The sequence below is a fragment of the Oncorhynchus tshawytscha genome, linkage group LG31 (genome assembly GCF_018296145.1).
Source record: "Oncorhynchus tshawytscha isolate Ot180627B linkage group LG31, Otsh_v2.0, whole genome shotgun sequence".
Taxonomy (NCBI): Eukaryota; Metazoa; Chordata; class Actinopteri; order Salmoniformes; family Salmonidae; genus Oncorhynchus; species Oncorhynchus tshawytscha.
Window position 1 is genome coordinate 10,268,306 of NC_056459.1, and position 254,914 is coordinate 10,523,219.

General features: G+C 43.2%; 12 protein-coding genes and 2 pseudogenes across 29 annotated transcripts; 6 read left to right on the forward strand and 8 right to left on the reverse strand.

The window, feature by feature from the left end:
- Nucleotides 1-25,701: 25,701 nt before the first annotated feature.
- LOC112229744 (interleukin enhancer-binding factor 2 homolog) lies at nt 25,702-33,201 on the reverse strand. Of its 2 annotated transcripts, none has more exons than XM_024395756.1 (15): nt 33,045-33,201; nt 32,487-32,546; nt 32,264-32,306; nt 31,883-31,987; nt 31,596-31,673; nt 31,378-31,480; nt 31,077-31,142; nt 30,709-30,825; nt 30,317-30,395; nt 29,927-30,014; nt 29,442-29,503; nt 27,361-27,475; nt 27,092-27,182; nt 26,814-26,982; nt 25,702-26,019 (listed from the first exon to the last, which is right to left on the reverse strand). In XM_024395756.1, exons 1-14 carry the CDS (start codon nt 33,047-33,049, stop codon nt 26,831-26,833), a joined length of 1,164 nt encoding a protein of 387 aa, XP_024251524.1. In that variant the 5' UTR covers nt 33,050-33,201; the 3' UTR covers nt 25,702-26,019; nt 26,814-26,830. The 2 variants fall into 2 exon arrangements, with proteins under 2 accessions (XP_024251524.1, XP_024251523.1); XM_024395755.2 differs by having other exon boundaries at nt 26,802-26,982.
- An 8,420-nt stretch (nt 33,202-41,621) lies between these two features.
- LOC112229750 (chromatin target of PRMT1 protein) lies at nt 41,622-47,168 on the reverse strand. Of its 2 annotated transcripts, none has more exons than XM_024395764.2 (6): nt 47,031-47,168; nt 46,289-46,372; nt 44,965-45,115; nt 44,444-44,627; nt 43,189-43,338; nt 41,622-43,031 (listed from the first exon to the last, which is right to left on the reverse strand). In XM_024395764.2, exons 2-6 carry the CDS (start codon nt 46,351-46,353, stop codon nt 42,814-42,816), a joined length of 768 nt encoding a protein of 255 aa, XP_024251532.2. In that variant the 5' UTR covers nt 46,354-46,372; nt 47,031-47,168; the 3' UTR covers nt 41,622-42,813. The 2 variants fall into 2 exon arrangements, with proteins under 2 accessions (XP_024251532.2, XP_042166528.1); XM_042310594.1 differs by having other exon boundaries at nt 45,486-46,372; nt 47,031-47,097.
- A 265-nt stretch (nt 47,169-47,433) lies between these two features.
- Nucleotides 47,434-57,700, forward strand: LOC112229748 (SNARE-associated protein Snapin). Of its 3 annotated transcripts, none has more exons than XM_042310595.1 (6): nt 47,434-47,561; nt 50,473-50,532; nt 50,688-50,803; nt 53,506-53,552; nt 53,992-54,110; nt 56,017-57,700. In XM_042310595.1, the coding sequence occupies exons 2-6, from the start codon at nt 50,473-50,475 to the stop codon at nt 56,122-56,124; spliced, it is 450 nt and encodes a 149-aa protein (XP_042166529.1). In that variant the 5' UTR covers nt 47,434-47,561; the 3' UTR covers nt 56,125-57,700. The 3 variants fall into 3 exon arrangements, with proteins under 3 accessions (XP_042166529.1, XP_024251530.1, XP_024251529.1); XM_024395761.2 differs by having other exon boundaries at nt 47,475-47,561; nt 50,473-50,611; XM_024395762.2 differs by lacking the exons at nt 50,473-50,532; nt 50,688-50,803.
- A 2,005-nt stretch (nt 57,701-59,705) lies between these two features.
- Nucleotides 59,706-83,517, forward strand: LOC112229740 (mothers against decapentaplegic homolog 4). Of its 7 annotated transcripts, none has more exons than XM_024395748.2 (12): nt 59,706-59,806; nt 64,288-64,528; nt 70,410-70,584; nt 71,445-71,468; nt 72,166-72,408; nt 72,769-72,996; nt 73,286-73,408; nt 75,048-75,101; nt 76,739-76,922; nt 77,250-77,418; nt 77,555-77,693; nt 79,330-83,517. In XM_024395748.2, exons 2-12 carry the CDS (start codon nt 64,292-64,294, stop codon nt 79,539-79,541), a joined length of 1,788 nt encoding a protein of 595 aa, XP_024251516.2. In that variant the 5' UTR covers nt 59,706-59,806; nt 64,288-64,291; the 3' UTR covers nt 79,542-83,517. The 7 variants fall into 7 exon arrangements, with proteins under 7 accessions (XP_024251516.2, XP_042165997.1, XP_042165995.1 ...); XM_042310063.1 differs by lacking the exon at nt 59,706-59,806 and adding an exon at nt 59,819-60,038 and having other exon boundaries at nt 72,769-72,942; XM_042310061.1 differs by lacking the exon at nt 59,706-59,806 and adding an exon at nt 59,819-60,038 and having other exon boundaries at nt 72,187-72,408.
- A 12,325-nt stretch (nt 83,518-95,842) lies between these two features.
- LOC112229274 (synaptotagmin-11) lies at nt 95,843-128,594 on the forward strand. The gene is made up of 5 exons (XM_024395107.1): nt 95,843-96,191; nt 116,029-116,759; nt 117,106-117,333; nt 127,759-127,879; nt 127,963-128,594. Exons 1-5 carry the CDS (start codon nt 96,158-96,160, stop codon nt 128,271-128,273), a joined length of 1,425 nt encoding a protein of 474 aa, XP_024250875.1. The 5' UTR covers nt 95,843-96,157; the 3' UTR covers nt 128,274-128,594.
- A 9,919-nt stretch (nt 128,595-138,513) lies between these two features.
- Nucleotides 138,514-148,615, forward strand: LOC112229736 (GTP-binding protein Rit1). The gene is made up of 6 exons (XM_024395735.2): nt 138,514-138,666; nt 140,628-140,714; nt 141,585-141,641; nt 145,469-145,542; nt 146,559-146,750; nt 147,133-148,615. The coding sequence occupies exons 2-6, from the start codon at nt 140,633-140,635 to the stop codon at nt 147,361-147,363; spliced, it is 636 nt and encodes a 211-aa protein (XP_024251503.1). The 5' UTR covers nt 138,514-138,666; nt 140,628-140,632; the 3' UTR covers nt 147,364-148,615.
- A 42-nt stretch (nt 148,616-148,657) lies between these two features.
- On the forward strand, nt 148,658-153,325 carry LOC112229735 (peroxisomal membrane protein 11B). Of its 2 annotated transcripts, none has more exons than XM_024395734.2 (4): nt 148,658-148,701; nt 149,799-149,914; nt 150,048-150,249; nt 151,664-153,325. In XM_024395734.2, the coding sequence occupies exons 1-4, from the start codon at nt 148,673-148,675 to the stop codon at nt 152,079-152,081; spliced, it is 765 nt and encodes a 254-aa protein (XP_024251502.1). In that variant the 5' UTR covers nt 148,658-148,672; the 3' UTR covers nt 152,082-153,325. The 2 variants fall into 2 exon arrangements, with proteins under 2 accessions (XP_024251502.1, XP_024251501.1); XM_024395733.2 differs by lacking the exon at nt 148,658-148,701 and adding an exon at nt 148,708-149,212.
- Nucleotides 153,326-200,087: 46,762 nt separating this feature from the next.
- On the reverse strand, nt 200,088-202,220 carry LOC112229273 (ras-related and estrogen-regulated growth inhibitor-like protein). Its single transcript, XM_024395106.2, has 4 exons — nt 202,037-202,220; nt 201,770-201,823; nt 201,578-201,654; nt 200,088-201,409 (listed from the first exon to the last, which is right to left on the reverse strand). The coding sequence occupies exons 1-4, from the start codon at nt 202,104-202,106 to the stop codon at nt 200,993-200,995; spliced, it is 618 nt and encodes a 205-aa protein (XP_024250874.1). The 5' UTR covers nt 202,107-202,220; the 3' UTR covers nt 200,088-200,992.
- A 704-nt stretch (nt 202,221-202,924) lies between these two features.
- LOC112229734 (tripartite motif-containing protein 66-like) lies at nt 202,925-208,554 on the reverse strand. Of its 2 annotated transcripts, none has more exons than XM_024395732.2 (7): nt 208,317-208,554; nt 207,911-208,002; nt 207,602-207,734; nt 207,328-207,518; nt 204,785-204,890; nt 203,668-203,811; nt 202,925-203,389 (listed from the first exon to the last, which is right to left on the reverse strand). In XM_024395732.2, exons 1-7 carry the CDS (start codon nt 208,545-208,547, stop codon nt 203,378-203,380), a joined length of 909 nt encoding a protein of 302 aa, XP_024251500.1. In that variant the 5' UTR covers nt 208,548-208,554; the 3' UTR covers nt 202,925-203,377. The 2 variants fall into 2 exon arrangements, with proteins under 2 accessions (XP_024251500.1, XP_042166428.1); XM_042310494.1 differs by lacking the exon at nt 202,925-203,389 and adding an exon at nt 204,145-204,241 and having other exon boundaries at nt 203,694-203,811.
- Nucleotides 208,555-209,136: 582 nt separating this feature from the next.
- On the reverse strand, nt 209,137-222,797 carry LOC112229733. 5 transcript variants are annotated; one of them, XM_042310491.1, is made up of 9 exons: nt 222,242-222,797; nt 221,739-221,902; nt 221,368-221,456; nt 221,111-221,247; nt 213,394-213,510; nt 212,026-212,202; nt 211,285-211,396; nt 209,943-211,084; nt 209,137-209,487 (listed from the first exon to the last, which is right to left on the reverse strand). In XM_042310491.1, exons 4-9 carry the CDS (start codon nt 221,132-221,134, stop codon nt 209,137-209,139), a joined length of 1,923 nt encoding a protein of 640 aa, XP_042166425.1. In that variant the 5' UTR covers nt 221,135-221,247; nt 221,368-221,456; nt 221,739-221,902; nt 222,242-222,797. The 5 variants fall into 5 exon arrangements, with proteins under 5 accessions (XP_042166425.1, XP_042166426.1, XP_024251498.1 ...); XM_042310492.1 differs by having other exon boundaries at nt 221,368-221,392; nt 221,739-221,940; XM_024395730.2 differs by having other exon boundaries at nt 212,056-212,202; nt 221,739-221,940.
- Nucleotides 222,798-224,153: 1,356 nt separating this feature from the next.
- Nucleotides 224,154-230,441, reverse strand: LOC112229339 (annotated as a pseudogene).
- LOC112229732 (perforin-1) lies at nt 230,224-232,940 on the reverse strand. 2 transcript variants are annotated; one of them, XM_024395728.2, is made up of 3 exons: nt 232,832-232,940; nt 231,876-232,420; nt 230,224-231,666 (listed from the first exon to the last, which is right to left on the reverse strand). In XM_024395728.2, exons 1-3 carry the CDS (start codon nt 232,832-232,834, stop codon nt 230,445-230,447), a joined length of 1,770 nt encoding a protein of 589 aa, XP_024251496.2. In that variant the 5' UTR covers nt 232,835-232,940; the 3' UTR covers nt 230,224-230,444. The 2 variants fall into 2 exon arrangements, with proteins under 2 accessions (XP_024251496.2, XP_042165787.1); XM_042309853.1 differs by having other exon boundaries at nt 232,740-232,870.
- A 6,689-nt stretch (nt 232,941-239,629) lies between these two features.
- Nucleotides 239,630-241,545, reverse strand: LOC121841461 (annotated as a pseudogene).
- A 9,740-nt stretch (nt 241,546-251,285) lies between these two features.
- Nucleotides 251,286-254,641, forward strand: LOC112229729. The gene is made up of 3 exons (XM_024395726.1): nt 251,286-251,397; nt 252,083-252,134; nt 252,409-254,641. The coding sequence occupies exons 1-3, from the start codon at nt 251,328-251,330 to the stop codon at nt 254,429-254,431; spliced, it is 2,145 nt and encodes a 714-aa protein (XP_024251494.1). The 5' UTR covers nt 251,286-251,327; the 3' UTR covers nt 254,432-254,641.
- The last annotated feature ends 273 nt before the right edge of the window (nt 254,642-254,914 follow it).

A 254,914-nucleotide genomic window follows, 5' to 3' on the forward strand; every position in this document is an offset into this window, starting at 1 on the left:
GTAATAGATACATCACATAAATGGGAAAAAAGAGGAGTCCCCACAAAACCTATACAGAGAAGTGTGGGGACTAGCCTACGGCCTTAAGTAATGCTAGGGAATGTACCACACACACACACAGGTTTCCCTTGGAAACCATCTTGGCGTTAGCTGAAAATGGAAGTTGACATAAACCACACCTCTTTTTTGGTAAATACCATATGTAGCAGGACCTTTCACATTCCCATACATTAAACACCCCTACCTAATTGAGCAAGTGCAAGAAAATAACAACAAATGAGGTACAAATCACTGTTATCGTCGCAAATAGTCACTGGGCAGAGGCTGATGTAAACCAAAAAAAAAAAACTACAAATAAACAGATGCAAGTCCCGTATAGATAAACATATTGCATAGACCTGCAGTGTATATGTCGTACACTGGCTCAGGATGCAAAAAGTCAGTTACAGCAGCTACAGACTTTTTTACAGACCCTTTGCCCTCAGAGAAGGCCGTAGCCCGCAGGAGGCTCGTTAGAAGGCATCACAGCTGACAAGCTCAACTGAATGACTCATTTCTGATTACAGTTAGCCCATGAGAGGGAGCGCAGGAAACCGCCATGCCCCGTATGGGGGGGGGGTGTTTGTTGTTGTGCAGCTGCCAACCATGGGTAATCACAGCGGTGCAAGTTCCTGGTAGCAGCTGGAATTGAATTGAGTTTAAGAGAGGGCAGCCAATTGCACAAGGCTCTGATCACTTTCCAGAGGGCACGGAGACAAGTGTGGACAAGAAACAGTGAGGCAAGACGACAAGTCGAGGAGTGATAGATAGATAGCGAGGCCGCCACAGTCGAGCTGCTACTGCATGAGTGAGACAACTGAGTCACAGCTGAAACAACCCCCCCACTAGGCACAAACTGGTTGAATCAATGTTGTTTCCCAGGTTTTCCAACATTCCTTTCAGAACATTACAGCACAATCTTATTCCATTGTCAATTCAGTTCAGCATACTTTGTTACCATACGTATAATTTCAATTTTCTTTACTTTTAAAAGCCATGGTAGTTCAAATTATTATATATATTTTTTAATCACTCATACATACCAAACCAACAGAAAACAAAAGGAGCACAGGAAGTGATGCAGCCCAGGAAGCACACGTCCATTTTCTCAATATCTCTATTTCAGCTTAACCAAACTCCATTAGCCATTGCTCTCACCAAACAAAGCCATGACACACTCTGGCCATACCTGGGCTCCAACATGCCTCCGGACTGCATTCACTTCCTATGGGCATCCACCTGGCACACACAAACTGGGGGGTTTAAATACAGATGCATTAATCAACCAATAAAAATACTTATTTCATAAACATGCAAATGAATCACACCTGTGACAATATAATCAAAGCATTATTCGTTAGACCATTACTTAAACACTTATTAGTATGCGTGCCCAGTTAAAGGATGCAACCAATCAAAGACACAGTTAATTGGTTACCCTTTAATCAGTTTAGGAAAACATCAAACACACCAGACATGGTTTTGATTTAACCTACTTAAAATAAAAAAAATCTTCAGCATTAAATTCCTAATTGGTCAAAATGAAAACTTTCGTACTGTGCACAGTAGGTGCTCAGTGCTGTAGGTTGGTGATCTTTGAATGTAGCAGGTATTCATTCTTAATGTCATTACTTAATGTATCGAGTTTGTATACCAATTCTGGGGTCAATTTGGTGAAATATTTTCACAATATTTTACATTGTTCGTCTGCATAATTAAAATCTAACATTCATTTGCGTGAGACAAAGTCTAGTTGATCATTAGTTAGTGCTCTAGTATCCTATGGTGCCAATGACATCTATAGTGCCACCAACTCGTCTGGTGCAGCCATCTAAGGTTGCGGTGACTTAATATTCACACAGCTTCTAAGGAAATGTACATGAAGTTTACATACCAAATTTTATGGCCCCATGTCCATCTGTTCAGTTCTTATAGCCCTGGTGTGACATGGTGCCATCTAGTGGTGTTGCATTGCCGACGTTGAATGCAAAAATGAATCATTCTTAAATTGATTAGAGGCTAATTCATTGAGTCTGTATTCCAAATCTGGAGTCAATCTGATGTGTGGTTCACGAGGAGAAGATTTTGAAAGTATTTTTAGCAGTAGCATATGTGCTAAAGTGCATCTATAGGAATGCAGCAACAATTTTTTCTTAAAACCAGTAAAGACTGAGTGAATCTGATGTTTGGTTCATAAGAAGATGATTGCAGACGGTTTTGAGCATTGGTGTCACACAGTCAAATATATTGTTAATAGTTAGCTTTTTTTTCATATCAATGCCAAATATAACATGGTTCATCATGGTATTGGTTTTGAAGACCCAAGAAAGTTTCATGTTGATAGGCCACTGTGGAGTGGATTTACGAAGGCTTTAAATGGACACTGTGCTTCCACATCTGCATTGCATGCTTGTTTGGGATTTTAGGCTGGGTTTCTGTATAGCACTTTGACATCGGCTGATTTCCTGATGTATAAAAAACTCAGCCATCTCTTAAGCAATCCCTTAACTTTTCTGAAACTAAGTTTACAGATCTACCGTGGGTGTTAAAAACCCTCTCTCATTAACCCTCTCTCTGACCCTGGAAGAGACACAAAATGTGTAGCCTTTTACTGCTGAGGTAGGCTACCATCCCCTGCCTCAGCCTGACTCTATTATTCAGGCATAGGGCATTTCACACCTGTGTGCTAAGGACCAGTTTACCAGGGAACTCAGTCAGCTGACCAGGGCCAACCATTCACAGGCTCTACCTTCTGGAGGTAACAGACTTCCCCAACCCTGTGTTAGTGCATCACTGAATATGTAAGTGGACTTTGTTAGGGTTCGTGTGCATTTGATCTGTATACACGTTATAAGCTGCTACTGCTCTGTTAGTATATGCTTATAAACTCAGCAAAAAAAGAAACGTCCTCTCACTGTCAACTGTGTTTATTTTCAGCAAACTTAACATATGTAAATATTTGTATGAACATAACAAGATTCAACAATTGAGACATAAACTGAACAAGCTCCACAGACATGTGACTAACAGAAATTGAATAATGTGTCCCTGAACAAAGGAAGGGGGATCAAAATCAAAAGTAACATTAAATACTACAGTGCATCTCCTCCTCATAGACTGCACCAGATTTGCCAGTACTTGCTGTGAGATGTTACCCCACTCTTTCACCAAGGCACCTGCAAGTTCCCGGACATTTCTAGGGGTAATGGCCCTAGCCTTCACCCTCAGATCCAATAGGTCCCAAATGTGCTCAATGGGATTGAGATCCGGGCTCTTCGCTGGCCATGGCAGAACACGGACATTCCTGTCTTGCAGAAAATCACACACAGAACAAGCAGTATGGCTGGTGGCATTGTCATGCTGGAGGGTCATGTCAGGATGAGCCAGCAGGAAGGGTACCTCATGAGGGAGGAGGATGTCTTTCCTGTAACGCACAGGGTTGAGATTGCCTGCAATGACAACAAGCTCAATCCGATGATGCCGTGACACACCGCCGCAGACCATGACGGACCCTCCACCTCCAAATCAATCCCTCTCCAGAGTACAGGCCCAGGGGGAATGCTCATTCCTTCAACAATAAACGCAAATCCGATCATCACCCCTGGTGAAACAAAACTATGACTCGTCAGTGAAGAGCACTTTTTGCCAGTCCTGTCTGGACCAGCGATGGTGGGTTTGTGCCCATAGGCAACGTTGTTGCCGGTGATGTCTGGTGAGGACCTGCCTACAACAGGCCTACAAGCGCTCAGTCCAGCCTCTCTCAGCCTATTGCGGAGAGTCTGAGCACTGATTGTGCGTTCCTGGTGTAACTCGGGCAGTTGTTGTTGCCATCCTGTACCTGTCCCGCAGGTGTGATGTTCGGATGTACCGATCCTGTGCAGGTGTTGTTTCACGTAGTCTGCCACTGCGAGGACGATCAGCTGTCCATCCTGCCTCTCTGTCTTAGGCGTCTCACAGTACGGACAATGCAATTTATTGCCCTGGCCACATCTGCAGTCCTCATGCCTCCTTGCAGCATGCCTAATGCACATTCACGCAGATGAGCAGGGACCCTGGGCATCTTTCTTTGTTTTTCAGAGTCAGTAGAAAGGTCTCTTTAGTGTCCTAAAATTTCATAACTGTGACCTTAATTGCCTACCGTCTGTAAGCTTTTTGTGTCTTAACGACCGTTCCACAGGTGCATGTTCATTAATTGTTTATGGTTCATTGAACAAGCATGCGAAACTGTGTTTAAACCCTTTACAATGAAGATCTGATTTTTTACGAATTATCTTTGAAAGACAGGGTCCTGAAAAAGGGGCATAAACTGAGTTTATATGCTTCCTTAAGATGTTTATGTCAAGATTGCCTTCTGTAATCCCATGTTACATACTTCACAGTCATGTGATATGGTCATAGCCACATCCAACATGGCTGCATGTTAGCATCCTAGCCTTTGTAGCTGCCAACACTGATGCTAATGTCATGGAAATTCTACACCAAGGACACCGGAAGTCAAAATTAAATGAATCACTCTTTATTATCACAAACAGAGAGGTTCACAAACTCAATCCAAGCTTGATGAAAACTCTGAAAAGGGCGAAACCTTTTAGGCTTTATATACTGCTACACAAACAAGTCATATAAGCTTGATTTACATGGCGGCAGGGTAGCCTAGTGGTTAGAGCATTGGACTAGTAACTGAAAGGTTGCAAGTTCAAATCCCTGAGCTGACTTGGTACAAAATCTGTCATTCTGCCCCTGAACAGGCAGTTAACCCACTGTTCCTAGGCTGTCATTGAAAATAAGAATTTGTTCTTAACTGACTTGCCTAGTAAAAAAATATATATATTCATTATTAACTTTGGTTCCTGCATGTGACTGATTGATACCTCACTGGGCTTCTTCTCTCAGATCTGTTCTGAACGTACCACCAATTCGTCTGAGGAGGAGGTCACAGTCACCTGCACAAACCAAGATAGAGTGAAAGGAGAAACTAGAGAAGCTATTCAAGGCTATCTTTTCAGACAACATTTTCCCACACACTCCCTCCTTTATCACTCTGTGATAATTATTTACATTTGAAGGTAAGCATTAGATAATGGCTTAACTATTAAAGGAGGTTCTATCAAAATACTTACAGTTGAAGTCAGAAGTTTACATACACCTTAGCCAAATACATTTGAAAATATATTTTTTCACAATTCCTGACATTTAATCCAAATAAAAATTCCCTGTGTTAGGTCAGTTAGGATCACGACTTTATTTTAAGAATGTTAAATGTCAGAATAACAGTAGAGAGAATGATTTATTTCAGATTTTATTTCTTTCATCACATTCCCAGTGGGTCAGAAGTTTACATACACTCAATTAGTATTTGGTAGCATTGACTTTAAATTGTTTAACTTGGGTCAAACGTTTCAGGTAGTCTTCCACAAGCTTCCCACAATAAGTTGGGTTGATTTTGGCCTATTCCTCCTGACAGCGCTGGTGTAACTGAGTCATTTTAGTAGGCCTCCTTGCTCGCACACACTTTTTCAGTTCTGCCCACAAATGTTATATAGGATTGAAGTCAGGGCTTTGTGATGGCCACTCCAATACCTTGACTTTGTTGTCCTTAAGCCATTTTGCCACAACTTTGCCAGAAGTTTGCTTGTGGTCATTGTCCATTTGGAAGACCCATGTGACCAAGCTTTAACTTCTTGACTAATGTCTTGAGATGTTGCTTCCATATATCCACATACATTTCCTACCTCATGATGCCATCTATTTTGTGAAGTGCCCCAGTCCCTCCTGCAGAAAAGCACCCCCACAACATGATGCTGCCACCCCCATGCTTCACGGTTGGAATGGTGTTCTTCGGCTTGCAAGCCTCCCCCCTTTTCCTCCAAACATAACGATGGCCATTATGACCAAACAGTTATATTCTCCACCTTGGTACGTCCCAGTACACAAACACCAACTCATGCTATGGAATGCGGTCTTTAGGTTTTATCACCAAAGCACCGTAAATCCACTGTCAGCATTAAGCCCCAAAGGGTCAAAAACCCTCTATTCTTCCACAATGTTCCAAAATAATCCACTACACAAAACGCAGATCTACGATCAGTGTAAATGTTAACAGAGCTGTCCTTTCCCAAAATACAAGCTCTATTCAAGCCAAATAGTTAAGTGAGGGGAGTCTAGCACTCAGGGGTTGGACCCATCTACAAAAAACGAAAAGTCTGGATTGTCTAACGAGGTGTCTCTCAAGTCCAACCTACGGCTACAATCAACTTCAAAAACTAAATCACAGTCATGGTCTTCACTGGCATCTGCTGTAGGAAGACGAGTTGAAGGGTTAAGAATTGTACATAGTTTCAGAGTAACATGGGACATGTCAACAGAAAGTTCTGATTGTCTAGCAGTCTCGCAGGCATCAAATGAGCTGTTCTTGACGGTGTAATAATTGTGTGAACAGTATGGGGCACATGTACGGTTAGAGGAGACATTGCCACAATATCAAGACATGCCAAAACAGCCTCAGTAGCAGCCGCTACAGATCACAAGCAGGAAACCATTCCCCTGATCACAGTATCCAGTCTTTTAGAATAATAACCAACAGGTCTATATCCTACCCCATGATACTGTGTCAAAATTGCTGACATAAACCCACCTGTCTCTGAAACATGAAGATGGAACGGTTTAGTATGGTCTGGCAAACCCAAGCAAAGGGTAGACATACATGTTTGTTTCAATTTTACAAATGCCACCTCAGCCTCATCAGTCCAGACCACAACTTCACTTGTCTCCATCTTTTCCCATAAATACAATCCTGCAGCAGTTGAACTATCTCTGCATAGTCTTTCAACCACAGATGGCAGTAACCTGCCACACCCAACAACACTTTAATTGCCTCTAATCTATCTATGGAGAGGGCGCGACCCTCAGAAGTAACATCATGACCCAAATATTTAACGGAGCTGTGGCATAATTTCATCTTACAGGGGGAAACTTTGACAATTTTCTGTAAAAAAAAAAAAAAATCAACAATGCCCGAGTGTCCTCGTGACAAATCTCCTCTGATTGTGAGCAAACCAACAAATCGTCAACATACTGAACCAAAATACTCCTTCCAGAAACAACAAAACCCTCTAGGTTTTGAGACATTTCTTGGGCAAAGAGGCAGGTGATTCAACGTGGCCTAGAGGCATTACTGTCCATGACCATTTTCTACCAAGAAATGTAAACGAGAACCAGTCATGTGATTCTTCAGCCACAGGAATGCTAAAGAAAGCCTTCGTTAAATCAATTACTGAAAAACAACAACTACATGGAGGCACCTGGGATAAAATGGTAACAGTGTTAGGCACCAGGGGTGTTCTAGTATGTACAGCATCGTTTACTATTCTAAGGTCTTGCACAAAACGATAATCACCAGATGCCTAACTGGTGAAATTGGTGTGTTACAGGGCGAATTCGGGCAGAGATCCAGAGCGCCTCGTTCAACTAACGCACTATGAATGGGAATGCTACCCCTTTCGGCTTCTTTGTTAAGAGGGTACTGAATTTTGTGGGTGCTTTTTGGAACGACCATAACTGGCAAAGGTGGTCAAGGTGGTCAATTTTAGCATTTGACAGGTCTCTTCTGGTTTTTCATCATTGTTTTCTTCATTACTTTCTTCTTCTGTTTCCTCCTCATGTTTTGTAGCCCACTCGTCCACCTCCTCTTCTAAATGGGTTGTCCACCTGCACAGATGAGGACGGCCACTCTCCTTGACATTCTCCTGCTCCAGGACTGTGTCTGAGAAATGCCCTAACTTCCCACAGTTGCAGCAGCTCCAGTCTCTCCCTCCGTCAGCTCCAGCAGGGGCCTCTCGGCCTCTACCTCTTCCTCTTTTTCTCTCTGGTTGTTTGCTCTGGTTCTTGCCTTGGCTAGTTGCTTTCTGTCTTCAGCTCCAGCACCTTCTGCAGCTCCTACAACAGATCCTATATGAGAGAGGGGGAGGCCACCATCTCTGTCTGCTGGTGGAGGATTTGGCAGTGGCAGATACAAGGGGGCCCCATGAAAAGGTTGCCCTTGGAGAAAGGCCAGCTAGGCTTCTTCTTTTTCTTTTGTCCTCTTTTGTCTCCGGTTCCACTTGCTTTACAATCAATCCTCTTACCGATTTATCTTTAGCATTTAATGCTTCTCTCTCCCACTTTCTGAAATCGTCCCACTTCACTTGAACTTTTTTGTATTTTCTTTCAAATTGGCCTCTCACAGACTCCAGTTTTTCTGTGCTCAGAGTCCCATCAGCAGGGAAATCTCAATCTGTCCAGTCTTCTGTTAGGTCCAGTAGCCCACTACCAATTTTTTTTGCCAATACATGACACAGCCCTTTTGGTTCCCAGCACGGATCCTCAATTGTACTTTTATTATTTCCCTTTCCCATACTTAAACCCTTTGTTGAACTCGTCCAGGTTAACACGCCATCCCACACTCACACAACTCTCACACTGGGGCTGAACCGGCGCCGACAGAGATGGCCGCCTCGCTTCGCGTTCCTAGGAAACTATGCAGTTTTTTGTTTTTTTACGTGTTATTTCTTACATTAGTACCCCAGGTCATCTTAGGTTTCATTACATACAGTCGAGAAGAACTACTGAATATAAGATCAGCGTCAACTCACCATCAGTACGACCAAGAATATGTTTTTCGCGACGCGGATCCTGTGTTCTGCCTTACAAACAGGACAACGGAGTGGATTCCATGCAGCGACCCAAAAACGACTCCGAAAAAGAGGGAAACGAGGCAGTCTTCTGGTCAGACTCCGGAGACGGGCACACCGTGCACCACTCCCTAGCATTCTTCTTGCCAATGTCCAGTCTCTTGACAACAAGGTTGATGAAATCCGAGCAAGGGTAGCATTCCAGAGGGACATCAGAGACTGTAACGTTCTATGCTTCACGGAAACATGGCTCACTGGAGAGACGCTATCCGAGGCGGTGCAGCCAGCGGGTTTCTCCACGCATCGCGCCGACAGAAACAAACATCTTTCTGGTAAGAAGAGGGGCGGGGGCGTATGCCTTATGACTAACGTGACATGGTGTGATGAAAGAAACATACAGGAACTCAAATCCTTCTGTTCACCTGATTTAGAATTCCTCACAATCAAATGTAGACCGCATTATCTACCAAGAGAATTCTCTTCGATTATAATCACAGCCGTATATATCCCCCCCAAGCAGACACATCGATGGCTCTGAACTAACTTTATTTAACTCTCTGCAAACTGGAAACGATTTATCCGGAGGCTGCATTCATTGTAGCTGGGGATTTTAACAAGGCTAATCTGAAAACAAGACTCCCTAAATTTTATCAGCATATCGATTGCGCAACCAGGGGTGGAAAGACCTTGGATCATTGATACTCTAACTTCCGCGACGCATATAAGGCCCTGCCCCGCCCCCCTTTCGGAAAAGCTGACCATGACTCCATTTTGTTGATCCCTGCCTACAGACAGAAACTAAAACAAGAAGCTCCCACACTGAGGTCTGTTCAACGCTGGTCTGACCAAGCTGACTCCACACTCCAAGACTGCTTCCATCACGTGGACTGGGAGATGTTTCGTATTGCGTCAGACAACAACATTGACGAATACGCTGATTCGGTGTGCGAGTTCATTAGAACGTGCGTTGAAGATGTCGTTCCCATAGCAACGATTAAAACATTCCCTAACCAGAAACCGTGGATTGATGGCAGCATTCGTGTGAAACTGAAAGCGCGAACCACTGCTTTTAATCAGGGCAAGGTGTCTGGTGACATGACTGAATACAAACAGTGCAGCTATTCCCTCCGCAAGGCTATTAAACAAGCTAAGCGTCAGTACAGAGACAAAGTAGAATCTCAATTCAACGGCTCAGACACAAGAGGCATGTGGTAGGGTCTACAGTCAATCACGGACTACAGGAAGAAATCCAGCCCAGTCACGGACCAGGATGTCTTGCTCCCAGGCAGACTAAATAACTTTTTTGCCCGCTTTGAGGACAATACAGTGCCACTGACACGGCCTGCAATGAAAACATGCGGTCTCTCCTTCACTGCAGCCGAGGTGAGTAAGACATTTAAACGTGTTAACCCTCGCAAGGCTGCAGGCCCAGACGGCATCCCCAGCCGCGCCCTCAGAGCATGCGCAGACCAGCTGGCCGGTGTGTTTACGGACATATTCAATCAATCCCTATACCAGTCTGCTGTTCCCACATGCTTCAAGAGGGCCACCATTGTTCCTGTTCCCAAGAAAGCTAAGGTAACTGAGCTAAATGACTACCGCCCGTAGCACTCACATCCGTCATCATGAAGTGCTTTGAGAGACTAGTCAAGGACCATATCACCTCCACCCTACCTGACACCCTAGACCCACTCCAATTTGCTTACCGCCCAAATAGGTCCACAGACGATGTAATCTCAACCACACTGCACACTGCCCTAACCCATCTGGACAAGAGGAATACCTATGTGAGAATGCTGTTCATCGACTACAGCTCGGCATTCAACACCATAGTACCCTCCAAGCTCGTCATCAAGCTCGAGACCCTGGGTCTCGACCCCGCCCTGTGCAACTGGGTACTGGACTTCCTGACGGGCCGCCCCCAGCTGGTGGGGTAGGCATCTCCTCCCCGCTGATCATCAACACTGGGGCCCCACAAGGGTGCGTTCTGAGCCCTCTCCTGTACTCCCTGTTCACCCACGACTGCGTGGCCACGCACGCCTCCAACTCAATCATCAAGTTTGCGGACGACACAACAGTGGTAGGCTTGATTACCAACAACGACGAGACGGCCTACAGGGAGGAGGTGAGGGCCCTCGGAGTGTGGTGTCAGGAAAATAACCTCACACTCAACGTCAACAAAACTAAGGAGATGATTGTGGACTTCAGGAAACAGCAGAGGGAACACCCCCCTATCCACATCTATGGAACAGTAGTGGAGAGGGTAGCAAGTTTTAAGTTCCTCGGCATACACATCACAGACAAACTGAATTGGTCCACTCACACAGACAGCATCGTGAAGAAGGCGCAGCAGCGCCTCTTCAACCTCAGGAGGCTGAAGAAATTCGGCTTGTCACCAAAAGCACTCACAAACTTCTACAGATGCACAATCGAGAGCATCCTGGCGGGCTGTATCACCGCCTGGTACGGCAACTGCTCCGCCCTCAACCGTAAGACTCTCCAGAGGGTAGTGAGGTCTGCACAACACATCACCGGGGGCAAACTACCTGCCCTCCAGGACACCTACACCACCTGATGTTATAGGAAGGCCATAAAGATCATCAAGGACATCAACCACCCGAGCCACTGCCTGTTCACCCCGCTATCATCCAGAAGGTGAGTTCAGTACAGGTGCATCAAAGCTGGGACCGAGAGACTGAAAAACAGCTTCTATCTCAAGGCCATCAGACTGTTAAACAGCCACCACTAACATTGAGTGGCTGCTGCCAACACACTGACACTGACACTGACTCAACTCCAGCCACTTTAATAATGGGAATTGATGGGAAATGATGTAAATATATCACTAGCCACTTTAAACAATGCTACCTTATATAATGTTTACATACCCTACATTATTCATCTCATATGCATACGTATATACTGTACTCTATATCATCGACTGTATCCTTATGTAATACATGTATCACTAGCCACTTTAACTATGCCACTTTGTTTACATACTCATCTCATATGTATATACTGTACTCGATATCAGCTACTGTATCTTGCCTATGCTGCTCTGTACCATCACTCATTCATATATCCTTATGTACATATTCTTTATCCCCTTACACTGTGTATAAGACAGTAGTTTTGGAATTGTTAGTTAGATTACTTGTTGGTTATTACTGCATTGTCGGAACTAGAAGCACAAGCATTTCGCTACACTCGCATTAACATCTGCTAACCATGTGTATGTGACAAATAAAATTTGATTTGATTTGATTTGTTCAATCAATTAGTCAATCACACAATGCTCACATCTACATTCACTTAGTACTATTCCCAAACACAGTCAGTAATCTCCCTTATTACTCCTCATGCATCTTCAACGATTCTCTTGTCGGTACCTCCTCTGCATACATATGTATCTTCAACGGTTCTCTTTATAGTCTCTATATCTATAGTCTCTTTATATATTGTCTCTATAGACTCTATAGTCTTGCCACTACTTCCTATACATATAAAATAACACCTCATGCTATTATCAGTGGTTCTCAGACCACGTAGACACTTCTCATAAATGCCTACAGACAATTGTCAGTGGGGCTTTTCCTGCCCTCACTCTAGCCTTCTCCTAAGACTAGCTATAATCTTCTTAAGACTATGGTACCTTTATTCATTTGTATGTTTAGTTTTAAATATATATTTTTATACAAATTAATTTAAATTGTCTTACTTAAATCAGTTGAGTTGTCCATCTAGGTTTCGTAGATGTTGTGTTTCCTCCTAGACGCATCTCACAGTGAAGATCTGTCAGGGGTGGGTCCTCGTCCTCTTTTAGTGAGACAGGATTTTCCCTTGACGCCTTCCCAAGAATGTGCCACCGGTGTTCCCTCTCAGACTCTCACTGATGGATCACGTCGAGAAGATTAAACATCCTGGTCCGTGACGCCAAGATTGTGGTGGAAATTCTACACCAGGGACACCTGAAGTCAATATTAAATGAATCACTCTTTATTATCATGGCCGGAGAGGTTCACAAACTCAATCCAAAGCTTCAAGAAAACTCTGAAAAGGGCGTTCCTTAGTCATATAAGCATGATTTACATCATTTATTATTAATGTTGGTTGCTGCATGTGATACCTCACAAGACTTCTTCTCTCAAAGCTGGGACCTTGAAACTGAGATACTCCTTTTGGAACTGAGAACAATGTTCTGAGTTTACTGCCAATTGGTCTGAGGAGGAGGTCACAGTCACCTGCACCAACCAAGATAGAGTGATAGGAGATACTGTGTACAAATCAAGGCTCTCTATTCAGACAAAAACACTTTCCCTCACACTAACTTGCCCTGTCCATACTGCTGTGTGCTATTACCTATAGCCGTAGGTCTACTAGCTCTTGGCCTGCTAACCTAGCATGCTAGCTCCCCCTGTACCTATTGTATACTATGCTAGTCACTAATTGCATCCTGGCTTATACAGCCTATGCTATTCTAGCCCTTATGCTATCATTTGTGCTATTTAGCCTGTTCCACAGCATTACTGCTCTGTAGCAGTTTAGCCTACTAGGTCCTGTGTATTACTGTATATTTATTACCAGCCAATAGTATTACCATGCTAGCACTGCTAACGCTGCAATGTATTAGCCCATTGTTATGCCATTGCTGCTTTGTATATATTGCATCACTGTTATTACTACTGTATAGCCAATACTGCCATCACACTGTTGTAATATACACTGCTCAAAAAAATAAAGGGAACTCTTAAACAACACAATGTAACTCCAAGTCAATCACACTTCTGTGAAATCAAACTGTCCACTTAGGAAGCAACACTGATTGACAATACATTTCACATGCTGTTGTGCAAATGGAATAGACAACAGGTGGAAATTATAGGCAATTAGCAAGACACCCCCAATAAAGGAGTGGTTCTGCAGGTGGTGACCACAGACCACTTCTCAGTTCCTATGCTCCTGGCTGATGTTTTGGTCACTTTTGGCGGTACTTTCACTCTAGTGGTAGCATGAGACGGAGTCTACAACCCACACAAGTGGCTCAGGTAGTGCAGCTCATCCAGGATGGCACATCAATGCGAGCTGTGGCAAGAAGGTTTGCTGTGTCTGTCAGCGTAGTGTCCAGAGCATGGAGGCGCTACCAGGAGACAGGCCAGTACATCAGGAGATGTGGAAGAGGCCGTAGGAGGGCAACAACCCAGCAGCAGGACCGCTACCTCCGCCTTTGTGCGAGGAGGAGCAGGAGGAGCACTGCCAGAGCCCTGCAAAATGACCTCCAGCAGGCCACAAATGTGCATGTGTCTGCTCAAACGGTCAGAAATAGACTCCATGAGGCTGGTATGAGGGCCCGACGTCCACAGGTGGGGGTTGTGCTTACAGCCCAACACTGTGCAGGAGGTTTGGCATTTGCCAGAGAACACCAAGATTGGCAAATTCGCCACTGGCGCCCTGTGCTCTTCACAGATGAAAGCAGGTTCACACCGAGCACATGTGACAGACGTGACAGAGTCTGGAGACGCTGTGGAGAACGTTCTGCTGCCTGCAACATCCTCCAGGATGACCGGTTTGGCAGTGGGTCAGTCATGGTGTGGGGTGGCATTTCTTTGGGGGGGCCTCACAGCCCTCCATGTGCTCGCCAGAGGTAGCCTGACTGCCATTAGGTACCGAGATGAGATCTTCAGACCCCTTGTGAGACCATATGCTGGTGCGGTTGGCCCTGGGTTCCTCCTAATGCAAGACAATGCTAGACCTCATGTGGCTGGAGTGTGTCAGCAGTTCCTGCAAGAGGAAGGCATTGATGCTATGGACTGGCCCGCCCGTTCCCCAGACCTGAATCCAATTGAGCACATCTGGGACATCATGTCTCGCTCCATCCACCAACGCCACGTTGCACCACAGACTGTCCAGGAGTTGGCGGATGCTTTAGTCCAGGTCTGGGAGGAGATCCCTCAGGAGACCATCCGCCACCTCATCAGGAGCATGCCCAGGCATTGTAGGGAGGTCATACAGGCACGTGGAGGCCACACACACTACTGAGCCTCATTTTGACTTGTTTTAAGGACATTACATCAAAGTTGGATCAGCCTGTAGTGTGATTTTCCACTTTAATTTTGAGTGTGACTCCAAATCCAGACCTCCATGGGTTGATAAATTTGATTTCCATTGATAATTTTTGTGTGATTTTGTTGTCAGCACATTCATCTATGTAGAGAAAAAAGTATTTAATAAGAATATTTCATTCATTCAGATCTAGAACAAAAAAAAACCACAGAGAACAAGAGTAGGTTTCACAGCTTTGCACTTTTTCTTTTATGCATGTCACCAAACAATTCCATGCACATTAAAACAAATAGGATTCTTGATTAAAAGTGCATGATTCATTCATCGTTATCAGCACAATCCAATTCCATGTATACAACACATAGCCTGGTTACTAATAGTTTTGCAACTTTCCATTGGCCCACAGACACACAATAGAAACAAGGCAACAGTAAACATGTGGTCTCCCACGAATGATGCACCCCCCAGCACTGCTGGAAACAGTGAACACAATTGCACACATTTCTCTTCTGATTAAACAATTTGTTCATATTCTGTGAACAAAGCACTTAAACAAAATTCACTGAAAATAATTGTATTTAATGTTTTGCAAAAAGGGGTCTAAGATATCTAACTCGGGAACAAAGGCAAGAGAATGATCTGAAGATCTGTAAATGTATTTGAGAATTTGATCATTGCATCATTCTGCTGTAGATATATTTCAACACAGATCCCCAAAATACTTGTACGCGATTGAGAAAAACTGTAATACTGGAGAGGAGTCACACATACACGATATATACAAAAGTATGTGGACACGCCTTCAAATAAGTACATTTGGCAATAGCTCACATCCATGCAATCTCCATAAAAAGATTGGCAGTAAAATGGCCTTACTGAAGAGTTCAGTGACTTTCAACGTAGCATCGTCATAGGATGCCCCCTTTCCAACAAGTCAGTTTGTTACATTTCTGTGAAGCATTGGCTGGAGTGGTGTAATGCTCGCCTCCATCGAACTCTGGCGCAGTGGAAACGTGTTCTCTGGAGTGATGAATCACGCTTTCCCATCTGGCATTCCGACGGACAAATATGGCTTTGTCGGATGCCAGGAGAACGCTACCTGCCCCAATGCATAGTGCATACTGTAAAGTTTGGTGGAGGAGGAATAATGATCTGGGGCTGTATTTCATGTTTTGGTCGAGGCCCATTAGTTCCAGTGAAGGGAAATCAACGCTACAGCATACAATGACATTCTTGACAATTATGTGCTTCCAACTTTGCGGCAACAGTTTGGGGAAGGCCCTTTCCTGTTTCAGCATGGCAATGCCCCTGTGCACCCGATGCAAAAAGCGTGGTCCATACCAAAATGGTTTGTTGAGATCGGTGTGGAAGAACTTGACCGGCCTGCACAGAGCCCAGACGTAATTAGGGTTTGCGGCAACTTCTACCTCAAGTTCCTGACCCTGAAGGTAATTTCTGCTCATATGGATGAAAATGATTGTTTCTCTTTTAGCGCTAAGCTAATGACCAGTCTACACAGTATTTTGTTCTGGACAAAATACAAGTTAGCATCAACATGGTATGGAGCATGGCAAATATGGATGTGAGATGCGTAGATCAACTGTGTGGCCAAAATCAAATGGAGGGCATACGTCAACAGAGTCATTATTTTCTGTCACGTGATGGTAGTTCAAAACAATGTTGGTGCACATTTAACCATTACTACCTTGGCACAAGTATATAGAAGGATTTGGTAAAAGTACTGTAATTAACCAAGCAGATTGTAAAGATCAACTAGCCCCTGTTTAAATGGCACTCTTACTAGTCACCAATTTATGGTAATTTATATGATATGATATGACTGCAAGCTAATGATGTAGATTTGACATTATGTGATTCTGCCAGCAGCTGCATGTCCTTTCAGAGTTTCATTTAATTAGGACTATTATTGACACAGCGCCATTGAGAAACTGTTCCCGCTAGAGTGAGATACAAGATGAGTCACCAGCACGGCCGGCCCGCTCATTAGGCAGGATTAGGCGAACACCTATTACGGCATATTGACGAGGGCGGCATCTTCTGAGCTAAACTGACCAAGACACACCTCCAACAACACATAAAGCCTCACATAATTCTGCCCAAAAACAATTTCTCTCAACCAGTGGCATATGGGCTTTTTAGGTGAGCGCTGATGACGTCCTGTGATAAGCAGTGGCCAATTTGTCAATGGCGCAAAATATTTAGCTTGTCCATTCCCAGCATGCCTCGCCGGGCATCGCTGCGGGACTCCCCCAAACATTCTGTCAAAAAGATAATTAACATAAATCAAGTAGCAGATATAGGATATGGTAGAAATAGTATGTGGCCTTTTCTATAGCCTACAGGCCAGAGATAAAATATATGACAATGTAATGAGACGGAAACTTTTTACATCATGCAGGTTTCTCCGATCAAATAGCCTAACCTAAATGGCACTCAATCAAATAAAAAATGTGTTGTCATGTTAACAAACAACATATCCTAAAAACAGGACAGGTCAAAGTAAAATGGACAATATGGAATGGACCAATCACAACTGTTGTCCAGGTGTTTCACACCATTGTCATGATCAGTGGTTTCAAGTTTGTATCCCTCAATTGCTGATCGTAGCGAAAAAGAAAATACTTCTGCATTTCCGTCTGTTTAAAAACATTGCAAATAGGCTCACGATAACTCCTGATAAAGTTGGGTAGCTGATATTCAGAGCTTAAACAGACAAATTGTTTAGTCACATGAATCAGGACTGATAAAGTGAACGCAACGGCCTGTTTTACAAATGGTGGGCCTACCACATGGATGGGCATTCATAAAATTCCATTTGCGCTAACATGGTAGGCTACACCCCAGTAAGCATGGTGTCTTTTGGACCTCTTTTTTTTGTGTGTTTTACAAACGGTAGGCTTACCACATAGATGGGCATTCATAACATTATATTTCAACCAAAACTGTAGCCTACACTTTTGGCGTCTTTTGGCGTCGTTTTTGGTGCAGTTCCGGACCGGCTTTGATTTCTACATCCATTGGTTTTTGGTCCACAACAAATCTGAACCAATCATAGACACTATGTTTGGTTCAGATTTTGTCCAGCTTAGATTTGGCCTAAACATAGATGTCTATAAATGACTTATTTTCAACTTTCATTCAGACCCAAAAATGTGCCTGATTTCAACATCCGGAAAATACATACTTTCAAATCTCTGAAAAATACATATTTTCAAGATGCTCTTTCAATGTCCTGTAAAATATGTATTTTAAACATACAGAAATGACCTTTTCGCCTTTCATTCAGAACCTAAGCTGAACCTAACGGCAACGTCTGGAAAATACAACATAATTTGCTTACTGATGTTAAAAAACATTTGTTAGTCTGATGTGATTGATGAGGAGCATCCAGACGCTGCACTTGATGAATTTATGAAATTGCTTCTTCCAATTATTGATAAACATGCACCTGTTAAGAAACTGACTGTTAGAACTGTTAAGGCTACACGGATTGATGAGGAATTGAACAACTGTATGATTGAAAGCGATGGGGCAAAAAGAGTGGCTAATAAGTCTGGCTGCACATCTGACTGGCTGACTTACTGCAAATTGAGAAATGATGTGACTAATCTCAACAAAAAGAAGAAACTGTGTTATGAAGCCAAGATCAATGATATGAAGAATGGTGGGGAAAACTTTGTAGTACTTTAAATGAAATTATGAGCAGAAAGACAAATTCAACACCATCTTTCATTAAATCAGATGGCTTATTCATCACAATACACAAAAATGTGATGTTGCCAATGATTTTAATGATTATTTCATTGGCAAAGTGGGCAAACTTAGGCAGGAACAACAAACAGTGAGCAATTCTATTCATGCATTAAAAAAAACAAATAATGAAAGAAAAGCAGTGCAAGTTTGAATTTTGTAAAGTTTGTGTGGGAGAGGTGGGGAAATTATTGGAATCGATCTGGGGCTGTATTTAGACGGAAAGCTACTGAGGATGGTAGCTGAGCCTAGAGGAAAGCCTTTGTCCTCAGGCCTGGAGGGAAGCCAAAGTAATTCCGCTACCCAAGAGTGGTAAAGCGTCCTTTACTGGTTCTAACAGCAGACCCATAAACTTGCTGCCAGCTCTTAGAAAACTGTTGGAAAAAATAGTTTGACCAAATATAATGCTATTTCTCAGTAAAAAAATTAACAATAGACTTTCATCATGCTTATAGAGAAGGGCACTCAACATGTACTGCGCTGACCCAAATGACTGATGATTGGTTGAAAGACATTGATAAGAAGATTGTGGGAGCTGTACTGTTAGATTTCAGTGCAGCCTTTAATATTGTTGACCATAACCTGTTTTTGAAAAAAACGTATGTGCTACGGCTTTTCAACCTCAGCTCTGAATCCACGATATGGCAATCTATCTAATAGAACTCAGAGGGTTTTCTTTAATGGAAGCTTCTCTAATGTCAAATGTTACGTTCCCCAGTTTCTGCGTTGTTCTGGGTGTGTGTGTGTGTATGTGTGTATTTCAGGAAATGGAATCCTGGATTCCTCAATCAGCTGATTGGTCAGCCCCATCACTGATTGGAGCTCTGACCTCGCACTCTCGTCAGGGGAAACAGCTGGCTTATCAATTACCGACTCCTTCTGCAGCTTGAGAAGCCAGTGTTCCTGCCCCAGGTTAGAGAGCTTCTTTGTATGTTCTGTGTTGGTTGTTGGTCTGTATAAGATGTTGAAAGTATTTTGTAGCTGCTCCTGCAGAGGTATGTGTATGCCATAGGACTTAGTGTTTTTGGTTTATTGAAATTGTTCACTAGGTATTGGTGAATTATTCAGTTTCATTTGATTCCAGGGGGGGAGGGGAGCGCACCTTGGGAATGTTTAGGCAAGAGGGCTGCGGGCATACATTACCCGTAGTATTTAATCTGTTTATGCACACTAGGTAAGACCTGGGCGGACCACCCCCTGTATTTTGGTTAGCGCACCAGGTGGTGCTAAGATTAGGTAGGCAGGTAAGGTAGGAGAGGGGACTCTAACTTTTACTTTCTTTGCTTTGGTTCCATCCAGCTCCTTTTCCACACATTACAGTGTTAAGGAAATAAATTCCCTGTAAAACATTCATTTTTCTGCCTCTGTCGTCCTTCCCCGCACCTACGATCACATACTTTTTCACTCCACGGGGAGTCGAGTTGTAGCAGGGTGTTCCCTCCGCCAAGAGGCGTACGTAACATCAAACATGTAAAGTGGGGTGTACCACAGGGCAGCTCTCTAGGCCCTCTACTCTTTTCTATTTTTACCAATGACCTGCCACTGGCATTAAACAATGTATTTTTGTCCATGTATACTGATGATTCAACCATATACGCATCAGCAACCACAGCTAATGAAGTCACTGAAACCCTTAGAGTTGCAGACTGTTTTGGATTGGGTGGCCAGTAATAAACTGGTCCTGAACATCTTTAAAACTAAGAGCATTATATGTGGTACAAATCATTCCTTAAGTTCTAGACTTCAGCTGAATCTAGTAATGAATGGTATGGCTGTTGAACAAGTTGAGGAGATTAAATTACTTGGCATTACCTTAGATTGTAAACTGTCATGGTCAAAACATATAGATGCAATGGTTGTAAAGACGGGGAGAGGTCTAGCCATAATAAAGAGATGCTCTGCTTTTTTTACACCACACTCCAAAAAGCAAGTTCTGCAGGCTCTAGCTTTGTCATCTTGATTATTGTCCAGTCGTGTGGTCCAGTGCTGCAAGGAAAGACCTAGTTAAGCTGCAGCAGGCCCGGAACAGAGCGGCACGTTTTGCTCTTAATTGTAATCAGAGGGCTGATATAAGTACTATGCATGCCAGTCTCTCTTGGCTAAGAGTTGAGGAGAGGCTGACTGCGTAACTTCTTTTTATAAGAAACAATGTGTTGAAAATCACAAATAGTTTGCATAGTCAATTTACACACACACTTATCCCACCAGGGGTCTTTTCACAGTCCCCAAATCCAGAACAAATTCAAGAAAGCGCACAGTATTATATAGAGCCCTTATTGCATAGAACATCCTTCAATCTCATACTGCTCAAATAAACAGCAAACCTGGTTTCAAAAAACAGATAAAGAAACACCTTGCCTCTCCTCTATTTGACCTAGATAGTTTGTGTGTATGCATTGATATGTAGTCTGTGTGTACCTTTTTAAATAATGTATGTAGTTCTGTCCTTGAGCTGTTCTTATCTATTGATATTATGTAATTCTGTATTATGTTTCAAGTCTTGTGTGAACCCCAGGAAGTGTAGGTGCTGCTTTTGCAAGAGCTAATGGGGATCCTAATAAAATACCAAATACTGGGACTGCAATAGTTTTGCAGGGAGGCATCTTTTGGTCGCGCCTAGGGCGGCAGAATGGAAAGGACCGGCCCTAGACACCAGGACAGTGATTATAGAGCGAAGGTGTCAAATTTCACTCCTGTAGATTTTCATCCTCTGAATTAGTGTCTGATCTGGACCGGAGATATTAAAAGGTTGCACTGCGTATGTAACCAAGATTCTCTGAAGGAACAGATGAGCGCTCACTCTATGGGAAATACTTATTGGAAAATGTATATAAGGCTTCATGGACTAAATGTCCAGGATTTCAGCCAATGACAAGTAAGACTGTTCATGCTGCCTCCAAATGCTCTACAAGAGTAGTTTGTGAACAATTCTTCCCATTTTCTGCACTATTTTAATAAGAGTCTGAGTGAGGGTGTTGTATCTAGGCTACTCTCAGCTCACAATTGTGTCTCTTTACATCAATTTAACTTCCATCCTCTCAGACCAGGGGCACATGTATGAATTGATGGTTGGATCAGAATCGCCAATATAATCATTACCCAGAATGGAGAATTAAGTAAAACCACAAGTCCAAATCCCTTTCTCCATCCATAGCTAATTTAGGAAAGGGACAATTTTAGCTAGCTGGCTAACTAGCCTTTGGAGGACAACACAACACGATGCAACACTTAGAATGTTACTGTCCATGTGGTATGCTCTCAATGGGATTTAATAGGAGTGATGCCAAATCCAAACTGGCTTCCCCCACCTTTTTGTTGTTGTGCCAGAACCATTCACAGTTGAGCTCACTCAGTTTAGCTCAATACTGATTGAATAATTTTTTATATTTCCTTGCCTTCAATGCAACGGGCGGCAACAATGTCATACTCGTTTGGACCAGACAGCATCAGAAAGAAGGCCTGCACGTAGAGAGGAACAGCTGTGTGACTCAATGGGATCCGAGATTCCAAGCGCCAGCTTTATTCGACTGAGTAAACTGCTTCTCACATCCCAGTTTACCTCCTGCAGGGGGGAAATAGGCCATTCCAGGCAATTACTTCAGAAAGGAGGGATATGGGAAGTGAACACAAGATGTGGCATTTACAGGTGTGACTTAGTTGTTGGAAAATTGGAAGGCTGTCACGTTTGTTTGAAAAGGAGCTGATCTTTGTAATCCAACAAACTACAATATAGCTAAAGGACCTGGGCTTGGATATTTAATAAGGCCTATCCAGTTTATCAGATATGATTAAACTGTAGTGCTTTACCACCACACACTGTCGCTGTTGTATTCTAAAATAATGTTTCTCTTATAATCAGCATTGGAAATGTATTTTTCCTTTGTACATTTCACATAGACAAGTCAGGGTTTAGTCCCAACCAGGGCCTGAACCCATGCTACTGTCAACCCAACACTAGCTGTAAAGCCAAGAGGTCCGAATATCTGGACGAGGTCACTGTTGGGTTAATAAGGTCTACTGGATCAAAAACAAGATCACTTGGCCATCTGGAACACAGACACTAATTCACTGCAGCTAATTGGCTAAATTCACTCAGTAAACACACCATTGGAGGGACTTGAACAGTCTGGTAAAAGCAACAGAAAACAGAGCAGGCACAAAGTGCATGATGGCTTTCCAGATACTCTGTTATTCAATTAGTCTGTCTGCGTAAACCTTCAGAAGTGAAACAGATTGGTCAGGGAACAAACGCTCACTTCTCTGCTATAATCGCAGATGTGAGCATAGTTTTCGGGCACAAAATGGGTTCCGTGCGTCATCCAGGTGGAAGCTACATATTGGAGCTGGATGAGGTAACGCATAGAGACCAGTAATAAAGCATTATACATAAGAATGCAATCTAATATCATGAATATCCTGTTTCTGAATAAAGTCTTGAAGAATAGCATTAGGATATATGGTAAATGATAAGATCATGGTACAGTGTGATTAGCTTGAATTGGAGAGTTGATCGATAGACCATAAGGGGGATTTCAGCAAAAGTTGGTTGAGCTTGGCTGCCATATGCAATACCCTTTACTCTGATGCCACCTACAGGCATGCGGTGCTACTTGTGGCTGGTCCTCAGTTGTTCTAATGTTATGCAGTCTTCTTCAGACCCTACTATATTACTTTAAGTCCTAATTCAATTGTGGTAACTTCAACTTCAAAATGAGAAAGTAGAATTAGAATAGTTGGTCAACCATGGCTTTCCAGTGTGGTGAATAGATAGTGTAAAACAATGAATTTGAAGAATTTATCTGCATTTAGTTTTAGAGGAAGTATTCCATACATTTGTCAAATTAACTGCCAATATGCCAACATTTAATTCAAACAATGCAGTCAATCCACAGCCATTCATTGGCTGAAATCAGTTGACGATAGGGACTATTTATATAGAAAATGTGTATAAAACCTGTATAAACTGTATTTATAACTATATGACAACATTTTATGTTGACTATAATACCATTACAATTTATGATACATTATTCATGCCTTACTTTTATGTTCCTGCATAGGTAGAAGCAGGTAACACCACACCATTGCCCCTACTGCCATTCATTCCAATTTGACTGGTTTTGGACTTCTTCCTGACCAAGATGGATGTCATTTTCACCCTATTATGGACTTTGAGGGTTTAGTGACATATCCCCTCTAGTCATTTCACAGAATCTCTATGAGACCATTTGAAAGATCCAGGCATTTTCCAGAAGTATCTTAGTATCTTAAATCTGAACTGCAAAACAGCATTTACAGTGCCTTGCGAAAGTATTCGGCCCCCTTGAACTTTGCGACCTTTTGCCACATTTCAGGCTTCAAACATAAAGATATAAAACTGTATTTTTTTGTGAAGAATCAACAACAAGTGGGACACAATCATGAAGTGGAACGACATTTATTGGATATTTCAAACTTTTTTAACAAATCAAAAACTGAAAAATTGGGCGTGCAAAATTATTCAGCCCCTTTACTTTCAGTGCAGCAAACTCTCTCCAGAAGTCCAGTGAGGATCTCTGAATGATCCAATGTTGACCTAAATGACTATTGATGATAAATACAATCCACCTGTGTGTAATCAAGTCTCCGTATAAATGCACCTGCACTGTGATAGTCTCAGAGGTCCGTTAAAAGCGCAGAGAGCATCATGAAGAACAAGGAACACACCAGGCAGGTCCGAGATACTGCTGTGAAGAAGTTTAAAGCCGGATTTGGATACAAAAAGATTTCCCAAGCTTTAAACATCCCAAGGAGCACTGTGCAAGCGATAATATTGAAATGGAAGGAGTATCAGACCACTGCAAATCTACCAAGACCTGGCCGTCCCTCTAAACTTTCAGCTCATACAAGGAGAAGACTGATCAGAGATGCAGCCAAGAGGCCCATGATCACTCTGGATGAACTGCAGAGATCTACAGCTGAGGTGGGAGACTCTGTCCATAGGACAACAATCAGTCGTATATTGCACAAATCTGGCCTTTATGGAAGAGTGGCAAGAACAAAGCCATTTCTTAAAGATATCCATAAAAAGTGTTGTTTAAAGTTTGCCACAAGCCACCTGGGAGACACACCAAACATGTGGAAGAAGGTGCTCTGGTCAGATGAAACCAAAATTGAACTTTTTGGCAACAATGCAAAACGTTATGTTAGGCGTAAAAGCAACACAGCTCATCACCCTGAACACACCATCCCCACTGTCAAACATGGTGGTGGCAGCATCATGGTTTGGGCCTGCTTTTCTTCAGCAGGGACAGGGAAGATGGTTAACATTGATGGGAAGATGGATGGAGCCAAATACAGGACCATTCTGGAAGAAAACCTGATGGAGTCTGCAAAAGACCTGAGACTGGGACGGAGATTTGTCTTCCAACAAGACAATGATCCAAAACGTAAAGCAAAATCTACAATGGAATGGTTCAAAAATAAACATATCCAGGTGTTAGAATGGCCAAGTCAAAGTCCAGACCTGAATCCAATCGAGAATCTGTGGAAAGAACTGAAAACCGCTGTTCACAAATGCTCTCCATCCAACCTCACTGAGCTCGAGCTGTTTTGCAAGGAGGAATGGAAAAAATTTCAGTCTCTCGATGTGCAAAACCGATAGAGACATACCCCAAGCAACTTACAGCTGTAATCGCAGCAAAAGGTGGCGCTACAAAGTATTAACTTAAGGGGGCTGAATAATTTTGCACGCCCAATTTTTCAGTTTTTGATTTGTTAAAAAAGTTTGAAATATCCAATAAATGTCGTTCCACTTCATGATTGTGTCCCACTTGTTGTTGATTCTTCACAAAAAAATACAGTTTTATATCTTTATGTTTGAAGCCTGAAATGTGGCAAAAGGTCGCAAAGTTCAAGGGGGCCGAATACTTTCGCAAGGCACTGTAATTTGAACTGTGCTTCAATAAAGTATCAAATAAAACATTAACAATTTGTCAAATTTGGGGTACAGACTGGTTCTGTGGAGGTAATTACACATTCTATGACCAGATCTAAAAATTAAGTATGCGTATTCACACAAGCATGGGGCATATGTATTACACCCATCCATCCATCCAGCCACACATTTGAAAATAGGGATATCCATTTCTAAATGTATACATTTACATAAAGAGGCATATTAAAATAAAGAAGTTGTTTAATTTAGTCATCATTGCTGCTACAAAGTAAAAACCACACAAACACACGGAATACAATTTGATAGTGACACCCGCCCCTTTTGAGAAGATCATGAATTGAATTTTTGTTGAGGGCGTTGAGGGACCAGTAACAGTCTATATGCAAGTCTGTCCGTCCAGTTGGCGCACTTTGGTCCAGGTCAATGCAGTCAATTCATGATTAGTGGACATGAACTTCAATGAAGGACAAATGGGCGAGTGAAGGGTTTCCAAAAGGGTCAGGGGTAAACGATTGTTTAAAAGACGTGGCACAGGATCCTCTGGATGGCAACAAGAGGAGAAAAATAAAATGTTGTTAAGCCTAAGAGCACATTGTATGGGTAAAAGCCTAAGAGCATATTGTATGGGTAAAAGCCTAAGAGCATAATGTATGGGTAAAAGCCTAAGAGCACATTGTATGGGTAAAAGCCTAAGAGCACATTGTATGGGTAAAAGGGTGAATTGGATCCCACCACTAACACTATTTGGCCTTCTGTCACTCGCAACGCTAATGGCGCTGCCTGTCTCCCATTAACCCTTGACCTTATTGTCTTACTAGAGAGGATATCTGGCACAACCGTCACTCTGCCCACAGGGTTAGAATTGAAGTTGAACTTGGGGTGGTTCTCAAAGATAATAATAATAATAATATTATAATCTTTGTAAAGCAGAGTTGATTTTGCTGAATTCTTGCCAATAACACTGATATAGTAGATGGCGCTATGCACTATGGCACCATGCAGTACTATCGCTGGCTAGTCTCTCTTGCTGGTGAGTTGATGTGTGGCAGCACTGCTAGTTGGCTACATAGTTTACTTTGTTATGACTTGGAATTACAATTACTTCTTTCCATAAACAAAAAAAGTTATGTTGATTTTGTTAACTCAATGAGATTTTCAACTAGCATCTATGCAAAGTAGGCTAATTTATAGAACGTTACAATTCTAGCTAACTATGGCTTAAGTTAGCTAATGCGCTAACAAAGCTACTGTAGGAGCTGCAACAAGGTAGGCAGCTAGCTAGCCTGGTAATGAGCCTGTTTTTTTTGACTGGCTACTGGTACCTGGCAGCTCACCACCTTCCGGGTCCTTCTCATTCCTGTGTCTCCATGCTTTCATCCTCAACATCTCCTCCTTCCTCCAGCGCCTCATCCTCCTCTTCCTTCCTCTCTGGTGGCTTCTCGTAGGCCTTCTCGGAGGGTGTGACGATCACGCCGTCCCAGGTGGACATTTCCGAAGCCAGGTCTGGGGGAGTGAGGTAGATTTGTTTAATGTTTACTTTGAAAAAATGGTGTGTGTGTGTGTGTGTGTGTGTGTGAGAGAGAGAGAGCACACGCGAGAGAATGAGACTCACAGCTGGCATCACCCTCCAGGCCCAGGATTTTCCTGTACCCTCCATGAGAGAGCACCCTCACCAATGTCTGAGCAGTGAAACACACCATGTCCTACAAAACAAACACTTTCAATTCACATACCTCAATGTGATTCATCTGACAATAATCCTAACCAAACACATATGATCATGGAAATGAATTTAGTGTTTTAGTGCTGGCGCAAACCCTGTCACCAGGACCAAGGTTCCCCACCCCTGCACCATGAAGGCACCTAAAGCGAAATTATTACCTGTTGCTCGAGGGTCATGACGGTGTGCACCCGGAAGTTTCCACTCTCACAGGGGTCAGTGATGCCTACTGAGCCTGGCAGGAAAAGTCCAGCGGCCAACATCTGTAGGCAGCGCCTGAAAAGAGCAACAAACAAAAATTAAGAATCAAGAATGGCCTTTTTCCCTTTATTCAGATAACATCTCACTTTCGGAAGGAAAAACAAACAAAATAACTATATAGTATGTATAAACTTGGAAGTAGAAGCCTAACTGTTGTTGTCCATTAGTTTACTCCAACGGGAGGGCGTGGTACGTTTAAGGGAAAATATACACAGTGCATTCAGAAAGTATTCAGACCCCTGGACACATTTTGTTACGTTACAGGTTAATTCTAAAAAATATTAAATAGTTTTCCCCCCTCATCAATCTACACACCATAGCCCATAATGACAAAGCAAAAACAGGTTATATATTTTCTTGTAAATGTATAAAAAAGAAAAAAGGAAACATTACATTTACATAAGTATCCAGACCCATTACTCAGTACTTTGTTGAAGTAACTTTGGCAGCGATTACAGCTTTGAGTCTTCTTGGGTATGACGCTACAAGCTTGGCACACTTGTATTTCTCCCATTATTCTCTGCAGATCTTCTCAAGCTCTAAGGTTGGATGGGGAGCGTTCCTGCACAGCTATTTTCAGGTCTCTCCAGAGATGGTCGATCGGGTTCAAGTGCGGGCTTTGGCTGGGCCACTCCTGCATTGTTTTGGCTGTGTGCTTAGGGTCGTTGTCCTGTTGGAAGGTAAACCTTAGCCCCAGTCTGAGGTCCTGAGCGCTCTGGAGCAGGTTTTCATGAAGGATCACTCTGTACTATGCTTCGTTCATCTTTCCCTCGATCCTGACTTGTCTCCCAGTCCCTGCCGCTGAAAAACATCAATACAGCATGATGCTGCCACCACCGTAAGGATGGTGCTAGGTTTCCTCCAGACATAACACTTAGCATTCAGGCCAAAGAGTTGAATCTTGGTTTCATCAGACAAGAGAATCTTGTTTCTCATGGTCTGAGTCCTTTAGGCGCCATTTGACAAACTCCAAGCGGGAGGTCATGTGCCTTTTATTGAGGAGTGGCTTCCGTCTGGCCACTCAACCATAAAAGCCTGATTGGTGGAGTGCTGCAGAGATGGTTGTCATTCTGGAAGGTTTACCCATCTCCACAGAGGAATGCTGGAACTCTGTCAGAGTGACCATCGGATTCTTAGTCACCTCCCTGACCAAGGCCCTTCTCCCCCGATTGCTCAGTTTGGCCAGGAAGCCAGCTCTAAGAAGAGTCTTGATGGTTCCCAACTTCTTCCATTTAAGAATGATGGAGGCTACTGTGTTCTTGGGGACTTCATTGCTGCAGACATTTTTTGGTACCCGTCCCCAGATCTATGCCTTAACACAATGGACAACTCCTTTGACCTCGTGGTTTGGTTTTAGCTCTGACATGCACGGTCAACTGTGGGACCTTATATAGACAGGTGTGTGCCTTTCCAAATCATGTCCAATCAATTGAATTTACCACAGGTGGACTCCAATCAAGTTGTAGAAACATCTAAAGGATGATCAATGGAAACAGGATACACCTGAGCTCAATTTCGAGTGCCATAGCAAAGGGTCTGCATGCTTATGTAAATAAGGGGTTTCTGTTTATATATATATATTTTTTTTTTTTACAAATTAGCAAAAATAATTCAACAACCTGTTTTTGCTTCATCATTATATGGTATTGTGTGTAGATTGGAGACATTTATTAATTGAATCCATTTTAGAATAAGTCGGTAACGTAACAAAATGTGGAAAAGGGTCTGAATACTTTCCGATTGCAAAAATAGGCACCGCCAGCAACGTTTCATAAATTGAGACACTGTCAACAAAGACACCTCCAGTTGAAAAACAACTTGGTGCATACACTTAAGGAAATATGGGTGTCTAATACAAAATGATAGTGGAATGTGGTACGAAATACATGTATAACAGAAAAACGTACTATATCTAATAGTAAGTCATGAGAAAACAACCTCAGATACATCGAGCACTGACTGAGGGAATGGGGAGGCTCACCTGTAAGCCACATTGAGTGACAAGGGCTGTCTGGAGGGGTTATTCATGACTGCAGAATGACCCTGAGAAGACACACATGAAACGCTTTTCATTTCTTATTCATCCTTTAGATATGAAGTGATGCGATACAAGCTTTCAGTTAGGGTCAATACAATAACAAAGACAGAAAATCAGACAAAACATATTAGCCAGGGGACTTGCTCTGTGTGTGGTAATCCACAACAAATGAATAGCTAAATCATCCATTACCATGCCTCTCCAAGTGCCAACGTTCACCAGTATCACATGCTATTGGTTCACCAGTAGTTGTGTTAATGGTAGGCGTAGCGTCACCAGTATATCCAGTATAACTGAACATTAGCATAACTACGGTGAATGAAGTGGGCTTACTAGTATCACATGTTAAGTGCCGAGTCGTGATAATTGTGGGTGTAGTGACCAAACCAGCACATCCAGTGCAACTATGGTCAGTGCAATGGACTCACCAGTAGATCCAGGATCCAGGGGGTGAGAGGCTCGAACCCAGGGAAACGCACCCTCAGATCCTTCAGCAGGCGAATCAGCACTTTCACCCTAAATAACAGCAGCAAACAGGACATGAGTAAGACTTTTAAGTTAAAGGATCAAGTTAGTCGGCACCAACTTGATCCTTGAAGGGAGACAGTATTTTTCAAGACAAAGGCCATGATGACTGAAACATTTAGATTAAAAAGCCTCCCTCTATTCCTCCTTGACGTGAAAAAAAAAAAAAGAAGCCTGAGGTGTAAGGACCTACTACAAAAACTTGGAACACATTCTGAGGAGATATCAGTTTGGGAGGGTAAACCAGGTGAGTGGTAAAAGACTAAAAGGTTAAGGGTAAAACAGTGACTTACGTAGACTGGGAGGCGTTCTCCTCAAACCAGCGGGCATGGCGGATGGCGGCCAGAGCACTCTGCAGCACCTTGATGTCCACTTGGGAGAAAGAGACCATATCAAGATCAACACCAATGTGACCACTTACAGCAGTGTTTCCCAAACTCAGTCCTGGGACCATCTACTTTGACACACACAACACACACACTCTTCCTCCAGTCTACAATGACTGCTTATGTATGGCATGCATGGTATAGGGAGCTGTTTGCCAATCCCAGTGAATCTAAGTGAGTGTTTTGACTTATTTCTGTAGCTCTATGAGTGTACTTATGTTGTACTTATGAGTGTACTCATGTTTACATTCTATCACATTGTACTGCGTGTTTGTGTGTGGGTTTCTGTCTCCACGTACAGTGCAGTTCGGGGTCCAGCTTGCGCAGGTTGGGGGGAACGGTGGTGATGAGGATTTTCACTGTGGCATCGGCAGAGCTGATCTCAAAGCCTGTCTCATTGGTCAGCATGGAGAGAACTAGGACACAGAGCGGGAGTCACTTGGCAACATTAGATCATAACCACTGAAAATCGAGAATATTCCATTACCCAGTGTGCCTACATTATCCTTCTACTTTGTATGAATTCATCACTAAACAACATGGCATGACAAATTAATAAAGCTAAATATGAGTAAAATGTATGCTATTGAAAGCTAAATCTAACTTCAGTGACTGATGTTTCACTGTGGCTACATGAAAACAAATGTAACTGTGTAATATAGGTCACCTTCAGCAGGGTCTTGTGTGCGAAGGGTCTCCACCACTTTGTTGCCGAGAGCTGCGACGGCCTCCACTGCAAGAGAGAGAACTTCCATTATGGGGGTTCAGCACAAGCAATAGACGCAATTTCAAAAATGGCTGCTCTGGGAAATACAGTCCAGAATGAGGACTAATTCGTATTATAACCCAGCAAAGATGCAAAATGCTGTGCAGCAATCAACATCTGAGACACTATGCTGACATCTGAAGACCAGTTAATGAATGTACAACTGGGCTTTGCTTTGTTGGGTCACACACACACAACTCACATGTGGGCAAGATCTTGAGGATGACCACCAAGTCAGCGACGTTGTGTCCCGTTGTCATGGTGCCTTTCTTGTATGAGCCTACCTGACGTACCTCTTCAATTTGCTGGAATGAGAGGAGAAAGCAATTCCCATTGTTATTGTACATGGCTAAATATGTTATCCAATACAGATGCATTTCCATTTTGGCACGCTAATCTCTACCAAGCTCTGGAACTCACCACTTCAAAGTTGCCGGGGGCGACGATGAGGTTGTCAATGACGTTGTTGATCTTGGTGACCAGGGACAAGATAGAGGACTGAAAGTCAGAGCAGAGAGTTTGCATGGAGTCAACTGAAAGACTTCTATGGTGGCATAGTGTAGGAGTGTTTTTTAACACATAGCTGAAAGGAATATGTCGCTGTGTGCATACAACAGTTTGACTGAAATGATCCAGCGAGCGTGGTTTGACCGAGGGAAGTGTGTTGAATGTTTAAGAGAGAGAGAGAGAATGTATGTGTTCTCTACCTGCTCTGCAGGTGTAGGACTGAGGTCCTGGTTCCTCTTCAGTAGACACTCGCTAAAGGCAGTCTCATCCGCTGCTGGCTTTACTCTGGGGAAGGCCATCTCACACTGGGGGAACCAGAGAGACAACTTAGCACTGTCCACTCGACATCCCTATCTGCGCTACTGTATTACTTTGACAAGATCCCTGTTGTTTCGCCTAGAGCATTACTAGACCATTGTGTGTGTCTGTGTATGTGAGCTGATATCCATTGATTATAATCTGTCTTTATGGTCATACTCTTTGTTTACTTCAATTCATGTGAGCTACATGCTGCACCATTTCAACATAACCCTTGGTGCATGAGTATGGGAAGGATGCTTGGCATAGTGGCAAATACTCACCACATAGAAGTCAAAGGGAATGTGGGGGACAAATGGCCGATACCTGAAACAAGGGGCAAGGAAACATCAATGCATCTTATATTGTGCCAGACATTCTATGAATTTCAGTTGGCAAAGTGACCTCATGAATCTTGAATCTCATAGGCCTAAATCATACAATGGACAGGTTAAATTGACAGTTGTGGGCATTATTATGTTAGGAACTGGCTAACTGGCTACTCACCCTTGCACCAGTCCTCCACGTGAGCCGAACCGGCCACCACGGCCCCTGCCCCTATCGCCTCTGAAATTGATTACATTATTAATATAGTTAGTTGAGTGATGGCAATTACCACATTAACTAACTGTGTTAGAAGCAGCAGCAGCTAGCCAGATGACTAGCTAGCTGCTACTATAGCATAGCATGAATAGCTACTGACTGTTTGTTCATTCATTCGTCCATTGATTTTACTTAGACAAAACAAACCACGTTTAGCTAAGTAGCTAATAAAGGGCGCTAGCTAGCAAATCATACACTAGTTAGCAAGATAGTTGATGGATATCTCTGTAGATAGGTAGCTATAATAGCTATCTAATTAGTCATCAGATAAGCTATGATACAGGCCACCTGGCTAACAAAGTGGGCTAGCTGGGCTAACGTTAGCACGCTACACGTAAACTAGCTAATAATGCAACCCCCTCTAAACCACCCCTTTAAATTCCATATGTCTTAACTCTTTTATAATTGGATACTGTATAGATATAGTCAAACATTACGGTCTTATCAAATGCATGAAATTACCTCATTGCGTACGACGTTTTGATGTTTTAATGTAGATATTCACAGAGAAATCACCAGCATCCAACGCCGGTCAGCTAGACTACTAGATGGAGTACAGCTATGGACGGAAGTCAGGGCCCAAAATGCAACCAACTACCTGTTGCTAACTGCAAAAACACAACGCCGGCGTACAGACCGCCATCAGAAAAATGGAATAAATAGCTAGGATCTTGCTATATCAACAGTAGCAGAGTGGCGCAGCGGAAGCGTGCTGGGCCCATAACCCAGAGGTCGATGGATCGAAACCATCCTCTGCTAAATATTTTCCTGAAATCTAACAAATATAGTTACTTGTTACATTTTAACTTTCTTTCGATTAATGTTCAAATACATACAGTACCAGTCAGAAGTTTGGAATCGCCTACTCATTCAAGGGTTTTTCTTTATTTGTACTATTGTAGAATAATAGTGAAGACATCAACACTATGAAATAACACATGGAATCACGTAGTAACCATAAAAATGTTAAACAAATCAAAATATTTTTTTGATTCTTCAAAGTAAAATTCACATCTGAGCTATCTTTTATTCAGGTGAATGGTATCAGTTGAATAAAATGAGAAAAAATAAGAGACCGACACACTGCTCTTGATGGTATCTGCTCTTTAATTAGCTTTACATATAGGCCACACGGCCTTCCTCAGAGCTTTGAAAATCTCTGAAGAAGTCCCTGAGGCCGACATGTAAAGCTTATTAAAGAGCAGTGATACAATCAAGAGCAGTGTGCGGGTTTCTTCTTTTTTCACAAATTCTTCAAAGTAGCCACCCTTTGCCTTGATGACAGCTTTGCACACTCTTGGCATTCTCTCAACCAGCTTCACCTGGAATGCTTTTCCAACATATGCTGAGCACTCATCCCAAACCATCTCAAATAGGTTGACTCTCCTTCTTGGTCAAATAGCCCTTACACAGCCTGGAGGTGTGTTGGGTCATTGTCCTGTTGAAAAACAAATTATAGTCCCACTAAGCGCAAACCAGATGGGATGGTGATGGGATGGCGTATCGCTGCAGAACGCTCTGGTAGCCATGCTGATTAAGTGTGCCTTGAAGTATAAATAAATCACAGACATTGTCACCAGCAAAGCACCCCCGCGCCATCACACCTCCTCCTCCATGCTTCACGGTGGGATCCGCACATGCGGAGTTCATCCATTCACCTACTCTGCAACTCACAAAGACACAGGGGTTGGAACCAAAAATCTCAAATTTGGACTCATCAGAATAAATGACAGATTTCCACCAGGCTAATTTCCTTCTCTTGTGTTTCTTGGCCCAAGCAAGTATCTCCATCTCATCCGTGTTCTTTAGTAGTTGCTTCTTTGCAGAAATTCGACCATGAAGGCCTGATTCACGCAGTCTTCTCTGAACAGTTCATGTTGAGATGTGTCTGTTATTTATGGTAACTCTAATGAACATATCCTTAGCAGCAGAGGTAACTCTGGTTCTTCTTTTCCTGTGGCGGTCCTTATGAGAGCCAATTTCATAATGCGCTTGATGGTTTTTGCGACAGCACTTGAAGAGTGGCTGGCTATTTTGAATAATCTCAAATATAACAAATATTTTGATTTGTTTAACACACTTTTTGGGTTACTACATGATTCCATATGTGTTATTTTATTGTTTTGATGTCTTCACTATTATTCTACAATGTAGAAAATAGTACAAACAAAGAAAACTTTAGAATGAGTAGGTGTGTCCAAACTTTTGACTGGTACTGTAGATACAAAAACCACTTCAACAAAAAGTATGACAGATGGATTTGACATCTTAAAATCTAAATGCCAATAATAATTTAGCATTTGCATTCTTTCTCAATGAAGTGATATTTGTCAACTAGGTTAGTCAAATATGAAGCACTTTGCCTACTAAGTACAACTACCCAATAACCCAACTTAATTGCAAATGTATAAAATTCTTCTCGTTTTGATGACCATCGACCCTTGGATTGGAGACCAGATGCTGCTAGAAGTGTGCTGTTGGAGGGCAAGCAGGAGACACTCTTCCTACCTCAATGCCCCCCTATATCAAGCTCAGACTCCCCTGCGTATTTGGACAGAAAAGCTGGATTTGAGATCGAATGTTTTATATGAGGCTGTCTGCCACCTTTTTTGAGGGTATTTTCATACATATCTGTTTTACTGTTTAGAAATGGAAGCACTTTATGTATCTTGTCCCCCCATTTGAAGGTATCAAAAGTGTTTTGACAAATTCAACTTATATTGTATTACATTTATGTCAAAAGTTTAGTATTTTGTCCTATATTCCTAGCACACAATGACTACCTCAAGCTTGTGACTACAAACTGGTTGGATGCCGTTAGTTTTGGTTATGTTTCGGATTAAGGCGTGCCCAATTGAAATTAATAGTCAATGATGTGTCATTTTGGAGCTATTTTATTAAGAATATAAAATGTTTCTGAACACTTCTACATTAATGCGGATGCTACAATGATTATGGATAATCATTAATTAATTTTGAATATTGATGAGTGAGAAAGTTACAGATGCACAAAGATCATGCCCTCAAAACATGCTAACCTCTCAACATTAACATTAACAGGGGAGGTTAGCATTTGGGGGTTATGATATTTACGCCTCTTTAAATTTCTCACTCTTTCATTTTCACAATTATTATTATTTTTTTTATTTTTTTATTTCACCTTTATTTAACCAGGTAGGCTAGTTGAGAACAAGTTCTCATTTGCAACTGCAACCTGGCCAAGATAAAGCATAGCAGTGTGAACAGACAACACAGAGTTACATATGGAGTAAACAATTAACAAGTCAATAACACAGTAGAAAAAAAGGGGAGTCTATATACATTGTGTGCAAAAGGCATGAGGAGGTAGGCGAATAATTACAATTTTGCAGATTAACAATGGAGTGATAACTGATCAGATGGTCATGTACAGGTAGAGATATTGGTGTGCAAAAGAGCAGAAAAGTAAATAAATAAAAACAGTATGGGGATGAGGTAAGTAAAAATGGGTGGGCTATTTACCAATAGACTATGTACAGCTGCAGCGATCGGTTAGCTGCTCAGATAGCAGATGTTTGAAGTTGGTGAGGGAGATAAAAGTCTCCAACTTCAGCGATTTTTGCAATTTGTTCCAGTCACAGGCAGCAGAGAACTGGAACGAAATGCGGCCAAATGAGGTGTTGTCTTTAGGGATGATCAGTGAGATACACCTGCTGGAGCGCGTGCTACGGATGGGTGTTGCCATCGTGATCAGTGAACTGAGATAAGGCGGAGCTTTACCTAGCATGGACTTGTAGATGACCTGGAGCCAGTGGGTCTGGCGACGAATATGTAGCGAGGGCCCGCCGACTAGAGCATACAAGTCGCAGTGGTGGGTGGTATAAGGTGCTTTAGTGACAAAACGGATGGCACTGTGATAAACTGCATCCAGTTTGCTGAGTAGAGTGTTGGAAGCAATTTTGTAGATGACATTGCCGAAGTCGAGGATCGGTAGGATAGTCAGTTTTACTAGGGTAAGTTTGGCGGCATGAGTGAAGGAGGCTTTGTTGCGGAATAGAAAGCCGACTCTTGATTTGATTTTCGATTGGAGATGTTTGATATGAGTCTGGAAGGAGAGTTTACGGTCTAGCCAGACACCTAGGTACTTATAGATGTCCACATATTCAAGGTCGGAACCATCCAGGGTGGTGATGCTGGTCAGGCGTGCGGGTGCAGGCAGCGAACGGTTGAAAAGCATGCATTTGGTTTTACTAGCGTTTAAGAGCAGTTGGAGGCCACGGAAGGAGTGTTGTATGGCATTGAAGCTCGTTTGGAGGTTAGATAGCACAGTGTTCAAGGACGGGCCGGAAGTATATAGAATGGTGTCGTCTGCGTAGAGGTGGATCAGGGAATCGCCCGCAGCAAGAGCAACATCATTGATATATACAGAGAAAAGAGTCGGCCCGAGAATTGAACCCTGTGGCACCCCCATAGAGACTGCCAGAGGACCGGACAGCATGCCCTCCGATTTGACACACTGAACTCTGTCTGCAAAGTAATTGGTGAACCAGGCAAGGCAGTCCTCCGAAAAACCGAGGCTACTGAGTCTGCCGATAACAATATGGTGATTGACAGAGTTGAAAGCCTTGGCAAGGTCGATGAAGACGGCTGCACAGTACTGTCTTTTATCGATGGCGGTTATGATATTGTTTAGTACCTTGAGCGTGGCTGAGGTGCACCCGTGACCGGCTCGGAAACCAGATTGCACAGCGCAGAAGGTACGGTGGGATTCGAGATGGTCAGTGACCTGTTTGTTGACTTGGCTTTCGAAGACCTTAGATAGGCAGGGCAGGATGGATATAGGTCTGTAACAGTTTGGGTCCAGGGTGTCTCCCCCTTTGAAGAGGGGGATGACTGCGGCAGCTTTCCAATCCTTGGGGATCTCAGACGATATGAAAGAGAGGTTGAACAGGCTGGTAATAGGGGTTGCGACAATGGCGGCGGATAGTTTCAGAAATAGAGGGTCCAGATTGTTCAAGCCCAGCTGATTTGTACGGGTCCAGGTTTTGCAGCTCTTTCAGAACATCTGCTATCTGGATTTGGGTAAAGGAGAACCTGGAGAGGCTTGGGCGAGTAGCTGCGGGGGGGGGCGGAGCTGTTGGCTGAGGTTGGAGTAGCCAGGCGGAAGGCATGGCCAGCTGTTGAGAAATGCTTGTTGAAGTTTTCGATAATCATGGATTTATCGGTGGTGACCGTGTTACCTAGCCTCAGTGCAGTGGGCAGCTGGGAGGAGGTGCTCTTGTTCTCCATGGACTTCACAGTGTCCCATAACTTTTTGGAGTTGGAGCTACAGGATGCAAACTTCTGCCTGAAGAAGCTGGCCTTAGCTTTCCTGACTGACTGCGTGTATTGGTTCCTGACTTCCCTGAACAGTTGCATATCGCGGGGACTATTCGATGCTATTGCAGTCCGCCACAGGATATTTTTGTGCTGGTCGAGGGCAGTCAGGTCTGGAGTGAACCAAGGGCTATATCTGTTCTTAGTTCTGCATTTTTTGAACGGAGCATGCTTATCTAAAATGGTGAGGAAGTTACTTTTGAAGAATGACCAGGCATCCTCAACTGACGGGATGAGGTCAATGTCCTTCCAGGATACCCGGGCCAGGTCGATTAGAAAGGCCTGCTCACAGAAGTGTTTTAGGGAGCGTTTGACAGTGATGAGGGGTGGTCGTTTGACTGTGGCTCCGTAGCGGATACAGGCAATGAGGCAGTGATCACTGAGATCCTGGTTGAAGACAGCGGAGGTGTATTTGGAGGGCCAGTTGGTCAGGATGACGTCTATGAGGGTGCCCTTGTTTACAGATTTAGGGTTGTACCTGGTGGGTTCCTTGATGATTTGTGTGAGATTGAGGGCATCTAGCTTAGATTGTAGGACTGCCGGGGTGTTAAGCATATCCCAGTTTAGGTCACCTAACAGAACAAACTCTGAAGCTAGATGGGGGGCGATCAATTCACAAATGGTGTCCAGGGCACAGCTGGTAGCTGAGGGGGGTCGGTAAGCAGGCGGCAACAGTGAGAGACTTATTTCTGGAGAGAGTAATTTTCAAAATTAGTAGTTCGAACTGTTTGGGTATGGACCTGGAAAGTATGACATTACTTTGCAGGCTCTCTCTGCAGTAAACTGCAACTCCTCCCCCTTTGGCAGTTCTATCTTGACGGAAAATGTTATAGATGGGTATGGAAATCTCAGAATTTTTGGTGGCCTTCCTGAGCCAGGATTCAGACACGGCAAGGACATCAGGGTTAGCAGAGTGTGCTAAAGCAGTGAGTAAAACAAACTTAGGGAGGAGGCTTCTGATGTTGACATGCATGAAACCAAGGCTTTTTCGATTACAGAAGTCAACAAATGAGGGTGCCTGGGGACATGCAGGGCCTGGGTTTACCTCCACATCACCCGCGGAACAGAGGAGGAGTAGAATGAGGGTGCGGCTAAAGGCTATCAAAACTGGTCGCCTAGAGCGTTGGGGACATAGAATAAAAGGAGCAGATTTCTGGGCATGGTAGAATATATTCAGGGCATAATGCGCAGACAGGGGTATGGTGGGGTGTGGGTACAGCGGAGGTAAGCCCAGGCACTGGGTGATGATGAGAGAGGTTGTATCACTGGACATGCTGGTTGTAATGGGTGAGGTCACCGCATGTGTGGGAGGTGGGACAAAGGAGGTATCAGGGGTATTCAAGAGTGGAACTAGGGGCTCCATTGTAAACTAAAACAATGATAACTAACCTGAACAACAGTATACAAGGCATATTGACATTTGAGAGAGACATACAGCAAGGCATACAGTAATCACAGGTGTTGAATTGGGAGAGCTAGCTAGTGATCATGGTAGGATCCACATTAATATAGAAGTGTTCAGCAACATATTCTATTCGTATTTACAATTAAAGTGACCCAAAATGGCACAATATATTATTTACCATTAATTTCTATTGGGCACAACATAATGTGAAACAAAACCAAAACAATCTGTAAATGCATCCAACAAATTTGTAGAGTCACAAGCTTGATGTAGTCGTTGCGTGCTAGGACTATGGGACCAAATACTAAACTTGTAATGAATAGCCTATAAGTGAATTTGTCCAAATACTTGTATGAATGAAAAAAATAAATAACATTTCACATTCTATACTGTCACCTCATATAGAGCCAAATTAAAGGTTTTAGCTTTACTGTCCAAATAAATACATAGGGGAGTGTATATCTTATGCAAATATTGAAATGCATGGATATTCTTGTTATATGAATATTCAAAATCATCAGATCTACCAATAAGTAGGCCATTAGGCTCTTAACAAAGATCATTTATAGTGTAGCTTGGGTAGTAACCCTGTAATTATTACTTGTTACAACAAACAAAAAATAATACATGAAAAGTGTTGGTCCCATGTTCCATGAGCTGAAAACAAAGATCCCAGAAATGTTCCATGCGCACAAAAAGTTTACTTCTCTCAAAAATAGATGTAAAATGTTGGTCTTATGTTTCATGAACTGAAATAAAAGATCGGTGGCGCAAAAAGTTTATTTCAAATGTTGTGCATAAAATGTGTTTACATCCGTTAGTATTTCTCCTTTGCCAAGATAATTCATCCACCTGACAGGTGTGGCATATCAAGAAGCTGATTAAACAGACTGATTATTACACAGGTGCAGTTTATGATGGGAACAATAAAAGGCCACTCTAAAATGTGCAGTTTTGTCACACAACACAATGCCAAAGATATCTCAAGTGTTGAGGGACCGTGCAATTGGCATGCTGACTGCAGGAATGTCGACCAGAGCTGTCGCCAGAGAATTTAATGTTCTTTTCTTTACCATAAGTCGCCTCCAACATCGTTTTAGAGAATTTGACAGTACTTCCAACCGACCTCTCAACCACAGACCACATGTATGGCTTTGTATGGGCGAGCGGTTTGCTGATGACAACATTGTGAACAGAGCGCCCCATGGAGGCGGTGTGGTTATGGTCGGGGCAGGCATAAGCTACGGACAACAAATACAAATGCATTTTATCTATAGCAATTTGAATGCACACAGATACCGTGACGAGATCCTGAGGCCCATTGTCATGCCATTCATCTGCCGCCATCACCCCATGTTTCAGCATGATAATCCACAGCCCCATGTAAGGATCTGTACACAATTCCTGGAAGCTGAAAATACATACACACCAGACATGTCACCCTTTGAACATGTTCGGGATGCTCTGGATTGACAATGTACCTGCCAATATCCAGCACCTTCACACAGCCATTGTCCCACAACCAAATCTATGTGAAGGAGATGTGTCACGCTGCATGAGGCAAATGGTCATACCAGATACGGACTGGTTTTCACACCCCTTCACTTAAGTATCTGTGACTAACAGATGCATATCTGTATTCTCAGTCATGTGATTAGGGCCTAATGAATTTATTCCAATTGACTGATTTCCTTATATGAACTGTAACCCAGTAAAATCTTTGAAATTGTTGCATGTTGCATTTATATTTTTGTTCAGTATTTAGTAATTGCTTTGTGATTAAGCCATGAGTCAAGCCATTTTAATTACACAAGTGAATAGGGAGTGTTCAAGAACAAAAACAATGCTAATCACAACTACAATGCAATGTTGTACCATAGAGTGATTACAATTACCACAGAGAAACTTATGCTAAAGCCTTAACATATCAGAGACATTGATATATGATCAGGTCTCTACAAATCATTGTGTGTGAGTTTAGCTTGCAAGCCTGTCAGCTTGCATGATTCTTGCATTCTCCTTCGACCTCTTTCATCAACAAGGTGTTTTCGGCTACAGGACTGCCGCTGACCGGATGTTTGTTTGTCGCACCATTCTCGGTAAACCCTATACTGTCATGCGTAAAAAGGTCATGATGATACCACGCTCGCTGTAGGAGAAATACATTTTTGTGAAAATGAGTGTAAATGGTGGTGAGTGTAAATGGTGATTTAGCCAAAATGCCAAGTGTATTAGTCGAGAGAATACATGATGGAACCAATATTCAAACAACAACTATGTTAAGAGATGACAATATAAAGTTTATTCTCTTTTCTATGACACTAACCAGGTAGGAGAAGGAATTACATAGAAATTGGAGTTTAGATCGTGTCAACCAGATGGACACAATCAATCTGAAAATATTTTCACTCACTTCATTGGAGTACATTGTGTACAACAACCACAGCTTAAAGACCATTTCAAATGTATACAATTGACACCAGGAGGGAAGACCACTCACACATTTGCAACTTGATGGAAATATTTTGCACCTCCTTGTGTAGTTGCTTATTTGGTATGTCTAGCATCCATACAATGCTGTTAGGGGAATATCAACTAAAGACACCAACATACTTCAATTCACCAGAAGCAAAACTTAAGTTGGAGGCATTAAATGGGAGAAAAACAGAATGATTTCTCTAGATTTCCCCTGGTCATTTTCTTTAGATTTTTTTTTTTACTCGAGAGTCAAGTCAATGTACATTACTGCTAAAACAATAAAAGGAGCATCCATTGCTAAATACAAATCCTAACAAAAACATGATAGTAAAAAAATAGGTTTACGAAATATGATAAGTGGATGCTAGCTGGACATGATTATGGCGCTGGGGGGGGGCATGGTTCCTTCCCGAAAAAAAGGAATTTGGACATAGATGCAAAGTTCAGTAATAGTCCAGTTCAGCATCAAAACAGATCATGACAAGAGACTCTGGTCCAAAATGCAGGCCTTTCAGGAACATTGATAAAATCGGTTATTCAAGTCTCTAGTTTGGTCAGTGTCATCCATTCAAGTTGAAGATATTTGCGTTCTTCAAGCACACTTGCACATACAGAAAAAGGGTTTAAAACCGCAGGTGTGTCTACGTTGCACTGATAGAATGGTCAAATCCAGATTCAGGGAAACAGTCCATTTCAAACAGTTCTCTTCATAGGCCCAACATTTTAGAGTGAGTTTGTATGCATGTGTGTCAGTGAGTAAGCAGGTTTCATATTTAAGCCCGAGGTTGTGATCACATCAAAAATTTTAGCCATGTAGTGCGAGACAGTGCACTCAAGAGTTTACACTCAAGAGTTTACGTATGTGCGTTTATCATTACGTTTGTGTGGAGTAATAGCACTAAACAAGCTTCTCTCCATGTCACCATGTTATCAGTACTGTCTCACTAAGGGGTCTGTTGAAGGAGTCCCTGCTCTCGTGGTGGAGGTCCAGGTTCACTCCATGCCCTCTGGGTCAGCCTGGGCCATGTACGCATCCAGCTCAGCGTCCAGGTTGCCCTTGGTCTTGGACATGTAGGCGTCAAGCTGGTTGTCCAGCTGCTCGCGGGTCATCCCTGGGCCACCTCCCCTGCCCCGGCCTCCTCTTGCCCCCCCACGACCGCGGCCACCACCCCTGCCGGCAAAGCTACCACGCCCACGCAGACCGCCTCGTCCTGGAGGCAGAGATGGTGGTCAACAACATCAACCAAACTACGATAGAATCACAATGCGTTAACAAAATGGCTGCTGCACAAATGTTCATGTAAACAAGAAACTTGAGGCAGATTGTGACATGTCAATATACAGATTTAATTAATCCCAGCACCATACCCCTGGCTCCCACTCCTCTTCCAGCTCCTCTTCCGAAGGCACCTCCACGACCAGCAAACCCTCCTCTCTGACGCATCCCCCTACGGTGGGCCACCCGGCCTGGACCCCCTCTGCCACGCATCTGGCCCATGCCTGGAGCAAGTCGATTCCCTATCACGACACAGGATGTAATGAAGGAACAGTTAGCTAGCGACTTAGCTGAAGGTTGATAAGTTAGTATTTAGGAATTGAACTATCACATTTCAGTTTAAGAACAAAGTTGTCAAGTGAATACATGAACCTTCTGCAAGCTTATCATTCACCCCCATTTCCACCACACCTAAGTAAAACAGCTAAAGTATTACAATTCTACGAGGGGGGGGGGGAACTGTACTCCATCTTGTTTTAAGTTAGCCTTGACAGACAGGGTCAAGATATTTGCTCATGTATTCTCTCGAATCCCCTACTTCTGCATGTATTCTGACAGAATAACAATTAGCGAGACTGTAAATGCACTAATATAACTTCAAATGCTATGACCAAGAGTTGTTCTTTTTATTTTTACAGAATGCCAGTATGCAACAGATATGCGACGGCAGTGCACATTTTGTATCGGCACAATTACATAAACACAGATAAATTAAAGCCAACGTTTAGACATCAGGATTATTTCAATTAATTTCACTTGAAGTATTACCTTCATTTTTAAAATGTTTTATTCTAAATGGTTTCTAAAATCAATCCCCTCCACCAGGAGTGTGTAGAAATGGGTGTGGGGTGACTGTGGATAAGTAGGGACAGTGCAGCTGTTAGATCCGTCACCACATGTTCAGTTGCACAACAGTTGCCAAGATGCCGGGCCAATCAGGACAGCAGGGGGTTTATGGAGAGTGGAGTTACATGATTGAAAGCCACATTCCCTCAGGTTGAAGGGATGGATAGTAAAACCAGGGGGTGAAGCCATACTTTGATTGACAGCTCCACCTGGACAGACAGCTGGGGTATTCCATTCAACTCAGCAGAGTGCATTTGTTCAAGCTAGTTTACAGATGAAGTCACCCCTTAAAATATCTAAATGTGCCTTTCCCCTATGCAAAAAAGTACAAGGCCAACATAAAAGCTGTGGAAAGTATATTCCAGCCCCAGGGTAGAACATTTCAGAGAAAACTTTCTTGTCGTAATCTTTCAACAATTTATGAGGCCAACATTTTCAGGTCTAACATAGTACCAAAATATCAATCCAAGTAGGCTTTGCTGTGTGATACCAAATGCTCACCTCTCAGAGCCATAGCTCCCCTCAGGGCTCCTCCTCTGCCGCGGCCTCGCAGACCTCCCCTGGTCATCCCCCGCATCCCTCCAATGGAAAACCCCCGGCCTCCAACACCCCCCCGCATCAAGGCCCCGATGGGCCGGCCCAGCCTGGCCTGGATGTTGCTCTTCCCCAGGCGTTGCTTCAGGCTCTGGGAGGGTTAGGTGGAAGATTGATACCAAGTGGCAGGGATAGGGAGGTGGTGAAGCACTCAGCATTTATGTGATCTGTATATTAACCTTTGCTCTACGGTCCCCTCTCTTACTAGGTCTGTGTCAAGCATTTCAAGTTCCTAATATATTCTGATTTCAAGTGTAAAGCCTTTTTCCCGATTCCCACCATACATTTATATAAAACATGGCCCGTTTCTGGTGTCCCATTCCGCTCTCCTTCTCACCTGTTTAGTGCTTCAGATGTCTCCCCATCTCAATTCATCTTAACGTGAGGAATTGCAGAAAGACTAAATGAGATGGAGCACCGTATCTCACCTGCTTGTGGTGCAGGGCGGCCTGCACAGAGGGTCTGTTCTCCATCTGCTGGGCGAGGCGACGGTTCCGGGCGCTGGCCATGTGTTGCTGCTGCATGGTGGCTCGCACACTCACCGCTGTCGGCGCCTTGTTCTTCAGCATGGTAGTGAAGCTTTGGAGGGGAGGGGGAGCGGGACAGAAGGGGGAAGAGGAGGGAAAGAGAGGATATGGAGGGGGAGGGAGGGTTCCAAATCAAGTCATTTCTCATACCATGGACACGGCCACAGGAGCTGTGGTGTGTTATGAATGCCCCACTTGTTGGCACCTCACTCTCTTTGTTTCTCTCTCTCAGTGTTAAGTATTTGACAACCCAAAATGTCTTCTGGAAGCAATTCAGCACATTTTAGGTTAAAGTAAAACAAAGTAGAAAGATGGATGAAAAGGCAGTAGAAGAAACACTGGAACAGATTGGAAGACAAGAATGAGAAAAGCAGGAGAGAACAGAAAGAGGATGTCAAGAGAGGAGAGTGATTGCCACTTACAGGCCTCCCGCCACCTTGTTTTGATGTCATCCGCCTGCAAAAAAGGCCTGGTGGAGGTTGGAGGCCCAGGACTGGAGGGGTATCTGGCAACCCAGCCACTTACAGCCCGGACCGTGCCTTGTGCTCACACCACACATGAGAATAGAAAGGGGAGAGAGAATAGAAGGGGGGCGGGGGGGGGTTGGTCACGTCCGGGCTAGGACTGGGCACCTAGTCTTATAGAAAGACTTCAGAGCACAGAGAATTGAAAATTAAAGTGGTAGCAAAGAAGAGAGGAAGAGGAGACAAATGGCTAAACAAACAGTCATTTAGTTGAGAGAGAGTTGTGTGTGTAGAGAGGGTTGGAGAGGAGCGGGAGGGTGCTTTGGCACACCCTCCCCTTTTCATTGGTTTGGTCTCTCCTCTCCCATACGTACAGTATATTTTGGGTTGTGTGACACACAGAGAGGAGTGCCCGGGCATATCAGGAGTGCAGCCTGTGCCCATTCTAGGGCAGTCGCCTTACCAAGCATCACCGTTACCCTCTCTCCTTGGGTCTAAGTGTGCGCTGCTCACACAAAAGGTTGGCCTGGAGCACCATGTTTGCACTACAAACTCTGTTTGTTAAACTTTTTGTCAGCAAATGCTGACTACGGCATGCCTTTTGAGTGAGCGGAGCACACGTCGGCCCTGGGCAGTCTAGCGTCCATGTCTGGTCAGGTCCCCAACAGTGGCCTTCCGTAGTAGAGCACACTAGGGCCGTCTGTACCACTGTTTCGCCCTTCGCCTCGCTTAGTGCTGTCAGGGTGCGTAGCGCGTCTCACCGCTCATTCAGGGACTGCTTGGTGGTGCTTTTCAGCACAACTTTTTGGGAGGAGGGAGCACTCATTTTGACTTCACTGGAACTCCTTGGAACAAGCAGGGGGATTGAGAGGGGGGGGATTGTAAAGGGAGGGGAGGGTGTAAAAGGGAGTGGGGAGAGGGGACTGGTTAGAAAAAGTTCACAAGCAAGGAGATGGAAATACACCCGTGTCGGCCATTTCATCTGTGCATAACTAACTAGTTGTATAATAATTCATTATATTTAGCTGGCAAAATGGTTACCGTAGTTTGTAGATCGCTAGCGTTGGCTAGTTGTGGTATCCAACTAGTTAGTTAGCATCAACCAATAATTGGATGCATCATTTTAATTAAGAAAACGCCACGGGCTCGAAATAAACATATCGTGGAAATTGCAGGCACAACATAACGTTACACGTCCAGTTAATAAGAACATGTACCACATGCGTTGACTTCACTGCGTTTGAAAGACAAACGAGAGACGGGACATCTACAAAAACTATAGTAACGTTACCTATTCGCGGTAGTTAATTAACTAGCTATAAACAGCCTGTAAGCAACAACAAAAAAAGGAACCTGCAGTGTGAGCTAACGTTGGTCTGGCGTCCCCAACGAGTCTGAATATTAGTCAACGTAAATAACGTTAGCTAGCTAACTAGCTATAAACTATTTAAAAGAGTAAACATTGTCTGAAACAAGTTCAGTAGACGATTGGTAGAAACTTACTTTGATCGGTGCTTGTTATGTCAATACTCGTTTCACTTGGCTAGCAAGCGAACTACTAGCTGTGCTAGTTATCTTCGTTAACTTGAGCGATGAACCAGTTACGAGTTAGCTAGTAGCTAAGCTAGTTGCAGCCGAAAGATCTGGATCCACTTCTCACTTGATGTTTTCTTTCGCCTTGCTCTTTCGGATAATATTAAAATACGAACTATCCTAGCTAGCTACAATGATTAAAACAGTAACGTTATTTGATTATTGTTATTTTTAAACTGAGAACAGCCTGTTCTCCCTATCTCCCTTCCTTACAAAATGGTGCTAACTGGCGGAAAATGGAGATGTTTTATAGCTACGTCACATAGTTACTTCCTGGAGGGGGTTTACGTTTGTTGTTGTCATCACTGTTTCTGGAGGAGAAATGGCTGCCGCTCTAGCTGTGGTGGAGACACCGTCCGGGAAGGATGCAATTGCAGAAGGACTGCTTGACCTCTTAAAACCAGCTGTCCAGCAGCTTGATCTTCATGTACACTCAGTGAGGTGGGTAGCTAGTAGCAAGATATGTGCTTCGACTTCAAATGTGCCTGCTAGGTACAGCTCCATTCACAGCTAGCTAGCTTGCTATCAAATATGATGCTTTCAAGACAACTGGGAACACCAACAAAACATGGTCAAATCTTGACGTGGATGATCTTTAGGTTTAAAAGTCCGTGTTCTAGAAAGAGGTCCGTGTTCCCAGTTGTTTTGAACGCAGAAATAAGATAACCCCATCGTCATGACAGTCCGGCGATGCAGCCCTTCCTCCTCCCTAGTAGGAAATCGGAAATGTCCTACTAGCTAACCGTTGAACGCAGCACGCGTAGAGAAATAATAATGCCGTCTTTTTGTAGGCATTAACTCCGCCATGGTGTGTTGGAAAATGAATGGCGGTTTTGGATAAACGCCAAAAATAAGGTCTGTGCTAAAACGGCTTAGGAGATCTTATACGTTTTTGTTCTATGGTCATCTTCAACAGCTAACGCCACCTTTTTGAGAATTTGTAATAAAAAAAGCACTTTAAGCACATAAAGGCTTCATCATTCATAAAGGTCATGCTAACTGACTGTTAACTCATAGAACAAAATGCATTTATTCCAAAACCCTATTATTTCCCCATTATTTTTTCCATAGGGATGGTTGAACGAACCAGAGGTAACTCATTCTGGGTTTTAGGACTACAAGCTAGCAAGCTCTATAACTACAACCAGTTAGCAAGTCAGAGTTTCCTAGTTCCGACTACCACGTGAATGAGGCGTTAGTTATCAGGGACAGATTCCCTAAAAACATGCCGCTTCGATATAGTTTCAAGTTGTATTAGTTGTATGTACGGGATACACATGGTATACACCAGCCAACAAAATGCTTATGTGACCCCTCTTTCTTCAGGCAGCTTTGTTATGACTTTGACTAAGCACGTACTGATAGAGAGAGAATACATGGGTTATATCAGGGTGGGCATATATATATATATATATATATAAGTTTGGAAACACCTGCTCATTCCAGAGTTTTTTAAATTTTATTTTTTACTATTTTTTACATTGTAATAGTGAAGAGATCCAAACTATGAAATAGAACATACATGATTCCATATGAGTTATTTCATAGTGTTGATGTCTTTGTTATTATTCTACAATGTAGAAAATAGTAAAAATAAAGAAAATCCCTGTAGGTCTACAGGACACTGTGTATTACCATGAGTCAGTATGCCCATGAATGATACAGGGGTAAGATATACCATGAGACTGTATATGTACCATGTATAGAATAATGCTGTGCCTCCACCTGATAAGCAATAAGACGTGAAAGGTTATAATTAGCTTATTAGGAAACTACATGATACACCCACACAGTGACAAACACAACCTTTTTCCTCCACGATAGTATAATTGATTCAAATTAAAGATAATGGTCAAAAATAAATTAGAATGTAAAAAAAAAAATAAAGACAGCAATTATCACAAAGAACAATGAGCCAAGGAGGACCACAGAATAATACTGGACCTAATAAAACCCTGAGAGAAATTGTAAACTGGTATAATATTAAAACCTCAAAATTAGAAAATTATTTGAATAAGATTCATAAAAAAATCAACAGTATTGCAATTTTACAAATATATATATTTACATCTTAGTCATTTAGCAGACACTCTTATTCAGAGCGACTTACAGTAGGGAGTGCATACATTTTTATACTGGTCCCCCGTGGGAGTTGAACTCACAACCCTGGCATTGCAAGTGCCATGCTTTAGTGAGCCACACGGGCTATAACAAATATGGATCAAACCCTGTAAACAGCTGAAACCCGGGGGAAAATATACTGTAGCTAAAGTTACTTTTCAAACCTAGAACCTTAGTATACTGAAGCTAGTTTGAAACTAGTACCAGAATACATACCTAAAAGCCGGTAGATGGTAAAGTTAAAAAACTTGTATTTTTATTTTTTTACAAACAATAAAAACCTTGGGGCGCCCTGAAAATAATATTAATAAGTTTGGCCCTTGTCCTTGGACAAGAGCCTTAACTTGGAGGGGTTAAACATTCAAGTTACCATCCATCCAGTGAAGAGAGGGGAACCGGACAGAGGGAGCGTAGGTAACCGGCATCCGTCAGTGAGAGGACCAGGCCCTCCACAGGATTTAACAGGTGAAAAATCAACTAGGCAGCTCCATCGGTGCCGAGAGAGAACTTGCACAACAACTGCAGGAAGCCGGTGATGATGTAGTGGTAGGATCAATAGGATCCTGCTTGTAGAGTAGGTAGCTGTACCGACTAGCTTGGCTAGCCAGCATGTCGTTTGACTGTCCCTCGAGGATGATGACCAATCCGGTGAACCACAAAATTAAACAAGAATAGTAAGTGAAAAGGAACTGGCTACACTCATACCGCCCCTGACTATTAAACAAAAAGCTAATTGAACAATGAACTTCGGTGTCTCAACACTCTAGCGAAATCCGTCGTTGTTCCCCAAGATCACCTCAGTCCAACTCCCGCGTACCTGCCCAATCTACTTCATGACACACCTTACATGGACAGTTCTGTACGGGGACGCAGGCAGTTCCAGAACGCAGACATGACTATTGCCACACATAATAAATTACATCCAGTCTTTAAAGGGGGTTACAATTCCAATTACTTGCAGGTTCCTTCTCGAAATGCAACAACAATAAGAAATTATAAAATATAAGAATGCAAACATAAAGGAAATGGCTCAGTAGAATAGAAAAATATTTGAGCATATGTATAATAAAGGAAGGCACCATTTATATTCCAATATTTGGGTACAGTTGCAGAGGGTGGTGTCCAGATCCAGGGCTCTGAGCTTTGTGTCGAGCTTAGAGGGAACAATAGTGTTGAATGCTGAACTGTAGTCACTGAACGGCATTCTCACATAGGTGTTCCTTTTGTCCAGATGTGTTACAGCTGTGTGAATAGCGATGGAAATGGCATCTTCCGCAGATCTGTTGGAGCGGTAGGTAAATTGGAGTGGGTCCAGCGTGCGTGGCCTGCTGGCCATGATCAGCACCTTGAAGCACTTCATGATGACCGGGGTGAGTGCGACAGGGCGATAGTCATGTCGCCTTGTTTTTCTTGGGCACTGGGATGATGGTGGTATCCTTGAAGCAGGTGGGGAATACAACCTGGGAGAGGAAGAGGTTGAAGATGTCCGAGAAGACTCCCGCCAGCTTTTCAGCACACACTCTGAGGAAGAGGCCAGGGATGCCATCTGGACCGGCGGCTTTGTGAGTTTTCACTCTTCAGAGTTTTCTCGGAGAGCAAAAGCACCTGGTCCTCTGAAGCAGTGAGAGTCTTCCTGAATGGCTATTGTCTGCCTCAAAGCGAGTATAGAATGTGTTAAGCTCATCTGGGAGGGAGGCTTAGGTGGGCACTACACAGCTGGATTTGCCTTTCTAGTCCGTAATGGTCTATAATCCTTCCCACATGCGTTGCGAGTCTGAGTTGTCTGACAAAATTCAAGTTTGAGTCTGTGTTGTCTTTTTGCGTCCCTAATGGATTTGTGGAGCTCGTACCTGCTTGCCCTGTGTGTGTTGTACGCCATCGAGTCATTGGGGTTCGTTCTGCTGGCATTGAATGCTGCAGTACGGGCTCCCAGCATGGTATGGATTAGAGGTCAACCGATTAATCGGAATGGCCAATTTAATTAGGGCCGATTTCAAGTTTTCATAACAATCGGAAATTGGTCATTTTGGACGCCGATTTAAAAAAAAATATATATATATATTTTTTTTTACACCTTTGTTTAATATTTATTTAACTAGGCAAGTCAGTTAAGAACACATTCTTATTTTCAATGACGGCCTAGGAACGGTGGGTTAACTGCCTCGTTCAGGGGCAGAACGACAGATTTTTACATTGTCAGCTCAGGGATTCAATCTTGCAACCTTACGGTTAACTAGTCCAATGCTCTAACCTCCTGCCTCACGAGGAGCCCACCTGTTACGCAAATTCAGTAAGAAGCCAAGGTAAGTTGCTAGCTACCATTAAACTTAATCAATCATAATCACTAGTTATAACTACACATGGTTGATGATATTTATTTATATTTATAGTTTATCTAGCGTGTCCTGCGTTGCAGCGTTGCAGTGCGCATTCGCAAAAAAGGACTGTCATTGCTCCAACGTGTACCTAACCATAAACATCAATGCCTTTCTTAAAATCAATACGCAGAAGTATATTTTTAAACCTGCATATTTAGCTACAAGAAATCCAGGTTAGCAGGCATTATTAACCTGGTGAAATTGTGTCACTTCTCTTGCGTTCATTGCATGCAGAGTCAGGGTGGGTATATGCAACCGTTTGGGCCGCCTGGCTCATTGCTAACTAATTTGCCAGAATTTTACGTAATTATGACATAACATTGAAGGTTGTGCATTGTAACAGGAATATTTAGACTGATGGATGCCACCCGTTAGGTAAAATACGGAATGGTTCCGTATTTCACTGAAAGAATAAATGTCTTGTTTTCGAGATGATAGTTTCCGGATTCGACCATATTAATGACCTAAGGCTCGTATTTCTGTGTGTTATTATGTTATAATTAAGTCTATGATTTGATAGAGCAGTCTGACTGAGCGGTGGTACGCAGCAGCAGGCTCGTAAGCATTCATTCAAACAGCACTTTTGTGCGTTTTGCCAGCAGCTCTGCTGTTTATGACTTTAAGCCTATCAACTCCCGATATTAGGCTGGTGTAACGATGTGATGTGAAATGGCTAGCTAGTTAGCGGGGTGCGCACTAATAGGGTTTCAAACGTCACTCGCTCTGAGACTTGGAGTAGTTGTTCCCCTCTGCATGGGTAACGCTGCCTCGAGAGTGGCTGTTGTCGTTGTGTTCCTGGTTCGAGCCCAGGGAGGAGCGAGGAGAGGGACGGAAGCTATATTGGTACACTGGGAATACTAAAGTGCCTATAAGAACATCCAATAATCAAAGGTATATGAAATACAAATGGTATAGAGAGAAATAGTTCTATAATTCCTATAACTACAACCTAAAACTTCTTACCTGGGAATATTGAAGACTCATGTTAAAAGGAACCACCAGCTTTCATATGTTCTCATGTTCTGAGCAAGGAGCTTAAACGTTAGCTTTCTTACATGGCACATATTGCACTTTTACGTTCTTCTCCAACACTTTGTTTTTGCATTATTTAAACCAAATTGAACACATTTCATTATTTATTTGAGACTAAATTGATTTTACTGATGTATTATATTAAGTTAAAATAAGTGTTAATTCAGTATTGTTGTAATTGTCATTATTACAAATAAATTTTTTTTAAAATCGGCCGATTAATCGGTATCGGGCTTTTTTGTCCTCCAATAATCGGTATCGGCGTTGAAAAATCATAATCGGTCGACCTCTAGTACGGATATCTCCGTTCATCCAGGGATTTTGTTTGGGGTATGTCCGGATTGTAATTGTGCATACAACATAATCAACACATTTCCTAATGAAGCCTGTGATTGCGAATGTATATTCCTTAACATTGATGATGAGTCTTGGGTGATCTTTGAACATATTCCAATCAGTATACTCAAAAACAGTCCTGCATTATTGAGTCTGCCTCCTGTGTCCAATGCCTCACTATTCTCTGTGTTGGTGGATCAGCTACAACTTTTTCATAGCAAGTTAAGAACTTACATAGCAGCTTAGGAGAATTAGGTTAGGAAAAGGGTTAGGGTTAGAGAAAATGCTCTCCTAACCTGCTACGAAAAGTCACTTGTATTGAAGAGGCGTGTTTTTAGGGAGGGACATTCTGGATGTCTCCTTTCCTCATTACTTTGTTACTTGCTGTAGCCCAAGTAGGCCTATGCTACAGATGTCAATGGAGTCTGCTGTAACCATTCTTTGTCTGTTGTAGTAGCAATGATTGTTACTTTACTATTTTTCTCTATGAATAATGCTATTGTGTTTTCTTGTTATAGGGAAAGCCAGGTGGAACTACGAGAACACATAGACAATCTAGCCACAGGTAAAATGATTTACTTTTACATGCTTATTATGCCTTCCCGGGGGAACAGGGAAGTGGAGTGGTGCCAGGTTAATGCACTTGACCCTGTGAAAGAAAGCCCTTAGCCAAGCCCATGAAAACCAGTGTGTGAGACAGGCAGATGCTGCTGTGATGTGACCAGTACAACCACAGATTTTGACGCTTGTGTAAGGCTTCTACAAGCTCATGTGCTGCCTGGGGGTAATTAAATTGAAAGAGGTATAATCCTTTATTCAGAACCTGTGATTTTCATGAGATCATAAAAAAAAGTTTTTAAATTATATACAGAATCAATCCTACAGTTGAAGGTATGAATAAGACCTGAATACCTTACCAAAATGGCTGCTGTCTTTTATCAATTTTCTTTATGGTTAGCCAAACCCTCCTGTCAGTCATCCTCAGCTCATCCCTTCATTTTTAGAGCTGTGCAGGATAAATGAGCACCAGAAGGTGGTGCTAGACCTGGACCCCTATGTGAAAAAGCTGCTGAATGCGAGACGCAGGGTGGTGCTGGTCAACAACATACTACAGAATGCTCAGGTCAGTGGCTCAAAGCAAGAGCTTGGATGCTTTCTTTCTTATTTGCCTGTGCTATTTTGTGGGCCTTCTTTTACTCTTGTCATTTTACCTAACACTCTTTTTATGTGTCACTGTGTCCAATTCATTGTTTTAGTGTTCATCCCATGTGTCCATCTATACATTAAATATGTGGATGAAATGTGTATTTGTTCAATTCCAATGGCATGGCTGGCAAGGAAGCCCGAGAGTCAGCCCCAAAAATTTATTGGGGGGGGCTCACAGGGAGTATGGCTACGCCAGGTAGGAGACCTGCGCAAACTCCCTGTGCTTACCGGGGGGCTAGAGAGACCGGGCAGGCACCGTGTTATGCTGTGGTGCGCACGGTGTCTCCAGTGCGGGTGCATAGCCCGGTGCGGTACATTCCAGCTCCGCGTATCGGCCGGGCTAGAGTGAGCATCGAGCCAAGTGCCATGAAGCCGGCTCTACGCATCTGGTCTCCAGTGCGTCTCCTTGGGCCGGCTTACATGGCACCAGCCTTGCGCTCGGTGTCTCTGGTTCGCCTGCATAGCCCATTGTTGGCTATTCCACCTCGCTGCACTGGCAGGGCGACCGGGAGCATTCAACCAGGTAGGGTTGGGCAGGCTCAGTGCTCAAGAGCTCCAGTGCGCCTGCACGGTCCGGTCTATCCAGTACCACCTCCACACCCCAGCCCTCCGGTAGCAGCTCCCCGCACCAGGCTTCCTGTGCGTGTCCTTGGCCCAGTACCACCAGTGCCAGCACCACGCATCAGGCCTACAGTGCGCCTCGCTTGTCCAGCGCTGCCGGAGTCTCCCTCCTCTCCAGCGCTGCCGGAGTCTCCCGCCTCTCCAGCGCTGCCGGAGTCTCCCTCCTCTCCAGCGCTGCCGGAGTCTCCCGCCTCTCCAGCGCTGCCGGAGTCTCCCGCCTCTCCAGCGCTGCCGGAGTCTCCCGCCTGTTCGGCGCTACGAGAGCTACTCAGTCCAGCGCTGCCAGAGCCTTCCTCTCCAGCGTTGCTGGAGCTTCCCGTCTGCCCAGCGCCGCCTGAGCCACCCGTCTGCCCAGTGCCGCCAGTCAGGCAGGGGCCGCCAGTCAGCCAGGGGCCGCCAGTCAGCCCAGAGCCGCCAGAGCCCCTCAGCCCAGAGCCGCCAGAGCCCCTCAGCCCAGAGCCGCCAGAGCAGAGCAAGGACAGATGCCCACCCAGACCCTCCCCTATAGGTTCAGGTTTTGCGGCCGGAGTCCGCACCTTGGGGGGGTACTGTCACACCCTGACCATAGTTTGCTTTGTATGTTTCTATGTTTCGGTTGGTCAGGGTGTGAGCTGAGTGGGCATTCTGTTACATGTCTAGTTTGTCTAGTTCTATGTATGGCCTGATATGGTTCTCAATCAGAGGCAGGTGTTTGTCATTGTCTCTGATTGGGAACCATATTTAGGTAGCCTGTTTGGTGTTGGGTTTTTGGTGGGTGATTGTCCTTGTTTCTGTGTACTTTGCACCAGTATTAGGCTGTTTTGGTTTTCGTGTTACGTTTATTGGATTTTGTATTTTGATTCGTGTTTTTTTACTTTGTTTCATTAAACATGGATCGCAATAGCCACACCGCATTTTGTCTGACTCTCTTTCACCTAAGGAAAACCGTTACAAAGAGACCATGTTTGTATGCGGCTTTATTAACTAAATTATATATAATTTGTTTTACATTCTTTGCAAATGGATATGTGACACGTATTAATGCCAAAATAACATGCAAAACAGGCAAGTCCAAAATATGTTTTATTTTATTTTATCTAAAAATGTGGGGCGCAGGCCGTGAATGACGGGTCGCCACTGCTCAGGTGGTATATTATTTCAAACTTCTGACTTTCAACATTCAATGCTCACTTGAATTTCACTCACTCTTTCTCCCTCTCTAGGAACGGCTGCGACGGCTCAATCACAATGTCGCCAAGGAGACTGCGCGTCGAAAGACCATGCTGGAGACCTCTGGAGCGTTCACTCCTCGGTCGCCTAGTAAACCATGACCACAGCCTCACTCCTCAGCCTGGAAAACAACACAACTTGTCTGCCTTCCTCCTGGACTTAATAAAGTTTTCACATTCAACTTTCCACTGGGGTTGGGCGGTATCCAGATGTTCATACCTTCATACCGTTCCGGTACCATACCGGGGTATACGGGATTACCGTCAGTGTGCACAAGGGGCGCTATTTATTTTAAAATGTAAAGAGTGTATATATGTATGTGTGTGTGTGTTGGGGTCCCAACAAATGATAACAAATTACTAGAGAATTCCCATAGCGGATGCTAGTTAAATGCTAATAAGCGAAAGCGAACATAAACGAATTGCAAGGACAGATAACCATCTCAAATGGCTACTCACAGTTTGCTGTAGTACAAAATAAATATTAGATAGCAGGGATATTGATCCATTAGGGATTGATTGTCTTTGCTGTAACCAAGAAGCTTGATCTAGCTGCATAGCTGAAGCCTTGAGATGATAATTTATTTGGCACATCATAGATGGTTAACTTTTATGCAGTGGCATAGCAAACGGTATTGAAAATCATACCATCTGTATTTCAAAATGTCCCGGCATACGGTATGTTGCCCAAGCCTACGCTATGAGAGTGGGTGGAATATTTCTTTCCATTCTCACAGACTATGCTCATTTTACCTGCTGAAACGCCGACCTTACCTCTGCTTTGTGCTAATGGTCAACGAGTACATATCTTGTATAGTCATAAATTACTCATTACAATAAGCCAAAAGCAATTAGAATCAGGAGCGCTTTGCTTCAGAAACGGACACAAGTTGATACAATGTTAAGATTGTGCAAGCTAAAATTAGAATTGAAAATAAAAATAATTTGAAAGCGATCTAAAGTCGTGCTTTTCACCATTGCATATATGTACAGCTTTGCTATGGCCACAGGAGGGCATGGTTCATCCTTAACACATGACACTGTTTGACTAAGGTTTGCCAATCAATCACTTGTCACACTATTTTTCACAGTTCATGAAAATGAATTAAACAATGCATTTAATATGTTCAGACATTGCAACTCAAATAGGATTAAGTGTAGAACCATGGGTGGCTGGTTATCCTCAAGTTATTCAAGGAAATGTCAGTTTAAATGCTTTTGGGCGTACAGATTTTTACGAACCTCTTTCCAGAATGTGTGAATGGATGCATCTTCATTCCATTCAAAGCTATGCCCACAGATATGTAATTGATGGAACCGGTTTCTCTGAAGGGTGATGTATTTTTTGTCTCTATGGACTCTGTAACTAGACCCGGCAATATAATATAGTGCAGAAAAAAAAGACGCAAGGAATGTTTGGAAACAGCCGTCACTGTTTCACGCTTCTAGCAGCAGCTGATATGCACCGCTGCCTGATGCCTCAAACCTTTTTTTCTTGATGTCAAATCGAATTTTATTGGTTGCATACACATATTTTGCTGATGTTATCGCAGGTGCAGCGAAGTGCTTATGTTTCTAGCTTCGACAGTGTAGTAATACCTAATAGTACAAAACATCATGTTAGTGACAACATCTGTACTTAGTAGATGCAATTGAATAAAACAGAAGCATTACTATTTTCCGGTCCTTTATATTGTGAATTGTGCAAATACTCTGTTAGTGTATACATTTTAGTATAAGGAAATTGTATTAGTACTACTGTCATGACATTGTCGTATTGTGTGTGTGTATAGACAATCAGAGGAGGTCCTTAACATTATTTGTGTTTCAGCGGAGTGGTCTGACAACACAATGAAATGTGTTATAGTAGCCAAATATTTACTCTGAAGTTTTACGCAAACACATTTCATTGGTTCAATATGACAGATCAGTATCAAAGTTTAAGATGAATGGTGGCAAGTCAGTATTCTTACTAGCGAACTGTTTTCAAGCATTTTAACAGTAAACTTCAAGGACACCTTTGAAAAATGTGATTTTGAGGGATTGCTCTGTAATTCAAATTTCTGCTCTGTAATATTAATCACAATTCTCAAACAACACCATCTTTCTCACAAACAAACCTTATGTTTATGTGGATATACTGAACTTTCATGCCAAGAAAGACAGCGTTGTAGGAAACTCAGCTCTGACCTACACTCACCAGCCAGTTTATTAGGTACACCACCCCATTCACGAATATGGATCGCTCCTACAGACAGTGAGTCACATGGCTGTGGCTTGCTATATAAAGCAGGCAGACAGGCATTGAGGCATTCAGTTACTGTTAAATTGAATGTTAGAATGGGCAAAACAAGTGACCTAAGCAACTTGGACTGTGGAATGATCATCGGTGCCTTGCATGCCGGATCTAGTGTCTTAGAAACGGCCACCCTCCTGGGCTTTTTAAGCATGACAGTGTCCACAGTTAACTGAGAATGAAGCGACACAAACAAATCTAAGACTGGGCTAGAAATGCTCCTCCACTCTTTTTAAAAAGTCCTTCACCTGTATACCTTCTTAAGGATTGCTCTCCTGCATAATTGGATCAGTGGTAAAATGCAAAGTGTGTCTGCCTCCTATGTCAACACTGAATGTTTTGTAACGAGAGAAGGTAGGTTGAAGGTGATCCAGTTGGGTTTGAAGTGGAGTAGGAGGGAATGCGAGAGAGGGATTCGAGAGTGGGGCAAAGGTCGAGAGGGGAAGGCTTGTGGAAGAGGTAGATGAATTGATACAAATGGATTGGGTGAGGGCAGCTGAGTTTGAGTTTTATGGTGGTGTTGTCTTAGGTTGAGGTAGTTAGAGAGAAAAAGATGGAGGGAAAGGCTGAGACAAAGTAAAAATCTTGCACTGACTGTACGGCCCTTGGTGTGTTTTTCAGATCAAACCAGACTTTCTTGAATATCCCTGAATTTCCCTGAACATGAATTTGGAGAGAATTTGTGCAGACATGTATGTATGGCACTTTCAATGGAGAGTTAGAGTTTCACTGTTGTGTAGTTTTTTATGCTTAACTCTTTTGTCTATTGTGACTTAGAGAAAAGCTGAAGGGGGGCTTGAATCAATGATCCTGCGGTGCAGGAGTGATCATTAAACAACCTGTACCACAAAGCCATGGGGCTCAGGTAGAGGTAGTAGCACTCATATATGCCACGCTGGTGCATTTGTTTATCACAGAATGTCATACAAATGGTACATTAAAATGGAATTGTACTGGCTTATTGAGGGGACACGGTTGTTTTAGAAAGTTAGGCAGAAAAAAGTTATCCCACTCCTTTATATAGAGTTGTGTGACTGGATTGTAATCACTTTAGATCAAATGTATTACTGAAAACAGGTGTTTTTAAATTGAATACTAATTTACTAATTGCCCTATTCATCACCATGGTTCCTTAAACCTTTAAACCTGATGTTAACAAATTAGAGCCAATGTGGCGCTAAGTAATCGGGATTTAAGAAACAATACAATAGTCATCAAATTTGGGGTGGGGTGTAGGCCTATTTGTAGTAGCCTACAACACCAGTCATTAGTAGGACTGACAAAGTGGACTCGGGGAGGGGGTGAGTGGGTTAGGCATAGGGGCGTGGTAATCTCCGCGGCGCCACTTTAAAAAAACAGTCGCGTTGATATGTCAATCTTGACGCGACCCAGACAGACCTCCACCCGGGCCTTCCCGTGAGAGCCGCATCACTATTGGCTGAGAGCCGCCATCCCTTTGAGACTGGAGGCCGCATTGGCTGGGGCTCGGTGAGACACTCACGCGCAAGATAGCTACTCTCTTTTGTTATTGTACCGAGCGCGAGGAGAGGTTTGGGGGAGCTAGCAGGATGCACGAGCGGAGACAGAGAGGCTGATATCGATAGGGATAGAAACAGATAGCCCAGGAGGGGAGGAAGGGAATTCGGAATACTAGCTACCTCAGTTTCAACACATTCACCACTACTTCTCTTCTAATCCCTCAATACACTCTGGTTGACGTGTAAGTATAGTCAATTTATCAAATTATGCGGTTTCTCGTCACGCGATCTCTCTAATCTCCAAGCAGACCAAATACAGTAAGAGACCGAGGGGGAGATTTCTGGACCAGACTGGCAAAATAGCTTGATTACTCGCTAGTTTTATCAACCAGACATATGTCTGGGGAGTGTGTCTGTCTGTCTTCGGTTTTATGATATGCTTGTTTTAGCTGCTTTTATTTCGAATGATTTGGTCCTGCAGTGATTTCACTGGCTGCATGACTGTGTAGTCTGCGCTGTCGATGTTTTTTCGAAAAGGTAGTTGATATGACATTTTGCCCTCTATCTTCTCAACGTCTAATGTTCTATTCAAAGATGCTACTAGATGTAGCACTGTAATTAGTTACACTGTAGTTCCTTCTTTCGGATGATTCGATTGATACAACGTTGCAAGCGTTTTATCATCCCTACCGGGATTTCTTAAAATGTTGACTGTAGCCTAGACTTGGTGACGTGATATGACCAAATATGGTGTGGCAGTGTTTGCTTCTCCGCGGAAGATCCTCGTAAAGGGAATGTATGGCTTGAAAATTGGTCAGATTGAGATATAATAATGCATTGTAAGGGTCACCCAAGAAGATCAACAATGCTGTGTTTTAGTTGTAGCATATTTTTTTGTCATGTAAGGATCCTTTCCATTCCCTGAGATTAGCCTATAGTCATGTGCAGAAACCGACACATACATTCACCTGCCAGTTTATTAGGTACACCCATCTAGTACCGGGTTGGACCCCCCTTTGCCTCCAGGACAGCATTAATTATTTGGGGCATGAATTCTACAAGGTGTCACAAACATTTCACAGGGATGTTGGTCCATGCTAATGTGATGGCATCACACAGTTGCTGCAGATTGGATGGCAGTACATTCATGCTGCCAACAGCCCGTTCCATCTCATCCCAGATGCTCTATTGGGTTTGGTCAGCAACAATGTTCAGATGCGCCGTGGCGTTCAGTCGTTGCTCAATTGGTCTCAAGGGACCTAACGTTACCCACAACAGTATACCACCGCCAACAGCCTGTACTGTTGACATCAGGCAGTATGGGGCCATAGACTCATGCTGCTTACGCCAAATCCTGATTCTGTCATCAGCATGACGCAACAGCAACTGGGATTTGTCGGATCAGCCAATGTTATTCCACTTCTCAATTGTCCAGTGTTGGTGATCGTGTGCTCACTGGAGCCTCTTCTTGTTTTTAGATGCTTTTAATGTAACGTGGTGTGGTCGCTTGCTGCAATAACCCATCCGTGACAAGGATCGACGAGTTGTGTGTTCTGACATGCCGTTCTGCACACCACTGTTGTACTACACAGTTATTTATCTGTTTGTGGCCTGCCTGTTAACTTACACAATTCTTGCCATTCTCCTTTGACCTCTCTCGTCAACGAGCTGTTTTCGCCCACAGGACTGCCGCTGACTGGATGGTTATTATAATTTTTTCACCATTCTCAGTAAACCCTAGACATTGTCATGGGTGAAAAACCCAGGAGGGCGTCCGTTTCTGAGATACTGGATCCGGTGCACCTGGCACCGACAATCATACCACTTTCAAAGCCGCTTAAGTCACTTGTTTTGCTCGTTCTAATGGTCAATCAAACAGTAACTGGATGCCTGTCTGCCTGCATTATATAGCAAGCCACAGCCACATGACTCATTGTCTGTAGGAGCAATCAATTTTTGTGAACGGGGTGGTGTAGCTAATATACTGTCCAGTGAGTGTACATCTTCAGTTGGCAAACCTTATTTGGGCAGTAGGGGCCTATATATTGTAAGCATTGCTGGATCGGTAATGATATTGGCAGAATCAGCTGTTTTATGAGGGACATGTCAGAATGCTCACTACTTGCTACATAACAGCAGACTCTGTAGTGTAGGCCATACTATTATGTTATAATAGCTTTACTACTAGGGTCTAAAGATGCACATTAAATGTAACCCCAACCGCATGCTATACATTTAGGCCTATAAGTGGACCTTAACCGTGCTCTTGCTCATGTTGTTATTAAAATATTACATTTGAATAAAATATTACCTTCAAAATGGGTGAAGCCCTGAGAGAGTACAGGAATAGTGTGTAGAACAGAATTGCAATCATTCATTCATTCATTGTTGAAGTGTTAATTTGCTAGTTATATATCTATTAATTGTGAGGTAGGCCCTAGTTTAGTACAAATCTATCATATACCCACAGAATGACATCTCTACTCCAGACTATCATTCTTTTCTCAGACTGCCCTTATTGTTGGTCACCTGTTGCATGGATTCACGTCTGAATTCTTGAATTTTGATTTATGATTTAGAGCCTGTCTAAAGCTTGGTTTATAGTCGGCCTGAGGACAGGTTGATCGACAGTCGTTAGACCTACTGTAAACCATCGTAGCTTTCTTATCAGCTGAGTCTTTTCCCCTTTACACAGAGCCCCCAAATCCTCTCTTTTCATAATATCATAATATCTCTATTGGAGCATTGACTTCACAGTAACACTGGCTTAGTCCAATATAACCCCCTGCCCCTAGATATTTATCATATTGGTTCAGTGTAAGAGGACAGACACACCAGGTTTTTTGATGGTGACATGCACCATTCCCTATGACTGCTTTGAAAAAAGGACTATCAAAGGAATGCTATCCTGCTCTAGATAAGCTTTAGACTACAACACCAACTCAGTAGGCCAGGCCTATACAGTATATCCTGAATAACGAAGACACACATCACTTGCTATAAGTAGGACTTGCTGTTTTTTGATGTGACTCATGTTATGGTAACTGAGTTTGTCTTTTTATGGCTGTTCTATGTTGAAGAAGCTGTGTCAATGAATTTCCTGAGTGTACACACACTGGTAGCCTGTGACTTTCTCCCACAGCTTGAGGCCATGTTGTTGTGCGAGGATGTTTCCAAACTGACAGATATTAAGATAATGAGAGGAGGGAGAACATGGAGTCACTTCCAGTCAGCTTAGCCACGTAGATGTTAACAGGTTATGATAGATACGTCATTGCAGAATTATTTTAGCTCTTGCACGTATTAACAGAGCAAGGCGGCAGTTTTGCCATGGATTTCCTAATAGTGACATTTTGGGGTTATTGGCCTAACAATAGAGAAATTGGCTTACGTAATATGAAGAGTAGGTGCAGATAGTACCACCCTGTTTCACTCAGTTTGAAGCGTTTTTTTTCTCTCTCTTTCATTTTGTGCCTCCTGAACTCGACCCTGGTAGTGGAGGTATGTTGATTAGTGAGTATGGGGGGCTCAATTGAATTCAATTCACATTGCACTAGTAGCACAAACATGTTTTCCACTTTTGTCAAATGAAACTGTAGAATGGTTAAATGCAGGCTATTTTAAAGTACCAGGTAGATTCCCCTCACAGGCAGGTGACTCCAGGCGAGGCTAGGGTTGCCAAGTTGGATCAAGCTCAGTCTGGGAGATTATAGTTGTTAGCATGTATTTTGTGCATAAGAGTGCATTATCCATGGCTCATGAGATATTATAAATGTGATTATAATGCATTATGAATAGTGTATTCATAGGAAGCCTTTTAACATTTTTCACATCTCAGTCAACGACATTACTATAATCTCCCAAAATAGCTTTATACCCCAAGATTCAATTCTTGGAGACTCTCTGGTCGAGACCAGCCGGGAGGGTTGGCAATGGCAACCTGTGCAGGGGCAGCAGCTTGTAAGCAAAGACACTGCATCAGAATCAACATTGAAGAAGCACATTTTATTGAATGCAACCCTGGGACTCTTTCTAGAGGAGATGGAGGGAAGCCAGTTGGAACGCTTAAATTAATTTGTTGATACTGAGTGTTATCCGCTGCAGACTAACAATGCCAGTAAAGAATGATGACACACACACACACAAGCAAGTCGTAACAATTCAAAGCACAAGCCTTGATACACAACTTCACTCCCTTTTGTGTGTGTGTGACTGTGTGCGCCAATGGTGTGCACTCATGTCTGTGCTCATGAATGCAGTATGTATGGGTTATGAATGGGTTATTAAGTCCTTATGTGGGACACTATTTTCAATTGTATGCTATAACAGTATCACAATGTTGTCATAAACATAACATAACTGAATGTCAAGTGTCAAGACAGTGTCAGTTTGCATGCACCTGAACCTTTATGACAAGCGCTATGACATATGTTGAGGGTTATCATTATGCCAACCACTGACCTCTCCGTTCCTTCCTCCCTCCCTCTGCAGTATCATGTCGGTGAATGCCCCCAGCAGCAATGACGCCTGCCTGAGCATCGTGCACAGCCTCATGTGCCACCGGCAGGGCGGCGAGAATGAGGGCTTCGCCAAGCGCGCCATCGAGAGCCTGGTGAAGAAGCTGAAGGAGAAGAAGGACGAGCTGGACTCGCTCATCACCGCCATCACCACCAATGGAGTGCACCCCAGCAAGTGTGTGACCATCCAGAGGACCCTAGACGGTCGCCTGCAAGTGGGTCATAAAGTAGTAAAAAGACACAATGAAAATATCACCCCAAGTCTTTCTCTGTGATATAGGTCTGTACAGTGTACACATGCACTACTTACATGTCTCTGTGTGCTATAGATGACCCATCTGTAGGTGTCCATATACATTAATGAATACTCTATATATAATTTATAATACAGACATTTTCATAGTGCAAAAGTATTGTCCAAAGTCTATAGTATAAATTATATATTGTGTATTCATTCATGTATATGGACACCTGCAGATGGGTCACCTATAGCATACAGAGAGACACCTATAGCACAGTTAAGAGCATTGGACCAGTAACCGAAAGGTCTCTGGCTTGAATCCCAGAGCCGACTAGGTGAGAAATGTGCCGATGTGCCCTTGAGGAATGCACGTAACCCTGATTGATCATGTACGTCATCTACTAAATGACTCAAATGCACATGTAATGTCACAGAGAAAGACTTGGGACAAAATTTTCATAGTGCAAGAGCATTGTGAAAAGTGCCAAAAATAGCGTAAACCTCGTAGTCTTGCAGTGTGATTTAATTTGACAACTGTGCGATATGAGGAGGCGATTATTTGACTACACTTTAGTAAACGGAGAAATACATTGACAACTTTTGAATGTCATGCCACATCATATGTAGCCTAGTGTGAAACCTCTCAATACGTTTTTCCTTGCAGCTGTTGCCCTGGTTTTCTCTTTTGAGAGTTGGGCCCAGGTTTCTGTCAAGCACTTGCTGTCAAACACATGTGGGAGGTATTGTACTGAAAGACATAAGAAATGTTTAATGACGATAGGCTACATGGAATGTATAAATCTTTGCCTCGATACAGCTAAATGCTAAACTCTTTCATAGATTTTCCCTGGAAACAGTGTTGGCTAATGCTACAAGGCAATAGTCAAATGAGGAGTTGCTAGTTTATGCGGATGCTATGAGGTTTCAGTGACTTAAGCCTGGCTAATGGTGGCTAATGCTGCAAATTTACTAGGCAGCAGACTGTACTCACTGAGGCTAACACTATAGAGTTACTGACAGTGGAAGATCTCACTGCTTATAGTAAATGCTAAACGTGTTAGCCAACAGCCAGGTTTTGCTTATGGGGCTAGTGCTATAGTAGTGAAACAAAGGGATACTTGCTAATAGTAGCTAACACCTCAGTATTGCTAAGGATAATCCTATCTCCAATGTTGGTTGAGGGTGTTTGGTTATTGGTGATGATAAAAAAATATGAAACTTGTGTTTAACAGTTGAAGCCTGAATTATGGTGGCCAGTACAACAGTCAAGTTTTGCATGGGGAGAGAGAGAACGTTTTAGGGAGTTCCCAATGAACCCCCACCCATCCCCCTGAAGAGGGAGGGGGAGAAAGAGCGGGAGGGAGTAGAGGGCTGGAGGGGCTGTTAGAGTTGTTTTGTCTGAGACACAGGAAAGGGACCGGGCTAATCTGAGGCCGTCTGTTTTGAGTGTGTGTATATATACTGTATGTATGTGTGCGCGCAGTGGATCTAGAGAGAGGGAATTAATTCAATATGCCCTGGCAGAATAAATCCTAACTGCTGAGTGAAGACATGTCTCACCTTCTGTGACCTTCTCCCCAACAAGAGGGGGAGGGAGAGAGCGAGAGAGAGAGGGGGGCTGTATAGACATAGCTGTAGACTAGATCAGGCTTCAAATGTCTAAGGACTTTGCTCACAGTCACATGTAGATCCATATCCTCTCTTTCTGTCACCCACCCTTCCGTTCTGTCTCGCTTTACTACATTAGACTTAGTGCAGGTTGCAAATTATATATTGACTCTTGGAGGTGGCCTGAAAAGTTCTCTATCAAAACAATTATAAACTGGGTGTTGAATGCTGATTGGAATGCTGAATGCTGATTGGGTGACAGCCGTGGTACATCAGACCGGGTATGACAAAACATTTGTTTTTCCTACTCTAATTACGTTGGTAACCAGTTTATAATAGCAATAAGGCACCTTGGGGGTTTGTGGTATGTAGCCAATATACCACGGCTAAGGGCTGTGGCCAGGCACTCCGCTTTGCATCGTGCATAATAACAGCCCTTAGCCATGGTATATTGGCCATATACCACACCCACCAGGCCTTATTGCTTAATTAGACTACCATGGGAGTGCTCACGGTAATATACACTACCGTTCATAAGTTTGGGGTCACACAGAAAGAGGACAAGTACATTAGAGTGTCTAGTTTGATAAACAGACGCCTCACAAGTCCTCAACTGGCAGCTTCATTAAATAGTACCAGCAAAACACCAGTCTTAACGTCAACAGTGAAGACTCCGGGATGCTGGCATTCTAGGCAACTGTCCTCTTGCTCAGTTGTGCACCGGGGCCTCCCACTCCTATTTCTATTCAGGTTAGAGCCAGTTTGCGCTGTACTGTGAAGGGAGAAGTGAAGGGACATCTTCAGTTTCTTGGCAATTTCTCGCATGGAATAGCCTTAATTTCTCAGATGGAATAGCCTTCATTTCTCAGAACAAGAAAAGACTGACGAGTTTCAGAAGAAAGTTTTGTTTCTGTCTATTTTGAGCCCACAAATGCTGATGCTCCAGATACTCAACTAGTCTGAAGAAGGAGAGTTGTATTGCTTCTTTAATCAGAACAACAGTTTTCAGCTATGCTAACATAATTGCAAAGGGTTTTCTAATGATCAATTTGCCTTTTAAAATGATTAACTTGGATTAGCTAACACAACGTGCCATTGGAACATACAGTTGAAGTCGGAAGTTTACATACTCCTTAGCCAAATACATTTAAACTAAGTTTTCCACAATTCCTGACATTTAATCCTAGTAAAAATTCCCTGTTTTAGGTCAGTTCGAATCATCACTTTATTTTGAGAATGTGAAATGTCAGAATAATAGTAGAGAGAATAATTTATTTCAGCTTTTATTTCTTTCATCACATTCCCAGTGGGTCAGAAGTTTACATACACTCAATTAGTATTTGGTAGCATTGCCTTTAAATTGTTTAACTTGGGTCAAACGTTTTGGGTAGACTTCCACAAGCTTCCCACAATAAGTTGGGTGAATGTTGGCCCATTCCTCCTGACAGAGCTGGTGTAACGGTGTCAGGTTTGTAGGCCTCCTTACCCGCACACACTTTTTCAGTTCTTCCCCCAATTTTTTTATAGGATTGAGGTCAGGGCTTTGTGATGGCCACTCTAATACGTTGACTGTTGTCCTTATTTTGCCACAACTTTGGAAGTATGCTTGGGGTCATTGTCCATTTGGAAGACCCATTTGCAACCAAGCTTTAACTTCCTGACTGATATCTTGATGTTGCTTCAATATATCCACATAATTTTCCCACCTCATGATGCCATCTATTTTGTGAAGTGCCCCAGTCCCTCCTGCAGCAAAGCACCCCCACAACATGATGCTGCCACCCCCGTGCTTCACGGTTGGGATGGTGTTCTTCGGCTTGCAAGCCTCCCCTTTTTTCCTCCAAACATAACGATGGTCATTATGGCCAAACAGTTCTATTTTTGTTTCATCAGACCAGAGGACATTTCTCCAAAAAGTACTTTCTTTGTCCCCATGTGGGGTTGCAGACCGTAGTCTGGATTTTTTATGGCGGTTTTGGAGCAGTGGATTCTTCCTTATTGAGCGGCCTTTCAGGTTATGTCGATATAGGACTCGTTTTTACTGTGGATATAGATACTTTTGTACCCGTTTCCTCCTTTTGTACCCGTTTCCTCCAGCATCTTCATAAGGTCCTTTGCTGTTGTTCTGGGGTAGATTTGAGTACATTCATCTCTAGGAGACAGAACGCGTCTCCTTCCTGAGCGGTATGACAGCTGCGTTGTCCCATGGTGTTTGTACTTGCATACCTTTTTGTACAGATGAACGTGGTACCTTCAGGTGTTTGGAAATTGCTCCCAAGGATGAGCCAGACTTGTGGAGGTCTTGGCTGATTTCTTTTGATTTTCCCATGATGTCAAGCATAGAGGCACTGAGTTTGAAGGTAGGCCTTGAAATACATCCACAGGTACACCTCCAATTGACTCAAATGATGTCAATTAGCCTATCAGAAGCTTCAAAATCCATGACATCATTTTCTGGAATTTTCCAAGCTGGTTAAAGGCACAGTCAACTTAGTGTATGCAAACCTCTGACCCACTAGAATTGTGATACAGTGAATTATAAGTGAAATAATCTGTCTGTAAACAATTGTTGGAAAAATGACTTGTCATGCACAAAGTAGATGTCCTAACCGACTTGCCAAAACTATAGTTTGTTAACAAGAAATGTGTGGAGTGGTTGAAAAAACAAGTTTTAATGACTCCAACCTAAGTGTATGTAAACTTCTTACTTCAACTGTATATTTCACTGGTCTTCCCCAAAGCCAACACTTCCTTTGGCCGTCTTTCCTTCCAGTTTTCTGCTGCCAATGACTGGAACAAATTGCAAATATCACTGAAGCTGGCGTCTTATATCTCTGTCTCTAACTTTAAGCATCAGCTGTCAGAGCAGCTTACCGATCATTATACCTGTACACAGCCAATCTGTAAATAGCACACCCAACTACCTACCTCATCCCCATATTGTTCTTTATCCTCTTGCTCTTTTGCACCCCAGTATCTCTACTTGCACATCATCATCTGCACATCTATCACTCCAGTGTTATGCTAAATTGTAAATATTTTACCTCTATGGCCTATTTATTGCCTTACCTCCCTACTCTTCTACATTTGCACACACTGTACATAGATTTTCCTAATGTGTTATTGAGTGTACGTTTGTTAATGTGTAACTCTGGGTTGTTTTTCTCACACTGATTTTCTTTATCTTAGCCAGGTCGCAGTTGTAAATGAGAACTTGTTCTCAACCTGCCTACATGGTTAAATAAAGGTAAAATAAAAAAGCAGCCGACAAGTGCTCTGCATATGTGGGAAATCCTTCAAGACTGTTGGAAAAGCATTCCAGGTGAAGCTGGTTGAGAGAATGCCAACCATGTGCAAAGCTGTCATCAAGGCAAAGGGAGGCTACTTTAATGAATCTAAAATCTAACATATATTTAGATTTTTTAAATACTTTTTTGGTTACTACATGATTCCATATGTGTTCTTTCATAGTTTTGATGTCTTCACTATTATTCTACAATATAGAACATCTTAAAAATAAAGAAAAACCCTTGAATGAGTAGGTGTGTCCAAACTTTTGATTGGTACTGTGTATGTAATATATATATGTATGTATATATATATATATATTCTTTTTCAGTTTTTTTCTCCATTTTTTTATGCTTAGAGGTGTCCTAAAAAAATTTAAGCAAATTGCTAAATTACATCTTAAAACAATTCCATATGTTAGCTTTGTACTTTGTTCGCTGGTTGAAAAGCTTAATTACAACTGGGGTTGGAGCGAAACCTACAGCAGGGTAGGTAGTTCTCCAGTAACAGGGTTGGAGACCCCTGCCCTAGAGCCTACCCCACTTCCCCCTTCAAAGTAGGAGGATGCATATGCAAATTAAAGATGACTGGTCATTGGTAAGAATAATCAGATTGTGATGTCATGATGTGGGCAAAAAAACTCCACCCCATCTGAAAAGGTTTAAATTCAAGGCATAAAAAAAAGGACATTATCATAATTTCAACCTCATAGTGTAGAAATATCATTAGAAAAAGTAAAATCCCGTTTTTGACTTAAGATAAACTCATGTACTAATTTTGATTGATTAGGGCCATGTATCTCTATGTATCTCTAACACTTTCTCGCCCACCCTCTCTCTCTCACCCCCTCTCTTTCTCTCTCCCCCCTCTCACCCCCTCTCTTTCTCTCGCCCCCTCTCACCCCTCTCTTTCTCTCGCCCCCCTCTCTCAATCTTTTTTCTTTCTCTCTTTATCTCCAGGTTGCAGGGAGGAAAGGCTTCCCCCATGTGATTTACGCTCGACTATGGCGCTGGCCAGACCTGCACAAGAATGAGCTAAAGCACGTCAAATTCTGCCAATACGCTTTTGACCTCAAATATGACAATGTGTGTGTCAACCCCTACCACTATGAGAGAGTGGTTTCTCCCGGCATTGGTAGGTCTGCTCAACAGCTTAAAGGGATAGTTCACCATATATCGCGTAATGTCTAATGGTACAGGTGTTTCTGATATGTAAATACTATGTTTCCTGTTATAACGTTCCAAAAATTAAAGTCTGCAGAAAAACAATATGCACATTTTCCCACTAGAGATGTTTCAGTCAAATTGACTTTCTGTGGATAAAAAACTGTGCGTGATGATGTAATGCACCAAACATTTTTTTTAAAAGTTTCCATTGCATTTTCAGTACTACTGATGGTTTTCTCCCAAAGAAGTTGCGTAATAGTAATCTAATGCGCCTGCTCTGGTCTTGGTACATGTGCTCTAGCCATCAGCTCACAGATACAGTCAAGGTTAGGTTACCTACATGATGAGATTATTATGGATAAGGGCAAGATTTTAGATTTGTCAAACGGCAGCCAAGCATCGATCATAATGTAACCAGAATTAGACCCTGAATATTTATTGGAAAAGCACCTCCCTGTGAAGTTCATCATCACTTATTTCATGTGTTGCCTAACAAACTGCAAGCTTTCCCGAGTTGTATTGGGAAGACCAACCAACATATCATTGCGTGACTCCCAAGTTTACTTTGATATGATGGTTATTATATCAAGGCGTTTTCACTGCCATTTCTCACGAAATACATTTTACTGACACAGAAAGATTGTTGCTGCTTCCGTCAGGCCTGTCATGACATTTTTATCCAACATGTACTTTACTCACATAAAATGGTTTATGTGAAGGATATTTTGACTTCACCACAATGTAACTTAACTACAAATGATAAGCATTATCTGTCTCTTATTCTCTCCTTTCTTTCTTTGCCCCTCTTTCTTTTGTTCTCTTTCAAAGTTGGTCTCAGTCTTCAAAATACAGGTGAGTGCCCTATCACAGCACTAACGAACTTACTGCAGGCATGTTAAGTATAACAGTATTATACTTTGCTGATGATATCAGATGACCAAACATTCCTCTTTCCTTTCATTCCTATACCCTTCTCACACTACTGAGCCTAGCTGCACTGTGCTGGTCTGGTTAAGCATCCACCATAGTTGCTGGAAAGGACAATGTGAAAAAAAAAATATCCAAGCCAGTACTCAACGGTTCGACTTGGCACAATAGTGTGAAAAGAGTACTATTGAGGTTCGCTCGTGCCTCACTGGCCTGGATGCCAGACTGTTTCTGCATTAATCAATTCTTTATAGTTTCATAGACAAAAATGACTTGCATTCATTACAAAGCATTGAACTTAATGTTTTATAATTGCTTAAATGCGTTCACAATGCATTACACACAGGTGGTAATACTGTAAAACAGGTTTTAAACCTGTTAATACAGATGGCTAATTAATTGCACACATGGTTCATGTTATTCTTATGCTAAAATGTTTATTCTACTGAGCCATTTACTTCATGGTCGTATTATAATCTTCAATTATTTCTTATTATAGTTGCATTGATGAGATGGAACCTGCAAGTTAGCATTTCGTTGGACGGTGTATACCATGTGTATCCCCTACATACGCCTAATAAAACTTGAAACTAATGACAATGTTATACCATGTTGTTGGTAGCCCTCTCCCTCTCTCCTCTAGGCCCCCCTGGGAGGTTGATCAAAGAGGAGTACATTCATGACTGTATCCAGATGGATATGCCACTAGGCATGTCCCCATCGGACCACCCCCACCCAGGGGCCCTCAAGCTACCGCCTCCCGACCACTACGGCCAGCCCCTCCCGCCTCTGCAGCTCCCGCCGGAACCGCAGTGCGCCCCTCCGCCCATCACCCTCTACCCCAACATGCCCCTCTCGCCCACAGGTAAAACCGATAGTTGTTTAATGAATGGAGGGAGTTATACGCACATCCAACATAATAACGGGAACTAGACAAAAATAAGTTCCAATACATAGAGAAACATTGAATATCCGCTCCTGTTTTGCTGCTCCCTAAGGTGATATTTTAATAAAGCTTAGGGGATTGTTTGGTAGGTGTCACCAAAGATGTCCACAATGGTTATATTTTTGTTTCTAAGGGTGTTACTACGTAATCCCGTTATATGACATTTGTTTATCGACTTCTGCCTACCTATTGATATTGAAAACAACCTGGTAGCTCTTCTTGTGTGTCTCTCTCTCTCTCTCTCTCTCTGTCTCTCTTTCTGTCTTCCTCTCTCTCTAGTGCCCGGCTCTATGCTGCCTCTCCAGGGAGGTCACAGTGAGGGGCTCCTACAGATCGCCTCTCCGCAGGGTCAGGTCATGACCCCTATAACCCCCACGCCGCCCCCCTCCACCCCAACACACGGGCTACCACATGGGCCACAACACACCCCCCAGCCACCCCAGCTCCCGTCTGGTCAGAATGGATACAACAGCTCCAAACACACACAGACACAGGCTGCGTTCCACAGTTAGTACTGCCATATGGTTCACACACACACACACACACACACACACACACACACACACACACACACACACACACACACACACACACACACACACACACACACACACACACACACACACACACACACACAAGCACTCAGGGAGCAATACACAATTAATTTCAATGGCATGATGGATCATCATATTTAGAAAGTGTAAAAATAAATCAAAATATTAGTAAAAATGCTAAATGGTGGTTTGCTAGATTGATGTGCATGTTATTAACTTGTATTTATTTTGGGGGAATTCAGCAACTTGGACAGGCAGCAGCACAGCATCCTACACTCCTGTAGGACCCCAACAACAGAATGGGCGTGGCCACCAACAGCCTCCTCTCCACCATCCAACCCACTTCTGTAAGTTAGGCAGTTACAGTAAGTTATAGTATGCAAGCACAAAGTGTGTCCGTATTTCTTCTGAGGTGGGGTTTTTTGGGGGATATTGTTAGGAAAAGTTAGGGCTGGGTGTTATGGCCAAAATATCATATCTTGGTATTTTTTACATTTTGGACAGTATTTTATGTTGGATAAAAAATATAATAAAAGTTTAAATAATAAAAGTTTAAATTTGCTTTCTGAGTAGTGTGTGACCATAGGGTGGCAACACGTACATTCTAAGTGATTTCAATGGGTCTTTCTCCATTCTGATTGTTTTATACTGTTCAATTCAACTTCAACCAAAAACAATTGATACATTTTTGCATTTCCTGCACTCATTTGGGATCATTTCTGCACTGCCACAAAGGGCTGCATGATATAAGCAAACAATCTAGGCCTTATTTTTCACCAAATGTTGAAATTGCGGTTTGACTGGCGTTTTAGAGCAAAACACTTTGGTGAACTGTTGGAATCATTGAAATAGAAGGATTATTCCAATTATATTGTTAAAATATAATAGTGGGCACTTTGAATACAGTGTTTCACATGACAACAAATGAAAATGCCAGGGAGGAGTTATTGTGACAGGGTAGGAACCAAAGTGTTGTTAAGTGTTTCCTAGGGGACCCTATACTCTTTGGTAACATTTAATGTTTTCTCATAGCTACTTCATGTAGCTAACATATTCATGCTTCGCATATTCTTCTTTGATTTAGAAGATATTGTTGACTCAATAAATGTGTTTGTTAGGTAGCTAGCTAACTAAGTTGACTGAGAACATATTCTCATTTACAGCAACAACCTGGGGAATAGTTACAGGGGAGAGAAAGGGGGATGAATGAGCCATTTAGAAGCTGGGGATGATTTTATGGCCAGATTGGGAATTCAGCCAAGATACCAGTGTTAACACCCTTACTCTTACGATAAGTGCCATGGGATCTTTAGTGACCACAGAGAGTCAGGACACCTCTGAAAGACAGCACCATACACAGGGCAATGTCCCCAATCACTGCCCTGGGGCATTGAGATATTTTTTTAGACCAAAGAAAGGAATGCCTCCTACTGGCCCTCCAACATCACTTCTAGCAGCATTTGGTCTCCCATCCAGGGACCGACCAGGACCAACCCTACTTAGCTTCAGAGGCAACCATGCAGTGGGATGCAAGGTGGTATGCTGATTAGCATTAGCGGCTAACGCGATTTAGGCCTAACTTGCTAAGAAAAGAAGAAACACAAACTAATATTGTAATTATAGAACGCTAGTGGATTTCTATTAAGAAGCAAAGTGAAAACAGCATCGTTGTCATCAACAATGTTGCTTGTGCTGCATTGACCTTGCAGACTCAATGCATGTGACAGGGGGCGGGGCTAGGTCTGTGTGGGAAGTGGCATGGTGAGAGTGGCGAAATATTACTCAAGTATCGGAGTAAATTGTAAAAATGTAAGTTACACATGGCATATCACTTTCAACAAAACAAACATTTAATACCGTTATAGAAGGTCAAGTAAAAACCCAAATCACTCCAGGCATCAATAACGGTGTATCGTAAAATATGGTACACTGCCCAGCCCTAGGAATAGTATATGTTTGGTAACCTGTGTCGTAATCTACATCTGTTATTTGTTCACCTTTTAGGGTCTCAGCATCATGGCTCGGCTTCATTTCCTCCCCCTGTGTCCAATCATCCAGGTAAGACAACACATACACACGTGATGTTGGAGGGCCAGTATTCAGACCTGTTGAATCATTTCGTTACGTTATAGCCTTATTCTGAAATTGATTTAAATAAATGTATTCCCTCATCAATCTACACACCATACCCCATAATGACAAAGCAAAAACAGGTTTTAGATTTTTTTTTTGCAAATGTATTAAAAATAATAAACAGAAATACCTTATTTACATAAGTATTCAGACCCTTTGCTATAAGCCTCGAAATTGAGCTCAGGTACATCCTGTTTCCATTGATCATCCTTGAGATGTTTCTACAACTTGATTGGAGTCCACCTGTGGTAAATGGAATTAATTGGACATGATTTGGAAAGGAACACACCTATCTAGATAAGGTCCCACAGTTGACAGTGCATGTCAGATAAAAAACCCAGCCATGAGGTCGAAGGAATTGTCAATAAAGCTCAGAGACAGGATTGTGTCGATGCACAAATCTGGGGAAAGGTACAAAAAATGTCTGCAGCAATGGAGGTCCCCAAGAACACATTGGCCTCCATCATTCTTAAATGGAAGAAGTTTGGAACCACCAAGACTCTTCCGAAAGCTGGCTGCCCACACCAAACTGAGCGATCGGGGGAGATGGGTCTTGGTCAGGGTGGTGACCAAAAACCTGATGGTCCCTCTGACAGAGCTCCAGAGTTCCTCTGTAAGGTTGGGAGAACCTTCCGGAAGGACAACCATCTCTGCAGCACTCCACCAATCAAGCCTTTTTGGTGGAGTGGACAAACGGAATCCACTTCTCAGTAAAAGGCACATGACAGCTGGCTTGGAGTTTGCCAAAAGCACCTAAAGGACTCTCAGACCATGAGAAACAAGATTCTCTGGTCTGATGAAACCAAGATTGAACTATTTGGCTTGAATGCCAAGCGTCACATCTGGAGGAAACCTGGCACCATCCCTATGGTGAAGTATGGTGGTGGCAGCATCATCTGTGGGAATGTTTTTCAGCGGCAGGGACTGGGAGACAAGTCAGGATCGAGGGAAAGATGAACGGAGCAAAGTACAGAGAGATCCTTGATGAAACCTTGCTCCAGAGCGCTCAGGACCTCAGACTAGGGGGCAGCTTCACCTTCTAACAAACAGGACAATGAACCTAAGCACACAACCAAGACAACACAGGAGTGGCTTCGGGAGAACCCTCAAACATCTTTGGAGAGACCTGAAAATAGCTATGCAGCGATGCTCCCCATTCAACCTGACAGAGCTTGAGGGGAACTGCAGAGAAGAATGGGAGAAACTCACCAAATACAGGTGTGCCAAGCTTGTAGCGTCATACACAAGAAACCTCAAGACTGTAATCACTGTCAAAGGTGCTTCAACAAAGTACTGATTAAAGGGTCTGAATGCTTATGTAAATGTGATATTTAATTTTTACATTTTTTGTAAATTTGCAAACATTTCTAAAAACCTGTTTTTGCTTTGTCATTATGGGGTATTGTGTGTAGACTGACAAGGGGAAAAAACAATTGAATACATTTTAGAATAAGGCTATAACTTAACAAAATGTGTAAAAAGTCAAAGGGTTGAATTCTTTCCAAATGCACTGTATATAGATGCACAAACACTCTGCTATCCACATCTTTGTCTGTGTGCAGGACCAGAGTTCTGGTGCTCCATCTCCTACTTTGAGATGGATGTCCAGGTGGGGGAGATGTTCAAGGTGCCGGCCAGCTGCCCGGTGGTGACGGTGGACGGCTACGTGGACCCCTCAGGGGGCGACCGCTTCTGTCTGGGCCAGCTCAGCAACGTCCACCGCACCGACTCCAGCGAAAGAGCCAGGTCTGTGCTCCTCTAATGCCATCTCTATATCAATAAGCATGCTAGTTCTTACCTTGCCACAAATGTCTATTTTGTATGTTTTTATATGTGTCTGTATTCTTTTGGCTCAGAAATGTTGATTGGTATATCTATGCCTTTTTGCAAACTATGAATAGGTGTATATCTCTCGTTCATAATCATGCCATGCCTTGTCTCTTTCTGTTTGTACCAGTGGCAGAAGACCCACTCTAGCAAAATGCAACTTCTTTTATTGACTGAAATATAACACTTTAATACAACTTATATTCACTTGTACTCATCATCTTCATCTCTCCCTCTCTCTCACAGGTTGCACATAGGTAAAGGAGTGCAGCTGGAGTGTCGTGGCGAGGGAGATGTGTGGATGCGCTGTATGAGCGACCACGCCGTGTTCGTGCAGAGCTACTACCTGGACCGAGAGGCAGGCAGAGCACCAGGCGACGCAGTACACAAGATCTACCCCGGCGCCTACATCAAGGTGAGGAACACAATGACTTTCGTCTGTTCTCTTTGCAGTTGTTTGACCTCTTGATAACCTCTTCCTATAGGAATTTCACTGGACACTGATGACTCTCTGTAGGTGTTCTGAAATCAGACTGTTCTCTCCCCTGTAGGTGTTTGACCTGAGACAGTGTCACAGGCAGATGCAGCAGCAAGCAGCTACAGCGCAGGCAGCAGCAGCAGCTCAGGCTGCCGCCGTGGCCGGCAACATCCCCGGGCCAGGCAGTGTTGGAGGCATTGCCCCTGCAGTCAGTAAGTACAATGTACAGTGTATGAGATATGCACAGCCTTAGTGCCTTTTATTTACATTTTTCCATTAGGCTATTGTGAATTTATAACCTCTGTTGAATGACAATGGGTCCAAGTATTGACCCCTGTTGGACACCACTGACTATACCAAACATTAGGAACACCTTCCTAATATGGAGTTGCACCCGCAACTGGTGGACCATTCTTTATACACAAGGGAAACTGTTGAGCGTGAAAAACCCATCAGCGTTGCAGTTCTTGAGAAACCGGTGAGCCTGGCACCTACTACCTCGTTCAAGGGCACTTAAAACTCTTGTCTTGCCCGTTCACCCTTTGAATGGCACACATACACAATCCATGTCTCAATTGTTTCAAGGCTTAAAAATCCTTCTTTAACATGTCTCCTCCCCTTCATCTAGTCTGATTTGAAGTGGATTTAACAAGTGACATCAATAAGGGATCATAGCTTTCACCTGGATTTACCTGGTCAGTCTATCTCTTAATATTTTGTATACTCAGTGTATACCTCATAGGGATGGGCACGATTATTCAAATATTTCAATATCCAAACAGATGTTAGTGTTTGATTACTTGAGAGAGTATACATTTTTTAAAATTCAAAATATATAGACTCATTTTAACTATGAAGGCTTTCTCAATTAAATACATTTATATGTGACATTGCTACACAGAAGGATATACCATGACATTTTCAATTCTTAATTTTATAAAACCTCCGACTTTTGAATGTAGTTTTTATGACGTGCGCCCCATAAAAAGGCATACCTTATAGCCATACAGGTGACACGTGTAACTTGTTGTTGGCTCTACAGTCAGAGGCTCCATGTGTATCAAGTGAAGTGGGAGATTTCTAACCAATGCAAAATGGAATTACAATTATGAAATTACGTTGACTAAATGAGAAGGCTACAATGATCAACCAACAGGTAGGCTGTTGGTTAATATGAATGAAGATCAGCTCAGCAAAAGAGCCTCAGTTAGCCTTGCTACATTAGCTAGCTGGCTGGCTAACTTAGCTAGCTAGATTCTTTACATTGATTTGATGCAGTCAAAACAGGCACTACCGGATGGTATGATAGGAACCTATGAAAGCAATACGTTTTTCTATCCAGAGCTAGTCGGTTTGGCTACTTTTCTCTCTCCCTCCGTGCCACACAGATTGTCACACACACCAGCCCCTGCTCCTCTTCCGCTCCCCCACCCTACTGCTGAAACAAGCATGCATTCTTAGAAAAAAATGTGCTATCTAGAACCTAAAAGGGTTCTTTGGCTGGCCCCATAGGATAACCATTTGCAGAACCCCATTGGTTCCAGGTAGAACGCTATTGGGTTCCATGTTGAACACTTTCCCCAGAGGGTATACATGGAACCCAAAAGAGTTCTACCTGGAACCAAAAAGGGTTATCCTATGTGGACAGCCGAAGAACCCTTTTGGAAACCTTTTTTCTAAGAGTGTAGCGTAGCGCATCGGCTCCCTCCCGAGTCATGCGAGCAACTCCCCATTGAGGTAAAAAAAATATAAGGGTTTTCTTAAAAAAACATGTATTTTAACTATTATTCTAATAGTGAAATCCTTTCAAATGCCTATCCCTGATACCTCATTTCCTCTTTCTTCCAGGTCTTTCTGCTGCAGCGGGGATAGGTGTAGATGATCTCCGGAGGCTGTGTATTTTGCGGCTGAGCTTTGTGAAGGGTTGGGGGCCCGACTACCCCCGGCAGAGCATCAAACATACCCCCTGTTGGGTGGAGGTACACCTGCACCGGGCTCTGCAGCTGCTGGACGAGGTACTACACACCATGCCCTTGGCCGACCCAGGACCCGCTAACTGAGTGGAAGGAAAGATGACCAGTTAAAAATCCATACTGGGTTAAAAACGTACAATCATACACACACCGATTTCCCCCCTCTTGATGATCCATATAGACCAATACATGCAGATAGAACCACATACAGGCACATGCATGTTTTCTTTCTATTTAATGCACACAATCTAGAGCCACACAAAGCCCCACAAAGGCTAACATCAATCTCTCCGTCACACACAGACACACACTTAAGCAGCCAACAATCACTGCACACTTCTTAACCACTTGTACGGTCTCCCACATGGCCATGCAACCACTAACCAAACCACATGTCTGTGGGCATGCAGACATAACGCTACTGATGTCCTTAACATACTTTCAATATTTTGTGAACATTCATTGTTTTTGCACAGCTCCCACATGCTAAACACGAACACTATAAAGCAGCCCAGACCCCTGAATTACCTTTCATAGAGGTTCTTTATTATAGTATAATCAGGTAACTTTAGTGAATATGTCTACTGAGTAATTTATGTTTATTCGTCTTCTGTTCTCTACAGAAATGGATATGCACTGTAGAAATCTAGGGATGTGTTTCAGAGATGTGTAACATGATATACTTTGGTACTCCTCAAATGCACACACAATCCACACTTTCTTATTTCCTGCTTATACACACACACACACACAGGTCAGAAATCCAGAGATGACCCAAACCCAGGAGGATTAAAGAACTTGACCCAAATAACTCATTAATAAAATGACCTGGTCACACACACATCTCACACAAAAAAAATCAGATGTGGATTCTAAGGTTAACCTAGAAGATTTACAGAGTTTTTGGCAAATCCAGACCAAAACTTGGGTCACAGAACCAAAATGGCTTGGGACCTTGGAAGAACACCAGAGTGATGGAACCAGCGTTCTAATGAACCTAGCCAGCCAACCTTTTGTCATATCTGTGCTTGTGTTGTGTTCTCCTGTGTGTGGATCTCAAATCACATAGTTAGTCATTGTTAACATTGTTAGCTCGTTAGCCCTGTAATAGCACAGGGCACCTTTCTCAAGCTAATTTATTTTCTTACCAAAAGATGGAGAGAAAAAAGCCCAAAAATATCAGCTTTAAAAGTGGTGTTTGTATTTGTGATGAAGCAGTACAGTGTATGTAACCAAACAGTTTGCCATATGGTGGAACTCACCAAAGCCAGAATACCTCATGATAACAGTGTAAACCCACAGTTTGTCTTTCAGCCAAAACCTCAGACTCTCAGCATTTTCTCCTCTTGTAAGTTCCCCCTTACAGCCTCATATCACATTATGCCTGTATCACCAAATCAATATAAAATGGAATATGGAGTGGACCCTCAATGGAGCCTTGGGGAACACCAAGACATAATCCAGGCTGTAATACAGTAGTTGCTCAGATTTAAATTCTTAAATCCCGTGACTCGTGGGAATAATATTTGGAGTAGAGACCCAACACAACGTTTTCAAATGTCATATTAATAGGATGTCCCACTTTTGGATAGAATGATTCATTCTCAGTCAATTTAAGTTAGTCCAGAATAATATCACTTATACAGTGACTTAGGTCACTTTTGATAAACATAAAATGTATCTTCACTTTTTTGCATTCATTTAAATCAGGTACCCTAGTGTTGGTAACAATCAACCTCAAGCCTACTGAAGTGAAGTTATGACTGATGTTCTAACATTGATGTGTGATACGATATGAAAGCTAATCATATAAGACGTAACACATTTTCTACAGTAGTAGAAAGTAGGCTTGGCTTCATGATTTTGGGTTGAAGTGCCTGGACTGAATGCAAACCATCACCCAATCCAGGGACAGGAACATGAGTGCTTTTATTTGCTCCTTCCTGTGCTCTGGTGCATTTGATACCTGTGCCTTTCCGTTCTCCTAGTCAAGCTGTTTAGGAATGTACTTCAGACGCCAGGGTTTATGTCATTCTTAAGTGGGGCCTCTCCAAAGCATGACTATTTACTCCTCCAGTCAGAGTGGGATTTCTACTAAGCCTACATGTTGGCAACAATGGTCAAGGTCAAAAAGGTGTTCTCGCTGTTTTGGGAGAATCTCAATAGCTCTTTTAAAATCTGTAGTTGAAAGAGTCTATTCAACGATTCTATTCAACAATTTTAGTGGTAGTTTATTCAGTAATACTAGAGATTTTGTTGAAAGAGAAGCCTCACTGCAGGGTTGAAAAAGGTGGCTCCGGTTATGTTGAAGATAGAAGTAAGCCTTCATGTAATTGTTGTCATTTAACACAACTGCTTTAAAGTGAACAGCCATTTATACTCACTGTTTGTGATTAGTGCCTTTAGTTTTAGTCAAAGTAGATGATACACCTCACACTGGATTGTAACACACAAACTACACTTTGTCTTCCTTTGTAGATATACAGTACCATTATATACTGGTTGTCATCTCGATAGTTTTATCCCTTCTGTTGAGTGTGTTGGTTGAGGAGGAATGAAAAATAACATAGATCAAGTGTTTGTACATGCCACTGAGTTTTGCTGATCAATTCGGGCAGTGAAGCAATAAGAAGTGAAAGTGTTGAGCTCAACAGCCCCTGAGTTAGATTGAGACCGACATCTAGTGGTTCCCTCAGGTACTGTGTTACAGCCCCATTGTAGGTATTATTACATACCACTTTATTATTGTATCAGGCTGGTATTGGATTAATACTGTTTGACAGTTATACCCCAAATATCCATATAGCCATTGTTGTGTTGTTTAGCCTTACTGAACAATTATGTTACTAAGGTGTCTAATATGAATTGGAAAACTTGCTGCCCCTAGAAACTGCCCATGCACTCCACACACGTTTGTCACAGTTGATTTCATTATTTGTCACTTGGGCTCGGCATGTGTCTGGGAGTGTAATGTATTCAGGGATGAAGAGAGGTTTAAAACTATTGTTGCTCCATCTATGGCTCTGCTTATCGTAGTGCTATATCTCCCCTCAACCAGTGCTTTAACCATTGAGACTAGGGTTGCAAAGCTACCGGTAGTTTTCCAAAGTTACCAGAATCTTCAGTAATTTTGGTAATTAACAGAAAGTCTGTGGCAATTTATCTTAACTTTGGTAATTTATACTTGAATGACTTTTAAAAAATGTATTCATAAATAGTATTCATTTTTTACCTGTGTCCATATTGTCCATGAGTTTCTAGTAGATAGACCATATAATTAAACAGAAAATATCCTAATTAATGAAAAAGCATCTAAACAACAAATGCCATTATTTTCATTTAACTCTGCAACTCTTCCAACTATTGACTTTTTCACAACTGCCACCGATTTGATGCCAAAACATTGACAACAAATACATATTGACATAGTAAAAATAAAACAAGTCTATTTCATGCTGAAACCCTAATACTAAATATCAGTGGTATTCACTAAGTTGATGGTTTATATTTAGGATACTGTTTTACAGCTTTGGCATTCTATTTTATATTTTACCTGTGATAAAGCCACACAGAGTGCCAGAGGTAATTACAGACACCTGTGATAATATGAGGTACCAAAAAGGGCCACTAGATGTATTTTGATAGATTACAGAAAATTCTTGAAAGATACCAACATTCTGGTAGTTTACTGGTAAACTTTGAAAGTTTCCAGTAATATACCCTCCCTTTGCAACCCTAATTGAGACCCATGTCATGTTCCTCTGCATTTGACCACATTCAAACTGATACCTGTCACCAAAGAGAACGTGAGTGAGATGACAGTCACTCAACAGGAATCATACATCATTCCGTACATAAATTATCTATTTCGTTTTAAAACAGAAAATATAATAGACAATATGTTATCAAGTGTGAAATTACTCAATTTGGCTATTTTATGGTATTGTTATTTCTATTATTGTTGTAATTGTAATTATTTTATTGTAAAAAGACATGCTGCTCTTGTAATGTTGACTGTACACCAAAGTGAAATAAAAATACAGCATTGTCATTTTAATACAAACTTTTTTTTGTCTTTTTGACACTGTTTGACTTTTCATGTTCATTTAGTTCCAGTATTCAAGTCCTTAGGGTACAAATTCTGAAATGTTCATCTACAGTGGGAAACATTTGGTAGAGGAAACTGCTCTGAGGCAGAGTTAAAGTTTCTGATAAAAGGAACGTTGCCCCAAGGCAGAGTGAAGGTTTCTGCTAATGTTGCACAGTATGTATGCAAGGCTTCTCCTACAAGACATTTAAAGTATGAGGTTTGATTGCCTTTATACAATAGTCATAAGTGTGTCATATGATCTTCATACCCTTATAAAAGCGGTTTAAGATTGTGATGGATGTTATTCCACAGTTAGTGTAACACTGTTAACCATGTCATTGCATTGTTATATTGGCTTTGCTGCCACTCCAATAATTGTTCTTATCTCACAGAGCCAGACAAATGTCTCTGAATTTACCATAAAAGTAATGTAAAGTCTGGCAGGTGAGATAGCGTTTCCCAAACAAATAGAATTAGTCGTCTCTTCTCACAGTCGCTGTATCTCCGCCACACAGCAGCTTTGAGGAGAGACGATTATTCTAGTGGCCATAGGCTTGCTACTGCTCAGGTTGAACACTGGAAGACATACTTTCTCTATCATACAGTGCCTTCGGAAAGTATTCATACCCGTTGACTTGACATTTTGTTGTTACAGCCTCATCTCTCTACCCCACACATACATTACATTTTATCTTTAAGGTCCCCTCTGTTGAGCAGTGAATTTCAAACACAGTTTTAACCACAAAGACCAGGGAGGTTTTCCAATGTCTTGCAAATTTAAAAAAATTAAAAGCAGATTTTGGATATCCCTTTGAGCATGGTGAAGTTATTAATTACACTTTGGATGGTGTATCAATACACCCAGTCACTACAAAGATACAGGTGTCCTTCCTAACTCAGTTGCCGGAGAGGAAGGAAACCGGTCAGGGATTTCACAATGAGGCCAATGGTGACTTTAAAACAGTTATAGAGTTTAACTGAGGATGGATTAATCACATTGTAGTTACTCCACAATACTAACCAAATGGACAGAGTGAAAAGAAGAAAGCCTGTACAGAATACAAATATTCCAAAACATGCATCCTGTTTGCAACAAGGCACTAAAGTAATACAGCAAAAAAATGTGGCTTTTTGCCCAGAATGCAATGTTTGTTATGTTTGGGGCAAATCCAATACAACACATTACTGAGTACCAATCCTCATATTGTTAAGCATAGTGGTGACTGCATCATGTTATGGGTATGCTTGTAATCATTAAGGACTGGAGAGTTTTTCAGGATAAAAAGAAATGGAATGGAATGGAGCTAGAGGAAATTCTGGTTCAGTCTGCTTTCCACCAGACACAGGGAGATGAATTCACCTTTCAGCAGGACAATAACCTAAAACACAATGCCAAATCTACACTGGAGCTGCTTACCAAGAAGACAGTGAATGTTCCCAAGTGGCCAAATTACAGTTTTGACTTAAATCTGCTTGGAAATCTATGGCAAGACTTGAAAATGATTATCTAGCAATGATCAACAACCAATTTGACAGAGCTTCAAGAATTTTAAAGAATAATGGGCAAAAATTGTACTATCCAGGTGTGCAAAGCTTAGAGACTTACCCAGAAAAACTCACAGCTGTAATCGCTGCCAAAGGTGATTCTAACATGTGGTGTGAATACTTGTGTAATGAGATATTTCAGTGTTTGATTTTCAATACATTTGCAAAAATGTCTAAAAACATGTTTTCACTTTGTCATTATGGGGTATTGTGTGTAGAAGGGTGGACAAAAATGTGTGTATTCCATTTTGAATTCGGGCTGTAACACAACAATATGTGGAAGTCAAGAGGTATGAATAGTTTCTAGAGCCACTGTAAGTCAGTCATACCCATTCCCTTTGAGTAGTGGCAGGATTGATGACAGATTGGGAAGAAAACACCATATGTTGCCTAATCTTTCAGTTACTTAGGCTATCTATCATTAACTGTATATCAGAGGATGCTGTTGGGAGGAGCTATAGGATGACGGGCTCATTGTAATGGCTGGAATGGAACAGTGTCAGAAGTGGTTTCCGTGTGTTTGATACCGTTCCAATTATTCTATTCCAGCTATTACAATGAGCCTATAGCTCCTATAGCTCCTCCCACCAGCCTCCTCTTTTCCACATCCTATTCATTATATTGTGTGTTATGCATAATATAGGCCAGCCTATATTAGTCAATGGTGCCCATCTTAGCATTTTTGCGCTTCATGCCAAAATCATCCCAAAGTATAAAATACCTATGACCTAGTGTTGATTCCATGTTCTTTCATGTCAAGTTTTAATGTCACATGCACAACAAGTACTGTGAAATGTCTTTCTTGCAAACTCAATGCAATAATCAATGACAAGGTATTCGTAGATCAAACATGAGAAATAAGAATAATAAATTTGAAATACACCAAGTAAGTAAGTAAGCATACCATATACAGGAAATATATATTTTTAAGTAAGTTACAATACCATATTTACAATGTGCAGGGATACTGGAGTGATGGAGATTATATATATATATATATATATATATATATATATATATATATATATATATATATATATATATATATATATATTAGGGGTGAGGTGACTAGGCAACAGGATATAAGATAAACAGACTAGATGCAGCTTGTATGTGTGCGGGTGTGTAGAGTCATTGTAATTGTATGTGCATATGAGCAAATGGTGGGGTGAGTTTTTGTTTAGGTGTTGGAGTGTGCATAGAGAAATTGAAATAAAAAGGTCGATAAAGGTTAACTCAGATAGTCCGTGTAGCTATTTTATTAGCTATTTATCAGTCGTATTGCTTGGGGATAGAAGCTGTTCAATAGCCAGTTGGTGTCAGACTTGATGCACGGTACCTCTTGCCGTGCGGCAACAGAGAAAATAGTATATGGTTTGGGTGGTTGGAGTCTTTAACAGAATTCCATATAAGTTGACCATCATCACTGAAGCACCAAGGCTCAGATCACACCAAACGTCAACCTAATAACAACAACATGATACAATGTAATATGTTACAGCGACATGATCGACATTATGGTGGTTAAAGGGATACTTTGGGATTTTGGTCTTCTTCCCCATAGTTAGATGAAATCGTGGATACCATTTTTATGTCTCTGCGTGCAGTTTGAAGGATGCGCAAATTCCTAACCAGCGTTAGCGCAAGTCTATGGTTTTCATTGCGCTAATACTAGTTAGCATTGGCTCACAAATCTCACATCTCTATTTTGGAATATACTGACTTATGCCCAACATTTGTCAATTTACACTTTTTAGTCCATTTTGGCACTGGAATAAATGTTTCTGACTAATCCTGAAGCCAGACATTTTTGTAGAAAAGCCAACGATACAAGCATGAAGGCTTGCGCTATTTTTTCGTGTTGCACTGTTGAAGGTAGCTGCACTTGATTCAGAAACCCTGTACACCAAGTAGGCAAACTGTTCGTATTTTGAACATTTCATTTGTCTGAAAAGAAAAACTCTGCCTACCCGACGAACTGGGAGATCTGCTAAATCGACTGCGTCTACTGTGCTGGACAATCGGATAGCTTAAATCACCGTGCCTCCCTACAGCATCCACGACTCCGGCCACAGCAAAATTAGATACAAGCCTGCATGAGATTTCATAACTTTTAAAACCATGATCAGAGAGAGAGGCTGTCAAAGAATACAGCAAAGTGCTGCTGTTTTTATGAGTGAGTTCATGTCTACGTTTTATCCAGAACTATCAACAGTTTTTATTCAACGCTATTACAAACATAAAACGCGCTTCTCTACTTCCACTCGCGTTGCAGCTGCAATGAATGAGTAGACAAGTGTATTGATATTATTATTAGCAGCTCGTCGTGTTAGGAGTAGTTCACTTTCTCTGGTCATAGGAACAACAGGAATTTGTCTCTGCTGAGACTAATGCCGTGTTAAAAACACCTCGGAACTCGGAAATCTCCGCCTTCAGTGCGTCCAATACAAATAAAAACAGAAAAAAAACCGAGATCTGACTAGGGAAAAGTAATCAAACTCGGAAACTCTGGCATCTTTCTAGAGCTCCGACTTTCCAACCTGAAGTTCAGTAACATCATGATTTGATTTCGTTTTTTTCTGAATTCCCAGTTGTCTTGAAAGCACCATGACCATCAGATGCCGGTACCATCAGTCTTGTCTATATTGAATTCATCAATTAAAAATGCACTGTGTAGATTGGAAAAGTATGTGAACCTGTCACGCCCTGATCTGTTTCACCTGTTTCTTGTGTTTGTCTCCACCCCCTCCAGGTGTCGCTTTTTCCCCCAGTGTATTTATCCCTATGTTTCCAGTCTCTCTGTGCCAGTTCATCTTGTATGTTTTCATGTCAACCAGCGTGTTTTCCCGTGCTCCTGCTTTCTATTTCTCTTTTACTAGTCCTCCCGGTTTTGACCCTTGCCTGTTTTCTGGACTCCATTCCTGCCTGCCTGACCTCGAGCCTGCCTGCCACTCTGTACCTCCTGGACTCTGAACTGGTTTTGACCTTTTTGCCTATCCAAGACCATTCTCTTGCCTACCTCTTTTGGATTGTTAATAAATATCAAAGACTCTAACCATCTGCCTCCTGTGTCTGCATCTGGGTCTCGCCTTGTGCCTTAATAGAACCCCTAGGCTAATGACTTCTCCAAAAGCTAATTGGAGTCAGGAGTCAGCTAACCTGGAGTCGAATCAATGAGACAAGATTGGATATTTTGGTTAGAGCTGCCCTGCCCCATAAAAAAGACTCACAAAATTTGAGTTTGCTATTCACAAGAAGCATTGTCTGATGTGAACCATGCCTCTAACAAAAGAGATATCAGAAGACTTAAGATTAAGAATTGTTGCCTTGCATAAGCTGGAAAGGGTTACAAAAGTATCTCTAAAAGTCAGTCCATGGCCTCCCGGGTGGCGCAGTGGTCTAAGGCACTGCATTGCGGTGCTAACTGTGCCACCAGAGACTCTGGGTTTGAGCCCAGGCTCTGTCGCAGCCGGCCGCGACCGGGAGGTCCATGGGGTGACGCACAATTGGCCTAGCATCATCCGGGTTAGGGAGGGTTTGGCCAGTAGGGATATCCTTGTCTCATCGCGACTCCTGTGGTGGGTCGGGCGCAGTGCACGCTGACCAGGTCGCTAGGTGTACGGTGTTTCCTCCGACACATTGGTGCGGTTGGCTTCCGGGTTGGATGCGCGCTGTGTTAAGAAGCAGTGCGGCTTGGTTGGGTTGTGTGGCTCTCGACCTTCGTCTCTCCCGAGCCTGTACGGGAGTTGTAGCGATGAGACAAGACAGTAACTACTAACAATTGGATACCACAAAATTGGGGAGAAAAAGGAGGTAAAAAAATAAAATATATATATAAATATAAAAGTTAGTCCACGGTAAGACATTTCAGCACTTTTGCTACTCTCACTAAGAGTGACCATCCTGAAAAGATGACATCCAAGAGGCACTCCAACAAGGGGCTGGTTCTTTACCAAACTGGACCTGCGGAGTGCTTACAGAGTGCTTACAATCTCATCTGCATCCGGGAGGGGGAAAGCGTTTAGCACAATGTCTGGTCACTACAAGTACTTGGTGGTGCCATTTGGCTGAGCCAATGCTCCGTCAGTGTTCCAGGCATTTGTTAACGAGGTGTTCAGGGACATGCTCTGATGCCAGGTGGTCGTGTATATCGATGACTTCTTGAACTTCTCGGCTGCCCTGGAGAATCACATCACTCACGTTCGAACAGTCCTGGAACGCCTCCCGGCTAACCATCTGTTCGTCAAGGCTGAGAAGTGCCAATTTCATCAGAGGGCTGTCTCCTTCTTAGGCTACCAATTCAGTCCGCAGGGAGTGAGGATGGATGACAAGAAGGTAGATGCAGTCAGGTCATGGCGAGTCCCAACCACCATAAAGGGTATAGAACGGTTTTTGGGGTTTGCCAACTTCTACCGCCGTTTCATCAGGAGCTTCAGCTCTGTTGCCGCTCCTTTCACCTCTCTCCTTAAGGGAGGCCCCGTAGGTTGGTGTGGAGCCCAGCAGCCGACAAGGCCCTCTGACTACTCAAGGGACGTTTCACCTCCGCCCCATTGCTCTAACATCCTGATCCCACGAAATCTTTTGTGATGGAGGTGGATGCTTCAGAGGTAGGTGTGGGGGCAGTTCTGTCTCAACGACAGAGTAACCCACAGAAGTTGTACCCATGTGCTTTTTTCTCAAAGAAACTATTACCTGCAAAGAGGAATTACAACGTTGGTCGATCGATGTGAGCTCCTGGTGGTGAATTTGGCATTAGGGCGTGGAGACACTAGCTGAAGGATCAATTTGTCATTCTCACCGACCATCGGAACCTGGAGTACATACGGACATCGAGGAGGCTGAATCTGGCCAAGCAAGGTTGACACATTTCTTCAAGGTTTGACTTCACACTGAGCTACCGCCCAGGTTCCAAGAACACCAAGGCCTATGCCCTGTCCCGAGTCTACGATTCCGGAGAGGGTCTTGTCCAGAATGCGCCTTTAATCCCACTCTCCCGAGTCGTAGCTCCTTTGGAGCTGTGGACATCCGCCAGGATCTAGAGAGGGAGCCCGCACCCACTAACTGTCCTTCCGAGCTAATTTACGTTCCTACAGGGATAAGGGACCGGCTGCTGACCTGGGAACACCCAGCTGTCGCCACTGGACATCCAGGTATTTCTCGCACTTCCCAATCAATCCCTGGGAAATACTGGTGGCCCACCTTAGCACAGGATGTCACTCACTATGTCAACTCCTGTTCCGTATGTGCCCAAAGCAAATCCCCTCGGAACACTCCAGCAGGGAAGCTCCTTCCCCTTTTTGTGCCTCAGCATCCCTGGTCCCTTCTATCCTTTGACTTTGTTACTGATCTCCCCTCCTCTGACGGTTTCATCACCATTTTGGTGTTTGTGGATCGATTTTCCAAATCCAATCGTTTAATCCCTCTTTCTGGTCTCCCTACTGCTCTCCGGGTCACTGATGCACTTTCCAGCAGGTCTTTCGGCATTATGGCTTTCCAGATGACATTATCTCTGACCGTGGTCCCCAATTTACGTCATGGGTATGGAAAGCCTTTATGGAGAAGCTCAGGGTCACGGACAGCCTCACTTCCGCATACCGGGCTCAGTCAAACGGGCAGGTGGAGATGAGCCAGGAGCTGGGGAGGTTCATGAGGAGTCATTGTCAGGACCAGGAGGGAGAGTGGGCGCTCCCAGAACTCGCTACATCATTCCTCCACTGGGTTGACCCCCTTCCAGTGTGTTCTGAGTTTTCAGCCGGCCCTGGCTCTGTGGACCCCGGGCCAGACCGAAGCTCCTGAGGTTAATGAGTGGGTCCGGCCCGCAGCCGTCCGCCGTCGAAAGGAGCAGGCAGATCACCCCCGCAATGCGACCCCTGTGTTCATCCCTGGGGATCGTGTCTGGCTTTCTATAAGGCACCTCCCACTCTGCCTGCCCTGCAAGAAACTGAGCCCTTGGTTTGAGGGCCGTCCAAGTTTCTCCGACATTATCCCAACCGTGAAGCACGGGGGTGGCAGCATCATATTGTGGGGGTGCTTTGCTGCAGGAGGGACTGGTGCACTTCACAAAATAGGTAGGAAAATTATGTGGATATATAACATCTCAAGACATCAGTCAGGTTAAAGCTTGGTCTCAAATGGGTCTTCCAAATGGACAATGACCCAAAGCATACTTCCAAAGTTGTGGCAAAATGGCTTAAGGACAACAAAGTCAAGGTATTGGAGTGGGCATCACAAAGCCCTGACCTCAATTCCATAGACAATTTGGGGGCAGAACTGAAAAAGCATGTGCGATCAAGGAGGCCTACAAACCTGACTCAGTTACACCAGCACTGTCAGGAGGAATGGGACAAAATTCACGCAACTTATTGTGGGAAACTTGTGGAAGGCTACCTGAAACGTTTGATCCAAATTAAACAATTTAAAGACAATGCTACCAAATACTAATTGAGCGTATGTAAACTTCTGACCCAATGGGAATGTGATGAAAGCTGAAATAAATCATTCTCTCTACTATTATTCTTACATTTCACATTCTTAAAAGAAAGTGGTGATCCTAACTGACCTAAAACAGGGAATTTTTACCAGGATTAAATGTCAGGAATTGTGAAAAACTGAGATTAAATGTATTTGGCTAAGGTGTACAGTGGGGCAAAAAAAGTATTTAGTCAGCCACCAATTGTGCAAGTTCTCCCACTTAAAAAGATGAGAGAGGCCTGTAATTTTCATCATAGGTACACTTCAACTATGACAGACAAAATTAGAAAAAAAAATCAGAAAATCACATTGTAGGATTTTTAATGAATTGATTTGCAAATGATGGTGGAAAATAAGTATTTGGTCACCTACAAACAAGCAAGATTTCTGGCTCGCACAGACCTGTAACTTCTTCTCTAAGAGGCTCCTCTGTCCTCCACTCGTTACCTGTATTAATGGCACCTGTTTGAACTTGTTATCAGTATAAAAGACACCTGTCCACAACCTCAAACAGTCACACTCCAAACTCCACTATGGCCAAGACCAAAGAGCTGTCAAAGGACACCAGAAACAAAATTGTAGACCTGCACCAGGCTGGGAAGACTGAATGTGTCTGTTACTTGAACACTATGAGTTGCAATCTGAGGTGAAGTTAATTGCCGATTTCTGAGGCTGGTAACTCTAATTAACTTTCCTCTGCAGCAGAGGTAACTCTGGGACTTCTTGTCCTGTGGTGAGAGCCAGTTTCATCATAGCACTTGATGGTTTTTGCGATTGAACTTGAAGAAACTTTCTTGAAAGTTCTTGAAATTTTCTGGATTGACTGACCTTCATGTCTTAAAGTAATGATGAACTGTCTTTTCTCTTTGCTTATTTGAGCTGTTCTTGCCATAATAAGAACTTTGAATTTGACCAAATAAGGCTATATTCTGTATACCACCCTACCTTGTCACAACACAACTGATTGGCTCAAATGCATTAAGAAGGAAATAAATTCTACAAATTAATTTAAATATATTCCAGGTGACTACCTCATGAAGCTGGTTGAGAGAATGCCAAGTGTGTGCAAAGCTGTCATCAAAGCAAAGAGTGGCTACTTTGAAGAATCTCATTCTTATTGGTGTACTTATTTGGCATTTAATTGTTTTATTTAACCTTCATTTAACTAGGCAAGTCAGTTAAGAACAAATTCATATTTACAATGATGGCCTACCCCGGCCAAACCCTCCCCTATCCCGGACGATGCTGGGCCAATTGTGCCCTATAGGACTCCCGATCACGGCCGTGCAAAGCTGTCATCAAGGCAAAGGGTGGCTACTTTGAATAATCTCAAATATAAAATACATTTTGATTTGTTTAACACTTTTTTGGTTACGACATGATTCCATATGTGTTATTTCATAGTTTTGATGTCTTCACTATTATTTTACAATGTAGAAAATAGTAAAAAATAAAGAAAAACTCTTGAATGGGTAGGTGTGTCCAAACTTTTAACTGGTACTATACATACAATGTTCACCTAACTAACGGAAAACTGGACACTCAAACAGGAGAACATTACAGGTAGAATTGTTAGCTGGGAAGATCTCAATTGCATACTCTCTACAGAGAGAGGACGCATGGAGTATGCAATTGAGATCTTCCCCATGTGCCTCTCCCACACCTTTAATCACCTGCACATGAAAACACACACTACATGATTAAATTGACTTTTTGGGTTGAAACACACATGCACAGCAATACAAATGTGCCTTTGGTGTTGGTAGTAGTCTATGAGTGGAATAGGCAGGAGAGTTATGGACCAGAGCAGAATGAATAGAACCAGGTAACGTATTTTTACAGACTTAATGACAACTACACTATCTGTCCATTGAGTCGAAGTCTTTTTGTTCAAGTATTTATGACCAACAGATGCATATCTGTATTCCCAGTCATGTGAAATCCATAGAGTAGGACCTAATTTATTTATTTAAATTGACTGATTTCCTTATATGAACTCTAACTCAGAAAAATCTTTGAAATTGTTGCTTTTATATTTTTGTTAAATGTACATCATAAGCGTGAAACGAACCGACAGAGTAGTCCTATATATGCACTTTGAAGGTAGCAGCCCTAACTGCTAGACTACCCCAGGCCATGATTGAATTCAATTTTGACTGTTCATTCATAACCTTAGGATACACTCCACACTTGTATGTCGTAGCCTAGGGGAGACCAATATCTATCTTGTGTTATTAAACTATATAAATCAAGGTTCTTGATGTGTATGTCATTTCAGATCCATTTTTGTACATTTGAATCTTGCAGGAATAGGACCTAGGCCTAGCGTTTTGAGCGAGTGAGAGAATATTATTTTGATAGCAGGCCTGATCCCAATGACTCGACTGCCTCCGCATGGAGAAAGAGAACTGCTCATTGTCAGGAAATCAAATCAAATCTAACTTTATTTGTCACATATGCCGAATACAACAAGTTCAGACCTTACCGTGAAATGCTTACTTACAAGCCCTTAACCAACAGTGCAGTTCAAGAAGAGTTAAGAAAATATTTACCAAATAAACTAAAGTAAAAACGAATAAAAAGTAACACAATAACATGACAATAATGAGGCTATATACAGGGAGTACCGGTACCGAGTTGGTGTGCGGGGGCACCGGTTAGAGGTCATTTGTACATGTAGGTAGGGGTGAAGTGACTATGCATAGATAATAAACAGCGAGTAGCAGCAGTGTACAAAACAAATGGAGGGGGGGTCAATGTAATAGTCCGGTGGCCATTTGATTAGTTGTTCAGCACTCTTATGGCTTGTGGGTAGAAGCTGTTAAGGAGCCTTTGGTCCTAGACTTGGCGCTCTGGTACAGCTTACCGTGCAGTAGCAGAGAAAAGTCTATGACTTAGGTGACTGGAGTCTCTGACAATTTTATGGGCTTTCCTCTGACACCGCCTATTATATAGGTCCTGGATTGCAGGAAGCTTGGCCACAGTGATGTACTGGGCCGTACGCACTACCCTCTGTAGCGCCTCATTGTACGGTCAGATGCCGAGCAGTTGCCATATCAGGCAGCAACCGGTCAGGATGCTCTCGATGGTGTAGTTGTTGAACTTTTTGAGGATCTGGGGACATATGCCAAATCTTTTCAGTCTCCTGGGGGGGAAAAGGTTTTGTCGTGCCCTCTTCACAACTGTCTTGGTGTGTTTGGACCATGATAGATTGTTGGTGATGTGGACACCAAGGAACTTGAAACTCTCGACCCGCTCCACTACAGCCCCGTTGATGTTCATGGGGGCCTGTTCGACCTGCCTTTTTCTGTAGTCCATGATCAGCTCCTTTGTCTTGCTCACATTGAGGGAGAGGTTGTTGTCCTGGCACTACACTGCCAGTTCTCTGACCTCCTTCCTATAGGCTGTCTCATCGTTGTCGGTGATCAGGCCTACCACTGTTGTGTCATCAGCTAACTTAATGGTGGTGTTGGAGTCGTGTTTGGCCACGCAGTCGTGGGTGAACAGGGAGTACAGGAGGGGACTAAGTACACACCCCTGAAGGGCCCCAGTGTTGAGGATCAGCATGGCAGATGTGTTGTTGCCAACCCTTACCACCTGGGGGTGGCCTGTTAGGAAGTCCAGGATCCAGTTACAGAGGGAGTTGTTTTGTCCCAGGGTCCTTAGCTTAGTGATGAGCTTCGTGGGAACTATGGTGTTGAACGCTGAGCTGTAGTCAACTAATCATGAGGCTCATTTGAATTTCCTGATGCAACAGGAACATTCTCAGTGGCAAAAGAGTAATCAAGTTAAGATTCGACATCTGTAGGGGTTAAAAATAAAAGTATGTCAACTTATCAATTAATTTTTTCCAAGTTGGTTACTATGCTGTGAAAAAGTTGTATTTCACTAGTCCAAAAAAAAGTTATAGGACAGATGCTCCTTTTCTGTGTCCTGCCCTAGCCCTAGCCCTATCCCCATTGGCCAATGCCACTGCTTTGTTCTCATTCGCCAATTCTTGGTAGCGTTGCTGTCTCTGGTTGGTTGGTGAGGGCAATTCTCGGTAACTTCGTGGTAGCAAAGGGTGATATGATTGGATCTCGCAACCAGACATTTCCAAGGGAGAATCTCATTTGAGTTTCCTTGATTCCTTAAATCCTATCGTTTTGCCTCTTTAACAAAACCCATTGGATGAGAAGGTCAGAGGTCCCGCCCCTCTGACCTTCTCATCCAATGGGTTTTGTTAAAGAGGCGAGAAGAGAGCATGCAAGGAATCAAGAACATTATCCCTTAAACTCACGGTTGTCAGGGGGGGTCCTCAAGGCTGGTTGTTGCCGTCTTGCTCAGCAACCGCACCCGACTTGAGCTCGAGACAGGAGTGTGCTGAAGCAAGCGCAATTGCGAGAGCATCCTTGAGAAGCCACTGAATCACAACAATAATTTCAGACTGAGGAAAATACGACCATCAAACATCGTCGCCTCATCGCCCGGCTGATATAGCCTACTGACCTAAAGAAAAAGCGTAGGGACAATATCATTAATGGAAATAAATTAGAAGCCTGCGAGTTTAATTTGTTATTTTAATTTTGGGGGGGACAACAGCCTTTTGAACCCCAAAATGGCTGAGATAACCAATTTAAGACCAGCATATGGTAAGACATCTTATTAAATGTTTTTCCTCATGATAAATAACATGCCAGACAACTGTTTTAGGCTAACCGAAAAAAACGGATGTTTCTCAGGTTCTCAGATTCTAAATGGTGTCTTGTTGGCCTAACAAAGCTGAAAGACTCCAGGGGCTACATTCGTTGTTTAGTCTCGTTTTTTTGTACTATATTCAATTCATTTAATGTTTGAAATTAAATGGCACACGTCGATTTAACATTTAAAACGACACGAGTGGCGTGTAGCCTACATGGTTGATTCCTTCTTGTGAGTCTTATCTCCTACAGTGATGTTATTCTGATAATTAAATACAGTCGCTTTGAACCAATAGCAGGACGACATAAAAAGAATATAGAACATAGAATATGGGAAGCCTCTTTAAACTATGTGGATTTAGGGAGTATCTATTTTTTTTAATCAACAATGTTCAGAGGGGAGAACACAGACCTATCAAGGCCTCGACAGTGTCAACGATTCTTATCATTTTAAAACTGAGTATAGGCCTGTTGTCTATGTTTAATTTGTTGGGATTACAAATAGGCCTATACATGAAAATGTATGGTCATGCGTGCGTTAGTTTCCGGCGGTAGCCACTATTGCTTCGTCATATTTTGTCTTGTAGGAGGAATGTTGGCAGGGGATATGGACTGAATGAAAATGTGCCTTTTGACATTTATATATAAACCAATATATATTGACTTCTGGTTAATCTCGTGCGCGGTACAGGTTTATTGTTAAAGGTGAGACCCGTTTGGAAGGCACTTCTCCATCCTTCTCGAATGGCTTTTGACTGCGTGTGGGTTAGAGAGGATGATGACGTTCAATCTATTCTTGAGGCTTGGCATCAACTGTGCACGACTGCCCGGTCTTCTCTTATTTGAAAGAATAGTAACAGAACATTTGGGCAGGGTGGATGGTGGTCTCTCACTTCTGCCCAAAAACCTCACTCGCTGGGCAATTAATTTGCGTGGTCATTGTAATCTAGTTAAGTCACCGTGGGATGGTGGGAAGCATTGATGGATGTTTTGCCAATAGCCTAGTGCACCATGCTCCCATGTCAGAGTTAAAGCATTAACTATGGGGCTTAACTCTGGGCAGAATATGTTATTATTAAGAGAATGAGTGGACAAAGATTTCAAAAACGAACTACACCCAGTCACATGCATATATTTAGCCAACTGTATAAATATATGGTTTACACCTACAATTACTCAGTAATCGATTACACAAGAACCAGTGCAGACAACTAACAGGACAGGATGAGACACATCACATTGACAAAATCAGTAAGACACATTCAAACTCTCCTCCTCTTTTCCAAACCGAATTGTCTATGAAAATACATGACCTCCTGTAGAGATTATGTGTGTGCAGTGAAGGGTAGAGGCGCTAATGTTGTTTGTTTGTGTCTGGAGTGTTGGAGCAGTTCCTCAGTGAGGGCGTGGGGTCTAATTACACCAACAAAAGGACTCTCTGTTATATCATCTCTTGATTATCAATTTATCTGCATTGTTAAATTCATATTAGCATAATTCCTCTCCTTAACAGATAGCTATCTCCCAGAGCAACTTTCATTGCTTTTGTTTTGATTCATGGGTGGATTTTCCCTCCGAGTTGAGCCCAGTGCCAAAGCTGGAGGGAACAGCTGCAGTTTACCCCACCTTAAGGATTTTCACACTACTGAGCTGAGCCAAAACAAGTTGTACTGAGCTGGCCTGGTTATGCATCCCCTATACTTGCAGTAACTGTTCTGGAAAAGATAATATGAAAGTGATGACCCCTTCTGCTTCACTTCCGTATCCAGTCCCATACTGTTTTGAATGGGCTTCAAGATTATATAATCAAATTCATGAGAATATATATATATACACACACACACACACACACACAGTACCAGTCAAAAGTTTGGACGTACCTACTCATTCAAGGTTTAAAAAAAAAAATGTTTTAACTACTTTCTACATTGTAGAATAATAGTGAAGAAATCAAAACTATGAAATAACACATGGAATCATGTAGTAACCAAAAAAGTGTTAAAAAATCTAAATATATTTGATATTTGAGATTCTTCAAAGGAGCCAGCCTTTGTGTGGATGACAGCTTTGTACACTCTTGGTACTCTCTCAACCAGCTTTACCTGGAATGCTTTCCCAACAGCAGTCTTGAAGGAGTTCCCACATATGCTGAGCACTTGTTCGCTGCTTTTCCTTCATTCTGCAGGCCAACTCATTCCAAACCATATCAATTGGGTTAAGGTCGGGTAATTGTGGAGGCCAGGTCATCTGATGTAGCACTCCATCACTCTCCTTCTTGGTCAAATAGCCCTTACACTGCCTGGAGGTGTGTTGGGTCATTGCCGTGTGGAAAAACAAATGATAGTCCCACTAAGCGAAAACCAGATGGGATGGCGTATTGCTGCAGAATGCTGTGGTAGCCATGCTGGTTAAGTGTGCCTTGAATTCTAAGTAAATCATTGGCAGTGTTACCAGCAAAGCACCCACACACCATCCCACCATCTCCTCCATGCTTCACGGTGGAACCCACACATGCGGAAATCATCCGTTCACCTACTCTGCGTCTCACAAAGACACAGCGGTTGGAACCAAAAGTCTCAATTTGGACTCATCAGACCAAAGGATAGATTTCCACCTGGATAATGTCCATTGCTTGTATTTATTAGCCCAAGCAAGTCTCTTCTTCTTATTGGTGTCCTTTAGTAGTGGTTTCTTTGACCATGAAGTCCTGATTCACGCAGTCTCCTCTGAACATTTGATGTTGAGATGTGTCTGTTACTTGAACTCTTTGAAGTCAATCTGAGGTGCAGTTCATTGCCGATTTCTGAGGCTGGTAACACTAATTAACTTATCTTCTGCAGCAGAGGTAACTCTGGGTCTTCCTTTCCTGTGGCGTTCCTCGTGTGAGCCAGTTTCATCATAGCGCTTGATGGTTTTTACAACTGCACTTTTCCGGATTGACTGACCTTCATGTCTTAAAGCATTGATGGACTGTCATTTCTCTTTGCTTATTTGAGCTGTTCTTGCCATAATATGGACTTGGTATTTTACCAAGTAGGTCTATCTTCTGTGTACCACCCCTACCTTGTCACAACCGATTGGCCCAAATGCATTAAGAAAGAAAGGAATTCCACAACTGATCTTTTAATAAGGCACACATGCTAATTAAAATGCATTCCAGGGGACTACCTCATGAAGCTGGTTGAGAGAATGCCAAGAGTGTGCAAAGCTGTCATCAAAGCAAAGGGTGGCTACTTTGAAGAATCTCATTCTTATTGGTGTACTTATTTGGCATTTAATTGTTTTATTTAACCTTCATTTAACTAGGCAAGTCAGTTAAGAACAAATTCTTATTTACAATGATGGCCTACCCCGGCCAAACCCTCCCCTATCCCGGACGATGCTGGGCCAATTGTGCCCTATAGGACTCCCGATCACGGCCGGTTGTGATACAGCCCGGGATTGAACCAGGGTCTCTAGTGACGCCTCTGGCACTGAGATGCAGTGCCTTACATGCTGACCAAACTGGATGCGTGCATACGCGATCGTGCGCATGTTGATTTTGTACCCCCACACCAAACACGATCATGACATGCAGGTTGAAATATCAAAACTAACACTGAACCAATTCTATTAATTTGGAGACTGGTCGAAAAGCATTAAACATATATGGCAATTTAGCTAGCTAGCTTGCTGTTGTCCTGGGATATAAACATTGGGTTGTTATTTTACCTGAAATGCACAAGGTCTTCTACTCCGACAATTAATCCACAGATAAAACGGTAAACCGAATTCCTTTCTCGACATCTCTCCTCCTTCCTCAGGCTTCTTTTTTACTTCTTTGGACTTTATATGGCGGTTGGCAACCAACTTTACGGTGCATTACTACATCCGACTGGCGTGTAGACGTCAGTTCATTTTTCAATCACCCATGTGGGTATATGCTCCTAAACACCAATGAGGAGATGGCACGTGGGTACATGCTCTTTAAAACCAATGAGGAGATGGGAGAGGGCAGACTTGCAGCGCATTGAGCCTCACAAATAGAACCTATTTCTATTTTGGCACCTGGCCACGCAGACGCTCACTGAGGCGAGCGAGCAGTGTGGGTGCAATGATTGACTAGCACGTATGTGTAAAGTTGCGAGCGGTGTGGTCAGCATGTTAGACTGCTGCGCCACTCGGGAGCACAGTACCCTTATGTTATTGCCTTTCTTTGTCTCTTTGGGGGTACATGTCTCACTGAGGCAGACTAGCCTGGATGAAGGGGTGAGCTGACAGTGACACACAGTCCTACCCTCCTCACCTCTCTCTCTCTCTCCCTCCCTCCCTCCCTCCCTCCCTCCCTCCCTCCATCTCTCTCTGTACCTTCTCTCTGCAGTGTGTCCGGCCTAGCCGGAACAGCGCTTGTGATTTAATGCCATAGTGACTGGTGTCAGAGTGACAAGCCCCTTTCTCACCCAGTGGTGAAATACAGCACAATCCACCTCGGGACAAGATGTCTGTCTGTATTACTCATGTTCACCGAGATTTCAGGATGAAGAAACACACACCGAGGAAGCTAACGTTGTGTGAAAGGTGGTTTAGATAGTCTTTTAGCTTAGTCCTGTGAAGCTGAGCAGCAGTGATTTACCTCGGCGTGTTGATGGCAGTAGGGGAGATGGATGTTTACAGATGTTTTGTCTTTGTTAATGTCTTACTGTGTGACATATGTTGTACGTGTAAGAGTGAAAAGAGATTGCTTACAAAAACGTTTATATGAGTGTTTGGGTTATTTGAAAAATTCTTGAGACACATGACTCTGTGTAGTGGAGGTACTTCAGAATGTAATGTTTCCATGCACCTGGACGTCACCTTTCAGGAAGTTAGCGGTCACTCCTGAGCGGGACGGTTTGCCACTTTTTTATTTTTTATATTTTTTATTTTACCTTTATTTAACCAGGTAGGCAAGTTGAGAACAAGTTCTCATTTACAATTGCGAACTGGCCAAGATAAAGCAAAGCAGTTCGACAGATACAACGACACAGAGTTACACATGGAGTAAAACAAACATACAGTCAATAATACAGTATAAATAAGTCTATATACAATGTGAGCAAATGAGGTGAGAAGGGAGGTAAAGGCAAAAAAGGCCATGGTGGCAAAGTAAATACAATATAGCAAGTAAAACACTGGAATGGTAGTTTTGCAATGGAAGAATGTGCAAAGTAGAAATAAAAATAATGGGGTGCAAAGGAGCAAAATAAATAAATAAAATACAGTTGGGAAAGAGGTAGTTGTTTGGGCTAAATTATAGGTGGGCTATGTACAGGTGCAGTAATCTGTGAGCTGCTCTGACAGTTGGTGCTTAAAGCTAGTGAGGGAGATAAGTGTTTCCAGTTTCAGAGATTTTTGTAGTTCGTTCCAGTCATTGGCAGCAGAGAACTGGAAGGAGAGGCGGCCAAAGAAAGAATTGGTTTTGGGGGTGACTAGAGAGATATACCTGCTGGAGCGTGTGCTACAGGTGGGAGATGCTATGGTGACCAGCGAGCTGAGATAAGGGGGGACTTTACCTAGCAGGGTCTTGTAGATGACATGGAGCCAGTGGGTTTGGCGACGAGTATGAAGCGAGGGCCAGCCAACGAGAGCGTACAGGTCGCAATGGTGGATAGTATATGGGGCTTTGGTGACAAAACGGATTGCACTGTGATAGACTGCATCCAATTTGTTGAGTAGGGTATTGGAGGCTATTTTGTAAATGACATCGCCAAAGTCGAGGATTGGTAGGATGGTCAGTTTTACAAGGGTATGTTTGGCAGCATGAGTGAAGGATGCTTTGTTGCGAAATAGGAAGCCAATTCTAGATTTAACTTTGTATTGGAGATGTTTGATATGGGTCTGGAAGGAGAGTTTACAGTCTAACCAGACACCTAAGTATTTGTAGTTGTCCACGTATTCTAAGTCAGAGCCGTCCAGAGTAGTGATGTTGGACAGGTGCAGGTAGCGGTCGGTTGAAGAGCATGCATTTAGTTTTACTTGTATTTAAGAGCAATTGGAGGCCACGGAAGGAGAGTGGTATGGCATTGAAGCTTGCCTGGAGGGTTGTTAACACAGTGTCCAAAGAAGGGCCGGAAGTATACAGAATGGTGTCGTCTGCGTAGAGGTGGATCAGAGACTCACCAGCAGCAAGAGCGACCTCATTGATGTATACAGAGAAGAGAGTCGGTCCAAGAATTGAACCCTGTGGCACCCCCATAGAGACTGCCAGAGGTCCGGACAGCAGACCCTCCGATTTGACACACTGAACTCTATCAGAGAAGTAGTTGGTGAACCAGGCGAGGCAATCATTTGAGAAACCAAGGCTGTCGAGTCTGCCGATGAGGATGTGGTGATTGACAGAGTCGAAAGCCTTGGCCAGATCAATGAATACGGCTGCACAGTAATGTTTCTTATCGATGGCAGTTAAGATATCGTTTAGGACCTTGAGCGTGGCTGAGGTGCACCCATGACCAGCTCTGAAACCAGATTGCATAGCAGAGAAGGTATGGTGAGATTCGAAATGGTCGGTAATCTGTTTGTTGACTTGGCTTTCGAAGACCTTAGAAAGGCACGGTAGGATAGATATAGGTCTGTAGCAGTTTGGGTCAAGAGTGTCCCCCTTTGAAGAGGGGGATGACCGCAGCTGCTTTCCAATCTTTGGGAATCTCAGACGACACGAAAGAGAGGTTGAACAGGCTAGTAATAGGGGTGGCAACAATTTCGGCAGATAATTTTAGAAAGAAAGGGTCCAGATTGTCTAGCCCAGCTGATTTGTAGGGGTCCAGATTTTGCAGCTCTTTCAGAACATCAGCTGAATGGATTTGGGAGAAGGAGAAATGGGGAAGGCTTGGGCGAGTTGCTGTTGGGGGTGCAGTGCTGTTGACCGGGGTAGGAGTAGCCAGGTGGAAAGCATGGCCAGCCGTAGAAAAATGCTTATTGAAATTCTCAATTATGGTGGATTTATCAGTGGTGACAGTGTTTCCTATCTTCAGTGCAGTGGGCAGCTGGGAGGAGGTGTTCTTATTCTCCATGGACTTTACAGTGTCCCAGAACTTTTTTGAGCTAGTGTTGCAGGAAGCAAATTTCTGCTTGAAAAAGCTAGCCTTGGCTTTTCTAACTGCCTGTGTATAATGGTTTCTAGCGTCCCTGAACAGCTGCATATCACGGAGGCTGTTCGATGCTAATGCAGAACGCCATAGGATGTTTTTGTGTTGGTTAAGGGCAGTCAGGTCTGGGGAGAACCAAGGGCTATATCTGTTCCTGGTTCTAAATTTCTTGAATGGGGCATGTTTATTTAAGATGGTTAGGATTTTTTTTTTTTTTTAAATATCCAGGCATCATATACTGACGGGATGAGATCAATATCCTTCCAGGATACCCAGGCCAGGTCGATTAGAAAGGCCTGCTCGCAGAAGTGTTTCAGGGAGCGTTTTACAGTGATGAGTGGAGGTTGTTTGACCGCTGACCCATTACAGATGCAGGCAATGAGGCAGTGATCGCTGAGATCTTGGTTGAAGACAGCAGAGGTGTATTTAGAGGGGAAGTTGGTTAGGATGATATCTATGAGGGTGCCCGTGTTTAAGGCTTTGGGGAGGTACCTGGTAGGTTCATTGATAATTTGTGTGAGATTGAGGGCATCGAGTTTAGATTGTAGGATGGCTGGGGTGTTAAGCATGTTCCAGTTTAGGTCGCCTAGCAGCACGAACTCTGAAGATAGATGGGGGGCAATCAGTTCACATATGGTGTCCAGAGCACAGCTGGGGGCAGAGGGTGGACTATAGCAGGCCGCAACGGTGAGAGACTTGTTTTTAGAGAGGTGGATTTTTAAAAGTAGAAGTTCAAATTGTTTGGGTACAGACCTGGATAGTAGGACAGAACTCTGCAGGCTATCGTTGCAGTAGATTGCAACACCGCCCCCTTTGGCAGTTCTATCTTGTCTGAAAATATTGTAGTTTGGAATTAAAATTTCTGAATTTTTGGTGGTCTTCCTAAGCCAGGATTCAGACACAGCTAGAACATCCGGGTTGGCAGAGTGTGCTAAAGCAGTGAATAGAACAAACTTAGGGAGGAGGCTTGTAATGTTGACATGCATGAAACCAAGGCTATTACGGTTACAGAAGTCGTCAAAAGAGAGCGCCTGGGGAATAGGAGTGGAGCTAGCCACTGCAGGGCCTGGATTCACCTCTACATCGCCAGAGGAACATAGGAGGAGTAGAATAAGGGTACGGCTAAAAGCTATGAGAATTGGTCGTCTAGAACATAGAGTAAAAGGAGGTTTCTGGGGGCGGTAAAATAGCATCAAGGTATAATGTACAGACAAAGGTATGGTAGTATGTGAATACAGTGGAGGTAAACCTAGGTATTGAGTGATGAAGAGAGAGATATTGTCTCTAGAAACATCATTGAAACCAGGAGATGTCATTGCATGTGTGGGTGGTGGAACTAATAGGTTGGATAAGGTATAGTGAGCAGGACTAGAGGCTCTACAGTGAAATGAGCCAATAAACACTAACCAGAACAGCAATGGACAAGACATATTGACATTAAGGAGAGGCATGCTTAGTCGAGTGATCAAAAGGGTCCAGTGAGTGGAGAGGTTGGTTGGGGGTCATGGCGATTTAGACAGCTAGCCAGGCCATCGGTAGCAAGCTAGCATAGGATGGAGGTCTGTTGTTAGCCACCTCTTGCGTTCCGTCAGTAGATTAGTGGGGTTCCGAAGAAAGGGTAGGAAACATGAGTTTTTACTCAACAATGTAACAACACAGTGTGGTCAAAGACTTAGTAACTTAGTTGTAGTCACAACCTGGTTACCTATAAGTACAAACATAGTAATGTTTTTGGGTTATTACTAGGGTTGCAAAATTCGGGGAACTTTCAATAAATTCCCTGGTTTTCCCGAAATCCCGGTTGGAGATTTCTGGAATAAGCAGAAAATCCTGGAATCCTCCAACCACAATTTCTGGAAAACAAGGGAATTTGTTGAAAGTTCCAGGAATTTAGCAACTCTAGTTGTTTCATATTTATTGACTTATTTCCGGATAACTTCTAAAGTACCCTCAACGTCATATGGAGGATCTACTTTGTGCTACAGAGTTTAAGCTAGCTAGCTCCAGCTGGTTAACGTTAGCCACACCTCATGCTAGTCACAGTCTTTTTGGCTGTGTTATCTAGTGGAAACACTTTAGCACGGCAGGCTCTGGTGCTTTATTGCTGTGGGCTCAATGAAAGCGAAAATCATACCTGCTTGCACTAATGGTGTAGTACCTCGTCTGTTCTCCTTTTTTGTTTTGTCAACTTTTGGCATGTTCTCTGTTAAGTAGGCTACGGGAGTTTTGTAACTTTTCCCACCTCAGAATCCAGATAGCTTAGCGCTTGCGTGCTATATATTTTGCAGGTAGCCTAGCGGTTAAGAGCGTTGGTTCAAATCCCTGAGCCAACTAAGCGAAAAATTGGACCATCTGCCCTTGAGCAAAGCACTTACCCTAATTGCTTCTGTAAGTCGCTCTGGATAAGAGCATCCGCTAAATGACTAAAATGTTAAAATGGCTGACTGATTCAGTGCTAAGGTAATGTTAGCAGGCTGGTAAAGCTAATATTAGCAGGCTAGTTGGCTAGAAACTGCACGTTGATTTGTGACAATGCATTCATAAAGTAAACTCAGCAAAAAAATAAACGTCCTCTCACTTTCAACTGTGTTTATTTTCAGCAAACTAAACATGTGTAAATATTTGTATGAACATAACAAGATTCAACAACTGAGACATGAACTGAATAAATTCCACAGACATGTGACTAACAGAAATTGAATAATGTGTCCCTGAACAAAGGGGGGGGGGGGTCAAAATCAAAAGTAACAAGTCAGTATCTGGTGTGGCTAACAGCTGCATTAAGTACTGCAGTGCATCTCCTCCTCATGGACTGCACCAGATTTGTTGTTCTTGCTGTGAGATGTTATCCCACTCTTCCACCAAGGCACCTGCAAGTTCCCAGACATTTCTGGGGGGAATGACCCTAGCCCTCACCCTCCGATCCAACAGGTCCCTGACGTGCTCAATGGGATTGAGATCCGGGCTCTTCGCTGGCCATGGCAGAACACGGACATTCCTGTCTTACAGGAAATCACACACAGAACGAGCAGTATAGCTGGTGGCATTGTCATTCTGGAGGGTCATGTCAGGATGAGCCTGCAGGAAGGATACCACATGAGGGAGGAGGATGTCTTCCCTGTAATGCACAGTGTTGAGATTGCCTGCAATGACAACAAGCTCAGTCCGATGATGCTGTGACACACCGCCTCAGACCATGACGGACCCTCCACCTCCAAATCAATCCCACTCCAGAGTACAGGCCTCTGTGTAACGCTCATTCCTTCGACGGTAAATGCAAATCTGAGCATCACCCTTGGTGAGACAAAACTGTGACTCGTCAGTGGAGAGCACTTTTTGCCAGTCCTGTCTGGTCCAGCGACGGTGGGTTTGTGCCCATAGGCGACGTTGTTGCCGGTGATGTCTGGTGAGGACCTGCCTTACAACAGGCCTACAAGCCCTCAGTCCAGCCTCTCTCAGCCTCTTGCGGACAGTCTGAGCACTGATGGAGGGATTTTGCATTCCTGGTGTAACTCGGGCAGTTGTTGTTGCCATCCTGTACCTGTCCCGTAGGTGTGATGTTCGGATGTACCGATCCTGTGCAGGTGTTGTTACACGTGGTCTGCCATTGCGAGGACAATCAGCTGTCCATCCTGTCTCCCTGTAACGCTATCTTAGGCGTCTCACAGTACGGACATTGCAATTTATTACCCTGGCCACATCTGCAGTCCTTATGACTCTTTGCAGCATGCCTAAGGCACGTTCACACAGATGAGCAGGGACCCTGGGCATCTTTCTTTTGGTGTTTTTCAGAGTCAGTAGAAAGGCCTCTTTAGTGTCCTAAGTTTTCATAACTGGGACCTTAATTGCCTACTGTCTGTAAGCTGTTAGTGTCTTAATGACCGCTCCACAGGTGCATGTTCAATAATTGTTTATGGTTCATTGAACACGCATGGGAAACAGTGTTTAAACCCTTTGCTATCAATATATGTGTATCTGTGACACACCGCCCCAGACTCTGGAAGCGCTGGACAGGAGGGAGACTGGAAGCGCTGGACAGGAGGGAGCACCTGGAGGGAGGAGACTGAGAGAGAGCCTGGTGCGTGGGGATGCCACTGGAGGCCTGGTGCGTGGAAGAGGCACCGGATGGACCGGACCGTGGAGGCACACTGGAGGTCTCAAGCACCGAGCCTGCACAACCTGTCCTGGCTGGATACTCCCAGAATACTCCCGGCTTCATAGCTTCTGGCTCGATGCCTACTCTAGCCCGGCCGATACAAGGAGTTGCGATGTAGCGCACCGGGCTATGCCTGCACATTGGGGACACCGTGCGTGCGCCTTACGGCATAACACGGTGCCTGCCCGGTCAACCTCTCGCCACGGTAAGCACGGGGATTTGGCTCAGGTCTCCTACCTGACTTAGCCACACTCCCCGTGTCCCCCCCCAATAAATTTTTGGGGCTGCCTCTCCGGCTTCCTTGCCAGCCGTGTTCCCTTTACCTGCTACCTCCGCTCTCCTGGCTGCCTCCACCTGTTCCCATGCGAGGCGATCCCTTCCAGCCAGGATCTCCTCACATGTGTAGGAACCTTTCCCGTCCAGAATGCCCTCCCATGTCCATGAGTCCATTCCACGCTGCTCCTGGTGACCATGCTGCTTGGTCCTTTTTTGGTGGGTAGTTCTCTAACGGCTGTTGGAAGGAGAGGACCAAGATGCAGCATGGTAAGTGTCCATGTTAGATTTATTCGATAACTGAACACTGAAACACAAAGTAAACAAAAGCACAACCGAAATAGTCCTGTCTGGTAGAGACACAGAGACAGATAACAACTACCCACAACTCAAGTGGGAAAAACAGGCTGCCTAAGTATGGTTCTCAATCAGAGACAACGATTGCCAGCTGCCTCTGATTGGGAACCATACCAGGCCAAACACATAGAAATGGAAAACATAGAACACAAAACAGAATGCCCACCCCAACTCACGCCCTGACCAAACTAAAATAGAGACATAAAAAAGTAACTAAGGTCAGGACGTGACACTTACCGTATTCCTCCACAGTCCCACACTTCCCCGCTCGCCTCCTCACGTATGAATCAGACAATAGAATCATTGCTCGTGATTAACAATTTACTGCAGTCTATTAATAATGGACGCCTCCTGCGTATGCACAGACACGTGCATACGCAGTGTCTTGTTCTTTCACGCATCACACTTGTTCTTTCACGCATTTTGTTCCTTTTGAAATCCTGGATTTTGCCTTCAGTATTGCTATCGAGATGTGAACTCACTCAAGGTTTTATTTCATTTAGACCTTGACCATTTTGGTCTGTTTCTGTCTCTCAGGGGATGTGTCTAGGCAACGGGAGCTTCACAGCTGTGCTTTAAAGACTCTCCAAAAAATGCCCCACTGGGGTCACAATGATCAATGGTGTTGGGGGGGTGGTCGAGTCTTTGTCTAGTGAGTGGGTGTGGGCAGCTACTGTTGACACTATGGAGATACAGTAAGTGGATGAGAGGAAGAGAGAGATTAAGAAATAGAGGGTGGGAAAAGGTAAAACATTGCCTCTGGGAGGAAAAGGAGAAAGAGAAAAGGGAAAGCAGGACAAGATGCCAGTAACTGATTTTATTGACGATAAAATGACTAAATGGTTTAGCCGTGAGGTATGCCCTGCGGTACGCAGACAAGTGTCTGCTGTTCTGAATTCCCAAGGCCGGCATGGAAGTGGCTGTCACTCTTCAGAAATGTCCCAAAAGTCTGTTTGTCTGGCACGCTTACTCTCGACTCTCCGTCTGGGCCCTAGCTATGGATCCTTTGTCTCACTGGTTGTCTCTCTGTTAGCAGCCAAAGTCACCACTCATTCATACCGCATTTCCTGACTCTCTCTCTTTCATTCACCATTTCTTCTCCCCTTTCTCTCCTGCCCATTTCCCTCTCTCTTCCTGTTACCTTTGAATTCTACCCCGATTCTTATCCTCAAGTAACCGTGTTTGCCACCTTCATTTCATGGCCATTTTAGTTTTTCTGTCTGGCTTGTCAAGCTGTTAAAATCCTCCTGTCTGTCACACAACTGGACAAGTGCCTGCTAACCCTGACCCAATTTTTGCCTCCAGCACTGTTGCTAAGCCCCTCCAGCTGACTTCACTGCTGGATATGAATATTGGCCGCTAAAACGAAAGCTAAATCCCTGCACATGCAGCTTACTGGTGGCCCGGGGTGTGGCTGCCTGCAGCTTCAAGCATCTGGGGTCATCCAGTCCAGTTCTAGCCTGGTCAAACCAGACTGAATGCTGCACTCAAGAGAGCTGTGAGAGCTGTAAGAGCTGTGTTCAGTCTGGTTTTACCAGGCTACTAATTTCAGCCAAGGTGCATGACGGCTAATGAAGGCTGCTATGCTGAAACCTGTTGGTTTTTGATAGTACAATTTTAAGTTCTCTTCCTTTACTATAATTTTCTTCCAAGAGAAAATCTCTTGCAGAATTATTGTAGTCGATAGCTGGGGCCTCTGTCATCTTGGCTTTATAACAGAGTTAGGTAACCTTAGTCACATTTGCTTATGTGTAGTTGTTCCTGACCACTGAGGTTGATTTTGGGCCCCAGTCACAGATTGTAACCAAAGAAGGTGGCTTGGCAGACTGCAGTTGGGAATCTGAATCAAATCAAATTTTATTTGTCACATACACATGGTTAGCAGATGTTAATGCTTGTTCTTCTAGTTCCGACAATGCAGTAATAACCAACGAGTAATCTAACCTAACAATTCCACAACTACTACCTTATACACACAAGTGTAAAGGGATAAGAATATGTACATAAAGATATATGAATGAGTGATGGTACAGAACGGCATAGGCAAGATGCAGTAGATGGCATCGAGTACAGTATATACATATGAGATGAGTAATGTAGGGTATGTAAACATTATATTAAGTGGCAATGTTTAAAGTGGCTAGTGATACAATCAATTCCCATTATTAAAGTGGCTGGAGTTGAGTCAGTATGTTGGCAGCAGCCACTCAATGTTAGTGGTGGCTGTTTAACAGTCTGATGGCCTTGAGATAGAAACTGTTTTTCAGTCTCTCGGTCCCTGCTTTGATGCACCTGTACTGACCTCGCCTGCCTTCTGGATGATAGCGGGGTGAACAGGCAGTGGCTCGAGTGGTTGTTGTCCTTGATGATCTTTATGGTCTTCCTGTGATATCGGGTGGTGTAGGTGTCCTGAAGGGCAGGTAATTTGCCCCCGGTGATGCGTTGTGTAGACCTCACTACCCTCTGGAGAGCCTTACGGTTGTGGGCGGAGCAGTTGCCGTACCAGGCGGCGATACAGCCCGACAGGATGCTGTCATCTGTATAAGTTTGTTTGCTGCTGCGCCTTCTTCACAACGCTGTCTGTGTGAGTGGACCAATTCAGTTTGTCTGTGATGTGTACGCCGGGGACCTTAAAACTTTCTACCCTCTCCACTACTGTCCCATCGATGTGGATAGGGGGGTGCTCCCTCTGCTGTTTCCTGAAGTCCACAATCATCTCCTTTTGTTTTGTTGACGTTGAGTGTGAGGTTATTTTCCTGACACCACACTCTGAGGGCCCTCACCTCCTCCCTGTAGGCCGTCTCGTTGTTGTTGGTAATCAAGCCTACCACTGTAGTGTTGTCCGCAAACTTGATGATTGAGTTGGAGGCGTGCATGGCCATCCAGTCGTGGGTGAACAGGGAGTACAGGAGAGGGCTCAGAACGCACCCTTGTGGAGCCCCAGTGTTGAGGATCAGCGGGGTGGAGATGTTGTTACCTACCCTCACCACCTAGGGGCGGCCCTTCAGGAAGTCCAGTACCCAGTTGCACAGGGCGGGGTCGAGACCCAGGGTCGCTTGATGATGAGTTTGGAGGGTACTATGTTGTTAAATCCTGAGCTGTAGTCGATGTACAGCATTCTCACATAGGTATTCCTCTTGTCCAGATGGGTTAGGGCAGTGTGGTTGCGATTGCGTCGTCTGTGGACCTATTGGGGCGGTAAGCAAATTGGAGTGGGTCTAGGGTGTCAGGTAGGGTGGAGGTGATAGGGTCCTTGACTAGTCTCTCAAAGCACTTCATGATGACGGAAGTGAGTGCAACGGGGCGGTAGTCGTTTAGCTTAAGTTACCTTAGCTTTCTTTGGAACAGGAACAATGGTGGCCCTCTTGAAGCATGTGGGAACAGCAGACTGGGATAAGGATTGATTGAATATGTCCGTAAACACACCAGCAAGCTGGTCTGCGCATGCTCTGAGGACGCGGCTGGGGATGCCGTCTGGGCTTGCAGCCTTGCGAGGGTTAACACGTTTAAATGTTTTACTCACGTCAGTAGCAGTGAAGGAGAGACCGCAGGTTTTGGTAGTGGGCCGTGTCAGTGGCACTGTATTGTCCTCAAAGCGGGCAAAGAAGTTATTCAGTCTGTCTGGGAGCAAGACATCCTGGTCTGCAATGGGGCTGGTTCTCTTTTTGTAATCCGTGATTGACTGTAGACCCTGCCACATACTTCTTGTGTCTGAGCCGTTGAATTGCGACTCTACTTTGTCTCTATACTGACGCTTAGCTTGTTTGATTGCCTTGCGGAGGGAAAAGGACGGGGGAGGACGGGGGAGGGCCTTATATGCATCACGGAAGTTAGAATAACAATGATCCAGGTTAGCCTTGTTAAAATCCCCAGCTACAATGAATGCAGCCTCAGGATATGTGGTTTCCAGTTTACATAGAGTCAAATAAAGTTTGTTCAGGGCCATCGATGTGTCTGCTTGGGGGTGAATATATACGGCTGTGATTATAATCAAAGAGAATTCCTTTGGTAGATAATTCGGTCGATATTTGATTGTGAGGAGTTCTAATTCAGGTGAACAGAAGGACTTGAGTTCCTGTATGTTGTTATGATCACACCACGTCTCGTTAATCATAAGGCATACCCCCTGCCCCTCTTCTTACCAGAAAGATGCTTGTTTCTGTCGGCGCGATGCATGAAGAAACCAGCTGGCTGCACCGACTCCGATAGCGTCTCTCGAGTGAGCCATGTTTCCGTGAAGCAAAGAACGTTACAGTCTCTGATGTCTCTCTGGAATGCTACCCTTTCTCGGATTTCATCAACCTTGTTGTCAAGAGACTGGACATTGGCGAGTAGTATGCTACGGAGTGGTGCGCGATGTGCCCGTCTCCGGAGCCTGACCAGAAGACCGCTTCATATGCCCCTTTTACAGCGACGTTGTTTTGGTTCGTCAGCTGGGATCCGATCCATTGTCCTGGGTGGAAGGCAAAACACAAGATCCGCTTCGGTAGAGTCATATTCCTGGTCGTAATGATGGTGCGTTGATGTTGCTCTTATATTCAGTAGGTCCTCCCGACTGTATGTAATGAAACCTAAGATTACCTGGGGTACCAATGTAAGAAATAACAAGGGGAAAAAAAATACTGCATAGTTTCCTAGGAACGCGAAGCGAGGCGGCCATCTCTGTCGGCGCCGGAAGTGAAATCATTAGGATGTCCATTGGTGGGTGTGGCTTCTTGTTTCAGTTTCAGGCCTATCCCGCCGCCTTTTACATGACACATCGGTCGTGTTCAGTAGGGAGAAAACGTCCTGAAACATTTTGAAACTGAGAGATGCTGCCAGAACTTGCCCAACATGAACACAGACTTTTGTTTTCCGTGTGTCCTATTGAACACAACTCTGGTGGGAGGAATCTCTTCAGTTGGCAGACATCCCCATGTGACACGCATAAATATGAGCTGCACTTCACTTGAATTTCCAAGTGTGTTGATACCATTGTTAGGAAGACACATCATGTTGAATGAGACATTGACATTCGTCTGTATTCATCAGTATCTGTATTCATTCATAGACCCAAGGAGAGGTCAGTGAGATATAGAGAATGACTCATTCTAGAGGCTGACTTGACTCCATACAGAAGTCAGAATGGCTCTTGCCATATAACATGATTGCCTTTACAGTAAACAAGTGAACAGTCACAAACAACTATGTATTCCGTAGCCTACACTGTAATATAGTCCCTTTAAACCTATTAGTGAGCAAATTGGTCCGTTTACACAAAAAAAAACGAATTGAACTTCCATGACAATTCCCATGACAACGGCATGCATAATTCAGGGCTTTTATTTATTTAGTTGTTTATGCATTTGCATCGGTGGCTTTTTGTGAATGCAGTATGTGAGTGTGTTTACTGTAAGTGCATGAACATTCTTTATGCTAAGTGTGTATAGTGTAGTTCACCTCCCAGTTTTCCTTGCTGCTGAGTTGTTTTACATAGAACTCGCAGGAGAAAAGGAGAAATAATGAGGCTCGAGGCCTCATTATAGCTGTGATCAGTGCAGCCGTACAGCAGTGTCTGTCAACCGCACGCAACGCACATGCAGTCCACACATTCATGATCTCTACAGTCTGGACAATGATTGGCTAAATCAGGTGTGTTGTTGCAGGACTGGAGTGATAGCCTGCAGACTCAGTAGTGCTGGAGATCCCTGCTCTATAGTGTGCACTGATGATTTGTATGCAGAACCTTACATACGCCCCGGGTCCCTGTCCCGCCCCTGATGGAGCAAGGCCGCATGATGCGTGCTGAATACTACACTCTTCACACCCCTGACCACACACACACACACACAGACATGCTTTTTCAGAGGCTTCCATCCCTCACCACATTACCACATTACATTACATGACAATAACGGGTGTCCATTAACTGGAAAACACTCTCACACTGTATACCAGGCTCCGTGTTTCTTAGTGTGTGTGTGCCAGTGTGTGAGTAAACCCCCCCCCCAACTCTCTCGAGTCTGATTATGTGTGGAGACGGTGGAACGCACATCCTCTTCTCATCCACTCCGGGGTGAACTCGGAATTCCAAACAGCTCCGACCGACCAGCTCGACGGGAGAGGGGCCCCCGCTGTTGCCAGGGCCACCCAAACGAGAGAGATAGAGAGGGAGAGGACAGTGAAGGAAAGACAGAATATTATTGGGGAAAATGGCTTAATTTGAATAAAATGGTTTAAATTGAAGGAGAGGGCAAAGGAAACCACATTTTTATTTATTTATTTACCTTTATTTAACCAGGCAAATCAGTTAAGAACAAATTCTTATTTTCAATGACGGCCTAGGAACAGTGGGTTAACTGCCTGTTCAAGGGCAGAACGACAGATTAGTACTTTGTCAGCTCGGGGGTTTGAACTTGCAACCTTCCGGTTCCTAGTCCAACTCTCTAACCACTAGGCTACCCTGCCGCCCCATGGTAGTCAACATGCATAGTAATGTAGTAAACAAAAGTAACATTACAGACATAGTTTAAACATTAGCAACAAGACAGAGGACCCACTGCTTTACTCAAAGATAGACATTGTGCCTCTGTCAATCAGTTCCTGAGAAAATGTGACCAGCATCACCAAACCTTAATCTACCTACACCATCAGTAGATGACTGATAGCACTTACCTGGGCATAAGGGTACCCATATGTGCAGGCTAAATTGCTGTTAAAAGTTTAGGCCAATGATAGTTCTAAGGCAAGCCTGTCAAAAACTATTCTAGGCTTGTTTTTTTTTAAACTTTTGACATTGCAGCCTTCACTGAAGTTCAGTTATAACAAGGTAGAGCTGTCACAGGTTAGTATTTGGACTCATTACAACACTAATTATGGTGTGTATGTGTGTGTGTGAGAGACTACAGGGCTGGTGAAGAGGCCTCAGAGAACGAGTCCGTATGAAAGCGACTATAAGCCTTGTCCAAGCCAGAACGACACAAATTATTGTCGCATTCTAATAGGTAACTTACAAAGTGGGGTTTAGAAAGAAATCAAATCCAATTTTGCGCCGATTACAACAGGTGTAGGTAGACCTTACAGTGAAATGCTCACTTACGAGCCCCTAACCAACAATGCAGTTAAAAACAAAATACAAATTAAAAATAAAAGTAATTAAAGAGCAGCAGTAAAATAGCAATAGCGAGATTATATACAGGGGTTGAGGACTATATACAGTTAGTTGAGTATATGTAGGTAGAGTTATTAAAGTGACTATTCATAGATAATAACAACAGAGAGTAGCAGTGGTTTAATAGGGGGGGCAATGCAAATAGTCTGGGTGGCAATTTGATTAGATGTTCAGGAGTCTTATGGCTTGGGGGTAGAAACTGTTTAGAAGCCTCTTGGACCTAGACTTGGCGCTCCAGTACCACTCGCAGTCCAAATTGAGGTCAGTGGTGTTGTGTGTTTTCCAAAATGCGCGTGTAAACATGGTGTAAAACATATTATAAATCGTTGCAGTAGGATTACAGCAACTTCAACTTCCTCATCTGACAAGGTCCCAAGAAACATGAACAGGGACAAACTGAAATCCTTTGATCCTACCACATTTATCAATTTCATCCATTTAAGGTTTATTTGTGTTTTGAACCTTTTTTTCCTGCTTTTTAGCACATCTTTTTGACAGCCTTTCATGTTCTCACTTTAGGCAGAGAGGGATGCTTTTTGATGGTATCCTACCTTGTGTGTCATATCTCACGTGTTCTTCATTTGTTTGTTTTAGGCAGTTTTTAAAAAGTTCAGATCTTCCTGTTTAATAAGGCTTTCAACCCATCAGTGTTGAAGAAATGGGGTTTATAACGATGGAAAGGAAATTATAAGATCAAATGAATAACCTTTCTCTGTTCTGTCCCTCTTTCTCTTCCGTCACCCTTCTCAGATGTGTCCCCGGTGCTGGCGGGCTTCCTGGGCGCCGGGGTCCTGGTGGTCTCAGTCACGGTGGCCGTCTTCCTCTGGACCTGCTGCCAGCGTCGCTACCGTCAGATGACGAGCAGCTACAAGCTCCAATCAGGACCCTGCGACCAGGCCGTGGATCCTCCCTACAAGTTCATCCACATGCTCAAGGGAATCAGCATCTACCCGGAGACACTTAGTAACAAGAAGATAGTCCGTGTGGGTCGGCGCCCGGGCTCCTCGCGAAATGGCAGCGGATCCGGCGTCGAGTGGGGTCGTAATGGTGAGCGAGGAAGAGGGGGAGGAGGAAGGGTGATGCTAGTGGACGTCGACCCAGAAATGGGCCTGCTCAACAGCTCCACCAACCTGCAGATGAGCCACCTACTGCCCCCTGCTGGACAGCCTAGGTTAGAGAAGGCGCTGCCCATCCGCTCCGACTACTGCCTGGAGAGCAGCTCCAGGGGTAACAGCAGCAGCAGTAGCTGTGACGCCAGCAAGACAGCCTCGCCCTTTACCCCGTGTCAGGGGGAGGGCAACACCATGCCGCCCGCTGCCCTAGGTACCCTCAGCCTGGTCGTGGACTACAACTTCCCCAAGAAGGCGCTGGTGGTGACCATTCTTGGCGCCCATGGCCTGCCCGCCGTGGACGAGCAGGCGGGTAGCTCGGACCCCTACGTGAAGATGACCATATTGCCAGAAAAGAAGCACCGGGTCAAGGTGAGTCTGGTTCCTCTGGAGGTTTCTTCCTACCTACAGGGTTGTTCCTTTCCACTGTTTTCTTTGATTTGCTTTGTTGAGGGATTAGGTATTCGGGGTTGCAGTCCCAATTAGGCTAATACTGTTATTATTGAATTATTTGAATTATCATTATTACAGATTTAGATCCAAATAAGATGACGCCATATATTTTTATTATTGCAAACATGAGGCAAGAAAAGTTTGAAGAGCCCTGCATTATCCCTGTTATTTGTTATTGTAAAAGATAGTGTTAGTGTCACTGTAAATGTTTAAGTGCTACTGTCACAATAGCAACCAGACTGAAATAAAAGCGATTGCTCTGCAGACCCGCGTTCTGAGGAAGACCCTGGAGCCAGTATTTGACGAGACGTTTACGTTCTACGGAGTGGCCTACAGCGCACTGCCTGACCTCACGCTGCACTTCCTGGTGCTTAGCTTTGACCGCTTTGCCCGTGATGATGTCATCGGGGAGGCGGCGGTACCCCTGGCAGGGGTGGACCCCAGCACGGGACGAGTCCACATCACCCAACAGATCAGCAAGAGACACATCCAGGTGAGGGATGGGGAGGAGGGGGTGGATGGAGGGAGGGAAGAGAGAAGGCATTACCTTGATTTATTACCTTTATTTAGGTAGGTTATTAACAACACATTCCTTCTCTTTTACAGTAATGGCCTGACAATAGACCCATCCTAGTTAGAGAAGGGAATGAGGAATTGAGAAAAGGAGGGAGAGAGAGGGGAAACTGGGTGATGGAGGAGGATTTTTTTTTAAAATTAAAAATACATTTCAGAGGAATAAAGGTGAGGGATGGAGGATAGATGATGAAATATACTCTAGAATGAAGGACCGATGAAGAGAGGATGAAGGAAGGGAGGGAAGGAAGGTGTGTGGTAAAAGATAGAAATTCATAGAGAGATGAGTAGACAGAATTTGAGGATAGAGGGAGGAGTTGGAAAGGTGAGGATGGAGAAAGGGGGAATGGGAGGAAGGAGAGAGAGGAGGTTAGGATGGATAGGATGAGCAGTTACTGGGCTTTTATGGCCAGCAACACTAGAGATGAAGGGGGAGGGATAAGGAGAGCAAGGGGAGAGAGAGAGAAAGAAAGATGGAGAGAGAGAAGAGACTGACTAATCATAGCTGGCTTCTAGCACAGGGTTAGCAGAAAGGTGATACATTTGCTAAATAAATGTCTACAGATTGAAATATGAAATGGTGTAAATAATATAATAACCAATCCTGGCTTGTTTGCTTTTTGGCTATTGCATATGTATTATTGCAAACAACCAATCTTTCTCTCATTTAATCATTATCACACACGCATGCACTCCCAAACACTCCACACACACACACATGTGCAGCTGAAACATATCTGGGAGGCTGGTCTCTTTGTGTGTGTATTGATTGGAGGCCCATTAGGCCCATAAAAGTGGAGAGAGACTGGTTTTATTTCTGACTGTAGGAAGACATCCATCATGGTCAGCACCGGAAACAAAAGCCTCTTCCCCACATCATTAAACATGATCCATACAAGGCAGAGGGAGGGAGAGTGGGGGTGGGGGAGCAGAAAGACAGAGGAGGGGGGGTGTGAGAGAGCAGAGGGGTGGTATAGAGAGAGAGAGGGTGATGGAAAGAGAAATAGAGGGGGGGGGCTACTCCAATTGACAAGAAAGGGCCCCATCCATAACACACACGCAGAGAGAAGGAGGGAGAGACAGAGAGAAAGAGGCCTGCACTATATGAGAAAGACCTCCGCCCAACACAATCTGCACTGAAAAAATGATAAATATAAAGAAACCTGCACTGAATGCATACTGCACACAGCCAGACTCACACACAGAGAGAGACCCGGTACAAAGTCTGCACTGATTAGACCATATGGCTGTTAGGACAGACCGTCAATAAGCTACACACCATTACGTTCCCACAGAGACATTAAAACATATTCATATCATCTCTAGAACTCATGCAGTACACACAGCTACTCTTCGAAGACAGCAGACACGCACATGCACTCACACAGTCATGCACACACGCGTGTAAACACATTACAGGCATAAGTATCATTCCCAGTGCCACTGTAAGCCTGTCAAGTGAGACAGTGCAGATGTATACACACATGCATAATATCTTCCTCCATTATGTGTACTATTTTCTACATTGTACAACAATAGTGAAGCAATCAAAACTATGAAATAACACATAGGAAATCATGTAGTAACCAAAAAAGCGTTAAACAAAATATTTTTTTATATTTGAGATTCTTCAAAGTAGCCACCCTTTGCCTTGATGACAGCTTTGCACACTCTTGGCATTCTTTCAACCATCAACCAGCTTAATGAGGTTTTCACCTGGAATGCATTTCAATTAACAGGTGTGCCTTGTTAAGAGTTTATTTGTAGAATTTCTTTCCTTAATGCGTTTGAGTCAGTTAGATGTGTTGTGACAAGGTTGAGGTGGTATACAGCAGATAGCCCTATTTAGTAAAAGACCAAGTCCATATTATGGCAAGAACAGCTCAAATAAGCATTACTTTAAGACATGAAGGTCAGTCAATCCAGAAAATTGCACAAACTTGGAACGTTTCTTCAAGTGCAGCCGCAAAATCCATCAAGCATTATGATGAAACTGGCTCTCATGAGGACCGCCACAGGAAAGGAAGACCCAGAGTTACCTCTGCTGCAGAGGATAAGTTCATTAGAGTTACCAGCCTCAGATATTCGGCCCAAATAAATGGTTCAGAGTTCAAGGTACAGACATCTCAACATCAATTGTTCAGAGGAGACTGCGTGAATCAGGCCTTCATGGTCGAATTGCTGCAAAGAAACCACTCCTAAAGGACACCAATAAGAAGAAGAGACTTGCTTGGGCCAAGAAACATGAGCAATGGACATTAGAATGGTGGAAATCTGTCCTTTGGTCTGATGAGTCCAAATTTGATATTTTTGGCTCCAACCGCCGTGTTTTTGTGAGACGCAGAGTATGTGATTTGATTTGATTTTATTAGGATCTATTTTAGTCCCCATTTGGACTAATCTTCCAAGAGTCCTTAACAGTAAAATACAATTTATAATACAAACACACTTTCACATATAACACACTATTACAAACATACATAATACACTAGCATAATGACCCAATAAATACTCAATCTAAAAAAATAAATTGATTCTTCATCTACTATAGTCCCACAACATTTCTATATACTATATTTAAATTGTTTTAAAATAATGTTTAAACTTATATATTGAAAGGTTTCTAGTTTGCTCAGTTAATTTATTCCATTTCTTTATTGCTCTAAATCGAAATGTTCTTTTGCCCATTTCTTTTTTCTGTCTGGATAACGCATAGATGGTGGACAATCTATTCTTAGTATTTAGGGAATGTCTGTCTCTTACCAACTGAATACCATTGTGAATAGAACTTGGCCGTTTTAAATGATGTATAATTATCTTGTCGATTGATGACCAACCAAGAACACTGCGCATGACTGCAACAGAAGAACCATATCTCTGCCTTAAAACAATCCTTGCTGCTTTATTCTGTGCATTCTGCAGCCTCCTAACTTCACTAGATGATGCATTTCCCCAGACCACTGAACGGATGATCTCTGCATGTGTGGTTCCCACTGTGAAGCACGGAGGAGGAGCTGTGATGGTGCTTTGCTGGTGACGCCGTCTGTAATTGTTTTAAAATTCAAGGCACACTTAACCAGCATGGCTACCACAGCATTCTGCAGCGATACGCCATCCCATCTGGTTTGCACTGAGTCCCACTATCATTTGTTTTTTAACATGGCAATGACCCAACACACCTCCAGGCTGTGTAAGTGCTATTTGACTGAGAAGGAGAGTGATGGAGTGCTGCATCAGGTGACATGGCCTCGACAATCACCCAACCTCAACCCAATTGAGATGGTTTGTGGTGAGTTGGACCGCAGAGTGAAGGAAAAGCAGCCAGCTCAGCATATGTGGGAACTCCTTCAAGAAAAGCATTCCAGGTGAAGCTGGTTGAGAGAATGCCAAGAGTGTGCAAAGCTGCCATCAAGGCAAAGGGTGGCTATTTTAAATCATGTCAAATATAAAACACTTTTTTTGGTTACTGCATGATTCCATGTTTTATTTCATAGTTTTGATGTCTTCACTGTTATTCTACAATGTAGAAAATAGTAAAAATAAATAAACCCTTGAATGAGTAGGTGTGTCCAAGATTTTGACTGGTACTGTACACATTTCATCTCCATGCAGTCACACTATTTCACACCCCTCTCCATCATATGGAGGTTAATAAGTGCATACTTCCACCATCTCCTCTCCCTTTCTCCCTCTATTTCCATTTCCCCCGTCTCATCTTCCTTTCTCTTCCTCTTTGTTCTCTACCCCCTCATCTCTCGCTCTCCTCCTTATCTCTTATCTAAATTGAATTCCCTCCTATTTTAGTGCAACCTTAAGGGGTTTAGAGACAGGATGGAATCGATCTTCCAGAGAGAGGGAGAGAAGGAACCAGACATAAATAGGAGAGGGAGAGAGATTAGTTTGAGTAAATGAAAAAGAGGAGACATAGGTTTCTGCTGATGGAGTGAAAGAGGAGAAAGAGAGCAATAGCACTGACTAGATGAAGAAGACAAAAGTGAGTACAGGAGATTGATGGATGATCCGGTAGTAGGGGATGAATTGGGGGGAGAGAGAGAAAGCACTGTGGGGGGAAAAAGGGTTGTGGCCAGACCATAAGTCCAGAGGAGACGTCCATTAAACTTTTATCTGCGGGGGAAAGCTTAAATGACTGAATTGGGGGGGCAGTAAAGACGTCACACTCATTAAGACAGAAGAAGCTCACACACTTAGCGGTGGTTCATAAAAGCTATTATCCGTTTAGAACATATAATGTATATTTTGAGAATGGCCATTGTGATTCTCCATCATTCTACAGTAGCGCTTAAACGCTTCAAAACCCCCATTCAGCACAAGCCGTCCAAAATGACACATTGGTTTATATGGCGGCATTAGCTCCTAGCGCTGTTATGACTGTGCTTTGCAGCAAGAACCATCCATGAAAGAAAAGAAAAAACTGCACCATTTACTTGTACTTTAGATTAAAATGTCAGGGAACTAAGCGACGCCAAACATGATGGGTAATATCTGCATCTCACACTGCAGTGAATCTTTGGCATGTTAATTTATGTACTCAAAAGATCATTTTAAGTATGAAATGCATCATTTACTTTAGAATATAGTCAAAAAGGAAAAAATATTAAAATGTTAGGGAACTGAGCTATTGTACACTACAAATGGTTGTGTACAGACCAGTAGTTTCAGACTATTTTATGTCTTTTTTTGTAGAGCAGAGCTCCCCTGCCACTAGTGGTGATTCTAAATGAAGTGTGGCATTTAGTCTTGCTCACTAATGAAAAAGCTACCGATACACGGTATTGGAGACAATTAGGAGGCTATCTATTTCCGCATACTTTGTATGCAGATGGTAGCAGATTTACACACACACACAGACACACGTCTCGGCCTCGGAAATTCTCTATTTCTCGGTTCTAAGTTCAAGCTCAGCCTTGGGCTAACCTCCCGCAGCGCGTTGCCATGGTGACACCTAGACGTAGTATAGGAATTCACGCTCTTTGAAAGAGAGCGAGACATATGCAAGCAGTTAAAAAGAGTGAGACGGAGAGAAACTAAGAGATGAACAGAAAGATGGGCCACAGGTCTATATACAGTAACAGTCAAAAGTTTGGACACACCTACTCATTCAAGGGTTTTTCTTTATTTCTACTGTTTTCTACATTGTAGAATAATAGTGAAGACATCGAAACTATGAAAGAACACAAATGGAATCATGTAGTAACGAAAAAGTGTCGATTGGGTTGAGGTCGGGTGATTGTGGAGGCCAGGTCATCTGATGCAGCACTCCATCTCTCTCCTTCATGGACAAAAAACCCTTACACACCCTGGATGTGTGTTGTGTCGTTGTCCTTTTGAAAAACAAATGATTGTCCTACTAAGAGCAAACCAGATGTGGTGTATCGCTGCAGAATGCTGTGGTAGCCATGCTGGTTAAGTGTGCCTTGAATTCTAAATAAATCACAACAGTGTCACCATCAAAGCACCGTCACATCTCCTCCTCCGTGCTTCACGGTGGGAACCACACATGTGGAGATCATCCGTTCAACTACTCTGCGTCTCACAAAGACACGGCGGTTGGAACCATAAATCTCAAATTTTCCTCATCAGTCCACAGATTTCCACCGGTCTAATGTCCATTGCTCGTGTTTCTTGGCCCAAGCATGTCTCTTCTTCTTATTGGTGTCCTTTAGTAGTGGTTTCTTTTTCAGCAGCAATTTGACCATGAAGGCCTGATTCACACAGTCTCCTCTGAACCTTTGATGATGAGATGTGTCTGTTACTTGAGCTCTGAACCATTTATTTGAGCTGCATTCTGAGGTGCAGTTATTCTAATGAAATGATCCTCTGCAGCAGAGGTAACTCTGGGTCTTCCTTTCCTGTGGCGGTCCTCATGAGAGCCAGTTTCATCACAGTGCTTGATGGTTTTTACTACTGCACTTTAAACTTTCAAAGTTCTTGAAATTTCCCGCTTTGACTGACCTTCATGTCTTAAAGCAATGATGGACTATCGTTTGTCTTTGCTTATTTGAGCTGTTCTTGCCATATTATGAACTTGGTCTTTTACCAAATAGGGCTATCTTCTGTATACCTCCCCTACCTTTTCACAACACAACTGATTGGCTCAAACACACATCAACCACAAACTAGAATGGTCCAAACACACCAAGACAGTCGTGAAGAGGGCACGACAAAGAGTTTTCCCCCTCAGGAAACTAAAAAGATTTGGCATGGGTCCTCAGATCTTCAATAGGTTCTACAGCTGCAACATCGAGAGCATCATGATTGGTTGCATCACTGCCTGGTATGGCAATTGCTCGGCCTCTGACCGCAAGGCACTACAGAGGGTAGTGCGTACGGGCCAGTACATCACTGGGGCTAAGCTGCCTGCCATCCAGGACCTCTACACCAGGCTGTGTCAGAGGAAGGCCCTAAAAATTGTCAAAGACCCCAGCCACCCCAGTCATAGACTGTTCTCTTTACTACCGCATGGCAAGCGGTACCGGAGTGCCAAGTCTAGAACAAAAAGGCTTCTCAACAGTTTTTTCCCCCAAGCCATAAGACTCCTGAACAGGTAATCAAATGGCTACCCGGACTATTTGCATTGTGTGCCCCCCACCCAACCCCTCTTTTTTACGCTGCTGCTACTCTCTGTTTATCATATATGCATAGTCACTTTAACTATACATACTATCTCAATTGGGCCGACCATCCAGTGCTCCCGCACATTGGCTAACCGGGCTATCTGCATTGTGTCCCACCCACCACCCGCCAACCCCTCTTTGCTACTCTCTGTTCATCATATATGCATAGTCACTTTAACCATAACTACATGTACATACTACCTCACTCAGCCTGACTAACAGGTGTCTGTATGTAGCCTCGCTACTTTTATAGCCTCACTACTGTATATAGCCTGTCTATTTATTGTTGTTTTATTTCTTTACTTACCTATTGTTCACCGAATACCTTTTTTGCACTATTGGTTAGAGCCTGTAAGTAAGCATTTCACTGTAAGGTCTACCCACACCTGTTGTATTCGGCGCACATCACAGATATAAACTTTGATTTGATTTGAAGGAAAGAAATTCCACAAATTAACTTAAGGCAAACCTGTTCAATGAAATGCATTCCAGGTGACTACCTCATGAAGCTGGTTGAGAGAATGCCAAGAGTGTGCAGAATCTCAAATATAATATATATTTTGATTTGTTAAACACTTTTTTTGTTACTACATGATTCCATGTGTTATTTCAATTTTTTGATGTCTTCACATTTATGCTAGAATGTAGAAAATATTAAAAATAAAGAAAAACCCTTGAATGAGTAGGTATGTCCAAACTTTTGGCTGGTACTGTATATTAGAATTGTGTGCATACCGGAAGTGTAGGTGGATGGGTGGGTTATGGAGGTTTGTCTGCCATATTCTTGTGCAAGGCAGGTTTTGTGTGTATGTGTGTACTTTATGGGTACTTTGTGTGTATATATGTGTGTAATGTACAGTGCCTTCAGAAAGTATTCACACCCCTTGCCTTTTTCCACATTTTGTGTTCCAGCCTGAATTTAAAATGGTTTAAATTGAGATTTTGTGTCACTGATCTACACACATACCACATCAAAGGGAAGTTGTGTCTTTAGAAATGTTTATAAATTAATAAAAAATTAAATGTCCTGATTCAATAAGTATTTAACCCTTTTGTTATGGCAAATCTATATAGGTTCAGGAGTAAAAATGTGCTTAACAAGTCACATAATTAGTTGCATGGACTCACTCTGTGTGCAATAATGGTGTTCATACTTTTTAAATGACTAACCCATCTCTGTACCCCACACATACAATTATCTGTAAGGTCAGTTAGAGTTGAATGGCTGTGATAGGAGATAACTGAAGATTGATCAACAACATTGAAGTTACTCCACAATACTAACATACAGTTGAAGTTGGAAGTTTACATACACCTTAGCCAAATACATTTAAACTCAGTTTTTCACAGTTCCTGACATTTAATCAGAGTAAAAATTCTTAGGTCAGTTAGGATCACTACTTTATTTTAAGAATGTGAAAAGTTAGAATAATAGTAGAGTGATTTATTTCAGCTTTTATTTCTTTCATCACATTCCCAGTGGGTCAGAAGTTTACATACACTCAATTAGTATTTTGTAGCATTGCCTTTAAATTGTTTAACTTGGGTCAAACGTTTTGGGTAGCCTTCCACAAGCTTCCCACAATAAATTGGGTGAATTTTGGCCTATTCCTCCTGACAGAGCTGGTGTAACCGAGTCAGGTTTGTAGGCCTCCTTGCTCGCACACGGTTTTCCAGTTCTGCCCACAAGTTGTCTATGGGATTGAGGTCAGGGCTTTGTGAAGGCCACTCGAATACCTTGACTTTGTTGTCCTTAAGCAATTTTACCACAACTTTGGAAGTATGCTTGGGGTTATTGTCCATTTGGAAGACCCATTTGCGACCAAGCTTTAACTTCCTGACTGTCTTGGGATGTTGCTTCAATATATCCACATAATTTTCCTACCTCATAATGCCATCTATTTTGTGAAGTGCACTACTCCCTCCTGCAGCAAAGCACCCCCACAACATGATGCTGCCACCCCCGTGCTTCACGGTTGGGATGGTGTTTTTCGGCTTGCAAGCCTCCCCCTTTTTCCTCCAAACATAACTATGGTCATTATGGCCAAACAGTTCTGTTTTTGTTTCATCAGACCAGAGGACATTTCTGCAAAAAGTGTGATCTTTGTCCCCATGTGCAGTTGCAAACTGTAGTCTGGCTTTTTTAATGGCGGTTTTGGAGCAGTGACTTCTTCCTGGCTGAGCGGCCTTTCAGGTTATGTCGATATAGGACTCGTTTTACAGTGGATGTAGATACTTTTGTACCTGTTTCCTTCAGCATCTTCACAAGGTCCTTTGCTGTTGTTCTGGATTGATTGCACTTTTCGCACCAAAGTATGTTCACCTCTAGGAGACAGAATGCGTCTCCTTCCTGAGCAGTATGATGGCTGCGTGGTCCCATGGTGTTTTATACTTGCGTACTATTGTTTGTACAGATGAACGTGGTACCTTCAGGGGTTTAGAAATTGCTCCCAAGGCAGAGCCAGACTTGTGGAGGTCTCCAATTCTTCCAATTTTTCTGAGGTCGGCTGATTTCTTTTGATTTTCCCATGATGTCAAGCAAAGAGGCACTGAGTTTGAAGGTAGGCCTTGAAATACATCCAGAAGTACACCTCCAATTGACTCAAATTATGTCAATTAGCCTATCATAAGCTTCTAAATCCATGACATCATTTTCTGGAATTTTCCAAGCTGTTTAAAGACACAGTCAACTTAGTGTATGTAAACTTCTGACCCACTGGAATTGTGATTAAGTGAAATAATCTGTCTGTAAACAATTGTTGAAAAAATGACTTGTGTCATGCACAAAGTAGATGTCCTAACCAACTTGCCAAAACTATAGTTTGTTAACAAGAAATTTGTGGAGTGGTTGAAAAACGAGTTTTAATGACTCCAACCTAAGTGTATGTAAACTTCTGACATCAACTGTAAATGACAGTGAAAATAAGGAAGCCTCTACAGAATAAACATATTCCAAAACGTGCATCCTGTTTGCAATAAGGCACAAAAGTAATATTTTCAAGCATGTTGGTGGCACATGTTATGTGTATGTATGCTTGTCATCGGCAAGGACTAGGGAGTTTTTTATGGTAAAAGTAAACAGAATAGAGCTAAGCACAGGCAAAATTATAGAGGAAAACTTGGTTCAGTGCTTTCCAACAGATACTGGGAGACAAAATCACCTTTCAGCAGTACAATTACCTAAAACACAAAGTGGATTTGCTTACCAAGATGTCATTGAATGTTCCTGAGTGTTAAGATTTGACTTAAATTGGCTTAAATCTATGGCAAGACTTGAAAATGGCTGTCTAGCAATAATCAAGAACCAACTTGACAGAGCTTCAAGATTTATTTTTAAGAATGGGCAAATTTTGTACAATCCAAGTGTGCAAAGCTCTTAGAGATTTACCAAGAAAGACTCACAGCTGATTCAATGGTGATTCTAACATCTATTGACTCAGGGGGTTAAATACTTATCTAATCGATATGTTAGTGTTTTATTTTCCATTATTTGTCCCCCCAAAAAAAAAAAAAAAATCCACTTTTACATTATGAGTATTTTGTGTAAATAGTTCATATGCAAATCCATTCTAATCCCACTTTGTAACACAGCAAAATGTGGAAAAGGTCAAGGGGTGTGAATACTTTGTGATGGCACTGTATGTGTCTAACTGTAGTCTCCCCGCTGTGTGTGTGTGCATCTACATTCTAACCCTGTGCTCTCTCTGCAGTGTGTGAGCCGTGGGGAGCTACTGGTGTCTCTGTCCTACCAGCCTGTCACTCACAGGCTCAATGTGGTGGTGCTGAAGGCCAAACACCTGCCCAAGATGGACATCACTGGCCTATCAGGCAGTAAGTACTACGCATACACACACAAACACACACACACACACACACACATCTCACCCACTTTCCCCTCTATCCATCCCTCACAGACCCCTATGTGAAGGTGAACGTGTTCTACGGCTGCAAGCGCATTGCCAAGAAGAAGACGCACGTGAAGAAGTGCACCCTCAACCCCGTTTTTAACGAGTCATTCATCTACGACGTACCCGCCGAGCTGCTGGCCGACATCTCCGTGGAGTTCCTGGTGGTCGACTTCGACCGTACCACCAAGAATGAAGTGGTGGGCCGCCTGGTGCTAGGTGGCCAGAGCCTCATGCACACTGGGGTCACCCACTGGAGAGAGGTCTGCGACAACCCCCGCCGGCAGATTGCCAAGTGGCACAACCTGGGCGAGTATTAGGATGGCTCAGAAAAATACCTGAAAATTTTCAAAAATCGTGCAATTTCTCGGAGTGGATATTCTGTCGAAAAACCACCACCCCCACTACTATTTCAAATCTATTCTCTTAGAAAATTAAAGAATGAAATAAAACCCTTCCTGCCTGAAGTAAAGACACCCAACCAGACCACCGGAACCCCACCCAGCATGGACATGTATGGTTGGACCAGTCACTTCTATGAAAAATTCCTGCAACCATTGAGACAACCACGGGGGCTGAGAGAAATCTGACCAGACTTTCATGAATCATTGACCACAAAAGACTTGATTGAAGATTTCAAAACCAAAATCTGAATACATTTTGTATATATATATATATTATATATACATTTGTGTATATATATATATATATATATATATATATACATTTGTGTGTATATATATATACGTATATATATATATATATATATGTATGTATATACGTATATATATATATATATATATGTATGTATATACGTATATATATATATATATGTATATATGTATATGTATATATATATATATATATATATATATATATATATATGTATATATATGTATATATATGTATATATATGTATATATATATATATATATATGTATATATATACATATATATACATATATGTATATATATATATATATGTATATATATGTATATATATGTATATATGTATATATATATGTATATATATGTATATATATGTATATATGTATATATATATGTATATATGTATATGTATATATATATATGTATATATGTATATATGTATATATGTATATATATATATATATATATATATATATATATATATATATATATATATATATATATATATGTATATATATATATATATATATATATATATATATATATATATATATACATATATATATATATATATATACATATATATATATATATATACATATATATATATATATACATATATATACATATATATACATACACACACACACACACACATACACATATATATATATATATATATATATATATATATATATATATATATATATATACACACACACATTTGAATGTATACACAAATATATAGCCTTCACATTCAATACTGTTAGTGAGATCCATGTGGTCCTACCGGTTGGGTGGGTGTGTGAAGGGGCTGTCGTTCTTCCAATCAGAGTTCACAACAGAGAGTGCATCACAACCCTACCCCTGACCCCCCTCCTCCAGCCCCCACCACCCATAGGTATAAACATTCCTTTACTTGCATGCTTGAATAAGTTCAAAATAAAACACACCTGGGAAGGAAGAATACAGTAGGTAATACTCTCTCTTAATCTTAACCAGGGCTGCATTTCAAACTCATAAAAGACACCCTCCTCCACTTACCTTCACCTTTGCCCTTGGGGGAACCCCCGTGGCCATCTTTGTCGTTGGTTCAAATGATTAGCCAATGAAAGGAAGTTGGCAACGTAAGCCCCTCAGCCCTCGTTTTTGATTGAGTTTGTGAGTGTACAATTATGTTCACTCTGGGCCTGAAACGCCCCATAATTCAATTCACGACGATTGTACATCCGCTAAGAACAGTCCGACAAAACTTAAAACCAACATTAATATGGAGAAGTCAACATACAAGTGTAAGTAAAAAGAATGTACATAAGTTAGAAATTGTGCTACTAATGCACATGACGGCTCAAACACGTATCATAAAAGTAACAATGTTTTTGTTTGGTTGGCTTTTTGGAAACGTTAACTTGCGCACTTAACGTTCTCTGACATCACACTTTTACATTGTCATTTTCCATTTACCTGATATAAATAACTTAGTAGAGGATGGCTAACATTCGATGTCTGCTGATGCGTTGTCTTAATTGACTGTAGCGCATATAAGGCACACACAACAGTTCCATGATGACTGAAAACCGTGGGGTGAACGAGTGACACATTTCCTGGGAAAGAACGGTCCATTTCAAATGAATTACTTCTTCCCTTGTCTTGCAAGTGTCAACTCGTCAGACGTCATGATACGTCATCGGAAGCGTCCACTTAATTTGAGGGGAGAGGGTGTGTCTTTTGTGTGTGTTTGAGTGTGTTTGAAATGCAGCCCTGGTGTACCAATTCCCTTTAAATCAGGAAGTATCCCGTGGTACTGCACAGGATTGGGGGGGGTTTATGTTAATTAGAGGGTGTGCTTCATTTATATTGCAATGGGGCAGTTTTTTAAGGTAGGAAAATGTTTTTTTAACAGGATTGGTAATATTAGAGTCATGGTTAAATTATGGGATACTATATTTAAGTAATAAGGCACGATGGAGTGTGGTATATGGCCAATATACCACGGCTAAGGGCAGTGGTATATTGGCCGCGATGCGGAGTGCCTAAGAACAGCCCGTAGCCGTGGTATATTGGCCACATACCACAAACCCCTGAGGTGCGTAATTGCTATTATAAACTGGTTACCAACGTAATTAGAGCAGTAAAAATAAAGGTTTTGTCATACCCGTGCAATACAGTCTGACATACCACGGCTGTCAGCCAATCAGCATTCAGGGCTCGACTCACCCAGTTTATAATACAGTATTTACCAGGGATAATACAGTTGTTGCTAAGTGTTTAAGTTATATTCAGGTAAGGCTATGGGGCTGTCTTGATGATATTTATCACTACTTATGTTTCTTTTTTTCTATGTGGATTAAATGTTTCATCAGTAAGCTCACATGCAGCAACAATATCCATGAAAGTCAATAGCCAAACTGCATGTGTCAGAGCTTTTGCATGCACAGTGTAACATGGGCTTGAGTTCAAGCCAGCTCTCTTAGAGACAGGGACAAAATGGAGACATTCATTTTGTGGGGCAGATTCATACCAACACTGGCATAACAATCAGACATGATTCACTTTCAGTTCACGTACATGTTGGAAAACCTGTGTTCAGTATATTACAATGTGTCTATGATAAGTGCATTGTGGAGCTAATCAAAACAGTTTCATATAAATTGAGGGGATGGAATAGAACTCTGCCACGTCTCAGTGATATCCCTTCACTGAACCCTCCCTCAGTAGCAGACAAGGTTAGTGGATTGGGTCTGTCCCATTACAGTAAATGGATGATTTCTGGTTTTACTTTGTGACTGCTGTTGCTCTCACTATCATTTGATTGGTGCATTTATTTTTTAGACCTGATGCGATTGGTTGAGGCAAGGCTGTAGCCATGTAGCATGGGTATCTATAATTCACTGGACCTTAATGTACCGAAACCCGTTGTTTATAGTACATCTGTTGTCATAGTGACCAAAGGACCATTAGTGTATCTGTAACTTTGTGTCTGTATCACCAATTTTTACCAGTATAACCAATTTTATCAGAGTGAGCTTCGTAGTTTATATGCTGTTCCACAGTGGCCACTGGACCCTGTATACACTTGCCTGGCAGTGCATTACTCCTGTTAATTTATGTGAATAAATAATTAATTCAAATGATTAGAATTTATAGCCATGCTACTGGTAACAGCTCAGTATATCCTCGTTTGAACTCTGCATCTTAAGAATTGTACATTCATTTTTTTCAATATATTTTGTGTGTGGTGAATATGTGTGTGAATTTCAAATGTTAGTCTCCTGCAATGTCACAACCACTGAACTCATCAAAGATGTCCGTGCCGTCAGCTCTCGTTCTGGTTGCCTCTCTTCTCCCCGAGATCTCTCTCTCTCTCTCTCTGTGGCACTGTCCCCATTGTCATTATTATTTATTTATTTTACTCTGATAGTCAATAGCAATCAAAGGAAGTCAAGCTGTCACCGCACACTATGTCTCTTTGCTGTGGGTGTACACTGCTAACCTCTTAACTTGAATGCTGCATGTCCCTACACTCCCACACAGGTAAAAATTGTACACAATCCGCTTCACTGGCCACTGAGGTGCTCAAACTGCATCCCTACAAACTGGCTTCAATGAGAGTTTGATCTAACTTGAGCTAGCAAACACATCAACATTAGTGTTTGTTATAACATTATTTGCGTGGCGTAGTCACTCAGTAAGCTTCTTTTCCTAATGCTTGGCGTATCACAGCAACGGCCATAGCACTTATGGCGCTGGAAGTGGTTAAGTGGGCAGTTGTGTCCTTTCCTATAAAAGTAATCACATCCCATAAGGAACTGAATAGGCAGTACTCACATCTAGGCTGCACACTGAACATTTTGGATGTTTGATCACACTTTGAAAAGCCCAAAGCAACCTTTGTTTTTATCACTGGTTGATTTGACCAAACTTTCTTTGCTACGGAACTAGATTTGTTTTTTGCTCTCTTTTGCTACTTTTTGAAGAAGAAAAAAAAAATTGATTTGTACATATTGTAACATAGGAGGCTAATATCTTGTTGTTTTTGCTATTGCAACGGCTTTCTTCTGTGGACGAAGGAGAGGACCAAAGCGCAGCGTGGTTAGTGTTCATCATGTTTAATAAAGACCATAAATGTGAACACTACAAAATACAAAACAACAAATGTGAAGCAACAGTTCTGTCTAGTGCAGACACACGAAGACAGAAGACAACCACCCACAAGACCAAACACAAAACAGGCTACCTAAATATGGTTCCCAATCAGAGACAACGACTAACCCCTGCCTCTGATTGAGAACCATATCAGGCCAAACATAGAAATGGGAAAACTAGACACACAACATAGAATGCCCACTCAGCTCACGTCCTGACCAACACTAAAACAAAGAAAACACAAAAGAACTATGGTCAGAACGTGACAGCTATCAAATTGCCATATGAATTGGTCTTAGTTAGCCCCCTCACACACATTTATTTTAGTAAAAAGGTACACTTTCCCAGTTCAGTTCTTGACATCATGTCCTTAGTCCTATAGTTTCCCCTCTCACAGCCGTGAGAAATTCATATACTGAACAGATGCATCTGTTGGTCACAGACACCTTTAAAATAATAGCCCTCACTTAGGCCTCGGGATCTCATCACTGTATTTTTGTGGGATTCAAATTGCCATCGATAAAATGCAATTGTGTTCGTTGTCCGTAGTTTATGCCTGCCCATACCATAACCCCACCGCTATTATGGGGCACTCTGTTCACAACTTTGACATCAGCAAACCGCTTGCCCACACGCGCCATACATGTGGTCTGTGGTTGTGAGGCCAGTTGGACATACTGCCAAGTTCTCTAAAACGATGCTTATGGTAGAGAAATAAACATTCCATTCTCTGGCAACAGCCCTGGTTGACATTAATGCAGTCAGCATGCCAATTGCACGCTCCCTCTAAACTGTGGCATTGTGTTGTGTGACAGAACTGCACATTTTAGACGTGTGCATTTGAGCCTTTTATTGTTCCCATCATAAGGTGCATCTGTGTAATGATCAGTCTGTTTAATCAGCTTCTTGATATGCCACACATGTCAGGTGGATGAATTATCTTGGCAAAGGAGAAATGCTCACTAACAGGGATGTAAACAAATGTGTGCACAAAATTGGAGAAGAATAAGCGCTGTGTGTGTATGGAACATTTCTGGGATCTTTTATTTCAGCTCATTAAACATGGGACCAACACTTTACATGTGTTTTTATATTTTTGTTCAGTGTAGATACATGCACAGTATCTTCAGTTTCCATCAAAACTAATATATCAAGGCAACTTGTTGAAACAAAATACAATTTTCATTAAGAATCACTCTGTCCCAGCAGCTATTTCAGTCTTTTGGTTTCATAATGTTTGGTTGATAATAATCACAACAGCCGCACAGGTTTTGATGAAGAGAGATGATTAGTAGTTTTTTCCTATTCAGAGTAATGTCCTGTGACTATGATTTTGTATTTGTAGGAGGCTTGCAGTCTGGGGCATAATTTAATAATGTGGATATGAGAGCAGTTGGAGTGAGGCAAAAATTGCATTAGCTCTAACACCGTAACCCCAACCTGGTCTTAGCTTGGGCACAGAGGTGCTGGGCAGTAGCCTGGATGTGTGTGTGTTTGCATTAACCATATGGACCCCTGAAGACAGGCTTCTATGCCCCCATTTCTAGTGTGAGCACAGACATAAAGCACATCAGTCTCACCACTGAAAGGCCAATGGGTTGTAGTCCACTGTTTGGTCAACTTTGCCCAGGAGGTGCTAACATGGTTGCTGAGGAATGATGTGATGTTATCTTTATTCATTGCTCTGGCAGTGCTGGAGAGTTAAACAATGTATCTAGTGTGGAGTGTTCAGGCTCCTAACTCTAACTTCACTAATAGGGGTTGCGTTCAATATTCTAAAAGTGTTAAAAAGTGGAGCATATTTGAAAGGCGAAAGGAGAATGACAGTATCTTAGCATTGCGGGCCTAATTCTGTAGAAAAAGATGGCTGTAAATGTGTCGGTTGGTTGGTTGGTAAGGACACCGGTGTTTTTTAGCCTCATGTCTGTGCATGACAGATAATTACTGTGAGAGGTGAGAAGTTTGGCTACAACAATGTGAGTTCTGTTCATGACAGGAAGGTTTAGTCAAGATCAAATCAAGATATATCATAATTGCAAGTTAACTTGTTTTAGAAAACAAATCATGTACGTTCTCCCATTTCTTTATTCTTTGATAGATTTTCCAGTTTCCTATTTCTATGTTCTCACTGTTTCTTTTCTGACTTTACTTTGAGACACGGGTTGTGCATATTACAGGTGCCTGTGATCAATATTCAACAGTTTCCTCCTCTTGTGAGCGTTTTCCTTTGTAAATAGCACAGAAAGCACCCTGCAAAGATCAGCAACGATGTCCCATATCACTAAATAATCCAAAACAAAATGATATGCTCCGTCTTTGTTACCCTCTGTTTTGCTGGCCTCACCCTGAACCCACAGCACAAATAAGCCTATTTTATAGATCTCTACATTTAAATACCGTATATCCTTGTGTAAATTACTGTTTGTTCCCAAGCACTATCAGGCAGATGCACTGCCGCCTGTCCTTAAAGTATGTGATTGTTCCCCCTGGAATGGCAAAGGGTTCTCCCCTCGCTGTAAATGTGTTCCATTGTTGGGGTGCCCTCCCTCTTCCTATCCCTTGGCCCGCACTGAATCCACACTCCTTCTTTCCTTTCAGACCCTTCTTTTCCTCCATTGACAACCCATCCCTCTCTTTCGTGTGTTGTACAGACAAATCTGAGGTGTGAATAAATCTGACGGGGGGGGTAGCCTCACCGGTTAAGAACGTTGGGCAAGTAACCGAAAGGTTGCTGGTTCGAATGCCCGAGACGACTGGGTGAAAATATGTTTATGTGGCGTTGAGCAAGGCACTTCACCTTAATTACTCCTGTAAGTCGCTCTGGATAAGAGCATCTGCTAAATGACTGAAATGTCAAATGTAAATAAAAAAGAGAACAAGGAATTGATTCATTGGTTATGAGTATCCCATTGGCTATCATTGATTCACCGCCTCAGTCAGAACTGTATGTTGTGTGGGTGAAATGCAAAATAAGACAAGTAGTCTGAACTGGGTTTGAAATGCATAATGCTATGAAGTCTATGCTAAATATATTACACTAATGCTGACTTGTTGAATTTGTTAACACAACGAATGTGCAAATAAAAAAAATAACTGATACACTATTTCTGAGTCCTTTTTCTACGTCACCTGGCAGACACACGACAAGCTCACTGATGTCTCTCTGGATAAGAGCGGCTGCTAAATTACCAAATTGTAAATGCATCATTTTCTCAGACACAAACTCTGTTCTCGGACACAAATCTCTGTGAACACGTACACACACACATTACACATTTTCCCAATACGCTACAGATGACAAGATTTACAGCATGAGAATATCCAGTAGCCTATAATTGTCTGGTCTAGCTAATTAAGATCAAACAATGCACAGGAAGCACACAGCAAATAGGGACATACAGTTAACTGCCAAAATAAAGGAAATGGTAACATAGTGTCTTAAAAGGGTGTTGGGCCACCACTAGCCAGAACAGCTTCAACGCACCTTGGCATACAAGCATTTCGCTACACTCGCATTAACATCTGCTAACCATGTGTATGTGACAAATAAAATTTGATTTGATTTGATTTGCATAGATTCTGCATGTCTGGAACTCTATTGGAGGGATTCAACACCATTCTTCCATGCCAAATTCCATCATTTGGTGTTTTGTTGATGGTGGTGGAAAACGTTGTCTCAGGCGCCAGTCCAGAATTTCTTACAAGTGTTCAATTGGGATGAGATCTGATAACTGAAACAGCCATGGCATACATCATTTTCAAGCTCATCAAACCATTCAGTGACCACTTGTGCCCTGTGGTTAAGGGCATTGTCATCCTATTGGGGCATAGCCATGGTATCAAAAATAATGCCCTGCCCAGCATTTTTATATGTGACCCTAAGCATGATGGGATGTCCATTTTTTTATGAACTCAGGAACCACACCGGTGTGGAAGCACCTGCTTTCAATATACTGTGTATCCTTCATTTACTCAAGCATCTCCTTTATTTTGGCAGTTACATGTACATGCCTAGTATACAGTGCATTCGGGAAGTATTCAGACCCCTAGACTATTTCCACATTTTGTTACGTTATAGCCTTATTCTAAAAATCATTTTTTCCCCCTCATCAATTTACATACAATACCCCATAATGACAAAGCAAAGTTACATAAGCATTCAGACCCATTACTCAGTACTTTGTTAAAGCACCTTTAGCAGCGATTGCAGCCTCAAGTCTTCTTGGGTATGATGCTACAAGCTTGGCACACCTGTGCTTGGGGAGTTACTCCCATTCTTCTCTGTAGATCCTCGCTCTGTCAGGTTGGAAGGGGAGCGTCGCTGCACAGCTATTTTCAGGTCTCTCCAGAGACGTTCGATCGGGTTCAAGGTCCTGAGAGCACTGGAGTAGGTTTTCATCAAGGATCTCTTTGTGCTTTGCTCCATTAATCTTTGCCTCGATACTGACTGGTTTCCCAGTCCCTGCCACTGAAAAACATCCCCACAGCATGATGCTGCCACCACCATGCTTCACCGTAGGGATGGTGCCAGGTTTCCTCCAGAAGTGATGCTTGGCATTCAGGCCAAAGAGTACAATCTTGGATTCATCAGACCAGAGAATCTTGTTTCTCATGGTCTGAGAGTCCTTTAGGTGCCTTTTGGCAAACGCAAAGCATGCTGTCATGTGCCTTCTACTGAGGAGTGGCTTCAGTTTGTCCACTCTATCACAAAGGCCTGATTGGTGGAGTGCTGCAGAGATGGTTTTCCCATCTCCACAGAGGAACTCTGGAGTTCTGTCAGAGTGACCATCGGGTTCTTGGTCCCCTCCCTGACCAAGGCCCTTCACCCCGATTGCTTTGTTTGGAAGAGTCTTGGTGGTTCCAAACTTCTTCCATTGAAAAATGATGGAGGCCACTGTGTTCTTGGGGACCTTCAATGCTGCAGACATTTTTTGGTACCATTCACCAGATGCCTGGACACAATCCTGTCTTGGAGCTCTACGGACAATTCTTTCAAACTCATGGCTTGGTTTTTGCTCTGACATGCACTGTCAACTGTGGAATCTTATATAGACCGGTGTGCGCCTTTCCAAATCATGTCCAATCAATTTAATTTACCACAGGATGAACATTGGAAACAGGATTCACCTGAGCTCAATTTTGAGTCTCATAGCAAAGGGTCTGAAAACTTATGTAAATAAGTTATGTTTTTATTTGTAGTACATTTGCAAAAAATTCTAAAAACCTGTTTTTGCTTTGTCATTATGGGGTATTATTTGTAGATTTAATACATTTTAGAATAAGGCTGTAATGTAACAACATGTGGAAAAAGTTAAGGGGTCTGAATACTTTCCGAATGCACTGTACACCACCACCTACGCATGGCACGTAGCCTAGATGTTAGAGAGACAGTTGCTGGTTCAAGACATAGGCCAGGAGATTACAGAAATGGGAAGTGAACTGGCACCTGGAGGGCTGCTGGTATCTGATCCCAGGTCCTAACCACTGCCTTTGTGCCCTAGAACAAGACTGTTAACCCAAAAGTGCCTCCCATCCAGGGCTGCTGCACCATCACTGACCATGTGCCTCTCAACAACAATATGGTAGTGTCTTTATTATATTCTATTACGAGAAACCTTAAAATATATGAAATTGCGTTTTAGTGGGCCTATTCATTCGTTACCCGTGTGTAACAGTGCCTAACTGAACTTCAAAAGGTACATTTCAAGGCTGTCCAACTTTACTGAAAAGTCATAGCCGCTGAGCCGACGGGCGGTGGGACCCTGTCACGTCGCGTTTACAGACCGCTCGCGCTGTTTACAGTTTGATCATTTTGTGGCATGAATGATCAAACATCAAGCACTAAATAGCCATAGACATAATTTCGGCAATTATGAGGAAAGAACTTCTGTGACACAGGTGAGTCGCTAATTTCTATTCATGCATAAAGTCAGTTGGCTATTTATGTTTGCAGATGTTCAATCATTTGCTTTTTTCGCAGTCAACATTATTCATGTTAACTTGTTCGTTTGTAATTACACGAAACAATGTTTTCAATGTCTGTTTTGAACACTGATCTGCAAACAGTTAGGCTAACAAATCCATGCAGCTTGTTTTACATTTCATCGGTTCGTAGGCTACACTTGATTTTAGAAGGATCTTACATGTAAAAGTTGACAAAAGTTAGCCTACTTTTCCCCCCAAATCCCATGTCACATACAGCCACACAATTCATTTCGCTACTTGAGCCGTCTTTTGAAGGTTCACTATTGCCCTCTAAAATGTTGTTGTTTATCCTGTTAAGTCTCGTTATCCTGTTTCAAAGTAGCCAATAAAGTATATCAAATAGTTGTTCTATTTCAGCGTCTGCAACGGATGCAGTTTTCACTGCGCCTTTTGTCAGAGATCCAATGATTTGAAACAGTGTTAATCTCATTCGTTGTTTAGCAAATATTTTTAATATTTTTGGCAGCTGAAACATTGTAGCCTATAACAAAGTGACAATAGTGCAACAAACTTAACTAAACTAAGCGCAATAAAAGTACAATAAAAATGAAATTCCCTAACTTTGGGCGTTGAATAAGGCTAGTAAAGCGAGTATGTATTTAATCTGCATTTCAATAACAAACTTCGAGGCCTGAGCCATCTGAAGCCTGGAGACTCCCTTGAATCACGGAGCCCGTGTAGTGATGTTGTCAGGGCAAGGGAGGAAACAACAACTCGGCAAGATACTACAATACCATCCACTCCTTTGTGTTTTTGGATCAAACGTTGGGCAATGGTGCACGGACATGAGCTCAGTCAGGCGTTATTGAAGTTCAGACCTCATATTTGACATAAAACCGAGTCAAAAAACGTAGCTGCTCTCAAGCGGATATGAACATCTATTTTTAACCTCCCAAATGCTGTCTGTGCAATTTGCCTCTGTCCTGACAACAATGAACCGGCTTTGTAAAATATTTTGTCTCCGCATTCCATCATTGAGATAATGTGATCCATTCATAGGTCTACCGTTATTAGCCTAGGCCCTAATGATAAGTAAATATGTGCTTATGTAGGCCTATTTATCACTTGTAAATATATCATTCATTTATTCTGACAATTGAAATTAAAGTTTAATAATATAGTAAAAATATTGTATTTTTGGTAAGGGAAAGCTAGGCGACATCACTATGGAAAATGGCAATAATAGGTTTGATGACATTGCCTGGGGTTGTGGTGGTCAATGTCACACATTCGCCTTCCACCGAGAAATCACATGATTGCCCCATCAAGTCGATATGAGTCGGTTCCTCTTTCCGCGTGAGTGCTGCTGGCTGCTGCGTAGACCAATTTAATAAACTGAAGTCATCTGACTCTCATAAGTCAATCTACACACACACCAAATGGATCTGAGGCGATGACAATAGTGGCCTATTCAGATGAGTTGAATAGTTTTTATTTCTAAGGGTGGCAAAGTAGACTAGACTTGGCTGGTATAGCTCCACTTCTGTCCCTGAAAACTCGTTCCATCGCCATTCAGTAGATCTACTGTATGGTTCAGTGGTCCATTTCAACAGTGAATGGATATTGAGGTTCAAGTTTCTCAGTGTGTGTCTCTCTCTCTCTTTCCATCTCCCTCATCTCTTGTCAGCAGCTTCAGCGCTTTACACATGATGGCACGATTGCACATTGGCACTTGTGGTACTGTGTGTTAGTCACTTTCAACTCTGTACACTCTCTTTTACAGTTCTATTCAATAGTCCCAGGCTTAATAAACTGGGACCAAAAATGGAAATGTATGTGTATATTTATGTGAATTATTTGGGTGTCGATATGTGCCGGTTCCTGTGTGTGTAAAGGGTATATGTGTATTAATCACCGCCTCTATCTCTTCAAAGTGTAAATGGAGTCATCGCGAGGCTCTGGGGGCCTCTCCCGCGAGTACAAGCTGGTGATGCTGGGAGAGGGGGGAGTGGGGAAGAGCGGTGAGTACACACACACACACACACACTCATAATTACACTTAACTATACTCTTCAGTCTTACTCAGTGCATATCTTTGTTTCTGTCTTGCTCCTTTTTTTTACGTATTATCTCTGACTTCGACTATTCTTCTTCAACTCGGTCTTGATTTACATTACTTTTCCTAATGTCCTCGTTTTTTTGAATGAGTGAAATGTGTGGGTGTTTGTGTGTGTGAGAGAGAAAGACACACACACACCCTCCAAGTGCAGTCAGGCAATCAGAGGTCTCGTAAGCATGGGCGTTGGCTGCCTTTTACGGCAGTCTGGGGTGCCTTTTGGGTGCCTGTTGTCAGGAAGACGCATCAGTGCCTAGCAACCGCCTTCCTCTTCTTGGCTACTGTTGCTGTGGAGACTGGCAGAGTTCACCTGGTATAAGGTGAACAGCAAAGTAGTAAAAACATCGGAGAGAGGGAGGATACAGAGGGATGGAGGGAGAGATGGGTCATAAAAACCAGCGTCATTCTGATTTCATCTGTGCAAGTTATTGTCATGGAAACTAAAGTGGGTGTACACTGATGCTGCGGAGGTGTGTGTGTGTGTGTGTGTGTGTTATCTATGTGCGTGAACCACTGCACGCCTGGAGGAAGAACAACAAAGAGACGAGAGAGATGGGGAGAGGGAGGGGAAGTGTGTGTGATACAACCTGGGAAATGTAATAAAGTCTCCCGTATTGACGTCATAATCCCTCTACATCACCCTTTCTTTCTTTCTCTCTCTCTTTCTTCCATTCTGTTTTCTGATCTACTTGTAGTTTGTTTCTGATTTCTCCTTTTTGGATTATTGATGCAGTGCCTATGAAGCTTGTTAAAACTTAACTCTTTCTCTCCTCAGCTATTATAATGCAGTTTATCAGCCACAGGTTCCCTGAAGACCATGACCCCACCATAGGTGAGAGTGCTTGGTCTCTGATCAAAATACGGCGACTCCTATTTGCTCAAATTTGGCCTTCTAAACCACCAAAAATTAGCCACCCTTTGCCTAGAGGACAGCTTTGCACACTCTTGGCATTCTCTCAACCAGCTTCACCTGGAATGCTTTTCCAACAGTCTTGAAGGACTTCCCACAAATGCTGAGCACTTGTTGGCTGCTTTTCCTTAACTCTGTCGTCCAACTTATCCCAAACCATCTTAATTTGGTTGAGGTCGGGTGATTGTGGAGGCCAGGTCATCAGATGCAGCACTCCATCACTTTCCATCTTTGTCAAATAGCCCTTCCACAGTCTGAAGGTGTGTTGGGTCATTAACCTGCGTCTCACAGATGCGGTGGTTTGAAACAAAAACCTCAAATTTGGACTCATCAAACCAAAGGACATATTTCCACCGGTCTAATGTCCATTGCTGGTGTTTCTTGGCCCAAGCAAGACTCTTCTTATTATTGGTGTCCTTTAGTGGTGGTTTCTTTGCAGAAATTCGACCATGAAGGCCTGATTCACATAGTTTCCCCTGGACAGTTGATGATGAGATGTACCTGTTACTTGAACTCTGTGAAGCATTAATCTGGGCTGCAATTTATGAGGCTGGTAACTCTAACAAACTTTTCCTCTGCAACAGAGGTAACTGCTTTGCTATATCTTAGCCAGGCCGCAGTTGTGAATGAGAACTTGTTCTCAACTGGCCTACCTGGTTAAAAAAAGGTGAAATTAAAAATAAAAACTCCGGGTCTTCCTTTCCTGTGGCGGTCCTCATGAGAGCCAGTTTCATCATTGCGCTTGATGGTTTTTGCGACTGCATTTGAAGAAACTTTCAAAGTTCTTGAAATTTTCCGTATTTGACTGACCTTCATGTCTTAAAGTAATGGACTGTTGTTTCTCTTTGCTTATTTGAGCTGTTCTTGCCATAATATGGACTTGGTCTTTTACCAAATAGGGCGATGTTCTGTATATCACCCCTACCTTGTCATATGACATCTGATTGGCTCAAACGCATTAAGAAATAAAGAAATTCCACAAATAAACTTTTAACAAGGCACACCTGTTAATTGAAATGCATTCCAGGTGACTACCTCATTAAGTTGGTTGAGAGAATGCCAAGAGTTGTCAAAGGGTGGCTACTTTGAAGAATATAAAATAGATTTTGATTTGTTTGACATTTTTTTTGGTTACTACATGATTCCATATGTATTTCATAGTTTTGATGTATTCACTATTAATCTACAATGTAGAAAATAGTAATAATGTAGGAAAAACCCTTGAATGAGTAGGTGTGTCCAAACTGTTGACTGGTACTGTATTTACATACACTGAGTGTACAAAACATCAGGAACACCTTCCTAATATTGAGTTTCACCCCCCTTTGCCTTCAGAAAAGCCTCAATTGGACTACAAGGTGTCTCAAGTGTTCCTTAGGGATGCTGGCCCATGTTGACTCCAATGCGTTCCACAGTTGTGAAGTTGGCTAGATGTCCTTTGGGTGGTAGACCATTCTTGATTCACACAGGAAATAAGCATGAAAAACTCAGCAGCGTTGCAGTTCTAGATACACTCAAACCGGTGCGCCTGGCACCTACTACCATACCCCGTTCAAAGGCACTTAAATCTTTTGATTTGCCCATTCACACTCTGAATGGCACACATACAATCCATGTCGCAATTGTCTCAAGGTTTACAAATCCTTCTTTAACCGGTGTGCTCCCCTTAGTCTACACTGATTTGAAGTGGATTTAACAGGTGACATCAGTAAGGCAAAATCTTGATTCACCTGTCATGGAAAGTGCAGGAGTCACATGGCCATGGCTTGCTATATAAAGCAAGCAGACCGGCATCGAGGCATTCAGTTACTGTTCAATTGAACATTAGAATGGGCAAAACTAGTGACCTAAACGACCTTGAGTGTGGTATGATCATCGGGGCCAGGCACGCCGGATCCAGTTCCTCTAAAAGCGGCCGCCTTCCTGGGCTTTTCATGCACGGCAGTGTGTATGGTTTCCCGAGAATGGTGCGACAAACAAAAAATCCAGTCAGTGGAAGTCCTGTGGGCGAAAGAGAATGGCAAGGACGTCGCGCTGTAAAAGATGTCACGTTGCTTGCTTAGCGAGTACCACTTCCTCCCGTTTCAGCCCATACCTGGCGTGAACTCGGGACCTCTGACTTGCTAGCACATGTGACCGCCCTCCTGAAGCGTCTTACCAGTCTGCGCTACGTGAAAAGCTAGCTATTTGCTGGCGCAATGGGCATACTTCAGGCTGAGGAGTAAGTTTCACACACCCCATGTGCTACACTAACAGGCAGGCCACGAACAGACAAATAACGGCGCAGTACAACAGTGGTATGCAGAACGGCATCTTGGGACGCACAACTTGTCGATTGTTGTCATGGGTGGGCTACTGCAGCAGGCGACCACACCGGGTTCCACTCCTATCAGATAAAAACAAGATGAAGTGACTTCAGCGGACACGCAATCACCAACACCGGACAGCTGAGTCTGACATCCCGGTTCCTGTTGCATCATTCAATGGCAGAGTCAGGATTTGACATAAGCAGCATGATTCTATTCTGCCTGGTGTTAGCGGTGGTGTACCGCCGTCTAGTTTGCAACAACTGTGTGATTCCATCGCGTCAGCGTAGACCAACATCCCTGTGGAACGTGTCTGACTTGTAAAATCCATCACCTGAATAATTCCGGCTGTTCTGGAGGCAAAGGAAGGTCCGACCCAGTACTAGATGGGTGTACCTAATAAACTGGCTGGTGAGTAGATACATGTATACATGTACATACGTGTATACATGTAACTGCCAGAATAATGGTAACAGTTGAGGAAATGTGGGATACAAAGTATATTGAAAGCAGGTTCTTCCACACAGGTGTGGTTTCTGAGTTAATTCACAAATTAACATCCCATCATGCTTAGGGTCATATATGACAATGCCTCCATCCACAGGGCTCGGTGGTTTGTCAGTGTGTGTGGTTTGATGAGCAGGAAAATGTTAACCATATGCTATGACCGCTCTCAGTCACCAGATCTCAACCCAATTGAACACTTAAGGAAGATTCTAGAGCAGCGCTTGAGACAGCGTTTTCCACCACCATCAACAAAACTTACTGAAGGAGGTATAACACTACGGGCAGTCAACAACCAATAATATTCACTTGAAAAACTGAAATCACGCCTAACGGGCCAATGAATGCCGAGGCCCACCCTCGGATGCCCTGCCTTCGTGGCTATAATACCAGGGCTCACATCCATTTCCTCAATTCAGAACTGTTTTTCAGCAAGCACAAATCCCCCGACGTGGGTGGCCAAAATATGTTCTACCTCATTCCAGTCTTCATTAGTTATATTAATAACTGTATGTTCCCTTTCAGTCGGTTACTCTGTATAACATACTATGGGTACATACAATCACTCCCCAAGCTGACTCAGAGGGTACCAAACAAGGAGGCCCACGGCACCCCAAGCACACACAGGTTCCACCGGCTCCGAAAAGGGGTTACAGAAGTCACCTTTCCCCTAATACTTACCTGAGAAGCCTGAACTGTCAGAGCCCCATATAGGGTATAGACCCCATGGTTCCAAGAACAATACTTACCTTGCGAGCCTGAAATGTCAGAACTCATACAAGGAACCGCAAGTCCAAAACAAGAGAACACCTGGCGTGACTTGATAAAGCGCACATGCACACTGCATAGCATCGACCAGAGTCTATGAACCACAGCCTATGACATAACTACACAATTATCTTGTATAGCCATTAAAATACCACTCAATGTCTCTCCTAGAGGATGCATACAAGACACAGATCCGCATTGATGATGAACCAGCCAACCTGGACATCCTGGATACAGCAGGACAGGTAACTTCCTCACAAAGGGCTTCCATTAAAACGTCACGCCTCCACCTTCTTTGGTTGCATCTCATTCTCGATAGTCTAATATGGCTTCCTCGCCTCCTCTCCTTCCTCTACTGATCTGTAAACATAGGATAGGTGAAAGCAATATGGAAAAAACACCTTGGAAGGACTGGGAATTTGCTTTAATCTGTCTAGTCTTTTCACATTAGATCAGATAGAGGAGGGGAAACCCTCTCCGCCTATCCTGATGCTCGCTTTCCTATAAAATCAATAATTTCTGACTGTCTGTCCTTGTCTCTCAATTACATTCAATTCAATCATTCTGATTAGCATGATACCTTATCATTGGCAATGTAAGGTCATTATTTATCAAAGTACACCCAGAAGAACATATCTCCCCTTCATCGTCATGACATCCAAGTCTTTACTCTTCTCAGCTTCTGTTTTAAGCAGTTCTCACTCCATCTTCTCCCTTCTTTTACTTACATAATCTGCCTTTCTCACCCGCTCCCCGCACCACGTCTTTGCCTGTCTGACTCATCCATAGACTCATGCATGGCTCACTTATGAGGTTAGTCATGTTCTATATATGGTCATGTACATGTTCTATAATACATGCCCATGACTGGGTTTGTTCATACCGGACCAAATTCAGGGAAGTGTCCACACACAGGGCATTGTGTTTAGAGAGCTAATGCTCTGAGTGACCTCGACAGTCCACTGTCTCAAGTGACCCTTAACTTCGGAGTAATCTAAATTCAAATGTTTTTCAGTGGGTCTCCATGTTCTTCCTCTAGTAGCTTGTAGGACAGACCGATGTATTGGTGATTGATTCTCTGGATGCTCTCAGGTGTTCACACTCATACCAGTACATGAATGTGTGGGTGTATGTGTAGCATCTGCATAGGTAATGTTATCTAAGTATTTTGCTGTTATTCTGTCTTTTCCAGTCCTTAATTACTCGCTCTACTTTTGCCTCTTTCTTTCTCTCGCACTCACTCACACGCGTCCCTCTCCAGGCGGAGTTTACAGCCATGCGGGACCAGTACATGCGGGCGGGCGAGGGCTTCATCATCTCCTACTCCATCACAGATAGGCGGAGCTTACAGGAGGCGCGCCAGTTCAAGCAGCTCATTGATCGTGTGCGCCGCACCGCCAACACACCAGTGGTACTGGTGGGCAACAAGTCTGACCTGACCCATCTCCGACAGGTGAGAATTGTGGGAAGGAAGGGGGGGGACGCACATTGGTAGTCTTGGCACTAAAGTAGGATTTGCCCACTATCTGGCGGCATTAAAATCTTACTACTATTCAAAAGGCCTATCTTTACACATTTACTGGGAGATTTACAGACTGCCTGTCTGACTGGTATGATAAATCTATAGATTCCCCAGTAAATCTGTATATTTACCAAGGAGACGGGGAATCTGTAGATTTACCAAGGAGACGGGGGAATCTGAAGATCCACACACGTACCGTAACATATACATCATGACTCTGTTTGGTACATATCCACATATAAAAATGGTCCCCTGTCTGTAGTTTTTATCTGTATACTGGCTTTCAACATGGTATTTCCCTCCACTCCACTAGGTGTCAGTAGAGGAGGGGAAGGAGCTGGCCAGGGAGTTCCAGTGCCCCTTCTTCGAGACCTCTGCGGCATTTCGCTACTACATCGACGAGGTTTTCGCCGCCCTGGTCCGCCAGATTCGCCAACGCGAGGCCGAGTCGGTCCGTGGCAGTGAGAGGAAGACCAGGAGGAACCACTCGTTCTGGAGCCGCATGCGCTCCACCTTCCACAAGAAACAGCACTCTGAGCACTGAGAGAGGGGCACTGTGGGATACGACAGTCCTCCAGTGGTACCCTTACAACCCCAATTCCTAGTTCCAACTCCCACGAGGAGACTAATGACTCTTGTCCGAGTTAGATTATGAGTGTTTGCAACAGCAACGAAACTAACAATTGTTACTGAAGAGATTAGCCTCTTGTGCGCATTAGAGAAGTCAGGAACCATGCTGATGTACCGTATGCTCATTGTGCTGAAATTGAGGTCTGGCTTTTAACAACAGCCGACGTTAGCATTTTAGTATCCAATGAAACCAATTGACTGTAGTGTTTAATATTTTTAAAATGCTGAGACAGCGTGGGGTTTGCCTGAAGTTACAACATTTCTCTTTGATGGAGAGCCAGAGATGAGATGTTTAGGTGAAACTGTGTAGGGAGGGAGGGAGGAAAGGGGTTGCGGTCCTGGAGGGATGGGCACTTGAAGAGAGGTAGATATTATGGGGAATTGCGGAGGGGAAGGGAGCAAATACTAGGCTGAGAAGGTCATACAGTAGGTAAAGTGGCAGGTATTGAGGAGTGAGCTTGAAGTTTTGATTTAAAGGCGGTTGGGAAATTGCGAAGGGGTATGAGACGTGAGTTTGAAGATTAGAGGGAGAGTCCCAAAGGATGTGGAGTATCTTGCCAGCCAAGGAAATGGAAAGAATGAAAAGATTGTAATATAGAAGATGATGAAAACAAGATGTTCTGATAGCATTGAGGTTCCTCTCCATTTCAATTGAAAAGCCTTCATGGGTTATTGCTTTGTGTTTGAAAGCTGACCAGCCTGTACTTGGGACTGGTGCCATGTTGCAGTGGGAATACTTTGACAGTTGTGAACTGAGTTGCTGAGGATATTTAATACACAGGTGGTGTTGATGTTGACAAGCCATTAATGTGCAGCATTGCCTAATATGGTCCACTAGAATGGAATTTGATGGGCGTAGCTGGCATTTTAATTTTGCTCCGCCTACAACAGGTTTGTCATCATACAATGTTTTATAGTGTTTCAGTAAATTGAGATTATGCCAAGTACAGTACCTCTCCAGAGTGATTCACACTCCTTTATTACCCCCTGACCTGTAGTACAACGGTTGTGCACTTATTATTTCAGCACTCCGTGGATCTGGTAGTGCCACATATGGGAGTATATTATGTTTTGTGTTTGTTTTATTCCTCCTGATCATGATTGTTTTCCTTAATTTATTTTCTATTAACACACTAAAATAAAATGTACTGCCATTTTTTTCCAAATTGGTTGTGTGTTTTGTCTGGCCTCTCTGTGCGTGTGAGTCACCCCCATGTGGCGGTATGAGGTTTCGCAGCAAATATAATCCATGGTAATGAGTTGCCTTGGCTTGACTGTTGTGTTCGAATAACTTCAATCGTTCGTTTTCATTTATGCTATCGCTTATACAATAGCGTGCTGCACAAAACAAAATCAAGAATCGACTAATGCCATGAACAATACAATCAATGTGCTGTGCACGAACTTCCTATCAGTTAAGTTACGGAGCTAATGATTACCCTGGGAAAGGTCTTTTCGCTATTGTGTCCCTCCACAGTTTCCGTCCATGGGTAAAGGTGATGTGAAGCTAACTCTTTAGTAAACAAATAAATCTACATTTTACGAAGTGTTGGCAGACGTGTGGGGTACATTGTGGACATATTGAACTGTGTATATAGCATTGGGCTGCTCTTGCCAGAAGACGGTATAGAACGTTGCTAGCTAACAAAGCACAGGCCTAATCCACGGTTGCAAGTGAGCGGAAGTGGTAGTCTACCTGTCGTGAGAATGGACTCTTGGGTTCGATTCAGCTCGCAGAGCCAAGCCAAGGAGCGCGTTTTCAGGTACAGTAGCTAGGAAAAATGTCATATGAGAGTTGAGATTTCTCAGACAGTAGTATGTCATGTCAACAAGTCAGAATCAGCTGGTAGGTTTCAAGTTAAATTCATCATAAATTCACGCGAATACAGTAGCTAGGGAGTTTATTCCGCTAATATCAGCTAGCTACCACGTACATTCGCAGTCAATGTAAACTGATAACCATGAGCATACAAAATACGAATGTATAAGAGGACGAAAAAATACAAATAACAAAAAATACATTAATAAAAAGTCATTTTTGGGCTGCGGTTGTCACTGCCTGTTTTCCCGTTTTATTGGTTAAATTACTGCGCCACAGCTGATTTTTGGATTCGAATTGAGGGGGTCTCATGCACAATGCCAATGTCCAGCCTTTCCTTATCAAGTGGGCATAGTCCCAATTACATTTGGTATTATACTGATGGCTAGCTACATGAAAGTACCAGTTGCCATTGACATGAAAACACACATTGTGCCCAAGTTATTCATCACAAGATGTAAACAATGACTAAACTATAGTAAAATAGATATAATCAGATTGACACACATTCATTTTCTGTGTTCACACAGGGCTGCACAGTATGCCTGTACGTTGCTAGGCTACACTCTCCAGAAGGGTGGGTCAGGAGTTCAGCTCCTGAAGATGGTGAAACAACTGGAAACGCATATGAGCCTAACAAGGAAGTGTAAGTCAATGTTTGTAAATCATTGCTGCACCTCTGTGTCTCAGGATTATGGCTCAGGCTTACTCTCCATTGGTATTTCACTGCCTCAATTCAGTTTCCTGGGTCTCACCTCTCTCTCTCTCTCTCTCTCCAGTGATGCGTCTGGGGAACTCTGCAGAGGCTGTGGAGGCAGCGAAGCGTGCGGTGCACCTCTCAGACAGCGTGCTACGTCTCTGCCTGACCGTGGCCCACCTCAACAAGGCCATGTACTTCGCCTGTGACAACGTGCTGTGGGCTGGCAAGGTGGGCCTCCTGCCCAAACTGGACCAGGACAAGTGGAGCCAGAGATCCTTCAGGTGACTGTTATAATTGGAAACCTTAAGTCCTAAACTGTATTGGGAGTCAGTGTATTTGAGTTGTCCAAGGGCATCATAAGTTCTGTAGTGAACTTTACTATTATTGGCAGTTGTTGCCTACATTCTCTCCCTAGAGCTACACTACATGACCAAAAGTACACGGACAGCTGTTCGTCTAAAATCTCATTCCAAAGTCATTTGCATTGATATGGAGTTGGTCCCACCTTTGCTGCTATAACACCCTCCACTCTTCTGGGAAGGTTTTCCACTAGATGTTGGAACATTGCTGCGGGGACTTGCTTCCATTCAGCCACAAGAGCATTAGTGAGGTCGGGCACTGATGTTGGGCAATTAGGCCTGGCTCGCAGTCTGCGGGCCAAAGGTGTTAGATGGAATTGAGCTCAGGGCTCTGTGCAGGCCAGTCAAGTTCTTCCAAACTATTTCTGTATGGACCTTGCTTTTTGCACAGGGGTATTGTCATGCTGAAATAGGAAAGAGTCTTTCTCAAACTAAATCGTCTAGAATGTCATTGTATGCTGTATCGTTAAGATTATTCTTCACTGAAACTAGGGGGGGGGCTAGCCCAAACCATGAAAAACAGCCCCAGACCATTATTCCTCCACCAAACTTTACAGTTGGCACTATGCATTGGGGTAGGTGGTGTTCTCCTGGCATCCACCAAATTCGTCCGTCCGACTGCCAGATGGGGAAGCGTGATTAATCACTCCAGAGAACGTGTTTCCACTGCTCCAGAGTCCAATGGCAGCGAGCTTTACACCACTCCAACCGACACTTGGCATTGCGCATGGTGATCTTAGGTTTGTGTGGCTGCTTTGCCATTGACACCAATTTCATGAAGCTCCCGACTAACAGTTGTTGTGCTGACTTTGCTTCCAGAGGCAGTTTGGAACTCGGTAGTGAGCATTGCAACCGAGGACAGACGATTTTTAGCTTGTAAGGCCTACCACTTCGCGGCTGAGCCGTTGTTGCTCCTAGACGTTGTCCACTTCACAATAATAGCACTTACAGTTGACCGGGTCAGCTCTAGCAGGACAGAAATTTGACGAACTGACTTGTTGGATAGGTGGTATCCTATGACAGCTCTTCAGTAAGGCCATTCTTCTGCTTATGCTTGTCTATGGAGATTGCATGGCTGTGTGCTCGATTTTATACACTTGTCAACAACCGGTGTGGCTGAAATAACCGAATCCACTAAATTGAAGGGGTGTCGACTTATTTTTGTTTATATAGTGTATTTTCGTTCTCTAATTCTACCTCTAACTCACCCTCTTCTTTTCCCTCTGCCACTTTTTCTTTTATTTAATGTTTTCTACATCCTCTCTTCTGGCCTTGCACTATCTCTCATGTTTTACATTAATCTCTCTCTCTCTCTTACACATTTCTCTCTCTACAGGTACTACCTCTTTGCTCTCATGCTCAACCTAACCCGGGATGCCTACGAGATCCGCCTGCTTATGGAGCGTGAGGCCCGCACCTCCCACGGGGGGTCAAATGCTACCTGGACCTCCTCTCCATCCCCTGAGAACGGAGACCTCTCCCACCCCCACCCCTCTTCCTCCTCCTTCCCTGTGGCCATATTACCCCTTCTGTCCGAACGCTTCAGCAGACAGTTCCACCTGCTGGGGATGGTGCTGCGCAGCAACCCACCGCTGCTGCTGGACCTGCTGAAGAATGCATGCGATGTGTTTATCCCACTGGACCGGCTGGGCATCTACCCTACCGGTCAGGGCTTCGTGGGGGCCTGCGGCCTGGCCTCCTCTGTTCTCTCCATCCTCACCATCGTCCACCCCTGGCTCAAGCTCAAACCGTGAAGAAGCCCAAATTTTTGGTTGAACGTTCTAGCTCAAGTCGAACATTCCTCAAGCTCAAGCCTGGAAGGAGGCATTTTGGCAGAACGTTTTAGGTCCGCTGGTAGAAGTCTAGAAGTGCTGTTGCGTCTAAGGATGCAGCATGATGGGTCCTGTACACTGTTTGCTTGGAAAGTTTAGAGTTTTGAGCAGATCATGCTCCGATATAGGTTGGTGGACTGAAACAGTAGTATTTCGAATCAAAGAGAGAATTTGCAATTGAGCGTTGTATTGGAATTACGCCTTTTGTATCCTGTTCATGCTCTAAAATGTTCAAACACTAAATTCCCCAAAAGCCGTTTGGTAGTTGAGAAGGACCTTCCCCATGCAAGTGTATTGAACCGGCACATTGAACATTGTTGACTCCGAATGGCACACACACACAGAGGTAGATGCATAAACACAAAGTCAAATTCATGAAGTTTGTCAGTTGTGATTTACCCAGGCTTTAAAGAACAACTACCAAAAACTATATTTCGGTATTTGTTTCATTCGTCCATTGTTGATGTAGCCCCAAATGTTTTCAAGATGTATAACTTTCTAAATACAGCCTGTATGATGCATTTATCATGATGCAAAATTCATCATACCGGGTGTATTTCTGTATTTTGAAAGTTATACATCTTGTGCTACACAGCACAAAGAAAGCCAGAATGTCATTCAGTGGGTGGATACTTTGGGATTTTGACAATGATGGCCCTTTATCTACTTCCCCAGAATCATGAACTCATGGATTCCATTTTAATGAACTCACAAGCTGTGGGGAGCACATGACAAACCCAAGTATGTTGATGATCCATAATATCTTCTCAGATGATTGTGAGGAGCAGCTGTCTTGCATGTCTCAAGTCCAAACTTCTCTGTCAAAGGGGAGAGACCACGTCCACAAATACTACTAACTGTCCTCTTTCATAACTTGCACTTAGTTTATAACCTTAATTAGCATTTTAAATGGGATCCTGGTCTCTATTAGGAAAGTGCTTCCACATCCCTATACATACGGTTTCTGTCCTGTGCGTATTCAAAATGATACCATTGGATAGGATTATCTGTACCTACAGCATTGGTTTGGGAGATAGGCCTATTGTCCAATGTTATCCGTGAGGAACGCCGTACAGCTAGATGTGTGGAACATCTTCCTCAGTTAATTAAAGCCATAACATAAAGCTTTATTTCTATGAAGAGGTGCAATAAATTATTTTCTCATACCGTGTGTGAATGTTTAATAATAATGACTGAGGTGAAGGGTCCTTTTTATAAGCGGGTAAAGGGGACATTTATTGGCTTGTATAGGGAAGCAAACCAGTCGGCTGTGTTCTTGTGCTGATATGGGTAATATGTCCACATTAGAGTATTTTTCATTTGTTGAATTCACCCAAAAGCAAATGATTTAGTCTACTTGTAAGTACTTTTGTTAAGCTACTTAAGTCAATTTGTATAACTCAATTACATCAATATTGTGTATTAAAGCCACTGAACCGGATGCGAATTAAGCTATATTAGATATATAAGTGTATTCATCTGCAATGACGCAGCAGTGGGATAAAGCCATGCTATATTATTTAAACATTTTTGTAACCTTTGTTTAACTAGGCAAGTCAGTTAAGAACAAATTCTTATTTACAGTGATGGCCTACACCGACCAAACCAGGACGCTGCCCTATGGGACTCCCAATCACGGCCGGATGTGATACAGCCTGGATTCGAATCTCTTGCGCTGAGATTTTTTATTTAAACTTTATTTAACTAGGCAAGTCAGTTAAGAACAAATTCTTATTTACAATGATGGCCTACCAGGGAACAGTGGATTAACTGCCTTGTTAAGGGGCAGAACGACAGCTTGAGGATTTGATCTAGCAACCTTTCGGTTACTGGCCCAATGCTCTAACCACTAGGCTACCTGCCGCCCCAAATGCAGTGCCTTAGACCGCTGCGCCACTCAGGAGCCCAAAATCTTTCATACGGCTCATTTAAAACATTTTACTTTCTCCTCTATATATATATATATTCAACTGTTACAGTGCAATGAGAACACTGTGCTGGAAGTCAAAATATGCCATTTGGTCTCTGGCTAGCTAGCAAAACAATTTCTTAGTCGCTGTCCTTGACAGGCTAATTGTGGACATGATTTCTGGTATAATCTCCACTACTCTTGAATCGTGTCACACTGTAGAGGTGTAACTGTTGATGATTCATAATCAAATATAAGACGATAATAATCTATGGCTTTGTAAATAATCCAGTAAATCATATTTTAACTGTTTTGATATGAATCGGAGCGGATTGTTACAACCATTTTCCTCAGTGAGTGAGAACATTTTTATAGCCATGTTTAACATCTTTGAAATCTTGTCTTGATGCTAATGTACCACCAGTGCTGATGCTTGGCCGCTGTGTGGAGAAAAGGTTTTCACAAAATAAATGCCTTTGATTGAAGATCTGTTGGCTGAAACTGTATTGTAAGTGTTGACGGTTAATCCAGTGTTGTTGACTGCTATAACTCAAGCATTTGTACATTTCAGACTTTAGTAATTTAACAGACTCCGTTATCCAGAGCTATTTGCACTGAACAAAAATATAAACGCAACATGTAAAGTGTTGGTCCCATGTTTCATGGGTTGAAATAAAAGATCCCAGAAATGTACAAAAAGCTTATTTCTCTCAAATTGTGTGGACAAATTTGTTGTCATCCCTGTTAGTGAGCATTTCTCCTTTGCTAAAATAATCCATCCACTTGACAGGTGTGGCATATCAAGAAGCGGATTAAATAGCATGATTACACAGGTGCACCTTGTGCTGGGACAATAAAAGGTCACTAAAATGTGCAGTTTTATCACAAAACACAATGCCACAGATGTCTCAAGTTTTGAGGGAGTATGCAATTCACGTGCTGACTGCAGCAATGTCCACCAGAGCTGTTGCCAGATAATTAAATGTTGATTTATCTACCATAAGCCGCCTCCAACGTCGTTTTAGAGAATTTGGTAGTACGTCCAACCGGCCTGATAACCGCAGTCCACATGTATGGCCCCATGTTGCAAAGATCTGTACAAAATTCCTGGAAGCTGAAAATGTCCCAGTTCTACCTGCATACACACCAGACAGGTCACCCATTGAGCATGTTTGGGATGCTCTGGATTGACGTGTAAAACGCTGTGTTCCGGTTCCCACAAATATCTGGAAACGTCGCACAGCCTTTGATGAGGAGTGGGACAACATTCCACAGGCCACAATCAACAGCCTGATCAACTTTATGCGAAGTAGATGTGTCTAGCTGCATGAGACAAATGTTGGTCACACCAGATACTGACTGGTTTTCTTATCCACACCCCTACTTTTTTTTAAAGGTATCTGTGACCAACAGATGCATATCTGTATTCCCAATCATGTGAAATCCATAGATTAGGGCCTAATTATTTTATTTCAATTGATTGATATTAACTGTAACTTTGTAAAATCTTTGAAATTGTTGCATGTTGCGTTGATATTTTTGTTCAGTATATAATCAGTGAGGACTTTGTATTGAGCCCTGGGGGACACCAGTAGGGAGACCATCCTTCATCTTACTGATCTTCAGTAAAATGGAACGAAAACAACATGGTGGATATTAACCAACGATTGAAATATCACCTGTCTTGTTAATGTTCACATCAGTGCAGATAAAGGAAAATAGATGAGGAAAGGATGCCATTTTAATATTATTGGCCTGCCCCTAATGGCAGACTAAGTGTGGAGGAGGTGTGTGTAGGGTAGGCCATTCTTTAGCCCTATTTGGACAGGATACGTTTTACTACGGGGGTCAGGTAATGTAATTATGTGCATGAGCACAAATCAACACATCTGTAATATTACTGCTGTCCGAATCTGCCATGTCATAAATTTTTACCTGGCAGGAATGTCATTAGCCCAGTCCTAAAGACCTACTGTTTTTAGGCAAACTCCAAGGTCCTCTGATAATACTTATCCCGTGCGAATCGTCATCCCTGTGTTTTGAGGGATATTACAGCGTTTAACAGGCGCTACACACAGTTTGGGTAAGAACATGGGGGAAAAATGGATACTTAAAACAAAGTGATATGCACGTAGCCTACTGATTAATGATCTGTTTTGTCATACATCAACTTTCCCAATGCCATACTTCTCTTTTGAAAGACGAAGTGGACGATATTGTGCCAATGAATTGATAAATTGCCAAATACGTCAGGTACATGTCGGTTACAGTTCCTGGTTCTTACTGATATGCATGATTTTGACTTTCTCCAAACTGAAGGCCATTAGGCCTATATATAATATATATATATATAATATCTACACTTCTAGAAGATGCTCCAGGCCTCCATCATAACGGTCCATTGTGAATTAGGAAAAAAATAATTACAGAGGCAGTTTGGTAAAACTAATCCCGTCCAAATCGTCCACTGGAAAAAACGGACATCGCTTGGGTTACAATTACATAACCGACGTTCTATAGTAATACAAATCTGGTGCGAGTAGGGCTTAAATGAGAGGCCTTGATCTGAAACAGCAGTCTGAAAATGTTATCCCTGTAACCTTGAATGGAACATGTTGTGACTGGCCCCTCAGCACCACAGCGAAATAACGGTCCTGCCCCCCCCCATTTTTTTTCTTAGCCCTAGCACCACACAGCTGATTCAGATAATCAACCTCATCAAGCTTTGATCATTTCAGTCAGCTGTGTGGTTCTAGGGATTTAAATCGAGATTGGGAAACCCGGATCTAGAGCACCTGTCAAACTCATTCCATGTTTTCGCTCCTCCCTTGTACTTGACTGACGAAGGTCACTAATTAGTAAAGAACTCCCCTCACCTGATTGTCTAGGTCTTAATTGAAAGGAAAAGCAAGAAACCTGCAGACACTAGGCCCTCTATGGAATGAGTGACAACTATGCTTTAGTGGGTTGACATTGCTGCTCTCAGAGGCCTGCAGCTCTGTATAGTTAAGTAATGGGTTGGTGGCACAACTTTCACTGACTCCAATAAATGTAGCCTATGCTCCAGACTTTTGTTGATACAAGTGAGAGGCACAACTCTACTAAGAAGCATAAAGCTTTGGTTATTTGAACACGGATTTAAGCTTACAAGCCAGGTAATAATGAGTGGTAGCGAGCAGAGAATTTGTTTTGGAACACCTTCCTAATATTGAGTTGCACCCCCTTTTGCCCTCAAAACAACCTCAGTTCGTCGGGGCATGGACTCTACAAGATGTCGAAAACGTTCCACAGGAATGCTGACCCATGTTGACTCCTACAATTCTGTTAAATTGGATGGATGTCCTTTGGGTGGTGGCCCTTTCACCCTCTGAATGGTACACACACAATCCATGTCTCAAGGTTTAAAAATCTTTCTTCTATATCATGGAGGTCTGTAAACAATCATTTAAGTACATGCCGCCACCTACTGTGCTGGAATGTACGATCAATCATGATCTGTTCAATTCTGTACTTCCATGGAAATAAAATACAAATAAATCCCTACTAACTTCTTCCCCTCACCAACCCCATTAACCTTTATCTATATCATACTGAAACATTCCACCCATAGGATTGTTCAGCATGTCAACAACCATTTCAACAGTAACATTGTTACCCCCAATATCTCTTTTGCAGTCTCCACAATAACCTTCAAACTGGCATTTCTGCTTTCCACAACCCAAGTCGTATTGATAACCTTACCAATAAAAGCTATGAAGTCAACTTTATTCATTATTAAAGTGTAATTTGACACTGCATATAAATAACAAGATTTCCGAACAGGCCTCGAAACGATGCCAAGACCATCAGAAAGAAGCACCTACCCCGACAGTAGGTCCAACTAGTACAGGAGCAGTCATGGAAGCTTCATCAGTCTGACAGTAGGTCCACCTAGTACAGGAGCAGTCATGGAAGCTTCATCAGTCTGACAGTAGGTCCACCCAGTACAGGAGCAGTCATGGAAGCTTCATCAGTCTGACTGTAGGTCCACCTAGTACAGGAGCAGTCATGGAAGCTTCATCAGTCTGACTGTAGGTCCACCTAGTACAGGAGCAGTCATGGAAGCTTCATCAGTCTGACTGTAGGTCCACCTAGTACAGGAGCAGTCATGGAAGCTTCATCATTCCACTCTGTAGTTCTTCCAATCTGTTTCATAGCCTCTGCATACAATACATCATGACTGATCCTATATCTCTGAAGCCTCTCTAGCCTTTCCCCCACAATTACAGCACATAACCTTCACATTGCTTCCACATTCATCGTAATCATATTCCCCTCTGCACTTGGCACATATTTTCTTTCTTTATACTGAGCAGCTACATCTCCCATTCCTTGCCATTTAAAACACTGCAGTGCATATGTGACAAATTCTTTAACATTGAAACTAAGGAATCTTATCTGTACTTTCCCCAGCAAGACTTTCTCAAACCTCAGCATCACGGATAGGCTTCCACTTCTTTGACCCTCTTTCCTACTGATCAACCTTTTGGTCTCAATCACTCTTCCTCCCTTCACATGTTCTTTAATATCATCTGTGGACATAGATATTGGGACCCCAGTGATGACTCCCTTCAATCTAGCGTAAACATCAGGGACATGGCTTTTAATCTTCTTCCCATTAAGCTTTTCCATTTTCACAATATTCTATTGCTGAGCCTGGCTACCACAACATATGAACAATATACCATTTCCAATTAACTGAGCTAATTTCACTTTACGCACCCCTTTCTTTACGGCGTTGGTTAGTCAGATAGGATGTAAATGAGGCCTTGTTGTCTCATCAAACACTGTCACCACTTTCCACTCCAACACATCATTACTCTTGCTTCCTACCTTGGCTCCCTTTATGCTTTCTTTACTAGATGCTCCATTGCGTTCTGTATCATGATATTTCCTCTACCGACTATTCCAGTCTTTGACCCTTATCATCAGAACTGACACCCATATTGTTTGCACTCCAGCACAGCTGTTGCTTCACCATCTTTTTCTCAATTTCCTCCATTTTATCCGCACTACTCCTGGCCATTTCCCGTTCGTTCCTGTTGCTACCGCTGCCTCTTATTGGCCGACAGGATCCCAAAAATCCTTCTTTAACCTGTCTCCTCCCCTTCATCCACACTGATTGATGATCCCTTATTGACATCAATCAGCGTAGATGACACAGCTTTCACCTGGATTTACCTGCTCAGTGTATACCCAACTGAAGCAGTCTCTTTCATGCAGTCCCTCTTATCAACACAAGAGGGCAGCCTTGTTCAGTTAATGCATGAAGGACAAATATACTGTTGCATATCTACTGTTATTTCAAATGTTTGAGAATCAGATAAGTAATGTTAAGAATGGAGTGACATCCAACTCATTAGAATAGTATGCGGTCATAGTCCAATAGTGGTTAGGTCAGAGCAATGACTGAGAGCAATGTAGGGTTTAATGAATAGCATATCAAATCAAATGTTGCTAGTCACATGCGCCGAATACAACTGGTGTCGACCTTACAGTGAAATGCTTACTTACGAGCCCCTAACCAACAATGAAGTTTAAAAAATACAGATAAGAAATAAAAGCAATCAATGGATGCATTTTTTTATTTACCTAGGCAAATCAGTTAAGAACAAATTCTTATTTTCTAACTGCCTGTTCAGGGGCAGAACGACAGATTTGTACCTTGTCAGCTCGGGGATTTGAACTTGCAACCTTTCGGTTACTAGTCCAATGCTCTAACCACTAGGCTACCCTGCCGCCACATGCATGCATAGGTGTATCCATGTGGAAAAGTGTGTGTGAGTTTTTCCCAGGAATTATCAGACTATTATAGGTGAAAGGTAACTGCCAATATATGGTGATAAGCACTGCATTGGCCTGTATTTAACCTTGTAACCGTAACCCTCCAATTAGATTAGGTCAGTGATGTCTGCAGATAACAGGTTAAAGGTCATATATATTAATTATGTAACTATTGGCCTATCTGTGTGCCAGAAATAGGGCTGAAGATCTTTTTGTAAAATCACTGTCAGTATACTTTATACAGTGTTGGCTGCACAGTCAATCAATCATTTTTGAATGAAGGTATTTTTTAAATGTATTAGGGCAAGTCTAAGGTAAAGCTTACAGGGTAAGTACAAGCTGAAACATGGCTGAATGTAGTAACAAGTAGTCACCAATTGTGTTGAATTATTTGAAGCAAGTACCATAAAGATTTCATTATTATCCCCATCATTTTTGCTTCAATAAAATATCCATTATAATCCCTGTATATTATAAAGTAGCAGCTGAAACAGTGTTACTACTTCTATGTAATGATGCCGATGTGGATGAGGTTATTGAGGTTAGTTTTTGGGAGGGGGGGGGGTTTGAAGTTATAATGACAGTCTTTTACCTGCACTATCCTAAATTTCTTTGAAAGAGTTAGCAGGTACAGTGAGTGGCAGGTATTTACCCAAGGTCAAATAGAATGCATTACTGACTACTGTATGCACGTTTGTGATGATTACTGAATGTCTCTATACTTTACTGTGTGTGTATGCATGTGTGTTTTGTCACATGTGTACAGTTTGTATAAACTTTTGTGATATTAAAACTGAATGCTTTGACAACATAAAGGAAGGAACCAAATTGCGAACAATTCTGTATGTCTTTGGTCACATGTTAGCAGAGCGTTTATGTACTGTATAAATTCATGTTTAGTGTGTTTGGACGAAGACCTTGAACAACACACTGCAAACATGAGAATAGCTCATGTTTTTGTATGGCTATAATGTCAATTATAAACTGGGTGGTTGGAGCCCTGAATGCTGATTGGCTGACAGGCGTGATATATCAGACCGTATACCACGGGTATGCCAAAACATTTATTTTTACTGCTCTATTTACGTTGGTAACCAGTTTATAATAGCAATAAGGTACCTCAGGGGCTTGTGGTATATGGCCAATATACCATGGCTAAGGGCTGTATCCAGGCACTCCTTGTTGCGTTGTGAGTAAGAACAGCCCTTAGCCGTGGTATATTGGCCATATACCACACCCACTCGGGCCTTATTGCTTAAGTATATAAAATGTGTGTGATGTTCTGCGGGGACCTTGAACGACATAAGGACAGATGATGGCTGGCTGAATGGTTTTGTGTTTGCCTTTTTGTGTTTTTGTGCCTGTGGTTCGGTGCATTATGTGTGTTTTTGTGTCTGTGCACGTGCCTGTGGTTTGGTGCATTATGTGTGTGTGGGGGGGGGTCTGAGTTTGGTCATGTCTATGTCTGTAATTGTTTGCATGTGCGTCATACAGATGTACTGTATGTGTAGCTACCAACCAGCATCTGTTGTGTTTTGCATGTGATCATGAATGAGAGTTTGTAATTCTGTGAATCATAGTATAGGTGACATACAGTAGACAGAGATCATTCGTGTTCTTATGAAGTGCTACTTTTCCCTCATGTGTACATGCAGTGGCTGTGTGTGAGTATTTGTGCTTGTGTGAATGAGTACTTGCTAGGTGTGAGTGTGTGTGTCATTCCCCCTTCTGCTCTCTTACTTGTTTACATCAGTCTGAATCAGCGGCTGTTGATTACTCCTACGCTCGTTCATATTTTTAATTTCTTTCTCTCCGGTTCTTTCTCTCGCCCCCTCTCACTCTCCCTCTCTACTCCCACGCTCCCACGGTGTTATAATTATGTGCACATAGTTAAAGTACAAAAGGGAAAAGAAATAAACATAAATATGGGTTAAAATCAAACTTTATTTGTCACCACCGCCAAATACAACAGGTGTCGACTTTACCGTGAAATGCGGGTTGGGTTGAATTTACAATGGTGTTTGTTCTTCACTGGCTGCCCTTTTTCTTCCCAGGTCACAAATCTTGCTGCTGTGATGGCACATTGTGGTGTTTCACCCAATAGATATGGGAGTTTATCAAAATTGGATGTGTTTTGGAATTATTTGTGGGTGTATATAATCTGAGGCTCTCCCTCTCCCTACTCTCTCTCTCTCTCTCCCTACTCTCTTGCTCTCCCTACTCTCTCCCTACTCTCTCTCTATACTCTCTCTCTCTCTCTCCCTACTCTCTCTCTCTCCCTACTCTCTCTCTTTCCCTACTCTCTCTCTCTCTCTCCCTTCTCTCTCTCTCTCTCTCTCTCTTTTTAGAAAGTGCTAATCAGATGGCAGCCCTATTGTGTGTGTTCATGGATTCACTTTAGGGGGAAATGCAATAGCCCACTGTTTGTTTTACTGTAGTCATGTGTTGGACTTTTTATTTGGAATTCACCTGTAGAGTTCTCTTGGATATTATTATTATTTCTTTGTTGTAGAGGAAGAACAGGAAACCATGTCATTGTCACAGAGCAGGGTGGGACAGGCTTGAACCTGGCACTGCCAGGCATAATATATAAAACAATACTTTAAGCTATAACTGTGTATTTGCACAGGTGTGTGTGTGTGTGTGTGTGTGTGTGTGTGTGTGTGTGTGTGTGTGTGTGTGTGTGTGTGTGTGTGTGTGTGTGTGTGTGTGTGCGTGTGCGTGTGTGTGTGCGTGCGTGTGCGCGTGCGCGTGCATATTTCCCTCCAATACCTCTTAAGTGTTCAAGTGAGTTCCCGTGCCTTTGCATCCCTCAGGTGTGTATTCGCATCCACGTGCCATGATGGTGTGTGTGTGTGTGTGTATGTGTGCATGTCTGTGTGTGTGTTTATTGTGTCCAAATGCATTTTTTTGTATGCCATATCCTATTGTACTTGTATATTTGTGTGTGAGTAAATATGTGTATGCCCATATCCTTATGCCACCCGTGAGTGTCTTTGTAATGCATTTCACCACTTCTGTGAGAGTTTTAGGGCCGAATTGACTTTTTACCCAATGGGATGATTCTAGCTGAAATGAATTGAATCCCAAAGACAATCAGATACGTGGCATGAGAACAAAGGCAGTTCACCAAAAATGTAAATGTTTTCCATTCTTTAGAAGTGTTTATATTCCACAATACATCTCCCGTGGATCCAATTAGCACCATGGTTGTCATTGTCCATGCTAGACTTCTGTGTTACACATAATGCAGTGCTATGCAGGGCTTGAACCAGCAACCTTGTAGCTATTTTCCCCCCAACATCGGACACCCCCGGACTTCGGACACTTTCTAGCAGTTGGAGGATTAAATGAACTCTTCAATGGCCTGGAAAATAACGGTACATTTTGCGACTAAAGACACCCTTCTATCTAGCTGACCACTGGTTTTCATTACAGTTTATATAAGTTAGGTTAGATTTTGAGAGTTTTCAAAAAAGTTATATATATATTCACATTTTGTGGGACACGCTGTATTTTGGAAAATTTGACTGCGAGACAGACCGAACATTTAAAATCAAACTTTTTACCGAAATGATTCATACTCATTTATATGTTAGTGTGAAACTGTCATCTACCTTCTCAAACATAAGATTAATCTGTAAAATAAATAATGATACATTATTGGGTCACAACACTGAAGAAGATGTTGGTGAAGAACCATTTTTAAGAGTCCTCAGACTGGGGCGAAGGTGCACCTTGCAATAGGGCGAAGGTGCACCTTGCAATAGGACAATGACCCTAAGCACACAGCAAAGACAATGCTGGAGTGGCTTCGGGAAAAGTCTCTGAATGTTTTTGAGTGGCCCAGCCAGAGCTCGGACTTGAACCCAATCGAACATCTCTGGAGAGACCTGTAAATAGCTGTGCAGTGATGCTCCCCATCCAACCTGACAGAGCTTGAGAGGCTCTGCAGAGAAGAATGGGAAAAACTCTCCAAATACAGGTGTGCCAAGTTTGTAGCGTCATACCCAAGAAGACCCGAGGCTGTAATCGCTGCCAAGGGTGCTTCAAAAATTACCAAGTAAATGGTCTGAAAACCTGTTTTTGCTATTTTTGTTTTTATTTATTTACTTTTCTGCTCTTTTTCACACCAGTATCTCTACCTGTACATGACCATCTGATCATTTATCACTCCAGTGTTAATCTGCTAAATTGTAATTATTCGCCTACCTCCTCATGCCTTTTGCACACAATGTATATAGACTCTTTTTTTTATTTTTCTACTGTGTTATTGACTTGTTTATTGTTTACTCCATGTGTAACTCTGTATTGTTGTCTGTTCACACTGCTATGCTTTATCTTGGCCAGGTCGCAGTTGCAAATGAGAACTTGTTCTCAACTAGCCTACCTGGTTAAATAAAGGTGAAATAAAAAAAATAAAAAAATAAAATGTTTTATAAATATTTTCCTGATCTTTCTTTTGCCTCTCAAATATAGGACAGACACTTTAAAACAAACTTAATTTCGATTTTTTAAATTATCTGTTTTTCCATGTATGAATCTGTTATTCAATGTGTTTCTATGGGCTAATGATCCTTGTATGACCATCTTAGCTTAGTAGAACCCCAGCGAAGACCATTCATCAGACACTGTTTCAATTTCAAACCTTTCACCGGCAATCTGATCTTCAAAACATCACCTGCAGTCCCAGACATGTGAAAGTTAACATGATGTTTACTGTTGATACATAATCCTCAATGCACCATGTACATCACTAGCCATGGTTTGGCATACCTGACTGGCTCCTTTTCTAGAACTCTGTGTCAGCTGTTCTGCAGGTTGCTGCACACTCAACAGCATGATGTTGTGGATGAACTCCTGAATGAAAGTGTTTCAGCACCAGGATCCTGTTGCTTCTTTACTATCTAATCGCTGGGTGACAGAGATCAACAGAGGAGAGAATCCCCCCCCCCACGGGAACCCTACCCTTATACCCCGTACTTGCTCCTGGGCGGTGTATGTGCTTGGGGGTGGCACACAAAGAGATGGGTGTGAGTATGTGTGTGTTTTGTTTGTGTGTGTGTGTGTGTGTGTGCCACCTTCAAGCAAGCTTCACAAAGATAAAGTCACGATATGTGGAGGTAATTTTATTCAATCAGCTCATCTGCACTTATAATGGTCCTTTATGACTCCTCCTCACATTGTTTGCCGAGTTCCCCACATAGATTGACAGCCGAAGACGACCTGCAGAGCTGATAAATGAAAACCACAGGCCAGGGACAACGTAACCAGTGACTGACACCCTGGCCCATGCATGGCAGCCTGCCAGGCAGCACATATTTTCGGATTGACACCGCCTCTTTAATTGACAGAGAAGATGACTGGCTGAGAGTGAGCGTGTGTAATTGTGCAAGTGAGCCATTTGAATGACATAACTCTCTGGGACAGGCCGGGGTTGACCTGAAGCTGTCACTGAGCCACAATGCCTTCCAAATGGACCAGTCATGTCATGATAGCCTGTAACCATGGCGACCAGATCTCCATGGGCAGGGCCTAGAGTGGACCGCCTTAACTACCCTAGTCGTCTCAGCGGCAGTCCTCGAGTAAATCTGGCGTACATGCTCCACAGCATTCCCCACTGCTGTGTGTCCCTGTGTGTTCTTTTCATTGATACTATCATCCCTTGGTCTCCTCTGCCTCATTTCCCCTCAGAGTAAAAATTGTGCATTGAGACTGAGAGCACACCTGACAATGTGACTGCATGATGGTTGCAAGGTCAGGGTGGTGTGTGCAATTATGGAGAAGTGGGGGCAGTCTACATCTGAGAGGCCAGACCCCAAAGGGGCTCTGAATGCTAGCCAAAACATCTTCGGGCCATATAAGTCTTTTCTGTTGTTGAAGAGAAAATAAGGCAGATACGTGCCTCGCAACGGGCTGTCTCTCCTCAGCGGGGTGTGGACATCCTGCCCCAGTTAGGGCTGTGTGTGGGGATGTGGGGTCCGTCCTCACGAAGCATTTAGTGATACCAGGTAGCCATAATGACAGAGTAGCAACAGAAGTCCAGATCTTACCTATTGAGGAAGTTTAGGCCTCTATGTGGTTTCATGATGATTATATTGACATTTATTTTGGAGAGATCTCTTGCTCTGTATCCAAGCAGCTGAGCTCTATCTGTGTATTAGAGAGACAAGTCCATGGTAATTCAGTTAGGGCAGATCCTATTTCGATTACTGTGAAATCAATTGACCCTGGGATTTTCCCACAGGTGTATTATTCAAGACTGTTAGGATTTTTCATTCACCAGCAACGCATAGTCCATAACAACCCCCCAGAAGAAGCATAACAATAGAGAGAAAAAGAAAATGTGCCGTCATGAAATCAAGTGTCTACTGCTGTCATGATGTCAACCTATGCACTTTCATATTTTATATCTGTCACACCCTGATCTGTTTCACTTGTCTTTGTGATTGTCTCCACCCTCCTCCAGCTGTCTCCCATCGCCCCCCATTATCCCCTGTGTATTTATACCTGCGTTTTCAGTTTGTCTGTTGCCAGTTCGTCAAGTCCTACCAGCGTGTTCCCTGTGCTCTAGTTTTTGTTTCTTAGTCTTCCCAGTTCTGACCTTTCTGCCTGTCCTGTACCTGCTTGACTCTGACCTGCCCCTTGAACTACAATAAACTCTAAGACTCGTACTATCTGCCTCCTGTGTCTGCATCTGGGTGTTAGCCTGAGCCGTGATAGTAAAACAAAAACTAGACCACGCTGGTAGGACTTGACGGGACAAGACGAACTGGCAACAGGCAAACAGAAAAACACTGGTATAAATACACAGGGGATAATGAGGGGAGATGAGAGACACCTGGTGGGGGTGGAGACAAGCACAAAGACAGGTGAAACAGATTAGGGTGCGACAATATTGAAATGAAATAGAATAACCCATGTGTAGTCGGCGGTGGGGGATGTGTCTTCTCTCAATCTCAGGCAGATGGAGGGGGTTAGTTGACGAGTGATGGTCTGGGTAGATAAGGATTTCCATGTGGTGCCTACGTGAGGCATGGATCTCCCTGTCAAGACCCGATGACACTGAAATATAAATAGAGGGTTAGATAGGGAGTGGAGGCGGTTGGCTCTTTTTTCACATGCCAATCATAGGGCTCTGCCTCCCTTCGCCCAAACTGTGGTGGTAAAAAGCACATCCAACTTGCACTGATAGGGATCAAAATATGGTGTAGCGCCATTCTCAGACACAAATTGTCTGCTCTCGCCGTCTTTCTCTTTCTTCATTTGTGACTGTATGCCGATTCTCAAACTCTGTCTCGATCTGACCTTCACTCTCCTTTATCCTCTGGCCCTCGCTTCCGGACTCTCTGGGTATCTCTCTCTCTCTACCTCCTTTTCTTTCTGCCGGACCCTTCGCCTCTTCACACCACCTTCCCCCAGTGGCGACCCGTCATTCAGGGCAGGTGGGGCTTGCCTGTTTCGCATGCTATTTTGGCATTAATACCAAAATAGCACGTATCAGTTTGCAAACAATGTAAATAAAATATATATATCACTGAGTTAATAAAGCTGCATACAGACATTGTCTCTTTTTTGTTTTCTTGAGTAAGGCAACTACAAAATGCAGGTGTTTCAGCCTAGCTCAGTGCTTTCTGTGGTGGTGGGGCAAGCCAGCAGAAAATACAGAGAGTTGCGCCGTGATTGGCTCAGTGTCCTGTCACTCATGGGGACACTATGTCACCACCAGGTCTAAGGGTAGAGATAGAAAATTTTATCCCGTTGGGCGCTGCCATAAAGTTACATTAGAAGTGCCCATCCAAGAAGGCTCAAGGTCATTGGCCACAGGTAAAATGGCGTCAAATCACGTTATATGTACAGTATCTTTGATTGGACTGATCATGTCAACATAGAACAGCACGGGCAAGGGGACATCAGCTGCCAGAGAACAATCGATCATCCAGCCAGGCCTCTCGCCTCTCAGAGACCTTGATGGCTAATTGATGCAGTAAATCCAGTCATTAAGCCCTGGGAGGAGTGACTGGGAGGGCAAATGCAGAAGACACATTTCAGTTGAAGGCATTCAGTTATACAACTGACCCCTTTCCCTTTCCCTTCCCTTACTTTCAAAATCTTAGCTAGCAGTCATCATGAATCAAGTCAACAATCTACTGGCAAATACTTTTTAATCCTTGTCATATGAAGAGAAATAATGAAATTATGGATAAAACGTATCGGTGCTCATCAGCAGCCATTGGACATAAACATTACACAAGTTGGAAATCGCAAATTCAACAATGAGTGGTTTGGAATGAGTAAGTGACAGTGGCTAACTGCAAGCATTGTAAAAGACAATGATATTCAGTGGAGTGGCTGTGTGGTCCCAAATTTGGGATTAAGGGGCTCTTTTCCAAGTTTAAAATGATAAACTTTCAACATTGGCCATGCTGTCAATTAAGCATGATTTGTGCCGTGCTCAAAACAACTGTTAACTCAGAACTGAGAAAACTTGACTTCAGTGAGTTCAAGACAACTGGGAAGTCGGATAAACGAGCTCCGACTGGGAAAATATGTTCTGAGCGGCCATCCAATTCGGAATTGTAAATCGGGCCTCTTTCTGAAGATCAATGATGTCATCATGATTCAAACTTGAGTTCCCAGTTTTTTTGAAAGCACCATAAATCCAGATATTTAAAAAAATTTATTTAGCCTTTATTTAGCTAGGGAAACCAGTTAAGAAGAAAATCTTATTTACAATGACAGCCTACCAGGGAACAGTGGTCAAGGGCAGAACAACAGATTTTTACCTTGTCAGCTCAGGTGTTTGATCCAACAACCTTTCGATTACTGGCCCAACACTCAAACCACTAGGCTACCTGCCGCCCCAACAAATGCCAGACATTGATGACAAAATTTGCCCACAAAGGATCGGCGCGCCCCCTTCCTGTTCAAGTGAGCACAGCACAACAAGGTGAGTCCAAAAAGGTATTGTACGCTGCTGCATGAATTATGTAATATGCCAGAGAGATATGTAATACTGTAGCTAAGAAAGTAATACAAAGTGTATGTTGTGTAGTAAGATGTTAGTAGCCCATGTGCGTCACCCTAATAATTTGTTCTATTTACCCCTCTTAATTTCGCCTACTATTTTGACTTGGTGATGCACATGTAGCCTATAACCTGTTTTAGAGAAATGTAATCATCAACTATTGTAAGAGCTTTCATTGTCTGCTTATATGCCCCCTTTATTTATCCTACGGTTCTGACTTGGTATACAGGGAGAACACTGTAAGAACGGCCCATGTTCTGAATTCTGTCGTTGTACATGTCAAAAGTGCTAAACAAATAGTTATATTGACTATGTCCGTCCCAGCTCGCTCATTAATGTCTAAATTGAAATTGCGGATTGCCTCTTATGCGCTTGTCGTCCCGTTATGCCATAGTTTGTACATCTGAATTGTCATTAGAAACCACATTTGTTTAAAGAAGTCAGCCATATAAGCTATGTTTTTTTTAAAGACAGTAAATGAGGCTGAATGAACTGTTTTTCTGGCAGACAAGGCTCGTTTTGCGGGCAATGGGCACATAGCCTTTCTTCTCTCGAGAGCCAGGTCTGCCTATGGCGGTCTCCCTCAATAGCAAGGCTATGCTCACTGAGTCTGTACATAGTCAAAGCTTTTATTCATTTTGGGTGTCACAATGGTCAGTTATTCTGCCACTCGCTGTTTAGAGCCAGGTAGCATTCCAGTTTGCTGTGTTTTTTTTGTGGCTAATTCTTTCCAGTGTCTCAGATAGTTATCTCTTTGTTTTGGTGGGTCTAATTGTGTTGCTGTCCTTGGGCTCTGTGTCATCTGTTAGTGTTTGTGAACAGAGCCCCCAAAGCAGCTGGCTGAGGGGAATCTTCTAGGTTAATCTCGCTGTAGGTGAGGGCTTTGTTAAGGAAGGTTTGGGCGTAACTTCCTTTTAGGTGGTTCTAGGGCTTAAAACCTGTCTTGGACGGGCGTTCCGCTAGCGGAACCCCACCTCATTAACAGCTATTTTCTGGATTTTTATCATTAGCGGGTATCATCCTAATTCTGCTCTGCATACATTATTTGGGGTCTTAGATTTGACACTGAGAATGCTTTTGCAGAATTCTGCATGTGGTGTTTCTCCCATTTTGTGAATTCTTGGTTTGTGATTGGACCCTATACCTCACAACTATAAAGGGCAATGGGTTCTATAACTGATTGAAGTATTTTTAGCCAGATCCTAATTGTAATGTAGAATTGTATGTCCCTTTTGATGGTGTAGAAGGCCATTCTTGCCTTGTCTCTCAGATCGTCCACAGCTTTGTAGAAGTTACCTATGGTGCTGATATTTGCATTGTGGTCCTGGCAACTGGACCTTTTTTTGGAACACCATTATTTTTGTCTTACTGAGATTTACTGCTAAGGCCCAGGTCTGACAGAATCTGTGCAGAAGATCTAGGTGCTGCTGTAAGCCCTCCTTGGTTGGGGACAGAAGCACCAGATCATCAGCAAACAGCAGACATTTGACTTCAAAGTACAGTAGGGTGAGGCCGGGTGCTGCAGACTGTTCTAGTGCCCTCACCAATTATTTGATATATATATGTTGTAGAAGGTGGGGCTCCAGCTGCATCCCTGTCTCACCCCACAGCATTGTGGAAAGAATTCTGTGGTTTTTTGCCACTGCTAACCGCATACTTGTTGTTGTGTACATTGATTTTATAATGTTGTATGTTCCCACACCAACACCGATTATCCATCAATTTATATAGCAGACCCTCATGCCAAATTGAGTCAAAATGTTTTGGAAATCAACAAAACATGATAAGTTTTGGGTTGTTTGTTTGTCATTTCGGGTGTGCAGGATGTATATGTGCTCTGTCGTACGGTAATTTGGTAAAAAGCTCATTTGACATTTGCTCAGGACATTGTTTTCACTGAGGAGATGTAGGAGTCTGCTGTTGATGATGCTGCAGAGGATTTCCTGAGGTTTCCCAAGGATGTATATCCCTCGGTATTTATTGGGGTCGAATTTGTCTCCAATTTTGTGGAATGATGTGATCAGGCCTTGGTTCCAAATATTGGGGATGGTTTCAGAGCTGAGGATAAGGTTCAAGAGTTTCAAGCCAGCTAATTAGAATTTGTGGTCTGTATATTTTATTATTTTGTTTTGGATACCATCAACATTACAGGCCTTTTTGGGTTGGAGGGTTTGTGTTTTGTTCTGTAGTTCATTCATTTGGATTGAATCCAGTGGGTTCTGGTAGTCTGATTTGTAATTTATCCTGTATATGTTTTTGTTCTTTGTTATAAGACCAAAAAGATTGGAGAAGTGGGTTATCCATAAACCTCCATTTTGGATGAATAGCTCTTTGTGGTGTTGTTTGTTTAGTGTGTTCCAATTTGTTTTCCAATTTGCCTCATGATTCTGCCAGCTAGAACCAATTTAATTTCACCTTGCGTTTGCCGCTCAATGTGTGAACTGAACTGAGGTCGCGGATTATAATAAACATGAGGTTTCTCTCTTTCCATTGGAAATAATAACAGCTGGTTGTTGTTAGTCCGAGATCATCTTTTTAATCAGATACACGGGTGCACCTCAGCCACGCTTAAGGTACTAAATTATATCATAACCGCCATCGATAAAAGACAGTACTGTGCAGCCGTCTTCATCGACCTTGCCAAGGCTTTCGACTCTGTCAATCACCATATTCTTATCGGCAGACTCAGTAGCCTCGGTTTTTCGGATGACTGCCTTGCCTGGTTCACCAATTACTTTGCAGACAGAGTTCAGTGTGTCAAATCGGAGGGCATGCTGTCCGGTCCTCTGGCAGTCTCTATGGGGGTGCCACAGGGTTCAATTCTCGGGCCGACTCTTTTCTCTGTATATATCAATGATGTTGCTCTTGCTGCGGGCGATTCCCTGATCCACCTCTACGCAGACGACACCATTCTATATACTTTCGGCCCGTCATTGGACACTGTGCTATCTAACCTCCAAACAAGCTTCAATGCCATACAACACTCCTTCCGTGGCCTCCAACTGCTCTTAAACGCTAGTAAAACCAAATGCATGCTTTTCAACCGATCGCTGCCTGCACCCGCATACCCGACTAGCATCACCACCCTGGATGGTTCCGACTTTAAATATATGGACATCTATAAGTACCTAGGTGTCTGGCTAGACTGCAAACTCTCCTTCCAGACTCATATCAAACATCTCCAATCGAAAATCAAATCAAGAGTCAGCTTTCTATTCCGCAACAAAGCCTCCTTCACTCACGCCTCCAAGCTTACCCTAGTAAAACTGACTATCCTACCGATCCTCGACTTCGGCGATGTCATCTACAAAATGGCTTCCAACACTCTACTCAGCAAACTGGATGCAGTCTATCACAGTGCCATCCGTTTTGTCACTAAAGCACCTTATACCACCCACCACTGCGACTTGTATGCTCTGGTTGGCTGGCCCTCGCTACATATTCGTCGCCAGACCCACTGGCTCCAGGTCATCTACAAGTCCATGCTAGGTAAAGCTCCGCCTTATCTCAGTTCACTGGTCACGATGGCAACACCCATCCGTAGCACGCGCTCCAGCAGGTGTATCTCACTGATCATCCCTAAAGCCAACACCTCATTTGGCCGCCTTTCGTTCCAGTACTCTGCTGCCTGTGACTGGAACGAATTGCAAAAATCGCTGAAGTTGGAGACTTTTATCTCCCTCACCAACTTCAAACATCAGCTATCTGAGCAGCTAACCGATCGCTGCAGCTGTACATAGTCTATTGGTAAATAGCCCACCCATTTTCACCTACCTCATCCCCATACTGTTTTTATTTATTTACTTTTCTGCTCTTTTGCACACCAATATCTCTACCTGTACATGACCATCTGATCATTTATCACTCCAGTGTTAATCTGCAAAATTGTAATTATTTGCCTACCTCCTCATGCCTTTTGCACACATTGTATATAGACTCCCCCTTTGTTTTCTACTGTGTTATTGACTTGTTAATTGTTTATTCCATGTGTAACTCTGTGTTGTCTGCTCACACTGCTATGCTTTATCTTGGCCAGGTCGCAGTTGCAAATGAGAACTTGTTCTCAACTAGCCTACCTGGTTAAATAAAGGTGAAAAAAACAAACAATTTAAATTAAAAAAAACACTTGATCAGAAATGATCAGCTGTAACAAATGGTCTGTTTTAAAGGTATAGTTCAGGCAAAATCTATATTTTGGCTGAATTACCTTTACCTTGAGTTGTGTCTGAAGGCCTGTGGTGAGAGAATCTACATTAATACATTATTTACTTCTGCCACAGCCAGGAGTTAGCATATTAGCATCTAAGAAATTCATGAATGTAAACATGCCAACCAATGTTAGCAATGCTGCACTGCAAGCCAAAACTTCCTCAAAAACACTTCAAACTAAGTGCATTCCAATTGCTTTAGAGAAAATGCAATTGTGTTCATTGTCAGTAGCTTATGCCTGCCTATACAATAACCCTACCGCCACTCTGTTCAAAACGTTGACATCAGCAAACCACTCGCCCACACAACGCCATACACGTGGTCTGCGGTTGTGAGGCCGGTTGGACATACTGCCAAATTCTCTAAAACTACTTATGGTAGAGAAATGAACATTAAATTCTCTGGCAACAGCTCTGGTGGACATTCCTGCAGTCAGCATGCCAATTGCACGCTCCCTCTAAACTTGAGACATCTGTGGCATTGTGTTGTGTGACAAAGCTGCACATTAGAGTTTAGAGCTTTTTATTGTCCCCCAGCATAAGGTGCACCTGTGTAATAATCATGCTGTTAATTAAGCTTCTTGATATGCCACACCTGTCAGGTGGATGGATTATAGTGGCAAAGGAGAAATGCTCACTAACAGGGATGTAAAAAATGTGTACACACATTTTGGAAGAAACAAGCTTTTTGTGAGTATGGAAGATTTCTGGGATCTTTTATTTCGGCTCATGAAACATGGGACTCGACAAGTTGTGTTTGTATTTTGTTCAGTGTAATTTTTGCATGAACTATCCCTTTAATATTTGCACTGACACGTCAGCCTCTCTGAGAGTCCTCGGCTAGCTTAACTCTTCTTGATGTCAATTCCAGGCTGGATTTCTTACAACTAATTGCCTTGTCATATCATTCCGGCTGATTCAAGCTTCTACAGACCAACCGAACAGAAAAGCATGCTTCCCATGCACTTTGGGAGCCGTGCTTGGCATCTTCACTGTTTTACTAGGACCGTAGCTCTGGTTCTCCTCATTGTTGAGTGATGACTTTATGGTGCAGACGCGGGTCATGGAGGCTGCTGACTGCTCTTAAGCACGTCCTGTCTGTCGCTCCTCTTACGTAAGGCCGGGTCCACAGCCATTATAAAGGAGCTGAAGCTGAAGATGGCCCAACGTAGCTTCAATGGCCCATTTAGTCTGCAGACTAAAACAACATGTGGTTGCTACGCCCTGGAGACATTGTTTTCGAGATTTCCTAATCTACACATATCTGAATTGAGTTGTGGTAATATTCATCTCTAGGGGACAAATCAACGATGTGTGCATGTACTGTACAGTCCAAAAAAGTCACTCTGTCGTCACACTCTTTTGTAGCCTAATGTCCTACCACGTCTAGGGGTGCATGTCCCGGTGCATTTGTATCAAGAAATCAGAACTATCCGCCAGAATCTCTGACCATAAAATAACAAATGGAAACTCTGGACAACCTCTAGCCTACTTTCCCCACAACCCCAGGGACAACTCAAGTGTCAGCATTTGGACTCATTTAAATATGTAGGAGAAAGAACCTTAAAACCACCCTTCTATCCTGTTGTAGAGGAGAATGGACATTTTGATGTCTCTTGCAATTTTCACACTATTTGTGCTGCTGATCAAATGATAATATTCTTTTCACATTGTCCTTTTAAGCAGGTTCCAGCAACTGGTGGATGTATAACCAGGTCAGCTCAGTGCAGCTGGTTTGGCTCAGCTAGGATTGGCTCCTGTGTGCCACTTCTGGAACAGAAACCTTTCAAGTGGTTTTACCCACCACCTACGCTCCTACACCAAATCCTAAAGGACACATACGCACTGCATTTCAAACGTATTTGATCAAGAAGCATTTCCTGTTCCCAAACTTTGTATGACCCCTCTCGCTCCAAAAAGAGCAACACAAGGGCAACTTGAGGCCTGAGCTCTGCTCAAATGAGCTGAGATTCCTGAGCTTTAGAATTGTTGTTATTTTGACCCGTTGACCCCTATTTGTCTATCTGCTACTGTGTCAAATATCTTGGGCACTCTGGATAAAATGTTTCTGCCTTTTCGGTCGTCAAAAGCTCGATCAACGTCAATCTTACTTAATAGCACTGGGGCATTGCCAATTAGGTTGTGAGAAATAGTAATATGGTCATGAGTCGAGATTAAACGTGTTAGAGAGACGATTATAAATTGTTTCACAAAGTCTCTGCAACCATACTCCGGGTCAATGTTGTAGTAAAGTCAGGTAAACTCCATGGACAACTTCTCGGACACAGAGTCATCTATTCCCACCCGGAAGTAGGAACTATGAAATTTTCATTCCAAATGATTCCACTCACTCTTTAACAGCGACATTACGGCCCCTCGATTCAGGGTTAACTGTCGAGGTCGAATGATGTTAACACCCATTTGATTCTGCCTCTTTCATCAAAGTATCTTTGTGGCAAACACAGCTGTATGCTAGTGAACTAATATGGATCAGTTATTAACATCCTTAAAATATGTGTGGTTTGTGATTGTCAGAGTGCTTCATAATAACATTGTACTCGTAGGTTCAATTGTGTTCTTGTCCAGCATCAAAAGTTTTGTCAGTTAGTGTTTCAAAGTAGTGGTGCCAGTTCCCATATATATCTTTCCCGAATCCATACACATTCACCTCCTCACAAATGTTTAAGGCTAATATGAAAGTCATGAATCCGGTAGATGGGTATCAGGAACAGTGACGTGGAGAGCTACTGTACTGGATACATTTGAGACAGGCACAGTGAAATGGAGAGCTACTGTACTGGATACATTTGAGACAGGCACAGTGAAATGGAGAGCTACTGTACTGGATACATTTGAGACAGGCACAGTGAAGTGGAGGGCTACTGTACTGGATACATTTGAGACAGGCACAGTGAAGTGGAGAGCTACTGTACTGGATAAATTTGAGACACGCACAGTGAAGTGGAGAGCTACTGTACTGGATACATTTGAGACAGGCACAGTGAAGTGGAGAGCTATTGTACTGGATACATTTGAGACAGGCACAGTGACATGGAGAGCTACTGTACTGGATACATTTGAGACAGGCACAGTGACATGGAGAGCAACTGTACGGGATACATTTGAGACATGCACAGTGACGTGGAGAGCTACTGTACTGGATACATTTGAGACAGGCACAGTGAAGTGGAGAGCTACTGTACTGGATACATTTGAGACAGGAACAGTGACGTGGAGAGCAACTGTACTGGATACATTTGAGACAGGCACAGTGACATGGAGAGCTACTGTACTGGATACATTTGAGACAGGCACAGTGATGTGGAGAGCTACTGTACTGGATACATTTGAGACACGCACAGTGAAGTGGAGAGCTACTGTACTGGATACATTTGAGACATGCACAGTGACGTGGAGAGCTACTGTACTGGATACATTTGAGACAGGCACAGTGAAGTGGAGAGCTATTGTACTGGATACATTTGAGACAGGCACAGTGACATGGAGAGCTACTGTACTGGATACATTTGAGACAGGCACAGTGACATGGAGAGCTACTGTACTGGATACATTTGAGACAGGCACAGTGATGTGGAGAGCTACTGTACTGGATACATTTGAGACAGGCACAGTGAAGTGGAGAGCTACTGTACTGGATACATTTGAGAGAGGCACAGTGACGTGGAGAGCTACTCTACTGGATACATTTGAGACACGCACAGTGAAGTGGAGAGCTACTGTACTGGATACATTTGAGACAGGCACAGTGAAGTGGAGAGCTACTGTACTGGATACATTTGAGACAGGCACAGTGAAGTGGAGAGCTACTGTACTGGATACATTTGAGACAGGCACAGTGACGTGGAGAGTTACTGTACTGGAAGTCCAGCAACCGGAGGGCATTTTTAACAAAATAGGATAGCTGTCCAAGATATAGAACAAAGATAGTGGTAATGCAGAGTAGAATGGGGAAAAGCCAACCATTTCTGATCGTGAAGAAATGCATTTTGTGAATAGTTTTACTTTGGGGTTGCAGACACATTTGTTGGGTGGTTCTAATGCAGGTTGGGTCCCGATGATTCTCAACACCTTTAACCAAAGTGCGCACCAGCAAACTCCCCACCACGGATCTAACAATGTTGAAAACTCCACCTAAACAATGCTTACACCAATCCAATGCTTTTAAATCCATGATGGGGAGTGTGGAAGTGCACACCACCAGGAGGAGACCCACCATACGCAAATATGACTGACCGCCTTCGAGTTGGTCTCATGTAGCGAAATTTGAAATTGTGTTTTTTACCTTGGATAATGTAACGTAATTCTGCTTTGAAAGTTGATAAACCCCACTTTTGAGAAAATGGCCCTTGAATGTTTTGGTACACCTACTGGAGAGCTCTTCTTTGTCCACATCCATTCAGCAGCGTTCACACCCTCTTCACGCCCCACCCATTTCTTTAAGGATTCACATGTGAGGCCATGTGGTGAACACATGCTATATCAAATCAAATCTATGTTTATTGGTCACATGCACAGGATAATAAGGTGTAAACAGTACAGTGAAGTGGTAACTTGCATAGTAGCAATATCAAAAACAGAAAGTGTCCAGATACAACCATTTGATCATTATTAGATGACCCTTACCCAACACAATGGTCTAAATTGATTGGTCGTATGAAGGAAATGCTATAATCCCCCCCACACACAACATTTACACATGTTCATGAAGTACAATAGTTGGCTGTAATCACCCCCACACCTGACTAATTTGATGGGTCATGTAATAATCTGGCCGAAGTGGAGTCTTTTGTTTAGACAACTAGTTAGCTAGCTAGATAAACAATGAACCGACATAATCCCAACTCGTACTACTACCAATACAAACATTGTCAGAGCTGTAGTATGAATCTGCAGGTAGCTAAAGCTAACAAACTAGGTTCAATGTTAGCTAGCTAACGTTAGGCTTTAACTAGTAATGCAAATGGATTTCTGATTTTAACAATATTACTACACAGATCATACACGTAACGTTAGCTAGCAAGCCAGCAAGCTAGCGTTTGCCAGCTAACTAACAGTACGCTTTAACTTGCAATTAAAACGACTTTCGGACACAATTAAAAACTTGTATCTGAAAATGTAACTAGACTCTTACCCGTATACATGGAGGAACGCTTCATGGCAGACTGGAACCATTTAACTCTGTTTTGTTTGTAGCTACATCTTGTTTGGCCAGCGTTGTGTCAAGTCACTCTGGTTCACACTGACCATGGCGTGTGCAGAAAGTAGCCCATCACTTTTTCCAACTGATCTGTCCATAGTGCTTGCTAAATTTAGGGCATGAATGTTATTGAGAAAAGTAGCAAAACTTTTATAGTTCTGGATGGCTAACGTTATATCTTTCAAAAACTGTCAACTGTCAACACATACTGAACAGCTCTCGTTGTAGACAAAAGCATGCTACATGGCAGACCAATCTAAACTCATCTGTCTTTTTCCGTGGCAAAACCAACAAAGCTCGTAATTTAACAATCTTATTCGTATATATGGATGGAATATAGGTTTGTTATTAAGGCACATGAAAGTTTACATGTTCCAGAAAGCATTTCTGCCAAAAAACGCATTTTGATTTAAAAACAATGGTTTACGTTCAAATGCCGCTCCTGTGAAGTAGTGACATGCGACATACGCCTAGTTTCCTGAAACGAGTCACATGTATACAATGGATCTCATCCACAATCAATCAATAAAACAATCAATATGAATTGTACAACTACCAAATATATAGCCCCCAAGATAAACTCATAACAAAAGTTTCAGAGATAACGTTGCTCCCGTTGGTTATAAAGTCCAAATAAAATGAGAATGAATCCTTTGCACCTTTCCCACTAAAAATGCACAACTAGTTACACTAGAGCAGCAGTTTGGCTACAGCATTCACTGATACATTTGACTGATCAAATTCAGTGATTCCACTCACAGTGGTTCTCCAGAGCTTTTGACAATGATCTGGTGGTCCCTGGAAAAGGAAAAAGTTGGGAACCACTGGTCTAGCAGATCTCCAGCAACAAAGTTGTTATTTGAATTCAGTTGTCTAATTTCAAAGAGAATTACGCTCAACCAAGTTGCCTAATACTGAAGTGATTGGCTGTGGTCACCCCTCCCTACCAGTTGCTACAAGTGGGTGGAAGGTGACGCCCACAATCAATAACTTTGTATCTTCGTACATCTACTCATACAAGTCCATTCTTTTTTCAAGTCAAACTCAGGAAGCAGTGTGGCTCGCTTAAACCGGAACCTGTGCCCACAGGCTTAGCTTGCCTCCACACTCTTAATCTCTTCTTCAGGCTTAGTAGGGTTGCTCAATAAAAAAGAGTGGAGGTTACAAACAGATGAAATCTCCATGTTGCATCAGACGAGCGCCTACAGGGGGAACATAAACAGCGGTAGAGATGACAGGGGATTCATAAATGTTTGAAGCTTTGGTCATCTGGAACTTGCGAGCATTGGGAGAGAGATGACAATGACACCTAAAAAAGCTATAGTAGTGCCGTTTTACAGAATCTTGCCACCGTGAAGCTAGCAACTTGAAAGAACTCTCTATGGAGTTAACTTCTAGTGTCATGAAGAGAACAACGGTGCCCCCCTCTTTCAGGTGGCAAAGGCCCTATAAACGTGATGTTCGATCGGAGTCACGTTACTCTCCTTGGAAAACAGGCTTTTAGGGTCTGCCTAATGTCAAAAACACCAACTTAACCACATAAGAGGATTAGCGAAACCCCTCTTATCCCCCTTCATATCCCCTCTTTAAGGGTTTTACATGGAAAAGAATTCCCCTAATCTGTCTGCCTCTAAGGTTTTCTTTGGCTACCTGTGGCATGAGCTTGGGACAAGGCTATTTTTACAATAGCACGTGAATGACCATCTTAAGGCTGTTGAATCGGGGTAAGTTAATGACATGTAGTGTTGTGGTGGGATTGTTGTCACCAAGCAACGGAATTACCCATAATTACCTCACTGCCCTGAGCTGGTATGTTTCTCACTGGGTGTGAACATGTCATTTCCACAGGGGTAGCATTGTTATGTCTTGTGGTCAACACATTCAAGTCTCTCTCCAGGGAAAGGATGTATGCAGGGCCCTGAATCACCTCATTAACCCAACAACTAATTGAAGGACGAATTAGAATGCCTATAAAACTCTGGCAACCCTGCTGGAAAAAAAACCTGTATATACCAGCATATGCAACCATCATTATGTCACATTATGCTGGCTTGCACAGTGATGTTTAATTCGTATTTATATGTCCAACAATTGTAACTTCTATTCACCCACAATCTGCAGTCAGAATGATTGCTAGGGTCAGAAATATGAGTAATTGAGACTACTTAAGCCATCTAAACTGGAACAACCATTTCAGTAACGGGCACAAATAACGGGTGCAATAGAAAAATGTATGTTATTTATCTTTGTGTAGCATACAATGAATTAATCAATGTACTTGTACATGTGCAAAAACACAACAAACAAAAAGACATTGAAACAAACCATTTTAAAAAATCTAACTACAATAGAGCATGCTGGGAAATATGATAATGATGGGTGTGGTTTTCTAGACCAGCTTGACCAGCATCACCAGCATAAGATGGTCACCAGCATCACCAGCTTTACCAGCTAGTCTGGTAAGCCTAGCCAGCCTAACCAGCTAGACCATGCTGGTAAAACCAGATGGACCAGGCTGGTCAACCAGCATAACCATGCTGGTCAGACCAACTTGACAAGCATCCAACCAGCACTAGCCAGCATAGACCAGCTCGGACCAGCATGGACCAGCTTGAAAATGATGCTGTCTCCTTGCATGTGCCTCAGAGTCCCACTGGGGTGATGTGATTGATGCGCCTCAGCTGTGGCCAGATCTGTCGCTGCTGTTCCCCCTCCCAGATGACCTCTGCCACTACTCTCAGCAGGCGAAGCAGTCCGCCCACTCAGCCCCAGCAGCGCTGATGATGCATAACTATAGCTTCCCTAAATCAAATCAAATCAAATCAAATTTTATTTGTCACATACACATGGTTAGCAGATGTTAATGCGAGTGTAGCGAAATGCTTGTGTTTCTAGTTCCGACAATGCAGTAATAACGAGCAAGTAATCTAACTAACAATTCGTGCTTTTGGTGACAAGCCGAATTTCTTCAGCCTCCTGAGGTTGAAGAGGCGCTGCTGCGCCTTCCTCACGATACTGTCTGTGTGAGTGGACCAATTCAGTTTGTCTGTGATGTGTATGCCGAGGAACTTAAAACTTGCTACCCTCTCCACTACTGTTCCATCGATGTGGATGGGGGGGTGTTCCCTCTGCTGTTTCCTGAAGTCCACAATCATCTCCTTAGTTTTGTTGACGTTGAGTGTGAGGTTATTTTCCTGACACCACACTCCGAGGGCCCTCACCTCCTCCCTGTAGGCCGTCTCGTCGTTGTTGGTAATCAAGCCTACCACTGTTGTGTCGTCCGCAAACTTGATGATTGAGTTGGAGGCGTGCATGGCCACGCAGTCGTGGGTGAACAGGGAGTACAGGAGAGGGCTCAGAACGCACCCTTGTGGGGCCCCAGTGTTGAGGATCAGCGGGGAGGAGATGTTGTTGCCTACCCTCACCACCTGGGGGCGGCCCGTCAGGAAGTCCAGTACCCAGTTGCACAGGGCGGGGTCGAGACCCAGGGTCTCGAGCTTGATGACGAGCTTGGAGGGTACTATGGTGTTGAATGCCGAGCTGTAGTCGATGAACAGCATTCTCACATAGGTATTCCTCTTGTCCAGATGGGTTAGGGCAGTGTGCAGTGTGGTTGAGATTGCATCGTCTGTGGACCTATTTGGGCGGTAAGCAAATTGGAGTGGGTCAAGGGTGTCAGGTAGGGTGGAGGTGATATGGTCCTTGACTAGTCTCTCAAAGCACTTCATGATGACGGATGTGAGTGCTACGGGGCGGTAGTCGTTTAGCTCAGTTACCTTAGCTTTCTTGGGAACAGGAACAATGGTGGCCCTCTTGAAGCATGTGGGAACAGCAGACTGGTATAGGGATTGATTGAATATGTCCGTAAATGTGTCCCGACTAGTCCCGACTAGTCTCCCAGTCCCTGCTGCTGAAAAACATCCCCACAGCATGATGCTGCCACCACCATACTTCACCATAGGGATGGTGCCAGGTTTCCTCCAGATGTGATGCTTAGCATTTAGTCCAATGTGTTCAAGCTTGGTTTAATCAGACCAGTGAATCTTGTTTCTCATGGTCTGAGAGTCCTTTAGGTGCCTCTCCAAGTGGACTGTCATGTGCCTTTTACTGAGGAGTGGCTTCCGTCTGGCCACTCTACCATAAAGGGCTGATTGGTGGAGTGCTGCAGAGATGGTTGTTCTTCTGGAAGGTCCTCCCATCTCCCCAGAGGATCTCTGGAGCTCTGTCAGAGTGACCATACCCAGATCTGTGCCTCGACACAATCCTGTCTCGGAGATCTATGCACACTTCTTTCGACCTCATCGCTTGGTTTTTGCTCTGACATGGACTGTCAATTGTGGGACTGTCACAAGTGTAGAGAGGAATAGGCAGTAGGCAGTCGCAGGTTTAGAACTACTGAATTTATTAAAGCACTAATATATATAAATAAAAGCGTGACAAAACCCAAATTGCTAAAATAATAAAGTACTCAGGGAACTGTAGGAGAGATTCCTCTCAGGAAAACAAGCAACATTTACAATGACCGACAAAGACAAATGACAGAGGGAGTATATATACAGTGATAGAGTGTGGATTGGAACCAGGTGTGTGTAATGATGACGAGACAAGTCCGGGGTTGTTGAGTGAAGGGCGTTCGCCAGCAGCAGGTTCGGCAGCAGCTAGAAGGCCGGCTACGCCAAACGCCTGAGCTGGACAGGAGGGGGAGCCAAAGCGAAGGCTGGTGTGACAGACCTTGGGGACGACCCCAGAGACGGGGTGCGGGTTGGTTGGGACAACACCTGTGGAAGTCCCGCCTACAGGGAGGAGGTTTCTAGTTTGCCACTCTCATTACTATGAATGTCTGCATCTCCAATTTGTGTTTTCCTTTTCCTTATCTCTTCTTGAGATGCGTCTCAGGCAGGCCCTATAAACAACATGAGCTGGCGTGACGTCATAACAACTGGTTTTGCCCTCTGGGAATCTAACCAACGAGTTCAGTTTCACTTCCCCCCAATGTTTCCCCTAAATCATCAGCGCAACCGAGAATTCGGCTGGGCCATCAAATATGGATTTAGTAAATCCAATAACAGTCCACAATAACTGAACTCTAAATGGGTTTGCTCCTGTCCTGCTATCGCAAATAACTCCATCTGTGCTGTAGCTGGCTTGACTGTCACTCTGGCCATCACACAGACGATACACCTCTGTCAAGGTCTAAAGGTGAGAAACTGTCAAGCCCCTCTTATAAGAAATGGCAGAGGGTCAGACATCTCGGCACCTGGTTTTAATTTAGTTTCCAGTGTTAACGATCAGTCGATCTGCGGCACAGGTGTGTGAAGCGACGCTAGCGACCCGCGTCGATTGAGCCGCTCACCCTTTGGCAGCCCAGGTGCGCTGGGAGTGAGAGGAGAGCTCTGTGTTCCCCTCGTGCACCCTGTGTGGCATGAGGGACCTGCTATGTGTGGAATGCAGGACCGGAGGGGGCCGAGCTGCTCACTGGAATGCCAGGAATGGCTGTCCTTCTCCATCATTCCGGAGACATTCAGAGGAGCGACCTGACCTCAGGGCTGTTTATTTGCAAACAGCGTGATGTGGTCGGTTTCAACCAAGTTGTTTTCCAAGAGTCCTTCTCCCACTTAGAGTCTCTGCCAAGAGGTCACTCTGGTTAAACTTTAGCCAACCTGTTGGTTGTCTTCTGCTGCTGTCCAGTGGGGGGACTTGGAGCAAGGTTCAAGTTGATTGTGAAGTTGAACGACTTATGATTTACATTTTAAACTGTTGGCTTTCAGTGGCCTGGAGCCAATATGTGGTAACTTCAGAGTTCAACCAGGACAGATATGCAGGCTGGAGTTTGGCATTAAGTGCTGGGTCAAAGCAATGGATGTTTTTAACCTGTCACGCCCTGACCTTAGAGAGCCGTTTTATTTCTCTATTTAGTTAGGTCAGGGTGTGATGTGGGGTGGGCATTCTATGTTCTATTTTCTATGTTTTGTATTTCTTTGTTTTGGCCGGGTATGGTTCTCAATCAGGGACAGCTGTCTATCGTTGTCTCTGATTGGGAATCATACTTAGGCAGCCCTTTCCCACCTGTCTTTGTGGGTAGTTAACTTTGTTTGTGGCACATAGCCCTTAAGCTTCACGGTTGTTTTGTATTGTTTGTATTTTTTGGCGTCATCCTAAATAAAAGCAATATGTACGCTCACCACGCTGCACCTTGGTCCGCTTCTTTCGACAGCCGTGACATAGCTAGTAGGGGCTAAGGTAGGGGAGCAAAGTCTCAACTGAGCAGAACCGCTGAAGCACGTAGTCTGCTATACCTTCTTTATATCGAAAAGGAGTGATGAGAATTTTGTCACTCAGTATTGCGCAACAGGAAGAGGAATGGATGGAATGTGCATAACTAAATGTTTTATTTTATCCCTTGTTTAATAGGTTGTTCCTCGTTTAACTGGCCCTCCATAGTGATAAAACAGGAAAACTTAACAAATCGTATGCAGTTAAATTATGTAACCAACTGATGGAATTTGTGTTTACCTTGAGCCAAGAACATAAATGTACAAAAAAATACAACATTTTTGAATCCAAATGGTTGAATCCCCTTCCATATTATGAGGCAGTTCACGTAGAACATTTCACAACACGCAAGTTCCCAGCTGTTCCTATCATGTCCGAAAGGGTTGTTTTAAAACGAGAAGATATTGTAAGACAGACTTAAGTTCCTCCATAACACAGTAATTTACCCCTTTTTTTAACCCCTTTTATGACCTGTTTTGGACTAATGAAGAGAGAGATAGTGGGAGAGAGCAAGTCATGCATTAGAGGCCACACTCCGCAGGGGGTTAAGAGGAGGGTTGGTTTGTCTGTGGTGACACAGACAGGTGGGGGGTCCTGTTCATCCTGGTGGATGACTTTGACCTTTCTCTTTAAATGCGCTCAACCAAATAACTCTGTCCTTTGTGTGTGTGTGTGTTTAAACTTAAGGTTCAAAGTGTAAATGTGACATTTCAGTATGGTAAATGCCTCTATGGTGGGCGTAGCCATGCTTGTTGTGAATGGTTTAACTATAGAGTGATCAACGGATTGACTGTTCTCCCCTCCAACATCATTAAGTTTGCTGAAGACATGACGGTGGTAGGCCTGATCACGGACGACGATGAGACAGCCTATAGGGAGGTCAGTGACCTTGGCAGTGTGGTGCCGGGATAACAACCTCTCTCTCTCAACATTAGCAAGACAAAGGAGCTGATAGTGGACTACAGGTAACAGCCTCCACCATCCATATCGATGGGGCTGTAGTGGATTGGGTTGAGAGCTTGAAGTTCCTCGGTGTCCACATCACTAAGGAATGAACGTGGTCCACACACACCAACAGTCGTGAAGGAGGCACATTCCAGAGGGTAGTGCATACGGCCTAGCACATCGCTGGGGCTGAGCTCCCGGCCATCCAGGACCTCTCTCACAAGGCGGTGTCAGAGGAAGGCCCTAAAAATGGTCAAAGGCTCCAGCCACCCTAGTCATACTGTTCTCTCTGATACCGCACGGCAAGAGGTACCGATGCACCAAGTCTGGAATTAACAGAACCCTGATCAGTTTCTACCCCCAAGCCACAAGACTGGTAAATAGTTAGTCTGGGTAGCGATTTGGTTATCTGCATGGACCCTTTTTGCACCAGCTTTGACTCATCACATACACTGCTGCTACTGTTTATCTATCCTGTTGCCTACTTAACCCCTACCTGTATGTACATATCTACCTTAATTACCACATATTCCTGCACATCAACTCGGTACCCCGTGTATATAGCCAAGCTATCATTACACATTGTTTATTTCTTATTCTCTGCATTGTTGGGTAAGGCCCATATGTAAGCATTTCACAGTTAGTCTAGACTCGTTGTTCACGACGCATGTGACAAACACTATGTGATAAAATATTATCAACAGCAAGTCAAAAACCAAGGTTCTTTCAAGCAGTCATGAGGCAGACGGTCAGTCTCTAGAGTCTGTATTAAAAGAGGGTTACAGGATAAAAGCCACACGGAACAAAACACAAGGACAGCACACTCCCACGACATACACGCTAGAGTCCATAGTCGTTTAGCATCTCATCTCACCTCATGGGTTTCCGATGTGGTAGTCGTGGCCTCGGCAGTCTCGTCATAGCAGGCCACGTCTTGAGGGCAGAGAAAGCCTAATCAGTAACGTCATCACACTAGAAACCATTGGTACTCACTCACACGTCGTTCGGCTCTTCATCCCAAAGCAGGATTGTTCCGTTCGACTCTTCCCGAGCAGGGTCACACTCATCTGATCCACTCTCCCCAGACGCCGGTCGGTTGATAGAGAGAGATTGAGTGCGTGTGCCTGAACACAGCCTGACTTTTTCCACATTTCGTTACGTTACAGCCTTATTCTAAAATGGATGAAATGAATCAAAATCCTCAGGAATCTATACACAATACTCCATAATGACAAAGTGAAAACTGTTTTTTAGAATTTTTGCAAATGTATGAAAAAAATACAAACAGAAATTGCTTCTTTACATAAGTATTCAGACCCTTTGCTATCAGACTCGAAATTGAGCTCAGGTGCATCATGTTTCCATTGATCATCCTTGAGATGATTCTACAACTTGATTGGAGTCCACCTGTGGTAAATTCAATTAATTGGACATGATTTGGAAAAGTACACACCTGTCTATATAAGGTCCCAGTCATGTTGGTATGAATGATTCGGGAGAAAGACGCAGGAATGCGTAATAGGGGCTTTGTACCCAAATTACGGCGTGCCGTGTAAAGGCACAGGGACAATGACCAAACAAGCACTGTACAAAAACACTGGGTTGAAACCCAAACAAAAGAGCGAGGAGTACCTCGAATAAATAACACATGCACACAATGAATAACGCACGGGACAAGACCCATAATCATCTGCGCAATCCATAAGGGAACGAAAGCAAAAACACACAGCACAGGTACTCACACGCACCAATGGACCACCCAATGGATACCAAAGGGCACACTTTTACAAGTACTAATCAATGGGAATATGGGCCAGGTGTGCGCAATGAACATTCCAGAGGGATCCGTGACAGTCCCACAGTTGACAGAGCAAAAACCAAGGAACAAGGTCGAAGGAAATGTCCGTAAGGTTCCGAGACTGAATTGTGTTGAGGCACAGATTTGGTCAGGGAGGTGACCAAGAACCTGATGGTCACTCTGACAGAACTCTAGAGTTCCTCTGTGGAGATGGGAGAACCTTCCAGAAGGACAACCATCTAAAAAGTAAAAAGAAAAAATAACAAATAATTCAAGAGCAACAGTAAAATAACAGTAGCGAGGCTACCTATAACACAGGTTAATCAAGGTAATTGAGGTAAGATGTACATGTAGGTAGAGTTAAAGTGACTATGCATGGATAATAAACAGAGTAGCAAAAAGAGAACGCAAATAGTCTGGGTAGCCAGAGAGAACAGTCTATGAGTCGGTTGGCTGGAGTCTTTGACAATTTTTAAGGCCTTTCTCTGACATCACCTGGTATAGAGGTCCTGGGTGGCAGGAAGCTAGGCCCCGGTGATGTACTGGGCTGTACGCACTACCCTCTGTAGTGCCTTGCGGTCGGAGGCCAAGCAGTTGCCATACCAGTCAGTGATGCAACCAGTTCGGATGCTCTCGATGGTGCAGCTGTAGAACCTATTGAAGATCTGAGGACCCATGCCAAATCTTTTCAGTCTCTTGATGGGGAATAGGTTTTGTTGTGCCCTCTTCACGACTGTCTTGGTGTATTTGGGCCATGTTGGTTCGTTGGTGATGTGGACACCAAGGAACTTGAAGCCCTCAACCTGCTCCACTACAGCCCTGTCGATGAGAATGGGGGCATGCTTGGTCCTCCTTTTCCTGTAGTCCACAATCATCTCCTTTGTCTTGATCAAGTTGAGGGAGAGGTTGTTATCCTGGCACCACATGGCCAGGTTTCTGACCACCTCTCTGTAGGCTGTCTCATCGTGTTGTAGTAGGCTAACTTAATGATGGTGTTGGAGTTGTGCCTGGCCAAGCAGTCATGACTGAACAGGGAGTACAAGAGGGGACTGAGCACGCACCCCTGAGGGGCCCCAGTGTTGAGGATCAGCGTGGCAGATGTGCTGCTACCTAGTTGTTTAGTCCCACGGTCCTTAGCTTAGTGATGAGCTTTCTGATGAGTGTTGAACGCTGAGCTGTAGTCAATTAATAGCATTCTCACGTAGGTGCTCCTTTTGTCCAGGTGGGAAAGGGCAGTGTGGAGTTCAATGGAGATCGCATCATCTGTGGATCTGTTGGGGCAGTATGCAAATTGGGGTGGGTCTAGGGTTTCTGGGATAATGGTGTTGAGGTGAGCCATGAACAGCTACAGACGTGAGTGCTTTAGTCGGTAGTCATTTAGGCTGGTTACCTTAGTGTTCACTGGGCACAGAGACTATGGTGGTCTGCTTAAAACATGTTGGTATTACAGACTCAGTCAGGGACAGGTTGAAAATGTCAGTGAAGTCACTTACAAGTTGGTCAGCGCATGCTCTGAGTACACGTCCTGGTAATCCATCTGGCCCTGCGGCCTTGTGAATGTTGACCTGTTTTAAGGTCTTACTCACATCGGCTACGGAGAGTGTGATCACACAGTCGTATGGAACAGCTGATGCTCTCATGGATGCTTCAGTGTTGCTTGCCTCGAAGCAAGCATAGAAGTAATTTAGCTTGTCTGGGAGGCTCGTGTCACTGGGTAGTTCACAGCTGTGCTTCCCTTTGTAGTCTGTAATAGTTTGCAAGCCCTGCCACATCTGATGAGCGTCGGAGCCGGTGTGGTATGATTTAATCTTAGTCCTGCATTGACACTTTGCCTGTTTGATGGTTCGTCGGAAGGCATAGCGGGATTTCTTATTGGTGTCCATGTTAGAGTCCCGCTCCTTGAAAGCGGCAAGTCTACCTTTTAACTCAGTGCGGCTGTTGCCTGTAATCCATGGCTTCTGGTTTGGGTATGTATGTACTATCACTGTGGAGATGACGTCATTGATGCACTTTTTGATGAAGCCAGTGACTGATGTGGTGTACTCCTCAATGCCATTGGAAGAATCTCTGAACATATTCCAGTCTGTGCTAGCAAAACAGACCTGTAGCTTAACATCTGCGTCATCTGACCACTTCTTTATTGACCGAGTAACTGGTGCTTCCTGCTTTAGTTTTTGCTTGTAAACATGAATCAGGAGGATAGAATTATGGTCAGATTTGCCAAATGGAGGGCGAGGGAGAGCTTTGTATGCGATAATGTGTGTGGAGTAACGGTGGTCCTCTGGTTGCACATTTAACATGCTAGTAAAAATGAGGTAAAACGGATTTAAGTTTCCCCGCATTAAATTCCCTGGCCACTAGGAGTGCTCCTCTGGATGAGCGTTTTCCTGTTTGCTTATGGCCTTATACAGCTCATTGAGTGCGGCCTTGGTACTAGCATCGGTTTGTGGTGGTAAATAGACAGCAATGAAAAGTATAGATGAAAATCCCTTGGTAAATAGTGGGGTCTACAGCTTATCGTGAGATACTCTACCTCAGGCGAGCAAAACCTCGAGCCTTCCTTAATATTCGATTTTGTGCACCAGCTGTTGTTTACAAATATACACAGACCGCCACCCTTTGTCTTACCAGAGGCGGCTCTTCTATCTTGCCGATGCAGTGTAAACCCCGCCAGCTGTATGTTATTCAGTCGTTGTTCAGCCACGACTCGGTGAAACATAAGATATTACAGTTTTTAATGTACTCTTGGTAGGATATTCGTGAACAATTTTTTTATCCAATGATTGTACGTTGGCTAATAGGACTGATGGTAGAGGCAGATTACCCACTCACCGTCGGATCCTTACAAGGCACCCCGACCCACGTCCCTGATATCTCCGTCTCCGTCTCCGTCTCCGTCTCCGTCTCCGTCTCATGCGAATCACAGGGATTTGGGCCTTGTCGGGTGTCTGAAGTAAATCCTTTACATCCGACTCGTCACCTCCAGTACGAGGTGAGTAATCGCTGTCCTGATATCTAGAATCTCTTTTCGGTCAGAAGAGACGATGGCAGAAACATTATTTACAAAATAGGTTAGAAATAACGCGAAAAATCACACACAAAAGCACAATTGGTTAGGAGTCCGTAAAACGGCAGCCATCTCCTCCGGCGCCATTCTGTTGCAAACACTCAAATTGAAGGTTAACCAATTCAAAGTAAAGGAAGTCCCTCAACATAAGTAAATAAGACATGTACCAAAACTCAGCACACAATAGAATAAATATTTAAATCACCTGTAGGTTAATACATTCAAAATAAAGCACACATGAGGGAATAAAGAGAAAGGACTAAACAGAGCCGTAACACATACTCACATGCCAATAAGACACTAGCTGTGTTCGAATACTCATACTGACCGCACTAACCTACTATTTGTGTTGTAAATTGAGTGTGTAGTATGTTTATTTGTCATAGTATTGAAATAGTTAGTATGCCAAAAGTTGTACTACTTTCGCCAAAATACAAGTATGCAAGCAGTGGACACTATTTTCGTGCTTTTAAGGCCCACACTGCAATTCTTCAGAAAATGGGCGTGGCATAACAGAATTTTCAGATTTGAAGAAAATGTCAGAAAATATCTGAGAGCAGATACAAATTCATCGCTTTAGCTAATTTTGACAAATGTTAAGAAAATGTTGAGCAAAGTAATAAAGTAATGACTTTTCAAATAAGTTACGTTACACGTTATGTTGGCTGACAATTTGTTAGCTACGCTAGCCACATTGCATATCATTACACCAGTTGCTTGTATGTACCGGTATGTTAGCTAGCTACCTAACGTTAGTTGGCTACTAATGAATCGAACTTGCCAGTATATTAACTATATGCTATTTAACTAAGTACCCACCATTCATTGACTTGATTATTCACCTCATTCTTAGCTTAGCTAAGTGGTATAGTCGTTGTGCGTTCTGAATGGACATTGTTAATTAAGTCGTAAGATGTCTAGCTAGTCATTTGTTATGCTAACAAGCTAGCAAGAAGTTGCATAGCAACAGCATCAATTTCTAGTAGACAGGCGAAGCACTAGTGCACTCAACTGAAAGGATACCGTTCGTTTACAGTATACTTAAATGAACTAATATTATATAGTATGTAGTATATACCCATTAAGTATGTAGTATACAGTATGTTATTATGGGTATTCGAACACAGCTACTGTCAATGAGTTGTGTGTGTGCGTGTGTGTGTGTGTGTGTGTGTGTGTGTGTGTGTGTGTGTGTGTGTGTGTGTGTGTGTGTGTGTGTGTGTGTGTGTGTGTGTGTGTGTGTGTGTGTGTGTGTGTGTGTGTGTGTGTGTGTGTGTGTGTGTGTGTGTGTGTGTGCATGTGTTGTACTGTATAGGTAGAAGTATGTGGGAAGTGTGCACAATAAAACCTGCGATCTCTCGTCTTCTCTAACAGGGGGGGAAGTATGTAAAAAAGACACCTGTATTCAGCAGTAGTACTCAAATAAGACTTTATAGGTTTCGTAGGTACAGTACATCTCTGCCTTCACGTGTGCACTGAATGTCCGTACTTAACGGACTATGGCAGTAAACATGTACAGATCTGTCTACAAAGTGCTTGTTTTTTGGGCCTGCATATCCTTCCAGCGAGAACGTACATACAGTAGTTACATTTGTTTGTTTCTCGCTGAGTAGTGCATGGAGCTTTTGGCAGGGTGCGAGTGGTACCAAGCACATTCCAGGGTATTTAATATGGAGTTTAATGATTAGCTGACTCTGCTTGGGGTCCACCACTCTCCATGGGAGGAATGCTATTGGGCTGAGTCATCGTCTACCAAACAGAAGAGCTTTCTAATATCTCAGCCAGGGAGCACTGAAACAAGGCACCTTACTGATGAAATGGACATTCTAACACTCAATAATCTGTATTCACAGCATAAAAGAATGCATGTAAAATGGCGGTTTGCGGAGTACAAATGTACATTGTGACAGTCGACATCTTGACATAGGCACAATGGATGCCAAGATGTAGTCTGGGGTTTGGGTTCAGAGTTTTCACTGGAGTGCGCTCCTTCATTGAAGAAAGTGAGATCAGCAAACTTGAAGGCCAATCTTACCAGATAATGCAGATGCTTGCTACCTGAAACCACTTACTTACGATTATGGGTTTTACACATCCAGCTTTGCTTTAACAATAAAAATCACTCCCGCTTGACAAAAGTTTCAAAAATAACTGCGCTGAGGTTACGTATACAGAGCTACACTCCACGCTGCTGAAATGCACATTTAGAAATGATGGCCTATATGACCGGCATCCAATGAATCCTTGCAGCACTACCACTAGACCAGCCTCCAACACGGGACTTCTTTAGCATTGGATAGGGACAGAACATTTTCTGAAATTATGACATCTGACATTTTGGTACATTCACCTGCCCTCGGCTAGTCAATAGAGTTAGTATCATACAATGAACACTGTCCCCTGGTTGACTCAGGCTACATGTAACAAAGTTCCTGTGTAGGTCACACGTCAAGGGTCATCCCAGAACAGAGGAGGCAGGTGGGGGGAGCTATAGGAGGATGGGTTCGTTGTAAAGACTAGAATGGAAGTAATGGAATGGTATCGAACACATCAAACATATGGAAACCACGTTCGACTCCGTTCCATTCATTTCATTCCAGCCATTACAAGGAGCATGTCCTCCTATAGCGCCTCCCACCAGCCTCCCCTGGCCCAGTTGCAGATCAGGCAGCTCAATAGTAACTGAGGTGTCCTGATTATATCTCAGGAGTCAGACACTTACCCAACAAATACCTTTCAAGGAGCCAATCACTAAAGGTGAGAGGTCAAGTCCTGTAAAAAACATGGGAGTGGAGATAAGGTGTGTCTGAACAGGGAGGAGGAAGTCAAATAATAGACTCATAGTTACAGACACACTCCCTCTCAATGGACCTCTCTCTTTCACACACACACACGCACGCACACACACATTAAGACACATGGCAAGGACACACTGACACAGGTAGTTCATCTTCTCCGTGCATCAGAGACAGACCAATAGGAACCTAATCATTAATATCCTGTCTTCTACTTCACCGTCTTCCACTCACCTTGGGAGTGGGTTTGTGTTTATGTTTGAGAGAGAGTGAGGCAGGGTCTCTATAGGCCAATCTTATTTGGAGGGGCACTACAATCTGTTCATGTGTCTGGAGAGAGGCCCTCAGGTACACCGGGAGAGAGTGTTTGGAGTGATCTGTTTACTCCACAGTGTGTGTGTGTGTGTGTGTGTGTGTGTGTGTGTGTGTGTGTGTGTGTGTGTGTGTGTGTGTGTGTGTGTGTGTGTGTGTGTGTGTGTGTGTGTGTGTGTGTGTGTGTACCTTCCACTTGTGCTGCAAATATGCTTAGTCAGCATCCTGTTGTCATTCCTCTTCAGAGTTTCCTTTTGTCATTACAGGGGAAAGTGATCTCAGATACCCATTTCAGACTGTAGATGTGGTATATTACCAAGACAGAAAAACAAAAGACAATGTTTATATGACCCCCATTCAAACAGCCCCTTATTTACCACTTTCTTGCAGGTGTACCCCTTTTATACAAATCAGTAAGTAACTTGCAAATTGGGAGGGGCCGGGTTGGGGGGTGTTTGCATTTCAAATTAGGGAGGTGTTAAACAATGGAAGTGTGAATGGCTTTACCTGTAAAAAGCAGAGTACCATTCATACAAATCGGATTCCTGTATTTTGGTTACAGGGTCTGTGAAAATGCAGGAATCATGAATAGGTCTTTAGCCCTACCCCACACAATTGTTACATGTTTAAAACAACAACCCAGACTTAAAGCACCAACGACCAAGCAGTGGCAACCCACTGGGCACACTATGGTTGAATCAACGTTGTTTCCACATTTCAATTCAATTACGTTAAACCATTGTGGAATTGACGTTGAATTGACATCTGTGCCCAGTGGGAAGGACAATCTCCTTTGGAAGGAAGCCGTCCTCCTCGGCTGGCTGGGTAGAAGGTCAGAGTGTGGATGGCCATTCTTATGCATCCCTAAAACGGTTTCTTTTGTGTGATTGCAAGAACTTTCTAAATGGATTTCACATTGACATGTGAGGGGCATGACTGGACATTGCTCTGTTTTACTACGTGTCCAATGGTACTGACATGGATGTCATCCATGTTGTTGATGCCTGCCTGCTGTCTGGTCATTATTGATTGGTCCCAGTTGCACAATGCAGTTGGCCTGGGTCATGTTCATTGGGCACCAACGGGAACAAGTGAAAATGAAACTGGGTGGGACAACCTGGGCTGGTCCAATAAGAAACAATAATTTAGGTTTTCCTTTGCTTTCCCTAACCCACACACTTACACACTCACTCTCTCTCTAGGGTCACCGGTGATGGTCAAGACAGGCCAATATCGTCTGTGTTAGCCTCCTCTTCCCTAGGGCCTTATTAGATAACAGCCAGTAATCAAATTTCTGTGCTCTCTAAATCCCACTTTCTCTCCATACAACCGGAGGTCTACTGGCAATGTGAACATCTGCTGCCCCTCAATCCCAGACATATCCAAGAACCCTTCGCCCTCCTCCACCCCCCAATAGCTGGGGATGTAAGCCTCTGGCTGGTCCTGGACACTTGCATGACTCAAGCAGCTGGTACTCCACATCCGGTCTGTGAATGAAAAGCCATATCTACCACAGACAAACTGGTCTCTCCGGCCTTGTGTGCCAGCGTCATTGACTGAGAGGAGGCCGTGGTGGGTGGGGGTGTGTGTGTGTGTGGGGGGGGGGTCCTCTGTGTGTCTGTGTGTGTTAACGACATGCCTGAAAGAAGCTGCGAGGTGTGTTTCTGTGCTCCTTGTTCGTTGGCACAGGTCAAACCACTGGAGCTTCCGGAGAATCCTCGCTGTCTTTTAGAAAAAAAGACGCCCACTCTCTCTCGTCAACGTGCCCCTAACCTCCCAACCCCCCACTGTTGATCGGAAGTAGAGTTCATTCTGTGGGATCTTCCCGGCGGTGCTTGCTATCTCGATGGCGTGGGCGCGTTTGCGTGGGCGAGAGACCGTCGGCAACAGTGACAGCCCTGGTTGCCATGGACACTGAGTTTCCCTTTTCCATTCCGTCCCACAACGATGACATCGTGGCAGCTCTCACTCTGTGTGGCACACCAACCTGTACTCCAACCGACACGATCCTTCCCACTCATTACAGATAAGTGTCAACGATGGTGTTGTTGTTGCCATGAGCCTCCACGTTCATATTCATTAGTACTGATTGAAGCACTAAAGAGACAAATATTTGTTGTTGCTTGCGTCACGTGTCCGGGGGGTGTCACGGAGTGGATTTCATAACAGGAGACAATGCTCTAAACTAATGTTCCTCACAAAACGTCATTTGCGCATCGGCTCAGAACCCCTAACCCAATAGCCACATTTGCCCTACCAACCTCCCCCAGATACATTACCATTACATACTGTATGGATGTACTTTACATGTAAGTATTATCACGTTTGTATGCAACAGGCAAACGCCTCGGGAAAATAATAATAAAAAGAATAAAAAAGGAAATCCCACCCTGCCAGAGCTGTATAGTCCCCGAATCATGGCAGGTAGCCAGGTGGTTAGAGCGTTGTACTAGTAACCGAAAGGTGGCAAGATCGAATCCCCGAGCTGACAAGGTAGAAATCTGTCATTCTGCCCCTGAACAAGGCAGTTAACCCACTGTTCCTAGAATGTCATTGAAAATAAGAATGTTCTTAACTGACTTGCCTAGTTAAATAAAGGTTCAAATAAAAATCACTGTTGGTCTCCATTGACAATGTTAATGGGATGGCAGAAGCTGTGGTAGCTACATACTGTATGCAGTATGACGTACTCATAGTACTTCCTTCTACATACCGACCTATTTGTTCAGGCGAGAGACGCCCACGATAACCCTGGTGTAGGTTGCAGAAATACAAGTGCTTGAACTGTACACTGAATATACAAAACATTAAGAACACCTGCTCTTTCCATGACATAGACTGACCAGGTGAATCCAGGTGAAATCTATGATCCCTTATTGATGCCACTTGTTAAATCCACTTCAATCAGTGTAGATGGAGGGGAGGAGACAGGTTAAAGAAGGATTTTTAAGCCTTGAGACAATTGAGACATGGATTGTGTATGTGTGCCATTCAGAGGGTGAATGGGCGACAAAATATTTAGGTGCCTTTACAAGGGGTATTGTAGTAGGTGCAAGCTGCACCCGTTTGGCAAGTACAGCAACGCTGCTGAGTTTCTCACGCTGAATAGTTTTTCGTGTGTATCAAGAAGGTGTTCCCACTGTTTGGTAAACTCAGTGTACTGTATATGACGTGCATTATACAAGTGTGGTCCTCCCTCCTAGGATAGTTACAAAATGACACATTGGTTTCCTTACCCTGTAAGAGTCTATGGACAACATATGACTGCAATCCTAATATCGGTCACACGCTAACATCGGTCACATGACTTGAATGGGATTCGTGCCACAAATGCAAAAGTATTTGTGTCACGGAAACTAAACCAATGCATGGATTGCTGCCATACCTTGTCCATAGACTTCTTACAGGGTAAGGAAACCAATATGCCTTTTTGTAATTTGGGTGAAGTATCCCTGTAGTTAATCCTTATCTCCATTGACATGCATTCATAATGTTTTACAGTATTATTTGCATGGGATATGGTTGAGATGTGTATGATACTTTTGGTCATGTACTGTATGTGGACACCTGCTCGTCGAACATCTCATTCCAAAATCATGGGCATTAATATAGAGTTGTTCCCCCCTTTGCTGCTATAACAGCCTCCACTCTTCTGGGAAGGCTTTCCACTAGATGTTGGAACATTGCTGCGGGGACTTGCTTCCATTCAGCCACAAGAGCATTAGTGAGGTCAGGCACTGATGTTGGGCGATTAGGCCTGGCTCGCAGTCGGTGTTACAATTCATCACAAAGGTATTCGATTGAGTTGAGGTCAAGGGTCTGTGCAGGCCAGTAAAGTTCTTCCACACTGATCTCGACAAACCATTTCTGTATGGACCTCGGCTTTGTGCACGGGGGCATTGTCATGCTGAAACAGCAAAGGGCCTTCCCCAAACTGTTGCCTCAAAGTTGGAAGCACAGAATCATCTAGAATGTTATTGTTTGCTGTAGAGTTAAGATTTTCTTTCACTGGAACTAAGGGGCCTAGCCCGAACCATGAAAAACAGCCCCAGACCATTATTCCTCATCCACCAAACTTTACAGTTGACATTTGCATTCGGGCAGGTTGAGTTCTACTGGCATCCACCAAACCCAGATTTGTCCGTCGGACTGCCAGATGGTGAAGCGTGATTCATCACTCCAGAGAACGCGTTTCCACCGCTCCTGAGTCCAATAGGGGAGCTATACACTACTCCAGCTGACGCTTGGCATTGTGCATGGTGATCTTAGGCTTGTGTGCGGCTGCTCAGCCATTGAAACCCATTTCATGAAGCTCTCAACTAACAGTTAATTATGTTTACGTTGCTTCCAGAGACAGTTTGGAACTCGGTAGTGAGTTTTGCAAATGAGGACAGATGCTTTTTATGTGCTACGTGCTTCAGCACTCGGAGGTCCCGTTCTGTGAGCTTGTGTAGTCTACCACTTCGCGGCTGAGCTGTTGTTGCTCCTAGAAGTTTCCACTTCACAATAACAGCACTTACAGTTGACCGGGGCAGCTCTAGCAGGGCAGAAATTTGACAAACTGACTTGTTGTATAAGGTGGCATCCTATGACGGTGCCGCTTTGAAATTCACTGAGGTCTTCAGTAAGTCCATTCTACTGCCAATGTTTATCTGTGGAGATTGCATGGCTGTGTGCTCGATTTTATACACCTTTAAGCAACGGGCGAGGCTGAAATAGCATCCACATACTTTTGTATATATAGTGTATCTATAGTATTTTCATACAGCATTATTGTGTGTCCACAAGGAGAGAAGGAAGCTCATTTAGACAGTTGAGAGTCGCCCTTCCTTCTCTCTTTTAAATACATTTATTGGAAAGGTTAAGGAGAGCCTGGAGGAGACCCAGTGATCCCAGGGTGGTTACGCCTGAGGAGTGGGACCTGAACAAGGATTGTCAGTGAAGAATAGGCCTCTTGGCAGGGGACAGACAGGCAGCGATACGCTGTGAACCTGTGGCAACCAGCGGTGATAAAGACGAGAACACATGGAGAAGCATGAGAGGCTCTGTGTGTTATGGAAGGTGGGCATGGACCTTTGCTTCTTTAGCCCCGTTTACACCTGGTAGAAACATGCATCCTTAATCCTGATCCACATTCTGATTGAGTCCAAATTTTAAGACGGGTGTAGACGATTAAAAGACGCATTGTGATCTGAATGTGATCAGATCTTCATGCCCACCTCCAGAGGTAGTCAGGCACGCATTGTCACTGGATATGTAGACGGATCTGGAAAGTAAAACCATTTAAATGATCATTATGGCACCAATATTTCTTAAAGTAAATAAATATATATATTTTTAAAGAATATCTGTCAAATCATTTGCATCGAGGGAGGTACCAGGAAATCTGGTCACAATGAGTATACAGTGGACATATAAAAGTCACATTTTAACACCATGCACAATCAGAATGTGGACAAGATCCGGAAACAGGACCAGGTTTAAACAAAGCTTTTGAGCAGTAACTGATAAAGATGAAGTACCTGTGGGGACTGCCTGAAGCGCTGGGGGCTGTGTCAATATCGAGTCCCCCACTGCTTGTCACCACAGGGGTGGCGAACCCTCCTCCTGGAAAACTACTGGGTTTTCAGTTTACTGCTCCAGCCCTGCTAAACACTAACACCTGATTCTACTAATCAACTGCTCATCAGCACCTTGCTTACATATCCTTTCTGCTGGATGTTTGTATGTGCAAACTCACAGCATTAGCAAAGCAACCCACATAGCCTCCTTGAGCCAATCTGGCTATTGAGATGTGGTTTCTGTTGGGGCATCACGTGATGCTCAGGTGTTATGACTGGAAAACTCCCACGCTTGGCCACAATGGTCATCACGCTGCAGTCAGTATCCCACACTTTGATCCTGCCAGGTCAAGTGTGTGAGTGAACCTGTGAGTAAACAAGGGGGCAATGAGGTGGCACAAGCTCCCCTCTTTTGTTGTGAATGAGGATGTTAGTTTTTATTGGTTTCATTTGGTCAATCGAATGCAGTGGAGGAAATGGCTTTGAAGTGCAGAGTTTAAGTGCACAGACTTCAGGATGATTGACTGCATTTCCCTTGTAGTTGACCTTGGTTAGAAAGTCAACATTGATGGGAGCTTGGGGGTTAGATTGGCTACTTTCGCCATAGGGATTCTATGGGATTAGGCTTGGAGATCTCAGTTCAGCGATCTTGGAGCTGTATTGGAGCAGATTTCTGATTTGTGGAGATTTCTGATTTGTGAGAGAGCACAATAAAGGATAACTTTTTGGAATGTCAAAATGTTCATGCTTTCAAAATGGTTTTGCATTAAGTTTGATTTGTTTCACCCTTCACATAATGGAATTGAATGGATTTTTGTACAAATAACCTTGGAAACCTTAGTTGAGATGATCTGATGTGGTTTGGTTCATCTTTACCTCTAGCTAGAATGGGTGAGAAGATGTTCCCCTCTTAAAGTGAATAAAATAAAAAATCTCCAGCATGGTTTGACAAAGAGCTTAAAAAAAAATAGATTGCACTTAAGCATTTGTTTGACATTTTATTAGGAAATCTGTAATGTGTACACTTAAAGTCTAATGACTTGTATAACAAACATGACTTCAGTTATCATTCATGAAAAGTTCCCATTTATTTTTTTATAGAATCAGTAGCAAATGAAATAGACAAGACGTTGGTCCAGTGCATCAACAACCCTGTGAAAAAGTAAAGTGGGCCTCTGCATTCTTAGAACACATCAAATGTACAGTACACAAAGACGGTATTGCCACTATTGAACATCCTAAAGATGAACAGAGAATTGGTCCCCCAATAGCTGGCCTTTCAAGATGCCTTGAAGTGTGATGCTGGTGGCATATATGGAAACACAGCAAAGCTACACGTATACTAACTGAGGCGGCAAGTTTAATGACCAGACCATTATAATGAGTGAAACGGCTACACATTCACATCTGTCTTGCATAGATTGTCAACAGTCCAAAAAAAGGATTGTGCCAATGACAAGGCCAAGCTGGCCTGACCCTTAGAACATTCTGCATACTGATACAGTTTAGTAAAGAAAAATAAATTGTCTATTGCACATAAGTTTTCCACAATACTTCTTCCAGGCATTTAAACATGATACCATTTGCTTTACAGCTGGCAATTCATTGTACGGCAATCTAATATATTGGACATTTAAGGGCATGTAATGCTACTTTAGTCCAGCTGACCTCAAGAGTATTTATTTTGCAGTAAGTAGATTGTCCAAAGGCCCGTTCGACAGGATTTGATTGTCAATCTTCTCATTTGAGTAAGAATCCAAGCAGGGTGAATTCAGTTAGGCCGCACTGACCTATTCCAATATGGAAACGTAGCGAACCACTTCTCGCACGGACAAGTCCCGGACCGTTTAGACGCAGAACTATCATCTCAGTGTCTCTCATATTAGGCTATTGGAACTACTCAGTTCTCTTCCTCCCGAAAACGGCGGACATGCTTCTCACGATACCTTTGATCCCAGCTGCCCCCTTCTTGAGCGCCCTCGCCTCTCGGATAAGGTCGAGCAGTTCGTGAAATACCAGCTGTACCCCGTGGTATGTCTCCGCTGCAGAGATCTCGAAAAAGCCACAGTTTGTGGAAAGAGTGAGGAGGCGTCCTTCCTCGCTGGAGACGGTGCGGCGATGCTGGAGGTCGCGTTTATTCCCTACGATGACGATGGGAGGTGCGCCGGGGAATTTGCTTTTGGCTTGCCTGATGCGCTTCACCTGTTGCCGCACCACGTTGAAGCTGGCACGGTCACATATGCTGTAAACCAGGATGAAACCGTCCGCCCACTGTAGTTGTCGGTCGCTGATGTGTCCCGCGCCCTCATCATTCTAAAACACATGAAGACAAAATACATTCCTTTAGTAAACCCTTTAACCTCATGGTTTAATAGAAAACCTCAATCATGCCCTGACTGTTGGAGTGTCCACTAGTCAAAGTCTTTGTTACCATTATAACGTTATTATAATGTAGCCCGAATGCTATACGTTTTGCCTCACCTGAGGGCAAAGTGAGTCCCAGATATTAAAGCAGATATCCCGTCCGTCTATTCTGTCAGTATGACTGTAGATGGATTCTGTAAAGGCAAAAATAACGGACCATTTATATACTTGGTTTGATCGACTGTAACCTTTTGATATGAACGCAATTATAGCATTACCAATGGATCAAGTCAAAAGACCAGCACTTACCAATGTCGCCGTATTCGCCAATAAACCTTCTAGTGAGAAACCGCACCGTGAGAGCTGAGGGCAGAAAATAGCGCAATTGATGAGACATGTTGATCAGTACATGTATTAGCCCTACTACACAAGGAAATAAATTCTTCGTTGCATTTGGCCACCATAACTCGTCTAATTTCAATGACCACAAATATATGCTCTTCATGGTGCACAAAGACTGTCAATGTCATGAATAAAAGTGCAAAAACATTAAGGATTCTTTAAAATTATTCTCACCAGATTTACCGACGCTTTCAGCTCCAAGTAGTAAGAAATTAGCCTCCACTTTTTGCTGACTTCCTTCCATTGTTTTGTTGTAGTGGCGTGTGGCGGATTTAGTTAGACAACCATTTGTTGAAAGGGTGCAACGTTTTCCGTGTCTGCTCAACGTGGAGGATACACAGTGTAAAATATATGGGATTGTGCCGTGTCAATTTATAAGGGGTAGGCGGGCCCGGTTCTCTGGTGGCTAAACCTACGGGCCAATGAGAGGCCAATGCGCTTAATATAGTACTTCGTAACTAGCTGATTAACAATACAGAATCATAGTAGCGGTAAGTAGTTTGCTGCGTTTTTATTTATGATTGTATTTAAGTGTGTGTGGGGGGGGGGCTGACAAAAAAATTGTTGGTCTGCACTACATACGCTATATTGGTCCACAAATACAGCACATTAAAAGGCCCAGTGCACTACTATTTGTGATAAAAATTCAGATATTTCAGGGGTACTGCAGCCCCTTTACGCTCCGCTGCTATGTACAGAATAGCATAATACCCTAAACCTTCAAATGTATCAATTTCATATTCAGTTGTTTGAGTTTAGTTAAATGGACACATTCATATGAAACCATAATCTTGGAAGTAACAGAACACAATTTATAGTCTACCAAAAAAAAACACCAAGTAGACAATAAAATAACTTGCAATTAAGTTACCCCACTCTGTACAGTCATAAGATCAAAGACAGGAGGACCTATATAATGGGTAAACAATGTTTTGCATTCAGTCAATTTACTGATGACCAATGCCACCCGGTGGTGGTAATATTATTGACATTTAACATACCATGGTCCTGTTTGAATAGTGCCCAGTAAGATTTTCACTGAGTTTAGACATGCACAAAAGATGCACACAAAAATGTTTATTGTAAATAGATACGAAATATAAAGATGCACACACACAAAAACACTTGAAACACTTTATCCCCAATGTTTTTAACCAACTACAGTTGCGGCCAAAAACCCATTTTCAGAAAATGAAATGTTATTTTAGAAAACAGAATTTTTAAAAGATGAGTGTGGTTCCAATATATTTGGAGGCAACTGTATGTACAAACATGTTCAGCAAGCAATTCAAATCAATACATAAAAAGACAGGCTTCTTTTCCCATTCTTTATCTTTCATTTCGTCCTGCGTGAAATGTCTTCGCCTGCACGCTCTACCTCGAGAGGTCTCGGATTCTTCCTCATGGTCACTTTCTCCTTGTCCCCCTCTTGTTCCGCCTCCCCTTGGTGGGGATTGACGAGCAGCGAAGGGTGTCCAACGTTTTGCCCAGCTCGTTCCCAAAACATGCCTGAAGTCAGTCCACTGACTTGGAATGGTGAGAGAGAGGAAAGGGTGATGAAAGAGCAACAGAACCAGATCACTATTGATGACTAAAGAGAGCAATAGAGTACGACTTTCCAAATGCAAAGCTCTGACTAATTGTTTCGTAAAGTAAAAAGGTAGGGGTTGAGGGATTTTGACAAAGAAAACAGTTGTCATTTGGAAATGAGGGCCTACATATGGAACTGTAGCCATCATATGCATTTCTCTATAGGAAATCAGGGTGAGCTGAGACATGGACACAGCCATCGTGAGTCTTCTCACCTTCACGCTCTTCAACAGTGTGTGGAGGAGAAGCCAGACATCGGACACAAATTCTGACGGGGTGCAGTAAGGGGGGACCAGTTTCCGTAGCAACCTTCCCCATATCATGGTGATGTCAATGTTGTGAGAAGACCGGGAAGAGAGCTAAGGAGAGGAAGAGAATCAATACTATTTTTCTCTAGAGAAAGCAATACGACTAACATCAAACTGCAATTGTATACAGTATATTCAACACACAGTTGAAAAACAAAGTCATACTTCATTAAAAGGACTAGTCATTTGTCAGCAACCTACATGGTAATAAACATGAAGTCTGTTTATGTGTGACATTTTAATAGCTAACACTATGACAATACTAAGAGGGATGTTGAGGATGTAAAGGTAAATGCAGTAAGTTGCACTTGTCAATGACCTTGGCTGGTCTGTAGAGGACAACGCTGCACTTTCTGCATAAAAGGACGAGTAGTAAGCACTCACATCTCTGTAGGGTTAACCCCAAAGGGCAAGAGATGGTTTACACACAGGGTCCAGCAAATCCACACTGTAGACCAGTGTTACCGAACTCCAGTCCATCCTGTAGCCCCAACACACATTTTTGCACACCGGATTCAACTTGTCAACTAATCATCAAGCCCTCAATGAGTTGAATAGGTGAGTTTGTCTGGGGCCACAACAAAAATATGTACTGTTGGGTAACACTGCTTTAGAGTACAATAGACAAAACACCTTGAGTGGGCAAACTAACAGAAGCAATAGTGATTTAATGGCTAGACAAAAAAAAAAAAAAAAAAAAAAGAACTGTGGGTTGGATGAGTCTGGGTTAAAATAACCAATTAAGCCCTAGTCATATCAGAAATACATGGTTGACATTTTTACTCTACCCTTGTTTCTTTCAATGAAAAATTATTTCCTGGATCTAAAAATCAGATCATTTCCATTAAAATAGGGTCAGGGTCAATAAGTACTAGAAGCAGACACAGTAAACAATACCAGACCTTCGTAGACATGCTCAAACAGAGAACTGGGCATGCACAGTCAAGTGTGTACACAGACGCACATATTGAAGTGAAAGATAGCAGACGTGCCCAGACATGCTCCACAAAGTAAAAAGGCTCACCATTTGGTCAGGAGGGCTCATACACAGTCCCCCGTCGGTCCCGCTGTAGTCCTGCAGCAATGCCAGATCAGTGTTGTCCCGGCACAGCATACACTGCCAGCTCTCACTGTGAGAGCAGTATTGCATACATCAGGCCAATACAGAGAGAGAAATCTCAATGCTTTATTTGGGCCCCACAGTGAAACCTCTTTCCACACAGGGGCCCACATTTGAGATCCATATACAATACAGATTCTAATAAGAAACCAATTATTGAAGTAATAAAAGTAAAAAACATATAATATACACTGAACAAAAATATAAAAACACAACATGTAGAAAGTGTTGGTTCCATGTTTCATGAGCTGAAAAAAATAATAATCCAGAAATGTTCCATAAAGCCAATAAGCTTATTTCTCTCAAATGACAAGCACAAATTTGTTTAACATCCCGTTTAGTGAGCATTTCTCCATTGCCAAGGTAATCCATCCACCTGACAGGCATGGCATATCAAGAAGCTGATTAAACAGCATGGTGATTACACAGATGCACCTTGTGCTGGGGACAAAAGGCCACTAAAGTGTGCAGTTGTCAGAATACAATGCTACAGATGTCTCAAGTTGATGGAGCATGCAATTGGCATGCTGGCTGCAGGAATATCCACCAGAGCTGTTACCAGATAAACATTAAATTATGAGGCCGATACGTAAACTTAATAAAGAGCAGTGATACTAGCAAGAGCATTGTGCGGGTTCTTCTCTTTTCTCATAATGTTCATTTTTCTACCATAAGCCGCCTCCGTCGTTTTAGAGAAATTGGCAGTACGTCCAACCGGCCTCACAAATGCAGACCATGTATAATCTGATGAAACGGTTTGCACAACCGAAGAATTTCTGCACAGAAACCATTGCAGGAAGCTCATCTGTATGCACGTCATCCTCACCAAAGCCTTGAACTGACTGCAGTTTGGAGTCGGAACCGACCTCACTGGGCAAATGCTCACTTTCGATGGCCATTGACAAGCTGGAGAAGTATGCTCTTTACGAATGAATCCTGGTTTCAACTGTACCGGGCAGATGGCAGACAGCATCATGTGGGCAAGCTGTTTGCTGAGGTAAACATTGTGAACAGTGCCCCATGGTGGCGGAGAGTTATGGCATCCAAAAAAAGTAATATATAATATATTGATTTGTTTGATATTCTTCAAAGTAACCACTCTTTGCATACTCTTGGCATTCTCTCAACCAGCTTCATGAGGTAGTCACCTGGAATGCATTTCAATTAACAGGTGTGCCTTGTTCAAAGTTAATTTGTGGAATTTCTTTCCCTCTTAATGCGTTTGAGCCAATCAGTTGTGGTATATAGAAGATATCCCTATTTGGTAAAAGACCAAGTCCATATTACAGCAAGAATAGCTCAAATAAGCATTACTTTAAGACATGAAGGTCAGTCAATCCAGAAAATGTCCAGAACTTTGAAGTGCAGCAGCTCAAACCATCAAGCATTATGATGAAACTGGCTCTCATGAGGACCGCCACAGGAAGAAAGACCCAGAGTAACCTGTTCTGCAGATAAGTTCACTCGAGTTACCAGCCTCAGAAATTGCAGCCCAAATAAATGCTTCAGAGTTCAAGTAACATACATCTCAACAACTGTTCAGAGGAGACTGCGTGAATCAGGCCTTTATGGTCGAATTGCTGCAAATAAACCACTACTAAAAGGACACCAATAAGAAGAAGAGACTTGTTTGGGCCAAGAAACACGAGCAATAGACATTAGACCGGTGGAAATCTGTCCTTTGTTCTGATGAGTCCAAATGTGACATTTTTGGTTCCAACTGCTGTGTTTTTGTGAAACACAGAGTAGGTGAACGGATGATCTCCGCATGTGTGGTTCCCAACATGAAGGTGGTGAGATGGTGTGGGGGTACTTTGCTGGTGACACTGTCTGTGATTTATTTAGAATTCAAGGCACACAACCAGCATGGCTACCACAGCATTCTGCAGTGATACACCATCCCATCTGGTTTGCTCTTAGTGGGACTATCATTTGTTTTTCAACAGGACAATGACCCAAAACATACCTCCAGGCTGTGTAAGGGCTATTTGACAAAGGAGAGTGATGGAGTGCTGCATCACATGGCCTGGCCTCCACAATCACCCAACCTCAACCCAATTGAGGTGGTTAGGGATGAGTTGGACCGCAGAGTGAAGGAAAAGCAGCCAACAAGTGCTCAGTATAGACGGTTGGAAAAGCATTCCTCGTGAAGCTGGTTAAGAGAATGCCAAGAGTGTGTCATGAAGCCGTCATCAAGGCAAAGGGTGGCTACTTTGAAGAATGTCAAATATATATATTTTTTGTCTAACTCTTTTTTTGTTACGATATGATTCCATGCGTTATTTCATAGCTTTAATGTGTTCACTATTATTCTACAATGTATAAAATAGTACAAATAAAGAAAAACCCTTGAATGAGTAGGTGTTCAAACTTTTAACTGGTACTGTATGTTTTTAAATCACTGCTCATTCAGAATGCAATTAAGCTGTTTAATTAAACAAGCTTACGTTGATAAGGAATAGATGGGTGGAACATGACACTCCCTGTGGAAGCGCCGTCCACACACGACACACAGGATGAGATTCCCTGACATCCTACATGCTGTGCAGTGTTTCCTCCTGGCCAGGAGGGGGCGTAGCTGTTGGGTGCTCCTCAGACTGTCTGGGCTCGACATAGAGGCGCAAGGAGACTCTGGTTGCTGGAAGATGTGTAAAACCAGTGTCAGCAAGAAAATGTGATATTAACACACATTCAAACCAACAGTGTGAAAGTTGGCCTTACCGGCGCGTCCATCTGGATCACCTGAACGATAGTTTGCTGCCCTTTGACCCCTGGGAGGAGGCGGAAGCGGGTTGGCGGGACGCTAACATGGGCGTCAAGGATGGGCATCCAAAGCAAAGACACCTGGGGAAATCTACAGAGAGCCATGCACTGAGGTTAAACCCACAATATGATGTATGCATGCATGCATGCATGTACAAACTCAATTAAGCTACACACCATCACACTGAAGTAATTCATGCCCAAAATAATGATTTGTGCCGTTTTTCTGGTTGACAAATGTTACAATAAGGATAGAAAGATTGTCACCTGCTATTAAGCCTAACAGACGCCTGGCACCCAGTCTCTTCAATACTGTCAGCAGCACTGACATGAACATCAGCCATATTGTCATCTTCCTCCTGTATGACAGCAAGAGAAATGGTTTACATTTTACTGTTCTGTTGAGAAAGAGACAGCCATAGCGCTCAGATTAAATAAAAATAAATCATATTATTCATGAAAATGCTTCAAATTAAATTGTTTAAATACACTCCGACACCATTACACTATACGCTACACCAACAAGAGTTTATATGAAAATAAATGTATAAAAAAATAGTTCCAATTTTGTTTGGTATGAAGGGCAAGAGACTGCAGAAAGACTTAACAGGCTGGAGTTAGTTATGATTCAGGGCATTAACTAGGTAGATTTGGACTAAAAGCAAACACTTACCACTTTCGGAGAGCAGAAATCATTGCTGAGGTCAAGGGTGAGGTCAAGTTCAACTTCCTGAGTGCAGCTGGGGACACTGACCACATTGACAGTGTCATTTGTGGATACCTCATTGGTGGTTGACATGTCTGTCTGAATTATCTCTGTGCAGTCAGTTAGGGCTAGGTCCCTCTGCAGAGTCGCAGTCTGCACAATGCCGGTAAGGACAGTTTCACTGTGGACTGGTTCCATCTGCAAAGTGTCTATCTGGACTGCATAAACTGTTTCAGTCAGGACAGGGTCTGTCTGCACGGTTTCAGTCTCATTGAAGTTTGACTGGACAATTTCATTCTGCAGGGTTTCTGCCCTGGCAGAGTCCGTCTGCACCGTTTCAATGAAGGCAGAGTCCGTCTGCACCGTTTCAGGCTGGAAAACATCTTTGCACAATTTCAGTCACATTAACCATTTGTGTGTGGACAGTTTCAGTAGGTAGTGTGTCAGGCATAAATCACTCGGGTTCAATTAGCCCTGTAACTGATAAGCTGTCTGTGGCTGGCGGTTCTTCCTTGATTGTGATCCCAGATACTTGTGTGCTTACGTTGACAAAGTAGGTCTGGTCAGTTTCAGTATGCACAATGTCGCTTTGGACAGTGTTAGAATGCACAAGGTTAATTTGGACAGGCACAGTTTGTGCAGGTTTAGGCATGTCTGTCGTCACAGACTCCATTGGGCCTGTAACTGGCCGTAATGTTTGTTCCTCCTTGATTCCAACTACTTGAGAAGGAACAATTACCATCTGGGCTGTTTTATTCTGGAAAAGTACTGTCTGGTCAGATGCAGTCTAGACAAGTTCGGCCTGGCTGGTCTCATTCTGGACAAAGTCTGGCTGGGCAGTTTTATTATGGACAATGTCTATCTCCGTGGATTTTTCCATGACAAAGACTGTTGGATTTGGGTCTGCCTGGATGAGGTCAACGTCTGACTTGGAAATGTCCATTTGTACAGAGTCTGCCTGGGCATTAGCGGTGTGTACGAGGAGAGTAGAGGCGGCTTCATCCTTTCTGCACAATCCTGACTGAGCAGTGCCATTCTGGGTGGGCTGCTTGGTGTCCTGGACTGTTGAAATATTCTTTACCCGTTGAAAAATTCTGATTGGATATATTGGACCAGTGGACTGGGACTGAGGAGCTTCCTGTTGAGAGGGTGTGATAGTGTCTTATTAATAAGATTAAGACTATCAAAGGCCAGAGGTGTGATCTTAATTCAACTTTTAAAAAACAGGCGTCAAAAAGTTTCCAATTACGTTGCATAATGCGGATATGAGGAATTATTGAATTATTCATAGCTGATCTACAATTTTTATACTTCAGATAACGCAACACAGTAGTCATTCCAAAGTTACCCCAAATTGTGATTTAGCTAAACGTTTAACTTTCCATTATTTACTCAACCTCTCAAGACCTAACTGAGGATACAAAACAGGACAATCGACAAACAAAATGAAATTTGGGACACCAACAGACAGAAGATGGATTTGAGAGGAAGTAAAGAGATGGGAGGCAAAAGAGGACACATGAACTACTATGGGATAGGAACTACTATAGATAAGAGGGAAATTAACAGTAAAGACCTTTCTTCACAACTAACCATAGGGCTCTTTGGAGAGGTGGGGTCTGGCAGACATGGTGGGCAGAGTCCTCCTGGGACAGAACCAGCTAGCACTTGGTTTTGACCTCCTCTAACATGGCTCAAGATGTTGAAAAAGGGCTCGGCATTACAAATGAAGACCAGGCTTCCATTGTCAAGCCTGCCCACAGCGCCAGTGGGACCAGAAACTGGAGCGCTGTTGGACAAAACCAAGTATGGGGGGACAGCCCTTACACATCCAAAGCTGGGGGGAATGTTCACAGTACCAGGAACAAGAGTGGCATTAGCTGGTGACATGCCCCAAGTGACGGAGTTCCCGGTGACAGGGAGTGTGAAGGGAGCTAAAACCACCTGATTGGCCGTCTTCACACTCCTGCCAACAACCAGATTTGATTGACGGCTGCCTGAAGCCTTAGTAGCTTCTTGTCCACACACTGGAACCGTTGCATTCTGGTCCGTAATGTTGGGTGTAGCTTCTCTTTCTATGACAACGGTAGCAGCCACATCCCCAGCCTGCTTTTCAGTACCTATAGGGGGAACCCGCTCACAGGAGGAGTCCGCTGGTACCGTCAAGGGCTGCAAACAACTTTGTTTAATTTGAGGACCCACATTTTCATCCCCTGCTTTCCTTTTGACATGAAAGGCCCGGGAAACAAGTTCCACCATCAGGTCAGACTTTGAGGAGCCACCCTGATACCCATGATATGGGACAGGGGTGTCCAGTGCAATCCCTGATAATGACGAGCAGTCTTTGTTTTCCGTGTTTACAGCACATTGCTGGGGACCTGTTGCATTCCCAGCAGACGTAGAGGACAAGGGCAGAGGGCTGTCAGAGCGGGAAGAGGATAGTGCCTGTAAAGAGGGTCCGCGAGAGTCAGGGGAAAAGTGGTAAAATGACAGTCTCTCTGGTTCATGGGGATAGGGGGAGGACCGGGGGCAGGAAAGCAAGCGCATTAGTGTTGGTTGACATTGGGAGAGGGGAGCATTTCCCGCTGACATACTGGAGGTTTCCTGGGATGAAGGTGACAATGTTGAGGATGCTCTGCCATTTCTCTGCTGTTCCAGAGAAGATTGGGGAGGATTGATTTGAGTCTTTCTCAGATTTAGCCGAGCAAACGGGACCTCCTTAGTCACAATTTCCCCTGAACGAAAACAGAATGGCATACACATTAATTAAGAGTGCAACTTCCACCATCTTCTACTATTTTTCTCTAAGCTGTAACAAAATCTTTCTGGCAGCATCAAGCCAACAAAAAAGCAATATCACTGCATAGAGATGTCATTATTCACAAGTGCGACAAATCTAGAAGCATCACAAAAATCACATTGCTTTGATATGTACCAAAACATCCAAGGGTTGGGTGGATGTCCTGGCCACAATGGAGCTTCAGCTCCTTCATTGTAGACACTGCACTAGGGTTTTTGCCTAGAACGCCTTGCAGCTCAGAGTGGATCTATAAGGGGAAAGAAGAGGACGGTAGGAAACAAGATGGTGAGACAACTTGAGCACTGGTGGGTCAAGAAAGACAAGATTTATTTTTCATGTATCGTAAAAACTTCAACTAAACGCAGTCTCCCTTTTAATAGCCGGGCATTGGCACACATTCCGGCAAATAAACACCCGTTTCAAATAAAACACCTTTTTTTTTTACAAGGTTGCCATGGACACAGCTGATATTCCCAGTCATGTGCATTAAAACTTGTTTTTATTTTTTTATTTCTGTCATCGTTGCTAACCATGGCGCCATGAAGCCCAAAACTGAGGATGTATGATAGGCAGTCTAGTCTTTGCAAGTCTGATTCGTGATGGATTTGTAATTAGAATGTTTATACTGGTCACAATAGACAATATGGTTGTCTTTTCCATATTTTATTGAGCAAAAGCTGTGTGCATTAAGGAAATAGACGCCTGGCTCAAATACTGAAGATGCCCGTCTTTAATAATCTAATAATATTCAGTGAAGCAAATAAATGCTGGGCTATTAATCTAAGTTTTATAGTAACAGATCAGGGCAGTAGCATGTATTCGCTCTAATGTTACCTATATATTTACCAGTGTTTCTTTAGTGTAATTCTAAGTTACCTTTGATCTTAGATTGGACTTTTTATCTACCCATCTTTTGCAGGATAGCAGCGAGGTGTGATCCTCACTCTTCAGGGCTTTCTCCGTGAAGGCCAGCACATATTTCTGCCTCTCCCCCAGCTTCCTAAGATGGGCCTGTCTCTCTGTGACACACTCACTCTCCTTCCAACAGTGATCCTAGGCAACAAACAATGAGACAATTACCAATCATTCAAATATAGAGTGCAGCATCAAGTTATCTACACAGCTGGCTGGACACTGTGGACAAAACAGCAATTTTTCATTGGCAGGACTGGGTTGACTCAGGGAATTAAGTTGACTTGTAAGTTGCATGAGGAGTAACCTCATATGAGACCTGAAGATACCTGGGCTTTAGCTCAGCAGTCTAAACATCATCTTCAGTCCCTAAGACTAATTTGGTCTACAACTTGGTTGGATCAGCAGTGAGAAAATATGAACAAAACACAAACTGGTAAAAAAAAGGTGCTTTACTGGTAGAGCATGTGGGTAAGGTTGCTATCTCCATACTAAAGCTAATTCGGCTTTGATGTTTATAATTAACACCTAATTCTGAATTGTCGTCAAATAGACAAAAATGTTTAGAATATTTCTCCTATAGCTGCCGTTTCCATTACATGTCTGTTTTTAGCTTTTGTCGAATTAACCTGCATCAATGGAAACCTGCCTTCTGACAAGAGGAATTATGTCCAATACACAGCCTAACAGGGTGAGGCCCCACAAGAGCAATTAGCACAGCAAATGGTCCATCACAATGCATTGCATTATTGACATCTGTGATTTACATAATTTACATTTTAGTCATGCTGGGAGGTGCTGTGGGATTATTTAAGAAGCTCTTTGAAGATGTAGGATTTCAGATGTTTTCGGAAGATGGGCAGGGAATGTGCCGTCCTAGCTTCAGGGAGAAGCTGGTTCCACTATTGGAGTATGAGGACAGAAAAGTTTTGACTGGGCTGAGCATGAACCACCCTTCCATATGGGTGGAAGGGCCAAGAGACCAGATTCTGCCAATCTGATGTGTGTGAAATGTGACCTGTATTTCCTTGGAAAGCTGCATGGCCCTCTTCACCAGGACACTCCAGATGCCCTTGAGGATATCCTTGACCTCTGTTCTCACACTCTCCTGCAGATCCTCCAAGTCAGACTCCAAGTCAGACAAGTCAGATCCTGCAGATCCTCCAAGTCAGATTTCATGAGACTAAATGACCACAAATGAACCGATCAACAATGATAGACCCAGTAAGACTTGGATACTGTCTTTGATACAGCAGACTCCTGAACAATTGCTGTGCCGCCATCATCATTTTCATTCACGCACACCCAGACACAAACGTGTTAACAACTGACCGTCCATCCAGGTCCTGTAGGTTCTGTTGCACAGTCCCTCTCTGCATCCTCACAGTCTCGATTAGATACTGTAAGCATTTCCTCTGCTCTGGTAAAGCGTCCTGGGCAAATTGGTACCTAGAGGAAATAAACAGAAATTACAGAAAGAGAGAAGATCAAGTAGTAAGTAAGTAGTAAGGTAAGGCATGGGGGAACTGATGACATCTATGGTCTCCATATGTATATTTAGAATGCCGCAGGAAGAGATGGCTGCCGTTTTACGGGCTCCTAACCAATTGTGCATTATGTGATTTATTTTGTACATAATGTTTTTGCCACAGTCTCTTATGACCGAAAAGAGCTTCTGGATAGAAGGACAGCGATTACTCACCTCACAAAGAATCTTTCTTTAATGAGTCAGACGCAAATAATTGAATTCTGACAAGGCCCAAATCCCCGTCAATCGCATGAAGAGACGGAGACAACGGGGACGTCGGTCGGGGTGCCTTGTAAGGATCTGACAGTGAGTGGGTAATCCGCCTCTACCATCAGTACTATTAGGCTACGTGCAATCATTAGATAATAAACTGGATGAGCTCCGATCAAGTCCATCATACCAAATGGTCATTCAAAACTGTAATATCTTGTGTTTCACCGAGTCGTGGCTGAACGACGACATGGATAACATACAGCTGGCAGGGTTTTCTGTACATCGGCGAGATAGAACAGCCACCTCTGGTAAGACAAGGGGTGGCGGTCTGTGTATATTTGTAAACTGTAGCTGATGCACGAAATCTAATATTAACTTCTTATGGCTGGGGGCGCTATTTTCACATTCGGATGAAAAGCATGCCCAGAGTAAACTGCCTGCTACTCAGGCCCAGAAGCTAAGATATGCATATTTGATTAGATTAGGATAGAAAACACTCTGAAGTTTCTAAAACTGTTTGAATGATGTCTGTGAGTATAACAGAACTCATATCGATCCAAGATGGCGTAGCAGTCGGACGTCTTGTCGTGTCCCTTGTATATATCGTTTTTTTAACATATTTTTCTTCGCATATCTTTTAAAACATTTTGCTAAACCTCAACTTCTAAATACTCTCCTGCAACCCGCCTCACCCAATGTAGCTATTTTTCTCTAAAGTACTTATATTTACTTTGGATCCCCTCAACTGAAGCTAGCCAGCTAACTACCAGGTATCAGTCAGCAAACCATTGCTAGCGGCCTTCAGCTAACCGGTCATCAGCTAACCTTTAGCTCGGAAAGCTCTCGCCAGTTCGAACAACGCGACTCTAACCAGAGCATAACGGACCTATTTTTTTATTTTTTTAATTATTTTTTTTATCCCCGGATTCCCACCGTAAACGGAATATTTTCAGCTGGATCTTCACAACTAGCTAACTAGCTAACCGCAACCCCGGATAATTACTCCTGGCTAGCGTTTCCACCCACTTAGCTTGAAGCTAGCCTGGCCAGAGCTCCTGTGCTACCACCGAAGCATACTCCTGGGCTACAATATCCGGACCCACGACCGGTCTATCAATGTCACCGCATGAAGAGGCATAAACAGACTCACACCATCGCGACGCCCCCCAAAGGCTAACTTTCTAGCCCTTGCGATCTCATTGCTTGCTAATTCGGCCTGCTAACTGCTAGCTTGTTTAGCCCCGGTCCGCTAACTGCTACCTTGTTTAGCCCCGGCCTACTAACTGTTAGCTTGTTAGCACAGGCCTGCTAACCGTCTGAATCGCCGCGTCCCAAACACTCACTGGACCCATATTTACTTTCAATCTCTTTTCGATTTTTAATTTGTTTATACCTTCCGGTAACCTGCCTCACCCAATGTGATACGGAATCGCTATTATTTTAAATTTTTAGAACACACTCAAGAACCTCCAGAAGCTAACCAGCTAACTAGCTACAAGCTATTTAGTCATTGTTAGCCACTGCTAGCAGCTTTTACCTTACCTGGATAATACTCGCCAGTCCAGCTTCCCTGCCCCATCCACCGCTGCCCCCTGGACACTGATCACTTGGCTACATAGCTGATGCATGCTGGACTGTCCATTAATCACGGTACTCCATTCTGCTTGTTTATGTTTTATCTGTCGGCCCCAGCTGCACTCAGGCTCTGTGTGTAGTTAATCCGACCCTCCCTGCCTAGTCATCGCCATTTTACCTGCTGTTGTTGTGCTAGCTGATTAGCTGTTGTTGTCTCACCTACTGTTTTAGCTACTGTTTTAGCTAGCTCTCCCAATTCAACACCTGTGATTACTGTATGCCTCGCTGTATGTCTCTCTCAAATGTTAATATGCCTTGTATACTGTTGTTCAGGTTAGTTATCATTGTTTTAGTTTACAATGGAGCCCCTAGTTCCACTCTTCATACCCCTGATACCTCCTTTGTCCCACCTCCCACACATGCGGTGACCTCACCCATTACAACCAGCATGTCCAGAGATACAACCTCTCTCATCATCACCCAGTGCCTGGGCTTACCTCCGCTGTACCCGCACCCCACCATACCCCTGTCTGCGCATTATGCCCTGAATATATTCTACCATGCCCAGAAATCTGCTCCTTTTATTCTCTGTCCCCAACGCTCTAGGCGACCAGTTTTGATAGCCTTTAGCCGCACCCTCATTCTACTCCTCCTCTGTTCCGCGGGTGATGTGGAGGTAAACCCAGGCCCTGCATGTCCCCCTCATTTGTTGACTTCTGTGATCGAAAAAGCCTTGGTTTCATGCATGTCAACATCAGAAGCCTCCTCCCTAAGTTTGTTTTACTCACTGCTTTAGCACACTCTGCTAACCCTGATGTCCTTGCCGTGTCTGAATCCTGGCTCAGGAAGGCCACCAAAAATTCTGAGATTTCCATACCAAACTATAACATTTTCCGTCAAGATAGAACTGCCAAAGGGGGAGGAGTTGCAGTTTACTGCAGAGAGAGCCTGCAAAGTAATGTCATACTTTCCAGGTCCATACCCAAACAGTTCGAACTACTAATTTTGAAAATTACTCTCTCCAGAAATAAGTCTCTCACTGTTGCCGCCTGCTACCGACCCCCCTCAGCTCCCAGCTGTGCCCTGGACACCATTTGTGAATTGATCGCCCCCCATCTAGCTTCAGAGTTTGTTCTGTTAGGTGACCTAAACTGGGATATGCTTAACACCTCGGCAGTCCTACAATCTAAGCTAGATGCCCTCAACCTCACACAAATCATCAAGGAACCCACCAGGTACAACCTTAAATCTGTAAACAAGGGCACCCTCATAGACATCATCCTGACCAACTGGCCCTCCAAATACACCTCTGCGGTCTTCAACCAGGATATCAGCGATCACTGCCTCATTGCCTGTATCCGCTACGGAGCCGCAGTCAAACGACCACCCCTCATCACTGTCAAACGCTCCCTAAAACACTTCTGTGAGCAGGCCTTTCTAATCGACCTGGCCCGGGTATCCTGGAAAGACATTGACCTCATCCCGTCAGTTGAGGATGCCTGGTCATTCTTTAAAAGTAACTTCCTCACCATTTTAGATAAGCATGCTCCGTTCAAAAAATGCAGAACTAAGAACAGATACAGCCCTTGGTTCACTCCAGACCTGACTGCCCTCGACCAGCACAAAAATATCCTGTGGCGGACTGCAATAGCATCGAATAGTCCCCGCGATATGCAACTGTTCAGGGAAGTCAGGAACCAATACACGCAGCTAAGGCCAGCTTCTTCAGGCAGAAGTTTGCATCCTGTAGCTCCAACTCCAAAAAGTTCTGGGACACTGAAGTCCATGGAGAACAAGAGCACCTCCTCCCAGCTGCCCACTGCACTGAGGCTAGGTAACACGGTCACCACCGATAAATCCATGATTATCAAAAACTTCAACAAGCATTTCTCAACAGCTGGCCATGCCTTCCGCCTGGCTACTCCAACCTCAGCAAACAGCTCCCCCCCCCCTACTCGCCCAAGCCTCTCCAGGTTCTCCTTTACCCAAATCCAGATAGCAGATGTTCTGAAAGAGCTGCAAAACCTGGACCCGTACAAATCAGCTGGGCTTGACAATCTGGACCCTCTATTTCTGAAACTATCCGCCGCCATTGTCGCAACCCCTATTACCAGCCTGTTCAACCTCTCTTTCATATCGTCTGAGATCCCCAAGGATTGGAAAGCTGCCACAGTCATCCCCCTCTTCAAAGGGGGAGACACCCTGGACCCAAACTGTTACAGACCTATATCCATCCTGCCCTGCCTATCTAACGTCTTCGAAAGCCAAGTCAACAAACAGGTCACTGACCATCTCGAATCCCACCGTACCTTCTCCGCTGTGCAATCGGGTTTCCGAGCCGGTCACGGGTGCACCTCAGCCACGCTCAAGGTACTAAACGATATCATAACCGCCATCGATAAAAGACAGTACTGTGCAGCCGTCTTCATCGACCTTGCCAAGGCTTTCGACTCTGTCAATCACCATATTCTTATCGGCAGACTCAGTAGCCTCGGTTTTTCGGATGACTGCCTTGCCTGGTTCACCAATTACTTTACAGACAGAGTTCAGTGTGTCAAATCGGAGGGCATGCTGTCCGGTCCTCTGGCAGTCTCTATGGGGGTGCCACAGGGTTCAACCCTCGGGCCGACTCTTTTCTCTGTATATATCAATGATGTTGCTCTTGCTGCGGGCGATTTCCTGATCCACCTCTACTCAGACAACACCATTCTATATACTTCCGGCCCGTCCTTGGACACTGTGCTATCTAACCTCCCAACGAGCTTCAATGCCATACAACACTCCTTCCGTGGCCTCCAACTGCTCTTAAACGCTAGTAAAACCAAATGCATGCTTTTCAACCGTTCGCTGCCTGCACCCGCACGCCCGACCAGCATCACCACCCTGGATGGTTCCGACCTTGAATATGTGGACACTTATAAGTACCTAGGTGTCTGGCTAGACTGTAAACTCTCCTTCCAGACTCATATCAAACATCTCCAATCGAAAATCAAATCAAGAATCGGCTTTCTATTCCGCAACAAAGCCTCCTTCACTCACGCCGCCAAACTCACCCTAGTAAAACTGACTATCCTACCAGACTCATATCAAACATCTCCAATCGAAAATCAAATCAAGAATCGGCTTTCTATTCCGCAACAAAGCCTCCTTCACTCACGCCGCCAAACTCACCCTAGTAAAACTGACTATCCTACCGATCCTCGACTTCATCTACAAAATTGCTTCCAACACTCTACTCAGCAAACTGGATGCAGTTTATCACAGTGCCATCAGTTGTCACTAAAGCACCTTATACCACCCACCACTGTGACTTGTATGCTCTAGTCGGCTGGCCCTCGCTACATATTCGTCGCCAGACCCACTGGCTCCAGGTCATCTACAAGTCCATGCTAGGTAAAGCTCCGCCTTATCTCAGTTCACTGGTCACGATGGCAACACCCATCCGTAGCACGCGCTCCAGCAGGTGTATCTCACTGATCATCCCTAAAGCCAACACCTCATTTGGCCGCCTTTCGTTCCAGTTCTCTGCTGCCTGTGACTGGAACGAATTGCAAAAATCACTGAAGTTGGAGACTTTTATCTCCCTCACCAACTTCAAACATCTGCTATCTGAGCAGTTAACCGATCGCTGCAGCTGTACATACATAGTCCATCGGTAAATAGCCCACCCATTTTTACCTACCTCATCCCCATACTGTTTTTATTTATTTACTTTTCTGCTCTTTTGCACACCAATATCTCTACCTGTACATGACCATCTGATCAGTTATCACTCCAGTGTTATTAATCTGCAAAATTGTAATTATTCGCCTACCTCCTCATGCCTTTTGCACACAATGTATATAGACTCCCCTTTTTTTTCTACTGTGTTATTGACTTGTTAATTGTTTACTCCATGTGTAACTCTGTGTTGTCTGTTCACACTGCTATGCTTTATCTTGGCCAGGTCGCAGTTGCAAATGAGAACTTGTTCTCAACTAGCCTACCTGGTTAAATAAAGGTGAAATAAATAAAAAAATAAAAATATATGGCAGGCGAAAACCTGAGAAGAATCCAACCAGGAAGTGGGAAATCTGAGGTTTGTAGTTTTTCAAGTGATTGCCTATCCAATATACAGTGTAAAATTTGATCCGATTGCACTTCCTAAGGCTTCCACTAGATGTCAACAGTGTTTAGAAAGTTGTTTCAGGCTTCTACTGTGAAGGGGGTGAGAATAAGCGCTGTTTGAATAAGGGGTCTGGCAGAAAGCCATTAGTTTAGTCGTGAGCACGAGCTCTGTTCCTTTTCCTTTCTAAAGACATAGGAATTGTCCGCAAAGTGTCAATACAGGACTTACATTGAATCGTACCACACCGGCTCCAATGATCGTCAGATGTGGCAGGGCTTCCAAACTATTATGTGCTACAAAAGGAAGCACAGCTGCAAGCTGCCCAGTGACATGAGCCTACCAGACGAGCTAAATGACTTCTATGCTCGCGTCGAGGCAAGCAACATTGAAGCATGCATAAAAGCACCAGCTGTTCCAGAAGAATGTGTGATCACGCTCTCCATAGCCGATGTGAGTAAGTCCTTTAAACAGGTCAACATTCACAAGGCCGCAGGGACAGACGGATTACCAGGACGTGTACTCCGAGCATGCGCTAACCACCTGGCAAGTGTCTTCAGACATTTTCAAACTGTCCCTGACGAAGTCTAATACCAACATGTTTCAAGCACACCACCACAGTGCCTGTGCCCAAGAACACTAAGGTAACCTGCCTAAATTACTTCCGACCCGTAGCACTCACGTCTGTAGCCTTGAAGTGCTTTGAAAGGCTGGTCATGGCTCACAACACCATTATCCCAGAAACCCTAGACCTACTCCAATTTGCATACCACCAACAGATCCACACATGATGCAATCTGTATTGCATTGCACACTGCCCTTTCTCACCTGGACAAAAGGAACACCTACGTGAGAATGCTATTCATTGACTACAGCTCAGCGTTCAACACCATAGTGCCCTCAAAGCTAAACACTACGCTAAGCACTACGCTGGGACTAAACACCTCCCTCTGCAACTGGATCCTGGACTTCGACGGGCCGCCTGCAGGTGGTAAGGGTAAGTAACAACAAATCTGCCACGCTGCTCTTCAACACAGGGGTCACTCAGGGATGCATGCTCAGTCCCCTCCTGTACTCCCTGTTCACATATGACTGCATGGCAAAGCACGACTCCAACGGCATCATTAAGTTTGCCGACGATACAACAGTGTTAGACCTGATCACCGACACTGATGAGACAGCCTATAGGGAGGAGGTCAGAGACCTGGCAGTGTGGTTAAAGGATAATAACCTCTCCTGTTATCAAGCCAAAGGAGATGATCATGGACTACAGGAAAAGGAGGGCCGAGTACGTCCCCATTCATCGACGGGGCTAACCCACCGTTCCTAGGCAGTCATTGAAAATAAGAATGTGTCCTTAACTGACTTGCCTAGTTAAATAAAGGTATTGAAAAAAAACATTTAAAAAACAACATTTTTTAATTGTCAAATCGGCACCCCAAAATACCGATTTCCGATTGTTATGAAAACTTGAAATCGGCCCTAATTAATAGGCCATTCCGATTAAATCGGCCGACCTCTAGTTAACACTGCTTTGAATAAGGTGTTCCATTGGATTAAAACATTTAATTGGCCAGTGCTAAATGTTTGTGGTCATAGCCTGGTCTGACAATGGCAGAAGGTTGTACCTGGAGGTAATTGGGGTAGGACATTATAGTTGCGTGTTAACTTCACCCTCTTGTAGGCTGCCACACAGTCAGAGCAGAGCGGTTTCGCCACATTCTACACACCAGCCACAGACCACAGGCTCATCACAACCCCCACACTGAAAGAGAGGGGTATCATATCAACTTTCATTCATAGCAAACAGGCTACTGCATGTATACATTGAGTGATAAATATTATTTTGTTCAGTCATTCACAGCAGGACCCATCCATTACCTACCCAGGGTTTTGAGTCAGTGGTGAAGCTAGGGAGGAAAGGATTGTCAATGATTTCGGAAGAAGTGTATTGCCTTCCACAGACCGGACATTCTAGGAGAAAATTGAAGTGATTTTCAATTCACAGGATGGACAGGAATGCTTGTCTGCAATCACATTGCCATGTCTTGAACAGACTTACACGTTTACCACAGAAATGGTTTGATTAGTCCATGTGTGGCATATTTTAATTACTGGACAGACTGTGAATCAGAATGGTCAGAGTGAATCTGATCCGTGGTCAAGTCTCTTCAGCCTAGTCATACTAAATGCAACCTAAATCACTCAAATTCTTAATAGTTTCTAAATAGTGTGACATCGTTCAACATTGCTCACCTGTCTTGAAATCACTTAGGGGAACACACCCCTGACACACAGAATGTAGGCATGGTAGAAGTTGAGGATTTCTGTCACGCTTCAATTCCGTACAACACAAACCACAACCATCGAGGGGCCACAGTGGTCGCACGGTTACAGGTGAGGTTATCCCCCTGTCAGCTCTCAAAGATACCATTTCACCAAACGATTATAAAACTGTCTAACCACCATGAAACAAAAGGGTGAGAAGAAAAGTGAGTTAAGCATTCACCTGGGGTCACACTGGCACAGTTCGTTTACTTTTAGCATATCTAGCTAACGTTAAATGGTTTATGGCCACGTCTTATGTCTTGAGATTGTGAGACTAACGTTAGCTAGTAACGTTTGTAGCAAGGCCCTCAAATCAATTTCCACGCGACACTTAGCTAGTTAATGACGAGCTCCTTAAAAAGTCTAGTCATTCGGCTTTGACATTATATTAAAACGATTGTGTTAAAATTTGCCAGCGGTAACCAGCTTACCTCAGACTCCAACACGCATGTCATGTGGCGCGAAGGTAGAAAAATAAAAACGTGTGTTCTTTCTGTGGCGTTCTTGCGACTCTCAATTACCGAATCCCATTTGAAGGGCAATCTGCAGTCCAAACAATAACAACGAATTTGCCCCGCCACTGTTTCGATAAACAACTGCGGGATGGGGCTGAACAAAATTCATAGACAGAACTGCCTATGCAAGGAGGGAACATCTATTATATACAATTATACTTTAAGCCATGTTGAGGCTATACAGTGTTAGTTTACAATTACAAATGGTTTAAACACAGAGAACAACAAGCGTATACTTTGGGTTCTGATGTGGTTAGACAGTTGAACTACGATAATGAGGAAACAATGGCTATATATCATGACATTAAAAGTGCAAAAATGTACGTAGCAATCACATATTTGTCGGAAGAGGAGATGAGCATGCACACATTTAAAAACAATATGCAACTTATCGTTTTATCTATAAAATATTTTTTCACAACAAACTTAATTTATCGATTTATTTTGGGATCCACCCCTATAAATGTAATTTGCCTGATGAGGTGCGAGTGGAGGTCAGTCATTTCATTCATGCACATTTTCCTTACTTCCCTCTCCTCCTCGATTACCTTTGACCTTTTTCAAAAGGAGGCGAGAGAGGACGGAGGAGAGAGAACGCAGGAATTGAGCGGACAAATTGAGAAAAGGCCCTAGATGTCAAAACTCTTCTGTGAAGTTCTCAGGTAGGATACACACTATCCTCAATGAAAGTTTGCTATCGAGGAGAGGAGGACACTTCCATCGCCTACTAACGAATTGACATCTCCCCTCAACCACCATCAGTTTCTGGGTCACAGAAGAGAGGAGGACAGAGGAGAAGGTGGAGAACTGACTTTTACCCAAATGAGAAAAGGTCTAGGCCTATTTGAAGTTAAAGCAAATTGCCCACAATTTATGAATTTAGCTACAAAAAATTTAAATAAATATATCAGGTTACCAGCGCTAGTTTATTGTGTGTGAAGAATAATCAATCATGTTGGAGAATTATTATAATATTTTAAACATTTCCCCTCAGATTGTGTGCAGATTGTTGCACATTGTTTGGGACACGGCACCTCAATAAAAGGGTTGTTCCACAATACAATCTAACATGATTTTCTCACTTACCTTGGAAGTACCTGATTTTTTATTTATTTTTTTAAATGTATTTATTTTTTGGAAGTAACTGATTGCCCAACACAATATTTTGGATGTGTTTTGCTTGCCAAGATTTTTGGAGTGATTTTTGGGTCATTGCAGTGACTCACACACTTCTGTATAATTTTGTGATTAAACTCCTAGAAACACAAGACACGTCTATTAAAATAACACACAACTAAAATCTTAATTCCAGCAACCTTTTGGTGTCCCCTGTAATACGGGATAAATGACATGGATGCCAAATGTAATCAATTACATAAAATGTGTAAGCATGAACAAAGTCTTTGGCTTACGGATGGTGAAATTATTATAGGTTATTTGATTAATACTGTAATAATTGTAAGTACAGGCAATGAAATGTGTAATTGAGCATGATTTACAATCCATGCTGGAGTATAATTTGTTTTATGTATTTGATTAATTCTGTCATGTTTTCAATTCCACTTTGTATGCTCTACTACACAAGCCTAAATGAAGTGAGCACATGGAATGCAAATTGTTAAACATTTTTTTCAGAATTTTGTGCTGCATGGTAAGAATATGACTGACTTATTTGTCCTGCTAAATGGCCCCTCTTGACTTATTCATCTGATTAAGTTATAAGTTATCATACCATCATCTTAGTACATAAAACACAACAGTATGCGGACACCTTTGCACTCTCTACATAAAGGCTTCCACCCTTTGGCCCGTTAATGTAATACAGCCTTCAGTCAACAAACTCACTGCTAAGCTGGAGCTGAAACCCTTCAAAGTGTTCTTTTCAGCTCTCCCTCACATCACTGGTCACCACAGTCGTCCTGATGTCTGAGCAATGGCCTCGCTGTCCATCAGTGGGTAATATAAGCCTCAGTCCTCTACCCTTACCCTCTAAGCACAGACCCTTGTCCTCCAACAAGTCTCTGGGAAATCACACCTCTGGCACTAATATGGTTTTTGCTCCTACCTCTTCTGCCACTCCCTCCATTCCAACTGTGCTCTTTAGCCAGTCTTCGGAGGGTACAGGCACTAAGAGCAGTTTCTCCTCCTGCTACTGGCTGTCCGCTGGCTCTGCTTCTATGCAGTTCAGGTCTGTGAGGAGTAGCCCCTGCTGGGAGGCTGGGCCAAGCTGCAGAAACTGAACCCGGTTGTGGGTATCCTGCGGTGCTATTCTGCCCGAGGGCTGTGCCTGTATCTGCTGCAGGCCCACCTGCGATTGTGTTTGCAACAGGGGGATGGACAGCTGAGGGTTGCAGTGAAGTTCCATGCCAGCTTTCACCCCTTTCTCAGGTGGCAGCGCTACCTTGACTACCAGCACACCTCCACCACTCTCAGATGCGCCACAGTGACAGTAGTAGCTGTCATAGATTTCCTGTGGCGCTCCTCCATATGTTGTGGCCTCTCCAATCTTTCGACCTTGAGCCTTCTTTGGAATTTGTCTTCCTCTTCGACCCTCTCTGTCCCTCTCATCAACGCAAGAGCTCCAAGAGCCATCATCCACAGTTCCCTGTCCACCTTTTCTTATCCGAGAGCTTCCCCCGGACACTTTAACCCCATCGTCCTCTCGCCCTCTTCCACAGTAGAAGTAGTAACCCCCCTCCTCTTAAACCCCAAGTCCTCTGGCACTTCATCCATCTCAGTCTCCTTTGGCTCGGCCAGGTTGGCACCTCCTCCTGCCCTATCTCCATCTCCTCTCCAACCCCTGAATTCGACCTCCCCTGCCCTTAGCTCTGTCCCGTGAGCGAAGGAGGGTGTGTTTCAGAAGATTTTCTCTGAGGCGCAGGAGCGCATGCCGCAGCCGGTTCTCCCTCCGCCTGGCCGCACTGAGCAGCCACAGGGACTTTTCCAGGCTGACGCTTCCACCACACCAGGGGACAGTGCTGAGCATAGTTGTGTTCCTTGGGCAGGTAGAAGCTGGGAGGTGGAGGGAGGCGCAGCATGTATTGCGATGGGGAATGAGGACAGGGAGAGGATGGAGAGCCAGGAAGGTCTCCGGGTGAAGCGCCTGATGGGTGTTGAGGGGGGACTCTGTGGTGTTTTGACAGTTGGCGCAGATATTTCCTGGAGGGAGGGAGGGACTGCCATTCTGGCTGTCTTGTTCCACTTTCAGATAGCGGGACCTCAGAAAAAAGGGAAGATGACTATTATCATGCATCACAGCTCTGCGCTCTTCTGGGAAGGCTTTCCACTAAAAAGGGAAGATGACTATTATCATGCATCACAGCTCTGCGCTCTTCTGGGAAGGCTTTCCACTAGATGTTGGAACATTGCTGTGGGGACTTGCTTCCATTCAGCCACAAGAGCATTAGTGAGGTCAGGCACTGATGTTGTGCGATTAGGCCTGGCTCACAGTCGGTGTTACAATTCATCACAAAGGTATTCGATTGGGTTGAGGTCAGGGCTCTGTGCAGGCCAGTCAAGTTTTCCAAACTGATCTCGACAAACCATTTCTGTATGGACCTCGCTTTGTCCACTGGGGCATTGTCATGCTGAAACAGAAAAGGGCCTTCCCCAAACTGTTGCCACAAAGTTGGAAGCACAGAATCATCTAGAATGTCATTGTATGCTGTAGAGGTAAGATTTCCTTTCACTGGAACTAAGGGGCCTAGCCTGAACCATGAAAAACAGCCCCAGACAATTATTCCTCCTCCACCAAATTTTACAGTTGGCACTATGCATTGGGGCAGGTAGCGTTCTCCTGGCATCTGCCAAACCCAGATTTGTCCGTCGGACTGCCAGAGGGTGAAGCATGATCCAGAGTCCAATTGCGGTGAGCTTACCACCACTCCAGCCGACGCTTGGCATTGCACATGGTGATTTAAGGCTTATGTGCGGCTGCTCGGCCATGGAAACCCATTTCATGAAGCTCCCGATGAACAGTACTTGTGCTGACGTTGCTTCCAGAGGCAGTTTGGAACTCGGTAGGGAATGTTGTAACCGAGGACAGACGATTTTTACACGCTACTCGTTTCAGCACTCTGCGGTCCCATTCTGTGAGCTTGTGTGGCTTATCAGTTCGCGGCTGAGCCGTTGTTGCTCCTAGACTTTTCCACTGCACAATAACAGCATTTAGATTTGACCGGGGCAGCAATAAATTTGATTAACTGATTTGTTGGAAAGGTGGAATCCTATGGTGGTGCCACGTTGATAGTCACTGAGCTCTGTGGTACAGGCCACTCTCCTGCCAATGTTTATCTATGGAGATTGCATGTCTATGTGCTCGATTTTATACACCTATCAGCAACTGGGGTGGCTGAAACAGCCAAATCCACAAATTTGAAGGGTATGTAGTGTACATTATCACCTGACCTATGGAATTCTGAGTAAACACTTCCCTCTATCAGTTGGAAGAGACACTACATACCTGACTCCTGAGAGTTCAAAATTCTCTGGGGTGAAGTGCTTAGTGCAGAAATAGATTAAGTTGCTCTGGGGGTCCCATTGCCCCTGACCTTGTGGGCTTTTGTGTTGCGAGGTGATGATCCATAGGTCCTGGCACGGGGTTCTGTGCTTTGGCAACCTGGCAACCAAACAAGCTTAATGAAGACTTACAATAGATTCGGAGGGGTTGGGTTAAATGCAGAAGACACTTTTCAGTTAATGCATTCAGTAGCACAACACACTAGGTATCCCCCTTTCCTTTCCAAAGAAATACATAGCATGCACATGGTAGAAGGTCAGTGTTCATGTAAAAATCTTCTATATATGTATATATGACAAACATACAAATGCTTAGGGTTAGGAGTTTCCAAAATTGTGGGTTGGTAATGGTTGTTCAGTTATGAACTGGCACTACTTCAATCATTGATCTGTTTCTGACATAGTAGGCTTTTGCTTTACAAGTCACAGGGGTCTATGTTAACAAATCTAACACAATGGTAAATCGGTAGCGTTATAGGTTTGGAAGTGTGTCAGAATTTGTTTTGCTATGTTCACAAATGGAATTACGGGCGCAGTAGCTGCCGGTGATACGTAAACAAGTTGTGGGTGTGTCGAGACTTGGCCTCTCGCTGGCCAATCAAAATGTGCTCCATGGCTAAATATGTGGTTGCTTCAAGTTGTGTATTTACATTCTTTTATATATTGCATTGTCATCAACTCCAATTCGAATGTTAGTCCGTTATAGCCTAGTTTGTTAAATAGCCTGCCCCTTATTGTCTAAATATGTCGAACATGTTTGTAGTCCACATTGTTCTAATTTCATTGCTTCAATATGGATTGTTAAACATAGGCTATAGCATTTGCACTGATATTGTCACGCCTTGACCTTAGTATTCTTTGTTTTCTTTATTATTTTGGTTAGGTCAGGGTGTGACATGGGTGATTATATGGTTTTTGACCTGTCTAGGGGTTTTGTATGTCTATGGTTGCCTAGATTGGTTCTCAATTAGAGGCAGCTGTTTATTGTTGTCTCTGATTGGGAACCATATTTAGGCAGCCATATTCCTTGATTATTTCGTGGGTGATTATCTATTTCTAGTTGCCTGTGTCTGCACTAGTGTTATAGCGTCACGTTCGGTTTATTGGTAAGTTTATTTAGGGTTTCTTCGTCTTCATTAAAGAAGTATGTATTCACATCACGCTGCGCCTTGGTCTCCTCCATGCATCGAACGTGACAGATATAGGGGCTAGGCCGACTGTAAATTGCAGTCTCGACAGGGACATGCCAAACGTAGTCAAGAAGCAAGATTCAACTCACAAGGCTATTGGTAAGGCCTAAAATGACGGTATATAACTCTAATCAAATTCTATTTAAAAAAAGAAACAACACATGTTTTAAATAGGCTATATGTAAATACAGTTACAGACACCATAATTGCACCCGATGGGCGTATAATACAGACGAGGCATCTTAAACTATGGAGGGTTTTACGCACATCCAAACTTTTCTTATGGCCTTGTTAAAGATCCAATATAAAGACAAAGGGGGAATGTCCATTCACTGTTATACTGCTTGCAAATGTAATGTTTTATAAACATCATGGAACCATCTTACAGATCATATTTACACTTCTCCTGAAATAGCCGTGCATTCGAGCCATCCATATGTTAAACCCATTGACGGTGAATCTTTCTAATAAGTTTGGTTCTTAATCAAATGAAACAAACTTTTTTTTTTAAACCAAGAACAATATTTCTACATAGGATCGGGTCAGAAGCATGATATAATAAATCGCTTCACTTGTTCCATGGCACTCTGTGTACACGTAGGCCTAAATATCTTTACACAAAACATTGGCATGTCGACATGAAATACTAGGCTCCTGTATCGTTGCCTATGTGCGAGGCAGATTTAAAAAAAAAATATATATATGCCATTGATAGGGCATTATAGGGGTCTGAATAGTATGGACTGGAGTGTGTCTTTTGTAATCAGAAGAGGGGCGCTCTTTGAAAAAAATGGGGATGGATAGCCTACTTGCACAAGCAAAATGAAGTTTGCTTGTTTAAAAAAAATCTAATTCAACGAAATGGGGTTGGAAACCATTCATTTTTGAATGTTTCTAAACATGAAATTCACTGGCTCAAAAGGCACTTCTATCAATCCATGGGCACAGTGCGTCATGGCTGGAAAAGGTGTGCTCCTGCTCTCAAAATACATGCCCTTATCAACTGCAGTACCGTTAAGACCTGCTTTTTGTGGGTCTTAAAATGTCCCATTAGTGCTGCATGACGTTAGAGCCCACAGTCTTTAAGGTGCAATATGCAGAAATCGCTCCGCCATTTCCTGGTTGCCTAATTTCAGTTTGTGACAAAACAAGCAATGTATAGTGTAGAGAATTATTGAACCATCTAAACCACTGTGAAATATGTTTTCTATAACCAAAAATATTGTATATTCACCTTGTTTGAAGTTGGTGTACAAAACCAAAAGTGAAAGACGCAAAGCGAAATGTAAGCACAGGAAGCATAGAAATAAAGCACATAGGACAGATATCCCTCTTCTTAGACTTGCTTTCAATGAGAATGACAGATCTATAACTCACATTTCAATGTGAATTTGGTTGGTTGCCCCAAAAAACATGAATTGAAATGCATTCCAGGTGACTACCTCATGAAGCTGGTTTAGATTATGCCAAGTGTGCAAATTCCAGTATTCCAGTGTTTAATTGCTATATTGTAATTACTTCACCACCATGGCCTATTTATTGCCTTACCTTCCTTATCCTGACTTGTGTTTCCTTACCCAATAACAGCTCAGATGTGCTGTACATTCCCAAGCTTGTAGAAAATTAACTGTGTGCATTGTGACTGTAGAGACACGGTTCTCTGGATGTGTTCATGCCAAATGAAAATTTCATTTTAAAATATCTGTGAATTACATATTTACTACTAGGCCCATCAGTAGCGGTATGTCAGGTAAAATCACCGGGTAAGCCAATTCCCACCCTTCCCCCCCAAAAGCCATTGTTACTATCTATGTGCTGGGATAATTGCGTTGTTTGCTCTATAACCTGTTAAAATTAGCACGTTTTAATACTTTTTTTGTTTTATACTTTTGCGGTCAGATGCTCGCTGGCTTCCTTTGCCGTCAACGCTACAGGCGGCAAACATGTCATACTCGTTTGGACCAGACAGCATCAGATAGATGGCCTACATGTAGAGAGACAGAGGGGCGCAATTATAATTGCGCCCCTGTAATTATTGGGAATTATATTTTGGTACAAGATGATACAACTAATACAAGATGAGCTGCTAAAAACATTTTCACAATGTCTGTCACGTCAAAATTGTAAAGCAAATCCAATGCAATTATAATTATATTGTACTTTGAACAAAGAAAAAGCTAAAACAATATATTTGGTCTTTCTCAGTGCTTTAATGCAAAAAAGAAACCAGTGCAAAGCAATTCCTCATACTATCAATGTTACAGATTGAACAGAAACACATGACACATTTCACTCTAGTTTAATTTCACATGAATCATCTAACCATGATCCTGCCTGTGGCCAAAGGGACCATCTGAAATGCTGAACTATGCAATGCGAAGCAGTCACCAACTCGTTGCTCACCTCATGCCTTATTCACCAGGACATCTATTTAAGCCAACCTTGTCAACCGCATCATTGGTGTGATTCCTGCCCAACTCAAGTCGCCAATTCTCCCCAGCCAGCATGCCATTTCTGGAGTGGAAGACTTTTGCCAGGGAGGCGCTCATAGGAGAGGGGATGTACTCGTCACAGCGTGAGCCTCCAAGGCTGGGAGCACATTGCACTGTGTAGGAGAAGAAGAATGTGCCATATGTGAACACACAGACATCACTCACATTTCCTCTACGCAGATCAAAGGAACATTCACCCAGGAAATCTTTGTTCCAAAGAGCTCTGTCTGTGTCATACACCTTGAAAGTGAGTTTGGTGTCAAAGTTGATATGGATGGGTCCGAATTCAAAGCTCTCTGGCCAAACGGGATTGTCGTCGTTTTTGATCACCTCAGTGAGTTTGATTTGTTTATCATATGAGATCTCAACAAAACCATCCGTTTTGGTTGATATGTCCCCATATAGTCCCTTTGCTCTCAAACCATAGACTTGCAGCCTGGCCAGGCCTTTCCCAGCAGGACAACAGTTGGACTTGATGCTCTGATCACTGTGGCAGACACAGGCACACTGATCCCTTTCGCTGGTCCTCGTACCTATCTGACAGGACTCTGAGCATTTTTTGATCAGGGCGTTTTCAAGGATGTACTCCTCCACTGCTTTCTTCAGCCCAGGTTGAGCAGGATGTTCACTTTTCAACAGGAAGTGAAGGGGCTTAAGGAAGTAGTGCACCACGTCAGGGATCGTTTTCAAGGACTCCAGCCACTCTTTGTAGGCGTTTGGGTCCAACGCACCTGAGAACAGCAGGTCGCCTCCATTTACTACCCCTCCTTTAATTTCCGAGTGGCGGTCACTGAACATGCTGCTGAAACTTCGGTTGGTGCCAAGTTTCTTCTTTAGATCATTACAGTAGTGAAGCTCGGAGGTCAAACTAGAGCTCGATTGATATGACAAGGAGGCCTCGACATCAAGACAGTCCTTCACTGCAGTGTCTGTCACTCCGTTCATAGTCGCCTGACAAGACTTGATGGAAGTTACAGTGCTCACTTTCCCTCCCAGGTTGACTTGAGAGGTGAAATGAGTGCCGTATGTGTCTATCAGGTTTCTATAGGCCACCTTAGAATTGAGGTCATAAACAGCGGGGAGCTTCTTCACCGAATTCAGAAATTGTTTGTGAAGAGGAGGATCTTCGACCAGGCTATATCTGAGGAAAAAAGTGACAATGGTTTGGTTAACATTTAACAATCGGTTGTATTTTAGTCTTTAATAGCAGTTAAGTTGAACGCAATTGGTAAGCATGTGATGGTATTGTATGTGAACTTATGGATACACAATATTCATGAAAAGCATTATATTAGCCTCATATTACAGCCTCTTTAATTTTAGTTTATTCACTGAAGTTGAGCGCATCACCTGTAGATGCTACAATGGACTTCATGCCTGGTGAAACTGTATCTGTCCTGCTTCGACTTTGCAATGGCATATGTTGCTTCTCTGGAATCTGTCCCTCCAATGATTGTCTTGAACTTTACTTGAGGAATCTCTAGGTCCAGGCCAAGTTTCCAGTTGTTGGTCACGGCTGAAGTTGTGGTATTGATGAGGGACTCACTGGATTCATAGATGCTGCTTGAGACGTCCCGCTTGCAGTCGGTGATGGCTCTCCAGTTTGCCATGGCTGCTGGAAGCTTCTGTTTTATTCCACCCAAACATAAATTGACAGCTAACTCGCAAGTGTCTCCCTCCCGCTCCCAATTTTCCATGTCGATCACATAAGAACCTTTTCGCTGCATCTTCACAATGTCGAAACCTTCCCCTGCCAGGTTGTAACCAGGGACAAACTCGGCCTGCTCACATTCCTGTGGCTTGCCAGGAATCTTTCCCCTCAAACTCTCTGCCAGGCACTGGAGTGTGCCTGCCCAGCAGATCAGTAGAAGTAGACACAGCTCCTTCATCACCCTCTTAATAGAAAAAAGTAGAAGTAATCAAAATCAAAGTAAGTAGAAGTAATCAAAACAGATTTTTCACCTAGTCAGCATCAGCTCTGGGATTTGGAACAGCAACCTTTTGGTCACTGGCTCAATGCTCTTAACCGCTAGGCTACCTGCCACCACACACTGTAGTGACACGCTGTAGTGAGCTTGTAATGGTAATTTATGAGTAAATGTGTTGTACTAATCCATTTGATCAGTGAAATGTATTGCTGTTCCAAGCACTATGTATTTATCAATTACAGTACAGTGCACATGAAATACAATTTTAAGAAATAGGACAATATACCTTAAGATCTGTATGAAGAATTGTTGTCCTTCAGGTGTTATGACTAGAGATCAAAAGATAACATGTATAAAAATTGAGACTTCATATCATACCATGTGCTCTTTCTCTTGGAGATGTAAAACGAAGAGTTGTTTCTTGATTCTATACTGGATGAGAGAGAAGAGCCTTTAAATACACTGCTGGGTAGCTTGAGGTTTTTTTGCTGGTCATTTTCACAGAATATTTAGTGGCAAACCCCAAATTTCAATGCAACAAAAAAAAAGTACATTCTCCTCTGTTGTAATTGGGTGACAAGTCAGTTGGTGGCTTTAGCATTAGAATGCAAACATTAAGAGTTTTAGGAGTTTGATTATGCCAAATATGATTCTGTTTCAAGTAAAACATATTTAAGGATGATTTCATATGGTTGAAAGACGTAGTTTCATTTTACTTGGACAGTAATATCTTCAATGATGTTCTTGCTCTGTAATTTTTTAAATCTAACACATCTTCCTTTGAGTCACTCACACATAATCTTTTCACACTTTACCCTCACTACAGCCACCATTACTGGTACAGAGTGCTTCGTGCGACAGCTTGGACAGCAGTGTAACTCTGTGGGTGTCAGTGACTTCAGAATGCATGGATATTGCACTGGCTTCTCCTTAATGTTGCAAAATAAACCACTTCAGCCACAAAGGCCAGAGATGGAAACTGAACTGGTTGCTGAGGGGAAGGTGGGGGAGAGCAAGCTTAAAAACTGAGGGGGCAAAAATATGTTTATCGTAGGGCTCGACTGATGATTAGCGAATGGTGTGATGATACTGTAGGCCTATAGTCTAGGCCACATCCAGCATTTTGAAATATACAATGTTTTGAAAATATATGCATCCTCTTACATTTGATGTCCCACCTGTGTATTTTGTGTTACAGGAGCACATGTTCATAACGTAAAAGTTGACATATCACATGATGTTAGCAGTGTAGCTAAGTGTTTCCAGTATTTGTTCAGTCAGAGCACAGGTGCAGTGAGTACAGCTTGTGTGCATGAAGAATACGGTAGTGTAGCTACTACACATCTCCTATTACAAGTCAAAATGATTGAAGGTCTAGCAACATTTTTAAATCAAACTAGTCAATTTGCTTTCACATTCTCCTACAGGATAAACTACTGCCAGTAGTACTACTAGTTGAAACGTTAAGTCACGATGACAGTACAGTGACATTGCATTGCTGATACATTGCTCTTCATGGTACATGTGACCATAACCATTATACATGCAGTGTAAATTCTCCACATTACAGTATCATCATGATCTGTTTATTTGTATTTTATTTTCCAGCCATGAAAATATTTATTAAAAACACTCTACTGATTTTGATGTTCTGAAAACACAAGACCTCATCATTACCCCCCCCCCCTCCCCCAATGCTTTATTAAATGTTGATTTAGGATGATCTAAGTCACATAGTGAAAACAAGATAAGAGCACAGAATCAATTTTGCTTGTATTTCATTACAGCCAAGAATGGGCAATTAGTCTTTCAGAGTACATGACTCTTTCTCTTTAATTTAAACCATTGTAGCACTAATGCCAAACACAAGTTTATCTTCCATGAGTTTTCACCTGTCTGCAAATTCAAGTAATTTCTCTTAGCTCCAACAACACCATTCAACTTATATCATCCCTGTAAATTCCTGTTTTCCTTTTAATCACATTTTAACAGAATGAGCAAACCTCAAGCACAAATAAACAGCATGTAGTTTTATCAGCATATCGAGATTGAAAAGTATGGCAAAGGAAAGCTCTCATGTATAGACTATCAAAATGCATTGACCTTACACAAACATTTGGGTTGCTAGGTGTTCGCGTTATACAACCAACCATCTGTCCTATGTAACCATATCAAACAAAACATACAGTATCATGCTAATTTGAGTATCCCGGATTTACATTTACTATGTCACGTCTGGTCTTGCAACATAAGACACCTTGAAATGCTTACTTACAACCCTCAACCAACAACGCAATTTTAAGAAAAAAATAAGTGTTCATTTTTTTTAATCTAAAAAAGACGACGAGTAGGAGGCCAGTATGTTGTAGTCAACTTTTATGGAATATATTTACAAAATACTACATATAGCAGCAGTCAGCATTATACATCAGGACGAACGACTGCACGCATTTTGACGACTAGTCTTCCTCAGGCAGCGTTGTAGAGGGAAGCTGATGTGGCGGGGCAAGTAAATGTCGCATGTCAGGAAAATAAATTATGTACAAAACATAAATATAACATGATCACGTTAATGTATAGAGGCAACATGAAAAATAAATGTATACAACGGAAGTGCGTAAAGGATAATCTATCACAGTTTTGCGCGTAAAAGACAATACATGCACTTGTGCATCAAACACGTTCTATAAAAAACAATACGCACACCATGGAGATTATCAAACTCAGAGGAACAAGGCAAATACAGAGTTGAGTAGTCAGTCTAAGGTCTACTGCAGTCTAATGCTCATTTACCTTACATACAATACATTCACCACCTTCAGTGTCATTTTCATTCATTTATTCAACTTCTATAGCGCTTTTCATTACAGAAAGAATCTCAAAGTGCTTGAAAAGGCAAAACGAACAACAATAAAGTAAAAATGGTATATGACAGAGTATGTCTCGCTACAATTTTCGGCAACAGTTAAAAGTTTTATTTCAAGCCTCCAACAGATGGAGCGAGAGTCAAGAGGCAACGACATTGAGCAGAGAGAGGTGGTTCAGTGGTCCAGTAGGTCCTCCAGGTGTCACCACAAGGGTTGCGCCCTTGATCATGACTCTCAGTTCCATTACATTACACATACCAGTCATTGGACTAAGCCCTGTCATTGAGCAATCCGGTGTAGTGTCCGTTTCAATATGCCCAGGAATTCTATTTCCTCTGTGGCCTAAGAGCACATGTACACAGACAGTCGATTGTAATCCACTCGCCATCTCCTGTGATTGATTGTTTGCACACAGAGAAACACAGCTAGCTCCTCTGAGTCAGGGGAAGGGCACCTTAACCAGACATTGGTAAATACAAAGTGGAAAATCTCTATAGATTCTAATGAACTGTAACCCTAGGCCTATATGTAGTGTCTATATGTAACCCTAGGCCTATATGTAGTGTCTATATGTAACCCTAGGCCTATATGTATCAAATCAAATCAAATCAAATTTTATTTGTCACATACACATGGTTAGCAGATGTTAATGCGAGTGTAGCGAAATGCTTGTGCTTCTAGTTCCGACAATGCAGTAATAACGAGCAAGTAATCTAACTAACAATTCCAAAAAAACGACTGTCTTATACACAGTGTAAGGGGATAAAGAATATGTACATAAGGATATATGAATGAGTGATGGTACAGAGCAGCATAGGCAAGATACAGTAGATGATATCGGGTACAGTATATACATATGAGATAAGTATGTAAACCAAGTGGCATAGTTAAAGTGGCTAGTGATACATGTATTACATAAGGATGCAGTCGATGATATAGAGTACAGTATCAACGTATGCATATGAGATGAACAATGTAGGGTAAGTAACATTATATAAGGTAGCATTGTTTAAAGTGGCTAGTGATATATTTACATCATTTCCCATCAATTCCCATGATTAAAGTGGCTGGAGTAGAGTCAGTGTCATTGACAGTGTGTTGGCAGTAGCCACTCAATGTTAGTGGTGGCTGTTTAACAGTCTGATGGCCTTGAGATAGAAGCTGTTTTTCAGTCTCTCGGTCCCAGCTTTGATGCACCTGTACTGACCTCGCCTTCTGGATGACAGCGGGGTGAACAGGCAGTGGCTCGGGTGGTTGATGTCCTTGATGATCTTTATGGCCTTCCTGTAGCATCGGGTGGTGTAGGTGTCCTGGAGGGCAGGTAGTTTGCCCCCGGTGATGCGTTGTGCAGACCTCACTACCCTCTGGAGAGCCTTACGGTTGAGGGCGGTGCAGTTGCCATACCAGGCGGTGATACAGCCCGCCAGGATGCTCTCGATTGTGCATCTGTAGAAGTTTGTGAGTGCTTTTGGTGACAAGCCGAATTTCTTCAGCCTCCTGAGGTTGAAGAGGCGCTGCTGCGCCTTCCTCACGATGCTGTCTGTGTGAGTGGAACAATTCAGTTTGTCTGTGATGTGTATGCCGAGGAACTTAAAACTTGCTACCCTCTCCACTACTGTTCCATCGATGTGGATGGGCGGGTGTTCCCTCTGCTGTTTCCTGAAGTCCACAATCATCTCCTTAGTTTTGTTGACGTTGAGTGTGAGGTTATTTTCCAGACACCACACTCCCTGTAGGGCCCGTTCATCAAGCCTACCACTCCTCCCTGTGCATGGCCCGTCGTGGGTGAACAGGGAGTACAGGAGAGGGCTCAGAACGCACCCTTGTGGGGCCCCAGTGTTGGTAAGATGTTGTTGCCTCACCACCTGCCCGTCAGGAAGTCCAGTACCCAGTTCCGGGGTCGAGACCCACTTGATGAGCTTGAGGGTACTATGGTGTTGAATGCCGAGCTGTTGTCGATGAACAGCATTCTCACATAGGTATTCCTCTTGTCCAGATGGGTTAGGGCAGTGTGCAGTGTGGTTGAGATTGCATCGTCTGTGGACCTATTTGGGCGGTAAGCAAATTGGAGTGGGTCAAGGGTGTCAGGTAGGGTGGAGGTGATATGGTCCTTGACTAGTCTCTCAAAGCACTTCATGATGACGGATGTGAGTGCTACGGGCGGTAGTCGTTTAGCTCAGTTACCTTAGCTTTCTTGGGAACAGGAACAATGGTGGCCCTCTTGAAGCATGTGGGAACAGCAGACTGGTATAGGGATTGATTGAATATGTCCGTAAACACACCGGCCAGCTGGTCTGCGCATGCTCTGAGGGCGCGCCTGGGGATGCCGTCTGGGCCTGCAGCCTTGCGAGGGTTAACACGTTTAAATGTCTTACTCACTTCGGCTGCAGTGAAGGAGAGACCGCATGTTTCCGTTGCAGGCTGTGTCAGTGGCACTGTATTGTCCTCAAAGCGGGCAAAAAGTTATTTAGTCTGCCTGGGAGCAAGACATCCTGGTCCATGACTGGGCTGGGTTTCTTCCTGTAGTCCGTGATTGACTGTAGACCCTGCCACATGCCTCTTGTGTCTGAGCCGTTGAATTGAGATTCTACTTTGTCTCTGTACTGGCGCTTAGCTTGTTTGATAGCCTTGCGGAAGGAATAGCTGCACTGTTTGTATTCAGTCATGTTACCAGACACCTTGCCCTGATTAAAAGCAGTGGTTCGTGCCTTCCACGAATGCTGCCATCAATCCACGGTTTCTGGTTAGGGAATGTTTTAATCGCTGCTATGGGAACGACATCTTCAACGCACGTTCAGCACACCGTATCAATTCGCTAATGTTGTTGTCACGAAACATCTCCCAGTCCACGTGATGGACATGCCTCTTGTGTCTGAGCCGTTGAATTGAGATTCTACTTTGTCTCTGTACTGGCGCTTAGCTTGAGAAGGAATAGCTGCACTGGTTACCAGACACCTTGCCCTGATTAAAAGCAGTGGTTCGTGCCTTCAGTTTCACACGAATGCTGCCATCAATCCACGGTTTCTGGTTAGGGAATGTTTTAATCGTTGCTATGGGAACGACATCTTCAACGCACGTTCTAATGAACTCGCACACCGTATCAGCGTATTCGTCAATGTTGTTTTAGTCGAAACATCTCCCAGTCCACGTGATGGAAGCAGTCTTGGAGTGTGGAGTCAGCTTGGTCGGACCAGCGTTGGACAGACCTCAGCGTGGGAGCTTCTTGTTTTAGTTTCTGTCTGTAGGCAGGGATCAACAAAATGGAGTCGTGGTCAGCTTTTCCGGGGCGGGGCAGGGCCTTATATGCGTCGCGGAAGTTAGAGTAACAATGATCCAGGGTCTTTCCACCCCTGGTTGCGCAATCGATATGCTGATAAAATTTAGGGAGTCTTGTTTTCAGATTAGCCTTGTTAAAATCCCCAGCTACAATGAATGCAGCCTCCGGATAAATCGTTTCCAGTTTGCAGAGAGTTAAATAAAGTTCGTTCAGAGCCATCGATGTGTCTGCTTGGGGGGATATATACGGCTGTGATTATAATCGAAGAGAATTCTCTTGGTAGATAATGCGGTCTACATTTGATTGTGAGGAATTCTAAATCAGGTGAACAGAAGGATTTGAGTTCCTGTATGTTTCTTTCATCACACCATGTCACGTTGGCCATAAGGCATACGCCCCCCCGTCTTCTTACCAGAAAGATGTTTGTTTCTGTCGGCGCGATGCGTGGAGAAACCCGCTGGCTGCACCGCTCGGATTGCGTCTCTCCAGTTAGCCATGTTTCCGTGAAGCAGAGAACGTTACAGTCTCTGATGTCCCTCTGGAATGCTACCCTTGCTCGGATTTCATCAACCTTGTTGTCAAGAGACTGGACATTGGCAAGAAGAATGCTAGGGAGTGGTGCACGATGTGCCCGTCTCCGGAGTCTGACCAGAAGACCGCTCGTTTCCCTCTTTTTCTGAGTCGTTTTTTTTTTTTTTTTTGGTCGCTGCATGTGATCCACTCGGTTACACTGGTTGTAAGGCAGAACACAGGATCCGCATCGCGAAAAACATATTCTTGGTCGTACTGACGGTGAGTTGACGCTGATCTTATATTCAGTAGTTCTTCTCGGCTGTATGTAATGAAACCTAAGATGACCTGGGGTACTAGTGTAAGAAATAACACGTAAAAAAAACAAAAAACTGCATAGTTTCCTAGGAACGCGAAGCGAGGCGGCCATCTCTGTCGGCGCCGGAAGTTATAGTGTCTATATGTAACCCTAGGCCTATATGTAGTGTCTATATGTAACCCTAGGCCTATATGTAGTGTCTATATGTAACCCTAGGCCTATATGTAGTGTCTATATGTAACCCTAGGCCTATATGTACCTATCTGACAGGACTCTGAGCATTTCTTGATCAGGGCGTTTTCAAGGATGTACTCCTCCACTGCTTTCTTCAGCCCAGGTTGAGCAGGATGTCCACTTTTCAACAGGAAGTGAAGGGGCTTAAGGAAGTAGTGCACCACGTCAGGGATCGTTTTCAAGGACTCCAGCCACTCTTTGTAGGCGTTTGCGTCCAACGCACCTGAGAACAGCAGGTCGCCTCCATTTAGTACCCCTCCTTTAATTTCCGAGTGGCGGTCACTGAACATGCTGCTGAAACTTCTGTTGGTGCCAAGTTTCTTCTTTAGTTCATTACAGTAGTGAAGCTCGGCGGTCAAACTAGAGCTGAATTGATATGACAAGGAGGCCTCGACATCGAGACAGTCTTTCACTGCAGTGACTGTCACTCCGTTCATAGTCGCCTGACAAGACTTGATGGAAGTTACAGCGCTCACTTTCCCTCCCAGGTTGACTTGAGAGGTGAAATTATGAAATGTATGTGTCTATCAGGTTTCTATAGGCCAGCTTAGAAATGAGGTCATAAACAGTGGGGAGCTTCTTCACCGAATTCAGAAATTGTTTGTGAAGAGGAGGATCTTCGACCAGGCTATATCTGAGGAAAAAAGTGACAATGGTTTGGTTAACATTTAACAATCGGTTGTATTTTAGTCTTTAATAGCAGTGAAGTTGAACGCAATTGGTAAGCATGTGATGGTATTGTATGTGATCTTATCATGCAATGGATACACAATATTCATGAAAAGCATTATATTAGCCTCATTACAGCCTCTTTAAGAATCTTTTAGTTTTGTCACTGAAGTTGAGCGCATCACCTGTAGATGCTACAATGGACTTCATGCCTGGTGAAACTGTATCTGTCCTGCTTCGACTTTGCAATGGCATATGTTGCTTCTCTGGAATCTGTCCCTCCAATGATTGTCTTGAACTTTACTTGAGGAATCTCTAGGTCCAGGCCAAGTTTCCAGTTGTTGGTCACGGCTGAAGTTGTGGTATTGATGAGGGACTCACTGGATTCATAGATGCTGCTTGAGACGTCCCGCTTGCAGTCGGTGATGGCTCTCCAGTTTGCCATGGCTGCTGGAAGCTTCTGTTTTATTCCACCCAAACATAAATTGACAGCTAACTCGCAAGTGTCTCCCTCCCGCTCCCAATTTTCCATGTCGATCACATAAGAACCTTTTCGCTGCATCTTCACAATGTCGAAACCTTCCCCTGCCAGGTTGTAACCAGGGACAAACTCGGCCTGCTCACATTCCTGTGGCTTGCCAGGAATCTTTCCCCTCAAACTCTCTGCCAGGCACTGGAGTGTGCCTGCCCAGCAGATCAGTAGAAGTAGACACAGCTCCTTCATCACTCTTAAAGAAAAAAAGTAGAAGTAATCAAAGTAAGTAGAAGTAATCAAAACAGATTTTTCACCTAGTCAGCATCAGCTCTGGGATTTGAAACTGCAACCTTTTGGTCACTGGCTCAATGCTCTTAACCGCTAGGCTACCTGCCACCACACACTGTAGTGACACGCTGTAGTGAGCTTGTAATGGTCATTTATGAGTAAATGTGTTGTACTAATCCATTTGATCAGTGAAATGTATTGCTGTTCCAAGCACTACATATTTATCAATTACAGTACAGTGCACATGAAATAAAGTTTTAAGAAATAGGACAATATACCTTAAGATCTGTATGAAGAATTGTTGTCCTTCAGGTTTTATGACTAGAGATCAAAAGATAACATGTATAAAAATTGAGACTTCATATCATACCATGTGCTCTTTCTCTTGGAGATGTAAAACGAAGAGTTGTTTCTTGATTCTATACTGGATGAGAGAGAAGAGCCTTTAAATACACTGCTGGATAGCTTGAGGTTTTTTGCTGGTCATTTTCACAGAATATTTAGTGGCAAACCCCAAATTTCAATGCAACAAAAAAAAGTACATTCTCCTCTGTTGTAATTGGGTGACAAGTCAGTTGGTGGTTTTAGCATTAGAATGCAAACATTAAGAGTTTTAGGAGTTTGATTATGCAAATATGGTTCTGTTTCAAGTAAAACATATTTAAGGATGATTTCATATGGTTGAAAGACGTAGTTTTCATTTTACTTGGACAGTAATATCTTCAATGATGTTCTTGCTCTGTAATTTTTTAAAATCTAACACATCTTCCTTTGAGTCACTCACACATAATCTTTTCACACTTTACCCTCACTGCAGCCACCATTACTGGTACAGAGTGCTTCGTGCGACAGCTTGGACAGCAGTGTAACTCTGTGGGTGTCAGTGACTTCAGAATGCATGGATATTGCACTGGCTTCTCCTTAATGTTGCAAAATAAACCACTTCAGCCACAAAGGCCAGAGATGGAAACTGAACTGGTTGCTGAGGGGAAGGTGGGGGAGAGCAAGCTTAAAAACTGAGGGGGCAAAAATATGTTTATCGTAGGGCTCGACTGATGATTAGCGAATGGTGTGATGATACTGTAGGCCTATAGTCTAGGCCACATCCAGCATTTTGAAATATACAATGTTTTGAAAATATATGCATCCTCTTACATTTGATGTCCCATCTGTGTATTTTGTGTTACAGGAGCACATGTTCATAATGTAAAAGTTGACATCACATGATGTTAGCAGTGTAGCTAAGTGTTTCCAGTATTTGTTCAGTCAGAGCACAGGTGCAGTGAGTACAGCTTGTGTGCATGAAGAATACGGTAGTGTAGCTACTATACATCTCCTAGTACAAGTCAAAATGATTGAAATCAAACTAGTCAATTTGCTTTACCACAGTACTGGGACATTCACATTCTCCTACAGGATAAACTACTGCCAGTAGTACTACTAGTTGAAACGTTAAGTCACGATGACAGTACAGTGACATTGCATTGCTGATACATTGCTCTTCATGGTACATGTGACCATAACCATTATACATGCAGTGTAAATTCTCCACATTACAGTATCATCATGATCTGTTTATTTGTATTTTATTTTCCAGCCATGAAAATATTTATTAAAAACACTCTACTGATTTTGATGTTCTGAAAACACAAGACCTCATCATTACCCCCTCCCCCTCCCCCAATGCTTTATTAAATGTTGATTTAGGATGATCTAAGTCACATAGTGAAAACAAGATAAGAGCACAGAATCAATTTTGCTTGTATTTCATTACAGCCAAGAATGGGCAATTAGTCTTTCAGAGTACATGACTCTTTCCCTTTAATTTAAACCATTGTAGCACTAATGCCAAACACAAGTTTATCTTCCATGAGTTTTCACCTGTCTGCAAATTCAAGTAATTTCTCTTAGCTCCAACAACACCATTCAACTTATATCATCCCTGTAAATTCCTGTTTTCCTTTTAATCACATTTTAACAGAATGAGCAAACCTCAAGCACAAATAAACAGCATGTAGTTTTATCAGCATATCGAGATTGAAAAGTATGGCAAAGGAAAGCTCTCATGTATAGACTATCAAAATGCATTGACCTTACACAAACATTTGGGTTGCTAGGTGTTCGCGTTATACAACCAACCATCTGTCCTATGTAACCATATCAAACAAAACATACAGTATCATGCTAATTTGAGTATCCCGGATTTACATTTACTATGTCACGTCTGGTCTTGCAACATAAGACACCTTGAAATGCTTACTTACAACCCTTAACCAACAACGCAATTTTAAGAAAAAAATAAGTGTTCATTTTTTTTTTTTATCTAAAAAAGAAGACAAGTAGGAGGCCAGTATGTTGCAGTAAACTTTTATGGAATATATTTACAAAATACTACATATAGCAGCAGTCAGCATTATACATCAGGATGAACAACTGCACGCATTTTGACTACTAGTCTTCCTCAGGCAGCGTTGTAGAGGGAAGCTGATGTGGCGGGGCAAGTAAATGTCGCATGTCAGGAAAATAAATTATGTACAAAACATAAATATAACATGATCACGTTAATGTATAGAGGCAACATGAAAAATAAATGTATACAACGGAAGTGCGTAAAGGATAATCTATCACAGTTTTGCGCGTAAAAGACAATACATGCACTTGTGCATCAAACACGTTCTATAAAAAACAATACGCACACCATGGAGATTATCAAACTCAGAGGAACAAGGCAAATACAGAGTTGAGTAGTCAGTCTAAGGTCTACTGCAGTCTAATGCTCATTTACCTTACAATACATTCACCACCTGCAGTGTCACCACAAGGGTTGCGCCCTTGATCATGACTCTCAGTTCCATTACATTACACATACCAGTCATTGGACTAAGCCCTGTCATTGAGCAATCCGGTGTAGTGTCCGTTTCAATATGCCCAGGAATTCTATTTCCTCTGTGGCCTAAGAGCACATGTACACAGACAGTCGACTGTAATCCACTCTCCATCTCCTGTGATTGATTGTTTACACACAGAAAAACACAGCTAGCTCCTCTGAGTCAGGGGAAGGGCACCTTAACCAGACATTGGTAAATTTAAAGTGGAAAATCTCAATAGATTCTAATGAACTGTAACCCTAGGCCTATATGTAATGTCTATATATAACCGTAGGCCTATATGTAATGTCTATATATAACCGTAGGCCTATATGTAATGTCTATATGTAACCGTAGGCCTATATGTAGTGTCTATATGTAACCGTAGGCCTATATGTAATGTCTATATGTAACCCTAGGCCTATATGTACTGTCTATATGTAACCCTAGACCTATATGTACTGTCTATATGTAACCCTAGGCCTATATGTACTGTCTATATGTAAGCCTATATGTATTGCAGTGACGACCTGTCATTCAGGGCAGGTGGTGCCTGTTTTGCATGTCATTTTGGCATTAGTACCTGTCACATATCAGTTTTCAAACAATGTAAAAAAACAAATATTTTATTGAGTTAATAAAGCCCCATACAAACATTTTTGTTTGTTTCTTGAGTAAGGCAGCTCCAAAATGCAGGTGTTTAAGCCTAGCTCAGTGCTTTCTGTGGTGGTGGGGCAGCCAGCGGAAAATACGGAGTGTAGGGGTTGGTAAGGTTCTCTAGTTGCATCGTGATTGGCTCAGTGTTCTGCCACTCATGGGGACACTATGTCACTGCAAAATCTGCAGGTAGAGCTCGAAAATTCAAGCCCCTGGGTGCTGCCATAGTTACATTAGAAGTGCCCATCCAAGAAGGCTCAAGGTCATTGGCCACAGATAAAATTATGTCAAATCACGTTATAAAATTGAATCCAATTTGGTTTGTCACATGCGCCGAATCCAACAGGTGTAGACCTTACAGTGAAATGCTTACTTACAAGCCCTTAATAAACCAATAATGCAGTTTTAAGAAAATACCCCCCCCATAAAAAAATAGTTAAAGAGCAGCAGTAAATAACAATAGCAGGGCTATATACAGGGGTACCAGTTCAGAGTCAATTAGTCAATGTGCGGGGGCACCGTTGTCAAGGTTGTTGAGGTAATTATGTACATGCAGGTGGGGTTATTAAAGTGGTTATGCATCGATGATGACAGAGAGTAGCAGCATCATGGGGGGGTGCAAATGGTCTGGGTAGCCATTTGATGAACTGTTCAGGAGTCTTATGACTTGGGGGTAGAAGCAGTTTAGAAGCCTCTTGGACCTAGGCTTGGTGCTCCGGTACCGCTTGCCGTGCGGTAGCAGAGAGAACAGTCTGGCTGGAGTCTTTGACAATTTTTAGGGCCTTCCTCTGACACTGCCTGGTATAGAGGTGTACTGGGCCATAAGCACGACCTCAGAAGTGCCTTGCGGTCGGAGGCCAAGCAGTTGCCATACCAGGCAGTGAATCAACCCATCAGGATGCTCTCGATGGTGCAGCTGTAAAACCTTTTGAGGATCTGAGGACCCATGCCAAATCTTTTCAGTCTCTTGAGGGGGAATAGGTTTTGTCGTGCCCTCTTGACGACTGTCTTGGTGTTTTTGGACCATGTTAGTTTGTTGGTGATGTGGACGCCAAGGAACTTGAAGCTCTCAACGTGCTCCACTACAGCCTCGTCAATGAGAATGGGGGCGTGCTCGGTCATTTTCCTGTACAATCATCTCCTTTGACTTGATCACGTTGAGAGAGAGGTTGTTGTCCTTGCACCACACGGTCAGGTCTCTGACCTCCTCCCTACAGTCTGTCTCTTCATTGTCGGTAATCAGGCCTACCACTGATGTGTCCTCAGCAAAATTAATGATGGTGTTGGAGTTGTGCCTGGCTGTGCAGTCATGCGTGAACAGGGAGTACAGGAGGGGACTGAGCACGCACACGTCCTGGTAATCCGTCTGGCCCAGCGACCTTGTGAATGTTGGCCTGTTTAAAGGTCTTACTGACATCGGCTGAGGAGAGCTTGATCACACAGTCACCAGGAACAGCTGATGCTCTCATGCATGTTTCGGTGTTACTTGCCTCGAAGCGAGCATAGAAGCTATTTAGCTCATCTGGCAACTCTTGGCTGTGCTTCCCTTTGTAGTCTGTAATAGTTTGCAAGCCCTGCCACATCCGAGGAGCGTCGGAGCCGGTGTAGTACAATTCGATCTTAGTCCTGTATTGACGCTTTGCTTGTTTGATGGTTCGTCGGGGAGCATAGCACGATTTCATATAAGCTTCTGGGTTAAAGTCCCGCTCCTTGAAAGCGAATGTTGCCTGTAATCCATGGCTTCTGTTTGGGGTATGTACGTACAGTCACTGTGTGGACGACATCCTCAATGCACTTATTGATAAAGCCAGTGACTGATGTGGTGTACTCCTCAATGCCATCGGAAGAACCCCGGAACATATTCCAGTCTGTGCTAGCAAAACAGTCCAGTAGTTTAACATCTGCTTCATCTGACCACGTTTTTTATAGACTGAGTCACTGGTGCCCCCTGCTTTAATTTTTGCTTGTAAGCAGGAATTAGGAGGATAGAGTTATATATCTACCGTAGCTTTGATTGGATTGATCATGTCAACAACATACTTTCAAAATCGGAGCTAGCAAGCTAGACAAGCAGTCATCTTCATGAATCACGTCGACAATCTACTGGCAAATCCTTTTCAATCCTAGTCATATGAAGAAAAATTATAGATAAAAAGTATCAGTGCTCATTGGCCATTGGACATAAACATTACACAAGTTGTAAATTGCAAATTCAACAATGAGTGGTTTGGAAGGAATCAGTGGCTAACTGCAATAGTTGCAAAGCAATCACTAGCCTGCTATTCAGTGGAGTGGAAGTTTATTTCACCTTTATTCATTTAACCAGGTAGGCAAGTGGAGAACAAGTTCTCATTTACAATTGCGACCTGGCCAAGATATAGCAAAGCAGTTCAACACATACAACAACACAGAGTTACACATGGAGTAAAACAAACATACAGTCAATAATACAGTAGAAAATAAGTCTATATACAATGTGAGCAAATGAGGTGAGATAAGGGAGGTAAAGGCAAAAAAAGGCCATAGTGGCACTGTAAATACAATATAGCAAGTAAAACACTGGAATTTGCAGTGGAACAATGTGCAAGGTAGAGATAGAAATAATGGGGTGCAAAGGAGCAAAATAAATAAATACAGTAGGGGGAGAGGTAGTTGTTTGGGCTAAATTATAGATGGGCTATGTACAGGTGCAGTAATCTGTGAGCTGCTCTGACAGCTGGTGCTTAAAGCTAGTGAGGGAGAGAAGTGTTTCCAGTTTCAGAGATTTTTGTAGTTCATTCCAGTCATTGGCAGCAGAGAACTGGAAGGAGAGGCGGCCAAAGGAATAATTGGTTTTGGGGGTGACCAGAGAGATATACCTTCTGGAGCGCATGCTACAGTGGGTGCTGCTATGGTGACCAGCGATCTGAGATAAGGGGGGACTTTACCTAGCAGGGTCTTGTAGATGACCTGGAGCCAGTGGGTTTGGCGACGACTATGAAGCGAGGGCCAGCCAATAAGAGCGTACAGGTTGCAGTGGTGGGTAGTATATGGGGATTTGGTGATAAAACGGATGGCACTGTGATAGACTACATCCAATTTATTGAATAGGGTATTGGAGGCTATTTTGTAAATGACATCGCCGAAGTAGAGGATTGGTAGGGTGGTCAGTTTTACAAGGGTATGTTTGTCAACATGAGTAAAATATGCTTTGTTGTGAAATAGGAAGCCAATTCTAGATTTAACTTTGGATTGGAGATGTTTGATGTGAGTCTGGAAGGAGAGTTTATAGTCTCACCAGACACCTAGGTATTTGTAGTTGTCCACATATTCTAAGTCAGAACCGTCCAGAGTAGTGATGTTGGACGGGCGGGCAGGTGCAGGCAGCGATCGGTTGAAGAGCATGCATTTAGCTTTACTTGTATTTCAGAGCAATTGGAGGCCAAGGAAGGAGAGTTGTATGGCATTGAAGTCAAAAGCCTTGGCCAGATCAATGAATACGTCTGCACAGTATTGTTTCTTATCGATGGCGGTTAAGATATCGTTTAGGACCTTGAGCTTGGCTGAGGTGCACCCATGACCAGCTCTGAAACCAGACTGCACAGCGGAGAAGGTATGGTGGGATTCGAAATGGTCTGTAATCTGTTTGTTGACTTGGCTTTCGAAGACTTTAGAAAGGCAGGGTAGAATAGATATAGGTCTGTAGCAGTTTGGGTCAAGAGTGTCCCCCCTTTGAAGAGGGGGATGACCGCAGCTGCCTTCCAATCTTTGGGAATCTCAGATGGCACGAAAGAGAGGTTGAACAGGCTAGTAATAGCGGTTGCAACAATTTTGTCAGATAATTTTTTAGAAAGAAAGGGTCCAGATTGTCTAGCCCGGCTGATTTGTAGGGGTCCAGATTTTGCAGCTCTTTCTGAACATCAGCAGACTGGATTTGGGGAAGGCTTGGGCGAGTTGCTGTGGGTGTGTAGTGCTGTTGACCGGGGTAGGGTTAGCCAGGTGGAAAGCATGGCCAGCCGTAGAAAAATGCTCGAAATTCTCAATTATAGTGGATTTATCGGTGGTGACAGTATTTCCTATCCTCAGTGCAGTGGGCAGCTGGGAGGAGGTGTTCTTATTCTCCATGGACCTTAGTGTCCCAGAACTTTTTTGAGTTGTTTTGCAGGAAGTAAATTTCTGCTTGAAAAAGCTAGCCTTGGCTTTTCTAACTGCCTGTGTATATTGGTTTTTAGCTTCCCTGAAAAGTTGCATATCACATGGGCTGTTCGATGCTAATGCAGAACGCCATAGGATGTTTTTGTGTTGGTTAAGGGCAGTCAGGTCTGGAGAGAAGCAAGGGCTTTATCTGTACCTGGTTCTACATTTCTTGAATGGGGCATGCTTATTTAAGATGGTGAGGAAGGCATTTAAAATAAAAAAAACAGGCATCCTTTACTGACGGGATGAGGTCAATAACCTTCCAGGATACCCCGGCCAGGTCGATTAGAAAGGCCTGCTCGCTGAAGTGTTTCAGGGAGCGTTTGATAGTGATGAGTGGAGGTAGTTTGACCTCTGACCCATTACGGATGCAGGCAATGAGGCAGTGATCGCTGAGATCTTGGTTGAAAACAGCAACGAAAAGATGCTCGACTATGCATATAATTGACAGCTTTGGAAAGAAAACACTCTGACGTTTCCAAAACTGCAAAGATATTGTCTGTGAGTGCCACAGAACTAATGCTACAGGCGAAACCAAGATGAAATTTCATACAGGAAGTGCCCCAGATTTTGAATGCGCTGTGTTCCAATATCTCCTTATGGCTGTATATGGGTCACGAATGAGCTTAGACTTTCTGTCGTTTCCCCAAGGTGTCGACAGCATTGTGACGTATTTGTAGGCACATCATTGGAAGATTGACCTTAAGACTACATCTACCAGTTGGCCGCTTGGTGTCCTCCGTTGCAATTATTGCGTAATCTCCAGCTGCGTGTATTTTTCGTTTGCTTCGAGGAGAAACACAGCTGCCACGAATGATTTATCATCGAATTATTCTAAACAACGTTTGCCATGTTTCTGTCGATATTATGGAGTTAATTTGGTAAAAAGTTTGGCGTTGTAGAGACTGCATTTTTGGATTTTTTTTCTTAGCCAAACGTGTGGTAGAGGGGATCAATCCAATTGGCAAAATAGATATAGTTATAGTGACCCAAGAACATTTGTCCGATAGCAGCCGATAAGTCAGCTATCTGAATAAATCTAACGATTAGCGGGCCGCAGATGGGCGTTCAGGTAACGTTGCGACGGAGGGGCAATTGGATAACTCCCTCAGGCAGATAACGTCAGTAGACCAGTCGCGAAGGCTCTGCATCGGCAGTAAAACGGGTCCGGATAGGTGATTGTAGCCCAGGAGTGGCTGATGGAACTCTTCAGCTGGCTAGCTCCTGAATAATTGATGTTTGCTCCGGGATCAACGTAAGCCAATAGTCACACGGATAGCAGCTAGCTAGCTGCAAGATCCAGGTGTAAATGTCCAGAGCTTTCGGTTGAAATCCGGGGATATGGAGAGAAAAATAGGTCCGGTATGTTCTGGTCTGAGTCGCTTTTGTACAAAACTGGCAATAGCTTTTCGAGCTAAAGGATAGCTGATGACCATCAACCGTGGTTAGCTGAATACTAACGTCAGCCAGTAAACTGGCTAGCTTCTGGATAGCTTCTGGTTAGCTTCTGGAAGTGTGATCCAAGTTTGTGTTTAAGTATATTTAAAACCAAATACTTTTAGGCTTTTTCTCAAGTAGAATTTTACTGGGTAACTTTACTTTTATTTGAGTAACTTTCTATTAAAGTATCTATAATTTTACTCAAGTATGACAATTGGGTACTTTTTCCACAACTGCTAATTATGACGTTTCTGCGCTAAACTAAGTTGACTATTTTCTGAAATAGAACTCCCTTCAGTCCAGGATCCCGTAGTTCTTAAGTTGATTTCTCTCGTGAATTATTTGATTTCTCTCTAGAGAATTGGCACGTTGGGCTCACAAAAATACAGAATTAAATGGAATTCAAGTAATTGAACCAAAATCAGTCAATAATCGCACAGCACTATTTATTCAAGGCACAATGATCGCAATTAGGCCTATACTATCTCTTTTGAATAACTGCTTTTTCTTCATAAGGACACGTCTCAATTGCCTCTAAGAGGCCAGTATTTTACTGCAGGTAGCACCTGTTTTACTCCACCAGGTCCTTAGGCTACCATCACATGGGTCACAGCAGAGTGACATTTGAATCCACAACTCTATCCTCTCCAGAAATTTTGTTAATATGAACAACTGTGCACTATAGCTGTGCACTGTAATGCTAGAATACACATGTTGGAAGAAATATGACATTTCTCAATACTACCCCACTTTTCCTGAATGTTAACCATTGATGCCCATTTAACTAAATGTCTTATAAATTCCTAGACACACTCCCTAGAGTACCAACTATTCTTTGTTGTCTTTATTAAGGTTAAGTATATTCTTGTAGTGCAATCCGCACGTTCTCTGCTATTCTATGTCATGGTTAGCGTTTACCTTCTTCGTTATCTGGTTAAATTTGCCTTGAGTTATCACAGTCAAACAGTCACGTGTGTCCAAGAGCCAAACGTAACCGTCTTTGTATATAGCAACCACACCCCAGGAACCCTATTTGCCTATTTGTTGGCGATGATGAATGCAGCAGAAAGACTCTAAAACCCTTCGAGTGTTACAATGAGGACCTTAAGCTTTTCCCTTACCTTCATCCTCCAGTTGTCTTTGACCCCAAAGCCTTATGTTGCAGGTGAGATAAATACACTTCCTCTTCAACAACATGCATTTATTTGTTTGGGATATTCATTGGGTGTGTATGTTGTTTTGATCTAGTCTAGAATTATACTTTTTTTTTTCCCCAGATTTTTTTTGTTTTATTTTTTACAATAGAAATGACCTGACCATGTCAGTTGTAAATAGTCCCAATAGTACCATCCCTGAAATATTTGTTTTTTTGTTGTCTAGACAGTGGTCGGTTGAAGAGACATATTTCAGTATATTCTGTGCCAGAGAGTCACATACACTGTAACAGTACACAAAAACACAAGCATCAAAAAGGGTGAGGGTATTGCTGATAACCTTGCTTTACCTGAAAATATAGCAAGTTATATTGCATAGGCTTAAAGCCGTGATAAAACATTTTAAAAGAAGGAAATTACAATGGGATCATATTATATGCTATTACGTCAAAATGGGATACGGCTCGCTAAATTTCATTCAGCTAAAGTAAATTTGACCTGAAGTTCATTGCATTAATTTGCAGCTGCTAATGGGACTTTGACCAAATAAAAGTATACAGTACCAGTGTTCTTTATGTCTGAGCTAGCTCCAGCAAAGCGACAGCACACTAGACAGAGCCTATATGCCTTATACTCACAACAAGAGGTATCATGTGAGTTTTTGGTTTAAAATGCTTGTAATGTCTGTTTGCAAAGGAGTGGACTGGGAAACTCAGAATGTGGCATTTGAGTCCAATACAACTGATAGGTAAGGTATCAATAACATTTTCAAAACTTCTGTTCACCAGCATTTATTTCCAAATGTGTTTTGAATGCAGTTATTTGAATTGTGTAACGTGCATTATAGATTTTTTTTCAATGTGGTATTTCAATGATCCAGGTTTGATAAGCATCATTAGGGTGTAAAACTTTTTAGAACCTTTGTAGCATAATCCAAATAACATGCCTAAATCACCTTGTTGAAAATGAGGAACTATGAAGATATTGTTCTTTTTTTCTAACCAAAGTTTTGGTTTTGTCAGGTACATACTGCCACCAACTGAAAAGACTCCACAGGACCTTGTCTCCTCACTAACATACTCAGATACTGCATTATCCAGTGCTGATTTACATGAGCATGTCAAGCCACAGAAAGCCTGTGCAGTGCCCAATAGTGCCAAGTTGTGGCCCGTGAAAGCCCTTATCATGTCTGAGTCACATTGTAGGCTGTTTGGAAATGTCAGTGTTAGCCATATTATACCAAGGAGGTACTGTGAAAGTGGTTTGAAAATGATTTGGTCCCTCTTTCAATCAGAAGCTACTCGTTTGGTGGTGAAAGTAATAACACCTTTATTAGAGGTTGTCACAATGTCTTTACACTTGTTCTCTAGTCTTTTTAAGACAGTTACACCACAATCATTTGTCCAGATTGACTCTGATAGAATTGATCAACACAATACTGTATCTGAGGTAAATATGTCCTATGGTCATCAGAATATAGACCACCAGAATATAGTGATCCTGGAGGATGACCCTGTAGTGATGGAGTCAGCCTCCTTCCTCTTTGAGAAGCGCCCCTCTGTGTCGACTCTACTGAGGTACCACAAGGGGGCGCTGAAAGTCCTCAGGGGCTCTCAGACCCTTTTGACCAGAGACAGTCGTGTCGTACTGGTGGGTCATGGCAGCAAGGGCAGTGATGGTGTGGCCAGACTAGGAGGTTATGGGCCAGAGGAGCTTGCCAAAGTTGTGGTGGCCATGAAGATAGAAGATGGGCATCTGCACACCCTCAGCCTGGTGGGCTGTGCACTAGGAAAGGACCTCAAGTTTGCAGAGCGGCTGCTTCAAGCGCTCATCTCACTCAACGTGGAGACCAAACTGCACCTGAGGAGCTCAGCACTATCCGTCAGGCCCAACGGAGAGAAGGTGACCAGAGAGGAGGGGGTCTGGAGGCATAAAGACGGCAGTAAGAAAGTAATCGCCCAGCTGGACCAGAACGGTAACCTGCTGACCAGAGTGGAAGGAGACGACAGAGGACAGGTCATTCCCAACTACCAGGGGCACGCCCTATACATACAGACTTTAGAATGGCCGACCCACCCTCAAATGTTTGTCTCAGCAAACTTGCGTAAGAAGTACACCTCGATTGACTGTTTAGAGGGGCTTACATGGAGCCTGTTTTTTGAGGAAAATGAAAGAAGGCGCGCTCCAGATTACATCCCAGTGCACAAACAGGGGAACCTCACGTCCGTGTGGCTGGCTGACCACAAACCCATGGAAGACATACCCATCAAGCACCTCACCACCATTCTCGATCTGCTGGTGGAGATCAGGTACAATGCCAGGGAAGACACCGACTTTGACTTGTATTACGTTCTGAACGACTGCATCTTTAAGGTGCAGAGGAGAACCTTCTACGCCTCCCTGGTGGGGAAGTACATTCATTCTAACCATCTGGAAGAAATGGAGAAATTCACTGATGCTTTCAGGCACCAGAAGGAGGACTATTCCCTCCAAGAGCTTAGACAGGGCCTCAAGGCGTCCGAATTCAACAACTTCTGCCGCCAGACGTTCCAGCTGCAACGATGTGTCCAGGACTGTGAACGCTGGGGCCACTACTTCATGGCTGCTGTGTTCTCTGCATCTGTCCGAAACTTCCGCACATTCTCACTCTTCCTTATGAGTGTTATCGCTTGTGAGGTGGGCCGATCCCAAGGCTCTGACAGCTCACTCTGTACAGCCTTTGTTGGGGATGACCACCCTATGGTAGGGGACGACCCTTGGCTTGAACGCAGTAGACGCGGGTTCTATGGCTGCACGGTGGGCAAAGCTGAGGAGATGATGACCAAACGAGACACACTCGACTGGCTGGATCAGGTTGTTTCCAAGGAGAATGCCCTCTTTGCCAAGTCCAAGCAGATGATGAGTGGCGTCGACCACGACCAGGAGACAGAGCTTGATATCTTTGGGAGGGTCAAGGTCATGAATAAATATGTGTTTTCATCTTTCCTTGAATTCTTTCGAGGAACGCCAGAGGGGAAGAAGCTGGCAAGAGGATGCAGAGCTTGAGGATAGTACATGGCTTCTAGATGACCAAAACCCTATTCAACGAGATTGAAAATTGTAATAATTGTTACTGGCTAATATCTGTTAAATATGGGAGGCAAAATTATAGTTTAATTAATGTCTAATTAAGCAATATGGGCCAAGGGGGTGTGGTATATTGACCAATATTTCAAGACTAAGGGCTGTTCTTATGCACAACGTGAAGAGGAGTGCCTGGATACAACTCATGGCTGTGGTACAGTATATTGGCCATAAACCACAAACCCCTGAGTTGCCTTATTGCTATTATAAACTGGTTACCAACATAAATAGAATAGTAAACAAGTATTTTTGCATCATAGCCGTGGTATATTGTCTGATATACACACACGGCTAAAATGCTGTTTCAGCCAATCATCATCTAGGACCCAAACTACCTGGTTTATAATGAATGTCTCATGTCTATTTTAATCTCTATGGGCAAAATGCTGTTTCAAGAAACATTTG

What these genes read in the sequence shown, in the direction of transcription:
- LOC112229734 (XM_024395732.2), bottom strand. Translation starts at nt 208,547, where the DNA reads ATGGAACCAGTCCACAGTGAAACTGTCCTTACCGGCATTGTGCAGACT. An exon ending in ATTTCTGCTCTCCGAAAGTG is followed by an intron (nt 208,003 to 208,316) that starts GTAAGTGTTTGC and finishes GCTGTCATACAG; the next exon opens with GAGGAAGATGACAATATGGC. An exon ending in TCTGTTAGGCTTAATAGCAG is followed by an intron (nt 207,735 to 207,910) that starts GTGACAATCTTT and finishes GGCTCTCTGTAG; the next exon opens with ATTTCCCCAGGTGTCTTTGC.
- LOC112229736 (XM_024395735.2), top strand. Translation starts at nt 140,633, where the DNA reads ATGGAGTCATCGCGAGGCTCTGGGGGCCTCTCCCGCGAGTACAAGCTG. An exon ending in AGACCATGACCCCACCATAG is followed by an intron (nt 141,642 to 145,468) that starts GTGAGAGTGCTT and finishes TGTCTCTCCTAG; the next exon opens with AGGATGCATACAAGACACAG. An exon ending in TCCTGGATACAGCAGGACAG is followed by an intron (nt 145,543 to 146,558) that starts GTAACTTCCTCA and finishes GTCCCTCTCCAG; the next exon opens with GCGGAGTTTACAGCCATGCG.
- LOC112229733 (XM_042310491.1), bottom strand. Translation starts at nt 221,134, where the DNA reads ATGTCCTACCCCAATTACCTCCAG. An exon ending in CCTACCCCAATTACCTCCAG is followed by an intron (nt 213,511 to 221,110) that starts GTACAACCTTCT and finishes TATTTCCTCTAG; the next exon opens with GTACCAATTTGCCCAGGACG. An exon ending in AGTCCAATCTAAGATCAAAG is followed by an intron (nt 211,397 to 212,025) that starts GTAACTTAGAAT and finishes TTCCCCTTATAG; the next exon opens with ATCCACTCTGAGCTGCAAGG.
- LOC112229273 (XM_024395106.2), bottom strand. Translation starts at nt 202,106, where the DNA reads ATGGAAGGAAGTCAGCAAAAAGTGGAGGCTAATTTCTTACTACTTGGA. An exon ending in TGAAAGCGTCGGTAAATCTG is followed by an intron (nt 201,824 to 202,036) that starts GTGAGAATAATT and finishes TTCTGCCCTCAG; the next exon opens with CTCTCACGGTGCGGTTTCTC. An exon ending in TGGCGAATACGGCGACATTG is followed by an intron (nt 201,655 to 201,769) that starts GTAAGTGCTGGT and finishes TTGCCTTTACAG; the next exon opens with AATCCATCTACAGTCATACT.
- LOC112229748 (XM_042310595.1), top strand. Translation starts at nt 50,473, where the DNA reads ATGTGTTACAGCTGTGTGAATAGCGATGGAAATGGCATCTTCCGCAGA. An exon ending in CCATCTGGACCGGCGGCTTT is followed by an intron (nt 50,804 to 53,505) that starts GTGAGTTTTCAC and finishes TTCTTGTTATAG; the next exon opens with GGAAAGCCAGGTGGAACTAC. An exon ending in ACATACTACAGAATGCTCAG is followed by an intron (nt 54,111 to 56,016) that starts GTCAGTGGCTCA and finishes CTCCCTCTCTAG; the next exon opens with GAACGGCTGCGACGGCTCAA.
- LOC112229744 (XM_024395756.1), bottom strand. An exon ending in TTCCCTTTGACTTCTATGTG is followed by an intron (nt 31,988 to 32,263) that starts GTGAGTATTTGC and finishes TGGTTCCCCCAG; the next exon opens with TGTGAGATGGCCTTCCCCAG. An exon ending in GCTGGACCCCGAACTGCACT is followed by an intron (nt 30,396 to 30,708) that starts GTACGTGGAGAC and finishes CTTTCTCCCAAG; the next exon opens with TGGACATCAAGGTGCTGCAG.
- LOC112229750 (XM_024395764.2), bottom strand. Translation starts at nt 46,353, where the DNA reads ATGAGTGCTCCCTCCTCCCAAAAAGTTGTGCTGAAAAGCACCACCAAG. An exon ending in CCGCCCTGCACCACAAGCAG is followed by an intron (nt 44,628 to 44,964) that starts GTGAGATACGGT and finishes TAACCCTCCCAG; the next exon opens with AGCCTGAAGCAACGCCTGGG. An exon ending in AAGAGGAGTGGGAGCCAGGG is followed by an intron (nt 43,032 to 43,188) that starts GTATGGTGCTGG and finishes CTCTGCCTCCAG; the next exon opens with GACGAGGCGGTCTGCGTGGG.
- LOC112229732 (XM_024395728.2), bottom strand. An exon ending in GTCCATTGTAGCATCTACAG is followed by an intron (nt 231,667 to 231,875) that starts GTGATGCGCTCA and finishes TTTTTTCCTCAG; the next exon opens with ATATAGCCTGGTCGAAGATC.
- LOC112229274 (XM_024395107.1), top strand. Translation starts at nt 96,158, where the DNA reads ATGGCTGAGATAACCAATTTAAGACCAGCATATG. An exon ending in CAATTTAAGACCAGCATATG is followed by an intron (nt 96,192 to 116,028) that starts GTAAGACATCTT and finishes CACCCTTCTCAG; the next exon opens with ATGTGTCCCCGGTGCTGGCG. An exon ending in AAAAGAAGCACCGGGTCAAG is followed by an intron (nt 116,760 to 117,105) that starts GTGAGTCTGGTT and finishes ATTGCTCTGCAG; the next exon opens with ACCCGCGTTCTGAGGAAGAC.
- LOC112229735 (XM_024395733.2), top strand. Translation starts at nt 149,157, where the DNA reads ATGGACTCTTGGGTTCGATTCAGCTCGCAGAGCCAAGCCAAGGAGCGC. An exon ending in TATGAGCCTAACAAGGAAGT is followed by an intron (nt 149,915 to 150,047) that starts GTAAGTCAATGT and finishes CTCTCTCTCCAG; the next exon opens with TGATGCGTCTGGGGAACTCT. An exon ending in TGGAGCCAGAGATCCTTCAG is followed by an intron (nt 150,250 to 151,663) that starts GTGACTGTTATA and finishes CTCTCTCTACAG; the next exon opens with GTACTACCTCTTTGCTCTCA.
- LOC112229729 (XM_024395726.1), top strand. Translation starts at nt 251,328, where the DNA reads ATGAGGACCTTAAGCTTTTCCCTTACCTTCATCCTCCAGTTGTCTTTG. An exon ending in CCCAAAGCCTTATGTTGCAG is followed by an intron (nt 251,398 to 252,082) that starts GTGAGATAAATA and finishes CTGTTTGCAAAG; the next exon opens with GAGTGGACTGGGAAACTCAG. An exon ending in GAGTCCAATACAACTGATAG is followed by an intron (nt 252,135 to 252,408) that starts GTAAGGTATCAA and finishes TGGTTTTGTCAG; the next exon opens with GTACATACTGCCACCAACTG.
- LOC112229740 (XM_024395748.2), top strand. Translation starts at nt 64,292, where the DNA reads ATGTCGGTGAATGCCCCCAGCAGCAATGACGCCTGCCTGAGCATCGTG. An exon ending in GACACAGGCTGCGTTCCACA is followed by an intron (nt 72,997 to 73,285) that starts GTTAGTACTGCC and finishes GGGGGAATTCAG; the next exon opens with CAACTTGGACAGGCAGCAGC. An exon ending in GACTCCAGCGAAAGAGCCAG is followed by an intron (nt 76,923 to 77,249) that starts GTCTGTGCTCCT and finishes TCTCTCTCACAG; the next exon opens with GTTGCACATAGGTAAAGGAG.